The following is a 247,498-nucleotide window of genomic DNA, read 5'->3' on the forward strand; positions in this document are numbered from 1 at the left end:
GTGACAGGTGCCCTTTAATAAATAACATTTCCCACATGTCTACTTTACATCAGCACAATTTTGGAAACAAAATTCTTTTTTGTTGGGGAGTTATAAGGGTTAAAAGTTGACCAGCAATTTCTCATTTTTACAACACCATCTTTTTTTTAAGGACCACATCACCTTTGAAGTCATTTTGAGGGGTCTATATGATAGAAAATAACCAAGTGTGACACCATTCTAAAAACTGCACCCCTCAAGCTGCTCAAAACCATATTCAAGAAGTTTATTAACCCTTTACGTGCTTCACAGGAACTGAAACAATGTGGAAGAAAAAAATGAACATTTAACTTTTTTTTGCAAACATTTTACTTCAGAACCATTTTTTTTAATTTTCACAAGTGTAAAAACAGAAATTTAACCACAAAAGTTGTTGTGCAATTTCTCCTGAGTATGTCGATACGCCATATGTGGGGGTAAACCACTGTTTGGGCGCACCGCAGAGCTTGGAAGAGAAGGATTGCCGTTTTACTTTTTCAATGTAGAATTGGCTGGAATTGAGATCGGACGCCATGTCACGTTTGGAGAGCCCCTGATGTGCCTAAACAGTGGAAACCCCCCACAAGTGACACCATTTTGGAAACTAGACCCCTTAAGGAACTTATCTAGATGTGTGGTGAGCACTTTAAACCCCCAGGTGCTTCACAAAAGTTTATAACGTAGAGCCGTGAAAATTAAAAAAATCGCATTTTTTCTACAAAAATGATCTTTTTGCCTCCAAATTTTTATTTTACCAAGGGTAACAGGAGGAAATGGACCCCAGAAATTGTTGTACAATTTGTCCTGAGTACGCCGACACCCCATATGTGGGGGTAAACCACTGTTTGGGCGCATGGCTTTGCTCGGAAGCAAAGGAGCGCCATTTGCTTTTTCAATGCAAAATTGACTGGAATTGAGATCGGACGCCATGTCGCGTTTGGAGAGCCCCTGATGTGCCTAAACAGTAGAAACCCCCCACAAGTGACCCCATATTGAAAACTAGACCCCCCTTGGAACTTATATAGATGTGTGGTGAGAACTTTGAATGCCCTAGTGCTTCACAGAAGTTTATAATGCAGAGTCGTGAAAATAAAAAAAAAAAATTTTCCACAAAAAAGATTTTTTAGCCCCCAAGTTTTTATTTTCACAAGGGTAACAAGAGAAATTGGACCCCAAAAGTTGTTGTCCAATTTGTCCTGAGTATGCTGGTACCCCATATGTGGGGGTAAACCACTGTTTGGGCGCACGGCAGAGCTCGGAAGGGAAGGAGCGCCATTTTGGAATGCAGGCTTTGATAGAATGGTCTGCGGGCGTTATGTTGTGTTTGCAGAGCCACTGATGTACCTAAACAGTAGAAACCCCCCACAAGTGACCTCATTTTGGAAACTAGACCCCCAAGGAAGTTATCTAGATATGTGGTGAGAACTTTGAATGCCCAAGTGCTTCACAAAAGTTTATAATGCAGAGTAGTGAAAATAGAAAATATATTTTTTTTCCACAAAAAAGATTTTTTAGCCCCCAAGTTTTTATTTTCACAAGGGTAACAAGAGAAATTGGACGCCAATATTTGTTCTCCAATTTGTCCTGAGTATGCTGGTACCCCATATGTGGGGGTAACCCACTATTTGGGCACACGGCAGAGCTCGGAAGAGAAGGAGCGCCATTTTGGAATGCAGACTTTGATAGAATTGTCTGTGGGTGTTATGTTGCGTTTGCAGAGCCCCTGATGTACCTAAACAGTAGAAACCCCCCACAAGTGACCAAATTTTGGAAACTAGACCCCCTAAGGAACTTATCTAGATATGTGGTGAGAACTTTGAATGCTCAAGTGCTTCACAGAAGTTTATAATGCAGAGTAGTGAAAATAAAAAATATTTTTTTTTTCCACAAAAAAGATTTTTAGCCCCCAAGTTTTTATTTTCACAAGGGTAACAGGAGAAATTGGACCCCATAAGTTGTTGTCCAATTTATCCTGAGTACGCTGATGCCCCATATGTGGGGGTAAACCACTGTTTGGGCGCACGGCAGAGCTCAGAAGGGAGGGAGCACCATTTGACTTTTTTAGCGCAAAATTGGCTGTCGTGTTTGGAGACCCCCTGATGTACCTAAACAGTGGAAACCTCCCAATTCTAACTCAAACCCTAACCCCAACACACCCCTAACCCTAATCTCAACCCGATCCATAATCCTAATCACAACCCTAACGATAATCACAACCCTAACCCCAAAACAGCCCTAATCTCAACCCTAACCATAACCCTAATCAAAACCCTAAATCCAACACACCCCTAATCCTAATCTCAACCCTAACCTCAAACCTAACCCTAATCCCAATACACCCCTAACCCTAATCCCAACCCTAACCTTAACCCTAATCCCAACCCTAACCCTAATCCCAACCCTAACCCTAACCCCAAGCGTAACCCTAATCCCAAACGTAACCCTAATACCAACCCTAATCCAAACCCTAATCCCAACTCTAACCCTAACTTTAGCCCCAACCCTAACTTTAGCCCCAACCCTAACCCTAATTTTAGCCCCAACCCTAGCCCTAACCCTAACTTTAGCCCTAACCCTAAATTTATCCCCAACCCTAACCCTAAATTTAACCCTAGCCCTAACTTTAGCCCCAACCCTAACCCTAAGGCTACTTTCACACTTGCGTCGTGTGGCATACGTCGCAATCCGTTGTTTTGGACAAAAAACGGATCCAGCAAATGTGCCCACAGGATGCCTTTTTTGCCCATAGTCGCGTCCATCGTGCACTGGATCCGTTGTGTTTTGGCGGACCGTCGTCACAAAAAAGTTCAATGTAACCTTTTTTGTGTACGTCGCGTCCGCCATTTCCGCGCATGCGTGGCCATAACTCTGCCCCCTCCTCCCCAGGACATAGACTGGGCAGCGGATGCGTTGAAAAACTGCATCCGCTGCCCACATTGTGCACAATTTTCACGTGTGTCGGTACGTCGGGCCGACGCATTGCGACCACCCCGTACCGACGCAAGTGTGAAAGAAGCCTAAGGCTACTTTCACGCTAGCATCGTACTCGGCCCGTCGCAGTGTGTCGGGCCGACGTACCGACGCTAGCGTTGTAAGCACCGCACAACGGGTGCAGCGGATGTTGTTTTTCAACGCATCCGCTGCCCCATTGTGAGGTGCGAGGAGGCGGGGGCGGCGTTCCGGCCGCGCATACGCGGTCGGAAATGGCGGACACGTCACACAAAAAAACGTTACATGTAGCGGGTTTTTTTGTGCTGACGGTCCGCCAAAGCACGACGCATCCGTCGCAATGTGTCGCTAATGCAAGTCAATGGAGAAAAAACGCATCCTGCAAGCACTTTTGCAGGATGCGTTTTTTCTCCAAAACGGCGCATTGCGACGGAAGCCAAAAAACGCTTGTGTGAAAGTAGCCTAACCCTAAATTTAGCCCCAACCCTAACCCTAAATTTAGCCCCAACCCTAACCCTAGCCCTAATTTTAGCCCCAACTCGTCTCTCCTGCCGGCCGGCAGATGGCAGCAGATGGCGGGCGCACTGCGCATGCGCCCGCCATTTTCTTTCCCGAGGAAGAAGCCGGACAGCAGGAGATGCAGGAGGACCCAGGGACACTGGTAAGTATGATAGGGTCCCCGAATCCCCCTATTTCTCTGTCCTCTGATGTGCGATCACATCAGAGGACAGAGAATTACAGATCGCTTTTTTTTTTTTTTTTTTGCGGTCGCCGGTAAACAGTTAATTACCGGCGATCGCAAAACAGGGGTCGGTAAAAACCGACCCCGATCATGTTCTTTGGGGTCTCGGCTACCCCCGGCAGCCGAGACCCAAAAGATCTTCCGGGGGCCGGGCGGCGGGAGCACTGCGCCCGCCATTTTTGCCCCGGAAAAAGATGGCGGCGCCCATCGGGAGCCACGAGGAGCACCGGGGGAAATAGGTGAGTATTAGGTGAGTATTGTGGGGCCATCGGGGACTCTATTTCTCTGTCCTCCGATGTGCGATCACATCGGAGGACAGAGAAATTAAATGGCAAATTGCGTTTTTTTTTTTTTTGTTGCGACCGCCGGTAAATGGTTAATTACCGGCGATCGCAACTCGGGGGTCGGTAAAAACCCCCCGAATCATGTTCTCTGGGGTCTCGGCTACCCTCGGCAACCGAGACCCCAGAGAAAATCCGACTCTGGGGGGCGATATTCACTTTTTCCACAGCGCCGTTAATTAACGGCGCTGTGGTTTAAGTACTCTTAGCGGCCGCTGTTAAAAGGCGTATCGGCGGTCGTTAAGGGGTTAAAGATGATTGCTGGAGTCCTAGTATGGGCAATCAGCTGATTGTCAAGGGACCCTTCTAGCATATCACAAGTAGAGAACACTTTTAATAAACTCTGCTTATGGTTTGGATTCTCCTCAAAGATCATTAGAAAGGTTTACTGTGAAGCTGGTAAAGCAAATTTATTCTTGTAAAAATATTTATATGACTTACTCTAATAATAATAATTTTTATTTATATAGCGCCAACATATTCCACAGCGCTTTACAAATTATAGAGGGGACTTGTACAGACAATGCTGTAATAGACATAACAGCATAACAGAAATCACAGTTCAAAACAGATACCAGTAGGAATGAGGGCCCTGCTCGCAAGCTTACAAACTATGAGGAAAAGGGGAGACACGAGAGGTGGATGGTAACAATTGCTTTAGTTATTTGGACCAGCCATAGTGTAAGGCTCGGGTGTTCATGTAAAGCTGCATGAACCAGTTAACTGCCTAAGTATGTAGCAGTACAGACACAGAGGGCTATTAACTGCATAAAGTGTATGAGAACATGATGCGAGGAACCTGATTATGTTTTGTTTGTTTTTTTTTAATGGGCCACACAGGGATGGTTAGGTTAATGCATTGAGGCGGTAGGCCAGTCTGAACAAATGAGTTTTTAGGGCACGCTTAAAACTGTGGGGATTGGGGATTAATCGTATTAACCTAGGTAATGCATTCCAAAGAATCGGCGCAGCACGTGTAAAGTCTTGGAGACGGGAGTGGGAGATTCTGATTATTGAGGATGCTAACCTGAGGTCATTAGCGGAGCGGAGGGCACGGGTAGGGTGGTAGACTGAGACCAGAGAGGAGATGTAGGGTGGTGCTGAGCCATGGAGTGCTTTGTGGATGAGGATAGTAGTTTTGTACTGGATTCTGGAGTGGATGGGTAGCCAGTGTAATGACTGGCACAAGGTAGAGGCATCGGTGTAACGGTTGGTGAGGAATATGATTCTGGCTGCAGCATTCAGGACAGATTGGAGCAGGGAGAGTTTGGTAAGAGGGAGGCCGATTAGTAGAGAGTTACAATAGTAGAGACGAGAATGAATAAGTGAGACAGTAAGAGTTTTTGCAGAGTCAAAAGTAAGAAAAGGGCGAATTCTAGAAATGTTTTTAAGATGCAGATAAGAAGAGCGAGCCAGTGATCGGATCGGATACTTGGTGTGCTCCATCTTCTTTTATTGATCACTGGTGGAGCTTGGTAATAATGTTCTTGACAAGAGAGGAAAAGTGCAACTCTGTCTAGCCTAGTGTGATGCGTTCCACTTTGCAATAAAACAATAAAATGTTGATAATAGTCAATGAACATTTATCTAATATACTTTATGATAAAAGTTTCAAAATTTGAGTGCATGTGGCAGCCTTGGTCCAATTCATTTTGGTTTTGATGTTCCTGGATAGATGATTCTCCCCAAGGGCATCCATCTCTCCGATCTTGTCTGTTCCAAGTTTCTATGCAAAGGTCTGCACATGATGTTATCTGTTGACCATTATACACAAGTTCATTACTATTAGACCATATTTTCTTGTACTTCTTCTGAGCTTTGTGTACATTTACTTTAATTTGCAGCTTTCTAGAACATTCTCCCCCAAATTTGAAATGCAATAATGCCGTAATTAAGTAACATTTACACACACTGTACACTCAGAAGTTCTATGCTAGTTTGGACCTACTTTTTTTGTAGCTATATCACCAGTTTGGTAAATTAGATCTTATCAAAACACAGGATACATTTTATCTTCATCCTAACGCTGCTCTATTGGGCAACCTTATAAAAGTCTTTTAACAACATAAAATTAACGACAACTTAAGATACTTGAAAGGTTAACAGGTTTTATTTAAAATCAAAAAGCTCTACATATGTTGAAAAACAATTTGTCCTCTATGGATTTTCAAATGTCTATTCAGGTCATTTTTCTGAGCGAAGCTCTTGCCACATTCCCGACAGATGAACTTCTTCACTCCGGTGTGACCTCTCTGATGTGACAGAAGGTTCGAACTTTGAGCAAAAGCCTTCCCACAGATGGGGCAAACAAAAGGTTTCTCTCCGGTGTGTATTCTCCGATGAGTGATGAGAGCAGAGTTACAAGAGAAATGTTTGCCGCAATCTTGACAGATGAGAGGCTTTTCTCTTGTATGGGTTCTTAGATGTGTCACCAGGTGGGACTTGCAGAGGAAGTTTTCCCCACATTCTGGGCACACAAAGGCTCTTTCTCCTGTGTGAACACTCTGATGTCTAACCAGATGTGACTTGTATGGGAAAAGCTTTCCACAATCGGAGCATGTCAGTTTCCTTCTCCTGTGGACTCTAAAATGCCTAGTCAGTTCGGCGTTGCTAGTGAAAGCCTTTGGACACTCAGTGCAGGTGAACAGCCTCCGGGTCATTTGTAAAGTCTGCTGAGGTACAGTCTGCCGAAGAGGTGGAGGAGCTGGCTTAATGTTAAAATTCCTGTTCAATTCACCATATTTTATTAACATAGCATTCATTTTCTGGGTGTTGGTATTAGTTTTAGGAATTTGTTTAATAGGAGCTGGTCTGTAGGCTAAAGCTCTTGGGTTATAGACATGAAAGAGGTTTGCTCCAGCTCGTGGCCTCGATTCTTCCCTCCTAAATAAAGGAGGATGTTTTGTTTGATTTTGTTGTGTGGATATATAAATTACATCTTCATCACTGGAGTCGGACTCTGTGGCTTGGCCATCAGTAGCCGTGTATTGAGTGTGTATGTAAAGGTCACTTTCTGAGAAATAGTCTTCTCCACTGGAAGACGAGTCCTCCAATTCGTCACTTACTGATTTCCAAGGTCTCTCAATTGTTTTATATAATTTCAACAATTCAGGTCTCAGATTAGACTTACTGAAGTTCTTATTCTGTTCTATGTAGTAAGGGGGATGAAAAGTAGTGGGAAAATCTTCAGGAGACATTTTGGTTTTAAAGTTATCTGTTGGAGAAAGAAAATAGAGTAATAATTAAGCCTTTTAGATTAAATTTAAGAGGTGGGATAGGAGAGGTGAGGGGGACGTCTAACACCTATAACTCCCGAGCAATGTGGTAACTCATAGGCTGTCATGGCAGCCAGTAGCCTACTGAAGGCCACCCTGTGTCTGTCATATTAGCACACTTACGAACCCCAGAATGCTAGTGTGGACCTACATTTTTGTAGTTATATCACCATTTTTGTACATTAGATCTTAACATCAGAACACAGTAATGAGAATTATGGCCGGTAATTGTACAGTAGACTACATATTGAAAATTCAAGTACTTTAACTTCTTTCCTCAGCAGCCAATTTAAATTTTTGCGACTTTTTTTCCCTTCCCTTCTCCCAAGAGCCATAGCTTTTTTTATTTTTCGTCCACAGAGCTCTATGACTGCTTTTTTCTGTGGGACAAGTTGTAGTTGTCAATGACACCATTGAGTGTAATAAAGTTGGGGGAAAAAAAAGCATTTTACCATGGTTTTTACTTAATTTTTACGGCATAATTCAAAACTATAACTGTTCTTGCTGATAAAACTTCTTATACGGCTGTGCAATATATGTCGGTGGAAAAAAATAAGTTATGGCTCTTGGAAGGTGAGATAAAAGCAACAAAAAATGGCAACATCTCCGGGGGTTTAAATTTGGATATCCATGTTTTTTCCTAGAGTCACTGTACTACGTGCCCCGCCTAATTAAAAATAATTTTGCACCTTTTGCACAAAAGATTACACACTGTTTATATTTTTTTTTTGTCTTTTGTTAAACCTTAATTACAAAACCTCTCCCTTTGACATAAGCCTTCTGCCTTCTATTTTTTACCTGGAAAAGAAGATCTGGAAGAGGTCAGACTCCAATTTAAAAGATGGCATTACTAGCGTACTTGCACAAATCAAAACTCAACATCAATACGCAGCCATTTTACCAGGTGATGTGAGGGGCTTGTGGTTCTCAATCATAACATCCTTGTAGAGATCCTTGTGTCCTTCTATGTACTCCCACTCCTCCATGGAGAAATGGACAGTGATGTCCTGACACCTTATAGGAACCTGACACACAATGATAAATTATCATCCAGACACGTTATCCTTTAGCATTACTATATAATATCTCAGTATTTCCAGCAGCGCTCACCTCTCCAGTCAGCACTTGAATAATCTTGTTGGTGAGGTCTAGGATCTTCTCATCATTGCTTTTCTCGGGCTTCCTTGAGTGAGTAGGAGACAGAGTGCTAGGGCTCTGGGTCCTGCTCAATCCCCCTGAGACATGGGAGTTGCTTGGTGTGACAGGCTCACTTAACTTCTTCGCAGGTACATAGTCCTAGAAAGTTACAGGATACAGATCAGGACACAAAATAATAAAAGTAAACTTTGGTGATAGGAATATTATTTAAAGCAAACCTGCACTAAATGTCACAATTCAAGCTGCAAAATACATTATTGTTAAAACTAAATCTCATAGACCTGATGACACAGGTGTACTTTATTTGAAATTCTACACCATAATTGTTGAACACTCCTGCTATTAAAAGAAGTATTTTATCTGTTCGGGAAAGTGAGAAATTGCTCACGAATCTATGTGTATTCGATCTCCACCCACATGGTTTAATTTACAGCTGTTTCTTGTAGAGTGAGATTACAGCAGGGAGAAGGATCACTGAGAAAATATGAAACAGGCTCAGAGAGTGGGGATTGTGTTTTAACTTTTAAAAAGGATTACATAGGCATCCTCACTTGCGTTTTTAAAGTAAGTACACCCGTCTCATTAAGTCTGAAAGATCTATTTAATAATGTATGGCTTATGTTGAGTCCAGTATGAAGCAGTAAGGCTAAGTGCACACGTTGCAGAATTGCCGCAGAAATTTCTGCGGCAATTCCGCAACTCATGCCGTGGGTGTATCGCAAGCGGGTATATCACATGAGCGACTGGCATGCGTATTCCCGCTAAACACTAGCGTTTTGCAAGCGTAATTAGCTTCCAGAATGCTAGCGTTTTCCAAGCGATCTGTAGCATCGCTTGGAAAACTAATTAACAGGTTGGTCACACTTGTCAAAGAGTGTTTGACAAGTGTTACCAACTTTTTACTATTGATGCTGCCTAAAAAAAAGATATAATGTTAAAAATAATTAAAAAATAAAAAATCGTGATATTCTCACCTTCCGGCGTCTCCCGCAGCCTTCTCGATGCTCCTGTTCTCAGTAATGCATTGCGAGAATGATCTGTGATTACGTAGCGGTCTCACGAGACCGCTACGTCATCACAGGTCATTGCCGCAAGGCATTACTGGGAACGGGAGCAGCGGGAACGCTGCGGGGGACACCGGAAGATGAGAATATCACGATTTTTTTATTTTAATTATTTTTTTTTTAACAATTATATGGTTCCCAGGGGCTGGAGGAGAGTCTCCTCTCCTCCACCCTGGGTACCAACCGCACATGATCCGCTTACTTCCCGCATGGTGGGCATAGCCACATGCGGAAAGTAAGTGGATCAATGCATTCCTGTGTGTGCGGAATCCCCGCGATTCCGCACAAAGAATGAACATGCTGCGCTTTTTTCCGGAATACAATTCCGCCGCGGAAAAAAACGCAGCATGTGCACAAAAATTGCGGATTGCATTCTAATAATAGGATGCTTAATGTATGCGTTTTTTTCGCGGTTTTATTGCGAAAAACCGTAAAAAACCGCAAAAAATCCTGAACGTGTGCACACAGCCTAAAACAATCAGTATGTATAATTACATGTATTGCTCCCATTTGTTAAAAATTTAAAAATAGTACATTTTCAATGTAAAGACTTGTATAGGTTTTATTATCCAAATATTTCTTTGTCCAATTGTATTTTATTGACGAAATTTAACAACTCCTAAAACATTTTGATTTTTTTTATACAGACACATTGTGGCCATGTAACAGAATAACATAATACAAACTCTGAACATAATGTGACTATTCTAGCTATAAATGTACATGGGACCTCTAATATATATATAAAAAAAAAAGTACAATGCACCAACTTAACATCAGATTTTAATCTCATCATAGTGAACGGTTTCTGTATAAAATAAAATATTTGGTCGCAGTCATTGCAGTTTTCCCCTGGAATGTTAAGAATGAGAAAGTCTTACAATTTCACTTCTCATTCTTAACCAAATATTTGTTTAAATAAATGTGATGTCACACGTTCTTATTCCTGAACTCCCTCACTTCTCCAGTCAGCAGGTAGATGATCTCCAGTGTGAGGTTTAATATCCTGTCCGTCATTTGACTTCTGTCTTTTTCCATCTTCACAAAGTAGAATATCTGTCAAAATTAAACAACAAAAAACGTAATAATGAATTTGAGCAACACGTGGATCCTGTATGTTCTCTTTGTGCTTGAGTGGGTTTCTTCTGCATAAAATGGTTTCCTAACACACTCCAAAAGCATTAGCAAGTTAAAAGAGTATTCCCATCTCCAAGATCCTATCCCAGTATGTAGTAGGTATAATAATAGCAAATACCTCCAATTAGAAATGTAGTATAGTTGATTTGCAGTGTCGCTTACCCCATGTTCAGGGCATTGAAGTAGCTTAGGTATCCATGGTTACGACCACTAACCGTGGTCAAAACCATGGATTCCTAACCTACTGCAACGCCCTGTACATGGGGTAAGTGACATATCGAATCAGAAGAGCTATACTATATTTGTAATTGGAGGTATTTTCCAATAATATTACTATTATTACACCTACTACATATAGGGATACGATCTTGGAGATGGGAATACCTCCAACCATGAAATTGGCCCAGACTTGTATGCGTAAAAGGGTATTTACACTGCAAGATCACTGTTTATTATCTTGCAATGTAAACAGGCTGCCGATCATCCAATGTACAAGCAAAACACTTGTTTATAGGGTAAAGTGATCTTTTATACAGCATAAAAGAATCACTGTCGATGGTGCATCGTTCGGTGTAAACAGGACTCTTACTGCCGAGAACTATGGCACTGGGTAGTATAGATCGCTCAGTGCACATCTTTTGCATTGGTCTTTATACGATCACTGACAGGCAAAAGTTTACTGAGTGACAGTCCTATAATCCCCTTAATGACCACCAATACATCTTTTACTGACCTGCGATATAAGAGAATAGCATCGTCCAACATGTGACAATCCAGCAGCTGTCAGCTGTACACTACAGCTGACAACTTACTGCATCAGCCACCATCAGTGTTGGCACCGTTCATATCTGTTTAACCCTTTAGATGCTGCTGTCAATAGTGACTACATCATCTAAATGGTTAACAGAGTCTGATGTTTGTCATGGCAATTCATGGCCAAATAGCGGCCTTAGAGTCTACCGGCTATAGTGACCTGTTCAGAAGTCAGCAATATTTAGGTAGTAAAAATTAACTTTTTCATTCCTGTCATGCCACTTTGCATTAATTCCAGAAAATCACTTGAAGGGTTAATAAACTACCTGAAAGCAATTTTGAATACATTGAAGGGTGCGATTTTTAAAATGGAATCTCAATTTGGGGGTTTCTAATATATAGAACCTCCAAAGTGACTTCAAAACTGAACAGGTGCCTACAAAAATATGTTTTGTAAATTTCCTGGAAAAAATGAAAAATTGCTGCTACATTTTTAAACCTTCTCAAATGCTAACAAAATAAAAGAACATTTTAGAAATGGTGCTGATGTAAAGCAGACATGAGGGAAATGTTATTTATTAATGCTTTTGTGTAATACGACTGTCTGGATTAAAGGAATAATCATTCAAGGTTTGAAAATTGCTAATTTTTTTTCAAACTTCTGATATTTTTATAACAAAATATAAAACATATCAACTTAAATGTACCATTATCATAAAGTATAATGTGTCACTGAAAAACAATCTCAAAACCAATGGGAAATGTTGAAGCATTCCAAAGTTATTACTACATAAAGTGACATATCACTTTAGTGACCCTGGTCACTAAGGGGTTAAGCTGCTAGTCGGTCTGTGTAAAGAGGGCTTAAGAATTAGATTAGATTTTAAGTCTCAAAAAGGGCAGGGATTGGTGCCTGAGACAATAAATGCAGAATACTAGCTGCGGATTAGGCATGGTGTGATTAAAATTAGTGATGAGCGAATATACTCGTTACTCGAGATTTCTCGAGCACGCTCGGGGGTCCTCCGAGTATTTTTTAGTGCTCGGAGTTTTAGTTTTTAGCTCCGCAGCTGAATGATTTACATCTGTTAGCCAGCATAAGTACATGTGGGGGTTGCCTGGTTGCTAGGGAATCCCCACATGTAATCAAGCTGGCTAACAGATGTAAATCATTCAGCTGCGGCGCTAAAAACTAAAACTCCGAGCACTAAAAAATACTCGGAGGACCCCCGAGCGTGCTCGAGAAATCTCGAGTAACGAGTATATTCACTCGCTCATCGCTAATTAAAATACAATGAATAAAATATCAGGGGTGTAAGAGTCCAACAAGGACAATGTGGACTGTCCTAAAGCCCTCATAGATATAGACTTAAGACAAATGATGCTTCAGCTCATTGTTTGGCCAACAGCTATCGCAAAAAGCCACCCACTTCCATACACAGGGTCACTCGCTTGGCCGAGTACTCCTGTATTCTCTATGAGAAAACCACTGTCTGACACATTAGCTGGTGGCTTATCTCTGGAAGAACAATGAGATTGGCAGTTCGAAATCGGACATGCGCAAGAGACATCTTTCCCGACCATCAGTAGGCCGGTGTCCTCATATGCATTAGACTGTCACCCGTACCCATCAATATTGAAGGGTCACAGGTCTAATGTGTATGGGGGCCCTTACATTGGCCGAACCCACCAAAATTATCTGTTGTCAACAAGTAATCAAGAAGCCAAATATGTATCACAGTTTTGTCCAACTGCTATATATTTAGCACAAAAAGTGTGGATTGGATTCTGTCATAGAAAAGAAGAAAAACAGTATCGAAGAAAAAAAAAGCTTCCACATATGAGCCACATATCCATCTGAGATATGTTAGGTTCACATTGATTCTGTTCTCTACGTTGAGCACGGCATCAGGGTTTTCAACTAAAAAACAGGATTCCGATAGAAGCCCTGATGGAGCCAGCCGTTTTGTACACCGCCTTACTCCCATTCTGGCCGTCCTTTGTAGTTCGCAAAAACATTGTCTACCGCACTTTTGTGTTCACCTATGAATACGAATACTGCCTGAAAGAAGGTCACACTACTAGTGATGAGCGAGTATACTCGTTGCTGGGGTTTTCCCGAGCTCGCTCGGGTGGTCTCCGAGTATTTGTTAGTGCTCGGAGATTTAGTTTTTGTTGACGCAGCTGCATTATTTACGGCTGCTAGACAGGCTGAGTACATGTGGGGGTTGCCTGTTTGTTAGAGAATCCCCACGTTTTCAGGCTGTCCAGCAGCCATAAATCATGAAGCTGAGGCGACGAAAAAATGAAATCTCCGAGTACTATTAAATACTCAATCACACGAGCATGCTCAGGGAGACCTGAGCAACAGTGCTATTCGCTCATCACTACTGACTACATCCAAAGTAACTCCGTCACTCTCTCTCTGAATCTGGTTGTCAGTATAGAGCACAATATGAGTGTGAACCAGGCATTCTCCTGTATTTCACAGTAAATATTCAGCACTCTTGGAGCCATATCACGATCTCTAGATATATAGTCTGAAAACACATGATTTTGTAGACTGTTCCTTAAATTTGGTCTACATGTCCACACACACACATCCAGATTATTTATGTCATAAATCTTTGCATTTTTTGCACAAAGAGAGCACCACTCATATCTTGGTTAGTGCATGCATGGTGTAAAACTATAGTAATTACCTATATATATGATAGGACAATGGGGTGTAAGGACTGCATTGATTACTCGGTTTGTGTGTTTTATTTATTTTATACTAGTGGGTGGACTATTGTAAAAGGACCAAGTTTGAAAAGTAAGCAAGGCCAAGTTACTCATACCAACTTTTTTATGTTATTACTATTATTTCTCTCTTTAACCCCTTCACCCCCAAGGGTGGTTTGCACGTTAATGACCGGGCCAATTTTTACAATTCTGACCACTGTCCCTTTATGAGGTTATAACTCTGGAACGCTTCAACGGATCTTGGCGATTCTGACATTGTTTTCTCGTGACATATTGTACTTCATGATAGTGGTAACATTTCTTTGATATTACCTGCGTTTATTTGCAAAAAAAATGGAAATTTGGTGAAAATTTTGAAAATTTTGCAATATTCCAACTTTGAATTTTTATGCCCTTAAATCACAGTGATATGTCACACAAAATACTTAATAAGTAACATTTCCCACATGTCTACTTTACATCAGCACAATTTTGGAACCTAAATTTTTTTTTGTTAGGGAGTTATAAGGGTTAAAAGTTGACCAGCAATTTCTCATTTTTACAACACCATTTTTTTTTAGGGACCACATCTCATTTGAAGTCATTTTGAGGGGTCTATATGATAGAAAATACCCAAGTGTGACACCATTCTAAAAACTGCACCCCTCAAGGTGCTCAAAACCACATTCAAGAAGTTTATTAACCCTTCTGGTGCTTCACAGGAATTTTTGGAATGTTTAAATAAAAATGAACATTTAACTTTTTTTCACAAAAAATTTACTTCAGCTCCAATTTGTTTTATTTTACCAAGGGTAACAGGAGAAAATGGACCCCAAAAGTTGTTGTACAATTTGTCCTGAGTACGCCGATACCCCATATGTGGGGGTAAACCACTGTTTGGGCGCATGACAGAGCTCGGAAGCGAAGGAGCGCCATTTGACTTTTCAATGCAAAATTGACTGGAATTGAGATGGGACGCCATGTTGCGTTTGGGGAGCCCCTGATGTGCCTAAACATTGAAACCCCCCACAAGTGACACCATTTTGGAAAGTAGACCCCCTAAGGAACTTATCTAGAGGTGTGGTGAGCACTTTGACCCACCAAGTGCTTCACAGAAGTTTATAATGCAGAACCATAAAAATAAAAAATCATATTTTTTCACAAAAATTATTTTTCGCCCCCAATTTTTTATTTTTTCAAGGGTAAAAGAAGAAATTGGACCCCAAAAGTTGTTGTACAATTTGTCCTGAGTACGCTGATACCCCATATGTGGGGATAAACCACTGTTTGGGCGCATGGGAGACCTCGGAAGGGAAGGAGCGCCGTTTGACTTTTCAATGCAAAATTGACAGGAATTGAGATGGGACGTCATGTTGCGTTTGGAGAGCCCCTGATGTGCGTAAACATTGAAACCCCCCACAAGTGACACCATTTTGGAAAGTAGACCCCCTAAGGAACTTATCTAGAGGTGTGGTGAGCACTTTGACCCACCAAGTGCTTCACAGAAGTTTATAATGCAGAGCCGTAAAAATAAAAAATCATATTTTTTCACAAAAATTATCTTTTCACCCCCAATTTTATATTTTCCCAAGGGTAAGAGAAGAAATTGGACCCCAAAAGTTGTTGTACAATTTGTCCTGAGTACGCTGATACCCCATATGTGGGCATAAACCACTGTTTGGGCACATGAGAGACCTCGGAAGGGAAGGAGCGCCGTTTGACTTTTCAATGCAAAATTGACAGGAATTGAGATGGGACGTCATGTTGCGTTTGGAGAGCCCCTGATGTGCGTAAACATTGAAACCCCCCACAAGTGACACCATTTTGGAAAGTAGACCCCCTAAGGAACTTATCTAGAGGTGTGGTGAGCACTTTGACCCACCAAGTGCTTCACAGAATTTTATAATGCAGAGCCGTAAAAATAAAAAATCATATTTTTTCACAAAAATTATCTTTTCACCCCCAATTTTATATTTTCCCAAGGGTAAGAGAAGAAATTGGACCCCAAAAGTTGTTGTACAATTTGTCCTGAGTACGCTGATACCCCATATGTGGGGGTAAACCACTGTTTGGGCGCATGGGAGAGCTCGGAAGGGAAGTAGCACCGTTTGACTTTTCAATGCAAAATTGACAGGAATTGAGATGGGACGCCATGTTGCGTTTGGAGAGCCACTGATGTGCCTAAACATTGAAACCCCCCACAAGTGACACCATTTTGGAAAGTAGACCCCCTAAGGAACTTATCTAGATGTGTTTTGAGCGCTTTGACCCACCAAGGGCTTCACAGAAGTTAATAATGCAGAGCCGTAAAAATAAAACAAAAATTTTTTCCCACAAAAATTATTTTTTTAGCCCCCAGTTTTGTATTTTCCCGAGGGTAGCAGGAGAAATTGGACCCCAAAAGTTGTTGTCCAATTTGTTCTGAGTGCGCTGATACCCCATATGTGGGGGGAACCACCGTTTGGACGCATGGAAGGGCTCGGAAGTGAAGGAGCGCCATTTGGAATGCAGACTTAGATGGAATGGTCTGCAGGCGTCACATTGCGTTTGCAGAGCCCCTAATGTACCTAAACAGTAGAAACCCCCCACAAGTGACACCATGTTGGAAAGTAGACCCCCTAAGGAACTTATCTAGATGTGTGGTGAGTGCTTTGACCCACCAAGGGCTTCACAGAAGTTTATAATGCAGAGCCGTAAAAATAAAACAAAAATTTTTTCCCACAAAAATTATTTTTCAGCCCCCAGTTTTGTATTTTCCCGAGGGTAACAGGAGAAATTGGACCCCAAAAGTTGTTGTCCAATTTGTCCTGAGTGTGCTGATACCCCATATGTGGGGGGAACCACCGTTTGGACGCATGGAAGGGCTCGGAAGTGAAGGAGCGCCATTTGGAATGCAGACTTAGATGGAATGGTCTGCAGGCGTCACATTGCGTTTGCAGAGCCCCTAATGTACCTAAACAGTAGAAGCCCCGCACAAGTGACCCCATTTTGGAAACTAGACCCCCCAAGGAACTTATCTAGATGTGTTGTAAGAACTTTGAACCCCCAAGTGTTTCACTACAGTTTATAACGCAGAGCCGTGAAAATAAAAAATCCTTTTTTTTCCCACAAAAATTATTTTTTAGCCCCCAGTTTTGTATTTTCCCAGGGGTAACAGGAGAAATTGGACCCCAAAGGTTGTTGTCCTATTTGTCCTGAGTACGCTGATACCCCATATGTTGGGGTAAACCCCTGTTTGGGCACACGGGAGAGCTCGGAAGGGAAGGAGCACTGTTTTACTTTTTCAACGCAGAATTGGCTGGAATTGAGATCGGACGCCATGTCGCGTTTGGAGAGCCCCTGATGTGCCGAAACAGTGGAAACCCCCCAATTATAACTGAAACCCTAATCCAAACACACCCCTAACCCTAATCCCAACAGTAACCCTAACCACACCTCTAACCCTGACACACCCCTAACCCTAATCCCAACCCTATTCCCAACCGTAAATGTAATCTAAACCCTAACCGTAACTTTAGCCCCAACCCTAACCCTAACTTTAGCCCCAACCCTAACTGTAGCCTTAACCCTAGCCCCAACCCTAGCCCTAACCCTAATGGGAAAATGGAAATAAATACATTTTTTTTATTTTTCCCTAACTAAGGGGGTGATGAAGGGGGGTTTGATTTACTTTTATAGCGAGTTTTTTAGCGTATTTTTATGATTGGCAGCCGTCACACACTGAAAGACGCTTTTTATTGCAAAAAATATTTTTTGCGTTACCACATATTGAGAGCTATAAATTTTCCATATTTTGGTCCACAGAGTCATGTGAGGTCTTGTTTTTTGCGGGACGAGTTGACGTTTTTATTGGTAACTTTTTGGGCACGTCACATTTTTTAATCGCCTTTTATTCCGATTTTTGTGAGGCAGAATGACCAAAAACCAGCTATTCATGAATTTCTTTTGGGAGAGGCGTTTATACTGTTCCGCGTTTGGTAAAATTGATAAAGCAGTTTTATTCTTCGGGTCAGTACGATTACAGCGATACCTAATTTATATTATTTTTTTTATGTTTTGGCGCTTTTATACGATAAAAACTATTTTATGGAAAAAATAATTATTTTTGCATCGCTTTATTCTCAGGACTATAACTTTTTTATTTTTTTGCTGATCATGCTGTATGGCAGCTCGTTATTTGCGGGACAAGATGACGCTTTCAGCGGTACCATGGTTATTTATATCTGTCTTTTTGATCGCGTGTTATTCCACTTTTTGTTCAGCGGTATGATAATAAAGCGTTGTTTTTTTGCCTCGTTTTTTTTTTTTTTTTCTTACGGTGTTTACTGAAGGGGTTAACTAGTGGGCCAGTTTTATAGGTCGGGTCGTTACGGACGCGGCGATACTAATTATGTGTACTTTTATTGTTTTTTTTTTTTTAATTTAGATAAAGAAATGTATTTATGGGAATAATATTTTTTTTTTTTTTTCATTATTTTGGAATATTTTTTTTTATTTTTTTTTACACATTTGGAAATTTTTTTTTTAACTTTTTTACTTTGCCCCAGGGGGGGACAATACAGATCGGTGATCTGCCAGTTTGCATAGCACTCTGACAGATCACCGATCTGAGAGAAGTGCAGGCTGCTTCACAGTGCCTGCTCTGAGCAGGCTTCTGTGAAGCCACCTCCTTCCCTGCAGGACCCGGATCCGCGGCCATCTTGGATCCGGGTCTGGAGCAGGCAGGGAGGGAGGTAAGACCCTCGCAGCAACGCGATCACATCGCGTTGCTGCGGGGGGCTCAGGGAAGCCCGCAGGGAGCCCCCTCCCTGCGTGATGCTTCCCTGCACCGCCGGCACATCGCGATCATGTTTGATCGCGGTGTGCCGGGGGTTAATGTGCCGGGAGCGGTCCGTGACCGCTCCTGGCACATAGTGCCGGATGTCAGCTGCGATAAGCAGCTGACACCCGGCCGCGATCGGCCGCGCTCCCCCCGTGAGCGCCGCCGATCGCGCTGGACGTACTATCCCGTCGGCGGTCATACGGGCCCACCCCACCTCGACGGGATAGTACGTCCGATGTCAGAATGGGGTTAAAGGCATTGCCTGCTTTGCACAATTAATTTGTTAGGCTCCAGTTGTCATCACCTTTGACACGTAAACAGCACAAAAAAAAGCAATAAATAAAAAATATACTGGATTCATTAGAAAGGAAGTAAAAATGGATGTTTTAGTTTTTCATCTGTTTTGTATTAGATCCATTTTCTTACTAGAGATGTCTTGACCACCTCTATTGTTCTGGACATGTTCAGTGCTAAAAAACCCCAGATCTGTTAACAAATAACACCATTGTGACACGTTTCCAATATACTTGAATGTTAAAAGAAACAGTTCCAGTTGTTGGTGTTTTTTTTTGGCCAGATAAAAAAACGGAAAAAATTGTGAAGATTGTTTTTTGATCCACCTAAAAATACAGATTGTAGCTGGAAAGGAGGCAAATGGAAGACATTTTAGGACATGTGAAGGTGGCCTTAGAAGAGATCTGAAACAAGACACTGATGACTGGGTGTCCCCTTCTGAAATTAAGATAGGACTGGTAAGAGCCCAGAATCTGAATCCAGCAAGTTTGCTTAAAAAATGGAGATATATAATTCTACCATATTTAAACTGTACATATCAATAAGCTACAGAAGATCAGGAATATGTAAGACACTCACAGCTTTCACACATCTCTAAAACAACACAAAGTAAATCAAACAAATATTTCCATTGCCCCTCCCAAATAAATATTTGTTAAAAAGTTGACATCGAGTAACACTAATGCTGTGACATCTGGTGGCTGGAATGGGTGGCGAGGTGCCCTAGCTAGCGACTCTGACCAAAATTATTAGGGGTGGACTAAAACATTAAAAGCTACAATAAGAAACCCATATTTTGTTAGACCTCCTTTAATTTTAGCAAATTATCTGAAATTTCAGATACAAGTATTTCCAGCTTTAACCAGGACAGTATTGATATTACAAAGCATGCCATTGCCTAATCAGGAGCATCTTCGCCTGAAGACGAAAAAGTGCCTTCCAACTAGGAACACCTTCATTAATGTTGTTACCCAGCTAAAACTTAGGCTAAGTGATAACTTGCTGATCCATGGGTGATCCACCACCAGGAGCCACACCAATTGGCAAATTAGAGAATTCTTATTTCCGATGGATAAACTTTATCCCAGTTTAAAAACAGAGTGGGCAGATCAGATTCCTGACGGCTGCTCATTCATTCTCTATGGAGCTGCCGGAAAAGCTGAGGGCAGCACTCAGCGGTCCCATATGGAATGAATGGAGTTGCGGTAGACCATGCGCATTGCTGCTCCAGTCTAACGGAATAAAAGTGACCTTTTCTGCCGATTGGTGCTGATACCAGTAGTCGGCCCTCCACCATTCAACAAGTATTCACCTTGGATAGTAGATAACTTGGTGTCACTGGACAACCCTATTAGTTATTCCTTTGAGGAACACCTTCTTCGGCAAAACCACCATCACTTTTCGGAAAATGCCGCCTTGCAACTATGTAAGACCTGCTGTGCTAACCAGGCATGTGTTGTTACGAATGCCCTTGTCTAACAAGTCACATCATCTTACACCCAAAAATATGTTCTCTTTATTAGGAACCCACTCGCCTAATTTTCTTCTACCCAGGAAAGTCTTTGGCTAACCAGGAACACCTTCAGCTAAGGATAGCTTTGTTCCAACAAGGGGTGTCCTTGGCTGACCAAACATAACTTCTTACCACCAGGAATGCCTTGTGGTTATTGTCCAGAATGCCTTCCCCTGACCAAGATGATTATCAGAAAATTTTGCTTCTGATTAACGCTTTCATTTACCTCAGAACAGATTCCTACTCCCAAAATCCTTCTTTTATGAGAAATGATTTGTTCTAATGAAGAGAAGCCTCATCCTAACAGAGAATACCTCAGGCAGCTTACCAGGAACGTCATGTTATATGTGACCACCACAAAGAAATTCGCCATCTAGGAAGCATCTTCCGCCCCCTGGAAAGCCCCCATTACAGTCCCCAAACGTCTCTCCTTTGTCTGAAATCCTATCGTGAATCTGCCCTTCTATAGGTTCCCTACACCTGGTGCAGTGACAACGGGGTACGTCAGTCAGTACGTGCTGTGCCACAGTGAGGAGGCATGGAAGCCATAGCCAAGCATGTGCTAACACTGTACACAAGGAGTGCCTCAGCCTCCAGGTGGCAATCCCCAATGGTGGCAGCACAGCCTCCAGGAGAAAACTTCTGCCTGTTCTTGTCTAGTGAGAGAGCGGAGCCAGTGCTAAACATCTCCTGAGCTCAGGTCCCAGTCATCCCCATGTGCCCTACATTTACTATTCATTGTGTACTTCGCGTCCCCTCCACCTACATAATAGGCATGCACAGTATTGGTCTGCATGGCATCCGGTACAGCCCTAGAGGCCGCGTCTCACCTGTCAGGCGCAGGCAACTCCGGGGTTACATGCACAACGAGCTCGGGCTCATTCCACCCTCACTAAATGTAAACTCCCAACAACATGTCGGCTCTTTATTATGTCATCGGCTCTGAACAGTCGGCGCTAGAGGGAGTGATTAATAAGCCAGACATGTCCTCGGCGCGGCAGCCATGTTTCTGTAGCCTGCTGGAGCTCTGGAGAGATGTATTGTAGCCGCTGTGAAAATGGCCGCTGCTCAGAAGTTGTGCCGACATGAAGAGGTGGAGCTTCCTGCGAAACACATCATGGCCGCACTGTGAACCAAGGGGGCTAACTACTATGCTCAGTACAGAGTTATTATGAATACTCATATGTTTTCTGGATATGATGTAATACAGAATAGAATAGAAAAAGGGATAAACTCAGCAGATTTAAACAACACTCCCAAGTCCTAACCTCCCAAATTTTGAAGAAGCGAAAGAAGGACAGAATATGTGGCTCACTACACGCCCCACAGCAAATTTTGGCTAGCTCTTTTAACCATGGCCTCACCAATTTACCATTTCATTATCACCTGGTCAGATTAAAAAAAAGTGATAGATAACCCTATGAAGGCTGTATTCACACCACTGCCTGCTAAACCATTTTGTTGTCCTGTCCATTATAGGAGCAGAATAATGGGAAGCAGTCGGGGACAGATTTGTCATCAAATGCACAGCAAGGCCTGACCGTCCCCCACTGAGCATAACGAAGTCTGTCAACTTTCTGTCCCGGGATCCATCTCCTCTCTGCCCTTAGAGTGTCTCATCAGCATCCCTCTGCCCTCGGGCTGTCTCAGTCTCGTCAGCATTCCTCTCTGCTTTCAGGCTGTCTCCTCAGTGTCCTCTGCCCTGGGGCCTGTCTCCTCAGTGTCCTCTCCACTTTACCCCTAGATTGTCTCCTCAGCATCCCCTCTGCCCTTTGGCTGTCTGCTTTGTCTCCTCAGTGTCCCTCTGCGCTCATGCTGTCTCCTCAGTGTCCCCCCTCTGCCCTCGGGCTGTCTCCTCAGTCTCGTCAGTGTCCCTCTCTGCTCGCAGGATGTCTCCTCAGCATCCCTCTCTACCCTCAGGCTGTCTCAGTCTCATCAGCATTCCTCTCTGCTTTCAGGCTGTATCCTCAGTGCCTCAGTGTCCTTCTCTGCCCTCGGCTGTCTCCTCAGTGTCCTCTCCACTTGGCTTTTAGAGTGTCTCCTCAGCATCCCCTCTGCCCTTTGGCTGTCTGCTTTGTCTCGTCAGCGTCCCTCTGCTCTCATGCTGTCTCCTCAGTGTCCCCCCTCTGCCCTCAGGCTGTCTCCTCAGTCTCGTCAGGGTCACTCTCTGCTTGCAGGCTGTCTCCTCAGCATCCCTCTCTACCCTCGGGCTGCCTCAGTCTTGTCAGCATTCCTCTCTGCTTTCAGGTTGTATCCTCAGTGTCCTTCTCTTCCCTCGGTCTGTCTCCTCAGCGTCCTCTCCACTTTGCTCTTAGAGTGTCTCCTCAGTGTCCCTCGGGCTGTCTCCTTAGTCTCGTCAGCGTCCTTTTGCTCTCAGGCTGTCTTCTCAGTGTCCCTCTCTGCCCTTTGGCTGTCTCCACAGCGTCCTCTCCACTTTGCCCTTAGAGTGTCTTCAGCGTCCCACTCTGCCATTGGGCTGTCTCCTCAGTCTCATCAGCATTCCTCTCTGCTCTCTCTCGGGCTGTCTCATTAGTCTTGTCAGCATCCCTCTTTGCCTTGGGATGTCTCATCAATCTCCTCACTGTTCCTCTCTGCCCTCAGACCAAGGCAGTCGGAAGTTTTTCACAATGTGCCCTGGGCAGAGAGGAGAGGCTTAATAAGGATACCTTCAGATCATTGTGGTTGTGTGGATATATATTAATATGTATGTTTTTGTTATTTAAATGGAACCATGTGATGTCCGATAATAGTATTAATCTGTAAATATAGGGCTAATCTGCAGGTTAATAGCATTATGAAGATGCCTGGCTGCCCTATTGAAAGTGCATCTCTTGGAGGAACATTAAATTTATTGTTTCCAGGTACTGCCAGCTTTCAGTCATAAAGGCGTGCCAGCATAGCCACAGTAATCACACCTCGGCACTTTGACTGATAGCCAGATGTGCATTGATGCACTGCAGGGTTGGCTCTCAGTTAAAGTGCCAAGATGTGATTACTGTAGCTATGCTGGCACACCTTTATGACTGAAATCCAGCGGCTCCCAGTATGGTGGCCGGGCACCTACCTGCATAACGATATTAACTTGCAAATCAACTCTATGTGCAGGTATATAGCATTATCCGACCTAACCGGGTTCCCTTTTAGCATGTAATGAAATGGTGTTGTATTAGTATGTTATATTATTTGGGAGCTGGGGATATTTTATTTTATTATACAGATAGATCAATAGGATAATGGAGCAGCACAAAAAAAATGATAAATATGCAGCAAAAGGTGCTAAATAATCTTTATAACAATCTTTATTTTTATATAGCGCTAACATATTCCACAGCGCTTTACAGTTTTGCACACATTATCATCACTGTCCCCGATGGGGCTCACAATCTAAATTCCCTATCAATATGTCTTTGGAATGTGGGAGGAAACCGGAATGCCCTGAGGTAACCCACGCAAACACAGGGAGAACATACAAACTCCTTGCAGATATTGTCCAAGGTGGGATTAGAACCCAGGATTCCAGCGCTGCAGTGCTATCCGCTGAGCCACCGTGCTGCCCCAAAAAGTGATGAGCGAGCGTGCTCAGATAAGGTGTTATCCAAGCACACTCGTGTCCTAATCGCATATTCTTAGTGTGCTCGAAAAAATGCTCAAATCGCCGCCGCTGCATGTGTGACGCCCCAGGGCCCTGGTTGTCACAGTGGCATTGCTTTCCTCACGGGGAGAGTGATGTCACGCTTGGAAGCGATGGAGGATTCCTTTTTGACAGATAATCAGCACATACAACACCATTCTGACTCCAGGCCAGAAGGGGGAGCTCTACACCCGACTTCAGGGGAGCTGCTCTCTCTGGTCGGGAGGAGGAGTTATTTGCTAGGCAGTTGCTAGGCAGTTGGGAAGATTTAGACAGTTGGTGCCGGACAGCAGACTGAAGCAGTCTGAGGCAGAAGGACGGGTGAGGGGCCATACAGCCTGAAGTGCTGTAGCTCCTAGATGGCGAGATACAGAAGAAAGAACAGCTTTTAGCGAACGTGCCAGAGAGCGAAGCACAGGAGAGTGACAACAGGGGAGAATAGCTGCGACTGGGCTATATCCCTGATTGAGCGCAGACACCGGTAGCCGGAAGACCGAGGCTTTTATGGGACTCTAAGACACATAGCAGAAACCGGCAGGACAGCTGGATTATACATCACCTGTTCGCCCTAACACCCAGGAGACACAGTGACACATAGAGCCCGGGTCGTGATAGAGACCCTGTAAAAAGGCTTGAGTCACCTGTCATACGGGTTTGTGTCCCAGTTCAACAAAGGACAGAGATAACTGAGAGGACCTTGCTACAAAGCCATTGGCAGTAAGGGACTATAACAACACAGCACTAGAAGGAAGGCTTTTAACTCCACCTGAAAAAGCTGGACTCTGAACTCGCTTCCAAGCCGGCCGGACCCTGCCTGTACCTGAGATCTGGTGCCCTGGACTGTGGCTGTCTGCTACCATCAGTAAACCAGGTAAAAAGACTGCACAACTATGTCCTTCGTTCTTTACTGCACCACTCACCATCCTCCATCTATTCATCGAGAGCCCTGGGGACCTACTTCACCTGTGGTAAGTTATACCATCCGGCTGCCATAACATCACCCCAGAGGACCCCTTTAAGTAGCTTCGGTCCCCGCTGACCGAATACCACAGGTGGCATCACGAACTTTCCTAAATTCAAAAACCCCTTTAAATACCTTCCCTTTAACATGGGCGCCCAGGGCCACGGACCGGGTCGCCGCCACCGTGATACATCCCTTTAAGTAACGGACCCGGTACCAAGTACCCCATGGCCCTGACGAGCGACTCACATGTTTCACGGCTTTTCGACAGCCACAAAACATGCAGGGATTTCCTAACAAACTCTAGAATATAACAAAATAGAAAAATAGAAATAAAATAGAAAGAGGCAGCACTCACATACATTATGCAAAATAGTGGACTTTTATTTGGTCCGAGAAGTGCCCTTCCACATAGGTTTGTCGTCAACTTTATCTCTTCTGTTGCAAGGCTGGCTACTTTGAGATCTGATGGTATAGGAAAAAAAAATTTAATTATACATAATTGTCGATCTCCTCCACCAGTTTGGTTCCAGAAGTGCCCTCTGCGTGGGTCAGTTGGTCTTGGTGCCATCTGAAGGTAAAATAAAAATGTAATTATACATAATTGAGGCATAATATTTCTGCTGATTATTGCCATGATATAAATCTCTTACCTTTACGTGTAGCTTGTCCAGATGTTGTTATGCTTCTTGTTCAGCTTTGTCGGAGTGCCTCTGCATAGGTTGGTTGCACACACAACTTTGCTAAAAAAAAACCCTACTATTTATGACACTTTTATGAATAATATAAAAAGGGGGACTTTAACTTAATAGAATTACATTAAGGGGATATGGACGGCTGGCCCTATTAAGGCCTCGCACACTTCCCGTACCTTGCTGCGGAGGTTGGCATCCAAACATTACGATATGGCTCCTCGCTCATCTTCAGCTCTCCCTTACTGACCCTACTATGCCCTACATATTAACACCAACAAATGCGTGATATTCAACAAGGTACATAGATACAGTGGGTATGGAAAGTATTCAGACCCCTTTAAATGTTTCACTCTTTGTTTCATTGCAGCCATTTGGTAAAGAAAGTAAATTTGTTTTCTCATTAATGTACACTCTGCACCCCATCTTGAAATGTAGCAATTTTTGCAAATTTATTAAAAAAGAAAAACTGAAATATCACATGGTCATAAGTATTCAGAATTTTTGCTCAGTATTGAGTAGAAGCACCCTTTTGAGCTACTACAGCCATGAGTCTTCTTGGGAATGATGCAACAAGTTTTTCACTCCTGGATTTGGGGATCCTCTGCCATTCTTCCTTCAGGATCCTCTCCAGTTCCGTCAGGTTGGAGGGTGAACGTTGGTGGACAGCCATTTTCAGGTCTCTCCAGAGATTCTCAATTGGGTTTAGGTCAGGGCTCTGGCTGGGCCAGTCAAGAATGGTCACAGCGTTGTTCTGAATCCACTCCTTTGTTATTTTAGCAGTGTGCGTAGGGTCATTGTCTTGTTGGAAGGTGAACATTTGGCCAATTCTGAGGTCCAGAGCACTCTGGAAGAGGTTTTCATCCAGAATATCTCTGTACTTGGCCGCATTCATGTTTCCTTCAATGACAAACAGTTGTCCTGTCCATGCAGCTGAAAAACACCCCCATAGCATGATGCTGACAACACCATGTTACACTGTTGGGATTATATTGGGCAGGTGATGAGCAGTGCCTGGTTTTCTCCACACATACTGCTTAGAATTTTCACCAAAAAGGTCTGTTAGGAGTCGAGTTTCCTCTGCTGCACAGGGGGCATCTCGATCCGTATCTGCTGCAGTCTCCCATTCTCCATCGGCCACAGTGGAGCCTGCTCAGCGGAGACGTCGGTCCCAGCGTCTCACTGAGTCTGATTCAGTGCAAAGGGTTATTGCTGCCTCTCCAGGCTCTACTATTGTACCCTACACTGATCTACGGTGAACAGGCTTTCCTGGGACTAAGTCCTGCTTTGCACATACTGAGCATGCCCAGGGTAAGATCTCTCACTGGAGATCAGGGGTCACATGTTCAGCTTCTGCAGCCAAGTCCATTGGTCCTTTCAAGAAGGTCCTATAGGTGCTAGGGCTAAGTCCTGCTCTGCACACACTGAGCATGCCCAGGGCAAGATCTCTCAGTGGAGATCTAGGGTCACATGCTCAGGTATGGCAATCTCTCATTGGTCCTCTGCTTTAAGGTCCTGTATGTGCTGCAGCTATTTAAGGCTCACATGGCCGCACGGCCATGCGCTAGTATCTTCATATGTTACATGCTTTGCGCCATTGTGGTTATTTGTGTGAATGTGTTCAGGGACCCGGCTGAAATAAGCCCCTAGAATGCTGGCACCTCCGGCGAGGAGTTTGTGTGTGAGAGTATTCAGGGACCCGGCTGAAATAAGCCCCTAGAATGCTGGCACCTCCGGCGAGGAGTGCTGTATGCATGAATGACCACTGACTGCTCTCGTCTGGGTAGTTAGCCTGTGTCTCTGTGAGAGTTAACAGGGCACAGAGCTTTGCTTTCTCGGCCACTCTGTGAAGCTAACAGAGCTGGTTATTACCGCCATATTGCGCCGCCATCCACTTAGCAGCAGGATATTCCTGCACGGTGGATCCCGGGTTGCGAACGCACCAATCACCTCAATAAATATATTGGGTGCGTTCCGCAAACCCTAACATTATACTAGCGCCAGGATCTGGCTAAGTAATGGCGGACAAACAGCGATTGCAGGGGTACATCCAGCTGCTGGAGGGCCGGTTGGCATCTCTCGAGCGTGCAACCTCGGCGGTGGATGTTACCGCAATTGCTGTTCAGGCTGCTAGCGTGGCTGCAGCAGCTTTACCCACTGCCACCTCTGTCCCGACCTTATCCCATCTTCCATTGCCTGAAAAATTCTCTGGGGACAGTAAGTCCTGTAGGGGATTCGGTACATTAGACACGGCGACGTTTACCTCAAAATTGTCCTTCAAGGGGACAATTACCATAGGCCCATCCACTCTTATGGTAGAGCTTTGCGTGGACTCTGGAGCGGAGGGTAATTTTATGTCATCCGCTTTCGCTCAGCGACACGCAATACCCCTGGTGATGCTCGCCAAGCCAATAACCATTCGAGTGGTAAATGGGTCGACACTACCTTCACATATTACACACCAAACCATCCCTTTCTCTCTCTCTGTATCTCCATCACATCAGGAGATTATTTCTCTTTTGGTCCTTCCTGAGGGAGTTGATGAGGTCCTGTTGGGGATACCCTGGCTTCGTTTTCATTCTCCTCATATAGAGTGGTCCTCAGGGGAAATTTTGGGATGGAGTAAATCCTGTGAGGGTAGATGTCAGAGGGAGTGCGTTCAGGTTGCTACAACTGAGGTACCCGCAGATCTTTCCTCTCTCCCCAAGCACTATTGGCCTTATGCGGACGTATTCTCCAAAAGGGCTGCGGAGACCCTTCCGCCTCACCGCCCCTATGACTGTCCTATCGATCTCTTGCCTGGAGCTGAGCCTCCCCCGGGTCGAGTCTATCCGTTATCTCTCCCGGAGACGGAGGCAATGTCTCAGTATATCCAAGAAAATCTGGCAAGAGGTTTTATTAGGAAGTCAGTGTCACCTGCTGGGGCTGGGTTCTTCTTCGTACAGAAGAAGAGTGGAGAATTGCGTCCATGCATTGACTACAGGGGTCTTAACACCATCACCGTTAAAAACAAGTACCCACTACCCCTGATATCTGAGCTCTTTGATAGGCTACGGGGAGCAAAGGTTTTTACTAAATTAGATCTGCGGGGTGCTTATAACCTGATCCGCATCCGTGAGGGGGACGAGTGGAAGACGGCTTTTAAAACCAGGGATGGGCACTATGAATATCTGGTGATGCCCTTCGGGCTCTGTAATGCCCCAGCCGTTTTCCAAGACTTTGTGAACGACATCTTCCGGTAGATGCTCACCACCTTGGTCGTATTCTATCTGGATGATATTCTCATCTACTCTCCAGATACTGACTCCCATCGGAAAGATGTTCGCAAAGTCTTCGACCTCTTACGGGCAAACTCCCTCTACGCCAAATTGGAGAAGTGTGTGTTTGAGCAGGAGTCCTTGCCATTCCTTGGTTATATCATCTCTGCCCAGGGTTTGGCTATGGATCCTGCCGAACTACAAGCTGTGATGGACTGGCAGGAACCCCATTCACTTAAAGCGGTGCAGCGCTTTATGGGGTTCATCAATTACTATCGCCAGTTCATTCCACACTTTTCAACTTTGGTAGCTCCCTTGGTTGCCCTCACCAAGAAGGGAGCAAATCCCAAGTTGTGGTCGGAGGATGTCTCCAAGGCATTCCTTTCGATTAAGTCACACTTTGCTAGCGCTCCAATTCTACATCGTCCCGATGTAGATAAGCCATTTATTATGGAGGTGGATGCCTCATCCGTTGGTGCTGGAGCAGTTCTTTTCCAAAAGGATGCTCAAGGTCGAAAGCATCCTTGCTTTTTCTTCTCCAAGACCTTCACACCAGCGGAGAGGAATTATTCCATCGGGGACAGGGAGTTGCTAGCAATGAAGTTGGCTTTTTCTGAGTGGAGACACCTCTTGGAGGGAGCTCGCTTTCCCTACCAAGTATTCACCGACCACAAAAACTTGGTGTATATACAGATGGCCCAGCGGCTGAATTCTCGCCAGGCCAGATGGTCCCTGTTCTTCTCCCGGTTCCATTTTACTCTCCATTTTCTCTCTGGAGAGAAGAACATTCGTGCCGATGCTCTCTCTCGCTCCATAGTGTCATCTGAGTAGGAGGATGAGGAGCCTCGGCTTATTGTCCCCTCTGAGAGCCTGAGAACTGTGGCCCCGGTTTCGCTAGAGTCCGTGCCCCCGGGCAAGACTTTCGTACCAGCAAATTTGCGACCGGAGGTTCTCTCTTGGGCTCACTCGTCCAGAGTGGGTGGACATTTTGGAACCAAGAGGACATCTGAGCTTTTGGCGAGGACGTACTGGTGGCCGCATATGGCCCGTGACGTCGGGGACTATATTCGGGCGTGTGTCTCCTGCGCCCAGAATCGGTCTTCACGGCAACGGCCTGCCGGGTTACTTTACCCCATGCCGGTGGCAGACAGGCCTTGGGAGATGGTCGGGATGGACTTTGTGGTGGGTTTGCCCAAGTCTCGCGGCTGTACCATCATTTGGGTCATCACCGATCATTTCTCGAAAATGGTGCATTTGGTGCCACTACCACGGTTACCTTCTGCACGGGCCTTGGCGGCGTTGTTCATTAAGCATATTTTCCGCTTACATGGTATGCCTTATAAAGTTGTCAGCGACCGGGGTCCCCAGTTTGCCTCTCGGTTTTGGAGAGAGCTCTGCCATTTACTCAGCATAGAGCTGAATCTCTCCTCTGCATATCATCCCGAGACGAATGGGTTGGTAGAGAGAACCAATCAGACTCTGGTGACATACATACGACATTTTGTCTCTGCTAGGCAGGATGACTGGGCATCTTTGCTACCTTGGGCGGAATTTGCCTTGAATAATGCCGTAGCCGATTCCACTGTTTAGACTCCTTTTCTCCTTAATTACGGCCAGCATCCGCGTGTCCCTGTGCCCATGCCCGTGTCATCCACCGATTCTAGGGTGGCAGACTGGGCGGTGGAGGCACGTGACATCTGGGACCGCACACAGGATGCCATCCGGGCCTCCAAGGAGAGAATGAGGGTCTCGGCTGATACACACCGACGCCCCGCTCCGACCTTTGCTCCTGTCGACTTAGTGTGGCTCTCCGCCCGTAACATCAGGCTGCGAGTTGAGTCCACTAAGTTTGCGCCTCGCTACATTGGCCCGTTCAAGGTTCTGGAACAGGTGAACCCTGTGGTCTACCGTTTGGCTATTCCTCCACGCCTTGGTATCACCGATACCTTTCACATTTCCCTCTTAAAGCCCGTTCATTTGTCCCGGTTTTCTGAGTCATCTGCCGGGACATCGGGTTCATCCACGGATGAGTTTGAGGTGAATGCTATCGTGGGGTGCAAGGTGGTACGTGGCAAGAAATTTTATCTGGTGGATTGGAAGGGTCACGGTCCTGAGGATAGAACCTGGGAGCCTGTGGAGCACATTCGGGCTCCGCTGCTCATTGCAGCTTTTGAGCGTAGCGAGGCTCAAGGAGGGGGGGGCCCTAGGAGGGGGGGTAATGTTAGGAGTCGAGTTTCCTCTGCTGCACAGGGGGAATCTCGATCCGTATCTGCTGCAGTCTCCCATTCTCCATCGGCCGCAGTGGAGCCTGCTCAGCGGAGACGTCGGTCCCAGCGTCTCACTGAGTCATGAGTCATGTTCAGCTTTTGCAGCCAAGTCCATTGGTCCTTTCAGGAAGGTCCTATAGGTGCTAGGACTAAGTCCTGCTCTGCACACACTGAGCATGCCCAGGGCAAGATCTCTCAGTGGAGATCTAGGGTCACATGCTCAGGTATGGCAATCTCTCATTGGTCCTCTTCTTTAAGGTCCTGTATGTGCTGCAGCTATTTAAGGCTCGCATGGCCGCACGGCCATGCGCTAGTATCTTCATATGTTACATGCTTTGCGCCATTGTGGTCATTTGTGTGAATGTGTTCAGGGACCCGGCTGAAATAAGCCCCTAGAATGCTGGCACCTCCGGTGAGGAGTTTGTGTGTGAGAGTATTCAGGGACCCGGCTGAAATAAGCCCCTAGAATGCTGGCACCTCCGGCGAGGAGTGTTGTGTTATGGTTCTCAATGGCAAGAGAACATAGCCCAGCAAACATAAGAACTAGCTCTTGGAAGGATGGAAACTAAACTGACCATGAACTAAACCTGCCGCACAACTAACAGTAGCCGGGTAGCGTAGCCTGCGTTTTATCCCTAGACGCCCAGCGCAGGCCGGAGGACTAACTAATCCTGGCAGAGGAAAATATAGTCCTGGCTCACCTCTAGAGAAATTTCCCCGAAAGGCAGACAGAGGCCCCCACAAATATTGGCGGTGATTTTAGATGAAATGACAAACGTAGTATGAAAATAGGTTTAGCAAAATTGAGGTCCGCTTACTAGATAGCAGGAAGACAGAAAGGGCACTTTCATGGTCAGCTGAAAACCCTATCAAAACACCATCCTGAAATTACTTTAAGACTCTAGTATTAACTCATAACATCAGAGTGGCAATTTCAGATCACAAGAGCTTTCCAGACACAGAAACGAAACTACAGCTGTGAACTGGAACAAAATGCAAAAACAAACAAGGACTAAAGTCCAACTTAGCTGGGAGATGTCTAGCAGCAGGAACATGCACAGAAAGGCTTCTGATTACAATGTTGACCGGCATGGAAGTGACAGAGGAGCAAGGCTAAATAGCGACTCCCACATCCTGATGGAAACAGGTGAACAGAGAGGATGATGCACACCAGTTCAATTCCACCAGTGGCCACCGGGGGAGCCCAAAATCCAATTTCACAACAGTACCCCCCCCTCAAGGAGGGGGCACCGAACCCTCACCAGAACCACCAGGGCGATCAGGATGAGCCCTATGAAAGGCACGGACCAAATCGGAGGCATGAACATCAGAGGCAGTCACCCAAGAATTATCCTCCTGACCGTATCCCTTCCATTTGACCAGATACTGGAGTTTCCGTCTGGAAACACGGGAGTCCAAGATTTTTTCCACAACGTACTCCAACTCGCCCTCAACCAACACCGGAGCAGGAGGCTCAACGGAAGGCACAACCGGTACCTCATACCTGCGCAATAATGACCGATGAAAAACATTATGAATAGAAAAAGATGCAGGGAGGTCCAAACGGAAGGACACAGGGTTAAGAATCTCCAATATCTTGTACGGGCCGATGAACCGAGGCTTAAACTTGGGAGAAGAAACCCTCATAGGGACAAAACGAGAAGACAACCACACCAAGTCCCCAACACAAAGCCGAGGACCAACCCGACGCCGGCGGTTGGCAAAAAGCTGAGTCTTCTCCTGGGACAACTTCAAATTGTCCACTACCTGCCCCCAAATCTGATGCAACCTCTCCACCACAGCATCCACTCCAGGACAATCCGAAGATTCCACCTGACCAGAAGAAAATCGAGGATGAAACCCCGAATTACAGAAAAAGGGAGACACCAAGGTGGCAGAGCTGGCCCGATTATTGAGGGCAAACTCCGCTAAAGGCAAAAAAGCAACCCAATCATCCTGATCTGCAGACACAAAACACCTCAAATATGTCTCCAAGGTCTGATTCGTCCGCTCGGTCTGGCCATTAGTCTGAGGATGGAAAGCAGACGAGAAAGACAAATCTATGCCCATCCTAGCACAGAATGCTCGCCAAAATCTAGACACGAATTGGGTACCTCTGTCAGAAACGATATTCTCCGGAATACCATGCAAACGGACCACATTTTGAAAAAACAGAGGAACCAACTCGGAAGAAGAAGGCAACTTAGGCAGGGGAACCAAATGGACCATCTTAGAGAAACGATCACACACCACCCAGATGACAGACATCTTCTGAGAAACAGGAAGATCCGAAATAAAATCCATCGAGATGTGCGTCCAGGGCCTCTTCGGGATAGGCAAGGGCAACAACAATCCACTAGCCCGAGAACAACAAGGCTTGGCCCGAGCACAAACGTCACAAGACTGCACGAAGCCTCGCACATCTCGAGACAGGGAAGGCCACCAGAAGGACCTTGCCACCAAATCCCTGGTACCAAAGATTCCAGGATGACCTGCCAACGCAGAAGAATGAACCTCAGAAATGACTTTACTGGTCCAATCATCAGGAACAAACAGTCTACCAGGTGGGCAACGATCAGGTCTATCCGCCTGAAACTCCTGCAAGGCCCGCCGCAGGTCTGGAGAAACGGCAGACAATATCACCACCTGATGTCTAGCCCCCTCAAGCCAATGACGCCACTCCTCAAAAGCCCACTTCATGGCCAAAAGCTCCCGATTCCCAACATCATAATTCCACTCGGCGGGCGAAAATTTACGCGAGAAAAAAGCACAAGGTCTCATCACGGAGCAATCGGAACTTCTCTGCGACAAAACCGCCCCAGCTCCGATTTCAGAAGCGTCGACCTCAACCTGAAAAGGAAGAGCAACATCAGGCTGACGCAACACAGGGGCGGAAGAAAAGCGGCGCTTAAGCTCCCGAAAGGCCTCCACAGCAGCAGGGGACCAATCAGCAACATCAGCACCCTTCTTAGTCAAATCAGTCAATGGTTTAACAACATCAGAAAAACCAGCAATAAATCGACGATAAAAGTTAGCAAAGCCCAAAAATTTCTGAAGACTCTTAAGAGAAGAGGGTTGCGTGCAATCACAAATAGCCTGAACCTTGACAGGATCCATCTCGATGGAAGAGGGGGAAAAAATATATCCCAAAAAGGAAATCTTTTGAACCCCAAAAACGCACTTAGAACCCTTCACACACAAGGAATTAGACCGCAAAACCTGAAAAACCCTCCTGACCTGCTGGACATGAGAGTCCCAGTCATCCGAAAAAATCAAAACATCATCCAGATACACAATCATAAATTTATCCAAATAATCACGGAAAATGTCATGCATAAAGGACTGAAAGACCGAAGGGGCATTTGAAAGACCAAAAGGCATCACCAAATACTCAAAGTGGCCCTCGGGCGTATTAAATGCGGTTTTCCACTCATCCCCCTGCTTAATTCGCACCAAATTATACGCCCCACGGAGATCTATCTTAGAGAACCACTTGGCCCCCTTTATGCGAGCAAACAAATCAGTCAGCAGTGGCAACGGATATTGATATTTAACCGTGATTTTATTCAAAAGCCGATAATCAATGCACGGCCTCAAAGAGCCATCTTTCTTAGCCACAAAGAAAAAACCGGCTCCTAAGGGAGATGACGAAGGACGAATATGTCCCTTTTCCAAGGACTCCTTTATATATTCTCGCATAGCAGCATGTTCAGGCACAGACAGATTAAATAAACGACCCTTAGGGTATTTACTACCCGGAATCAAATCTATGGCACAATCGCACTCCCGGTGCGGAGGTAATGAACCAAGCTTAGGTTCTTCAAAAACGTCACGATATTCAGTCAAGAATTCAGGAATCTCAGAGGGAATAGATGATGAAATGGAAACCACAGGTACGTCCCCATGCGTCCCCTTACATCCCCAGCTTAACACAGACATAGCTTTCCAGTCAAGGACTGGGTTATGAGATTGCAGCCATGGCAATCCAAGCACCAACACATCATGTAGGTTATACAGCACAAGAAAGCGAATAATCTCCTGGTGATCCGGATTAATCCGCATAGTTACTTGTGTCCAGTATTGTGGTTTATTGCTAGCCAATGGGGTGGAGTCAATCCCCTTCAGGGGTATAGGAGTTTCAAGAGGCTCCAAATCATACCCACAGCGTTTGGCAAAGGACCAATCCATAAGACTCAAAGCGGCGCCAGAGTCGACATAGGCATCCGCGGTAATAGATGATAAAGAACAAATCAGAGTCACAGATAGAATAAACTTAGACTGTAAAGTGCCAATTGAAACAGACTTATCAAGCTTCTTAGTACGCTTAGAGCATGCTGATATAACATGAGTTGAATCACCGCAATAGAAGCACAACCCATTTTTTCGTCTAAAATTCTGCCGTTCACTTCTGGACAGAATTCTATCACATTGCATATTCTCTGGCGTCTTCTCAGTAGACACCGCCAAATGGTGCACAGGTTTGCGCTCCCGCAGACGCCTATCGATCTGGATAGCCATTGTCATGGACTCATTCAGACCCGCAGGCACAGGGAACCCCACCATAACATCCTTAATGGCATCAGAGAGACCCTCTCTGAAATTCGCCGCCAGGGCGCACTCATTCCACTGAGTAAGCACAGCCCATTTACGGAATTTCTGGCAGTATATTTCAGCTTCGTCTTGCCCCTGAGATAGGGACATCAAGGCCTTTTCCGCCTGAAGTTCTAACTGAGGTTCCTCATAAAGCAACCCCAAGGCCAGAAAAAACGCATCCACATTGAGCAACGCAGGATCCCCTGGAGCCAATGCAAAAGCCCAATCCTGAGGGTCGCCCCGGAGCAAGGAAATCACAATCCTGACCTGCTGAGCAGGATCTCCAGCAGAGCGAGATTTCAGTGACAAAAACAACTTGCAATTATTTTTGAAATTTTGAAAGCAAGATCTATTCCCCGAGAAAAATTCAGGCAAAGGAATTCTAGGTTCAGATATAGGAACATGAACAACAAAATCTTGTAAATTTTGAACTTTCGTGGTGAGATTATTCAAACCTGCAGCTAAACTCTGAATATCCATTTTAAACAGGTGAACACAGAGCCATTCCAGGATTAGAAGGAGAGAGAGAGAGAAAGGCTGCAATATAGGCAGACTTGCAAGAGATTAAATTACAAGCACACTCAGAACTGAAGGAAAAAAAAAAAAAAAAAATCTTCAGCAGACTTCTCTTTTCTCTCCTTTCTCTGTCAATTAATTTAACCCTTTTAGGGCCGGTCAAACTGTTATGGTTCTCAATGGCAAGAGAACATAGCCCAGCAAACATAAGAACTAGCTCTTGGAAGGATGGAAACTAAACTGACCATGAACTAAACCTGCCGCACAACTAACAGTAGCCGGGTAGCGTAGCCTGCGTTTTATCCCTAGACGCCCAGCGCAGGCCGGAGGACTAACTAATCCTGGCAGAGGAAAATATAGTCCTGGCTCACCTCTAGAGAAATTTCCCCGAAAGGCAGACAGAGGCCCCCACAAATATTGGCGGTGATTTTAGATGAAATGACAAACGTAGTATGAAAATAGGTTTAGCAAAATTGAGGTCCGCTTACTAGATAGCAGGAAGACAGAAAGGGCACTTTCATGGTCAGCTGAAAACCCTATCAAAACACCATCCTGAAATTACTTTAAGACTCTAGTATTAACTCATAACATCAGAGTGGCAATTTCAGATCACAAGAGCTTTCCAGACACAGAAACGAAACTACAGCTGTGAACTGGAACAAAATGCAAAAACAAACAAGGACTAAAGTCCAACTTAGCTGGGAGATGTCTAGCAGCAGGAACATGCACAGAAAGGCTTCTGATTACAATGTTGACCGGCATGGAAGTGACAGAGGAGCAAGGCTAAATAGCGACTCCCACATCCTGATGGAAACAGGTGAACAGAGAGGATGATGCACACCAGTTCAATTCCACCAGTGGCCACCGGGGGAGCCCAAAATCCAATTTCACAACAGTGTTGTATGCATGAATGACCACTGACTGCTCTCGTCTGGGTAGTTAGCCTGTGTCTCTGTGAGAGTTAACAGGGCACAGAGCTTTGCTTTCTCGGCCACTCTGTGAAGCTAACAGAGCTGGTTATTACCGCCATATTGCGCCGCCATCCACTTAGCAGCAGGATATTCCTGCACGGTGGATCCCAGGTTGCGAACGCACCAATCACCTCAATAAATATATTCGGTGCGTTCCGCAAACCCTAACAAGGTCTATCTTCGTCTCATCAGACCAGAGAATCTTATTTCTCATAGTCTGGGAGTCCTTCATGTGTTTTTTTTTAACAAACTCTATGCGGGCTTTCATATGTCTTGGACTGAGGAGAGGCTTCCGTTGGGCCACTCTGCCATAAAGGCCTGACTGGTGGAGGGTTGCAGTGATAGCTGACTTTGTGGAACTTTCTTCCATCTCCCTACTGCATCTCTGGAGCTCAGCCACAGTGATGTTGGGGTTTTTCTTTACCTCTCTCACCAAGGCTCTTCTCCCACGATTGCTCAGTTTGGCTGGACGGCCAGGTCTAGGAAGACTTTGGTGGTCCCGAACTTCTTCCATTTAAGGATTATTGAGGCCACTGTGCTCTTAGGAACCTTGAACACTGCAGAAATTCTGTTGTAACCTTGACCAGATCTGTGCCTTGCCACAATTCTGTCTCTGAGCTTCTTGGCCAGTTTCTTTGACCTCATGATTCTCATTTGGTCTGACAAGAACTGTGAGCTGAGAGGTCTTATATAGACAGGTGTGAGCCTTTCCAAATCAGATCCTATCAGTTTAATTAAACATAGCTGGACTCCAATGAAAGAGTAGAACCATCTCAAGGAGGATCACAAGGAAATGGACAGCATGTGACTTAAATATGAGTGTCTAAGCAAAGGGTCTGAATACTTATGACCATGTGATATTTCAGTTTTTCTTTTTTATTAAATTTGCAAAAATGTCTACATTTCTGTTTTTTTTTTTCAGTCAAGATGGGGTGCAGAGTGTACATTAATGTGAAAAAATGAACTTTTTTGAATTTACCAAATGGTTGCAATGAAACAAATAGTTAAAAATTTAACCCCTTAATCCCATTTGACATACTATTCCGTCAAGGTGACCTAGGACATAATTCCCAGGGACGGGATAGTACGTCATAGCGATCGGCCGCACTCACGAGGGGAGCACGGCTGATCGCGGCCGGGTGTCAGCTGACTATCGCAGCTGACATCCGGCACTATGTGTCAGGAGTAGTCACGGACCGCCCCCCGGCACATTAACCCCCGGCACACTGCGATCAAACATGATCACAGCATTCTGGCGGTACAGGGAAGCATCGCACAGGGATGGGGCTCCCTGCATGCTTCCCTGAGACCCTCGGTACAAGGCGATGTGCTCACCTTGTACCGAGCGTCTCCTCCCTGCAGGCCCCGGATCCAAAATGGCCGTGGGGCTGCATCCGGATCCTGCAGGGAGGTGGTCCTAAATAAAGAAAAAAATAATAGGGTTAGGTGTTGTGAATTCTGCTTTTGGGTTCCCTCCGGTGGTAGTAGGTGGTAATGCAGTTGTCCCTGGGTTGCAGTCCTGGTCAGGTGTGTCTGCTGATTGCAGTTCTGACTGGGGTATTTAGGTGTGCAGGATTCATTAGTCCTTGCCAGTTGTCAATTGTTGTTGGGAGGTGTTGGACCTCTGCCTGGTTCCTCTTGCCTTTCTGCCAAATCAGCAAAGATAAGTGTCTGTTTTTTTTTTCCTGTGGCACGCATGCTGTGTGCTTCACAATTCAGTGCTCTTCTTTGTGTTTTCTTGTCCAGCTTAGACTGTGTCAGTATTTTCTCAGTCTTGTTGGATTCTCTGGAGTGGCAGATATACATTCCATGTCTTTAGTTAGATTGTGGAACTTTTTGTATTATCTGCTGTGGATATTTTTGGAAGGGTTTTAATACTGACCGCCTAGTAATCTGTCCTATCCTTTCCTATTTAGCTAGAGTGGCCTCTTTTGCTAAATCCTGTTTTCTACCTGCGTGTGTCTATTCTTCTCCTACTCACAGTCATTATTCGTGGGGGGCTGCCTATCCTTTGGGGGTCTGCTCTGAGGCAAGATAGCATTCCTATTTCCATCTATAGGGGTATTTAGTCCTCCGGCTGTGTCGAGGTGTCTAGGGTTTGTTAGGCACACCCCACGGCTACTTCTAGTTGCGGTGTTAGTTCAGGATTTGCGGTCAGTACAGGTTCCACCGACTCCAGAGAAAGTTTTCATGCGGCTCCAAGGTCACCAGATCATAACAGTACAACTGGCCCATAATGAGTTAAATGCATCTCAGAAGAAGGGAAGAAAGGTGTTGAGCCATTTTTTTTTCTGCAGTCTGTTTTGTCTTTTCTTCCCTCTTTATTTATGGGTGGCTGAGGAGTCTTGTGCCAGCATGGATGTTCAGGAATTAGCTTCTCGTGTAGACCAGCTTGCTGCTAGGGTACAGGGTATTTCTGATTATATTGTTCAGACTCCTGCTTTAGAGCCGAAGATTCCTACTCCTGATTTGTTTTTTGGTGATAGGTCCAAATTTTTGGGTTTAAAAAACAATTGTAAACTGTTTTTTGCTCTGAGACTGCGATCCTCCGGTGATTCCATTCAGCAGGTTAAAATTGTCATCTCCCTGCTGCGTGGCGATCCACAGGATTGGGCATTTTCCCTGGAATCTGGGAATCCGGCCTTGCTTAATGTAGATTCCTTTTTTCAGGCTTTAGGATTATTATATGATGAACCGAATTCTGTGGATCAAGCGGAGAAAACCTTGTTGGCCCTGTCTCAGGGTCAAGAGGCGTCAGAATTGTATTGTAAGAAATTCAGAAAATGGTCTGTGTTGACTAAATGGAATGATGATGCTTTGGCGGCAATTTTCAGAAAGGGTCTTTCTGAATCCGTTAAAGATGTTATGGTGGGGTTTCCCACGCCTTCCGGTCTGAGTGATTCTATGTCTCTGGCCATTCAGATTGATTGGTGTTTGCGGGAGCGTCAAACTGTGCGCGCTGTGGCGTCGTCCTTAGAGCAAAGTCCTGAGCCAATGCAGTGTGATAGGATTTTGTCTAGAACGGAACGACAAGGATTCAGACGTCAGAATAGGTTGTGTTATTATTGTGGCGACGCTTCTCATGTCATTTCAGTCTGCCCTAAGCAGACAAAAAGGATCGCTAGTTCATTTACTATCAGTACTCTACAACCTAAATTTCTGTTATTGGTGTCCTTGATCTGCTCATTGTCATCATTTTCTGTCATGGCGTTTGTGGATTCAGGCGCCGCCTTGAACTTAATGGATTTTGAGTTTGCCAGGCGTTGTGGTTTTCCCTTGCAGCCTTTGCAGAACCCTATTCCTTTAAGGGGGATTGATGCTACACCTTTGGCTAAAAATAAGCCCCAGTTTTGGACACAGGTGACCATGCACATGGCGCCAGCCCATCAGGAAGATTGTCGATTTCTGGTGTTGCATAATTTGCATGATGTTATCGTGCTGGGTTTTCCGTGGTTGCAGGTACATAATCCTGTGTTGGATTGGAAATCTATGTCTGTGACTAGTTGGGGTTGTCAGGGGGTTCATAATGATGTTCCTTTGATGTCAATCTCCTCTTCTTCCTCTTCTGAAATTCCAGAGTTTTTGTCTGATTTTCAGAATGTATTCGATGAGCCCAAGTCCAGTTCCCTTCCAGCGCACAGGGACTGTGATTGTGCTATTGACTTGATTCCAGGCAGTAAGTTTCCTAAGGGCCGACTTTTCAACCTGTCTGTGCCTGAACATACCGCCATGCGGAGTTATGTTAAGGAGTCTTTCGAGAAAGGGCATATTCGGCCATCTTCTTCACCGTTAGGAGCAGGTTTTTATTTTGTTGCTAAGAAGGATGGCTCCTTGAGACCTTGTATTGATTATCGCCTCTTGAATAAGATCACGGTCAAGTTTCAATACCCTTTACCTTTGCTTTCCGATTTGTTTGCTAGGATTAAGGGGGCTAGTTGGTTTACGAAGATTGACCTTCAGGGGGCATATAATTTGGTTTGTATTAAGCAGGGTGATGATAGGAAAACTGCGTTTAATACGCCCGAAGGCCATTTTGAATACCTTGTGATGCCATTCGGGCTCACTAACGCTCCATCTGTTTTTCAATCCTTCATGCATGATATCTTCCGGACTTATATTGATAAATTCTTGATTGTATATTTGGAGGATATTTTGATTTTTTCCGATGATTGGAAGTCTCATGTGGAACAGGTCAGGATGGTATTTCAGATCCTTCGTGACAATGCTTTGTTTGTGAAGGGGTCTAAGTGTCTCTTTGGGGTGCAGAAGGTTTCTTTTTTGGTCTTTATTTTTTCTCCCTCATCTATGGAGATGGATCCGGTTAAGGTTCAGGCCATTCATGATTGGATTCAACCCACATCCGTGAAGAGCCTTCAGAAATTTTTGGGTTTTGCAAATTTTTATCGCCGTTTCATTGCTAACTTCTCCAGCGTGGTTAAACCCTTGACTGATTTGACGAAAAAAGGCGCTGATGTGGAGAATTGGTCCTCTGCGGCTGTCTCTGCCTTTCAGGAGCTTAAATGCCGATTTACTTCTGCTCCGGTGTTGCGCCAACCAGATGTTTCTCTTCCGTTTCAGGCTGAGATTGATGCTTCTGAGATTGGGGCAGGGGCCGTTTTGTCTCAGAGGGATTCTGTTGGTTCTTTGATGAAACCGTGTGCCTTCTTCTCCCGCAACTTTTCGCCTGCTGAACGCAATTATGATGTCGGCAATCGGGAGTTGTTGGCTATGAAGTGGGCGTTTGAGGAGTGGCGACATTGGCTTGAGGGAGCTAAGCACCGTATTGTGGTCCTGACCGATCATAAGAATTTGATTTACCTCGAGTCTGCCAAACGGCTGAGTCCTAGACAGGCTCGATGGTCCTTGTTTTTTTTCCCGTTTTGATTTCGTGGTTTCGTATCTTCCGGGTTCTAAGAATATTAAGGCTGATGCCCTTTCTAGGAGTTTTTTGCCTGATTCTCCTGAGGTCCTTGAACCGGTCGTCATTCTGAAAGAAGGGGTGGTCCTTTCTGCCATTTCCCCTGATTTACGGCGGGTTCTTCAGGAATTTCAGGCTGATAGACCTGACCGCTGTCCTGTGGGGAAATTGTTTGTTCCTGACAGATGGACTAGTAGAGTGATTTCTGAGGTTCACTGTTCTGTGTTGGCTGGTCATCCTGGTATTTTTGGTACCAGAGATTTGGTTGGTAGGTCCTTTTGGTGGCCTTCGTTGTCACGTGATGTGCGTTCTTTTGTGCAGTCCTGTGGGACTTGTGCGCGGGCCAAGCCTTGTTGTTCCCGTGCTAGTGGGTTACTTTTGCCATTGCCGGTCCCTGAGAGGCCCTGGACGCATATTTCTATGGATTTTATTTCTGATCTTCCGGTTTCCCAGAGGATGTCGGTTATCTGGGTTGTTTGTGACCGGTTTTCTAAGATGGTTCATTTGGTGACTTTGCCTAAATTGCCTTCCTCTTCAGAGTTGGTTCCGTTGTTTTTTCAGCATGTGGTTCGTTTGCATGGTATTCCGAAGAATATTGTGTCCGACAGAGGTTCCCAGTTTGTTTCTACGTTTTGGCGGGCCTTTTGTGCTAGGCTGTGCATTGATTTGTCTTTTTCTTCTGCATTTCATCCTCAGACAAATGGCCAGACCGAGCGAACTAATCAGACTTTGGAGACTTATTTGAGATGCTTTGTGTCTGCCGATCAGGATGATTGGGTAGCCTTTTTGCCATTGGCCGAGTTTGCCCTTAATAATCAGGCTAGTTCGGCTACTTTGGTTTCGCCTTTTTTTTGTAATTTTGGTTTTCATCCTCGTTTTTCTTCTTGGCAGGTTGAGCCTTCTGACTGTCCTGGTGTGGATTCTGTGGATGACAGGTTGCAGCAGATTTGGGCTCATGTGGACAATTTGGTGTTGTCTCAGGAGGAGGCTCAACGTTTTGCTAACCGTCGTCGGTGTGTTGGTTCCCGGCTTCGGGTTGGGGATTTGGTTTGGTTGTCTTCCTGTCATGTTCCTATGAAGGTCTCTTCCCCTAAGTTTAAGCCTCGGTTTATTGGTCCTTATAGGATTTCTGAGATTATTAATCCGGTGTCTTTTCGATTGGCGCTTCCGGCCTCTTTTGCTATCCATAATGTCTTCCATAGATCTTTATTGCGGAAATATGTGGTTCCCCTTTGTTCCCTCTGTTGATCCTCCAGCCCCTGTTTTGGTTGATGGGGAGTTGGAGAATATGGTTGAGAAGATTTTGGATTCTCGTTTTTCGAGGCGGAGGCTTCAGTACCTTGTCAAATGGAAGGGTTATGGCCAGGAGGATAATTCTTGGGTTTTTGCTTCTGATGTCCATGCTGCTGATCTGGTCCGTGCCTTTCATCTGGCTCGTCCTGATCGGCCTGGGGGCGCTGGTGAGGGTTCGGTGACCCCTCCTCAAGGGGAGGGTACTGTTGTGAATTCTGCTTTTGGGTTCCCTCCGGTGGTAGTAGGTGGTAATGCAGTTGTCCCTGGGTTGCAGTCCTGGTCAGGTGTGTCTGCTGATTGCAGTTCTGACTGGAGTATTTAGGTGTGCAGGATTCATTAGTCCTTGCCAGTTGTCAATTGTTGTTGGGAGGTGTTGGACCTCTGCCTGGTTCCTCCTGCCTTTCTGCGAAATCAGCAAAGATAAGTGTCTGGTTTTTTTTCCTGTGGCACGCATGCTGTGTGCTTCACAATTCAGTGCTCTTCTTTGTGTTTTCTTGTCCAACTTAGACTGTGTCAGTATTTTCTCAGTCTTGTTGGATTCTCTGGAGTGGCAGATATACATTCCATGTCTTTAGTTAGATTGTGGAACTTTTTGTATTATCTGCTGTGGATATTTTTGGAAGGGTTTTAATACTGACCGCCTAGTAATCTGTCCTATCCTTTCCTATTTAGCTAGAGTGGCCTCTTTTGCTAAATCCTGTTTTCTACCTGCGTGTGTCTATTCTTCTCCTACTCACAGTCATTATTCGTGGGGGGCTGCCTATCCTTTGGGGGTCTGCTCTGAGGCAAGATAGCATTCCTATTTCCATCTATAGGGGTATTTAGTCCTCCGGCTGTGTCGAGGTGTCTAGGGTTTGTTAGGCACACCCCACGGCTACTTCTAGTTGCGGTGTTAGTTCAGGATTTGCGGTCAGTACAGATTCCACCGACTCCAGAGAAAGTTTTCATGCGGCTCCAAGGTCACCAGATCATAACAGTTAGGGTTAGGTTTAGGGCTAGGGTTAGGGCTAGGGTTAGGGTTTGGATTACATTTACGGTTGGGATTAGGGTTAGGGGTGTGTCAGGGTTAGGGGTGTGGTTAGGGTTATGGTTGGGATTAGTGTTCTGTCCATTCTACTAAGGACAGTGTGGTTCAATTATGCATTCAAATTTACTAACATTAGTGTTTTGGTTTTGCTGTGTTATAGCACCATCTAGTGATGGTTAAATTTATAACCTGTGTTTTAGTTATAATTAGAGTGTTGCATTATGGGATTGTACCAAGGTATGCTGGGAAAGAGAGACTCCATTACTTTCTGTGTACTTCCTGGGACACACGCGTTCATGTGCTGTGCTGAACTACCTCACTTAGTTTCCATCCTGGTTAAGTTTATCCGGTAAGATTGTTACCTCTGTTCTTGCAATATAGTGTTCTACAGAATGTGATTTATTGTATAGCAGCTAGTACTTAGGAAATCTATTATCAGTGACTTGCTGTATGTAGTTCTATATAGAAGTTGCATCATCCTGTATATTTTTCTTGCTAGTTGTAAAGTATCAGCTGTGCTGTTATTTGGCTCAATACTTATCCAAATCATTTGTATTCTTATAGTTTTACCGCATTTTCAATACCTGTTACCAATAAACAAGTTAGACTACAGAGAACAGTCTGCTTATTTGGAAGACTGAAGTGGTTTATGCTGTATGTTGGATCACACACCGTATCAACGTGTATGAAGACAGAACAGTAAAACGAAAGCTAGACGCCAGCGATAGCAGTAAAACGGAGGCTAGACGCCAGTGATAGCAAATACCACTTACGGAGCTGCTTGTACCATACCGCACTGCCTGCAGATACCGCAGCAGCCGCCATACAGTCACAAGTACCGACAGCCCACCAAGCGCGACACGTCTCAGTCCATGCTGAAGTTCATTTCTACCCGCTCTGAGACGTCCTACAGTCTGCAAACACATGAAATGTCTGCAAGTCGAGCATCGTCACTAGGGACGAGGTCCCAAACAAGCCGCTCTAGCAAGTCGTCATTGAAAAAGTCTATCGCTCTCGCCCGTGCAGAAGCTGAGGCGGCGAAAGTAAGATCCTCCTTCGCTGCACAAGAGATGCAGTTAAAGTTAAGACAAGCAGAGCAAGAAGCAGAAAGAGCCCACCTGCAAGCAGATAGAGAAACAGAAAGAGCTCGCCTGCAAGCAGATAGAGAAGTAGAAAAAGCCCGCCTGCAAGCCGATAGAGACGCAGATACAGCACGCCTGCGAGCGACGTTGGAAAGGCTTTCCGCTGAAAAAGAAGCAGCAGCCGCAATAGCCAAAGCTGAGTTCTTAGAAGCCGTGGAGTTTCCTGAATCTGAGCGAGGCAGCGACATACGTGGACCAGACCTTGATCGACAGGACCCATCACAATGTGTCTCAGAATATGTCCACCAACATCCTAAAATCGACGATAACTGATCCGTTACACCAACCAGCCTATACAGATTACCATAGATCCTTTCCCCAAATGCCGTACTGTAAGCAGGAAGGTATACTGCGCAACGACGTCGACCACCACTACCGTCTTACAGAACAGAAGGTACGGCCTCCTCCCAGACTGACAGGGACACCCTTCGCTTCGGAACGGTTTTATACAGACTTTCCTAAGCCAGAAGCTCCTACCAGGTATGAGGACGCACCACACACACCGCATAATAACAGAATACCAGCTCATGTCGGCACTGACTCAGCCACTATGAACTTTGCAAGGTTCTTTACCCGCCGGGAGCTGGTGACCAAGGGACTTATAAAGTTCACTGATCGAGCTGAGAGCTATAGAGCATGGTGAGCCTCCTTCCAGAACACCATCAGAGACTTGGATCTTTCCAGTAGTGAAGAGTTAGATCTACTGGTTAAGTGGCTTGGGAACGAGTCAGCTGAACACGCCAAAAGAATCAGGAACATTAACATAAAGTACCTACACACAGGACTTCGTATGGTGTGGGAGAGACTCGAAGAATGTTATGGGTCAATAGAAGCTATAGAAAACGCTTTGTATAAAAGAATTGATGATTTCCCCAAGATAGCAAATAAGGGTTATCAAAAGCTCAGGGAACTGAGCGACTTGTTAATGGAGGTACATGCTGCTCAGGCAGAAGGTGACCTACCGGGGTTGGCATTCCTGGACACTGCCAGAGGTGTCAACCCAATTGTCCAAAAGCTCCCTTACAACTTACAAGAAAAGTGGGTCAGTCATGGGTCCCGTTACAAACAGGCTCATAAGGTACCATTTCCTACTTTCAGGGTGTTTGTAGACTTTGTTGCTCAGCAGGCTAAAGTTAGAAATTACCCCAGTTTCGATTTCACTATGTCATGTACCACTGCCTCTGGTGTAAAACCCAGTAAAACACCAGTGGCAGTCCACAAAACTAATGTTACCTCCACAGGGTTTCCTTACAGGGCAAGTAAGTCCTCTCCAGAAGAGGACATACCTCAGGATCTCAGCAAACACTGCCTCCTACACAAGAAACCTCATCCTCTACTAAAATGTAGAGCCTTCAGGGAGAAGTCTCTAGAAGACCGTAAGAGTTTCCTAAAGGAAAACAAGATATGCTTCAGATGCTGCGCGACGACCTCACACTTCGCCAAGAACTGTGAAACCAGTGTGAAATGCGCAGAATGTAGTAGTGTGGAGTACAACATGGCCTTACACCCTGGACCACCCTCAAAGGTATCGTCGCGAGTAGAAGAGTCTGCCGAAAAACAGATGGACACTGACATAGACACCCCAGTGGTCACTTCTCAGTGTACAGAGATCTGCAAGGAACTTGTAGCAGGAAGATCCTGCTCGAAGATCTGTCTTGTCAGAGTATTCCCAGCGAGCCAACGGGATAAGGCAATCAAGGTATATGCAATGGATGATCAGAGCAACAGGTCTCTAGCTAAGTCCTTTCTCTTCGACACCTTCAACATTGCTGGTCCCGACTCTCCGTACTCCTTGAAGATGTGTGCAGGTACTGTCGAGATGGCGGGGAGAAAAGCGACCGGATTCAAAGTAGAGTCTATGGACGGTCAAACCTGTTTATCCTTGCCATCAATACTGGAGTGCAACCAGATTCCTGACAACAGGTCTGAGATACCTACACCAGAGGTAGCAGCTCATCATACCCACTTGAAACGTATAACTCACCTGGTACCGGAACTGGACCAAGGAGCTCCAATCATCTTACTTTTTGGAAGAGACATACTACGAATACACAAGGCTAGAGGACAGATTAATGGCCCACAAAACGCCCCATATGCTCTGAGACTTGACCTAGGATGGGTCATCTTGGGAGACGTCTGTTTGCGTGGAGCACACAGGCCGACATCAGTCAACAACATGCTTACCAATACTCTTGAAAATGGACGTCCGTATCTCTTCCAGCCATGCGAGAGCAGTTTCCTGATTATAGAATTGCCACACAACGCCCCTCCACCTTGTCTGTTAGCTGATCCTTCCTGTGAAGTCTATGCATGCAACAGTGAGCAAGATCATATAGGGTGCACAGTTTTCCACAGGACAAAAGAAGACAACCAGGTAGCAACATCCATAGAGGACAGACTGTTCTTGGACATCATGGAGTGACAGATAGTAAGAGATGAATCAATGAGTTGGGTCGCACCTTTACCATTCAAACCACAGAGGCAACGCTTACCCAACAACAGAGAACTTGTCTACAGTCGATTTGTCTCCCTTACACACAAACTGCAGAAGACACCAGAAACAAGAGAAGACTTCTTTACCTTCATGGAGAGAATATTCCAGAGTGGCCACGTGGAAATTGCACCTGTACTTCAAGATTCCGAGGAATGCTGGTACTTACCTATTTTCGGCGTGTATCATCCAAAGAAACCAGGTCAGATAAGAGTGGTATTTGACTCAAGTGCCAGATACGAAGGTGTTTCTTTAAACGATGTCTTCCTGTCTTGTCAAGACCTCAACAACAGACTTCTGGGAGTACTTCTTAGTTTCCGCAAAGATGCAGTAGCATTTATGGCCGACATACAACAGATGTTCCACTGCTTCCTTGTTAAGGAAGAACACAGAAACTACTTGAGGTTCTTCTGGTACCACGATAATGACCCCTACAAGGACATTGTGGAATATCGTATGAAGGTACATATCTTTGGGAACAGCCCCTCCCTTGCTGTCGCTATCTATGGCCTTAGACATTCAGCCACAGAGGGTGAAGCAAAGTATGGATCGGATGTAAGATCGTTTGTAGAAAAGCAATTCTATGTAGATGACTGCCTGAAATCCACACCCACAGATGAGTCGGCAGTCAGTCTCCTAAAAAGGGCACAAGAAATGCTCGCTTCGTCCAATTTGAGGTTGCACAAAATTGCTTCCAACAGCCAAAACCTAATAGCAACCTTTCCCTCTCAAGATTACTCAACCGATTTAAAAGACTTGGATTTAAGCATGGACTCCCTTCCTATGCAGCGGAGCCTTGGGTTACTCTGGGATTTGAAAAAGGATGCATTCACCTTCCAGATCAGCGAAGAAGAGAAACCCTTCACGTGTAGAGGCGTCCTGTCTGTAGTAAACAGCTTGTACAATCCCCTGGGATTTGTAACTGCTGTAACTTCACCCAAGAGACGTCCGATTGGGATGATCCGCTTCCCATCGAGAAAAGAGACTCGTGGGCAAGAAGGAAGAACTCTTTAGAAGCCCTGTCAAGTCTCTATGTGGCACGACCATATGCTTCCATGCCATCAACAGAAGTCAAGATGCAAAGGCTTTGTATCTTCTGCGATGCCTCAACCAAAGCAATTGCAGCAGTAGCGTATTTGAAAACTACTGACACCAACGAGCAATGCAATATAAAGCTTGTTATGAGCCGGACAAAACTGGCCCCACTCCGTGAACATGCAGTACCAAGACTGGAACTCTGTGCATCTGTGCTAGTGGTAGAGTTAGCTAAGCTTATCTCGACAGAAATCGACCTGGAAGTCAAAGAAGTCGAGTTCTACACTGACAGCAAGGTAGTGCTGGGGTACATTTGCAATGAAACTCGTAGCTTTTATGTCTATGTCAGCAATCGGGTGCTAAGGATCAGGAGATCCACTGACCTTAAGCAGTGGCACTATGTGTCCACGCACCACAATCCGGCAGACCACGCAACCAGATCCGTTGAGGCGAGACACCTTAAGGACACAACCTGGTTTACTGGCCCTACATTCTTATACCGTTCGACGCCATACATTGACGAGTCAAACACCTTTGAATTGGTGGATCCAGAGGCAGATGAGGAAATCCGCCCTCAGGTATCCGTTCTATGTACGGTGGCTAAAGACAATCACCTCAAATCCCACCATTTCAACAAGTTTTCAACTTGGAACTCGCTTGTTCGTGCCCTTGTTTGTTTGATTCACGTGGCTCGATCCTATAAGTCAACATCACCCGCCATTCAGAAACCTTGCAAGGGTTGGCATCACTGCAAGCTTGCCTTTACCGTTCCAAACATGGAAACATGGAAAATGCCAAGAACGTTATAATTCGCACCATACAACGTGAATGTAATGCCAAAGAATTAGATAACCTCAATAAAGGCCAACCTGTTCCCAGAGACAGTGTTTTGAAGAAGCTTGATCCAATCATCGATCAAGTTGGGCTGTTAAGAATTGGAGGTCGTTTTCAAGAAGCTGAAGTGGAATTTGGGGAGAAAAACCCTGTAATAATTCCAGGACATCATCATGTCATGACCCTGCCTGTCATGAATCCCAATGGCTAGGGATAGCAAGGGACAAGCAAAGTAATACAAAATATCGGACGAGCTCTAGGGTGATGGAACCTGGGCTGACCGCTGCCCTACGCCTGACAAACGCAACTAGAGATAGCCAGGGAGCGTGCCTACGTTGGTTCTAGACGCCACGCACCAGCCTAAGAGCTAACTAGTACTGCAGAGAAAATAAAGACCTCACTTGCCTCCAGAGGAATGAACCCCAAAAGGTATAGTTGCCCCCCACATGTATTGACGGTGAAATGAAAGGAAGGCACACACATAGAGATGATATATATAGGTTCAGCAAATTGAGGCCCGCTGTAAACTAGAAAGCAGAACGATACAAAAGGGGTCTGAGCGGTCAGCAAAAAACCCTAATCAAAAAAACCATCCTGAGATTACAAGAACCCATGTGCCAACTCATGGCACATGGGGAGAACCTCAGTCCACTAGAGCTACCAGCTAGCATAGAGACATAATAAGCAAGCTGGACAAAAAAAAACAACAACTGAAAATCAGCACTTAGCTTATCCTGAAAGATCTGGGAGCAGGTAGGCAGGAACCAAACAGAGCACATCTGAATACATTGATAGCCGGCAAGGGAATGACAGAAAGGCCAGGTAAAATAGGAACCACCCAGCCTCTGATGGACAGGTGGAAACCAAAGGCCGCAACCCACCAAAGTCACCCAGTACCAGCAGTAACCACCAGAGGGAGCCCACAAACAGAATCCACAACAGTACCCCCCCCTTGAGGAGGGGTCACCAAACCCTCACGAGAACCCCCAGGGCGATCAGGGTGAGCTCTATGGAAGGCGCGGACCAAATCAGTCGCATGAACATCGGAGGCGACCACCCAGGAATTATCCTCCTGACCATAACCCTTCCACTTAACCAAATACTGGAGTTTGCGTCTGGAAACACGAGAATCCAAGATCTTCTCAACAACATACTCCAATTCTCCCTCCACCAGCACCGGAGCAGGAGGCTCAACCGAAGGAACAACGGGCACCTCATACCTCCGCAACAACGACCGATGGAACACATTATGAATAGCAAACGATGCTGGGAGATCCAAACGAAAAGATACAGGGTTAAGAATCTCCGAGATCCTATAAGGACCGATGAACCGAGGCTTGAACTTAGGAGAAGAGACCTTCATAGGGACAAAACGAGAAGACAACCACACCAAATCCCCAACAAGAAGTCGGGGACCCACGCGGCGACGGCGATTAGCAAACTGCTGAGTCTTCTCCTGAGATAACTTCAAATTGTCCACCACCTGATTCCAAATGTGATGTAGCCTGTCCACCACCACGTCCACTCCAGGACAATCCGAAGACTCCACCTGACCAGAGGAAAAACGAGGATGAAACCCCGAATTACAAAAAAAAGGAGAGACCAACGTGGCAGAACTAGCCCGATTATTAAGAGCAAATTCGGCCAGTGGCAAAAAAGCAACCCAGTCATCTTGATCAGCAGAAACAAAACACCTCAAATAAGTTTCCAAGGTCTGATTAGTTCGCTCCGTCTGGCCATTCGTCTGAGGATGGAATGCAGATGAGAAAGACAAATCAATGCCCATCTTGGCACAAAACGTCCGCCAAAATCTAGACACAAACTGGGATCCCCTGTCAGAAACGATATTCTCCGGAATCCCATGCAAACGAACCACGTTCTGAAAAAATAAAGGGACCAACTCAGAGGAGGAAGGCAACTTAGGCAAGGGCACCAAATGAACCATCTTAGAAAAGCGGTCACACACAACCCAGATAACGGACATTTTCTGTGAAACCGGGAGATCAGAAATAAAATCCATGGAAATGTGCGTCCAAGGCCTCTTCGGGATGGGCAAGGATAACAACAACCCACTGGCCTGAGAACAGCAAGGCTTAGCTCGAGCACACACTTCACAAGACTGCACAAAGGTACGCACATCCCTAGACAAGGAAGGCCACCAAAAAGACCTGGCCACCAAGTCTCTAGTACCAAATATTCCAGGATTACCAGCCAACACAGAAGAATGGACCTCGGAGATGACTCTACTGGTCCAATCATCCGGAACAAACAGTCTTTCTGGCGGACAACGATCCGGTTTATCCACCTGAAACTCCTGCAATGCACGTCGCAAGTCTGGGGATACGGCGGACAATATTACCCCATCCCTAAGGATACCAGTAGGCCCAGAGTCTCCAGGAGAGTCAGGCACAAAACTCCTGGAAAGAGCATCTGCCTTCACATTCTTAGAACCTGGCAGGTATGAAACCACGAAATTGAAACGAGAAAAAAACAACGACCAACGAGCCTGTCTAGGATTCAAACGCCTGGCAGACTCAAGGTAAATGAGATTCTTGTGATCAGTCAAGACCACCACACGATGTTTAGCACCCTCAAGCCAATTACGCCACTCCTCAAATGCCCACTTCATGGCCAAAAGCTCCCGATTACCCACATCATAATTGCGCTCGGCGGGCGAGAATTTTCTAGAGAAGAATGCACATGGCTTCATCACCGAGCCATTAGAACTTCTCTGTGACAAAACCGCCCCCGCTCCAATCTCGGAAGCATCAACCTCAACCTGAAAAGGAAGTGAAACATCTGGTTGACACAACACAGGAGCAGAAGAAAACCGGCGCTTAAGTTCCCAAAAGGCCTCCACGGCCGCAGGAGACCAATCAGCAACATCAGCACCCTTTTTAGTCAAATCAGTCAAAGGTTTAACAATACTGGAAAAATTAGCAATGAACCGACGATAAAAATTAGCAAACCCCAAGAACTTCTGAAGGCTCTTAACAGATGTAGGTTGTGTCCAGTCACAAATCGCCTGAACCTTGACGGGATCCATCTCAATAGTAGAAGGAGAAAAAATGTACCCCAAAAAAGAAATCTTCTGGACTCCGAAGAGACACTTTGAGCCCTTCACAAACAGAGAATTGGCCCGCAGAACCTGAAACACCTTCCTGACCTGTAAAACATGAGACTCCCAGTCATCAGAAAACACCAAAATATCATCCAAATACACAATCATAAACTTATCCAGATATTCACGGAAAATATTGTGCATAAAGGAGTGAAAGACTGACGGAGCATTGGAGAGTCCAAAAGGCATTACCAAATACTCAAAATGGCCCTCAGGCGTATTAAATGCGGTTTTCCACTCGTCACCCTGTTTTATCCGCACCAGATTATACGCACCGCGAAGATCTATCTTAGTGAACCACCTAGCCCCCTTAATGCGAGCAAACAAATCAGTCAATAATGGCAGTGGATACTGATATTTGACTGTAATCTTATTCAGAAGGCGATAATCTATACAAGGCCTCAGGGAACCATCTTTTTTGGCCACGAAAAAAAAACCTGCTCCCAGAGGGGACGAAGATGGACGAATATGTCCCTTTTCCAAGGACTCCTTAATATAATTCCGCATAGCAGTATGCTCTGGCAGTGACAGATTAAATAAACGACCCTTAGGGAACTTACTGCCAGGAATCAATTCTATAGCACAGTCACACTCTCTATGAGGAGGGAGCGAATTGAGCTTAGGCTCCTCAAAAACATCCCTATAGTCAGACAAAAACGCAGGGATCTCAGAAGGAGTAGATGAAGCGATTGAAATCGGAGGTGCATCATCATGAACCCCCTGACATCCCCAGCTTAACACAGACATTGTTTTCCAGTCCAGGACAGGATTATGAGTTTGTAACCATGGCAGACCAAGCACTAGTACATCATGTAAATTATACAGTACAAGGAAGCGAATCACCTCCTGATGAACGGGAGTCATGCGCATGGTCACTTGTGTCCAATACTGCGGCTTATTCATAGCCAATGGTGTAGAGTCAATTCCCTTCAGAGGGATAGGAACTTCCAGAGGCTCCAGACTAAAACCGCAGCGTTTAGCAAATGACCAATCCATAAGACTCAGGGCAGCGCCTGAATCCACATAGGCATCGACGGAAATGGAAGACAGTGAAAAAATCAGAGTCACAGACAAAATGAACTTAGGCTGCAGAGTACCAATGGCAAAAGATTTATCAACCCTTTTTGTGCGTTTAGAGCATGCTGATATAACATGAGCTGAATCACCACAATAAAAACACAATCCATTTTTCCGCCTATAATTTTGCCGTTCACTTCTGGACTGAATTCTATCACATTGCATAGTCTCAGGTGCCTGTTCAGAAGACACCACCAAGTGGTGCACGGGTTTGCGCTCCCGTAAACGCCGATCAATCTGAATGGCCATAGCCATCGACTCATTCAGACCTGTAGGCGTAGGGAACCCCACCATAATATCCTTAATGGCCTCGGAAAGACCATTTCTGAAGTTTGCAGCCAGGGCGCACTCATTCCACTGAGTAAGCACCGACCATTTCCGAAATTTTTGACAATATATTTCCGCTTCATCATGCCCCTGAGAGAGGGCTAATAAAGCCTTTTCAGCCTGAATCTCCAGGTTGGGTTCCTCATAGAGCAATCCCAATGCCAGAAAAAACGCATCCACATTGAGCAATGCAGGATCCCCTGGTGCCAATGCAAATGCCCAATTCTGAGGGTCGCCCCGCAGGAAAGATATTACAATCTTAACCTGTTGAGCAGGGTCTCCAGAGGAGCGAGATTTTAAAGAAAGAAACAATTTACAATTGTTCCTGAAATTCAGGAAGGTAGATCTATCTCCAGAAAAGAACTCTGGAATAGGAATTCTAGGTTCAGACATGGAAGTGTGAACAACAAAATCCTGTATGTTTTGAACTTTTGCCGCGAGATTACTCAGGCTGGAAGCCAAACTCTGGACATCCATGTTAAACAGCTAATATCAGAGCCATTCAAGGGTTAAGAGGAGGTAAGAAGCAGCTAGACAGCAATTAAGGGCTAGGCAGCAAAACTCTGAAGGAAAAAAAAAAAATTTCCCTTAAACACTTCTTTTTCTCCTGCTTAAGCCCAAACAATTAACACTTTGTGGGCCGGCTATACTGTCATGAATCCCAATGGCTAGGGATAGCAAGGGACAAGCAAAGTAATACAAAATATCGGACGAGCTCTAGGGTGATGGAACCTGGGCTGACCGCTGCCCTACGCCTGACAAACGCAACTAGAGATAGCCAGGGAGCGTGCCTACGTTGGTTCTAGACGCCACGCACCAGCCTAAGAGCTAACTAGTACTGCAGAGAAAATAAAGACCTCACTTGCCTCCAGAGGAATGAACCCCAAAAGGTATAGTTGCCCCCCACATGTATTGACGGTGAAATGAAAGGAAGGCACACACATAGAGATGATATATATAGGTTCAGCAAATTGAGGCCCGCTGTAAACTAGAAAGCAGAACGATACAAAAGGGGTCTGAGCGGTCAGCAAAAAACCCTAATCAAAAAAACCATCCTGAGATTACAAGAACCCATGTGCCAACCCATGGCACATGGGGAGAACCTCAGTCCACTAGAGCTACCAGCTAGCATAGAGACATAATAAGCAAGCTGGACAAAAAAAAACAACAACTGAAAATCAGCACTTAGCTTATCCTGAAAGATCTGGGAGCAGGTAGGCAGGAACCAAACAGAGCACATCTGAATACATTGATAGCCGGCAAGGGAATGACAGAAAGGCCAGGTAAAATAGGAACCACCCAGCCTCTGATGGACAGGTGGAAACCAAAGGCCGCAACCCACCAAAGTCACCCAGTACCAGCAGTAACCACCAGAGGGAGCCCACAAACAGAATCCACAACACCTGCCTGTGCAACACCACCACGTTTTGGTGAAACATCAGGGTCGACTGTTCACCGAAGGAAATCTGCGAACTGCTTTGACTATGGATAGTTGGAGCAAAGAGATGCGTGAGAAAACTCATTTACAATTTCGTGATTTGTCGCAAACTCCGTGGCGGGACTCAAAAGCCGAAAGATGGCCAATCTCCCATCAGACAGACTTAGTACAGAACCTCCCTTTACCAACGTCAGAGTGGGCCATGGTCTGTGGTTGCACGGAACACTAGAAGAGTCCAAGCCAAGGCCAAACGCTGGGCAGTTATGTTCACCTGTATGTCCATCAGAGCAGTCCACATCGAAGTAATTGAGTCCATGGACACTTCAGGGTTTATAAATGCACTCCGACGTTTCATCACCACCAGAGGCCCCGTGAAGCACATACGCTCCGATAGAGGCACCAACTTTGTAGGAGCAGTGAAAAAACTTCGAATTCCTTCCAACTTAGATACCACCAGTGTGGAAAGATACCTGTCACGCTCATGCCCTGACTGGTGGGCGTGAGCTCCGGGGGGGTTGTGGCCCCACTGTCCCACAAACCAGACTACCCTGGAAGGGGCGTGACTATGACAGCTGCCTGGGTTTTCACTAGAGCCTCTGATGGTGAGGTCAGGCTTGTGCAGCAGGCAGCTGCCAGGTGCTACTCCAGGGTGGTGTCTGGCTGTGGCTGCTGATCCCACTTGGGAGACAGGAACACCAGGATTGGTGTGAGCATCAGGCAGGACTGGAAGAAGAGCACGGCTGAAACTCAGACGAATAGGCTGGAACAGCTGAGACACAGGGCTGGCAGAGACACGGCAGAGAACACAGGGCTGGCAGACATGGCACAGAACACATTGCTGACAGGCACGGCACAGATCAGAGGGCTGGCAGGCACGGCACAGAACACAGGGCTGGCAGGCACGGCACAGAACACAGGGCTGGTTGGTGTGGTGTATGAAGGAACAGGTAGGGACCTGTTCACACAGGAGATGCAGGTACGGATATGTAGTATGGAGGAACAGGTAGGGACCTGTTCACACAGGAGATGCAGGTACGGATATGAAGTATGGAGGAACAGGTAGGGACCTGTTCACACAGGAGATGCAGGTACGGAAACAAGCCAGAAGGAAAGGAGAAAGAAGGAACAGGTTGGGACCTGTTCAGACTGGAAGAGAACCGTAAAGCTGCGGATAGGAGCGGTAGAGCAGCAAGAGATAGCGCAGCAATAAAAGCTAAGCAGAGCAGAACCACAAGGAATATGGAAAGGAGTTGCAGCAAGAGATAGCGCAGCAATAAAAGCTAAGCAGAGCGGAGCCACAAGGAATGTGGAGAGGAGCTGCAGCAAGAGATTACTGCAGCTGCAGAAGCTAAGCAGAGCGGAGCCACAAGGAATGTGGAGAGGAGCTGCAGCAAGAGATTACTGCAGCTGCAGAAGCTAAGCAGAGCGGAGCCACAAGGAATGTAGAGAGGAGCTGCAGCAAGAGGTTTCTGCAGCAGCAAAGCAGAGCAGAACCGCAAGGAATGCGGAGAGGAGCTGCAGCAAGAGATTACTGCACCAGCAGAAGATAAACAGAGTAGAAAGGAGCAGAACCACAGGAGTGCGGAGAGGAGCTGCAGCAAGAGATTACTGCAGCAGCAGAAGATAAGCAGAGTAGAAAGGAGCAGAACTGCAGGAGTGCGGAGCAGAGGTAAAGCCACAAAGGTACAGAGCAGGAAGAGCCGGAAGAGTGCGGAGTGTAAGCAGACTGAGAACACGAGGAAAGACACAGCAGGGAAGGAAGCCACAGACAAGGAGACCGAGATAAGACTAAGTTCAGACAAGGAAATGGAACAAGACAAGAAACAAGAACAAAGACACAGGGACCAGGATATACTGCCTCCTGGAGGGCGGACAACAAGATCAAGGCAATAACACAGAGAAAAGCCTCCAGAGAGGGAGTAACTCAGACCAAGGCCTGGCAAACTCAGAAGCTAAACACAAACTGAGCTAACACATTGCACAGGCCCAGTCCACTGGGTGGAGCTGCACTAAATACTGGAGGCCTCCTGGCAATTGGTCAGGAACAGATTAGACAGATGCACCTGATTTCTATAAGAACCAGAGAGTTTAGGCGTCGGCCCCCTATGCACACAGCCAGGAAGCATTCAGAGAGCAGAGACACAGAATATGGAGCTGGCATGAAACAGAAACCACATCATGGCCTGGAGCAGTGGGTAAGATAGTGTGAGAGATGAGAGGCCATGCCGTGATGCCAGCAGAGTTGTTACAATACCTGAGTGAGCAGGGATGCACCTGGACTTTCAATCTACCACACTCTTCTCACATGGGAGGTGCTTGGGAGAGGATGATAGGAATAGCATGCAGAATCCTTGACTCCATTTTCTTGCAAGCAGGTAGTGCAAGACTCACACATGAAAGTTTGACCACATTCTTGGCAGAAGTTTTGGCCATCATTAATTCTAGACCATTGACTTCACTTTCTAGTTACTCTGGAGATCCGACCATTCTCACTCCTGCCATGTTGCTTACTCAGAAAGCCAGCGTCCTCAGCGCTCCACCTGGAGATTTTAGCAACAAGGACCTTTACAGACGACAAAGGAGACAAGTACAAAGTCTCTCCAATACCTTCTGGGACAGATGGAGGAAGCAGTACCTCTCCACCTTACAACCAAGGAAGAAGTGGCAGACCGACAAACCAAACATCAAAACCGGTGATGTTGTTCTCATGAAAGACAGCCAGTCTCACCGCAATGAGTGGCCACTAGGCCTCATCACTAAAATATTCCTAAGCAAAGATGGGAGGGTGCGTAAGGTCGAGGTCAAAGTAGGCAAGTCCGGGGAGAGTAGACTATTCCTCAGACCAGTTGCAGAACTTGTCTTACTGTTGTTGCCAAAAGAGCCTGTAGGTGGCATCGGTTGATGTGCTGTGCTGAACTACCTCACTTAGTTTCCATCCTGGTTAAGTTTATCCGGTAAGATTGTTACCTCTGTTCTTGCAATATAGTGTTCTACAGAATGTGATTTATTGTATAGCAGCTAGTACTTAGGAAATCTATTATCAGTGACTTGCTGTATGTAGTTCTATATAGAAGTTGCATCATCCTGTATATTTTTCTTGCTAGTTGTAAAGTATCAGCTGTGCTGTTATTTGGCTCAATACTTATCCAAATCATTTGTATTCTTATAGTTTTACCGCATTTTCAATACCTGTTACCAATAAACAAGTTAGACTACAGAGAACAGTCTGCTTATTTGGAAGACTGAAGTGGTTTATGCTGTATGTTGGATCACACACCGTATCAACGTGTATGAAGACAGAACAGTAAAATGAAAAAGTAAAACAGTGCTCCTTCCCTTCTGAGCTCTCCCGTGCACCCAAACAGGGGTTTACCCCAACATATTGGGTATCAACGTACTCAGGACAAATTGGACAACAACTTCTGGGGTCTAATTTCCCTTGTTACCCTTGGGAAAATAAAAATTGGGGGGGCTAAAAAAACATTTTTGTAGGAAAGAAATGATTTTTTATTTTCACGGCTCTGCGTTATAAACTAGTGAAATACTTGGGGGTTCAAAGTTCTCACAACACATCTAGATAAGTTCCTTGGGGGGTCTATGTTCCAATATGGGGTCACTTGTGGAGAGTTTCTACTGTATAGGTATATCAGGGGCTCTGCAAATGCAACGTGATGCCTGCAGACCAATCCATCTAAGTCTGCATTCCAAATGGCGCTCCTTCCCTTCCGAGCTCTGCCATGCGCCCAAATGGTGGTTTGTTGTGAATTTGCTTTTTGCTCCCTCTAGTGGTTACTAGTTTTTTGACTCTGGTTTTTCTGTCATTCCTTTTATCCGCACCTGGGTCGTTAGTTAGGGGTGTTGCTATATAAGCTCCCTGGACCTTCAGTTCAATGCCTGGCAACGTAGTTATCAGAGCTAGTCTGCTGTGCTCTTGTCTACTGATCCTGGTTCCAGTTATATCAGCTAAGTCTGCCTTTTGCTTTTTGCTATTTGTTTTGGTTTTGTATTTTTGTCCAGCTTGTTCCAAATCTATATCCTGACCTTTGCTGGAAGCTCTAGGGAGCTGGTGTTCTCCCCCCGGACCGTTAGACGGTTCGGGGGTTCTTGAATTTCCAGTGTGGATTTTGATAGGGTTTTTGTTGACCATATAAGTTACCTTTCTTTATTCTGCTATCAGTAAGCGGGCCTCTCTGTGCTAAACCTGGTTCATTTCTGTGTTTGTCATTTCCTCTTACCTCACCGTCATTATTTGTGGGGGGCTTCTATCCAGCTTTGGGGTCCCCTTCTCTGGAGGCAAGAAAGGTCTTTGTTTTCCTCTACTAGGGGTAGCTAGATTCTCCGGCTGGCGCGTGTCATCTAGAATCAACGTAGGAATGATCCCCGGCTACTTCTAGTGTTGGCGTTAGGAGTAGATATATGGTCAAACCAGTTACCACTGCCCTATGAGCTGGATTTTTGTATTCTGCAGACTTCCACGTTCCTCTGAGACCCTCGCCATTGGGGTCATAACAGTTTGCCAGGCCAGTATTAAATGTTTAATGCATTGCAGAAGAGGGATTATAAGAAAGAAGATTCTGAGTTTTTTTTTTCTTCTTCCCCTTTACCTCAGAGTGGCTATGCTTGCTGCAGACATGAATGTCCAGACCTTGATTACAAGTGTGGACCAGCTGGCTACTCGTGTGCAGGGCATACAAGACTATGTTATCAGAAATCCTAGGTCAGAACCTAAAATACCGATTCCTGAACTGTTTTCCGGAGACAGGTTTAAGTTTAGGAATTTCGTGAATAATTGTAAATTGTTTTTGTCCCTGAGACCCTGTTCATCTGGAGATTCTGCTCAGCAAGTAAAAATTGTTATTTCGTTCTTACGGGGCGACCCTCAGGATTGGGCTTTTTCGCTGGCGCCAGGAGATCCGGCATTGGCTGATCTTGATGCGTTTTTTCTGGCGCTCGGTTTACTTTATGAGGAACCCAATCTTGAGATTCAGGCAGAAAAGGCCTTGCTGGCTATGTCTCAGGGGCAGGACGAGGCTGAAGTGTATTGCCAAAAATTTCGGAAATGGTCCGTGCTGACACATTGGAACGAGTGTGCACTGGCCGCTAATTTTAGAAATGGCCTTTCTGAAGCCATTAAGAATGTTATGGTGGGTTTTCCCATTCCCACAGGTCTGAATGATACTATGGCACTGGCTATTCAAATTGACCGGCGGTTGCGGGAGCGCAAAACCGCAAATTCCCTCATGGTGTTGTCTGAACAGACACCTGATTTAATGCAATGTGATAGAATCCTGACTAGAAATGAGCGGAAAATTCATAGACGCCGGAATGGCTTGTGCTACTACTGTGGTGATTCTACACATGTTATCTCAGCATGCTCTAAACGTATAGCTAAGGTTGTTAGTCCTGTCACCGTTGGTAATTTGCAACCTAAATTTATTCTGTCTGTAACTTTGATTTGCTCACTGTCATCTTATCCTGTCATGGCGTTTGTAGATTCAGGTGCTGCCCTGAGTCTCATGGATCTCTCATTTGCTAAGCGCTGCGGTTTTACTCTTGAACCATTAGAAAATCCTATCCCTCTTAGGGGTATTGATGCTACGCCATTGGCAGAAAATAAGCCGCAGTATTGGACACAGGTTACCATGTGCATGATTCCTGAACACCGCGAGGTGATACGTTTCCTGGTTTTACATAAAATGCATGATTTGGTTGTTTTAGGGCTGCCATGGTTACAGACCCATAATCCAGTCCTGGACTGGAAGGCTATGTCAGTCTCAAGTTGGGGCTGTCGTGGTATTCATGGGGATTCCCTGCCTGTGTCTATTGCTTCTTCTACGCCTTCGGAAGTTCCGGAGTATTTGTCTGATTATCAGGATGTCTTCAGTGAGTCTGAGTCCAGTGCACTGCCTCCTCATAGGGACTGTGACTGTGCTATAGATTTGATCCCAGGCAGTAAATTTCCTAAGGGAAGACTGTTTAATCTGTCGGTACCTGAACATACCGCTATGCGTTCATACAGTTAGGTCCATATATATTTGGACAGAGACAACATTTTTCTCATTTTGGTTATAGACATTACCACAATTTAATTTTAAACAAAACAATTCAGATGCAGTTGAAGTTCAGACTTTCAGCTTTCATTTGAGGGTATCCATATTAAAATTGGATGAAGAGTTTAGGAGTTTCAGCTCCTTAACCTGTGCCACCCTGTTTTTTAAAGGGACCAAAAGTAATTGGACAATTGACTCCAAGGCTATTTCATGGACAGGTGTGGGCAATCCCTTCATTATGTCATTCTCAACTAAGCAGATAAAAGGCCTGGAGTTGATTTGAGGTGTGGTGCTTGCATTTGGAAGGTTTTCCTATGAAGTAAACATGCGGTCAAAAGTGCTCTCCATGAAGGTGAAACAAGCCATTCTTAAGCTGTGAAAACAGAGAAAAAACCCATCCGAGAAATTGCTACAATATTAGGAGTGGCAAAATGTACAGTTTGGTACATCCTGAGAAGGAAAGAAAGCACTGGTGATCTCATCAATGCAAAAAGACCTGGGCGCCCACGGAAGACAACAGTGGTGGGTGATCGCAGAATAATCTCCATGGTGAAGAGAAACCCCTTCACAACAGCCAACCAAGTGACCAACACTCTCCCGGAGGTCGGCGTATCAATATCCAAATCTATCATAAAGAGAAGACTGCATGAAAGTAAATACAGAGGGTTCACTGCACGGTGCAAGCCACTCATAAGTGTCAAGAATAAAAAGGCTAGACTGGACTTTGCTAAAAAACATCTAAAAAAGCCAGCACAGTTCAGGAAGAACATTCTTTGGACAGATGAAACCAAGATCAACCTCTACCAGAATGATGGAAAGAGAAAAGTATGGCGAAGGCTTGGTACAGCTCATGATCCAAAGCATACCACATCATCTGTAAAACACGGCGGAGGCAGTGTGATGGCTTGGGCATGCATGGCTGCCAGTGGCACTGGGTCACTAGTGTTTATTGATGATGTGACACAGGACAGAAGCAGCAGAATGAATTCTGAGGTATTCCGAGACATACTGTGTGCTCAGATCCAGCCAAATGCAGCAAAACTGATTGGTCGTCGTTTCATACTACAGATGGACAATGACCCAAAACATGAAGCCAAAGCAACCCAGGAGTTTATTAAAGCAAAGAAGTGGAATATTATTGAATGGCCAAGTCAGTCACCTGATCTCAACCCAATTGAGCATGCATTTCACTTGTTAAAGACTAAACTTCAGAGAGAAAGGCCCACAAACAAACAGCAACTGAAAACCACCGCAGTGAAGGCCTGGCAGAGCATCAAAAAGGAGGAAACACAGCGTCTGGTGATGTCCATGAGTTCAAGACTTCAGGCAGTCATTGCCAACAAAGGGTTTTCAACCAAGTACTAGAAATGAACATTTTATTTAAAATTATTGAATCTGTCCAATTACTTTTGGTCCCTTTAAAAACAGGGTGGCACATGTTAAGGAGCTGAAACTCCTAAACCCTTCATCCAATTTTAATGTGGATACCCTCAAATGAAAGCTGAAAGTCTGAACTTCAACTGCATCTGAATTGTTTTGTTTAAAATTCATTGTGGTAATGTCTATAACCAAAATGAGAAAAATGTTGTCTCTGTCCAAATATATATGGACCTAACTGTATATCAAGGAGTCTCTGGAGAAAGGACATATTCGTCCGTCTTCTTCCCCTCTTGGTGCGGGGTTCTTTTTTGTGGCAAAAAAGGACGGATCTTTGAGACCTTGTATTGATTATCGGCTTTTAAATAAGATCACTGTCAAATTTCAGTATCCTTTACCGCTGTTGTCTGACTTGTTTGCCCGGATTAAGGGTGCCAAGTGGTTCACCAAGATAGACCTTCGTGGTGCGTACAACCTTGTGCGCATTAAGCAAGGTGATGAATGGAAAACCGCATTCAATACGCCCGAAGGTCATTTTGAGTACTTGGTGATGCCTTTTGGGCTCTCCAATGCGCCTTCAGTTTTTCAGTCCTTTATGCATGACATTTTCCGGAAGTATCTGGATAAATTTTTGATTGTTTATCTGGATGATATTTTGGTTTTTTCTGATAATTGGGATTCGCATGTGGAGCAGGTCAGGTTGGTCTTTAAAATTTTGCGTGAAAATTCTTTGTTTGTCAAGGGCTCAAAGTGTCTCTTTGGTGTACAGAAGGTTCCCTTTTTGGGGTTCATTTTTTCCCCTTCTGCTGTGGAGATGGACCCAGTCAAGGTCCGAGCTATTCTTGATTGGACTCAGCCCTCGTCAGTTAAGAGTCTTCAGAAGTTCTTGGGCTTCGCTAACTTCTACCGTCGTTTTATCGCTAATTTTTCTAGCATTGTGAAACCTTTGACGGATATGACCAAGAAGGGCTCCGATGTAGCTAACTGGGCTCCTGCTGCCGTGGAGGCTTTCCAGGAGTTGAAACGCCGGTTTACTTCGGCGCCTGTTTTGTGCCAGCCTGACGTCTCACTTCCCTTTCAGGTTGAGGTGGATGCTTCGGAGATTGGGGCAGGGGCCGTTTTGTCGCAGAGAGGCCCTGGTTGCTCTGTTATGAAACCTTGTGCCTTTTTCTCTAGGAAGTTTTCGCCTGCCGAGCGAAATTATGATGTGGGCAATCGGGAGTTGTTGGCCATGAAATGGGCATTTGAGGAGTGGCGTCATTGGCTCGAGGGTGCTAAGCATCGTGTGGTGGTCTTGACTGATCACAAAAATCTGATGTATCTCGAGTCTGCTAAACGCCTTAATCCGAGACAGGCCCGCTGGTCATTGTTTTTCTCCCGCTTTGATTTTGTTGTCTCGTATTTACCAGGTTCAAAGAATGTGAAGGCCGATGCTCTTTCTAGGAGCTTTGTGCCTGATGCTCCTGGAGTCGCTGATCCTGTTGGTATTCTTAAAGATGGAGTTATCTTGTCAGCTATTTCTCCGGATCTGCGACGTGTGTTGCAGAGATTTCAGGCTGATAGGCCTGAGTCTTGTCCACCTGACAGACTGTTTGTCCCGGATAAGTGGACCAGCAGAGTCATTTCCGAGGTTCATTCCTCGGTGTTGGCAGGTCACCCGGGAATTTTTGGCACCAGAGATCTGGTGGCCAGGTCCTTTTGGTGGCCTTCCTTGTCAAGGGATGTGCGGTCATTTGTGCAGTCCTGTGGGACTTGTGCTCGAGCTAAGCCTTGCTGTTCTCGTGCCAGCGGTTTGCTCTTGCCTTTGCCTGTCCCGAAGAGACCTTGGACACATATCTCCATGGATTTCATTTCTGATCTTCCGCTATCTCAGGGCATGTCCGTTATCTGGGTGATATGTGATCGTTTCTCCAAGATGGTCCATTTGGTTCCTTTGCCTAAGCTGCCTTCATCTTCCGATCTGGTTCCTGTGTTTTTCCAGAACGTGGTTCGTTTGCACGGCATCCCTGAGAATATTGTGTCAGACAGAGGATCCCAGTTCGTTTCCAGGTTCTGGCGATCCTTTTGTAGTAGGATGGGCATTGATTTGTCGTTTTCGTCTGCTTTCCATCCTCAGACTAATGGACAGACGGAGCGAACCAATCAGACTTTGGAGGCTTATTTGAGGTGTTTTGTCTCTGCTGATCAGGACGATTGGGTGACATTCTTGCCGTTGGCTGAGTTTGCCCTTAATAATCGGGCTAGTTCCGCCACCTTGGTTTCGCCTTTTTTCTGCAACTCTGGTTTCCATCCTCGCTTTTCTTCGGGTCATGTGGAGCCTTCTGACTGTCCTGGGGTGGATTCTGTGGTGGATAGGTTGCAGCAGATCTGGAATCATGTGGTGGACAACTTGAAGTTGTCACAGGAGAAGGCTCAGCGCTTTGCCAACCGCCGCCGCGGTGTGGGTCCCCGACTACGCGTTGGGGATTTGGTGTGGCTTTCTTCCCGCTTTGTTCCTATGAAGGTCTCCTCTCCCAAATTTAAACCTCGTTTTATTGGGCCTTACAAGATATTGGAAATCCTTAATCCTGTATCTTTTCGTCTGGATCTTCCTGTGTCGTTTGCTATTCACAATGTATTTCATAGGTCCTTGTTGCGGCGGTACATTGTGCCTGTAGTTCCTTCTGCTGAGCCTCCTGCTCCGGTGTTGGTGGAGGGCGAGTTGGAGTACGTGGTGGAGAAGATCTTGGATTCTCGCCTCTCCAGGCGGAGGCTTCAGTACCTGGTCAAGTGGAAGGGCTATGGTCAGGAGGATAATTCCTGGGTGGTCGCCTCTGATGTTCATGCGGCCGATTTGGTTCGTGCCTTTCATGCCGCTCATCCTGATCGCCCTGGTGGTCGTGGTGAGGGTTCGGTGACCCCTCACTAAGGGGGGGGTACTGTTGTGAATTTGCTTTTTGCTCCCTCTAGTGGTTACTAGTTTTTTGACTCTGGTTTTTCTGTCATTCCTTTTATCCGCACCTGGGTCGTTAGTTAGGGGTGTTGCTATATAAGCTCCCTGGACCTTCAGTTCAATGCCTGGCAACGTAGTTATCAGAGCTAGTCTGCTGTGCTCTTGTCTACTGATCCTGGTTCCAGTTATATCAGCTAAGTCTGCCTTTTGCTTTTTGCTATTTGTTTTGGTTTTGTATTTTTGTCCAGCTTGTTCCAAATCTATATCCTGACCTTTGCTGGAAGCTCTAGGGAGCTGGTGTTCTCCCCCCGGACCGTTAGACGGTTCGGGGGTTCTTGAATTTCCAGTGTGGATTTTGATAGGGTTTTTGTTGACCATATAAGTTACCTTTCTTTATTCTGCTATCAGTAAGCGGGCCTCTCTGTGCTAAACCTGGTTCATTTCTGTGTTTGTCATTTCCTCTTACCTCACCGTCATTATTTGTGGGGGGCTTCTATCCAGCTTTGGGGTCCCCTTCTCTGGAGGCAAGAAAGGTCTTTGTTTTCCTCTACTAGGGGTAGCTAGATTCTCCGGCTGGCGCGTGTCATCTAGAATCAACGTAGGAATGATCCCCGGCTACTTCTAGTGTTGGCGTTAGGAGTAGATATATGGTCAAACCAGTTACCACTGCCCTATGAGCTGGATTTTTGTATTCTGCAGACTTCCACGTTCCTCTGAGACCCTCGCCATTGGGGTCATAACAGTGGTTCCCCCCCATATGGAGTATCAGCGTACTCAGGACAAATTGGACAACAACTTTTGGGGTCCAATTTCTCCTGTTACCCTTGGGAAAATACAAAACTGGGGACTAAAATATAATTTTTGTAGAAAAAAAAATAATTTTTATTTTCACGGCTCTGCGTCATAACCTGTAGTGAAACACTTGGGGGTTCAAAGCTCTCACAACACATCTAGATAAGATCCTAAGGGGGTCTACTTTCCAAAATGGTGTCACTTGTGTGGGGTTTCAATGTTTAGGCACATCAGGGGCTCTCCAAATGCAACATGGTGTCCCATCTCAATTCCAGCCAATTTTGCATTGAAAAGTCAAACGGCGCTCCTTCCCTTCTGAGCTCTGCCATGCACCCAAACAGTGGTTTACCCCCACATATGGGGTATCAGCGTACTCAGGACAAATTGCACAACAACATTTGGGGTACAATTTCTTCTGGTAACCTTGGGAAAATAAAAAATTGGGGGCGAAAAGTTCATTTTTGTGAAAAAATATTATTTTGTATTTTTACGGCTCCACATTATAAACTTTTGTGAAGCACTTGGTGGGTCAAAGTGCTCACCACACATCTAGATACGTTCCTTAGGGGGTCTACTTTCCAAAATGGTGTCACTTGTGGGGGGTTTCCACTGTTTAGGCACATCAGGGGCTCTCCAAACGCGACATGGTGTCTGATCTCAATTCCAGCAAATTTTGCATTGAAAAGTCAAATGGCGCTCCTTCCCTTCCGAGCTCTGCCATGCGCCCAAACAGTGGTTTAACCCCACATATGTGGTATCGGGGTACTCAGGACAAATTGTACAACAACTTTTGGGGTCCATTTTCTCCTGTTACCCTTGGTAAAATAAAACAATTTGGAGCTGAAGTAAATTTTTTGTGAAAAAAATTAAATGTTCATTTGTTTTAAACATTCCAAAAATTCTTGTGAAGCACCAAAAGGGTTAATAAAATTCTTGAATGTGGTTTTGAGCATCTTGAGGGGTGCAGTTTTAGAATGGTGTCACACTTGGTTATTTTCTATCATATAGACCCCTCAAAATGACTTCAAATATGATGTGGTCCCTAAAAAAAAATGGTGTTGTAAAAATGAGAAATTGCTGGTCAACTTTTAACCCTTATAACTCCCTAACAAAAAAAGTTTTGTTTCCAAAATTGTGCTGATATAAAGTAGACATGTGGGAAATGTTACTTATTAAGTATTTTGTGTGACATATCTTTGTGATTTAAGGTCATAAAAATTCAAAGTTGGAAAATTGCAAAATTTTCACCAAATTTCCGCTTTTTCACAAATAAACGCAGGTAATATCAAATAATTTTTACCACTATCATGAAGTACAATATGTCTTGAGAAAATAATGTCAGAATCACCAGGATCCATTGAAGCGTTCCAGAGTTATAACCTCATAAAGGGACAGTGGTCAGAATTGTAAAAATTGGCCCGGTCATTAACGTGCAAACCACCCTCGGGGCTTAAGGGGTTAAAGGAGTCTGAATACTTTCTGTAGCCTCACACAGAAAAAGGCCGTTATTATAAAGTGTGAGTATCAGTGAAACGCTTCTGATCACTGGTACATACTGTATATACACATTGATACCAACTAGATCAAGTAAAGGATCTATACATATCCCTTAAAGTTCAGGTTCCTAAAGGTGCAATAACCCTGCTCTTGCCTGATAGTGAATTCAGAAGGATAATTCTTTCAAGTTAAAGACACTTCCTGGAAAATCATAGATAGAGAATGTTTATACAGTATGTAGACATAGATCAGGTTCATCATACAGCTCATTAGCCAGTATAGACTAGCTGCAAATGTCTGGTTTGTAATTAAATATCTTCATAGGTGTATACAGGCCCATTTCCAACAACCATCACTCCAGTGTTCTTATGGTACTTTGCATTTGCTAACTGTGTAGGAAAGCTAATGAATGGTTAGAATACCCTTGTAAACCCTTTTGCAAGTGTGTTAGCACAGCTGAAAACAGTTTGGCTGATTAGATAACCTATAAACCTGACCTTTCTTTGAGCTACTTGAGAATCTGGAGCATTACATTTGTTGGTCCCATTAAACTCTCAAAAATGGCCAGAGAAAAGGAACTTTCATGTGAAACTCGACAGTCTATTCTTGTTCTTAGAAATGAAGGCTATTCCATGCGAGAAATTGACAAGAAACTGAACGGTGTGTACTACTCCCTTCAGAGGAAAGCACAAACAGGCTCTAACCAGAATGGAAAGAGAAGTGGGAGGCCCCGCTGCACAACTGAGCAACAAGACAAGTACATTAGAGTGTGTAGTTTGAGAAATCGACACCTCACAGGTCCTCAACTGGCAGCTTCATTAAATAGTACACGCAAAACGCCAGTGTCAACGTCTACAGTGAAGAAGCGACTCCGGGATGCTGACTGTTATGGTTTCCAATGGCAAGGAAACATCAGAAGCACAGAATAAACGGACAAGCTCTCGGGTGATGGAAACTAGATGCTAAACCTACACACCACACTAGAAGTAGCCAGGGGGCATTCCTGCGTTGTCTCTAGATGCCGCGCGCCAGCCGGAGAACTAACTACCCCTGGTAGAAGAAAACACAGTCCTGGCTTGCCTCCAGAGAATGTCCCCACAGGAGATAGCAGCCCCCCACATATAATAACGGTGAGAGCAGATGAAAAGACACACGTAGTATGAAAGCAGATTTAGCACAGAGAGGCCCGCTAACTAAATAGCAGAAAGAAACAACAGAGGACTTCGCGGTCAGCTGCAAAACCCTTCAAAACACCATCTGTTGTGGATTCTGTTTGCGGGCTCCCTCTGGTGGTTACTGCTGGTACTGGGTGACTTTGGTGGGTTGCGGCCTTTGGTTTCCATCTGTCCATCAGAGGCTGGGTGTTTCCTATTTTACCTGGCCTTTCTGTCATTTCCCTTGCCGGCTATCAATGTGTTCAGATGTGCTCTGTTTGGTTCCTGCCTACCTACTCCCAGATCTTTCAGGATAAGCTAAGTGCTGATTTTCAGTTGTTTGGTTTTTTTGTCCAGCTTGCTTAGAATGTCTCTTTGTTAGCTGGTTGCTCTAGTGGACTGAGGTTCTCCCCATGTGCCATGAGTTGGCACATGGGTTCTTGTAATCTCAGGATGGTTTTTTTGATTAGGGTTTTTTGCTGACCGCTCAGTCCCCTTTTGTGTCATTCTGCTTTCTAGTTTTCAGCGGGCCTCTATTTGCTAAAGCTATATACATCATCTCTATGTCTGTGCCTTCCTCTCATTTCACCGTCAATACATGTGGGGGGCAACTATATCTTTGGGGTTAATTCCTCTGGAGGCAAGTGAGGTCTTTGTTTCCTCTGCAGTACTAGTTAGCTCTTAGGCTGGTGCGTGGCGTCTAGAACCAACGTAGGCACGCTCCCTGGCTATCTCTAGTTGCGTTTGTCAGGCGTAGGGCAGCGGTCAGCCCAGGTTCCATCACCCTAGAGCTCGTCCGATATTTATTATACTTTGCTAATCCTGTGCTATCCCTAGCCATTGGGGATTCATGACAACCATCCTGAAATTACCTTAACTCATGTGACAACTCATGCCACTGGAGTGGTAATTTCAGCCCAACAAGAGCTTCCAGCTGCAGAGATTCACATAAGTGCAAACTGGACAAAACATACAAAAATAGACTTAAGGACTAAAGTGTCCAACTTAGCTGAGCAGAAAACTGGGAGCAGGAACATGCAACAGAATCACTCTGGATACATTGATGGCCAGCATTAGAATGACTGAGGAGCAAGGTTAAATAGGATACTCCCACATCCTGATAGGAACAGGTGAACTGAGAAGGCAAAGCTTGCAGGACACCAGTACCACAAGAGACCACCGGGGGAGCCCACGAACCGAATCACAACAGTACCCCCCCTTAAGGAGGGGGCACCGAACCCTCACAAGAACCACCAGGGCGATCTGGATGAGCCCTATGAAAGGCACGGACCAAATCAGAAGCATGAACATCAGAAGCTGTAACCCAAGAATTATCCTCTTGACCGTAGCCCTTCCATTTCACCAGATATTGAAGTCTCCGTCTGGAAACACGGGAGTCCAAGATTTTCTCCACCACATACTCCAATTCACCCTCAACCAGCACAGGAGCAGGAGGCTCAACAGAAGGCACAAGTGGTACCTCATACCTCCACAACAATGACCGATGGAAGACATTATGGATAGCAAAGGATGCTGGGAGGTCCAAACGAAAAGACACAGGGTTAAGAATTTCCAAAATCTTATAAGGACCGATGAACCGAGGCTTAAACTTAGGAGAAGAGACCCTCATAGGGACAAAACGGGAGGACAACCACACCAAGTCCCCAACACGAAGACGAGGACCAACACGACGATGGCGATTAGCAAAACGTTGAGTCCTCTCCTGGGACAACTCCAAATTGTCCACCACCTGCCCCCAAATATGATGCAACCTATCCACCATGGTATCCACTCCAGGACAATCCAAAGACTCCACCTGACCAGATGAAAAACGAGGATGGAACCCTGAATTGCAAAAGAAAGGGGAGACCAAAGTGGCAGAACTGGCCCGATTATTAAGGGCAAACTCAGCCAACGGCAAAAAGGAGACCCAGTCATCCTGATCAGCAGACACGAAACACCTCAAATAAGTCTCCAAGGTCTGATTAGTACGTTCCGTCTGGCCATTTGTCTGGGGATGAAATGCAGACGAAAAAGACAAATCAATGCCCATCCTGGCACAAAACGCCCGCCAAAATCTGGACACAAACTGGGATCCCCTGTCGGAAACGATATTCTCCGGAATACCATGCAGCCGAACCACATTCTGAAAAAACAGGGGCACCAACTCAGATGAGGAAGGCAGCTTGGGCAAGGGCACCAAATGAACCATCTTAGAAAAGCGGTCACACACCACCCAAATGACGGACATCTTCTGAGAAACAGGGAGATCAGAAATAAAATCCATAGAGATGTGTGTCCAAGGCCTCTTAGGAACAGGCAAGGGCAACAACAACCCACTAGCCCGAGAACAACAAGGCTTGGCCCGAGCACAAACATCGCAAGACTGCACAAAAGTACGCACGTCCCGAGACAGGGAAGGCCACCAGAAGGACCTAGCCACCAAATCTCTGGTACCAAAAATTCCCGGATGACCTGCCAACGCAGAAGAATGAACCTCCGAGATGACTCTATTGGTCCACTCATCCGGCACAAACAATCTACCAGGCGGACAACGATCAGGCCGATCCGCCTGAAACTCTTGTAAAGCACGTCGCAGGTCTGGGAAGACAGCAGACAATATCACCCCATCCTTAAGTATACCCGTAGGTTTAGAATCACCAGGGGAATCAGGTTCAAAACTCCTAGAAAGGGCATCCGCCTTCACATTCTTAGTACCTGGCAGATACGAAACCACAAAATTAAACCGGGAGAAAAACAACGACCAGCGCGCCTGTCTAGGATTCAGACGTCTGGCCGACTCAAGATAAATCAAATTTTTGTGATCAGTCAAGACCACCACCTGATGTTTAGCACCCTCAAGCCAATGACGCCACTCCTCGAATGCCCACTTCATCGCCAAAAGCTCCCGATTACCGACGTCATAATTTCGCTCGGCGGGCGAAAATTTTCGAGAAAAGAACGCACAAGGTCTCATCACTGAACAATCTGAACTTTTCTGCGACAAAACCGCCCCCGCTCCGATCTCGGAAGCATCAACTTCCACCTGAAAAGGAAGAGAAACATCAGGCTGGCACAACACCGGAGCAGAAGAAAAACGGCGCTTAAGCTCCCGAAAGGCCTCCACAGCAGCAGGAGACCAATCTGCAACATCAGCACCCTTTTTAGTCAAATCAGTCAAAGGCCTGACAACGCTAGAAAAACCAGTTATGAATCGACGATAAAAGTTAGCAAAGCCCAAAAATTTCTGAAGGCCCTTAAGAGAAGTCGGTTGCGTCCAGTCACAAATAGCCCGAACCTTCACAGGATCCATCTCAATAGAAGAGGGGGAAAAAATGTACCCCAAAAAAGAAATCTTCTGAACCCCAAAAACACACTTTGAACCTTTAACAAACAGAGAATTGGTCCGCAAAACCTGAAAAACCCTCCTAACTTGTTGAACATGAGATTCCCAGTCATCCGAAAAAATCAAGATATCGTCCAAATACACAATCATAAATTTATCCAGATATTCACGGAAAATATTGTGCATAAAAGACTGAAAGACCGAAGGGGCATTTGACAGACCAAAAGGCATCACCAAATACTCAAAATGGCCCTCGGGCGTATTAAATGCGGTTTTCCACTCATCCCCCTGCTTAATTCGCACCAAATTATACGCACTGCGAAGATCAATCTTAGAGAACCACTTCGCCCCCTCAATGCGAGCAAATAAATCTGTCAGCAATGGCAAAGGATACTGATACTTGACTGTGATCTTATTCAAGAGTCTATAATCAATACAAGGTCTCAAAGAACCATCGCTTTTAGCCACAAAAAAGAACCCCGCTCCAAGAGGAGACGAAGAAGGACGGATATGTCCCCTTTCCAAGGACTCCCTAATATACTCTCGCATGGCAGCATGTTCAGGTACAGACAGATTGAATAGACGACCCTTAGGAAATTTACTGCCAGGGATCAAATCTATGGCGCAATCGCAATCTCTGTGAGGAGGAAGAGAATTAAGAGTAGATTCCTCAAAAACCTCACGATAATCAGACAAAAACTCAGGAATTTCAGAGGGAATAGATGAAGCAATGGAGACCAAAGATGTGTCCCCATGATTTCCCTGACATCCCCAGCTTAGTACAGACATTGTTTTCCAGTCAAGGACTGGGTTATGAGTTTGCAACCATGGCAATCCCAGCACCAACACATCATGTAGATTATACAGTACAAGGAAGCGAATCACCTCTTGATGGTCTGGAGTCATACGCATAGTCACTTGTGTCCAGTATTGTGGTTTATTACTAGCCAATGGTGTAGAATCAATACCCTTTAAAGGTATAGGAACTTCCAGAGGCTCTAGATCAAACCCACAGCGCCTGGCAAAGGACCAATCCATAAGACTCAAAGCGGCGCCAGAATCCACATACGCATCCGCAACAATAGAAGATAACGAACAAATTAGAGTTACAGACAAAATAAACTTGGACTGCAAAGTGCCAATAGCAGAGGATTTATCAACTTTCTTTGTTCGTTTAGAGCATGCTGATATAACATGAGTAGAATTTCCACAATAGAAGCACAAATGATTTTTGCGCCTATAAATCTGTCGTTCGCTTCTGGACAGAAAGCTATCACATTGCATACTCTGTGGTGCCTCTTCAGAAGACACCGCCAACTGGTGCACAGGTTTGCGTTCCCGTAAACGCCGATCAATCTGAATTGCCATTGTCATGGACTCATTCAGACCAGTAGGCGCAGGAAACCCCACCATGACGTCTTTTACAGCATCAGAGAGACCTTCTCTGAAAATTGCCGCCAGAGCGCACTCATTCCACTGAGTAAGCACAGACCATTTTCGAAATTTTTGGCAATATATTTCGGCTTCATCTTGCCCCTGAGAGAGGGCTATTAGGGCTTTCTCAGCCTGAATCTCCAAATTTGGTTCCTCATAAAGCAACCCCAAAGCCAGAAAAAACGCATCCACATTGAGCAACGCAGGATCCCCTGGTGCCAATGAAAATGCCCAATTTTGGGGGTCACCCCGCAGTAAAGAAATAACAATTTTTACTTGATGGGCAGGATCTCCAGCAGAATGAGATCTCAGCGAAAGAAACAATTTACAATTGTATTTAAAATTTAGAAAACAAGATCGATCTCCAGAAAAAAACTCCGGTATAGGAATTTTAGGTTCAGACCGAGGAGCATGTAACAAAAAATCTTGTATATTCTGAACTTTAGAGGCAAGATTATACAAATTGGTAGCCAGACTCTGGGGATCCATATTTCAACAGATAAAGTCTGAGCCATTCAGGGGTTAAGAGGAGAGGAAAACAGGAGACTGCAATTAGAGCTGGAGTGCAACTTCAGAGGAAAAAAAAAAAAAGGTTTCACAGTTCCTTTTCTCTTCTGCTTCAGCCTATAGATTAAACATTTGGGCTGGCCATACTGTTATGGTTTCCAATGGCAAGGAAACATCAGAAGCACAGAATAAACGGACAAGCTCTCGGGTGATGGAAACTAGAGCTGACCGCGATGCTAAACCTACACACCACACTAGAAGTAGCCAGGGGGCATTCCTGCGTTGTCTCTAGATGCCGCGCGCCAGCCGGAGAACTAACTACCCCTGGTAGAAGAAAACACAGTCCTGGCTTGCCTCCAGAGAATGTCCCCACAGGAGATAGCAGCCCCCCACATATAATAACGGTGAGAGCAGATGAAAAGACACACGTAGTATGAAAGCAGATTTAGCACAGAGAGGCCCGCTAACTAAATAGCAGAAAGAAACAACAGAGGACTTCGCGGTCAGCTGCAAAACCCTTCAAAACACCATCCTGAAATTACCTTAACTCATGTGACAACTCATGCCGCTGGAGTGGTAATTTCAGCCCAACAAGAGCTTCCAGCTGCAGAGATTCACATAAGTGCAAACTGGACAAAACATACAAAAATAGACTTAAGGACTAAAGTGTCCAACTTAGCTGAGCAGAAAACTGGGAGCAGGAACATGCAACAGAATCACTCTGGATACATTGATGGCCAGCATTAGAATGACTGAGGAGCAAGGTTAAATAGGATACTCCCACATCCTGATAGGAACAGGTGAACTGAGAAGGCAAAGCTTGCAGGACACCAGTACCACAAGAGACCACCGGGGGAGCCCACGAACCGAATCACAACAGCTGACCTTCAGGGCAGAGTGGCAAAAAAAAAGCCATATCTGAGACTGGCTAAGAAAAGGAAAAGATTAATATGGGCAAAAGAACACAGACATTGGAAAGAAGAAGATTGGAAAAAAGTGTTATGGACAGACAAATCCAAGTTTGAGGTGTTTGGATCACACAGAAGAACAGTTGTGATACGCAGAACATCTGAAAAGATGCTGGAAGAGTGCCTGACACCATCTGTCAAGCATGGTTGGGGTAATGTGATGGTCTGGGATTGCTTTGGTGCTGGTAAAGTGGGAGATTTGTACAAGGGAAAAGGGATATTGAATAAGGAAGGCTATATATATATATATATATATATATATATATATATATATATATATATACAGTACAGACCAAAAGTTTGGACACACCTTCTCATTTAAAGATTTTTCTGTATTTTCATGACTATAAAAATTGTAAATTCACACTGAAGGCTCCAAAACTATTAATTAACACATGTGGAATTATATACTTAACAAAAAAGTATGAAACAACTTAAAATATGTCTTATATTCTAGGTTCTTCAAAGTAGTCACCTTTTTGCTTTGATGACTGCTTTGCACACACTTGGCATTCTCTTGATGAGCTTTAAGAGGTAGTCACCGGAAATGGTTTTCACTTCACAGGTGTGCCCTGTCAGGTTTAATAAGTGGGATTTCTTGCCTTATAAATGGGGTTGGGACCATCAGTTGTGTTGAGCAGAAGTCTGGTGGATACACAGTTGATAGTCCTACTGAATAGACTGTTAGAATTTGTATTATGGCAAGAAAAAAGCAGCTACTGTAAGTAAAGAAAAATGAGTGGCCATCATTACTTTAAGAAATGAAGGTCAGTCAGTCGAAAAATTGGGAAAACTTTGAAAGTGTCCCCAAGTGCAGTTGCAAAAACCATCAAGCGCTACAAAGAAGCTGGCTCACATGAGGACCGCCCCAGGAAAGGAAGACCAAGAGTCACCTCTGCTTCTGAGGATAAGTTTATCCGAGTCACCAGCCTCAGAAATCGCAGGTTAACAGCAGCTCAGATTAGAGACCAGGTCAATGCCACACAGAGTTCTAGCAGCAGACACATCTCTACAACAACTGTTAAGAGGAGACTTTGTGCAGCAGGCTGGGCCCTCAAGTTAAAATAGTTGCTAGGAAACCACTGCTAAGGACAGGCAACAAGCAGAAGCGACTTGTTTGGGCTAAAGAACACAAGGAACGGACATTAGACCAGTGTAAATCTGAGCTTTGGTCTGATGAGTCCAAATTTTAGATCTTTGGTTCCAACCACAGTGTCTTTGTGCGACGCAGAAAAGGTGAACGGATGGACTCTACATGCCTTGTTCCCACAGTGAAGCATGGAGGAGGAGGTGTGATGGTGTGGGGGTGCTTTGCTGGTGACACTTTTGGGGATTTAGTCAAATAAATAAGGCAGCACACTGTGGTGCCAAAACCTGCAAACATGAAACATGAAAATTGAATTGCATTACTGCACTAGAAATATGAAAAGTTGAGAAAGTTTAGCGCATAAATTGGCCAATTTATGTGTACCTTGTAGCCACGTTAAGGCATTTCTCGTATACAAGGACCTAGCAATGCCTTTCCTTTCTGAGAATAAAGTCTTCATCTGAATGGGGGAGCAACTAAGAACTATCAAGGGGCCATAATAGGGAAAAAAAAAAAAAAAAAGTGCCCACAAAGGTCAGGGTATGTGGCACAATGGTAGAAAGAGCACAAGGTATGAGTATAAGTATAGATCACCCGATCAGGTCATCCAGTCTGCGGTCTGGGCTGTCAGCTGTCAGAAGTCAGGAGTAAAGGAGGATGATCCCGGGATCCAGAAGGTGTGGGAAGTCCCCTTGTGCTCTTTCTACCATTGTGCCACATACCCTGACCTTTGTGGGCACTTTTCTATAGCCTGGGTGATATTCTTGTTCCACCTGATCACCCTGCTTTATATTTATATATTTTTCCTTTGATTTAATTTACCTTTTGCTGGTATTACCTCCCTTTTTTTTTTCCCCCTATTATGGCCCCTTGATAGTCACAGGCTCGTCTTCCATAGCAAGGCTACTCATTCATAGTGGGGGTATCTGGGGATGCCCAGACCCTCTGTGCTCCTTTATTTGTTTGTACTATTACATCTGTACTATTGAATTATTGAGTCACATTACATTTTTATAGGGCTTAGGGGGTTTTATTCCCCACTTTACAGGTCTTCCTTATATGCTGTCTAATTATTGATTTTTATATATAGGTATTTTTTGGTTGCCATTATTGTTGTGGTGTATAGCATATATATTACTATTTGTATTTTGGGCTGTCTTTCATGAGTATTCACCATGGGACTAGTGGTGTGGTTGTTATATTTTAATATGCTTTTATTCTAGTGTATGTGTCTCTGTTTTCAATAAACTTTTTGTATTTGTTGCTACTCAGCTTGTATTTTTCTGGGTGTGCGCTCCATTTGCGTGTCTGCTTTTCTTGGTTGCTCCATTATGTCCTTTTGGCTATGCATGGTGCTGCACCCCTTTATAGATCTACTATTAGCATAACATTGCACTTGCCCAGCTGTGGTGCTCCCTATTTTTCTATAAATCCCCTTCATCTGAATGGGAACCTAAAAGGGAGTCTTCTCTTTGACTAAAAATCTCCCTCTCTGTGGAGGGGTAGTGGACCTACTGTAATTAAAAACACCTGTGGCTAAATGGAGGAGTGCTCAGTCAGAAGGCTAATGAATATAAACTTCAAAAGACTGACCGTCACATCCAAACATAGACTAAGTGTGAACAGGTGCTGAACCTAGAGTCACCAACTCGTATACAGTCAAATAAATAAGGTAGCACACTGTGGCACCAAAACCTGCAAACATGAAAATTGAATTGCATTACTGCACTAGAAATATGAAAAATTGAGAAAGTTTAACTCATAAATTGGCCAATTTATGTGTACTTTGTAGCCACGTTAAGGCATTTCTCGTATACAAGGTCCTAGCAATGCCTTTCCTCTCTGATAATAAAGTCTTCATCTGAAGGGGAACCTAAAAGGGAGTCCTCTCTTTGGCTAAAAATCTCTCTCTCTGTGGAGGGGTAGTGGACCTACTGTGATTAAAAACACCTGTGGCTAAAAGGAGGAGTGCTCAGTCAGAAGGCTAATGAATACAAACTTAAAAAAAGGAAAAGATTAATATGGGCAAAAGAACACAGACATTGGACAGAAGAAGATTGGAAAAAAGTGTTATGACAGACGAATCCAAGTTTGAGGTGTTTGGATCACACAGAAGAACAGTTGTGATACGCAGAACAACTGAAAAGATGCTGGAAGAGTGCCTGACGCCATCTGTCAAGCATGGTGGAGGTAATGTGATGGTCTGGGGTTGCTTTGGTGCTGGTAAAGTGGGAGATTTGTACAAGGGAAAAGGGATATTGAATAAGGAAGGCTATCACTCCATTTTGAAACACCATGCCATACCCTGTGGACAATGCTTGATTGGAGCCAATTTCATCCTACAACAGGACAGTGACCCAAAGCACACCTCCAAATTATGCAAGAACTATTTAGGGAAGAAGCAGGCAGCTGGTATTCTACCTATAATGGAGTGGCCAGCGCAGTCACCAGACCTCAACCCCATTGAGCTGTTGTGGGAGCAGCTTGACCTTATGGTACACAAAAAGTGCCCATCAGGCCAAACCAACTTGTGGGAGGGGCTTCTGGAAGCACAGGGTGAAATTTCTCCAGATTACCTCAGCAAATTAACTGCTGGAATCCCAAAGGTTTGCAATGCTGTAATTGCTGCAAAGGGAGCATTCTTTGACGAAAGCAAAGTTTGAAGGAGAAAATTATTATTTCAAATAAAAATCTATTTTTCGAACCTTGTCAATGTCTGGACTAGATTTTCAATTAATTTGGCAAATCATTTCATTAATAGAAGTATGAGTTTTCATGGAAAACACAAAATTGTCTGGGTGACCCTAAACGTTTGAATGGTAGTATATATATATATATATATATATATATATATATATATATATATATACTATATAATTGTCTAAGCGTCTCTTCCGTCTGTCTGTCTGTCTGTCCTTCTGTCATGGATATTCATTGGTCGCGGCCTCTGTCTGTCATGGAATCCAAGTCGCTGCTTGGTTGTGGCAAAACGCCCACGACCATTGCTACGACCAATCAGCGACGGCCACAGTCCGGCGGCAATATGGCCGCTCTTTCCTCCCCGCAGTCAGTGCCCGCTCCATACTCCCCTCCAGTCATCCAGTCAGCCCTCACACAGGGTTAATGCCAGCGTTACCGGAGCGCGGTGTAGCGCACTCCGGTTACGCAGCTATTAACCCTGTGTGACCACGTTTTTACTATTGATGCTGCGTATGATGCATCAATAGTAAAATGATCTAATGTTACAAATAATAATAATAATAATAAAAAACAGTTATTCTCACCCTCCGACGTCGCGTCCCGTCCGCCGGCAGGTTCCGGTGCTAAGGATGCTATGGCAGAAGGACCTGCCTTGACATCACGGTCATGTGACCGCGACGTCATCACAGGGCCTGTGCGCCTGCGCGAGAAGGACCTGCCATGACGTCACGGTCATGTGACCGCGACTTCATCACATGTCTGTCAGGACTATGAACATTTTTTACCTTTTGTGCATTACTGCCCTCTTCCAAGATGGCTTCTTTGGTCTCATGTGCACTGTGTCTTCCTGCTATAAAACTCCACCCCAGCCTTTAGTCTGTGCTAGAGTATTCTGCCTTGCATCCAGCTCCTGACCTCTGATTACTCCCTGGCTATACACCTGTTCCTGTGAACCTGTGTGGTGATCCTGCTACTCTGCTCTGAGTTCCTGCTGCATGCACAAGTTTCCAGTAATCCTCTTTCATCTGCTGCTCTCGTGTTTACTTCATCTGCATTTGCTGGACATGTAAGCTGCTGCTGCTTTGCATTTACCTGAGACTATTAACCAGGCCTCCCTGGTTGAGTTAAGATATGATTTGAACTGCCTATAAGCATATCTATCTGTGTCTGGACTAAGACAAGGATTTATTCGTGTCAAGTATCCTCAAGAATAACTGTGCTTCATAGACTTTCTGCTTGATTGCATTTTGCTCTGAAGTTTCCTATAGATTGCTAAGCTGCGTTTATTATTTGCACCAAGTGTTGTGGACTTGAGTTTCTCTCTGCACCTGTTTGAATCACCGTGTGATAATATAGACTTTACCACTTATAAAACTGTGTCCTGTAGTTGTCTTGTTCCACGCAAAGAGTCTCCTGAGTTATCCCCTATAATTATTACACGGACAGAGTGACGTTCCCAGTGTTATATTATAGATAGATTGTTATATCGCCATTAATTCCATGGCGCTTTATATGTGAAAAAAGGTGCATATATAGACAAGTACAATAAACATAAGCAATACAAGGCACACACAAGTACAAAAGGAGAGAGGACCCTGCTCGCGAGGCCTCACGGTCTACAGGGGATGGGTGAGGATACACTAGGAGAGGGTAGAGCTTGTCGTGTGGCGGTTCAGTAGACTGAGGCTCACTGCAGATTGCCGGCTTGTCAGAAGAGGTGGGTCTTCAGGTTCCTTTTGAAGGTTTCCGTGGTAGGCGAGAGTCTGATGTATTGGGGTAGAGAGTTCCAGGGGAAGAAGGGGAGAAGTCTTGTATGCGGTTGTGGGAAGAAGAGATAAGAGGGGAGTAGAGAAGGAGATCTTGAGAGGATCGAAGGTTGCTTGCAGGTAAGTACCAGGAGACCATGTCACATATGTATAGACGACAGGTTGTGGATGGCTTTGTATGTCATAGTTAGAATTTTTATCTGGTGCCTCTGGACAATAGTGTTATGACCCCAATGGCGAGGGTCTCAGAGGAACGTGGAAGTCTGCAGAATACAAAAATCCAGCTCATAGGGCAGTGGTAACTGGGTTGACCATATATCTACTCCTAACGCCAACACTAGAAGTAGCCGGGGATCATTCCTACGTTGATTCTAGATGACACGCGCCAGCCGGAGAATCTAGCTACCCCTAGTAGAGGAAAACAAAGACCTTTCTTGCCTCCAGAGAAGGGGACCCCAAAGCTGGATAGAAGCCCCCCACAAATAATGACGGTGAGGTAAGAGGAAATGACAAACACAGAAATGAACCAGGTTTAGCACAGAGAGGCCCGCTTACTGATAGCAGAATAAAGAAAGGTAACTTATATGGTCAACAAAAACCCTATCAAAATCCACACTGGAAATTCAAGAACCCCCGAACCGTCTAACGGTCCGGGGGGAGAACACCAGCCCCCTAGAGCTTCCAGCAAAGGTCAGGATACAGATTTGGAACAAGCTGGACAAAAATACCAAACCAAAACAAATAGCAAAAGGCAGACTTAGCTGATATAACTGGAACCAGGATCAGTAGACAAGAGCACAGCAGACTAGCTCTGATAACTACGTTGCCAGGCATAGAACTGAAGGTCCAGGGAGCTTATATAGCAACACCCCTAACTAACGACCCAGGTGCGGATAAAAGGAATGACAGAAAAACCAGAGTCAAAAAACTAGTAACCACTAGAGGGAGCAAAAAGCAAATTCACAACAGTACCCCCCCCTTAGTGAGGGGTCACCGAACCCTCACCACGACCACCAGGGCGATCAGGATGAGCGGCATGAAAGGCACGAACTAAATCGGCCGCATGAACATCAGAGGCGACCACCCAGGAATTATCCTCCTGACCATAGCCCTTCCACTTGACCAGGTACTGAAGCCTCCGCCTGGAGAGGCGAGAATCCAAGATCTTCTCCACCACGTACTCCAACTCGCCCTCAACCAACACCGGAGCAGGAGGCTCAGCAGAAGGAACTACAGGCACAATGTACCGCCGCAACAAGGACCTATGAAATACATTGTGAATAGCAAACGACACAGGAAGATCCAGACGGAAAGATACAGGATTAAGGATTTCCAATATCTTGTAAGGCCCAATAAAACGAGGTTTAAATTTGGGAGAGGAGACCTTCATAGGAACAAAGTGGGAAGAAAGCCATACCAAATCCCCAACGCGTAGTCGGGGACCCACACCGCGGCGGCGGTTGGCAAAGCGCTGAGCCTTCTCCTGTGACAACTTCAAGTTGTCCACCACATGATTCCAGATCTGCTGCAACCTATCCACCACAGAATCCACCCCAGGACAGTCAGAAGGCTCCACATGACCCGAAGAAAAGCGAGGATGGAAACCAGAGTTGCAGAAAAAAGGCGAAACCAAGGTGGCGGAACTAGCCCGATTATTAAGGGCAAACTCAGCCAACGGCAAGAATGTCACCCAATCGTCCTGATCAGCAGAGACAAAACACCTCAAATAAGCCTCCAAAGTCTGATTGGTTCGCTCCGTCTGTCCATTAGTCTGAGGATGGAAAGCAGACGAAAACGACAAATCAATGCCCATCCTACCACAAAAGGATCGCCAGAACCTGGAAACGAACTGGGATCCTCTGTCTGACACAATATTCTCAGGGATGCCGTGCAAACGAACCACGTTCTGGAAAAACACAGGAACCAGATCGGAAGAGGAAGGCAGCTTAGGCAAAGGAACCAAATGGACCATCTTGGAGAAGCGATCACATATCACCCAGATAACGGACATGCCCTGAGATAGCGGAAGATCAGAAATGAAATCCATGGAGATATGTGTCCAAGGTCTCTTCGGGACAGGCAAGGGCAAGAGCAAACCGCTGGCACGAGAACAGCAAGGCTTAGCTCGAGCACAAGTCCCACAGGACTGCACAAATGACCGCACATCCCTTGACAAGGAAGGCCACCAAAAGGACCTGGCCACCAGATCTCTGGTGCCAAAAATTCCCGGGTGACCTGCCAACACCGAGGAATGAACCTCGGAAATGACTCTGCTGGTCCACTTATCCGGGACAAACAGTCTGTCAGGTGGACAAGACTCAGGCCTATCAGCCTGAAATCTCTGCAACACACGTCGCAGATCCGGAGAAATAGCTGACAAGATAACTCCATCTTTAAGAATACCAACAGGATCAGCGACTCCAGGAGCATCAGGCACAAAGCTCCTAGAAAGAGCATCGGCCTTCACATTCTTTGAACCTGGTAAATACGAGACAACAAAATCAAAGCGGGAGAAAAACAATGACCAGCGGGCCTGTCTCGGATTAAGGCGTTTAGCAGACTCGAGATACATCAGATTTTTGTGATCAGTCAAGACCACCACACGATGCTTAGCACCCTCGAGCCAATGACGCCACTCCTCAAATGCCCATTTCATGGCCAACAACTCCCGATTGCCCACATCATAATTTCGCTCGGCAGGCGAAAACTTCCTAGAGAAAAAGGCACAAGGTTTCATAACAGAGCAACCAGGGCCTCTCTGCGACAAAACGGCCCCTGCCCCAATCTCCGAAGCATCCACCTCAACCTGAAAGGGAAGTGAGACGTCAGGCTGGCACAAAACAGGCGCCGAAGTAAACCGGCGTTTCAACTCCTGGAAAGCCTCCACGGCAGCAGGAGCCCAGTTAGCTACATCGGAGCCCTTCTTGGTCATATCCGTCAAAGGTTTCACAATGCTAGAAAAATTAGCGATAAAACGACGGTAGAAGTTAGCGAAGCCCAAGAACTTCTGAAGACTCTTAACTGACGAGGGCTGAGTCCAATCAAGAATAGCTCGGACCTTGACTGGGTCCATCTCCACAGCAGAAGGGGAAAAAATGAACCCCAGAAAGGGAACCTTCTGTACACCAAAGAGACACTTTGAGCCCTTGACAAACAAAGAATTTTCACGCAAAATTTTAAAGACCAACCTGACCTGCTCCACATGCGAATCCCAATTATCAGAAAAAAACAAAATATCATCCAGATAAACAATCAAAAATTTATCCAGATACTTCCGGAAAATGTCATGCATAAAGGACTGAAAAACTGAAGGCGCATTGGAGAGCCCAAAAGGCATCACCAAGTACTCAAAATGACCTTCGGGCGTATTGAATGCGGTTTTCCATTCATCACCTTGCTTAATGCGCACAAGGTTGTACGCACCACGAAGGTCTATCTTGGTGAACCACTTGGCACCCTTAATCCGGGCAAACAAGTCAGACAACAGCGGTAAAGGATACTGAAATTTGACAGTGATCTTATTTAAAAGCCGATAATCAATACAAGGTCTCAAAGATCCGTCCTTTTTTGCCACAAAAAAAGAATCCCGCACCAAGAGGGGAAGAAGACGGACGAATATGTCCTTTCTCCAGAGACTCCTTGATATATGAACGCATAGCGGTATGTTCAGGTACCGACAGATTAAACAGTCTTCCCTTAGGAAATTTACTGCCTGGGATCAAATCTATAGCACAGTCACAGTCCCTATGAGGAGGCAGTGCACTGGACTCAGACTCACTGAAGACATCCTGATAATCAGACAAATACTCCGGAACTTCCGAAGGCGTAGAAGAAGCAATAGACACAGGCAGGGAATCCCCATGAATACCACGACAGCCCCAACTTGAGACTGACATAGCCTTCCAGTCCAGGACTGGATTATGGGTCTGTAACCATGGCATCCCTAAAACAACCAAATCATGCATTTTATGTAAAACCAGGAAACGTATCACCTCGCGGTGTTCAGGAGTCATGCACATGGTAACCTGTGTCCAATACTGCGGTTTATTTGCTGCCAATGGTGTAGCATCAATACCCCTAAGAGGAATAGGATTTTCTAATGGTTCAAGAGTAAAACCACAGCGCTTAGCAAATGAGAGATCCATGAGACTCAGGGCAGCACCTGAATCTACAAACGCCATGACAGGATAAGATGACAGTGAGCAAATCAAAGTTACAGACAGAATAAATTTAGGTTGCAAATTACCAACGGTGACAGGACTAACAACCTTAGCTATACGTTTAGAGCATGCTGAGATAACATGTGTAGAATCACCACAGTAGTAGCACAAGCCATTCCGGCGTCTATGAATTTTCCGCTCATTTCTAGTCAGGATTCTATCACATTGCATTAAATCAGGTGTCTGTTCAGACAACACCATGAGGGAATTTGCGGTTTTTCTATCACATTGCACCGAATTAGGTGTCTGTTCAGACAACACCATGAGGGAATTTGCGGTTTTGCGCTCCCGCAACCGCCGGTCAATTTGAATAGCCAGTGCCATAGTATCATTCAGACCTGTGGGAATGGGAAAACCCACCATAACATTCTTAATGGCTTCAGAAAGGCCATTTCTAAAATTAGCGGCCAGTGCACACTCGTTCCAATGTGTCAGCACAGACCATTTCCGAAATTTTTGGCAATACACTTCAGCCTCGTCCTGCCCCTGAGACATAGCCAGCAAGGCCTTTTCTGCCTGAATCTCAAGATTGGGTTCCTCATAAAGTAAACCGAGCGCCAGAAAAAACGCATCAAGATCAGCCAATGCCGGATCTCCTGGCGCCAGCGAAAAAGCCCAATCCTGAGGGTCGCCCCGTAAGAACGAAATCACAATTTTTACTTGCTGAGCAGAATCTCCAGATGAACAGGGTCTCAGGGACAAAAACAATTTACAATTATTCACGAAATTCCTAAACTTAAACCTGTCTCCGGAAAACAGTTCAGGAATCGGTATTTTAGGTTCTGACCTAGGATTTCTGATAACATAGTCTTGTATGCCCTGCACACGAGTAGCCAGCTGGTCCACACTTGTAATCAAGGTCTGGACATTCATGTCTGCAGCAAGCATAGCCACTCTGAGGTAAAGGGGAAGAAGAAAAAAAAAAAAAACTCAGAATCTTCTTTCTTATAATCCCTCTTCTGCAATGCATTAAACATTTAATATGGGCCTGGCAAACTGTTATGACCCCAATGGCGAGGGTCTCAGAGGAACGTGGAAGTCTGCAGAATACAAAAATCCAGCTCATAGGGCAGTGGTAACTGGGTTGACCATATATCTACTCCTAACGCCAACACTAGAAGTAGCCGGGGATCATTCCTATGTTGATTCTAGATGACACGCGCCAGCCGGAGAATCTAGCTACCCCTAGTAGAGGAAAACAAAGACCTTTCTTGCCTCCAGAGAAGGGGACCCCAAAGCTGGATAGAAGCCCCCCACAAATAATGACGGTGAGGTAAGAGGAAATGACAAACACAGAAATGAACCAGGTTTAGCACAGAGAGGCCCGCTTACTGATAGCAGAATAAAGAAAGGTAACTTATATGGTCAACAAAAACCCTATCAAAATCCACACTGGAAATTCAAGAACCCCCGAACCGTCTAACGGTCCGGGGGGAGAACACCAGCCCCCTAGAGCTTCCAGCAAAGGTCAGGATACAGATTTGGAACAAGCTGGACAAAAATACCAAACCAAAACAAATAGCAAAAGGCAGACTTAGCTGATATAACTGGAACCAGGATCAGTAGACAAGAGCACAGCAGACTAGCTCTGATAACTACGTTGCCAGGCATAGAACTGAAGGTCCAGGGAGCTTATATAGCAACACCCCTAACTAACGACCCAGGTGCGGATAAAAGGAATGACAGAAAAACCAGAGTCAAAAAACTAGTAACCACTAGAGGGAGCAAAAAGCAAATTCACAACACAATAGGAAGCCAGTGAAGGGCTTGGCAGAGAGGAGAGGCTGGAGAATAATGGGGAGACAGGTGGATTACTCGGGCAGCAGAGTTTAGGATAGATTGGAGTGGTGCAAGAGTGCTAGAAGGGAGGCCAGGGAGTAGGAGGTTGCAGTAGTTAAGGCAGGAAATGTTGAGGGCATGCACAATCATTTTTGCAGTTTCTTGGTCAAGGAATGTACGGATCTAGGAAATGTTTTTGAGTTGGAGTCAGCAGGAGGAGGCAAGGGCTTGAAGTAGTTTTATAGCTCTATGCTGGGCAAACAATTCTCCATAGACTCCTCATCCCTCCTCCCATCTAGTACCAGCTAAAACTGGTCTAAGACACTCTCAAAGGCATGGATTTCTATTGTTCTTGTAAATCGATATATTGCGGCACCGAGTTGGGCTATAAATATACCAGTTTCATATTTTATTGTTCAAAATATTTTTATTCAGTAAGAAAGAGAAATATACAAACATTATATGGTAACCATTGATAACAATGTCAATGTCCTACACCCCTCTCCCCATCGGTAATTCCATTACCTCTGTGGTGATACCACAGCAGTATACACATCAGTTTGTAAACAATTTGAGAGGGTTAAAGCAGGTCACCCTTATATAAAAGAACAAACACAAATAACAAGATACCGTAAGAAAAAAAAAAAAGTAGAATAGAAAGAAAGATAGAGAGAAGAAAGAGAGAAAGAGCGGATATCGGTGCATGTATAACGATAGAACTCCACCATCTCACAACTCAGTAAGTCCCCATTATGAGTGGCGAGGCAGTACACCCTGTGTCACCCATGTCTGAAAATGTTGTGCTTCTTTAAATTGTATCCATGGGTACCACTTCGCATACCAATTGACACCCGACCTGTCATCAAAAGCCCCCATCTCCTCCATCCTGCACAGCACATCCAATGCCTCCACCCAATCTATCCTCCTCGGCGCTACGGGTGACCTCCACAATCTGGGTATGATTTGGCGCATTGCATTCATGAAGTACGGCAACATACTCTTCTTGTTTTTGGACACAGAGCCCGGGAAAATTGACAGTAAAGCTATCTCCGGCGTTGCCTCTATTTGTTTGTTTGTAATGTGATTATATAAGGCAAATATGTCGTTCCAGAGGGGTCTGACACCACTGCAACTCCACCATATATGTAACATGGATCCCACCACCCCATTACACCTCCAACAGGTGTCCGATATTACTGGATCAATTTTGTGTAACCTAACAGGGGTTCTATACCACTGTGTTATAATTTTATAATTCAGCTCCTGGATTCTACAAGACACCGACAGCCGATGCGCGCACGTGAAGGCCCTCACCCACAACTCGGGCCCAATCTCCTTGTGTAATTCTCTTTGCCATTGTACTGTACATCTGAGAGGCCTGTCTCCCACCCCCCGGACACTATCAAACCGTATATCAAGGAAATAGAATGTGTCGGGCCCTGAGACGCAAGACACAGCTGCTCAAAAGGAGTGGACATGTGGTACGAGCCCCCCAACCCCAGAGAGCCAATATAACTCCGGAGTTGCAGATACTGCAGCCAGTGCCCCGGCATTTGCCTCCCTTCACCCAGTATTTCGCTCAATGACAAAATATCTGTCTGGCTGGTCACATCTCTAATACAAGGAATAGCCCCCCGAGCACCAGAGAAAACTATGGATGTTGAATGTTGTAATTCAGGGGGGAGTCCAGGGTTACTAACCAAGGGGGTTAATGGTCCAGGAATAGTCGCTAGGTGGAAACGCTTTGCAAAACGCCTCCATGATCTCACAATAGTGTATAGTGTCGGAGATATATCCAATTTCCCTAGGTCGATACAGTATGGTAGCCAAAAGGCTCCCAAACACATGTCAGGGGATGATTCATATTCAATGTCCACCCAGAGTTTGGTTGTCCTATTACCAGTTTCATATTTTAGATGTCCATCGGTAGACCTATCATCCACTGAAAGCGCGAGCAGCTAGGCGCAGTGAGTGCAAAGTGCAGATTTCTCCTCAAGCAGTTCATGTAATGGTTCCGTATTTACACTTAAAAGAACGCCCCTGACATGGGGAACATCATGAGCATTGTTTCGCACTTATGTGAGGTTTACACAGCGAGAGATGCGTAAAGGATGGTTTTCATATTGCAAGTATTAGGAGGTTTCAGCTTCTAAGTGATGTCACTACAGGGGGAGTGCCTGGGATTTGGGCGAGAATAACTTGGTAAGACCGCATTCCAGAAGCGTCTTTTGCCAGGGGATTCAGCTGCAGACAGGCTGTGCAATTTGACCTGAGAATAAGTGGGGATGGTCCCCTCCCCCAGCCAGCACACAGCATACCATGGAATGATAGGAAAGAATCGTAAGTCAATTTTCACTGTTAATCCCTGTTTATTTGTAATTGTAAAATACACATAATTCGTCTCCTTTATAATACCTTTTTTAATATTTTTGTAAATACTGCCTACTTTTTCTGAGTAAAATATATAATTCTACTAATTTGACTCTTCTGCTCTACACAATGTTCCAAATTATTATGCAAATGACATTTTTCTCAGATTTTCCTAAATGGTCGGTCCAAATGACAATCAGTCTAATAAAAGTCATCACCCGATAGAGCATACATCGAATTTTATTGAAGAAACCTCCCAATGATAACAGTATAATCTCCAAAATGAATAAAAACTTAAAATGCACTGTTCCAAATTATTAGGCACAGTAGAATTTCTAAACATTTGATATGTTTTAAAGAACTGAAAATGCTCATTTGTAGAATTTGCAGCATTAGGAGGTCACATTCACTGAACAAAAAAGCTACCGTATATACTCGAGTATAAGCTGACCCGAGTATAAGCCGACCCCCCTAATTTTGCCACAAAAAACTGGGAAAACTTATTGACTCGAGTATAAGCCTAGGGTGGAAAATGCAGCAGCTACCGGTAAATGTCAAAAATAAAAATAGATACCAATAAAAGTAAAATTAATTGAGACATCAGTAGGTTAAGTGTTTTTTTTGACTATCCATATTGAATCTGGAGCCCCATATAATGCTCCATACAGTTCATGATGGCCCCATAAGATGCTCCATACAAAATACGCCCCATATAATGCTGCTTAGTGAACATGTATCCCCTTAAAAATATATATTTATTTCAAGATATTTAAAATACACCACCCAGTGTTTTTTTGGCAGCAAAAAAACTGCCTAATTTTAAGACCAAGGTCTAGCGCATACCCTACACTAATCCTTACTGACCCCTGCCTACCTATGGAGGTTGGCACCCTAGCAACGATTTTTTGGCGCCCCCACTCAGCGTAGGCTAACCCTCTCTGCCTTATCTCACCCTACAATGCAGGTGAGAAAACAATAGCATAAGAACAGAGATGAAAAAAGACAAAAAAATGGTAAAAAAAAAATAAAAAAACTAAATATAATAAACTTAGCAAAAAAATGGGGTGAAAGGTAGTTAATAGGAACAAGATATCGTTTCCTTACAAGAAATACAGCAAATTAATTGATATTACGTGCTATATTCTAATGGGTATGCTGCCAGTTTTGCCACATAAATATTGTATTCAGGCAAAGACAACTTCTTTTGGACTAGCACCCATACCACAAAATAGATGTGTCAAAAAGGAGGCCATCAACCATATGTTTTATATCCAATGTCCTTAGTGGCATATGTATCCACACATTCATTAGGTTGATAACTGACCACATTAATGATCAATGTAAGGCACCTGCACAATAGTAGATAACCCTAGGCATGTCCATAGCCACTATCATACTGCTTGTTATTCCTTACAGTGCAAATATGTTAGCGCATGTTAATTTGTAACAATATGTCGTGCCTAGTAACATCAAGTACCCACATGAAAATACATTTGACTCAATTTATACGGTATGTCAAATAGTATCCACAGTTTTACATGATATTTTGTCACAATACATTATGCCTCATCCACACTATTGCATGTTACTTATCGCAATGTGCTGCGCCTCAACGCGTTTCCCCAGTTTGGTTCATCAGGAGGCCTATCAAAGAAGATTCATGATACCGGATGCCGTAGATGAATAGCATGGCCAGCGATCTCGCACGGTGGAATTTAACACCACCGGTAATATTATGGCTCCAATCAGCGCTCAGACTAATTAGTCATGGCACAGAAAACCTGAGTAATATGATGTTTTACCTGCCACAAACCCCCGCTACTCCGGCGTGCATATCCCTCTAATGCGCAGATACGGAAGTACTGAGACCACGAGTTCAAAACAGAAGTTACTATGCAGCAATGCGCATGTGCAGGGTCCGCGCACTTGCCCTAGTGCGCATGACCAAATACATTGGTGCCGCCGGCATTACATGATACAAATACCAGGCTTATGCGCATGAACGGATACCTCATGATACCGCAGGCAAACACACAGCTGCGCAGAACCGGATGTGGTATCTAATGTGCACTCAGACAAGCGGTACGCTGAGAAAAAAATTACCAACACTTCAGTTCCGGGTTGCCAACTTGCACCAGAGCATACATTATAGATAAAAACCAAACAAAGTTTATAAGCACTATAAGTGCTATGCCTTTGCTGATGCTTAGTGACGGAGCCAAATTTTTGATATCTGACCAGTGTCACTTTATGTGGTAATAACTCTGGAACGCTTCAACAAATCCCAGTGATTTTGAGATTGTTTTTTCGTGACATATTATACTTTATGATAATGGTAAATTTAGGTCAATATGTTTTGTGTTTATTTATAAAAAATATCAAAAATTTTAGAAAAATGTCAAAAATTAGCAATTTTCAAAATTTGAATGATTATCCCTTTAATCCAGATGATCATACCACAGCAAACCATTAATAAATAACATTTCCCTCATGTCTGCTTTGCATCAGCACCATTTGTAAAATGTTATTTTATTTTGTTAGCATTTTAGGAGGTTTAAAAATGTAGCAGCAATTTTTCATTTTTTAAAGGAAATTTACAAAATTTATTTTTTTATGGACTTATCCATGTTTGAAGTGCCTTTAGGGGTCTCATATATTGGGAAACCCCCAAGCGTGATACCATTTTAAAGACAGCACCCCCTGACATATCGAAAACTGCTGTCAGGTAGTTTATTAACCCTTCAGGTGCTTTACAGGAATTAATGCAAAGAGACATGACAGAAATCAAAAAGTGTATTTTTACCACCTAAATGCCTCTAACTTCTGAACAGATTACTACAGCCGTCAGACTCTAAGGCCGCTATTTGGTCATGAATTGCCAGGGCAAACATCAGGACCACACAATCATGACCTGAGGGCACCAATTGGGATAAAGAGGAAGCCCCCACACTCTGTTAACCATTTATAATGATGTAGTCACTATTGACAGCAGCATCTAAGGGGTTAAACAGATTTGGACGGTGCAAACACTGATCGTGGCTGATGCAGAAAGTTGTCAGCTGTAGTGTACAGCCGACAGCTGCTGGATTGTCACCTGTATGAGGAGGCTATTCTCTTATATCTCAGGTCAGTTAAAAGACGTATTGGCTGTCATTAAGGGGTTAAATACTGAGTACAGATAACATGTTAATAGAGCACTGTCAATCTTAATACTTTTGCACCCAGGTAATCAGGCATAGATTCCTGCTCGGTTGTTTCAAGGAGTTTAAACAGGCAAATAGATAGAGCTAATAAAGGATATTATGTCCCATCCAGAACAATAAATTTCTTAGTACATTTACCATACAATGTGGCGCATATACAAACATGCATTAACATAGCCACTCAACAAGCCCATACTCTCCCCATTCTGAGGGGCAACTTCAACCCTAACCCTCATCACAATATATCGAGAAATGGAACTATTTTATGAAGCAGGTATATGAGAGATACTCATTCAGGCCCTTGGGGGACAAGGACTGTAACCTGTACATCCATTCCGTTTCTCAGAATGGGGAGAGTATGGGCTTGTTGAGTGGCTATGTTAATGCATGTTTGTATATACGCCACATTGTATGGTAAATGTACTAAGAAATTTATTGTTCTGGATGGGACATAATATCCTTTATTAGCAGGGGCGTAACAACAGTCCTGCGGGCCCCGGTGCGAACTTTTGAATGGGCCCCCCCCCAAAAAAAAAAAATGATATACAGACACACGCATACAATGTTAAACTAAGAAGTAAATATCTATTGCAAAAAAAACATTTCCGAAAGATAAGAAAAAAGTGTTGTAAACAACAGCTTACCCTCAAAAGATGAACTTTCATGTTGCATCCCCTAAAAAGAAAAGATTGTAAGGAAAATTAGCTGACAGTCTAATACATTACCTGGAAATTAAGTTTACATGTTAAGAATTTTTACCTACAGAAATTGGTTTTTCAGTCAGTGCTGGTCATGCTTCTTAACCAAAGCGGAACAACATAAAAACGGTTTCAAAGAATCAACTCGAACAAATGCTTAAAACGGCAAACTGTGTTCAAACAGGAACGTAATAAAACGCAATATGAATATTCTTGTCACTGTAGAAAAGGAAATGGGAACATTTATTAATTTAAATGCTTTTTGCAATTGTTGATTGCCTGCCTTCTTTGTATGATGCTTTTGTGGTACCATTCTCAAATGGTAAAGGTATTTTTTTTTTTATTAACAAGCTTAAATGCTTTATTAAATAGATTGATGCTTGCTGAAATGCCAGCCCTCCTGCATCACACTGTATGGGACAAAGCATTCAATGTGTCTGTGGGGTGATGGCTGTTCCTGCCTCTGTTTTTAACTACACTTTGCATATTCTTTGAATTTTCAATGAACAGCTATTTAGTAGTTTTCTGCAGGTTTGCAGAAAGAGTAAGAGGACATGGTGGATATAAACTGTTATAAAAGTTAAACAATCTGAAAATGAAATTTGAAAAATAAATCCAGGTGTTAAACCCTAAATATAGACACAAAGAAAGTTCAAACAGAGCAATTGTATATACCACGCAATAACTGCAGCCATTACATTTAAAAGAATTGCAGATACACAAAACCAATGTATGTGGTGGGGGGGGGGGGGAATGCATCCCATGGCTCCCCAATACAGTTTCACAGGGCGGTTTGAGCACTTGTAGGGGGGATTGCAGGGCACCCCCCCCCCAGCTAAACGATAATGGCACCGGCTCCTGCCGCCCGGACATACCTGGGCCGTGGGCCCGGCGATCGGCATCGCCAGGCAGCCCGGGACCTGGGAAGAGCATGGCGCACCCACATGTCGCACCCCCCACATGTCCTGTTGCTGCACGTACCTTCACCGCTCGAAGTCCCCCAGGCAGCGCGCGCGCGCCTGGCAGCCCCGCGAAAAGGAGGAGGAGGAGCCGAGGAACGTGACGCCGCACGGCCTGCCCCCACAGTGACCGGCCGCTCAGCCTGCAATTCATCCTGGCGGCGGCCCGGTAAGCTGCGCCCACGGCGGACTACCGAGGTCGCAGAGGTCGCGGCGGCACCGGGCCCTCTTTTGGGCCCGGGCCCTGGTGCAGCCGCGACCTCTGCGACCCCGGTAGTTCCGCCCCTGTTTATTAGCTCTATCTATTTGCCTGTTTAAACTCCTTGAAACAACCGAGCAGGAATCTATGCCTGATTACCTGGGTACAAAAGTATTAAGATTGACAGTGCTCTATTAACATGTTATCTGTACTCAGTATTTAATGACATCAGCAAAGGCATAGCACTTATAGTGCTTATAAACTTTGTTTGGTTTTTATCTATAATGTATGCTCTGGTGCAAGTTGGCAACCCGGAACTGAAGTGTTGGTAATTTTTTTCTCAGCGTACCGCTTGTCTGAGTGCACATTAGATACCACATCCGGTTCTGCGCAGCTGTGTGTTTGCCTGCGGTATCATGAGGTATCCGTTCATGCGCATAGGCCTGGTATTTGTATCATGTAATGCCGGCGGCACCAATGTATTTGGTCATGCGCACTAGGGCAAGTGCGCGGACCCTGCACATGCGCATTGCTGCATAGTAACTTCTGTTTTGAACTCGTGGTCTCAGTACTTCCGTATCTGCGCATTAGAGGGATATGCACGCCGGAGTAGCGGGGGTTTGTGGCAGGTAAAACATCATATTACTCAGGTTTTCTGTGCCATGACTAATTAGTCTGAGCGCTGATTGGAGCCATAATATTACCGGTGGTGTTAAATTCCACCGTGCGAGATCGCTGGCCATGCTATTCATCTACGGCATCCGGTATCATGAATCTTCTTTGATAGGCCTCCTGATGAACCAAACTGGGGAAACGCGTTGAGGCGCAGCACATTGCGATAAGTAACATGCAATAGTGTGGATGAGGCATAATGTATTGTGACAAAATATCATGTAAAACTGTGGATACTATTTGACATACCGTATAAATTGAGTCAAATGTATTTTCATGTGGGTACCTGATGTTACTAGGCACGACATATTGTTACAAATTAACATGCGCTAACATATTTGCACTGTAAGGAATAACAAGCAGTATGATAGTGGCTATGGACATGCCTAGGGTTATCTACTATTGTGCAGGTGCCTTACATTGATCATTAATGTGGTCAGTTATCAACCTAATGAATGTGTGGATACATATGCCACTAAGGACATTGGATATAAAACATATGGTTGATGGCCTCCTTTTTGACACATCTATTTTGTGGTATGGGTGCTAGTCCAAAAGAAGTTGTCTTTGCCTGAATACAATATTTATGTGGCAAAACTGGCAGCATACCCATTAGAATATAGCACGTAATATCAATTAATTTGCTGTATTTCTTGTAAGGAAACGATATCTTGTTCCTATTAACTACCTTTCACCCCATTTTTTTGCTAAAGGTACCGTCACACTAAGCGACGCTGCAGCGATAGCGACAGCAATGCCGATCGCTGCAGCGTCGCTGTGTGGTCGCTGGAGAGCTGTCACACAGACCGCTCTCCAGCGACCAGCGATGCCGAGGTCCCCGGGTAACCAGGGTAAACATCGGGTTGCTAAGCGCAGGGCCGCGCTTAGTAACCCGATGTTTACCCTGGTTACCAGCGTAAAAGTTAAAAAAACAAACAGTACATGCTCACCTGCGCGTCCCCCAGCCTCTGCATCCTGACGCTGACTGAGCTCCGGCCCTAACAGCAGAGCGGTGACGTCACCGCTGTTGCTTTCACTTTCAGTTTAGGGCCGGCGCTTTAGTGTCAGGAAGCAGAGGCTGGGGGACGCGCAGGTGAGTATGTACTGTTTGTTTTTTTAACTTTTACGCTGGTAACCAGGGTAAACATCGGGTTACTAAGCGCGGCCCTGCGCTTAGTAACCCGATGTTTACCCTGGTTACCAGTGTAAAATATCGCTGGTATCGTCGCTTTTGCTGTCAAACACGGCGATACACGGCGACCTAGCGACCAAATAATGTGCAGACCTTCTAGCAGCGACCAGCAATTTCACAGCGGGATCCAGATCGCTGCTGCGTGTCAAATACAGCGATATCGCCATCCAGGTCGCTGCAATGTCACGGATTGCTGGCGATATCGCCTAGTGTGACGGTACCTTAAGTTTATTATATTTAGTTTTTTTATTTTTTTTTTACCATTTTTTTGTCTTTTTTCATCTCTGTTCTTATGCTATTGTTTTCTCACCTGCATTGTAGGGTGAGATAAGGCAGAGAGGGTTAGCCTACGCTGAGTGGGGGCGCCAAAAAATCGTTGCTAGGGTGCCAACCTCCATAGGTAGGCAGGGGTCAGTAAGGATTAGTGTAGGGTATGCGCTAGACCTTGGTCTTAAAATTAGGCAGTTTTTTTGCTGCCAAAAAAACACTGGGTGGTGTATTTTAAATATCTTGAAATAAATATATTTTTTTAAGGGGATACATGTTCACTAATTTTTTGATTAATAATTCCCTATGTAAAGATTTTTTTGAAACACGACCCATATAATGCTGCACAAAGGTTAATAATGGCCCCATAAGATGCTCTATAGAAACATTTGCCCCATACAATGCTGCATAAAGGTTGATGGCCCCATAAGATGATCCACACATTATGCCCCATACATTGTGGCCCCATAGATGCTCCAAACATTGTGGCCCCATAGATGCTCCACACATTGTGGCCCCATAGATGCTCCAAACATTGTGGCCCCATAGATGCTCCACACATTGTGGCCCCATAGATGCTCCAAACATTGTGGCCCCATAGAAGCTGCAAACATTGTGGCCCCATAGATGCTCCAAACATTGTGGCCCCATAGAAGCTCCAAACATTGTGGCCCCATAGAAGCTCCAAACATTGTGGCCCCATATGCTCTTGCTGCGATTAAAATAAAAATAAAAAATCACATACTCACCTCTCTTCGCTCCGGCCCCGGCACTTGCGATAGTCACCTTCCTCGTTCCAGGCGCTGCTCTGTCTTCCATCCTCCGCACTGACTGTTCAGGCAGAGGGCGGCGCGCACACTAATCGCATCATCGCGCCCTCTGACCTGAACGGTGCAGAGGATGGAAGAGAGAGCGGCGCGCAGCGATGGAACGAGGAAGGTGGCTATCGCGCACTGCTCACCTCCCCCGATATACTCACCTGCTCCCGGACGGTCCCTGGCAGCGTCTCACTGTCAGATGGTCTCTGGGAGCCGGCGGCATCTTCCTGTGTTCAGCGGTCACGTGATGTGTTCACGTGACCGCTGAACACAGGAAGATACCGCCGGCTCCCAGAGACCATCGGACATACAGGGACCGAGCTAGGAACAGGTGAGTATGTCACCGCGCCGCTCCCCCTCCCCCGCCAACCCCCCCGCTGCCAATGACTCGAGTATAAGCCGAGAGGGTCACTTTCAGCCCAAAAAAGTGGGCTGAAAATCTCGGCTTATACTCGAGTATATACGGTATTTAACTCCAAAACCTCCTAACAGGCCAAGTTACATGTTACCATAGGAACCCTTCTTTGATATCACCTTCACAATTCTTGCATCCATTGAACTTGTGAGTTTTTGAAGAGTTTCTGCTTGTATTTCTTTGCATGAAGTCAGAATAGCCTCCCAGACCTGCTGTTGTGATGTGAACTGCCTCCCACCCTCATAGATCTTTAGCTTGATGATAATCCAAAGGTTCTCGATAGGGTTGAGATCAGGGGAAGATGGTGGCCACACCATGAGTTTATCTCCCTTTATGCCCATAGCAGCCAATGACTCAGAGGGATTCTTTGCAGCATGAGATGGGGCATTGTCATGCATGAAGATGCTTCTGCTCCTGAAGGCATGTTTCTGCTTTTTATACCATGGAAGAAAGTTGTCAGTCAGAAACTCTATACACTTTGCAGAGGTCATTTTCACACCTTCAGGAACCTTAAAGGGCCCTACCAGCTGTTCCGGACCAAAACATGACTCCTCAACCTCCTTGCTGACGTCGCAGCCTTGTTGGGACATGGTGGCCATCCACCAACCATCCACTACTCCTTCCATCTGGACCATCCAGGGTTGCTCGACACTCATCAGTAAACAAGACTGCTTGAAAAATATTCTTCATGTATGTCTGGGCCCACTGCAACCATTTCTGCTTGTGATCACTGTTTAGGGGTGGCCGAATAGTAGGTTTATGCACCAAAGCAAGCCTTTGAAGGATCCTACACCTTGAGGTTTGAGGGACTCCAGAGGCACCAGCAACTTCAAATAACTTTTTGCTGCTTTGTAATGATATTTTGGCAGCTGCTCTCTTAATTCAATGAATTTGTCTGGCAGAAACCTTCCTCAATATGCCTTTATCTGCATGAACTCTGTTTCAGTCATAAATCTCTTCAAAGTATGATGACCACTCCTAAGTTTTCGTGAAATATCTAATGTTTTCATACCTTGTCCAAGGCATTGCACTATTTAACACTTTTCAGCAGCAGAGAGATCCTTTTTATTTCCCATATTGCTTGAAACCTGTGGCCTGCTTAATAATGTGGAACATCATTTTTAAGTAGTTTTCCTTTAATTAGAATCAACTGGAAAACTAAATATCACATGTGTTTAAGATTGATTTCAGTGATCCATTGAGCCCTGAGACACAATACCATCCATGAGTTTATTTGAAAAACAAAACGATTAAATCTTTATGACACTTAAATCCAATTTGCATAATAATTTGGAACACAGTGTATAGACGAACTGTGTCCTCTGAAGTGAATTGCGCTACTGATTTGGGTTGGCTTCGGACCCGTTTAATCGGAGCTGGTGGCAGCATACCTTGTCCTGTGCAATTGGGAATCTTTGTAGCGACGGCGGCATTGATACTTATTGTTCCTGCCTGAGTGGGAGTAGTTATATCTCCCTTGCTGCATCGTGCCCAATAGCCAGTACATAGCAGGCAGCCTTTCTGGCGACTAATTACCCTAGGTGCAGTACCTAATCTGACCTGAGGGTAAGGGGAGCGCCAGAGATTTGCAAGTTCCAAACTGGAACTGGGAAGTGGGATATAGATAAATCCCCTTCAGAAGGAATTAGGTGCAACCAAACAACCCCGGTTCATGACAAATTGGTGTGAGTAGTGGGGACGATCAAGATATCCTCCCCGGGATCCACAACATATTGGTGGGATCTCTGACATAGTGTTGGCAGTCACGGTGTGAATCGTGACTTATTGGTGTCAGAGCGGTGGGATAATAGAGCATTAGTGATCTGGTTTGAGCAATCATTCCTCTCACTAAAACTTGCAAAGTTCTTGCGAGGACTCTGCGCAGATAAGGTTGGAGAGCAAGCTCAGTGTTTACTAGTCCTGAGACAATTGTGTGTACTTGCGATTACCCCCTCCCTTTCTCTTCATTTTTCTATCCTATCTTTTATTTGGCGATGTTGGCCGCAAAAGGAGAAGCCTGGTACGCCCAGCAGAAGAAGGACACTCTTGTTGGAGTATGCATGTACCATGGCCTGGACTCCAATGGCAAATCCAAGGCTCAAATGGTCACTGAACTGGTGCAATTTGAAGCAGACCAAGCCTGGCCTCAGAGCCCAGAGGCCACAGAAGCCAGCACAAGCGAAAATGGTGCTGCAGCCGAGGTCCAACCACTGAATGCTGGCCCCATATGCAACTGGGGCGGGTTGGACCCCTACCTGCAAGCGGCTTTGGACAAATTCCCCGCTGATGACCGTGAGGGACGTCGCAGGCTGATCCAGCAATACCAAGCCGAGTGGGAGGCCCGAGCGGAGCGGGAGGCTGAGAGAGCCGAGCGGCAAGCGGACCGGCAGCACCAGTTGGAGTTAGCCTGACTCCAGGTGCAGAGGTTGTCCCAGGCCAGCTGCGAATCCAGCAGCGCTCAGATCCCAAAACCACATCCCGAGCACTTTCCTGTGATGGAAGAGGACGGGGACTTGGAAACTTTTCTGCGGGCCTTTGAGAAAGCCTGCAGACAGTACCAGCTACCTACGGAAGAATGGGCCGATACTTGACCCCAGGGCTAAAAGGCAAAGCTCTGGAGGCGATTGCTTCGCTTCCGTCAGAACAAGATGGTGACTACGAGGCCATCAAGCAGGCCGTGATAACCAAGTACCAGCTTACACCTCAGGTTTACCGCAGAAAGTTCCAGAACCTCCAACGTGGCCCACAAGACAGCTACGGCGATGTGGTGCATGGACTCAGGACCCATTTTAACCAGTGGATCAAAGGACTGTCAGTGACCACCTTTGAGCAGCTGGGAGACCTGATGATCAACGACCAGTTCCTACATGTTTGCCCAGCTCAGGTGCGACAGTTCGTGATGGACAGAGAACCCAAAGACGTGAAGAAAGCAGCTCATATTGGCGATGCCTATGAGGCCAACCGTAGATCAGAAGTGCAGAAACCAGTCCCCGCCAGCTGGAGAGGGGGTAAGCCTGCAACCAACGCCAGTGCCCCTGCCAGCCAACTCAACAGAGGACCTGTCCCTGTTGCCAACAGCATCAAACCTAGCACCGACCGCCAGTGTTATGTTTACAAACGGACTGGTCATATCAGTCCCTAATGTCCAGAGAAGCAGAAGAACCCCTCAGCCAAGACCCCAGGACCTAATGCAGCAGTTATTTTGGTGGGTGGGGCAGTTGGGAGGGTGTGTGAAAACATGCAGCATGTCACCGTGGGGCCCATATCGCTACAGGCCTCAAGGACACCGGGGCTGAACGGACCCTCATCCAACCCGAACTGGCGGCCCCTGAAGAGATCATTCCAGGGAAAATCCTAACTGTCACCGGGATTGGGGGCATCAGCTGTCCCTTGCTAATGGCCCGGGTTTATATAGATAGCTGTGCCGGGAGTGGGGTGAAGGAAGTGGGGCTGTCTGGTAACTTGCCCACTGATGTTTTGTTGGGGACTGATTTGGGGAGGATGGTTGCATACTACATCCCTGACACCCCTCCCCAATCTGCTAATAAGGGTAACGTTAGCCCTGATGATGATGGGAAATTGCATGTGTTACCTGACCATGCTTTATCTAGTAATGATGCATCTAATAACCATTTTTTCCTTAGGAATGATGCGGAAAATGATGTAAATGTGCCAACTGAACCTGATAATGACTTTTCTGCAAAGGTTGATGTGTCCACAGGTGCAGGAGTGCTCAGTCACGTCACTCCACAGGGTGGGATGGCTGAGGAACCCTTAACAGGAGCAAGAGTCGGTGCTCAAGAAAATGTGGAGGTGCATGGGAACCATCAGGAAGGTGATGCCATGCCTTTGACCAGTGCCACGGAGGAAGGTAACAGGCCTATAAGTAGCACTGCTCCTGAGGTAATGGGGGTGGATGGGGAGGTAGCACCCATAGCAGCGCCAGGCTGATGGGTCTCTGGAAATCCCCAGGGAGACAGCCTACGTAGCTGCTGTCACCCGCAGTCAGAGTGCCTGGAACGCATATAACAGTCTGCCTTCCGGACCCTCCTCAGTCATCGTTGTGACTGAACCAGAGATGGACCCAGAGCAGATCCCAGAGGGTTCCTGTGGAGAAGGGACCCTGACGTCGCTTCTGGCATCCCCTAACCAGGAGTTTCAGGCTGCTCTGCACACAGATGCGAGCCTGGAGAATTTGAGGTACCTCGCCAAGACGCCCACCTCCGTGACTGATAAGGAGAGGGTGTTCTGGGAACGAGGGAGGTTGTACCGGGAGGCAGTACCCGGAAAATCGCAAAAGGAGGGGTTGAGGGAAAGACAGCGGGTCGTCCTGTACCAATTCAGGGGTGAGTTGTTGCGGATTGCCCATGAGATCCCGCTCGCTGGACACTTTGGGATCAGCAAAACTAAGGCCCGGCTGTCTCAACACTTCTATTGGCCTAAGATGGGGACAGATGTGTCAAACTACTGCCGCTCCTGTATCACCTGTCAGAGTGGGGAAGGCGGGGCCTGCTCTTAAGGCTCCCCTGATCCCTTTGACAGTGAGAGAGGAGCCTTTCCAGAGGATCGCGGTGGACATTGTGGGCCCGCTGGGCGTCCCCAGCAGCTCTGGAAAGAAATGCATCCTTACTGTGGTAGACTACGCTACCCGGTACCCAGAGGCAGCAGCTCTGTTGTCAACTATCTTTCCACGGGTAGGATTTCCCAGGGAGATGCTTACCGATCAAGGGACCCAATTCATATCTCGCCTAATGGAGTCTCTCTGTAAGAAAATGCAGGTGAAGCAGCTGGTATCGAGTGCGTATCACCCACAAACCAATGGCTTGTGTGAGCACTTCAATGGTATCCTCAAACAGATGCTATGCATGCTGGTTGAGACCCAAGGGCGTGACTGTGAGCATACTGCAGAGTCGAGGACACCTGCTATTTGATTACCGGGAGGTTCCACAGGCCTCGACGGGGTTCTCCCCTTTTGAGCTCCTGTACGGCAGGCGAGTCCGGGGACCCCTTGGATTGGTAAGGGAATCCTGGGAAGAGGAGCCGAACCCTTCTGAAGTGTCCATAGTGGAGTATGTCATGCGCTTCCGTGACAAGATGCAGACCTTGACGCAGTTGGTGCAATGCAACATGATGCAGGCTCAGGCTGATCAGAAGCACTGGTACGACCAGAACGCCCGGCAGCAGACCTACCACGTGGGTCAAAATGTGTGGGTGCTGGTCCCCTTATCAAAGGATAAGCTTCAGGCAGCCTGGGAGGGCCCATATGTCATCCACCAACAGCTCAACCCAGTCACCCACGTGGTCACACTTAACCACGCTCGGGGTAGGCGAAAGGCCTTTCACGTCAACATGATGAAGGCTCATCACGAACCTTGCGTCCTACCGGTCTGCAGCCTGCCCGAAGACAGGGAGGAAGACCCCCTCCTGGACATGCTGGCCCAAGCCAAGGTCGGTGGGTCCATTGAGGATGTGGAGGTAAGCGCCTCGCTAACCGAACCCCAGCGGTTGCAGTTGTGGAACAAGCTGGAACCCTTCCGGGCCGTGTTCTCCAACCGACTTAGAAGGACTGAGTTAGCGGTCCACGAGGTGGACACCGGGAATCATGCCCCACTACGGCGAACACCGTATCGAATCTCCGACGAGGTGCAGCAGGTTATGCACCAGAAGATTAATGAGATGTTACAGCTGGGGATGATTCAGCGGTCAAAGTGCGCGTGGGCCTCACCTGTAGTCCTCATGCCAAAGAAGGATCGGACCACCCGGTTCTGCGTGGACTACAGGGAGCTCAACGCCATCACAGCCTCTGACACGCACACAATGCAGCGCATCGAGGAGCTGCTTGAGAAGTTAACTGGCACAAAATATCTGACCATAATGGATCTGAGTCGAGGATACTGGCAGATTCCCCTGAGCCCCGAGGCGCAGGAGAAGTCCGCCTTTATCACACCCTTCGGACTGTACAAGTCCACTGTCATGCCCTTCGGCATGAAGAATGCCCCTGCCACTTTCCAGCAGATGGTCAACCACCTGCTTCAGGGACTGGAGAAGTACACAGTGGCATACTTGGATGACATTGCCATCTTCAGTTCCTCCTGGGATGAACACCTGCAGCATCTTGAGGTGCTCAGGCGACTTCATTGAGTCGGTCTGACCATCAAGCCGGGAAAGTGCCAGATGGGCATGAGAGGTCCACTACCTAGGGCACCGGGTAGGTGGGTAGTCCATAAAGCCGGAACCTGGGAAAGTGGACACGATCATGTCCTGACCTACCCTCAGGACCAAGAAACAGGTGATGTCCTTCTTGGACACTGCAGGGTACTATAGGTGCTCTTACAGAACTATAGAAGCCTGGCAAATCCCTTGACGCACTTCACCAGGAAGAAGCTACCTTACATCGTCAACTGGACCGACGGCTGTGAGGGGGCCTTCCAGGCATTGACAACAGCACTGTGCAACGCCCCTGTGTTGAAAGCAGTCGACCATTCTTGGTGCAGACCGACGCCAGCGAGTTTGGCCTCGGTGCTGTGCTCAGCCAGGTTGACTCGGAGGACCAAGAGCACCCCGTGTTGTACCTGAGCCGGAAAATTCTGCCGAGGGAAGTGGCCTACTCCACCATCGACAAGGACTGCCTGGCCATAGTCTGGGCCCTGCAATGCTTGCAGCCCTACTTGTACGGTCGCACCTTTACTGTGTTGACTGACCACAACCCTCTGCGCTGGCTACAAGCCATGTGTGGGACCAACGGAAGGTTGCTGCTCTGGAGTCTTGCCCTCCAGCTGTACGATTTTGCAATCAAACACAAAACAAGCAGGGAGCATGGCAATGCGGATGGGTTATCCCGCCAGGGTGAAGCGGCTGAGGTGCACATGGAGGAATACCGAGAGGTTCTGCCTCCGTAGCGCATTCCAAAAGGGGGAGGTGTCAGGGAATAGGAAAGTTCAGATTACTTCACTTATACATACAGAGCTCTCAGTTGCAGTTTCCTGTACCTGCTAGCAGAAGGCTGGATTACTAAACCTGCAGGCAATTTCCTCCCCCCTGTTATATAGTGTAATGTGATTCCAGGATGCCAGCAACACTCACTATAATCGATGAAGAAGTTTTATAGCTCTATGCTGGGCAAACAATTCTCCCTAGACTCCTCATCCCTCCTCCCATCTAGTACCAGCTAAAACTGGTCTAAGTTACTCTCAAAGGCATGGATTTTTATTGTTCTGGTAAATCAATATATCGTGGCACCGAGTTGGGCTAGAAATACACCAGTTTCATATTTTAGATGTCCATCGGTAGACCTATCATCCACTGACAGCGTGAGCAGCTAGGCACAGAGAGTGCAAAGTGCAGATTTCTCCTCAAGCAGTTCATGTAATGGTTCCGTATTTACACTTAAATGAACACCCCTGAGGTGGGGAACATCATGAGCATTGTTTCGTATTTATGTGAGGTTCACACAACGAGAGGTGCGTAAAGGATGGTTTTCATATTGCAAGTAAGAGGAGGTTTCAGCTTCTAAGTGATGTCACTACAGGGGGAGTGCCTGGGATTTGGGCGAGAATAACTTGGTAATTCCAGGAGGGTCTTTTGCCAGGGGATTCAGCTGCAGACAGGCTGTGCAATTGGACCTGAGAATAAGTGGGGAAGGTTCCCTCCCCCAGGTAGCACACAGCGTACCATGGAATGATAGGAAAGAATCGTAAGTCAATTTTCACTGTTAATCCCTGTTTATTTGTAATTGTAAAATACACATGATTCGTCTCCTTTATAATACCTTTTTAATATTTTTGCAAATACTGCCTACTTTTTCAGAGTAAAATATATAATTCTACTAGTTTGACTCTTCTGCTCTATAAACGAACTGTGTCCTCTGAAGTGAATTGCGCTACTGATTTGGGTTGGCTTCAAACCCGTTTAATCGGAGCTGGTGGCAGCATACCTTGTCCTGTGCAATTGGGAATCTTTGTAGCGACGACGGCGTTGTTAATTATTGTTCCTGCCTGAGTGGGAGTAGTTAATCGCCCTCTATGCAGTGAGTGCAATAGCCAGTCCATAGCGGGCAGCTTTTCTGGCGACTAATTACCCTAGGTGCAGTACCTAATCTGACCTGAGGTTAAAGGGGGCTCCAGAGAGCTGCAAGTTCCAAACCGGAACTGGGAAGTGGGATATAGATAAATCCCCTTCAGAAGGAACCAGGGCAACCAAACAACCCCGGTTCATGACAAATTAGTGTGAGTAGTGGGGACGATCAAGATATCCTCCCTGGGATCCCTGCCATATTGGTGGGATCCCTGACATAGTGTTGGCAGTCACAGTGTGAATCATGACAACAGCCCAGGCCTGAACAGCTCAATGTGAGAACTAGGCTATGTATTAGCCACTACACTATTTTGAGTGGGATGGGTGACACTGCAGTGTTGTGACATTATACTGCATATGAAGGGATGCACTGTAGGGGCATCTTACTGTGTCGGTGAATCCACAGGAGGCTACAGGTCATCTTTAACCCCTTACTGCCATCGGACGGGATAGTACGTCGGATGGCAGTATCCCTCGCTTTGAGATGGTCTCCGTCGGTGAGCCCACCTCAAAGCCGGGACATGTCAGCTGTTTTGAGCCGCCCGCGGCTATTAACCAGTTAAATGCCGCTGTCAATCTCTGACAGCAGCATTTAACAAGCGCTTCCGGCCAGAAATGCACGCACCGCTGACCCCCGTCACGTGATCGGGGGTAATCGGTGCTTCGGCATGACAACCAGAGATCTCCTTGAGACCTCTTTGGTTATTGAGGCTGGATTGCTGTGAGCACCACTCTGTGGTCGGCACTCATAGCAAGGCTGTAATTCTGCTACATAGAGGCGATCTGAGCATCGCCTTCATGTAGGAGAGCCGATCAAGTTGTGGCAGTTTCTAGCCTCCCATGGAGGCTATTGAAACATGCCAAAAGTAAAAAAAAAGGTTTTTAAAAATATGAAAAAAATAATAAAAAATTAAAAGTTCAAATCACCCCCCTTTCTCGGGCTCGTTCATGAACTTTATTGACTCTAACTTGGTGACCAACTGTAAGTTAGGGACAGTTAGGCTGGAGACTCCTATTCATATTGTTGCAATTGACAAAATACCGCAGGTTAAGAATGTCAATAAATTTGTCTCAGAGGAGTTTCTCCTCAAGGTGGGTTCCTTGCATCAGGAACGTATTTAATGATTTGTTCTGGACAATCTTCTTGCGGGACAGGTGTTGGGGTTCCCTTGGTTATAGCTACACAATCCTGTGATAGATTGGGAATCTGGGGATATTTTTAAATGGGGTCCTAATTGTATTAAGGGTTGTCTTACTACTGTACTTCTGTCATCCGTTAATCTGGAAGGTATTCCGGAGAACCTGAAGGATTTTGTAGATGTTGTTTCTGAAAAGGAAGCCGAGTTCTTACCACACTGCCCTTTTGACTGTGCTATCAATCTGGTTACGTGTGCTAAATTGCCCAAGGCCCGTCTGTACAACTTCTCTGGCCCGGAGTGAACCGCTATGAAGGAGTATATTTCTGAAAGCCTATGAAATGGCCACATCCGTTCCTCTGTCTCCCCTGTGGTGGCTGGATTCTTTTTTGTTAAAAAAAGATGGTTGTTTCCGCCCATGCCTCGATTTTCAGGAATTAAATAAGATCACTGTGAGAAATACCTATCGCCTCCCGTTCGTCCCTGATTTGTACAACCAATTATCGGGGGGGGGGGGACGACCTCAGGGGAGCATATAATCTAATCCGTATTTGGGATAGGGATGAGTGGAAAACGGCATTTCTCACTTCTGAAGGGTTATTTGAGAATTTGGTTATGCCCTTTGCTCTCACTAACGTACCAGCTGTTTTTCAGAATTTTATTAACCATGTATTTTCTGATTTCATTAGGCGCTTTAAAGTGGTGTATTTAGATATCCTTGTGTTTTCTTCTGACTAACAAGTTCACATGGATCATCTACATGCGGTTCTCCAGAGGTTACAGAACTTGTTTTTTGCAAAACCTGAAAAATGGTAATTTTTTTGTCCAAGAGTTGTCCTTTCAGGGGTACATCCTGCCTGACAAGGGGTTTTGTATGGACCTTGGGAAGGTACGGGCCGTTGTGGATTGAGTCCAGCCCAGAGACTTGAAGGGTCTTCAACATTTTTTGGGGTTTGCCAACTATTACAGTAAATTCATTAAGGGGTTTTCACAGGTGGTCAAGCCCCTCACTGATCTTATTCGTAAGGGGGCTGATTTCAAAATCTGGTCAGCTTCAGCAGTGGCGCTGTTTGCTTTATTAGGCCGGCGTCACACACAACGTATAAAAAAAAAGAAAATGCGAGGATGCGATTTTCTCGCATGTAAGCATCCGTGTGACATCCATATGCCGAGATTTTCTCGCCGGCTTGCAAAATGGACATATAATAGATCCATGGCCTCAAATATTCTTGAAAATATATATAGTGTCTATATATATATATATACACTCACCGGCCACTTTATTAGGTACACCATGCTAGTAACGGGTTGGACCCCCTTTTGCCTTCAGAACTGCCTCAATTCTTCGTGGCATAGATTCAACAAGGTGCTGGAAGCATTCCTCAGAGATTTTGGTCCATATTGACATGATGGCATCACACAGTTGCCGCAGATTTGTCGGCTGCACATCCCAAAGATGCTCCATACAAGGCAGGATGGATCCATGCTTTCATGTTGTTTACGCCAAATTCTGACCCTACCATCCGAATGTCGCAGCAGAAATCGAGACTCATCAGACCAAGCAACGTTTTTCCAATCTTCTACTGTCCAATTTCGATGAGCTTGTACAAATTGTAGCCTCAGTTTCCTGTTCTTAGCTGAAAGGAGTGGTACCCGGTGTGGTCTTCTGCTGCTGTAGCCCATCTGCCTCAAAGTTCGACGCACTGTGCGTTCAGAGATGCTCTTAGGCCTACCTTGGTTGTAACGGGTGGCGATTTGAGTCACTGTTGCCTTTCTATCAGCTCGAACCAGTCTGCCCATTCTCCTCTGACCTCTGGCATCAACAAGGCATTTCCGCCCACAGAACTGCCGCTCACTGGATTTTTTTTCTTTTTCGGACCATTCTCTGTAAACCCTAGAGATGGTTGTGCGTGAAAATCCCAGTAGATCAGCAGTTTCTGAAATACTCAGACCAGCCCTTCTGGCACCAACAACCATGCCACGTTCAAAGGCACTCAAATCACCTTTCTTCCCCATACTGATGCTCGGTTTGAACTGCAGGAGATTGTCTTGACCATGTCTACATGCCTAAATGCACTGAGTTGCCGCCATGTGATTGGCTGATTAGAAATTAAGTGTTAACAAGAAGTTGGACAGGTATACCTAATAAAGTGGCCAGTGAGTGTATATGTATATATATATATATATATATATATATATATATATATATATATATATATATATATATATGTCACACACAAGAACTTACAGTATACTGTGCTATATTAAAAGAAATATCTTTATTAAACAAAACTACAATAACATGTAGCCAAAATACTACTTCATACTGTTCTCAAACACCAGCAGGTATAATGATATAGGTTACTACTTGATAAATATAGGAAAATACATCAACGCCTGTTTGATCTACCATTCATGTAAAAAAGTGCTCAGTGCTATTCACAGTTGCAACCCCAGGTGGCGTCCTAATATAATAGACACCTACATCACTGTGGGATCAAATAGAAGCATATTAGATCAGACACTTACATGACAAGGTGGTCTGATCGGCGTGGTTTTCCAGAGCGCCCCAACGCGCGTTTCGTCCCTTCGTCAGGAGGCAAACGCTACAGGAAGGGTGTGTATATCTTAAATAGGGACTAATATCCAATAAGGGAGCCTGTTTCATTTTCACATAGCTGCGCTTAACCTAATCTGAACGTCACATCCGATGTATCGTGCGCGTGCGCAGGCGGCAACGTCCATCTCCCAGGTGCCATGGTTTGCGGCCGTGGAACGCAAGCTAAGTCTGGGCAGTCAGAGACGGCTCCTGCTCCTAATGCCCGCTCACCATCGCACCGACGGACGTGACGACTAGGGTTGAGCGAAACGGATCGGTCATTTTCAAAAAGTCACCGACCTTTGGCAAAGTCGGGTTTCGTGAAACCCGACCCGACCCCAGCGTGGGGGTTTGTATGACGCTTTCCCCGCCATTTTTTCAGCCAATGAAGGAGTGTGTGCAGCGTGATGACATGGGTTCCGGCTTGCTTTGTGCGGCGTCACAAGGGGCAAAACCGCCATCTTAACGTTTGGGATATAGCGATTCCCACAGTGAAACACAAATGAGGAGGAGGAGGAGGAGAAAAAAAAAAATCCCCATTGACTTGCATTGGGTTTCGTGTTTCGGTCGGGCCCCCGACTTTTCACAATAATCGGCCGATTTCACACGATCCGACTTTCGAGACAGTCGGGTTTCACGAAACCCGACTCGATCCTAAAAAAGCAAAAGTCGCTCAACCCTAGTGACGACTATGCACACATCGCACTGGAGTGACTAAGAAAGAAGACTCAACTAAAGCTACTTAAAATGCACAGTGCGTAAGTGATACATTATAAAAGTGAAAAATAAGAAAAAAATAAAAATATAAAGTGTAAATATGTTAATACTCAATTACTATCCAACAAAGTAATAATATATAATTGTCTCTAAAATTCGCTCCCTTCATACATATATATAATACATCAAATCCACCAATTCAGTGACAGTTATAACCTTATACACAGTATGATTACAACACATGCACAATACCATTTGTGAATAAGATGATCAATAAAATTACATGGTGTTTATATACAATATATAATTATGTACTATTATCAAATCCAAAGCCTAGATAAAAAACACCAATAGGATATGAGCCTTCTGCTTGTCGATTCTTTCCCAAATTAAGGAATGTCCAGATCCAGTGTTGGCGCAGCATGATTATATCCCATGTTCATCATGGATGAAATGTATAGCCTGCTACCCATATTGGTATGAAATAACCTATGACATGATCACAAAAATAAAACATTAAAAATAAGATAAGAACAATGACAACACTATATAGTTTCAATTGACACCTAACTGTATAGAATAAAATAAAACACCCACCCTATATCGATTAAAATACCAACCCATTGCTGAAGTATCGACCGAAATGATTACAAGTAAGAGCTAAATCCAAAGTTCTCATTCAACCCCAATGGCGTCACTGTTTGTAAGCGATAAATCCAGCGACTTTCAATTTGTGCCAGTTTTTTGAAGAGATCTCCACCCCGCTGTCCCAATGATACCTGGTCTATTGCTCTTACTTTCAACAGGCTTGAGTCCGAATTATGAAAATCCCTGAAATGCCTCGGTAATGTTTTCAGAGGTTCCTCTATGGTATCATCTTTAGATAGATAGAGACATATATATATATTTATATTTCATACAGAGCTGGGTAGCAGAATAGCCGATAATTCAGTTGTCGGGTTCTGTAAAATCATTACTGAACCCGACAGGATGAGACATTGTTTAGATACAGTAAACCATTGCATATCTGTTAGATTTTGTGTAGTATGTTAGTAGTGTGGGTGTGTAAAATTTGGGAGCTGTTAAATTAAAAGATTAATTCACGGAAAAAACTGGCATGAGCTACCGCACAATTTTCTCCATCAGAGAGGGAAAGCCAGTGACTGAGGACAGATATTAATAGCCTAGAGAGGGACCATGGTTTTTGCCCCCCCCCAGGCTGTAACCCAGGGAGGAATGAATGAAAAGCCACCTGCGCAGCCTCCCCGCCTGACCGGAAATGAACTCTGTAGCATGGGAAAGGTTCTGAACATTTTCCTATGCTGACAGTTCACCGCAGGTCAGGTGGGGAGTCTGCGCATGCTCAGTGACATCAGCGGTAGTCAGCCCCGCCTACTGGTGAATAGATTTTTTTTAATGCACACCACTCGTCCGTATTACGGTCCAGTGTGACTCCGGCCTTAAAGAAAATGATTTATGTCTGCCTGTTTTGGTCCAGCCCGATCCATCTGAACCGTTCATCATTGAGGTGGATGCATCGGAGGTGGGGGTGGTGTTGTCCCAAGGACCCGCCCCTTTGACTAACCTGAGACCCTGTGCCTTCTCAAAAAAATTCTCTCCTGCTGAAATTACGATGTTGGGAATTGGGAGCTTTTAGCCATTAAGTTGGCCTTCGAAGAATGGAGGCACTTTTTGGAGGAGCCAGTTCATCGGATCACGGTGATTACGGACCACAAGAATCTGTCTTATATTGAGTCTGCCAAACATTTGACTCCCAGACAGGCAAGGTGGTCGTTTTAATTTTCCCATCACCTTTCGATCAGGTTCCAAGAATGTCAAGGTAGATGCCTTATCTCGCAGCTTGGATCCGATATCACCTCCTGAACCTCTTTCCTCCATTCTTCAGCACGGGGTGGTTGTGGCAGTGATATCCTCAGAATTGGATCAGGAGATTTGTGAGGCTCATTCTCTTGCTCCTCCGTCATTGCCTGACAAGCTCTTTGTCCCTATTCAGTACAGGTTGAGGGTGCTCCAAGAGTTCCATGATTCTGCTCTTAGTGGGCATCCTGGAATCTCAGCCACTCATAGAGCTATTGCCAGGCTGTTTTGGTGATCCTCTGTGGCCTCTAATATCGCCGTGTTTGTGTCTTCCTGTGAAACGTGTGCCCGTGCTAAAGCTTCCCATAACCGGCCGGCCGGGGAATTGGTGCCATTGCCAATTCGGATAGAGCTTGGACTCATCTGTCCATGGACTTTATCACTGATCTCCTTCCAATGGCAAAACTGTGGTCTGTGTGGTGGACGGATTCAGTAAACAGGCGCATTTTGTGCCTTTGTCAGGATTGCCTAATGCTGAAACATTTTCTAGGTTGCTTGTTGAATACATGGTGCGATTGCATGGTTTGCCTTTGAGTGTGGTTTCAGATAATGGGGTACAATTTGTGTCCAAATTCTGGAGGACTTTTTGTAAAAGGTTGGGTATTAGTTTGGCCTTCTCCATGGCCTATCATTCCAAAACCAACAGTCAGACGGAGAAGACCAATCAGTCTCTTGAACAAATTTTGCAGTGTCTTGCCACGTCCCGGCAGGATGATTTGTGTTCTTCATTGCCAGTGGTTGAGTTTGCCTTTAAGAATTGTATTAATCAGTCCATGGGCACCTCTCCGTTCTTTTGTAATTACGGCTTTCACCCTCATTTTGATGAGTTTTTCAGGATGGACTTGGGGTGTCAAGGGGCTGATTCAGCCATTCAGTGGTTGAGGGAGGTGTGGAGGGAGGTCCAGGGGAACAATGGGGAGGCTCAGGGCAAACAAACATTTTGCTGATAAGCGACGATCTACGGGACCTATTTTCCTGGTGGGAGATCAAGTATGGTCGTCTACCAAGAACATTCGGCTGAAAGTTCCTTCTGCTAAGCTAGGTCACGGGTTTATAGGTCCTTATGAAATTATAGAGGTTGTCAAGACATTGTCTTTCTCTTACGCATACCTCTGTCACTTCGGATCCCCAATGTGCTCCATAAGTCTCTCCTGAAGTCATTTGTACCTTCCTCTTCTGGGTCTCCATCCCCTCTAGTCTCTGTGGGTGGTCAGACTAAGTACAAGGTGGAGCAGATTGTGGATTTGCGCATGGTTCGCAGTTCACTGCGTTTGATCCATTGAAGGGGTTACGGTCCTGAGGATCGATCCTGGGTCCCGGGACGATTGGTTCATGCTGATCGATTGGTTCGGGTGTTCATGCATGGTTTTCCTGCGAAACCTGGGGTTCAGGTAGCCCCTCCTCTCCCCTGGCTGCAGACTGCTTTGAAAAACAAATTATCCAATATTCTCCGAGGCCAGTGCTGAGTCTCTGTCACTGGTCCCAGTGTCTATTATTGGCAGCGGCGCTGAAATCATGTCGCTGCCGCCAGTAACGGAGGTTAGCAGCTATGCTTGAGTGTAAGGCACGAATCGCTGAGCTTACCAATTGGCTACACTTTCAACGTCCATGCAACAGCCAATAAGACACCAAAGCAGCGTCCGAGACTCAGGTCTGGACCTGGGGAGGGTTTTTGTTTAAATCAAACTGCAACCAGGTAAGAGTTTTCCAAAACCGGAAAACCCCTTTAATTATATTAGTCCCGTCATAAGAAACATGCCCTACACCGACATGTGGATGAAAACAATGACAATTCTAAATAGACCGGACATGGTAACCTGCTAAGCATACACATTGGGAATTGTACAATATAAAATCTCCTGCAACTTTACTTTTCTTAATTATTTAGGGATGGAATATGATATACTTTATTTTTAAGACTACCAGTCTGAGGCTGCCCTTTTTATTTAACGAAAATATGGCAGCAGGACTTCACTCTCCCCCCAAACTATTTATATGTACATGTAGCTCTTTAAAAGAGAAGTTCAGAAATTCCTTAATCAGAGTTTGAATTGATATGCAGAAGTTCTATCACTCTAGCTCTATACCTCGTCCTGCACTGCCGACTACTGCCTGACTGACAGCGCCTTTGCCCGAAATCACAGAGCATAGAACCCATCAGTCTAGCAGGAGGCGGCGGTGGCACTGAACAGGAAATGCTGGAGTGACAGGGGCTTCAGCTATACCATAGCTCTTTAGCCTCATTTGCATATCAATCCAAATGCTGATTTCTCAGTAACAGAGGAACAGACTGGCTATGTAAAGGTATTGCTGGCCTTGTCTATGAAACAGTTGCATGAGCATATAAATAGTTTGGGGGCTAAAATCCTGCTGACAGATTCCCTCTAAAGAGAACATGTCACACTCCACTTTCACTGTTTCAGCACATTAGGGGCTCTCCAAACGCGAAATAGTGTCTGCTATCGATTCCAGGCATTTTTGCATTCAAAAAGTCAAACGGTGCTGCTTCCCTTCCGAGCCCTGCCATGTACCCAAATAGTAGTTTTACCCCATATATGGGCTATCGGCATACTCAGGAGAAATTGCACAACAAATTTTGGGCTGTGAAAAAGTAAAATGTTAATTTTTTCCTTCCACAAAGTGAAGAACACAATTCCTGTGAAGAATCTGAAACGTTAATAAACTTCTTGAATGTGGTTTTGAGGACTTTGAGGGGTGCAGGCTTTAGAGTGGGGTCACTTTGGGGTATTTTCTGTCATATAGGACACTCAAAGTCACTTCAAATGTGATGTGGTCCCTAAAAAAAAAAAGTTTTGTAAATTTTGTTGGAAAATTGAGAAATCGCTGGTCAACTTTTCACCTTTATAACTTCCTAACAAAAAAAAAATGATTGTGCTGATGTAAAGTAGACATGTGGGAAATGTTATTTATTCATTATTTTGTGTGGTATAATTATCTGATTTAAGGGTATAAAAATTTAAAGTTTGAAAATTGCGAAATTTTCAAATTTTCTGTAAAATTTTAGATATTTTCATAAATAAACAAATTATATTGAACAAAATATACCACTGTCATGAGGTACAATATGTGACAAAAAAACAATCTCAGAATCAGTGGGATCCGTTAAAGTGTTCCAGAGTTATTACCCCATAAAGTGGCAATGGTCAGATTTAAAAAATTTGGCTTGGTCATTAACCCCTTACCGACATCGGGCGTAATAGTACGCCAATGTCGGACTCCCTCACTTTGATGTGGGCTCTGGCGGTGAGCCCACATCTTTCCAGAGACATGTCAGCTGTTTTGAACAGCTAACTTTTGCCTGCAATAGCCGCAGGTGGAATTGCGATCCACCCACGCCTATTAGCCAGATAAATGGCGCTGTCAAACTGGTAGCGGCATTTAAATCGTGCTTCTGGCAATCGCGCCAAAAATACGCACACCGGTGATACTGTCACGTGATTGCGAGTCACCGATGTGTTGGCAAGACAACCTGAGGTCTCCTGGAGACCTCTATGGTTGTCAGTGCCAGCTTACTGTGAGCGCCACCCAGTAGTTGGCACTCATTTCAATTGAGTAAATCTGCTATATAGAGGCGATCTGAACATCGCCTATATGTAGCTGAGTCGATCGGGCTATGGCATCTTCTAGTTTCCTACATAGACTATTGAAGCATGCCAAAAGTTAAAATAAAAAAAAGGTTTTTGAAAATATATATAAAAAAAAAATATATAAAAAGTTAAAATCACCCTCTTTTCGCCCAATTCAAAATAAAACAATAAAAATAAAATCAAACATACACATATTTGGTATCGCCACGTTCAGAATTTCCCGATCTATTAATAAAAAAAAAGGATTAATCTGATAGCTAAACAACGGAGCGAGAAAAAAAGTCAAAACACCAGAATTACGTTTTTTTTGATCACCGTGACATTGCATTAAAATGCAATAACGGACGATCAAAAGATCGTATCTGCATCAAAATGGTATTATTAAAAACATCAGCTCAGCACGCAAAAAATAAGCCCTAGCCCAACCCACGAAAAATAGAGACGCTACAAGCATCGGAATATTGCACAATTTTTTTTAAAAACATTGTTTTTAACAAAGTTTTGATTTTTTTTTCCACTAATTATCGTAGATAAAAAAAGAACCTAGACAAGTTTGGTGTCTATGAACTCGTAATGACCTAGAGAATCATAATGGCAGGTCAGTTTTAGCATTTAGTGAACCTAGTAAAAAAGACAAACAAAAAAAAAAACAGGGATTGCACTTTTTTTTGCAATTTCACCGCACTTGGAATTTTTTTCCCATTTTCTAGTACACGACATGGTAAAACCAATGGTGTCATTCAAAAGTACAACTCGTCCCGCAAAAATCAAGCCCTTACATGGCCATATTGACAGAAAAATAAAAAAGTTATGGCTCTGGGAAAAAGGGGAGCGAAAAATGAAAACGCAAAACCAAAAAAAGCTATGGGGGTTAACATCAAAATTAGCTTGGTCACTAAGGGGTTAAAGTGAATCTGTCACCCCAAAAATCGTATATGAGCTAAGGCCACCGGTATCAGGGGCTTATCTCCAGAATTCTGTAATGCTGTAGATAAGCCCCCGATGTAACCTGAAAGAAAAAAATGGTTATATTATACTCACCCAGGGGCGGTCCGGTCCAATGGGCGTCGCGGTCCGGGTCCAGCGCCTCCCATCTTCATACGATGACTTCTTATTCTTGTCTTCCTGCCGCGGCTCCTGCGTAGACGTACTTTATCTGCCCTGTTGAGGGCAGAGCAAAGTACTGCAGTGCGCATGAGCCGGGGAAGGTCAGAGAGGCCCGGCACCTGCGCACTGCAGTACTTTGCTCTGCCCTCAACAGTGCAGACAAAGTAAGCCTGCGCCAGAGCCGCGGCAGGAAGACAAAAAGAGGACGTCATCACATGAAGATAGGAAGCGCCGATCCGGACCGCGACGCCCATCGGACCCGAAACGAAATGGGGCCGCCCCTGGGTGAGTATAATATAACATGTTTTTCTTATCTTCCAGGAAACGCACGTCGGGGCTCAGCTCTGCCACCCCAGGTCATGTATTGCCTCCATTCCCAGCCTCCTTTGTCTCTGTCACTTGCTATATAACTCTTTATACTACTATGCATCCAGTACTATAAGTATTACTTTTTCCTATACTTGCTGCTACCAGCTACTTGGCACTTTAGCTAATTATTCTTTGCACGTTAGCTAAATTATTCTTTGCACTTTGTATAGCAAAAAGTCCCTTTGTGAGGTCTTTCATTTTTTTGCTCTTCACTTTTACTTGTTATGATTATGCACTAAATAATTTTTGCTGCTACGAGCCACTGGGTTTCTCGGCAATTTTGCTATATTGATTTATCTATAAATTTCTGCACTTTGCAGCAAGTCTTCAATTAGTTACATAATTTAGTGTTGAGTTCAATATGAGCAAGTTGTTTGCTATTATGCTGTGAGCTGAAGGTGGGCTGGCATTAATTTATACTTCCTATGGGCTTATGATCTTGTGAACAGTAAGTATTATCTTACATATATTTTCCCAAGGAATAATATCTTAATATCGTATTAATAAATTGTAATCTCCATACTATCTAGTTTCAATTTAATTATATCCGATATTCTGTCTGGAGTGCAGGCCTGGTGTGTGCAGCTACTTTGTATTGTATCCCCTTTATTCATATTTTTATCCTTTTTAAATGTATTGTAACTATGTATGTTTAATAAAATATTACTTTTTTCTATATTTTGGCACATGCTTCCGTTGTTTTTGAAGGGATTTAAAGGGAACCTATCACCCCGTTTTTTAAAGATTAGATAAAAATAGTGTGAAATAGGGGCAGAGCTGGGCTTTACATTAGTGCCTCTTTGGTGCCTTTACACCCCCGTTAGGCTGCCGAAATACCTTAGTGAAGTGTCCGTTTTGTCCTGTCACTCAAGCTGGTCAGGTCGGATGGGCGTGGTCACAGCGCTGTTTGTCCCCCAGGATCCTGCTCATCATTACGTTGGTGGCGTAGTGGTGTGCACATGTCCAGCAGATGAATCCACTGCCCAGGAGATGAATAACGGCGCGGTCTTCGCTATTCAGCCGTTTACCGGTGGGCGCGGCCATCTTTCCTGTGGCCGCGCCTGCGCAGATGGAGCGCTCTGCTGCCCGGGGCTTCAGGAAAATGTCCGCCGCGATCTCCATCTGCGCACGCGCGCAATCCCGCGGCCATTTTCCTGAAGCCCCGGGCAGCAGAGCGCTCCATCTGTGCAGGCGCGGCCACAGGAAAGATGGCCGCGCCCACCGGTAAACGGCTGAATAGCGAAGACCGCGCCGTTATTCATCTCCTGGGCAGTGGATTCATCTGCTGGACATGCGCACACCACTACGCCACCAACGTAATGATGAGCAGGATCCTCTGGGACAGACAGCGCTGTGACCACGCCCATCCGACCTGACCAGCTTGAGTGACAGGACAAAACGGACACTTCACTAAGGTATTTCGGCAGCCTAACGGGGGTGTAAAGGCACCAAAGAGGCACTAATGTAAAGCCCAGCTCTGCCCCTATTTCACACTATTTTTATCTAATCTTTAAAAAACGGGGTGATAGGTTCCCTTTAATGATTGGAAGTGCCATTTGGTAGGCTGACTTTTTGGTACAATACTATAGTAAGCTGTATCTGAATGGCAACGGCACTAATCATGTTACTTTTCGTGGTCTGAAGAAACAAAAATTGAAATATTTGGCCATAATAGCTGTCACGGTAATGTAAAATACCATAGCAGAGGGATTTTTGCACATGTGACCATGGTCCTGAAAGCACACGGCAGCTTTGACCCCCCTCCCTCTCTCTCCCCCCTGAATACAACAAACAAGCCATATGGACAAGACACTGGGTAACTTGAAGCTACTGTGTGAGCAGGGTGTGGCTTTAAACTGCAGGTGACCAATCCTGCAAAGCCACCTGTTGTCCCTCCCTTCTCACTCAGGAATTTCTTTTGTCTCAGACCTTGGAGAACTTAAATATCTCTGAGACCAGTGCATATCATTAACCAGCCCTTTAGTGATGTCACAAGCTCAGAGGTATAGGTTCCTGCACTGAGCCCAGCTTTCATTCTTGCCTGGGAGCTTAATCCACGAAGAGTCTTTGTCATGCACTGTGATGTCTGGATCCTCAACCAGCAAGGTTAGCCCGCAATGACTTAAGCAAAATGTGAGTGTAATCTTCTATTTTAATCCTTATTTTATTTTGTAATCTGTAATGTATATACAAATCGTCTCCTTTCTAATGTCTTTTTACACTTTATAAACACTGCCTAATTTTTAATGGAGTAAAATATTTAATTGCTAGCTTGTCTCTACTGCTCTATTACGAACTGGTGGCAGCATACTTTGTTCTGTGCGTTTGGGAAACTGCATAGCGACGGCGTCGTTAATTATTGTTCCCGCCTGAGTGGGAGTAGTTAATCGCCCTCACTGCAGTGAGCCCAATAGCCAGTACATAGTGGGCAGCCTTTCTGGAGACTAATTACCCTAGGTGCAGTACCTAGTCTGACCTGAGGGTAAGGGAAGTGCCAGAGAGCTGCAAGTTCCAAACTGGAACTGGGATATAGATAAATCACCTTCAGAAGGAACCAGGGGAAACCAAACAACCCTGGTTCGTGACAAATTGGTGTGAGTAGTGGGGACGATAAAGATATCCTCCCCGGGATCCCTGACATACTGCTGGGATCCGTGACATAGTGTTGGCAGTCACGGTGTTTATCGTGACATATTGGTGGCAGCGGTGCAACGCCCCTGTGTTGAAAGCAGTCGACAGTTCTTGGTGCAGACCCATGCCATCGAATTTGGCCTCGGTGCTGTGCTCAGCCAGGTCAACTTGGGGAACCAAGAGCACCCTGCGTTGTACCTGAGCCGTAAACGTCTGCCGAGGGAAGTGGCCTATTCCACCATCGAGTGCCTGGCCATAGTCTGGGTCCTGCAGCGCTTGCAGCCCTACTTGTACGGTCGCACCTTCACTGTGATGACTGACCACAGGGTCATTCCATGTCAAGTGGACCAGTGGTCCCCGCTCGACCTTCTCCGATTTTGCTGAAAATGGATCATTGTTTTTTTTTTTTGGAGTCTCTTAGTTTAAGAAATGAAAAATGCCACTGAGCATGGTGTTATTTATTAATACGCAATGAATGGTAACTGCACTATTCAAACCCTTGTGTTGGTCCATGGTGGTTATACCACAACCAATTCCCTAAGAATTGGTATTATAATCCTATTAAGAATTGTAATAATGCTGTCTTTCGAGAATTGGCAGCCCCATCGCCTAGAAGCCATGGCCGATAGCCGTGCAAGGCGAGCCTTGGGCGGTCTCTTTATCGCAGGTTCCGAAGCCTGAGGGTGGGTGTCTTTGCCTAGGATCCCAGGCCTAATATTGGGTATCTTTTGTTGGTTCCCAAGCCATAATGTTCAGTCTAAGTGGTCTGGAATTGTTGCTGAATTTGCAACATAATCGGTTCAGAGAAGCTGTATTGTCGGCCCATTGCTGTTGCAGCTGGTGCTGGAATTATTGCAATGATTGACTGCTCGGGAATCCAGCATGTATCATTTCTCACAGGCCAGTGAAAGAAGCTAGCTGGTCCATGAGGATGCATAAAATTTATTAATGCATCATGCTCGTCGACTGAAATTTCAGAAATATTTCCAATCCACCAGTTCCTATCGTAAATGCAGGCAATGTATTGCCCTGGCTGGAGGTTTGCAATTGGTACAAAAGGCATTTCTGATCTGACAGATCTATCTACATGGGCAATGAAAGATGGTGGGTCATTTGACACCCTTGAAATGCGAATCTTTTTGTCATCAATTGGCACAAACTGGTGATTTTCTCTTGTTCCAGCAATTGTATGTCCATCTTTGAACCTTTCCTCTTGAACTACCCGTATTTCGTAAATTTTTTCTTTTGGAACAAAAAAAAACTTGATTCCATGCAGTTGCTCGTTGCAAAAGTTGAATAAATCCACCGGGGTCAGTATTTGGTTTTCAGTTGGGCGTTGAAGACTGGCACAAGCTGCCAACCTCTTTGCTGTCCCTCCAATCCCATCACAGGGTGACTTTCCATGACTGGTACCAAAAAAATTCCATTCAGCGCTGATATTGAAATCAGCATTGTGGTGGCACAAGTTGAGAAAATTTTTGAAATTTTTGTACTGGGCTGCAGATCCATCGCTGAAGTAGTGGATATGAGGAATCCCATAGATGAGTGTCTTGAGATACTCCACAATTACTGTTAAGAAAGTGTGGACTGCAACTGTGTCATGTCGTGAGCAATCACTGATTATGCACAAGCTGATGTTCTGCGCAGCTTCACCATTTAACTCCTTGAAGTAAATTACAAATGGGTGTACTGTAGCTTGACTATTTTCCCAGTGGAAACCTTGAATGGCATCTTGAACAATAAATGAGTAATTTTCAGCAAAGTCCATAAGGATCACAAGCTTTCCAGGTATCAGATTTTCCTTCAACGATTTCAGATAGCAACTTTGATGCTTGGCGATGTAGTGATGGCTACAAAGTTTAGAAATTTTCAAAACCAATTCTTCAATGAAATCTTCTATAGTCAGTTGTTTGGTATCAAGCGTGTCTCGATCAGTGTGAATCCATTGTTTGAACTCAAGAATATCTTCAGGGTCACTGTTGACAAACACATTGACTAGAAATTCTTATAAAACTTCAGGACCCGGGCATTTATCACAACGGCCAAGCATACAGTCCTTGGATTCATTTCCACAGACCATTTTGCATATGAGCTTTTTGTAGTGATCATTGATTGGGCATGCTGCAAGCATTAGTTTGACATTTTGGTGAATGGTACACACACAAACGGAATGTGTTTTCCAGCAGATCGAACGGTTACGCACCACTTTGGCCGAAGCTCAAAAAACTTGGAAAATCCAATTTCAGGGCCATTCCGATCCCGATAGGCAACAAACATTTCCCTCATATTGCTCAGTAATAGTCGCTTTTGCATCTGCTTTTTTTCTCCTGCTATTCGCACTGATACATAGTCTTTTTTACCAGGGCACATTCGACTGAATTCATCATCCTCAAAAAATGCCTGCACCTTTTTCTTCACTTCCTCAGAAACTTTCTTGCCACACTTGATTCTAGGTAAGGCTAAGATCCCATGTTCACATTTAAGCTTTCGAGCTTGTTTGACCATTCGTTCAGAGACACCGAATTCGTCTGATGTAGCCTTAATGGACCAACTTTTAGGTGCCAATGTCAAGATTTGGACCTTTTCTGCCCGACTGGACACCTGCAGCTTTTGCTTCAAATCTGCCAAAAGGTGATTGTAATCCAGACACATTTTGCACTGTGCTGTTTTTGTTTGCTCCATGTCTTTCGGCTCAAGCCCTCCAATTGAAGCAATCTTGCTAGAAAATGCATTTTGTACCTGGCTTATCTTTCTTCTTGCATATCCAAGTGAATCCCGCTGGCTTACCCGTGGATATTTCAGAGGAGAGATGCCAATGGATGTTAAGCTTGAATTTAGACTTTCAGGAGAACATTCCATTCCATCTGGATCTGATTCAGAGGAAACTGGATCAGCTGATTTTTTCCTGTTAGCAAATTCTTTTCGACATGATGCACACATCTTCTGGCCAGGCTTCACATCATTCTTTGTAAATTCGTTCAACTGGTCAGCTGCTAACAAATTGATAGCTCGCAAATTCTTTTTGGTGTTATGACCCTTCTTCCCAAAAGGATTGCAACACGATTTTTGCAAATGCTCATATTTGGTCAAGAATGAAGCTTCATGGTGTAAACAGATTTGTGAATGTTCGTCAAAATTTAGTCCCACTCGTCGACGCAGCAATTTCTGTTCATCCAATCCAAAGCTTGTAAACAATTTCAACTCATTCTTGCTATGGGTGAATGTCTTAAGGTGGCACTTTGAATTGTTAACAAGGCCGATAGAGCACTGGGCCGATTCTTCATCAATTTCATTCTCCATCGCTAAAAAATAAATAATATATGCATTAAAATGTAACAATAGTCAATACCTTTTCATAAATAAAAAGGTTGATAGGTTTTTGACTATAATAGACATTGCTAGCAACAATACAACTCTGTAACATGTGATAAGAATCTGAAAATCACACACAAAATCAATGCATTACGCGCATAAATAACACCATGTTCAGGGGCATTTTTCATTTCTTAAACTGAGAGACTCCAAAAAAACAAAACAATGATCCTTGTAGAGAAAAATGTACTCTTTCTAATGATATCAGAATTAATATATTTTAGGGGTACCCTTTTTGAGAAATTTGACCTAAAATAGGTAAAATTCGTTTTTTTTTTTAAGTTTTTCATCATATGTGGGTGTGAATATTTCCAAATACATATGCTTTGACCGTGATATTGCAGCAATGCAAAGTCATGTAGATGTTTGGTGTACAGGGCACAGCACCATTTACTATTGGTTTTTGGTCTTGAGTTATATATGGGCAAAGTTTGGCATAAATTTTATGCAACGCGTTTTTTAAGCTACTTTGACACAAAATTGCGGCCGAAATATTGTTTTGTCATAGCCGGTAATAATTTTATCATGTTTAGCAGCAAAAGTTGAGCTAGTATGCCAAATTTCAGCATCATAGCCAGTATAGAACTCTAATGGCTATGTGCCAAAGTTTGCAAAATCCTCTTAGCTGAAGCCGCAGGCTTGGTGGAACCTCCAGTGAAAGGTCAACAGTGCCCAATGTATTTGAGATCTGGCCCTAAAAATTTACAGAACCTCTTTTCAAACATACATGTACATCCTTATAAATTTTCAGCAAAATCGGAGAAGGTCGAGTGGGGACGATTTTTAAAACTGGTCTACTTGATGTGGAATGACCCCACAACCCGCTGCGCTGGCTAAACGCCATGTGTGGAACCAACGGAAGGTTGCTACGCTGGAGCCTTGCCCTACAGCTGTTTGACTTCACCATCGAACACAAAATGGGCAGGGAGCATGGCAATGCGGATGGTTATCCCGCCGGGGTGAACCTTCTGAGGTGCGCATGGGGGAGTACTGAGAGGTTCTGCCTCCGTAGCGCAGTCCAAAAGGGGGAGGTGTCACGATAATGTAAAATACCATAGCAGAGGGATTTTTGCACATGTGACCATGGTCCTGAAAGCACACGGCAGCTTTGACCCTCCCCTTCTCTCCGCCCTGAATACAACAAACAAGCCGCATGGCTGAGACACTGGGTAACTTGAAGCTACTGTGTGAGCAGGGTGTGGCTTTAAACTGCAGGCGACCAATCCTGCAAAGCCGCCTGTTGTCCCTCCCTTCTCACTCAGGAATTTCTTTTGTATCAGACCTTGGAGAACGTAAATATCTCTGAGACTAGTGCATATCATTAACCAGCCCTTTAGTGATGTCACAAGCTCAGAGGTATAAGTTCCTGCTCTGAGCCCGGCTTTCATTCTTGCCTGGGAGCTTAATCCATGAAGAGTCTTTGTCATGCACTGTGATGTCTGGATCCTCAACCATCATGGTTAGCCCGCAATGACTTAAGCAAAATGTGAGTGTAATCTTCTATTTGAATCCTTATTTTATTTTGTAATCTGTAATGTATACGAATCGTCTCCTTTCTAATATCTTTTTATACTTTATAAACACTGACTAATTTTTAATGGAGTAAAATATTTAATTGGTAGCTTGTCTCTTCTGCTCTATTACGAACTGTGCGTCCTCTGAAGTGAATTGCGCTACTGATTTGGGTTGGCTTCGGACCCATTTAATCAGAGCTGGTGGCAGCATACTTTGTTCTGTGCGTTTGGGAAACTGCATAGCGACGGCGGCGTTGTTAATTATTGTTCCCGCATGAGTGGGAGTAGTTAATCGCCCTCACTGCAGTGAGCCCAATAGCCAGTACATAGCGGGCAGCTTTTCTGGCGACTAATTACCCTAGGTGCAGTACCTAGTCTCACCTGAGGGTAAGGGGGCGCCAGAGAGCTGCAAGTTCCAAACTGGAACTGGGATATAGATAAAGCCCCTTCAGAAGGAACCTGGGGCAACCAAACAACCCTGGTTCATGACAAATTGGTGTGAGTAGTGGGGACAATAAAGATATCCTCCCCGGGATCCCTGACATACTGCTGGAATCCGTAAGATAGTGTTGGCAGTCACGGTGTGAATCGTGACAATAGCCATTGATAAGAATTGAGAAAAACTGGGAAGGTTTAAAAGCTAAACCTGAAATCTGGAGGTGGCAGCATCATGTTGTGGGGGGTGCTCTGCTGCATGAGTGGCTCATAGACGTCACTACATATTATGAGAAAAAATTTGTTGAGATATTGAAGCAATATTGCTCAACATCAGCCAAGATGTTACAACTTGTGCACAAATGGGTCTTGTAAATGGACAATGACCACGAGCATACTTCCAGGGTCTTGGCAAAACCGTTTAAAGGGAATCTGTCAGCTGACTCATACAGCCTGAGATAAGGAGCACCATGAATCAGTCCGAGTGTGTTTTAGGGTACCGTCTCACAAAACGATTTACCAACGATCACGACCAGCGATACGACCTGGCCGTGATCGTTGGTAAGTCGTTGTGTGATCGCTGGGGAGCTGTCACACAGACAGCTCTCCAGCGACCAACGATGCCGAGGTCCCCGGGTAACCAGGGTAAACATCGGGTTACTAAGCGCAGGGCCGCGCTTAGTAACCCGATGTTTACCCTGGTTACCGTCGTAAATGTAAAAAAAAAAAAAACAGTATATACTTACATTCCGGTGTCCGTCAGGTCCCTTGCCGTCTGCTTCCCGCACGGACTGACTGCCGGCCGTAAAGTGAAAGCAGATCACAGCGGTGACGTCACCGCTGTGCTCTGCTTTCACTTTACGGCCGGGAGTCAGTCAGTACGGGAAGCAGACGGCAAGGGACCTGACGGACACCGGAATGTGAATATGTACTTTTTGTTTTTTTTTTTACATTTACGATGGTAACCAGGGTAAACATCGGGTTACTAAGCGCGGCCCTGCGCTTAGTAACCCGATGTTTACCCTGGTTACAAGCGAACGCATCGTTGAATCGGTGTCACACACACCGATCCAACGATGACAGCGGGAGATCCAGCGACGAAAGAAAGTTCCAAACGATCTGCTACGACGTACGATTCTCAGCAGGGTCCCTGATCGCTGCTGCGTGTCAGACACAGCGATATCGTATGGATATCGCTGGAACGACACGGATCGTACTGTCGTAGCGACAAAAGTGCCACTGTGAGACGGTACCCTTACTCTGAAACGCCATAACATTTCAGATAAAAAATCCATTTAAAAGATTACCAGGGACTAGTCTAAAAGTCTGGTCTTTAGCAGATTCTCCCTGCTCCTCACCCATTGAGAGACAGATATTCAACTACATGTGTGTATAGAAGAACGGGGTGGAGACAAGCTCCCGGGGACCCGCCTCTTAGACTAGGCACCTGAGTGACATGCTCCTAGGCCTGTTTTTACATGTATGCTTAAAACATGTATAAATGTATGTATAAATGTATGTAATACATAAAGTGGCTGAAATAAAACAGCAGGTGTCTGATTCCTGCTGCCCGTATGTCAGACAGCAGGAATCAGGTGGCAGGTTCACTTTAAAGTCAACAAAGTGGTCATCACAAACCCCTGACCTCAATCCCATAGAAAAAGTAAATCCAGAACTGAAAAAGCATGTTCGAGCAAAGAGGCCTAGAAACCTGACTTCATTACATAAGTTATCTCAAGAGGAATGAACCAATATTCTGGTAACTTAAGGTGAGAAGCCTCTGTAAACCTACAGTACTTGAAACATTTGACCCAAGTTGGACAAACCCAAGGAATGTAATCTTCCAAGACACTGGGAATGTGATGAAAAACATAAAAGCTGAAATAAATCATTGTCTCCAGCATTCTTCCGACATTACGTGATCCTGCCTTCACTTGTGTGATATATATATATATATATATATACATATATACATACATATATATATATATATATACATATACATATATATACATATATATATATATACATATATATATATATACATACATATACATACATATACATACATATACATACATATATATATATATATATATATATATATATATATATATATATATATATATACACACACACACATACACTTAAGGTCTGTGCACATGTTGCAATTTTTTTTTGCAGATTTGTAGGATTTCCTGATACCAGCAAAGAGATCCCTAAAGTCTCATGCACACGTTATTTTTTCCTTGCACATTTGCAGCAGATTTAAATCTGCCGCATGTCAGTTCTTGCAGCAATTTTGCTGAAATTTTCACCCTTACTAATGAATGGGAAAAAATCTGCAACAAAAACGCATGTAAAAGCCACGACAAAAAAGTGCATATTTTACGCTGCTTATTTCCTGAAAACACATCAGCTGACTATACAGGTATACACATAGGGCAGCTTACAGAGTCCGAGTTTCTCATGTCGATATACTTCGATCAATTTAGCTAGAAAACGGCCTTTCGGCACTATGAACCCTTTGATGAATGACTAGACTGGAACGCAACATGAAGACATCTCCACAGTCAGGGCATGAGTAGCGTTTTAAACCTTTGTGGGTTTTCTTATGAGTAACCAGATGAGACTGCCGGATGAAGTTTTGCCCAGACAACGGGCACGACAAAGGTTCATTTTCAGCATGAAACTTTTGATGCATGATCAGACTCTTCCTCTGTGCATAAATCTTCCCGCACTCATTACACTTATACGGCTTCTCAGCCATGTGAAGTCTCTGGTGTCGAATATAATTTTCCTTCTGTATAAACTCTTCTCCACATTGTGAACAAGTAAATGGGTTCTCCCCAGAGTGAATTCTACGGTGGAGGATCAAACTGGACTTGTTCTTAAAGAAGCCGCCACAGTCGGCACAATAAAACGGTTTGTCTGAAGTCATCATTTTTCGGTTGAAGGGAAGGATTTTCAGATCGGCTGTGGATGTAGCAGTGTCTTTACCACCTGTAAAATAAAAAGGCCTTTACTGTGAAAAATAGAAATCCTGATGGACGCCAAATATGGGAAAAATTATCTGGACAATAGTAATAAGAAATCTAGTTCTAGACTAATATATCAGAATACTAAAGTGTGATATGATGGGACTCCATGTCAGCACGGGAGGGATGGCAAACACTCAAGATAGTGGACAACCTGTTTAAGGAAAATTCCTCCATGGCAGTGGTATTGTTTTTCTATTAAACAACTCTGATAGGTGTTAGGTCAGGGCTTTTGTTTTGTGGGGTGAACAACCCCTATACTTGAGACTTTTTAGGTAAGAGGATTCTGTCTCCTTGGACCTCCATTAATAAGACAGGGCAGAAAGCCACTAAAGACTATCTCCCATTCTGCTGGACTCCATGAGGCTGCCTTTAGCAATAAAGTAGACAATCAGAGATTGTCCATACTAGATGATGAAGCAGAAAAACGAAGCAAAATTTACCACACACCTGAACTGATGTTTGATGCAACCTCCTCTTCATTAATTTTGATGCAGGATTTAATTTCTTCTGAATTAATAATTTTTACACCACTAACATCATTGTCCTAGGAGACACAGAATAAGCATGATCATGATGGAAGATCTTATCCTCTTTTGATAGGAAATTACAATGGAACTGCAACATTTTATTGTACAACGTCATTACGGTATGTCATTATTTAAAAAACCAAAACAACAAAGTCATCATCAAAATCACACTGCCGCGAGCCAGGCATTCATTCTACCTATAGTAAATATGGAATATAAATGGTCTGTATTATTCGGACCACAAGACGCATCCCAAATTTTCAGAAGGAAAATGGGGAAAAATGATTAATGCGTCAAATGGGGGTCCGCCTTACAGTCCTACATTCAACTTTCCCGGGGAAAATCGGCAGCGGAGTCACAGGGGGTGTTTGGTGGTCCGGCGATGATATGACCCAGACTGGTGCACAGGTTTGGCGGTGCAGGGGGCTATGTAGATTTGTGAAAGCCCGGAGCCCCTGCACATCCATTGCTGTGATGCGGTGGTCTCTGGGAAATTCCATCCCAGTCTGGTGCTGCAAGGCGATGATCTCGCTCCCATCCCAGCCTGGTGCTGCAGGTTCGGCGGTGCTCAGTGGTGAGGGTGCTAAGGCGACATTTTGAGAAAGCCCGAAGCCCCTGCACTTCTATTGCCTCAATTCTGTGGCCTCTGGGACAATGGCCGCTGGAGGTGGTGATTGCGCAGATTGAGATCTCTGAAACGAGATCTCGGGAACCGAGATCTCAATCTGCCAATGCCGCCTCTGTCGGCCATTTTCCCCGGAGGCCACAGCATCGAGGCAATAGAAGTTCAGAGGCTCTGGGCTTTCACAAAATGTCGCCGGAGCCCCCCGCACCATCGAGCACCACCAAAACTGCCGCACCAGGCTGGGATGGGAGCGAGATCATCGCCCTGCAGCATCGGACCACTGGAAGAATTGACCGACTCCTGCTGCCACCACGCTAACTGTAAGTACATTCTGACTATAAGACGCACCCCCGTTCCCCCCCCCCAAAGTTTGGAGGGGAAAAGTGCATCTTACAGTCCGAAAAATATGGTAATTTAATGTATTCATTTATGAGATATTATATTATATACAGTTCCTTGAAAAAGTATTCATACCCCTTGATCTTTTCCACATTTTTTCATGTTAAACCCACAAACTTGAATTTTTTTTATTGTGATGTTATGTGATATACCAACACAAAGTAGCAAGTATTTGTGAAGTGTTGAAGAAATTATACATGATTTTCTAAAGCCCCCGAGTCAATACTTTGTAGGACCAGCTTTTGCTACAATTACTGCTGCAACTCTTTTGATGTAGGTCTCTAACAGCTTTGCCATTCAAACACATGAATATGCTTTGATCTAAACCACTGCATTGTAGCTCTGACAGTATGTTTAGGATTGTTGTCCTGCTGGTACTTGAGATTGGGAAGTAGGTTCAATAAACAGGATACCCTGCAGGATTGCCCTGTGTGTCGCTTAGTCCGTCTTCCCATCAACTCTGAGCATTTTCAATTTCACTTCTGAAGAAAAGCGTCCCCACAACATGTCACCACTATGATTGATGGTGGGGATGGTGTTTTTAAGATGATGTGCAGTGTTCATTTTCAGCTACACATAGCATTTTGAATTTAGCCCCAAAAGTTATACTTTGGTCTCATCTGACCAGAGCATGTTCTTCCACATGCCATATAGGGGACACAGCTAGCATGTGAAAGACCTATATCCAATTTTTCATGAGATTTGACCTAATCATCTAGACATATAGCAGTAGAGGAGACCTCAAGTAGTGTTTGAGCAGTTACATTGACCCCTAAACTTCTTTTTTAAACCTCCATTCATGCACTGCAAATTGAAATGCAAAACTGACTGTTTTTCTAAAGTCATTTAGGGCATATTCACACAATGCATTCTTTGCTGCGTTTTAACCGCAGAAAAAATGCAGCGTTTTACAGCACCAGCAAAGTGAATGAGATTTCTGAAATCTCAAGTACATGCTTATTTTTTCCTTGCAAATCTGAAAAATCTATTTTTTTCCTTTCAACAGTTTAGTAATGTTTTTCACGCATTCAAGAGAACGGGGTAAAATGCAAGTAAAAACCTGAGTGTTTTATGCAGCATTTTTTCTGCCAAGTCCCTAGTCCTACTTATTCGATCATCATTAAAAGTTAATAATGACATATTTTTTTACAGTTTTTTTTTTGTTTAAACTTGGGTGCTTCCTATAATCCGAAAAATATATAATCTTTCCTGGGTACACAGTTAAATTTAGAAATTTCAACATTCCTTATATCGTCTGCCCAATTTTGAGACTTCAGGACTCTGCAACTCATCAACTGATTCCAAGAGCTATAAACTTTTATTTTTCCGTGGACAGGTGCGTAATCATGCGCTGTCTCTTTGGGACCAATTGCTTTGGTTATTGACACCATTTTGAGCTAATAAAGGAGTACATAATTTATTGGCTCATTTTATCCATTTCATTGGCTAGGAATGGGAAACCACAACCATTCCTCCAATCTATGTCAGCATCTGTGAAGAATATGGGGGATATAATTTCATGCCAATCAACTATCATATCCATTCTGAAACTACAGCTTTCCTTCAACATGTGAAGCGGAGACAGGACACCTGGCTTACCAGGTGGTCCAACTTCAAAAGCTCCAAGTGGAAAAACTCACACAAAACTCTAGCTGGGACCAAAGTCTTTCTGGCAGGATGAACCCCTGATGGGAGCCCAAGCTGCTTAAATGCTTCAAAGAACCCCCAGACAGACGGAAGCCGTAATTTCATAAGGAGTTATCGAGTTATTGTACGTTCTAGCCATATGCCGGTTACATTTTTGAGATCTCAGGAACAGGAAGAACATCCGCTGGGGTCTCGACCCATTTTAGTACCCCGGGATGGGGATACATAGAATGGCTAGGAGAAGCCAGGTAGCAAAGCCGTGTTTGCTCTCAAAAGGTAACAGGGGCCCAGCTGGATCCGATGGCGCGAAAAGCGGCTCCCTATGACTTTCCGATGAGAAGTTATCATCAATCATAGGTTTTTGAGTTTCAACTACCAGACCCAATGGGAGGGAAACTAAGACCATCCCGGGGGCGGGAAAGGAAGTGATCGACCAAGGGGTTAATAGGCCCGTGTTCACTTCTAAGGGAGGTTATTCTGTAAACATCGTGTTAAAAATGCTGGCACCTCCTATGTAGCTGCGCAGCACCAAGCCCTAACATCAAACTGGTAAATGACTTTTGTATCATCCGCTTATACTTAATGTACTACCAACTGTATTTGAATATTTGACCATCATATATAAATATCCATTGTTGTGCCAAGCCGGTATTCGTGTGGACCACCCTCTATCATTCCCCATGCCTCCCTGTGCCCGTGTAGACAGGTGGTGTCTGTGTAAACCTATGCCAGGCTGACATTACATATCCCAACGGGGTGCGGAACGTCACAATGGTGAAAGTGGAGAGACCGTAACGTGTGACCCCTGACGTATTAGTGACATCAGGGGAGGCTGTGAGGTGGGGTTCTTCATAGCATCTCTGAAGCTAGAGATGGATTACACGTGACAGTCTGTAGATCGTTAGGAAGGAGACACCTTGGAGTAACTTTTCGGGGTGAAAATTTCACTTTGGGTAAATAAAGTGTTAAGCACATTTGTTAACCATTGCATTGGCCATTGGATATGTCAAAGTTTATTGAAAAGTCAGTAACTACTTTGCACAGTAACCATTGTGTAAGACTGGAGTAGCATTTCTGGCACGGTGCAAGGAGGCGCATGCCACTTGGAAGAGGCGCCAATTCTTTAAGTTGTGTATGCCTCTTAATGAATATGGATTGACACCTACTTCAGCAAGATTTAAAGGAAGCATACACACTATGGGGCCGATTATTTATACTAATAGCAACTTGAAACTACTAAAGTTCAACCTAACATAGCCAACTCAAAACTCAATTGAACCACTTAGTACCTCGTCTTCCTCCATTTCAGAGTCATCACTTTCCTCATCTTCAATATAGATAAGAGGTGGCTTCTGTAATTTGTTCGTTGAATCATCTATACAACAGAAAAAAACAAACATTTCAATTTATAAATCATCTTTTATATTTAAGAATTTAATACAATTTACAAAATTGTTTTGATTATGTTTATACTTTTGTGCATTCTTCAAAGGGAAACTGTCAGCATGTTTTTGTTATGTAATCTGACAGTAGCATGGTGTAGGGACAGAGACCCTGATTCCAGTAGCTGTAATAAAATCACAGTTGTCTCTGCTACAGATCTAGCAGAGCTTGGAATGTTGAGCTGTGTATAACCCCACCTACACCATTGATTGGCTGCTTTCTGTGTATAACCCTGCCGTCGATGCTGATTAACAACTTCCAGTGTAAATTGTAAATTGACAGAAAGTTGCTAATCTGTGGTGGTGTGGTTGGACTAGGAGGCACAAAACACCTAGTCCTCTAGTGATAATCTCCTTCTAATAAAACACTGATTTTATTGAAACAGCAACACACAGCCTAATAAGTGACAAATCAGGTTCTCAGCCTTCTACACTATAATGCTCTTGGATTACATAGCAAACACCTGCTGACAGATTACCTGTAGTGGTGATGAGCGAGTATACTCATTGCTCGGGTAGTCTCGGAGTATTTGTTAGTGCTCGGAGATTTAGTTTTTGTCCACGCAGGTGCATGATTTATGGCTGCTAGACAGGCTGAATATATGTGAGGATTCCCTAGCAACCTGGAAACCCCCACATGTATTCAGGCTGTCCAACAGCCATAAATCATGCAGCTGAGATAACAAAAACTAAATCTCCGAGCACTAACAAATACTCGGAGATCACCCGAGCGTACTCGGGAAAACCCAAGCAATGAGTATACTCGCTCATCACTAATTACCTGTGTTCTAAGATAACATACTACATTAGATCATGCAAACAGTGTTCTTCAAATATGTAAATTTTTGTTTGTTTTATTAATGTTAATGATATATTTTTTTTTTTTTACATACCATATACAATGCAGTTTAAAAAAAAAAGTTATCTTTTTCAGCTGGTTGTTAGGATTGCTGCTCTTATCATTTATTTTTTTCTATTACTGTTTTATGTTTTAGTAAAGTGTACCTATCATTTCACATAAAACCACAGTAAGGCCATGTTCACACGTTGCGGTTTTTACCACGGAACCGCAGCGATTTTGCCACTGCGGGTCCGCTGCAGTTTCCATTGCGTTTACAATAAAATGTAAACCTATGGAAACCGCAAACCGCTGTGCACATGCTGCGGGAAAAACCGCGCAGAAACGCAGCGGTTTACATTCCGTAGCATGTCATTTCTTTGTGCGGAACTGCAGCGGTTCTGCACCCATAGACCTCCATTGTGAGGGTCAAACCCGCAGTAAAACCCGCAGAAGAAAAAATATCTGCGAGTTTTCTGTGGTTTTGGTGTAGAAACCGCTGCAGCAGGAAGTGCGGGGAAGCGGGAGGAAGTGCGTGGGCGGAGTGTGACCGTCAGCATGGAGGCATGTATGTGAATGTGTGTGTGTGTACGTGTGTGAAGTCTGTGTGTGTGCGTCTGTCTGTGTGTGTGTGTGTGTCCCCACGCGACGATAGTGCCACCCAATTGTGCTAAGTCGCCGTATGGGATTACTACTCCCATCTGATATTAGGATGGGAGAGTTGTCCCTGTGTCCGGCGACTTAGCACAATTGTCAGTAAAACACATACACATACAATACACGTAACATACATGACAGACATTACATACAACATAGAGTATATACTCACCATACAAAACACTGGTACGCGAAGCCCTCGGTCCCCTAGGGAAAAAGTCCAAAAGAAATAAACCAAATCCATACTCCCTGTCTGCAGAATCCAATAACGAGCGAAGCTCCTAGCAGTGTATCGCGTACTTTACCGGAGTTCAGTGGCTCCGGCGTCTCTATTTACGGCATTAGAGTTGAGTTTGAACTTTCCCACGCAGCACTGCCGTAAAGCGAGAGTACCGGGGTCAATGAACATGTATAGCACCATGGAATTAATGGTGCTATATAAATAAATAATAATGAACGCCGGTAAACTCTCGCGCATGCGCAGTTACACACCGACAGGAGCCGGAGCTCCTGTCAGTGTGTTGCTGCAGCCGTGGAGAGCAGACACATCTCCGGATGTGTCTGCTCTCCATGGCAGATCGTCGTGGGACACTCGTTGGATTTCTGCGGACAGGGCCAGGGAGTATGAATTTGGTTTGTTTTTTTATTTCTTTTTTCAGGTCGAGGGTCTTCAGATGGATTGAGCGTATAATAAAGGGTTTGTCAAAAAGTGGGTGTCTTTATTTCATTAAAATATTTTTTTCTAGTGTCTGTGGTTTTTTTTTAACCCTTTAATAGGATTAATAATGGATAGGCGTCTTATTGACGCCTCTCCATTATTAACCGGGCTTAATGCCACCTTACAATAGCAAGGTGGCATTAACCCCTCATTACCCCATATCCCACCGCTACACGGGAGTGGGAAGAGAGGGGCTAAGTGCCGGAATTGGCACATCTTTTAGATGCGCCTTTTCTGGGGCGGCTGCGGGCTTCTATTTGTAGCCGGGGGGGCAAATATCCATGGCCCTTTTCCTAGGCTATGAATATAAAGCCCACAGCTGTCTGCATAGCCTTTCTGGCCTAAAAATATAGGGGGACCCCAACACTTTTTTTTTTGAGGCTCTCCCTATATTTGAGAGCCAGAAAGGCTACGCAGACAGCTGTGGGCTTAATATTCATGGCCTGGGAACAGCCAGGGGTATTTTAACCCCTTCCCAGGCCACAAATATTGGCCCACAGCTGTCTGCCTAGCCTTTCTGGCCTAAAAATATAGGGGGACTCTACACAATTTTTTTTTGGGGTCCCCCTATATATTTTTTTAACCTTTTAATAGGATTAATAATGGATAGGGGTCTTATTGACGCCTCTCCATTATTAACCGGGCTTAATGCCACCTTACAATAGCAAGGTGGCATTAACCCCTCATTACCCCATATCCCACCGCTACACGGGAGTGGGAAAAGAGGGGTTAAGTGCCGGAATTGGCGCATCTCATTTTGATGTTTTCACAAAATGGAGGATGAAAGAAGAAGGAGTTGGACAAGGAAATGACATAATGTGTTTTTTTTTTTCCCCACTGCAGTTCAAGCTTTATTTGTGTCAAAAACACAGACAATCTGCAGGGAAAAACGCATTAAAAACCGCACTAAAAACCGCATCAAAAACCGCACCAAAAACCGCACCTGCATTTTCTGCCAAGATCTTGAGGATCCATGTTATTTTGACGGATCCACTTTTTGGGGCTACTATTTTCTTTTTACCCCTTTCTGTCATGGTGTCCTCTTGGAGTGTGGATGATCTGTGCCACCTCCTCTCTCATTAAATTTCTTTTGTCATGACATTTTGTGAATCAGGGTTATACTCCAGCGTGGGTGAGCAGTGTGAACGCCTGGACTGTGAGTGTCTTTTCCCAGCATCTAGTTCCATCTCTTTGGCTGGTGGTGTTGTTGGCACGCCTCTCCAACCATCGTTTTTTTGTCCATATTTATTCACTGTAATATTGTGTGTTTGATATTCTATTAATAAAATTTGCTCATTGATACCTCTTTTTGTCTGGTTGCAAACTCTGTGTACATATTTTTGTATATATGTGTTATTCCATCTTGCAACTCAGTGTGCTCTTATAGGTTTATATTCTTGTAAGCGTGGCGCAATGAAGATCCACGTTAACTAGATGCCTGGATTCTCTTTCTAAATCATGCCCCCTTGCTTCATTTGGGTAATATCACAGGAAATCGGTCGAGAGATTAGATTGTGAGATGATATTGGTGGTCTGTTCAACAATGTATGAGAAGGTAGAAGAAGACATTACCCAGAGTACAAATGTATGGTATTGGAGTAATTAGGAAAACATGGCACTTCTGGAATTCTGGTTGGGCACAAGTAGGATAACCAAATCCGTCAGCTGCGACCTAGAAATACTTGGCACTCTGTGGTTACAGCCACTGTTCACTATGTACTGAGTGGTAACTGAAGCCACGCCTCCATGACTGAAAGCTGGAGGCTGCTGGGAGGAATACAATTTATTCAGGAATAAAGTAGCTTCATAACCTTTCCAATGTTCTCCTGAAGAAGAACTAAGAATACTTCAAAAAAGCCTCGAGATTAAACTGCATTGTACCCTCCATTGAATTTGACTCCTTTATTGATACTATGCCGGCAGCGCAGGTTACCCGCTAACCCCAAAACTTTCAACAACACTTTGGATCAACTGAGCTGTGCAGCAGCTAGAAGCCTTGCCTCAAACGCTCAAAGTGATGAGTCTTACGCAACCACATCAGGTGATCAGTACCGCCTTGTACCCAACACCCCATCACCCTTTTATCTTTTCCGCAGCCATTTCCCCAGATTTTTGGTTAAGCAGATTAATTTCTCCTGCCCAAAAAGAACAACATAACCACAAGTGCCAGGGGGTAGGTACACCGCTTGCAAATGTGGCAACAGCTTACAGTATAGTTGTGGGGTGTGTGGTTGTCAAACTGGACTAGTAAAACATGGCTGCAAAATGTACTTTTTAAAAATTTTATTATTTTAAATACTATTTCCCCTCATTCTTTTGATAAAAAAAAAATTTCTAAGAATGATTGAAGGTATTTGTTATGCAATTTCTCCCAAGCTTGGCAATACTTGGCATGGATGGAGCGCCACTGACTTTTGGAGCACAAATTTGGCTGAAATGGATTGTGGATGCCATGTCCCATTTACAGAGCCCCTGATGTGCCAAAACATAAGATCACCCTGCAAGGAATTCATCTAAGGATGTAAGGAGCATTTTGAACCCACAGGTGCTTCATAGAATTTTGTACCATTGGGACATGAAAATGAAAAATTATGTTTATTGCACTAAAATGTTATTTGCAGATTTCTCATTAAGGTCAATTTGTTATTGTACATCATTAAGGTGTAATAATAGAAAATGGATCCAAACATTTTTTATGTAATTACTCCAAATTTTCTCTCAATTTGCAAGGCAGTTTGCTATACAATACCCTATATACGGTGGAAAACTACTGCACACAGCAGAGCTCAGAAGGAAAGCAAGACCATTTGACTTTTGTGGTTCAAAATTTCTGCAGGAACTGTGGGTGTAATTTGCAGGACTCCTACACTGCCAGAATAGAAAAAAAAACAAGAGACCCCATTTTGGAAGTTACACCTCTTTTGGAAGTCATCTACAGGTGTAGTGACCATATTTAGCCACAGGTGTTCTCCATAACTAAGCATCCAGTTGGTGTTGCAAAGAGAAAATTGCAAACATTGTTCTGCCCAGCAAGAAACTTTGTGCCCAGCTTGTGCTTCTGGAGACATGCACCCCCTATTATATTAAGCAAGTTCTTCCTGATACAGCAAAATACCAAACCTGAGGACATCAACAGTGGTTTGGGCACACTGACTCAGAATGTTTTTTTTTTTTTTGGGGGGGGGGGTTGGGGGGCTTAGCAGGGGCATCTTGCTTTGGGAGCAAGGATTTTGTTGGACTTTTTCAGGGGACACGTGGGGGGGGGGGGAACAATGTCACATTTTTATAACTTTACTCGCCAGGGTTTTTGTCTAAATCCTTGAAAAACATGATTCAGACAGCAGCTTAGGCTACGTTCACATTTGCGTTGCGTCGGGCGCAGCCGTGGCGACGCATGCGTCATGTGCCCCTATATTTAACATGGGGGGCGCATGGTCATGCGTTGTGTTGCGTTTTGAGACGCATGCGTTTTTTTGGCGCAAGCGTCAGGGCGCAGAGGACGCAGCAAGTTGCATTTTTTGTGCGTCAAAAAACATTCCAAAAAGGGACGCATGCGTCACAAAACAATGCGTTTTGCATGCGTTGTGCGTTGCGTCGCCGACGCAACGCCCAACAACGCAAATGTGAACGTAGCCTTACAGAAACATTAATTATGAGGCAGATGGAATCACTTTACACTCCATGTGACCTCTGTCCCAGCTGTATCCCCACTTTTAAGGCATGATCAAAAACCAATAAAAAGACAGAGAATGCTGGAAAAGAGTCGAGGCAGAGTTCAAAGTGACTACATCTGTCTCAATTACAGTGAATAGTTCCTTTGGATTCGGCAACATTTTTTGTGCATTTAGTTTGAAACCTCGGTGTAAGCGCTCAGCGTCGAGCACAGGATAAATGTGAGCCGAGCCTTATATTCATTTTTGAGAGGCAGAATGAACAAAGAAACAGCAGTTTAAGAATTGCTCTTCCATTGTTCACAGTTTGCTAAAAGTGATAAAACAAATGTGTTCTTCAGTTTAATAGAATTACAGGAATACCAGATTTATATAATTTTTTTAGTGCTTGGTACTTTTACACAACAAAAAATTCACTGCTGGCAGTGCTGTATGACGGCTTCAATTCTGAAACTATTATTTATTATTTTTACGCAATTCACCGTGAGGTATAGGTGATAAGACAGATTTATTCTTCTGGTCACTGCGATTACAGTGGTACCAGATTTATATCTTTTGTTCATACTTTGATACTTTTGCACATTAAAAATGACTTTTTACTAATCTAGTTTTGCCTCGCCATATTCTGAGAACTATTAGGGTATGTGCACATGCTGCGGATTTCGCTGCGGAAGCGCAGAGTTTCCGCAGCTGCGGGTCCGCAGTGCACATGCTGCGGAAACGCAGCGGTTTATTTTCCGCAGCATGTCAATTGTTTGTGCGGATTCCGCTGCGGGTTTCCACCTGCTCCAATAGAAATCTGCAGGTGAAAACCCGCAGAGGAAACTGCACTAAAAACCGCGATAAATCTGCAGTAAAAACTGCAGCGGTTTTTCACTGCGGATTCATCAAATCCGCTTCGGAAAATTCCGCAGAGGAATCCGCAGCGTGTGCACATACCCTTACAGTTTTATTTTTTTGCTGACAAAGCTGTTATGAGAGTTTCTTTTTTGTGGGACAAGATGCCGTTTTCAGTGATGCCATTTTGATCGCTTTTCATTCTATTTTTTTTTTTTTATCTCGATATAATAAAAAAACCTGCGGTTTTTTTCATATTTATTTAATCCATATTGGGAACACCATAAAAAAAGATAATGTGACAGTTTTATAGACTGGGTAATTCTGGTTGTATTGCTTGTGCATAAAAAATGCATTTTGAATGCCAAATAATTTTTTCAGGATTTTTCATGTTTATTTTTTAACAACTTTTATAGGATTTGTATTTAGTTTTTGACTTGGACACCTGACACTTTGATTGCTGGTTTAATACACTGCAACACCTATGCATTGCAGTGTGTTATACTTGTCAGTTTCATAATGACATAAAGCATGTTAGACCCTACTCATGGCCACCGAAACTGGCAGACCCAGAGGGCATTGCTTATCCTTGGGTTGTCAAAGCACCCCACAATCACTTAATGGAGGGACGAGGAGGGGGCAATCGGGTGAGAGAGGGAGCCTTATCTCTCTCACAACCATCTAGATCTACGGTCACTATTGACCACGTGCATCTGGAGGGTTAAACAGCCAGGAATGGTGCTGGCACCGACCCTTGCTGTTGCTGCAAGAGAACGGGTTGACAGTTAAGTCATGCCTGCATGATCACCAACACTAACCTGTACTCCTTCCCAACTATGAAGTCAAATGTCATGAAGGGGTTAAATAAGTATGGATTTATACATTCAATACTAGCTCTCTTGAATGCCTCACCTGATCTAGCACCTATAGGAATTTCATCCTCATCTTCTTTAAACTGCTGTTCGCCTTCACCACCATCAATTACTACAATATTCAGACTGGCATTCTAGATTATACAGAAAAAATGCAATCAGTACAATAAGGAGTGGTACTATGTATATTTAAACAAATAATAAATGTAGAAATAAAGGAAATTAATAACTACTTTGTTCTTAATTAGTCTAAAAATTTTTTATTTTTACTCCGGACAAAAAACTCCTTCACGGCAATGGTGTATGTGAGCGGCTGTTTGCTAGAATGGAAGCCTATGGGAGCCGGAAAGTGCCGGCTCCGGAAAATGACAGATTCTGGCGCCGGATTACAATTTTTTAAACTGAGCATGCTCCAATTTTTTTTTTATCCAATAATCTAGATATGCTAGCCGGATCCGTCGAAAAAATGGATCCGTCGCATCAGTTTTTCACAATCTGCACCGGATCCGGTTTTTCCAACATTCGCCGGATTGTGCCTGATGCAAAAAACCTGATGTGTGAAAGTAGCCTTAGGAACAAGTTTTGGACTTTAATATTTTTATATAACTTTTTTTTCTTTCTTTATTTTTAAAGCAATCCTGTCATACCCAGAACTGAAATGTAACTATTTAGATCTTCACATAGGGGATTTAGTCCCTATAAAAAAATTATACTGGTAATGTAGATAGTAGCATTTTGTAAAAGTTAGAAACATATGTAAATGAGAGGACTTCAGTGCAATGTTCCACCCTCTTAATTACACTACTCCTCCCCTAAAATCATGGACATTGGCAGCACAAGCTTTTGAACGCCGCCTGATCTAACTCCCCAGCTCTAAATAAATAGGCACTGGAGCGGCCGATCACCTGCATACACAGTGTCACTGTGTGCAAGGGCAGAGTTCTCATCCCACTCCCCTGTGTATAGTGGCCGCTCACTGCACACAGGATCATAAAGCAGTGGAGGCTGATGATGACATGAGAGGGATGAGAATGTGCACCATGTTAGTGTGTACAGAGCACGCTAATCTTCCTCTTTTATATAGCAGCTGTAGACTCCTGTGTGATCCTGTGTGCAGCGAGCGGACCAAACTCTTGACCACGCCAAGGGTATACCTAAGCACCTTCATTTACACATGTAGTAAAACTGTTTTACTACACACATTTAGGCTGGTTTCACACTTGCGTTTTGATCTGCAGCGTTTTAGCGCTAAAAAACGCATGTTTTTTTTTTTCTATACTTAACATTAAAAACGCATGCGTTTTTTTAGCATGCGTTTTGACGCGTTTTCGGCAACGCATGCGTTTTTGACACGTGCGTTTAGTTGCAGAAATGCAACCTGTAGTAATTTCTAGCGTTTATTCGCGGCAAAAAAATGCATTGCCGTCTATGTAAACGCATGCGTTTTTAAGCACATGCGTTTGCTTGCGTTAAAAACGCATGCGTTTTTATAGAAAAACACAAGAAAACACAAGAAAAAACAAGAAAACCCCAACCCTAACCCTAAACACAAGAAAAAACAAGAAAACCCTAACCCTAACCACAAGAAAAAACAAGAAAACCCTAACCCTAACCCTAACCACAAGAAAAAACAAGAAAACCCTAACCCTAACCCTAGGGTTACTAGGGATCCTAACCCTAACCCTAAGGTTAGGATCCCTAGTAACCCTAGGGATCCTAACCCTAACCCTGGGGATCCTAACCCTAACCCTTAGGGTTAGGATCCTAACCCTTAGGGTTAGGGTTAGGATCCCTAGGGTTAGGGTTTGGGTTAGGATCCCTAGGGTTACTAGGGATCCTAACCCTAACTATTTCTGTTTATAGTGGGTTTTCTAGTTGATTTTGATGATTGGCAGCTGTCACACACTTCTCAGCATGCGTTTAAAAAACGCAAACGCAGGAAAAAACGCATGTAAATGCGGCAAAACGCCGCGTTTTTTTTTGCATGCAAAACGCATGCGTCTAAAAAACGCGGCGTTTTTGCCGCGTTTACATGCGTTTTTTCACCACATGCGTTTTTTTTTAAAACGCTGCAGATCAAAACGCAAGTGTGAAACCAGCCTTACAAACATCTACAGTGCAAGTATGAGTTTTCTAGAGGCTAAACAGTTTCATATCAGTTTTGGGACATGACAGACTCCCATTAAAATTAGTTCACATTCTATGCTTCCAGAAAGTCATAAAACACTGTTGAAAGCACTTGAAAATTAAAATACTTTTTTGCTTAAAATACTTGTTTTTCTGTCTTCTGAGACCAAACAGCTTTTGCTCCCTCCCCGCACTCAGATGATGAACAGGAGAGGGAAGCTCTATCAGCTTGTTCAGCACTGTGTACGCCCTGATCAGTAAGCAGACGTGGTAATAAACCATTTCTGCCTTCCCTCTGGGGAGTTCAGCTGTGTCTGACAGCTGGCTCCCCACTCCTGCAGTGGCTTAATCTCCATGCAGCTGTTGACTCTAGAACGTCCTTGTAGACTCATATGCAGACCAGCCTGCTTTTTAAAGATGTTGGGAGATCTGAAAGCAGTTACGAGATCCCATCTCAGGAGAGCAGCCATTTTTTAACCATCGCACTCATTTATACATGTCAGTCAAAACCTGTTTTATCTTGCTTTACACAAACAATAAAATCATCATGTACCATTGTCTCAAAGGAATCCATTCTGCGTCCATCTGGGAAATCAGCAATGTTGTCTGCTGCATCCACTGGTCTTTGATGCATATGACTGACTTTTGATTTACCTGAAAAGGAAAATGGAAAGAGATGTTTTACAAGTATTACAGAGACTACAACATGATGGACCAGGTGTCTAGAAATGTCTGATACATCCACTCCAGCCTACACCACTCATCGGGGTGCCTTTATTGAGGGTGGTGGACCTTTTACTACAACAAATGTAACTACTGTAGGCTGATTTTGAAGGAATCGCTTTGATTACCTGAACTTAAGCTTGTAGCAATTTTCCCCTCTTCATCACACTGAATTCCAATGACATTTTCTTGTGGGCAGTCTTGACAGGACTGATCTATATAAAATATGGAAACAGCCACGTAAAGGGGTTGTCCACCTTAAAAGAAACATTATCTTGAACCGTTTGTCTGTCACTTTCATGCTGTTTCAGGTACTAATGGAACGTGTCAGTTCTCATTAGTCTATTAACAGGAGTCCAGTCCCTGGCTCCCTCTGTCCCCCAGTCAGTTCAATATAAAAAATTGCAGGGTGACAACTGGAAGCCTAACAATGGCCTCTGGGTCTGCCACAAGCCAAAGTCTGTTAGGCCCTGCTGGAGGTAGGATCTTATAGGCTACCAGTCAGTATAAGGCCTTTTTCACACATCTGTATTTTGCAGTCTTGAGTACAGACGGCAATGCACGAACTGGCATGAGGCTGTCGAGTATGGGCTAGGAGACCCAAAGCTCACGGATGTTTTTTAAAGCATTTACCGAGTGGCATAGTTAATATGTTAACTTTATTCAGCTGGTCAGTAAGATTAATGTAGTAATAACCTGCTATCTTTTTCTTACTTTTAGGCTATGTTCCCACCTGAGCTTTTCATGCGTTTTTCATGCTCCCTATTTTTGCTGTGTCAGAAATGCAGTGTCTTACAGTTTCAGCAAAGTGGATGGGATTTATAGAAATCTCATGCCCACCGTGCTTCTTTTTTACTCAGCGTAAACTCACCTGGGTGAATGATTAAAATCCGCAACATGTCAATTTCTCTTGAGGATACGCTGAGTTTTATGTGCGGATTTTCCCATAGACTAGCATTAGGTGCAGAAAATCTGTAGAAAAAACCCTACACGTGTTTTTTATGCATTTCTCCACTGCAGAAACCCATCATAAGTGCATGTATTCTGCACCTAATATATCAATAAAGGTTTTGAAGTTAAATACTAAATAACAAGAGGAATCAAAACAAAGCAGCTTTATTTAAGGTAGAACACAACAAAAAGGACGCAGTGTCAAAAACAAGCTGAAAACACATGCAAAAAAGCAATAAATAACCCACAAGTAACCTAATTTAAATAATAGGTGCAGAAATTCACCAAAACCTCACTGTGTGAATGTAGCCTTACACATTGAAAACACTTTTTAGGAAAACTTATTTGTTTTTATATTGAGAGCCATAACGGTTTTATTTTTTTCTTTGCTGACTCGATTGTATGACAGTTTGTCTATTTGATGATTTTTTTTTGGGTGGTGGAATGTAAAAAAACAGCAATTTTAGCATTTTTTAAATTTTATTTTAACACTATTTACTGTGAAAGATAAATATTGCTTGAGCTGTATACTTCAGGTTGTTATTGAAGCAGTGATATCAAATAGATGAATTTTGTATTTATTATAATTTAAAAATAAGAATGTTTTGATGTAAAATAGGAGCCTTTTGTGGATTTAGGTTTATATCTTAGGCTACTTTCACACTAGCGTCGTGCACTGCACGTCGCTATGCGACATTGCGGCGTACCGACGCTAGCTGTGAAAGCGCCGCACAAGGGGGGCAGCGGATGCAGTTTTCCAACGCATCTGCTGCCCCATTGTGAGGTGCGGGGAGGCGGGGGCAGAGTTCCGGCCACGCATGCGCGGTCGGAAATGCTGCAGACGACGCACCAAAAAACGTTACAAGCAACGTTTTTTGGTGGCGACGGTCCGACGCAACCGTCGCACGACGGTTGCGACGTGTGGCAATGCGTCGCTAATAAAAGTCTATGGAGAAAAACGCATCCTGCAAGCACTTTTGCAGGATACGTTTTTTCTGCAAAACGACGCATAGCGACGTGAAAGAGGCCTTACACTTTAAAATACAATTTTTTTCTATTTATTCGTCCCACAAAGTAGTGCCACTCATTAGCCCCACTCTATACACATGGAGGCCATGTTTAGCAATGCATCAGAGATGCAATGACAGGTAGCTCCCCTCATCTAACCAACTAGATGTTGTGGCTTGCTATTGACTGTGGCATCTAGGGGGCTAAATGGGCAGATTCCAGTAGTTACATTAGGAACATGCCTGTCAATCACTGCTGTGCGTCCGATGTGACTGCATGCGCCTAGCTTCTGAGCTTGTGTGATCACCAAGACGGACACGTCCTACTTGGTGCTAAGAGAAAATTCTGAGAAGAAATACCGTATATACTCGAGTATAAGCCGATCAGAGTATAAGCCAACCCCCCTAATTTTGCCACAAAAAACTGGGAAAACTTAATGACTCGAGTATAAGCCTAGGGTGAAAAATGCAGCAGCTACCGGTAAATTTCAAAAGTAAAAATAGATACCAATAAAAGTAAAATTAATTGAGACATCAGTAGTTTAAGTGTTTTTGAATATCCATATTGAATCAGGAGCCCCATATAATCCTGCATAAAGTTTGATGGGCCCCATTAGATGCTCCATATTAAAATATGCCCCATATAATCCTGCATAAAGGGTAATAAGGGCCCCATAAGATGCTCCATAGAGATATTTGCCCTATATAGTGCTGCACAAGCGTTATGGCCCCATACAGATGCTCCGCACAGCCACTTGCCCCATATAGTGTTGCACAAGTGTTATGGCCCCATACAGATGCTCTGCACAGCCACTTGCCCCATATAGTGTTGCACAAGTGTTATGGCCCCATACAGATGCTCTGCACAGCCACTTGCCCCATATAGCCCGGTTCACTATGTATTGATTTAGGCCTTCGCCGGAATTTTTTGGAGAGTCTGAAAACTATACATTTTTGGAAAGGTTATAGTATAAGCAATACGAAAAACAATGTTTCCATTTGCCCCGAGTCCCACGTGACCGCCATATTGGATTTTACAAAATGGCTGACGTAAAACCAATTTTCGTTAATATCTCAGCTTATAAATAACATAAAAATAAAATTTGACAGCTAAACATACATTTTAGGGCTAAGAAATGCAATATTACTAGTTGCAGATGTGTTTTAGATATTTACTACAGCAGTTTTTTATAATTAATTAGTATTGACATAATAATACATAATGACAGGAATCACATGTTTTTTTTTCTTTTATTACAGGAGTTGAACATGACAGACAAACCACAAGCTACTGAAGTCACTTGTGAAGGTGAGGCACCTATCAACTGGAAGCTATGTATGCTCTGTCAGTCTTCCAATGGCAATGAGAAGTTGGTGCAAAATCCTCGGATACAGTCTTACCAGCGTGTTTTGGACATAGTAGCAGAGAGGGCAAGTTTACAAGATGGCAACTATGTTGATATCCATCGACGGATTAGCAACAGGAAAGACACAATCGCTACACATCAGGCAGTCTACCATCGAAGTTGTTACACAAATGCAATTAACAACGACCAAATACAACGAGCCCGGGACCGTTATGCACATGCATTAGCTACTGGTAGCCACATTACCAAGAAACGAGGATTAAAAAGAGGACGTGCTGAAATGGACGAATCAGGTTCATTAACATCTGACTCTTCATCACCATTCACGAGGTCACATACACTCACCGGCCACTTTATTAGGTACACCATGCTAGTAACGGGTTGGACCCCTTTTGCCTTCAGAACTGCCTCAATTCTTCGTGGCATAGATTCAACAAGGTGCTGGAAGCATTCCTCAGAGATTTTGGTCCATATTGACATGATGGCATCACACAGTTGCCGCAGATTTGTCGGCTGCACATCCCAAAGATGCTCCATACAAGGCAGGATGGATCCATGCTTTCATGTTGTTTACGCCAAATTCTGACCCTACCATCCGAATGTCGCAGCAGAAATCGAGACTCATCAGACCAAGCAACGTTTTTCCAATCTTCTACTGTCCAATTTCGATGAGCTTGTACAAATTGTAGCCTCAGTTTCCTGTTCTTAGCTGAAAGGAGTGGTACCCGGTGTGGTCTTCTGCTGCTGTAGCCCATCTGCCTCAAAGTTCGACGCACTGTGCGTTCAGAGATGCTCTTAGGCCTACCTTGGTTGTAACGGGTGGCGATTTGAGTCACTGTTGCCTTTCTATCAGCTCGAACCAGTCTGCCCATTCTCCTCTGACCTCTGGCATCAACAAGGCATTTCCGCCCACAGAACTGCCGCTCACTGGATTTTTTTTCTTTTTCGGACCATTCTCTGTAAACCCTAGAGATGGTTGTGCGTGAAAATCCCAGTAGATCAGCAGTTTCTGAAATACTCAGACCAGCCCTTCTGGCACCAACAACCATGCCACGTTCAAAGGCACTCAAATCACCTTTCTTCCCCATACTGATGCTCAGTTTGAACTGCAGGAGATTGTCTTGACCATGTCTACATGCCTAAATGCACTGAGTTGCCGCCATGTGATTGGCTGATTAGAAATTAAGTGTTAACAAGAAGTTGGACAGGTGTACCTAATAAAGTGGCCAGTGAGTGTACATGGCCACTGGATAAGGAAAAATGTTTCTTTTGTCAGAACGATGAGAATGAGAAGCTTTATAATGTGAGGACAGTCAACGCAGGGAAATCGTTGAAACAAGCTATTGAAACATCAGATAATTTAACACTGAAAACAAGACTGAACACATGCATTGCACCAGGGGATGCACATTCTATTGACGTCCGGTACCACAAAAGCTGTTGGACAAAGCATGTTTTTCAAAGCGGGTAACATTTCAGTCACGAAAAGTGCTATCCCATTTGTATCCATTGGGGCGGACCATGCATGCGAGCATCTGAACAAGCTGATGAAAATCCATGCTGGCATAGTCGGCATCTCGAACAATGCCAATGCTCGTCAGAGATTCTTCATGGCCACACCTGAACTCTCCCGAGTTGTCAAAGAATATACCAGACAGTTTGATTTAGAACGTGACAAAACCAGAGAGCATCACGATCTTGGGCCAAGTGCAGTCAAGAAGTGTCATCATGTTATTGACAAGATTAAGGAAGCAATTTTGAAACATGGCAACCCATTTGCTGTTGTAGGTGACAAGTTGCACAATGTAATCACCCATGCCTACATCCCTGATGAGTACGTAAAAATGATCCTGAATGCAGATGAGACAGGTCAAAAGCTGTATGAAGACTATGTGTTGGCGCGAATCAATGGGGATGTTAGCCTATGGGCACCAGTAAAGAAGGAGAACAACAGGATGTTCATGTCGGCAAACAAGAAAACCACAGTAAAACTCCGAGACAAGACTGTTGATCTTAAGGAGACCAAGGACTTGTATGGAAGAATGATGGTTTTGGCAAGGTCCAACAGAGACATAAACCAGAAAGTGGCCATTGGGAACTACGAATTCACTCTGACCCCAAGAGCCTTTTTTGCTCCAGATGGTACAATGTTACCATGCCATGACAAATCAAAACTGATCAGTCTCCTTAACAAGTTGTTTATAGTAGAAACTCCACAGAAAGATCTGCAGCCAGAAGATAGGATGGACACAAGATCAGATGCTCCAAGTCGCAAGATAGCCCTGGTAGATGGAATGGTTCTTCTGCAAAAGATGGCCAAGAAACCGGCAACACTAGTGACAGTCAAAGATCTCAGTTACTGCTTCAATAACAGGCTTATGTCTCTCACAGAAAATTACGATGAAATAATCCTTGTGTTTGATACGTATAGGGAAAATTCTCTCAAGGATGCTACCAGGGATAAAAGAAGAAAAGGAAAGGCACCAATTCAGTACCAGGTCAGAGATGAAACAAACATTAATCATATTCCAATGAACAGGTTCCTTTCACATGACAAGACAAAGGCTGACCTGACCAACTATCTTGCTGCAAAGACTCTAGAGTTCAACAGTTCATCACAAAAACTGGTCATCACTTGTTCTTCAGGGTGTACCAGGAGCAACAAAAACTTAGTTTTCGACGACAACAATCACGAAGAAGCAGACACACTGTTGATCTACCAAGCTGTCTTGGCAACACAACGAAACCCACCGGATGCAAGGATGGTTTTCTTCTCCCCTGATACCGATGTACTGGTGTTGGTCATAGCTAACTATGACCTCATGCTGAAGAATACATCGATTTCAATGGTCTCTGGGATGATCGAGATAGAGCCAATAAGGCGAGTCATAGGGGCAGACAGAGCAAAGGCTTTGACAGCCTTCCATGCATTCACTGGTGCTGACACAACTGGAAGGTTCTCTCGAATTGGCAAAGCAATCTGGCTGCAAGCTTACATGAACGCAACACCAGATGTAATCAGTTCTCTGCAGATGCTTTCGACTGAAAAAGAAGTGAGCGAAACTATGTTGTCAACTCTTGCTACCTTTGTATGTTTTGCTTACTCTCCAAAAGGCATTTTTATTAAGAATATTCCCGAACTGCGATGGCATCTATTTTGCAAGCATATGGCAGAAAGTGACAGGTTACCTCCTACACTCGGAGCTCTAAAACAACATGTCCTCAGAGTCCATATCCAAGCCAGAGTGTGGGGACAAGCTAACATTGCTTTGCAGGATTCTCAGCTGGATCCCGAGAAGAATGGCTATCACAAAGGGTTGGATGGACAGTTGAAACCAACCATGACAGATGTTCTTCCAGCTCCAAAAGCAATAATCGAGATGATTAGTTGTCAATGCAAACATGACTGTTCTTCTTCAAGGTGTTCGTGCCGAAAAAATAACTTATCCTGTACCGATCTTTGTCAGTGTGACAGCGAGTGTATGAATGACGAGGACACTCAGACCAAATATGAAACTGATGATGACAGTGATGGTGGCGATATGTAAAGACACTCTGGTTGTTCAAAAGTTAAAAACATTAACTCTCTGCTTTTCGAGTTCGAAAATTTGTTCAAATATAAACCGATACAATTTGTAGTCGTATATAGAGTATTTATTTGGATACCACTGCATTTCTTAGTACTCAAAATGTATGTTTAGCTGTCAAAATTTAAGTTTTACGTTACTTACAAGCTGAGATATTAACGAAAATCGATGTAAATCAGCCATTTTGTAAAATCCAAGATGGCGGCCACTTAGGACTCGGGGCAAATGGAAACATTGTTTTTCTTATTGCTTATACCATAGCCTTTCCAAAAATGTACATATTTGAAACTCTCCAGAAAATTCCGGCGAAATTACATAGTGAACCGGACTAATATAGTGCTGCACAAGTGTTATGGCCCCATACAGATGCTCTGCACAGCCACTTGCCCCATATAGTGCTGCACAAGTGTTATGGCCCCATACAGATGCTCTGCACAGCTACTTGCCCCTTATAGTGCTGCACAAGTGTTATGGCCCCATACAGATGCTCCGCACAGCCACTTGCCCCATTTGCTTTTGCTGCCATAAAAAAAAAAAATAATCAAATACTCACCTCTCTGTCGCTCAGGACCCCGGCACTTTTACCTGCTCCTCGTGCGGCTCCGTCTTCGGCACTGACGTTCAGCAGAGGGCGCGCACTGACTACGTCACCGCGCCCTCTGACCTGAGCGTCACTGCCAGAGGACGATGAAGACAGAGCCACACTGGAACGAGGAGGGGTAAATATCGCGCTGCGCTCCCCCTCCCCGTGTACTTACCTGCTCCTGGCGCTGTGTCCCTGCTTCTTCCCTGGCGCTGCATCTTCTTCCTGTATTGAGCGGTCACCGTTACCGCTCATACATTAATGAATATGTGGCTCCATCTCTATGGGAGGTGGAGCCGCATATTCATTTCTGTAATGAGCGGGACCATGTGACCGCTCAGTACAGGAAGAAGCTGCAGCGCTGGAAGCAGGGACGTCCAGGGACCGCGCCGGGAGCAGGTAAGTATAATTACACAGCCCCCGCCCCCCCTCACCTGCCGACCCCCGGGTATGACTCGAGTATAAGCCGAGAGGGGGACTTTCAGCCCCAAAAAATGGGCTGAAAATCTCGGCTTATACTCGAGTATATACGGTATATTAAGTGTGTGTAATCCCAAGAGAAGCAGCAATGCTGATATTAGCACAGATACTAACACTGTATGGACAGAAGTAGGAACCCACGTTCCTCAAAATGCTGCTTTAGAAACTCTGATGATGAACTCCATCCATTTTCTCCAAGAAAATACAAATAGCAAAAAAACAGGGTAAGCAGATTCGGGTATGTTTCCACGTGGCATATTTGTTGCGGATTGGAAGCTGCGTACAGCCGCAGCGTCCTGATGTTACAGCATAGTGGAGGGGATTTTATGCGTACAAAGATACAGGTGGCAGACCTGTGTAACCGGACATGTGGCACGTCTTTATACACTGCAGCATGTATATTTATCTTGTGGAGATGCTCAGTCTCCGAAAGATAAATAGCACCGTCCTATGCATAGGATGCGATGATTCTGCATGTGTTTAATGAACACATGCGGAATCGCCGTGCATACAAAAGCCGGCAGCGATTTGGCGGGTGTCTGCTGCGCCCAAAACGCTGCCATTCCGGACCGTAGAAACATAGCCTAAGACTCTGTTCACATGTCCATGTGAGAATTCTGCTTGTCTGTTCCAAAAATGGTATGACAGAGAAAAAAAATGTGTGCATGCTGCATTTTTTCTTCTGTTGTAAAAATTGACACGGAATAGAAAATAGATTGCCACCGCAATGGAGGTCCTCTGCCTTCATCTATGTCAGTTAGCAAACAAGTGCGTTTTGCCAAAGAATTTTATATTTTTGTTCCGTTTTCTGAGAACATAGCCTAAATGTCTCTGATAATTGCAGGCCCCGGTCGAGCATGCTACTGTCTAGCTATCCCATTGCACCTTACCAGTACTTATATTCATGGGGAGGTCTTCCTCCTTGCACGTCAGTGTAGCCCATACACGAGCATCTTCTTCAGTATTGGTCGCGAGTTCGTCTTTCACTTCCTTTAAGTGTTCGCCCTAAGTGACACAAAATATTATAGGATGGATGGGAGGGTGGCTATTGGAGGAGAAAATTTAAAAAATGGAGGCAAGAAGGGTGAATGAAAAGATGATAAGTAAAACAGTTGACAGTAATCTTAAAGCAATAAACCAAGGACAGAGATAGACAAAACCTATTTGCATATTCAGACAAAGGGAGCGGGAGCAACAAGCGTAGTCACATGGGATCCAATACCAACCCTCATCATGGAAGCCCAAACTGAAAACTGATGCCAAACTTGCCACGAGCATTTTATTCTTAGGATTTTACAGATATAAACGACTTGAAAATTCAAGCACATTAGTTTCTTTGAAAGGCTTTATTTTCTATTTTTTAAAGACAATAAAAATAATAACTAGATGGGTATTTCCTGGAGGAACTACAGATAGTGCTTTGGAATGGTGCCCGGGCTGCCCCTGCAAGACTTTCACACTTGGGTGCCCCTCAGGCGCTGGTTTGGTAGTTGTAGCCCCTCAGGGTTGAGGCCACTCTGGGTCCGATTTGGTGGCCCGGGTCACTCTGGGTCCGATTTGGCGGGCCGGGTCACTCTGGGTCCGATTTGGCGGGCGGCGCCACTCTGGGTCCGATTTGGCGGGCGGCGCCACTCTGGGTCCGATTTGGCGGGCGGCGCCACTCTGGGTCCGATTTGGCGGGCGGCGCCACCCCGGGTCCGATTTGGCGGGCGGCGCCACCCCGGGTCCGATTTGGCGGGCGGCGTCACCCCGGGTCCGATTTGGCGGGCGGCGCCACCCCGGGTCCGATTTGGCGGGCGGCGCCACCCCGGGTCCGATTTGGCGGGCGGCGCCACCCCGGGTCCGATTTGGCGGGCGGCGCCACCCCGGGTCCGATTTGGCGGGCGGCGCCACCCCGGGTCCGATTTGGCGGGCGGCGCCACCCCGGGTCCGATTTGGCGGGCGGCGCCACTCTGGGTCCGATTTGGTGGGCCGGGTCACTCTGGGTCCGATTTGGTGGGCCGGGTCACTCTGGGTCCGATTTGGTGGGCCGGGTCACTCTGGGTCCGATTTGGTGGGCCGGGTCACTCTGGGTCCGATTTGGTGGGCCGGGTCACTCTGACTGACAGCAGGATAAGGGAATGGCTGATAACAGAGAATAGACTGACAGCAGGACAAGGGAATGGCTGATAACAGAGAGAATAGACTGACAGCAGGACAGGGGAATTGCTGATAACAGAGAGAAATAGACTGACAGCAGGACGGGGAATGGCTGATAGCAGAAAGAATAGACTGACAGCAGTACGGGGAATGGCTGATAACAGAGAGAAATAGACTGACAGCAGGACGGGGAATGGCTGATAACAGAGAGAATAGACTGACAGCAGGACAGGGGAATGGCTGATAACAGAGAAAATAGACTGACAGCAGGACGGGGAATGGCTGATAACAGAGAGAATAGACTGACAGCAGTACGGGGAATGGCTGATAACAGAGAGAAATAGACTGACAGCAGGACGGGGAATGGCTGATAACAGAGAGAATAGACTGACAACAGGACAGGGGAATGGCTGATAACAGAGAGAATAGACTGACAGCAGGACGGGGAATGGCTGATAACAGAGAGAATAGACTGACAGCAGGACAGGGGAATGGCTGATAACAGAGAGAATAGACTGACAGCAGGATGGGGAATGGCTGATAACAGAGAGAATAGACTGACAGCAGGACAGGGGAATGGCTGATAACAGAGAGAAATAGACTGACAGCAGTACGTGGAATGGCTGATAACAGAGAGAAATAGATGGGTATTTCCTGAAGGAACTACAGATAGTGCTTTGGAATGGTGCCCGGGTTGCCCCAGCAAGACTTTCACACTTGGGTGCCCCTCAGGCGCTGGTTTGGTAGTTGTAGCCACTCTGGGTCCGATTTGGTGGGTGGGGCCCCTCAGGGGCCGATTTGGTGGGCGCTGTATACTGCGCGGCTCTGCGCTGTATACTGTGGGGCTCTGCGCTGTATACTGCGGGGCTCTGCGCTGTATGCTGCGGGGCTCTGCGCTGTATGCTGCGGGGCTATGCGCTGTATGCTGCGTGGCTCTGCGCTGTATAATGCGCGGCTCTGCGCTGTATACTGCGGGGCTCTGCGCTGTATACTGCGGGGCTCTGCGCTGTATACTGCGGGGCTCTGCGCTGTATACTGCGGGGCTCTGCGCTGTATACTGCGGGGCTCTGCGCTGTATACTGCGGGGCTCTGCGCTGTATGCTGCGGGGCTCTGCGCTGTATGCTGCGGGGCTCTGCGCTGTATGCTGCGGGGCTCTGCGCTGTATGCTGCTCGGCTCTGCGCTGTATAATGCGCGGCTCTGCGCTGTATACTTTGCGGCTCTGTGCTGTATGCTGCGCGGCTCTGCGCTGTATACTGTGGGGCTCTGCGCTGTATGCTGCGGGGCTCCGCGCTGTATGCTGCGGGGCTCCGCGCTGTATGCTGCACGGCTCCGCGCTGTATGCTGCGTGGCTCTGCGCTGTATAATGCGCAGCTCTGCGCTGTATACTGCGCGGCTCTGCGCTGTATACTGCGGGGCTCTGCGCTGTATACTGCGCGGCTCTGCGCTGTATGCTGCGTGGCTCCGCGCTGTATGCTGCGTGGCTCTGCGCTGTATACTGCGCGGCTCTGCGCTGTATACTGCGGGGCTCTGCGCTGTATACTGCGCGGCTCTGCGCTGTATGCTGCGCGGCTCCGCGCTGTATGCTGCGTGGCTCTGCGCTGTATAATGCGCGGCTCTGCGCTGTATGCTGTGCGGCTCCGTGCTGTATACTGCGCGGCTCTGCGCTGTATACTGCGCGGCTCTGCGCTGTATACTGCGGGGCTCTGCGCTGTATACTGCGCGGCTCAGCGCTGTATGCTGCGCGGCTCCGCGCTGTATGCTGCGTGGCTCTGCGCTGTATAATGCGCGGCTCCGCGCTGTATGCTGCGCGGCTCCGTGCTGTATACTGCGCGGCTCTGCGCTGTGTACTGCGCGGCTCTGCGCTGTATACTGAGGGGCTCTGCGCTGTATACTGCGGGGCTCTGCGCTGTGTACTGTAATAATAATAAGACTACAGATAGTGCTTTGAAATTGTGCTGTGCTGTCACTTTAAGAGCTGATATTATCTGGCAAAACTGTGCTGGCGTGGTCATATACAGTTCGCAGGCGTTGGCATAGTAACTGGGCCTGACTGCGCATATCAATGAGCTAATCAGCCAGGTGGCAAGTGGCAGGTACATTTCAAATTGCCTCAGAAACCCGGCCATTATAACCTATGGGAAAATTTCCCTATTGAAATGCATTACAATGAGGGGAAAAAACATTTTCAAACGCAAATTGCGCCAAAACTACAAATCCGATCGACACGAAAAATACTTAGCACACCTCTTGGGGACGCTGGCTTTGAAATGACACCTCACTGGAGTCTGTGAGTGAAGCGGTTCGGGCCGCATTACGTGCGGACTGAATAATAATAAGAAGAACTAGATGGGTATTTCCTGAAGGAACTACAGATAGTGCTTTGGAATGGTGCCCGGGCTGCCCCTGCAAGACTTTCACACTTGGGTGCCCCTCAGGTGCTGGTTTGGTAGTTGTAGCCCCTCAGGGTTGAGGCCACTCTGGGTCCGATTTGGTGGCCCGGGTCACTCGGGGTCCGATTTGGGGGGCCGGGTCACTCGGGGTCCGATTTGGGGGGCCGCGCCACTCGGGGTCCGATTTGGGGGGCCGCGCCACTCGGGGTCCGATTTGGCGGGCCGCGCCACTCGGGGTCCGATTTGGCGGGCCGCGCCACTCGGGGTCCGATCTGGCGGGCCGCGCCACTCGGGGTCCGATTTGGGGGGCCGGGTCACTCCGGGTCCGATTTGGCGGGCCGCGCCACTCCGGGTCCGATTTGGCGGGCCGCGCCACTCCGGGTCCGATTTGGTGGGCGGCGCCACTCTGGGTCCGATTTGGCGGGCGGCGCTACTCTGGGTCCGATTTGGCGGGCGGCGCCACCCTGGGTCCGAGTTGGCGGGCGGCGCCACCCTGGGTCCGAGTTGGCGGGCGGCGCCACCCTGGGTCCGAGTTGGCGGGCGGCGCCACCCTGGGTCCGATTTGGCGGGCGGCGCCACTCTGGATCCGATTTGGCGGGCGGCGCCACTCTGGGTTCGATTTGGCGGGCGGCGCCACTCTGGGTCCGATTTGGCGGGCTGGGTCCGATTTGGTGAGCGGGGCAATAATTATAATAAGACTATAGATAGTGCTTTGAAATTGTGCTGTGCTATCACTTTAAGAGCTGATATTATCTGCCAAAACTGTCCTGCTAGGGTCATGTACAGTTCGCAGGCGTTGGCATAGTAACTGGGCCTGACTGAGCATATCAATGAGCTAATCAGCCAGGTGGCAGGTACATTTCAAATTGCCTCAGAAACCCGGCCATTATAACCTATGTGAAAATTTCCCTATTGAAAAGCATTACAATGAGGGGAAAAAACATTTTCAAACGCAAATTGCGCCAAAACTACAAATCCGATCGACACGAAAAATACTTAGCACACCTCTTGGGGACGCTGGCTTCGAAATGACACCTCACTGGAGTCTGTGAGTGAAGCGGTTCGGGCCGCATTACGTGCGGACTGAATAATAATAAGAACTAGATGGGTATTTCCTGAAGGAACTACAGATAGTGCTTTGGAATGGTGCCCGGGCTGCCCCTGCAAGACTTTCACACTTGGGTGCCCCTCAGACGCTGGTTTGGTAGTTGAGGATTTGGTGGGCGGGGCCACCACCGGGGCACTCTGGGTCCGATTTGGTGGCCCGGCTCACTCTGGGTCCGATGTGGTGGCCCGGGTCCCTCTGGGTCCGATTTGGTGGGCCGGGTCCCTCTGGGTCCGATTTGGTGGGCCGGGTCACTCTGGGTCCGATTTGGTGGGCCGGGTCACTCTGGGTCCGATTTGGTGGGCCGGGTCACTCTGGGTCCGATTTGGTGGGCCGGGTCACTCTGGGTCCGATTTGGTGGGCCGGGTCACTCTGGGTCCGATTTGGTGGGCCGGGTCACTCTGGGTCCGATTTGGTGGGCCGGGTCACTCTGGGTCCGATTTGGTGGGCCGGGTCACTCTGGGTCCGATTTGGTGGGCCGGGTCACTCTGGGTCCGATTTGGTGGGCCGGGTCACTCTGGGTCCGATTTGGTGGGCCGGGTCACTCTGGGTCCGATTTGGTGGGCCGGGTCACTCTGGGTCCGATTTGGTGGGCCGGGTCACTCTGGGTCCGATTTGGTGGGCCGGGTCACTCTGGGTCCGATTTGGTGGGCCGGGTCACTCTGGGTCCGATTTGGTGGGCCGGGTCACTCTGGGTCCGATTTGGTGGCCCGGGTCACTCTGGGTCCGATTTGGTGGGCCGGGTCACTCTGGGTCCGATTTGGTGGCCCGGGTCACTCTGGGTCCGATTTGGTGGCCCGGGTCACTCTGGGTCCGATTTGGTGGCCCGGGTCACTCTGGGTCCGATTTGGTGGCCCGGGTCACTCTGGGTCCGATTTGGTGGCCCGGGTCACTCTGGGTCCGATTTGGTGGCCCGGGTCACTCTGGGTCCGATTTGGTGGCCCGGGTCACTCTGGGTCCGATTTGGTGGCCCGGGTCACTCTGGGTCCGATTTGGTGGCCCGGGTCACTCTGGGTCCGATTTGGTGGCCCGGGTCACTCTGGGTCCGATTTGGTGGCCCGGGTCACTCTGGGTCCGATTTGGTGGCCCGGGTCACTCTGGGTCCGATTTGGTGGCCCGGGTCACTCTGGGTCCGATTTGGTGGCCCGGGTCACTCTGGGTCCGATTTGGTGGCCCGGGTCACTCTGGGTCCGATTTGGTGGCCCGGGTCACTCTGGGTCCGATTTGGTGGCCCGGGTCACTCTGGGTCCGATTTGGTGGCCCGGGTCACTCTGGGTCCGATTTGGTGGCCCGGGTCACTCTGGGTCCGATTTGGTGGCCCGGGTCACTCTGGGTCCGATTTGGTGGCCCGGGTCACTCTGGGTCCGATTTGGTGGCCCGGGTCACTCTGGGTCCGATTTGGTGGCCCGGGTCACTCTGGGTCCGATTTGGTGGCCCGGGTCACTCTGGGTCCGATTTGGTGGCCCGGGTCACTCTGGGTCCGATTTGGTGGCCCGGGTCACTCTGGGTCCGATTTGGTGGCCCGGGTCACTCTGGGTCCGATTTGGTGGCCCGGGTCACTCTGGGTCCGATTTGGTGGCCCGGGTCACTCTGGGTCCGATTTGGTGGCCCGGGTCACTCTGGGTCCGATTTGGTGGCCCGGGTCACTCTGGGTCCGATTTGGTGGCCCGGGTCACTCTGGGTCCGATTTGGTGGCCCGGGTCACTCTGGGTCCGATTTGGTGGCCCGGGTCACTCTGGGTCCGATTTGGTGGCCCGGGTCACTCTGGGTCCGATTTGGTGGCCCGGGTCACTCTGGGTCCGATTTGGTGGCCCGGGTCACTCTGGGTCCGATTTGGTGGCCCGGGTCACTCTGGGTCCGATTTGGTGGCCCGGGTCACTCTGGGTCCGATTTGGTGGCCCGGGTCACTCTGGGTCCGATTTGGTGGCCCGGGTCACTCTGGGTCCGATTTGGTGGCCCGGGTCACTCTGGGTCCGATTTGGTGGCCCGGGTCACTCTGGGTCCGATTTGGTGGCCCGGGTCACTCTGGGTCCGATTTGGTGGCCCGGGTCACTCTGGGTCCGATTTGGTGGCCCGGGTCACTCTGGGTCCGATTTGGTGGCCCGGGTCACTCTGGGTCCGATTTGGTGGCCCGGGTCACTCTGGGTCCGATTTGGTGGCCCGGGTCACTCTGGGTCCGATTTGGTGGCCCGGGTCACTCTGGGTCCGATTTGGTGGCCCGGGTCACTCTGGGTCCGATTTGGTGGCCCGGGTCACTCTGGGTCCGATTTGGTGGCCCGGGTCACTCTGGGTCCGATTTGGTGGCCCGGGTCACTCTGGGTCCGATTTGGTGGCCCGGGTCACTCTGGGTCCGATTTGGTGGCCCGGGTCACTCTGGGTCCGATTTGGTGGCCCGGGTCACTCTGGGTCCGATTTGGTGGCCCGGGTCACTCTGGGTCCGATTTGGTGGCCCGGGTCACTCTGGGTCCGATTTGGTGGCCCGGGTCACTCTGGGTCCGATTTGGTGGCCCGGGTCACTCTGGGTCCGATTTGGTGGCCCGGGTCACTCTGGGTCCGATTTGGTGGCCCGGGTCACTCTGGGTCCGATTTGGTGGCCCGGGTCACTCTGGGTCCGATTTGGTGGCCCGGGTCACTCTGGGTCCGATTTGGTGGCCCGGGTCACTCTGGGTCCGATTTGGTGGCCCGGGTCACTCTGGGTCCGATTTGGTGGCCCGGGTCACTCTGGGTCCGATTTGGTGGCCCGGGTCACTCTGGGTCCGATTTGGTGGCCCGGGTCACTCTGGGTCCGATTTGGTGGCCCGGGTCACTCTGGGTCCGATTTGGTGGCCCGGGTCACTCTGGGTCCGATTTGGTGGCCCGGGTCACTCTGGGTCCGATTTGGTGGCCCGGGTCACTCTGGGTCCGATTTGGTGGCCCGGGTCACTCTGGGTCCGATTTGGTGGCCCGGGTCACTCTGGGTCCGATTTGGTGGCCCGGGTCACTCTGGGTCCGATTTGGTGGCCCGGGTCACTCTGGGTCCGATTTGGTGGCCCGGGTCACTCTGGGTCCGATTTGGTGGGCGGGGTCACTCTGGGTCCGATTCGGTGGGCGGGGCCACTCTGCGCTGTATACTGCGCGGCTCTGCGCTGTATACTGCGCGGCTCTGCGCTGTATACTGCGCGGCTCTGCGCTGTATACTGCGCGGCTCTGCGCTGTATACTGCGGGGCTCTGCGCTGTATACTGCGGGGCTCTGCGCTGTATACTGCGGGGCTCTGCGCTGTATACTGCGCGGCTCTGCGCTGTATACTGCGCGGCTCTGCGCTGTATACTGCCCCGCTCTGCGCTGTATACTGCGGGGCTCTGCGCTGTATACTGCGCGGCTCTGCGCTGGAGACTGCGCGGCTCTGCGCTGGAGACTGCGCGGCTCTGCGCTGGAGACTGCACGGCTCTGCGCTGTATACTGCGCGGCTCTGCGCTGGAGACTGCGCGGCTCTGCACTGTATACTGCGCGGCTCTGCGCTGTATACTGCGCCTCTCTGCGCTGGAGACTGCGCGGCTCTGCGCTGGAGACTGCGCAGCTCTGCGCTGGAGACTGCGCGGCTCTGCGCTGTATACTGCGCGGCTCTGGGCTGTATACTGCGCGGCTCTGCGCTGGAGACTGCGCGGCTCTGCGCTGGAGACTGCGCGGCTCTGCGCTGTATACTGCGCGGCTCTGCCCTGTATACTGCGCGGCTCTGCGCTGTAGACTGCGCGGCTCTGCGCTGTAGACTGCGCGGCTCTGCGCTGTAGACTGCGCGGCTCTGCGCTGTAGACTGCGCGGCTCTGCGCTGTAGACTGCGCGGCTCTGCGCTGTAGACTGCGCGGCTCTGCGCTGTAGACTGCGCGGTTCTGCGCTGTATATTGCGCGGCTCTGCGCTGGAGACTGCGCGGCTCTGCGCTGTAGACTGCGCGGCTCTGCGCTGTAGACTGCGCGGCTCTGCGCTGTAGACTGCCCGGCTCTGCGCTGTAGACTGCGCGGCTCTGCGCTGTAGACTGCGCGGCTCTGCGCTGTAGACTGCGCGGCTCTGCGCTGTATACTGCGCGGCTTTGCGCTGGAGACTGCGCGGCTCTGCGCTGGAGACTGCGCGGCTCTGCGCTGTATACTGCGCGGCTCTGCGCTGTATACTGCGCGGCTCTGCGCTGTATACTGCGCGGCTCTGCGCTGGAGACTGCGCGGCTCTGCGCTGTAGACTGCGCGGCTTTGCGCTGGAGACTGCGCGGCTCTGCGCTGGAGACTGCGCGGCTCTGCGCTGTATACTGCGCGGCTCTGCGCTGTATACTGCGCGGCTCTGCGCTGGAGACTGCGCGGCTCTGCGCTGGAGACTGCGCGGCTCTGCGCTGGAGACTGCGCGGCTCTGCGCTGTATACTGCGCGGCTGTGCACTATACTTCGTGGACATACATATTCTAGAATACTCGATGCGTTAGAATCGGGCCACCATCTGGTAATAATAATAATAAGACTACAGATAGTGCTTTGGAATTGTGCTGTACTGTCACTTTAAGAGCTGATATTATCTGACAAAACTTGTGACCTGGTGGGCTGGTAGAGTTCATAGGCATTGGCATAGTAACTGTGTCTGACTGCGCATATCAATGAGCTAATCAGCCAGCTGGCAGTTGGCAGTTATTTTTAGAAATTGCCTCAGAAACCAGCCCCATTATAAAGGTATGGGGAAATTTCCCTATTGAAACGCATTGAGACCCTTTTTTCAAACGCAAATTGCGCCAAAACTACAAATCCGATCGACACGAAAAATACTTAGCACACCTCTCAGGAACGCTGGCTTCGAAATGACACCTCACTGGAGTCCGTGAGTTTAGCGGTTCGGGCCTCATTACGTGCGGACTGAATAATAAGAACTAGATGGGTATTTCCTGAAGGAACTACAGATAGTGCTTTGGAATGGTGCCCGGGCTGCCCCTGCAAGACTTTCACACTTGGGTGCCCCTCAGACGCTGGTTTGGTAGTTGTAGCCACTCTGGGTCCGATTTGGCGGGCGGCGCCACTCTGGGTCCGATTTGGCAGGCGGCGCCACTCCGGGTCCGATTTGGTGAGCGGCGCCACTCCGGGTCCGATTTGGCGGGCGGCGCCACTCCAGGTCCGATTTGGCGGGCGGCGCCACTCCGGGTCCGATTTGGCGGGCGGCGCCACTCCGGGTCCGATTTGGCGGGCGGCGCCACTCTGGGTCCGATTTGGCGGGCGGCGCCACTCTGGGTCCGATTTGGCGGGCGGCGCCACTCTGGGTCCGATTTGGTGAGCGGGGCAATAATTATAATAAGACTACAGATAGTGCTTTGAAATTGTGCTGTGCTATCACTTTAAGAGCTGATATTATCTGGCAAAACTGTGCTGGTGTGGTCATATACAGTTCGCAGGCGTTGGCATAGTAACTGGGCCTGACTGCGCATATCAATGAGCTAATCAGCCAGGTGGCAGGTGGCAGGTACATTTCAAATTGCCTCAGAAACCCGGCCATTATAACCTATGGGAAAATTTCCCTATTGAAATGCATTACAATGAGGGGAAAAAACATTTTCAAACGCAAATTGCGCCAAAACTACAAATCCGATCGACACGAAAAATACTTAGCACACCTCTTGGGGACGCTGGCTTCAAAATGACACCTCACTGGAGTCTGTGAGTGAAGCGGTTCGGGCCGCATTACGTGCGGACTGAATAATAATAAGAAGAACTAGATGGGTATTTCCTGAAGGAACTACAGATAGTGCTTTGGAATGGTGCCCGGGCTGCCCCTGCAAGACTTTCACACTTGGGTGCCCCTCAGGTGCTGGTTTGGTAGTTGTAGCCCCTCAGGGTTGAGGCCACTCTGGGTCCGATTTGGTGGCCCGGGTCACTCGGGGTCCGATTTGGGGGGCCGCGCCACTCGGGGTCCGATTTGGGGGGCCGCGCCACTCGGGGTCCGATTTGGCGGGCCGCGCCACTCGGGGTCCGATTTGGCGGGCCGCGCCACTCGGGGTCCGATTTGGCGGGCCGCGCCACTCGGGGTCCGATTTGGCGGGCCGCGCCACTCCGGGTCCGATCTGGCGGGCCGCGCCACTCGGGGTCCGATTTGGGGGGCCGGGTCACTCCGGGTCCGATTTGGCGGGCCGCGCCACTCCGGGTCCGATTTGGCGGGCCGCGCCACTCCGGGTCCGATTTGGTGGGCGGCGCCACTCTGGGTCCGATTTGGCGGGCGGCGCCACTCTGGGTCCGATTTGGCGGGCGGCGCCACCCTGGGTCCGAGTTGGCGGGCGGCGCCACCCTGGGTCCGAGTTGGCGGGCGGCGCCACCCTGGGTCCGATTTGGCGGGCGGCGCCACCCTGGGTCCGATTTGGCGGGCGGCGCCACTCTGGATCCGATTTGGCGGGCGGCGCCACTCTGGATCCGATTTGGCGGGCGGCGCCACTCTGGGTCCGATTTGGCGGGCTGGGTCCGATTTGGTGAGCGGGGCAATAATTATAATAAGACTATAGATAGTGCTTTGAAATTGTGCTGTGCTATCACTTTAAGAGCTGATATTATCTGCCAAAACTGTCCTGCTAGGGTCATGTACAGTTCGCAGGCGTTGGCATAGTAACTGGGCCTGACTGAGCATATCAATGAGCTAATCAGCCAGGTGGCAGGTACATTTCAAATTGCCTCAGAAACCCGGCCATTATAACCTATGTGAAAATTTCCCTATTGAAAAGCATTACAATGAGGGGAAAAAACATTTTCAAACGCAAATTGCGCCAAAACTACAAATCCGATCGACACGAAAAATACTTAGCACACCTCTTGGGGACGCTGGCTTCGAAATGACACCTCACTGGAGTCTGTGAGTGAAGCGGTTCGGGCCGCATTACGTGCGGACTGAATAATAATAAGAACTAGATGGGTATTTCCTGAAGGAACTACAGATAGTGCTTTGGAATGGTGCCCGGGCTGCCCCTGCAAGACTTTCACACTTGGGTGCCCCTCAGACGCTGGTTTGGTAGTTGAGGATTTGGTGGGCGGGGCCACCACCGGGGCACTCTGGGTCCGATTTGGTGGCCCGGCTCACTCTGGGTCCGATTTGGTGGCCCGGCTCACTCTGGGTCCGATTTGGTGGCCCGGCTCACTCTGGGTCCGATTTGGTGGCCCGGGTCACTCTGGGTCCGATTTGGTGGCCCGGGTCACTCTGGGTCCGATTTGGTGGCCCGGGTCACTCTGGGTCCGATTTGGTGGCCCGGCTCACTCTGGGTCCGATTTGGTGGCCCGGCTCACTCTGGGTCCGATTTGGTGGCCCGGGTCACTCTGGGTCCGATTTGGTGGCCCGGCTCACTCTGGGTCCGATTTGGTGGCCCGGGTCACTCTGGGTCCGATTTGGTGGCCCGGGTCACTCTGGGTCCGATTTGGTGGCCCGGGTCACTCTGGGTCCGATTTGGTGGCCCGGGTCACTCTGGGTCCGATTTGGTGGCCCGGGTCACTCTGGGTCCGATTTGGTGGCCCGGGTCACTCTGGGTCCGATTTGGTGGCCCGGGTCACTCTGGGTCCGATTTGGTGGCCCGGGTCACTCTGGGTCCGATTTGGTGGCCCGGGTCACTCTGGGTCCGATTTGGTGGCCCGGGTCACTCTGGGTCCGATTTGGTGGGCCAGGCCACTCTGGGTCCGATTTGGTGGCCCGGGTCACTCTGGGTCCGATTTGGTGGCCCGGGTCACTCTGGGTCCCATTTGGTGGCCCGGGTCACTCTGGGTCCCATTTGGTGGCCCGGGTCACTCTGGGTCCCATTTGGTGGCCCGGGTCACTCTGGGTCCCATTTGGTGGCCCGGGTCACTCTGGGTCCCATTTGGTGGCCCGGGTCACTCTGGGTCCCATTTGGTGGGCCGGGTCACTCTGGGTCCCATTTGGTGGGCCGGGTCACTCTGGGTCCCATTTGGTGGGCCGGGTCACTCTGGGTCCCATTTGGTGGGCCGGGTCACTCCGGGTCCGATTTGGTGGGCCAGGCCACTCCGGGTCCGATTTGGTGGCCCGGGTCACTCCGGGTCCGATTTGGTGGCCCGGGTCACTCCGGGTTTGATTTGGTGGCCCGGGTCACTCCGGGTTTGATTTGGTGGCCCGGGTCACTCCGGGTCCGATTTGGTGGGCCGGGTCACTCCGGGTCCGATTTGGTGGGCCGGGTCACTCCGGGTCCGATTTGGTGGGCCGGGTCACTCCGGGTCCGATTTGGTGGGCCGGGTCACTCCGGGTCCGATTTGGTGGGCCGGGTCACTCCGGGTCCGATTTGGTGGGCCGGGTCACTCCGGGTCCGATTTGGTGGGCCGGGTCACTCCGGGTCCGATTTGGTGGGCCGGGTCACTCCGGGTCCGATTTGGTGGGCCGGGTCACTCCGGGTCCGATTTGGTGGGCCGGGTCACTCCGGGTCCGATTTGGTGGGCCGGGTCACTCTGGGTCCGATTTGGTGGGCCGGGTCACTCTGGGTCCGATTTGGTGGGCCGGGTCACTCTGGGTCCGATTTGGTGGGCCGGGTCACTCTGGGTCCGATTTGGTGGGCCGGGTCACTCTGGGTCCGATTTGGTGGGCCGGGTCACTCTGGGTCCCATTTGGTGGGCCGGGTCACTCTGGGTCCCATTTGGTGGGCCGGGTCACTCTGGGTCCCATTTGGTGGCCCGGGTCACTCTGGGTCCCATTTGGTGGCCCGGGTCACTCTGGGTCCCATTTGGTGGCCCGGGTCACTCTGGGTCCCATTTGGTGGCCCGGGTCACTCTGGGTCCCATTTGGTGGCCCGGGTCACTCTGGGTCCGATTTGGTGGGCCGGGTCACTCTGGGTCCCATTTGGTGGGCCGGGTCACTCTGGGTCCCATTTGGTGGGCCGGGTCACTCCGGGTCCGATTTGGTGGGCCAGGCCACTCCGGGTCCGATTTGGTGGCCCGGGTCACTCCGGGTCCGATTTGGTGGCCCGGGTCACTCCGGGTTTGATTTGGTGGCCCGGGTCACTCCGGGTTTGATTTGGTGGCCCGGGTCACTCCGGGTCCGATTTGGTGGGCCGGGTCACTCCGGGTCCGATTTGGTGGGCCGGGTCACTCCGGGTCCGATTTGGTGGGCCGGGTCACTCCGGGTCCGATTTGGTGGGCCGGGTCACTCTGGGTCCGATTTGGTGGGCCGGGTCACTCTGGGTCCGATTTGGTGGGCCGGGTCACTCTGGGTCCGATTTGGTGGGCCGGGTCACTCTGGGTCCGATTTGGTGGGCCGGGTCACTCTGGGTCCGATTTGGTGGGCCGGGTCACTCTGGGTCCGATTTGGTGGGCCGGGTCACTCTGGGTCCGATTTGGTGGGCCGGGTCACTCTGGGTCCGATTTGGTGGGCCGGGTCACTCTGGGTCCGATTTGGTGGGCCGGGTCACTCTGGGTCCGATTTGGTGGGCCGGGTCACTCTGGGTCCGATTTGGTGGGCCGGGTCACTCTGGGTCCGATTTGGTGGGCCGGGTCACTCTGGGTCCGATTTGGTGGGCCGGGTCACTCTGGGTCCGATTTGGTGGGCCGGGTCACTCTGGGTCCGATTTGGTGGGCCGGGTCACTCTGGGTCCGATTTGGTGGGCCGGGTCACTCTGACTGACAGCAGGATAAGGGAATGGCTGATAACAGAGAATAGACTGACAGCAGGACAAAGGAATGGCTGATAACAGAGAGAATAGACTGACAGCAGGACAGGGGAATTGCTGATAACAGAGAGAATAGACTGACAGCAGGACAGGGGAATGGCTGATAACAGAGAGAATAGACTGACAGCAGGACAGGGGAATGGCTGATAACAGAGAGAATAGACTGACAGCAGGACGGGGAATGGCTGATAACAGAGAGAATAGACTGACAGCAGGACAGGGGAATGGCTGATAACAGAGAGAAATAGACTGACAGCAGTACGGGGAATGGCTGATAACAGAGAGAAATAGATGGGTATTTCCTGAAGGAACTACAGATAGTGCTTTGGAATGGTGCCCGGGTTGCCCCAGCAAGACTTTCACACTTGGGTGCCCCTCAGGCGCTGGTTTGGTAGTTGTAGCCACTCTGGGTCCGATTTGGTGGGTGGGGCCCCTCAGGGGCCGATTTGGTGGGCGCTGTATACTGCGGGGCTCTGCGCTGTATACTGCGGGGCTCTGCGCTGTATACTGCGGGGCTCTGCGCTGTATACTGCGGGGCTCTGCGCTGTATGCTGCGGGGCTCTGCGCTGTGTACTGCGCGGCTCTGCGCTGTGAACTGCACGGCTCTGCGCTTTATACTGCGCGGCTCTGCGCTGTGTACTGCACGGCTCTGCGCTGTGTACTGCGCGGCTCTGCGCTGTGTACTGCACGGCTCTGCGCTTTATACTGCGCGGCTCTGCGCTGTGTACTGCACGGCTCTGCGCTGTGTACTGCGCGGCTCTGCGCTGTGTACTGCGCGGCTCTGCGCTGTGTACTGCGCGGCTCTGCGCTTTCTACTGCGCGACTCTGCGCTTTGTACTGCGCGGCTCTGCGCTGTGTACTGCGCGGCTCTGCGCTGTGTACTGCGCGGCTCTGCGCTGTGTACTGCGCGGCTCTGCGCTGTGTACTGCGCGGCTCTGCGCTGTGTACTGCGCGGCTCTGCGCTGTGTACTGCGCGGCTCTGCGCTGTATACTGCGTGGCTCTGCGCTGTGTACTGCGCGGCTCTGCGCTGTGTACTGCGCGACTCTGCGCTGTGTACTGCGCGGCTCTGCGCTGTGTACTGCGCGGCTCTGCGCTGTGTACTGCGCGGCTCTGCGCTGTGTACTGCGCGGCTCTGCGCTTTATACTGCGCGACTCTGCGCTTTGTACTGCGCGGCTCTGCGCTGTGTACTGCGCGGCTCTGCGCTGTGTACTGCGCGGCTCTGCGCTGTGTACTGCGCGGCTCTGCGCTGTGTACTGCGCGGCTCTGCGCTGTGTACTGCGCGGCTCTGCGCTGTGTACTGCGCGGCTCTGCGCTGTGTACTGCGCGGCTCTGCACTGTATACTGCGTGGCTCTGCGCTGTGTACTGCGCGGCTCTGCGCTGTGTACTGCGCGGCTCTGCACTGTGTACTGCGCGGCTCTGCGCTATGTACTGCGCGGCTCTGCGCTGTGTACTGCACGGCTCTGCGCTTTATACTGCGCGGCTCTGCGCTGTGTACTGCGCGGCTCTGCACTGTATACTGCGTGGCTCTGCGCTGTGTACTGCGGGGCTCTGCGCTTTATACTGCGCGACTCTGCGCTTTGTACTGCGCGGCTCTGCGCTGTGTACTGCGCGGCTCTGCGCTTTATACTGCGCGACTCTGCGCTTTGTACTGCGCGGCTCTGCGCTGTGTACTGCGCGGCTCTGCACTGTATACTGCGTGGCTCTGCGCTGTGTACTGCGCGGCTCTGCGCTGTGTACTGCGCGGCTCTGCGCTGTGTACTGCGCGGCTCTGCGCTGTGTACTGCGCGGCTCTGCGCTTTATACTGCGCGACTCTGCGCTTTGTACTGCGCGGCTCTGCACTGTATACTGCGTGGCTCTGCGCTGTGTACTGCGCGGCTCTGCGCTGTGTACTGCGCGGCTCTGCGCTGTGTACTGCGCGGCTCTGCGCTGTGTACTGCGCGGCTCTGCGCTTTATACTGCGCGACTCTGCGCTTTGTACTGCGCGGCTCTGCACTGTATACTGCGTGGCTCTGCGCTGTGTACTGCGCGGCTCTGCGCTGTGTACTGCGTGGCTCTGCGCTTTATACTGCGCGACTCTGCGCTTTGTACTGCGCGGCTCTGCGCTGTGTACTGCGCGGCTCTGCACTGTATACTGCGTGGCTCTGCGCTGTGTACTGCGCGGCTCTGCGCTGTGTACTGCGCGGCTCTGCGCTTTATACTGCGCGACTCTGCGCTTTGTACTGCGCGGCTCTGCGCTGTGTACTGCGCGGCTCTGCACTGTATACTGCGTGGCTCTGCGCTGTGTACTGCGCGGCTCTGCGCTGTGTACTGCGGGGCTCTGCGCTTTATACTGCGCGACTCTGCGCTTTGTACTGCGTGGCTCTGCGCTGTGTACTGCGCGGCTCTGCGCTGTGTACTGCGCGGCTCTGCGCTGTGTGCTGCGCGGCTCTGCGCTTTATACTGCGCGACTCTGCGCTTTGTACTGCGCGGCTCTGCGCTTTATACTGCGTGGCTCTGCGCTGTGTACTGCGTGGCTCTGCGCTGTGTACTGCGCGGCTCTGCGCTGTATACTGCGCGGCTCTGCGCTTTATACTGCGCGACTCTGCGCTTTGTACTGCGCGGCTCTGCGCTGTGTACTGCGCGGCTCTGCGCTGTGTACTGCTCGGCTCTGCGCTGTGTACTGCGCGGCTCTGCGCTGTGTACTGCGCGGCTCTGCGCTGTGTACTGCGCGGCTCTGCGCTGTGTACTGCACGGCTCTGCGCGGTATACTGCGCGGCTCTGCGCTTTATACTGTGCGGCTCTGCGCTCTGTACTGCACGGCTCTGCGCTGTCTACTGCGCGGCTCTGCGCTGTGTACTGCTCGGCTCTGCGCTGTGTACTGCGCGGCTCTCCGCTTTATACTGCGCGGCTCTGCGCTTTATACTGCGCGGCTTTGCGCTGTGTACTGCATGGCTCTGCGCTGTGTACTGCGCGGCTCTGCGCTGTGTACTGCACGGCTCTGCGCTGTGTACTGCACGGCTCTGCGCTTTATACTGCGCGGCTCTGCGCTGTGTACTGCACGGCTCTGCGCTGTGTACTGCGCGGCTCTGCGCTGTGTACTGCGCGGCTCTGCGCTTTATACTGCGCGGCTCTGCGCTGTGTACTGCACGGCTCTGCGCTGTGTACTGCGCGGCTCTGCGCTGTGTACTGCGCGGCTCTGCGCTTTATACTGCGCGGCTCTGCGCTTTATACTGCGCGGCTCTGCGCTGTGTACTGCGCGGCTCTGCGCTGTGTACTGCGCGGCTCTGCGCTGTGTACTGCACGGCTCTGCGCTTTATACTGCGCGGCTCTGCGCTGTGTACTGCACGGCTCTGCGCTGTGTACTGCGCGGCTCTGCGCTGTGTACTGCACGGCTCTGCGCTTTAAACTGCGCGGCTCTGCGCTGTGTACTGCACGGCTCTGCGCTGTGTACTGCGCGGCTCTGCGCTGTGTACTGCGCGGCTCTGCGCTTTATACTGCGCGGCTCTGCGCTGTGTACTGCGCGGCTCTGCGCTGTGTACTGCGCGGCTCTGCGCTGTGTACTGCACGGCTCTGCGCTTTATACTGCGCGGCTCTGCGCTGTGTACTGCACGGCTCTGCGCTGTGTACTGCGCGGCTCTGCGCTGTGTACTGCACGGCTCTGCGCTTTATACTGCGCGGCTCTGCGCTGTGTACTGCACGGCTCTGCGCTGTGTACTGCGCGGCTCTGCGCTGTGTACTGCACGGCTCTGCGCTTTATACTGCACGGCTCTGCACTGTATACTGCGTGGCTGTGCAATATACTACGTGGACATGCATATTCTAGAATACCCGATGAGTTAGAATCGGGCCACAGTCTAATAATCATAAGACTACGGATAGTGGTTTGGAATTGTGCTGTACTGTCACTTTAAGAGCTGATATTATCTGACAAAACTTGTGACCTGGTGAGCTGATGTAGATTTCATAGGAGTTGGCATAGTAACTGTGTCTGACTGCGCATATCAATGAGCTAATCAGCCAGGTGGCAGTTATTTTTAGAAATTGCCTCAGAAACCAGCCCATTATAAACGTATAGGAAAATTTCTCCATTGAAACGCATTGAAAGACTTTTTTCAAACACAAATTGCGCAAAAACTACAAATCCGATCGACACGAAAAATACTTAGCACACCTCTCAGGAACGCTGGCTTCGAAATGACACCTCACTGGAGTCTGTGAGTTTAGCGGTTCGGGCCGCATTACGTGCGGACTGAATAATAAGAATAAGAAGAAGTTTACCACGGTGGAATAACAGTATAGTGCTTTGTTCCAAAGCACTATAACTAGATGGGTATTTCCTGAAGGAACTACAGATAGTGCTTTGGAATGGTGCCCGGGCTGCCCCTGCAAGACTTTCACACTTGGGTGCCCCTCAGGCGGTCCGATTTGGTGGGTTGGGTCAATCTGGGTCTGATTTTGTGGGCGGGGTAAATCTAGGTCCGATTCGGTGGGCGGGGTCACTTTTGGTCCGATTCTGTGGGCGCGGCCACTCTGGGTCCGATTCGGTGGGCGGAGCCACTCTGGGTCCGATTTGGTGGGCGGGGCACCTTAGGGACCAATTTGGTGGGTGGGGTCACTCGGTCCGATTTGGTGGGCTGGGCACCTCAGGGTCTCATTTGGTGGGCTGGGCACCTCAGGGTCCGATTTGGTGGGTGGGGTCACTCTGGGTCCGATTTGGTGGAAGGGGTCACTCTGGGTTTGATTTGGTGGAAGGGGTCACTCTGGGTTCGATTTGGTGGGCGGAGCCACTCTGGGTCCGATTTGGTGGGCGGGGTCACTCTGGGTCCGATTTGGTGGGCGGGGTCACTCTGGGTCCGATTTGGTGAGCCGGGCCCCTCGGGGTCCGATTTGGTGAGCGGGGTAATCTACTATATAATTGTCTAAGGGCACTTCCGTCTTTCTGTCTCACAACACCGCTACGTCATCATCTCATGAGACCGCAATGCACTCTTGGGACCGGAGCGCGCAACAAGCATCGGGTACCGGCCACTCCAGGTGCAACAAGCATCGTGTACCGGCCGCTCTAGGAGGTGCAACAACCATCAGATACCGGCCGCTCCAGGAGGTGAGTATGTAACTTTTTTATTTTAATTCTTTTTTTTTTTTTTAACAGGGATATGCAGTATACTATGTGACTGGACAATATACTACGTGACTGGGCAGTATAACTACGTGGCTCTGCGCTGTATACTGCGTGGCTCTGCGCTGTATACTGCGTGGCTCTGCGCTGTATACTACGCGGCTCTGCGCTGTATACTACGCGGCTCTGCGCTGTATACTGCGCGGCTCTGCGCTTTGTACTGCGCGGCTCTGCGCTATATACTGCGTGGCTCTTCGCTGTATACTGCGCGGCTCTGCGCTGTGTACTGCGCGGCTCTGCGCTGTGTACTGCGCGTGTCCGTGCTGTGTACTGCGTGTGTCTGCGCTGTATACTGCGCGGCTCTGCGCTGTGTACTGCGCGGCTCTGCACTGTGTACTGCACGGCTCTGCGCTGTATACTGCGGGGCTCTGCGCTGTATACTGCGCGGCTCTGCGCTGTATACTGGGCGGCTCTGCGCTGTGTACTGCCCGGCTCTGCGCTGTATACTGCGCGGCTCTGCGCTGTATACTGCGCGGCTCTGCGCTGTGTACTGCGCGGCTCTGCGCTGTGTACTGCGCGGCTCTGCGCTGTGTACTGCGCGGCTCTGCGCTGTGTACTGCGCGGCTCTGCGCTGTGTACTGCGCGGCTCTGCGCTGTGTACTGCGCGGCTCTGCGCTGTGTACTGCGCGGCTCTGCGCTGTGTACTGCGCGGCTCTGCGCTGTGTACTGCGCGGCTCTGCGCTGTGTACTGCGCGGCTCTGCGCTGTGTACTGCGCGGCTCTGCGCTTTCTAATGCGCGACTCTGCGCTTTGTACTGCGCGGCTCTGCGCTGTGTACTGCGCGGCTCTGCGCTGTGTACTGCGCGGCTCTGCGCTGTGTACTGCGCGGCTCTGCGCTGTGTACTGCGCGGCTCTGCGCTGTGTACTGCGCGGCTCTGCGCTGTATACTGCGTGGCTCTGCGCTGTGTACTGCGCGGCTCTGCGCTGTGTACTGCGTGGCTCTGCGCTTTATACTGCGCGACTCTGCGCTGTGTACTGCGCGGCTCTGCGCTGTGTACTGCGCGGCTCTGCGCTGTGTACTGCGCGGCTCTGCGCTGTGTACTGCGCGGCTCTGCGCTTTATACTGCGCGACTCTGCGCTTTGTACTGCGCGGCTCTGCGCTGTGTACTGCGCGGCTCTGCGCTGTGTACTGCGCGGCTCTGCGCTGTGTACTGCGCGGCTCTGCGCTGTGTACTGCGCGGCTCTGCGCTGTGTACTGCGCGGCTCTGCACTGTGTACTGCGTGGCTCTGCGCTGTGTACTGCGCGGCTCTGCGCTGTGTACTGCGCGGCTCTGCGCTGTGTACTGCGCGGCTCTGCGCTGTGTACTGCGCGGCTCTGCGCTGTGGACTGCGCGGCTCTGCGCTTTATACTGCGCGGCTCTGCGCTGTGTACTGCGCGGCTCTGCGCTGTATACTGCGTGGCTCTGCGCTGTGTACTGCGGGGCTCTGCGCTTTATACTGCGCGACTCTGCGCTTTGTACTGCGCGGCTCTGCGCTGTGTACTGCGCGGCTCTGCGCTGTGTACTGCGCGGCTCTGCGCTGTGTACTGCGCGGCTCTGCGCTGTGTACTGCGCGGCTCTGCGCTTTATACTGCGCGACTCTGCGCTTTGTACTGCGCGGCTCTGCACTGTATACTGCGTGGCTCTGCGCTGTGTACTGCGCGGCTCTGCGCTGTGTACTGCGTGGCTCTGCGCTTTATACTGCGCAACTCTGCGCTTTGTACTGCGCGGCTCTGCGCTGTGTACTGCGCGGCTCTGCACTGTATACTGCGTGGCTCTGCGCTGTGTACTGCGCGGCTCTGCGCTGTGTACTGCGCGGCTCTGCGCTGTGTACTGCGCGGCTCTGCGCTTTATACTGCGCGACTCTGCGCTTTGTACTGCGCGGCTCTGCGCTGTGTACTGCGCGGCTCTGCGCTGTGTACTGCGTGGCTCTGCGCTTTATACTGCGTGGCTCTGCGCTGTGTACTGCGTGGCTCTGCGCTGTGTACTGCGCGGCTCTGCGCTGTGTACTGCGCGGCTCTGCGCTTTATACTGCGCGACTCTGCGCTTTGTACTGCGCGGCTCTGCGCTGTGTACTGCGCGGCTCTGCGCTGTGTACTGCGCGGCTCTGCGCTGTGTACTGCGCGGCTCTGCGCTGTGTACTGCGCGGCTCTGCACTGTATACTGCGTGGCTGTGCAATATACTACGTGGACATGCATATTCTAGAATACCCGATGAGTTAGAATCGGGCCACAGTCTAATAATCATAAGACTAAGGATAGTGGTTTGGAATTGTGCTGTACTGTCACTTTAAGAGCTGATATTATCTGACAAAACTTGTGACCTGGTGAGCTGATGTAGACTTCATAGGCGTTGGCATAGTAACTGTGTCTGACTGCGCATATCAATAAGCTAATCAGCCAGGTGGCAGTTATTTTTAGAAATTGCCTCAGAAACCAGCCCATTATAAACGTATGGGACAATTTCCCTATTGAAACGCATTGAAAGACTTTTTTCAAACACAAATTGCGCAAAAACTACAAATCCGATCGGCACGAAAAATACTTAGCACACCTCTCAGGAACGCTGGCTTCGAAATGACACTTCACTGGAGTCTGTGAGTTTAGCGGTTCGGGCCGCATTACGTGCGGACTGAATAATAAGAATAAGAAGAAGCTTACCACGGTGGAATAACAGTATAGTGCTTTGTTCCAAAGCACTATAACTAGATGGGTATTTCCTGAAGGAACTACAGATAGTGCTTTGGAATGGTGCCCGGGCTGCCCCTGCAAGACTTTCACACTTGGGTGCCCCTCAGGCGGTCCGATTTGGTGGGTTGGGTCAATCTGGGTCTGATTTTGTGGGCGGGGTAAATCTAGGTCCGATTCGGTGGGCGGGGTCACTTTTGGTCCGATTCTGTGGGCGCGGCCACTCTGGGTCCGATTCGGTGGGCGGGGCACCTTAGGGATCAATTTGGTGGGTGGGGTCACTCGGTCCGATTTGGTGGGCTGGGCACCTCAGGGTCTGATTTGGTGGGCTGGGCACCTCAGGGTCCGATTTGGTGGGTGGGGTCACTCTGGGTCCGATTTGGTGGGCGGGGTCACTCTGGGCCCGATTTGGTGGAAGGGGTCACTCTGGGTCTGATTTGGTGGAAGGGGTCACTCTGGGTCCGATTTGGTGGGCGGAGCCACTCTGGGTCCGATTTGGTGGGCGGGGTCACTCTGGGTCTGATTTAGGGGGCGGGGTCACTCTGGGTCCGATTTGGTGGGCCGGGCCCCTCGGGGTCCAATTTGGTGGGCCGGGCCTCTCGGGTTCCGAATTGGTGAGCGGGGTAATCTACTATCTAATTATCTAAGGGCACTTCCGTCTTTCTGTCTCACAACACCGCTACGTCATCATCTCGTGAGACCGCAATGCACTCTTGGGACCGGAGCGCGCAACAAGCATCGGGTACCGGCCACTCCAGGTGCAACAAGCATCGTGTACCGGCCGCTCTAGGAGGTGCAACAACCATCAGATACCGGCCGCTCCAGGAGGTGAGTATGTAACTTTTTTATTTTAATTCTTTTTTTTTTTTAACAGGGATATGCAGTATACTATGTGACTGGACAATATACTACGTGACTGGGCAGTATAACTACGTGGCTCTGCGCTGTATACTGCGTGGCTCTTGTGCTGTATACTGCGTGGCTCTGCGCTGTATACTACGCGGCTCTGCGCTGTATACTACGCGGCTCTGCGCTGTATACTGCGTGGCTCTGCGCTGTGTACTGCGCGGCTCTGCGCTGTGTACTGCGCGGCTCTGCACTGTGTACTGCGCGTTCTGCGCTGTGTACTGCGCGGCTCTGCGCAGCTCTGCGCTATGTACTGCGCGGCTCTGCGCTATATACTGCGTGGCTCTTCGCTGTATACTACGCGGCTCTGCGCTGTGTACTGCGCGGCTCTGCGCTGTGTACTGCGCGTGTCCGTGCTGTGTACTGCGCGTGTCTGCGCTGTATACTGCGGGGCTCTGCACTGTATACTGCGGGGCTCTGCGCTGTATACTACGCGGCTCAGCGCTGTATACTGCGCGGCTCTGCGCTGCATACTGCGTGGCTCTACGCTGCGTACTGCGCGGCTCTGCGCTGTATACTGGGTGGCTCTGCGCTGTGTACTGCGCGGCTCTGTGCTGTGTACTGTGCGGCTCTGCACTGTGTACTGCGCGGCTCTGCGCTGTGTACTGCGCGGCTCTGCGCTGTGTACTGCGCGGCTCTGCGCTTTATACTGTGCGGCTCTGCGCTCTGTACTGCGCGGCTCTGCGCTGTGTACTGCGCAGCTCTGCGCTGTATACTGCGCGGCTCTGCGCTGTGTACTGCGCGGCTCTGCGCTGTGTACTGCGCGGCTCTGCGCTGTGTACTGCTCGGCTCTGCGCTGTGTACTGCGCGGCTCTGCGCTGTGTACTGCGCGGCTCTGCGCTGTGTACTGCGCGGCTCTGCGCTGTGTACTGCGCGGCTCTGCGCTGTGTACTGCGCGGCTCTGCGCGGTATACTGCGCGGCTCTGCGCTTTATACTGTGCGGCTCTGCGCTCTGTACTGCACGGCTCTGCGCTGTCTACTGCGCGGCTCTGCGCTGTGTACTGCTCGGCTCTGCGCTGTGTACTGCGCGGCTCTCCGCTTTATACTGCGCGGCTCTGCGCTTTATACTGCGCGGCTTTGCGCTGTGTACTGCATGGCTCTGCGCTGTGTACTGCGCGGCTCTGCGCTGTGTACTGCACGGCTCTGCGCTGTGTACTGCACGGCTCTGCGCTTTATACTGCGCGGCTCTGCGCTGTGTACTACACGGCTCTGCGCTGTGTACTGCGCGGCTCTGCGCTGTGTACTGCACGGCTCTGCGCTTTATACTGCGCGGCTCTGCGCTGTGTACTGCACGGCTCTGCGCTGTGTACTGCGCGGCTCTGCGCTGTGTACTGCGCGGCTCTGCGCTTTATACTGCGCGGCTCTGCGCTTTATACTGCGCGGCTCTGCGCTGTGTACTGCGCGGCTCTGCGCTGTGTACTGCGCGGCTCTGCGCTGTGTACTGCACGGCTCTGCGCTTTATACTGCGCGGCTCTGCGCTGTGTACTGCACGGCTCTGCGCTGTGTACTGCGCGGCTCTGCGCTGTGTACTGCACGGCTCTGCGCTGTGTACTGCACGGCTCTGCGCTGTGTACTGCACGGCTCTGCGCTGTGTACTGCGCGGCTCTGCGCTGTGTACTGCGCGGCTCTGCGCTTTATACTGCGCGGCTCTGCGCTGTGTACTGCGCGGCTCTGCGCTGTGTACTGCGCGGCTCTGCGCTGTGTACTGCACGGCTCTGCGCTTTATACTGCGCGGCTCTGCGCTGTGTACTGCACGGCTCTGCGCTGTGTACTGCGCGGCTCTGCGCTGTGTACTGCACGGCTCTGCGCTTTATACTGCGCGGCTCTGCGCTGTGTACTGCACGGCTCTGCGCTGTGTACTGCGCGGCTCTGCGCTGTGTACTGCGCGGCTCTGCGCTTTATACTGCGCGGCTCTGCGCTGTGTACTGCGCGGCTCTGCGCTGTGTACTGCGCGGCTCTGCGCTGTGTACTGCACGGCTCTGCACTGTATACTGCGTGGCTGTGCAATATACTACGTGGACATGCATATTCTAGAATACCCGATGAGTTAGAATCGGGCCACAGTCTAATAATCATAAGACTACGGATAGTGGTTTGGAATTGTGCTGTACTGTCACTTTAAGAGCTGATATTATCTGACAAAACTTGTGACCTGGTGAGCTGATGTAGATTTCATAGGAGTTGGCATAGTAACTGTGTCTGACTGCGCATATCAATGAGCTAATCAGCCAGGTGGCAGTTATTTTTAGAAATTGCCTCAGAAACCAGCCCATTATAAACGTATAGGAAAATTTCTCCATTGAAACGCATTGAAAGACTTTTTTCAAACACAAATTGCGCAAAAACTACAAATCCGATCGGCACGAAAAATACTTAGCACACCTCTTGGGGACGCTGGCTTCGAAATGACACCTCACTGGAGTCTGTGAGTTTAGCGGTTCGGGCCGCATTACGTGCGGACTGAATAATAAGAATAAGAAGAAGTTTACCACGGTGGAATAACAGTATAGTGCTTTGTTCCAAAGCACTATAATAACTAGATGGGTATTTCCTGAAGGAACTACAGATAGTGCTTTGGAATGGTGCCCGGGCTGCCCCTGCAAGACTTTGACACTTGGGTGCCCCTCAGGCGGTCCGATTTGGTGGGTTGGGTCAATCTGGGTCTGATTTTGTGGGCGGGGTAAATCTAGGTCCGATTCGGTGGGCGGGGTCACTTTTGGTCCGATTCTTTGGGCGCGGCCACTCTGGGTCCGATTCGGTGGGCGGAGCCACTCTGGGTCCGATTTGGTGGGCGGGGCACCTTAGGGACCAATTTGGTGGGTGGGGTCACTCGGTCCGATTTGGTGGGCTGGGCACCTCAGGGTCTGATTTGGCGGGCTGGGCACCTCAGGGTCCGATTTGGTGGGTGGGGTCACTCTGGGTCCGATTTGGTGGGCGGGGTCACTCTGGGCCTGATTTGGTGGAAGGGGTCACTCTGGGTCCGATTTGGTGGAAGGGGTCACTCTGGGTCTGATTTGGTGGAAGGGGTCACTCTGGGTCCGATTTGGTGGGCGGAGCCACTCTGGGTCCGATTTGGTGGGCGGGGTCACTCTGGGACTGATTTAGGGGGCGGGGTCACTCTGGGTCTGATTTGGTGAGCCGGGCCCCTCGGGGTCCGATTTGGTGAGCGGGGTAATCTACTATATAATTGTCTAAGGGCACTTCCGTCTTTCTGTCTCACAACACCGCTACGTCATCATCTCGTGAGACCGCAATGCACTCTTGGGACCGGAGCGCGCAACAAGCATCGGGTACCGGCCACTCCAGGTGCAACAAGCATCGTGTACCGGCCGCTCTAGGAGGTGCAACAACCATCAGATACCGGCCGCTCCAGGAGGTGAGTATGTAACTTTTTTATTTTAATTCTTTTTTATTTTTAACAGGGATATGCAGTATACTATGTGACTGGACAATATACTACGTGACTGGGCAGTATAACTACGTGGCTCTGTGCTGTATACTGCGTGGCTCTGCGCTGTATACTGCGTGGCTCTGCGCTGTATACTACGCGGCTCTGCGCTGTATACTACGCGGCTCTGCGCTGTATACTACGCGGCTCTGCGCTGTATACTGCGTGGCTCTGCGCTGTGTACTGCGCGGCTCTGCGCTGTGTACTGCACGGCTCTGCGCTGTGTACTGCGCGGCTCTGCACTGTGTACTGCGCGTTCTGCGCTGTATACTGCGCGGCTCTGCGCTGTATACTGCGCGGCTCTGCGCTTTGTACTGCGCGGCTCTGCGCTGTATACTGCGGGGCTCTGCACTGTATACTGCGCGGCTCTGCGCTGCATACTGCGTGGCTCTACGCTGTGTACTGCGCGGCTCTGCGCTGTTTACTGCGGGGCTCTGCACAGTATACTACGCGGCTCTGCGCTGTATACTGTGCGGCTCTACGCTGTGTACTGCGCGGCTCTGTGCTGTATACTGCGCGGCTCTGCGCTGTATACTGGGTGGCTCTGCGCTGTGTACTGCGCGGCTCTGTGCTGTGTACTGCGCGGCTCTGCGCTGTGTACTGCGCGGCTCTGCGCTGTGTACTGCGCGGCTCTGCGCTGTGTACTGCGCGGCTCTGCGCTGTGTACTGCGCGGCTCTGCGCTTTATACTGCGCGGCTCTGCGCTCTGTACTGTGCGGCTCTGCGCTGTGTACTGCGCGGCTCTCCGCTGTGTACTGCGCGGCTCTGCGCTGTGTACTGCGCGGCTCTGCGCTGTGTACTGCGCGGCTCTGCGCTGTGTACTGCTCGGCTCTGCGCTGTGTACTGCGCGGCTCTCCGCTGTGTACTGCGCGGCTCTGCGCTGTGTACTGCGCGGCTCTGCGCTGTGTACTGCGCGGCTCTGCGCTGTGTACTGCTCGGCTCTGCGCTGTGTACTGCGTGGCTCTCCGCTTTATACTGCGCGGCTCTGCGCTGTGTACTGCGCGGCTCTGCGCTGTGTACTGCGCGGCTCTGCGCTGTGTACTGCGCGGCTCTGCGCTGTGTACTGCGCGGCTCTGCGCTGTGTACTGCGCGGCTCTGCGCTGTGTACTGCGCGGCTCTGCGCTGTGTATTGCGCAGCTCTGCGCTGTGTACTGCTCGGCTCTGCACTGTGTACTGCGCGGCTCTCCGCTTTATACTGCGCGGCTCTGCGCTGTGTACTGCGCGGCTCTGCGCTGTGTACTGCGTGGCTCTGGGCTGTGTACTGCGCGGTTCTGCGCTGTGTACTGCTCGGCTCTGCGCTGTGTACTACGCGGCTCTGTGCTGTGTACTGCGCGGCTCTGCGCTGTGTACTGCGCGGCTCTGCGCTGTGTACTGCTCGGCTCTGCGCTGTGTACTACGCGGCTCTGTGCTGTGTACTGCGCGGCTCTGCGCTGTGTACTGCTCGGCTCTGCGCTGTGTACTACGCGGCTCTGTGCTGTGTACTGCGCGGCTCTGCGCTGTGTACTGCGCGGCTCTGCGCTGTGTACTGCGCGGCTCTGCGCTGTGTACTGCTCGGCTCTGCGCTGTGTACTACGCGGCTCTGTGCTGTGTACTGCGCGGCTCTGCGCTGTGTACTGCGCGGCTCTGCGCTGTGTACTGCTCGGCTCTGCGCTGTGTACTGCGTGGCTCTGCGCTGTGTACTGCGCGGCTCTGTGCTGTGTACTGCGCGGCTCTGCGCTGTGTACTACGCGGCTCTCCGCTTTATACTGCGCGGCTCTGCGCTGTGTACTGCGCGGCTCTGCGCTGTGTACTGCGCGGCTCTGCGCTGTGTACTGCGCGGCTCTGCGCTGTGTACTGCGCGGCTTTGCGCTGTGTACTGCATGGCTCTGCGCTGTGTACTGCGCGGCTCTGCGCTGTGTACTGCGCGGCTCTGCGCTGTGTACTGCGCGGCTCTGCGCTGTGTACTGCGCGGCTCTGCGCTGTGTACTGCACGGCTCTGCGCTTTATACTGCACGGCTCTGCGCTGTGTACTGCACGGCTCTGCGCTGTGTACTGCGCGGCTCTGCGCTGTGTACTGCACGGCTCTGCGCTTTATACTGCACGGCTCTGCGCTTTATACTGCGCGGCTCTGCGCTTTATACTGCGCGGCTCTGCGCTGTGTACTGCACGGCTCTGCGCTTTATACTGCGCGGCTCTGCGCTGTGTACTGCGCGGCTCTGCGCTGTGTACTGCGTGGCTCTGCGCTGTGTACTGCGTGGCTCTGCGCTTTGTACTGTGTGGCTGTGCAATATACTACGTGGACATACATATTCTAGAATACCCGATGAGTTAGAATCGGGCCACAGTCTAATAATTATAAGACTACAGATAGTGGTTTGGAATTGTGCTGTACTGTCACTTTAAGAGCTGATATTATCTGACAAAACTTGTGACCTGGTGAGCTGATGTAGACTTCATAGGCGTTGGCATAGTAACTGTGTCTGACTGCGCATATCAATGAGCTAATCGGCCAGGTGGCAGTTATTTTTAGAAATTGCCTCAGAAACCAGCCCATTATAAACGTATAGGAAAATTTCTCTATTGAAACGCATTGAAAGACTTTTTTCAAACACAAATTGCGCAAAAACTACAAATCCGATCGGCACGAAAAATACTTAGCACACCTCTTGGGGACGCTGGCTTCGAAATGACACCTCACTGGAGTCTGTGAGTTTAGCGGTTCGGGCCGCATTACGTGCGGACTGAATAATAAGAATAAGAAGAAGTTTACCACGGTGGAATAACAGTATAGTGCTTTGTTCCAAAGCACTATAACTAGATGGGTATTTCCTGAAGGAACTACAGATAGTGCTTTGGAATGGTGCCCGGGCTGCCCCTGCAAGACTTTGACACTTGGGTGCCCCTCAGGCGGTCCGATTTGGTGGGTTGGGTCAATCTGGGTCTGATTTTGTGGGCGGGGTAAATCTAGGTCCGATTCGGTGGGCGGGGTCACTTTTGGTCCGATTCTGTGGGCGCGGCCACTCTGGGTCCGATTCGGTGGGCGGAGCCACTCTGGGTCCGATTTGGTGGGCGGGGCACCTTAGGGACCAATTTGGTGGGTGGGGTCACTCGGTCCGATTTGGTGGGCTGGGCACCTCAGGGTCTGATTTGGTGGGCTGGGCACCTCAGGGTCCGATTTGGTGGGTGGGGTCACTCTGGGTCCGATTTGGTGGGCGGGGTCACTCTGGGCCTGATTTGGTGGAAGGGGTCACTCTGGGTCCGATTTGGTGGAAGGGGTCACTCTGGGTCTGATTTGGTGGAAGGGGTCACTCTGGGTCCGATTTGGTGGGCGGAGCCACTCTGGGTCCGATTTGGTGGGCGGGGTCACTCTGGGACTGATTTAGGGGGCGGGGTCACTCTGGGTCTGATTTGGTGAGCCGGGCCCCTCGGGGTCCGATTTGGTGAGCGGGGTAATCTACTATATAATTGTCTAAGGGCACTTCCGTCTTTCTGTCTCACAACACCGCTACGTCATCATCTCGTGAGACCGCAATGCACTCTTGGGACCGGAGCGCGCAACAAGCATCGGGTACCGGCCACTCCAGGTGCAACAAGCATCGTGTACCGGCCGCTCTAGGAGGTGCAACAACCATCAGATACCGGCCGCTCCAGGAGGTGAGTATGTAACTTTTTTATTTTAATTCTTTTTTATTTTTAACAGGGATATGCAGTATACTATGTGACTGGACAATATACTACGTGACTGGGCAGTATAACTACGTGGCTCTGTGCTGTATACTGCGTGGCTCTGCGCTGTATACTGCGTGGCTCTGCGCTGTATACTACGCGGCTCTGCGCTGTATACTACGCGGCTCTGCGCTGTATACTACGCGGCTCTGCGCTGTATACTGCGTGGCTCTGCGCTGTGTACTGCGCGGCTCTGCGCTGTGTACTGCACGGCTCTGCGCTGTGTACTGCGTGGCTCTGCACTGTGTACTGCGCGTTCTGCGCGGCTCTGCGCTGTATACTGCGCGGCTCTGCGCTTTGTACTGCGCGGCTCTGCGCTGTATACTGCGGGGCTCTGCACTGTATACTGCGCGGCTCTGCGCTGCATACTGCGTGGCTCTACGCTGCGTACTGCGCGGCTCTGCGCTGTTTACTGCGGGGCTCTGCACAGTATACTACGCGGCTCTGCGCTGTATACTGCGCGGCTCTGCTCTGCATACTGCGGGGCTCTGCGCTGTATACTACGCGGCTCAGCGCTGTATACTGCGCGGCTCTGCGCTGCATACTGCGTGGCTCTACGCTGCGTACTGCGCGGCTCTGCGCTGTATACTGGGTGGCTCTGCGCTGTGTACTGCGCGGCTCTGTGCTGTGTACTGTGCGGCTCTGCACTGTGTACTGCGCGGCTCTGCGCTGTGTACTGCGCGGCTCTGCGCTGTGTACTGCGCGGCTCTGCGCTTTATACTGTGCGGCTCTGCGCTCTGTACTGCGCGGCTCTGCGCTGTGTACTGCGCAGCTCTGCGCTGTATACTGCGCGGCTCTGCGCTGTGTACTGCGCGGCTCTGCGCTGTGTACTGCGCGGCTCTGCGCTGTGTACTGCGCGGCTCTGCGCTGTGTACTGCGCGGCTCTGCGCTGTGTACTGCGCGGCTCTGCGCTGTGTACTGCGCGGCTCTGCGCTGTGTACTGCGCGGCTCTGCGCTGTGTACTGCGCGGCTCTGCGCTGTGTACTGCGCGGCTCTGCGCTGTGTACTGCGCGGCTCTGCGCTGTGTACTGCACGGCTCTGCGCGGTATACTGCGCGGCTCTGCGCTTTATACTGTGCGGCTCTGCGCTCTGTACTGCACGGCTCTGCGCTGTCTACTGCGCGGCTCTGCGCTGTGTACTGCGCGGCTCTGCGCTTTATACTGCGCGGCTTTGCGCTGTGTACTGCATGGCTCTGCGCTGTGTACTGCGCGGCTCTGCGCTGTGTACTGCACGGCTCTGCGCTGTGTACTGCACGGCTCTGCGCTTTATACTGCGCGGCTCTGCGCTGTGTACTGCACGGCTCTGCGCTGTGTACTGCGCGGCTCTGCGCTGTGTACTGCACGGCTCTGCGCTTTATACTGCGCGGCTCTGCGCTGTGTACTGCACGGCTCTGCGCTGTGTACTGCGCGGCTCTGCGCTGTGTACTGCGCGGCTCTGCGCTTTATACTGCGCGGCTCTGCGCTTTATACTGCGCGGCTCTGCGCTGTGTACTGCGCGGCTCTGCGCTGTGTACTGCGCGGCTCTGCGCTGTGTACTGCACGGCTCTGCGCTTTATACTGCGCGGCTCTGCGCTGTGTACTGCACGGCTCTGCGCTGTGTACTGCGCGGCTCTGCGCTGTGTACTGCACGGCTCTGCGCTTTAAACTGCGCGGCTCTGCGCTGTGTACTGCACGGCTCTGCGCTGTGTACTGCGCGGCTCTGCGCTGTGTACTGCGCGGCTCTGCGCTTTATACTGCGCGGCTCTGCGCTGTGTACTGCGCGGCTCTGCGCTGTGTACTGCACGGCTCTGCGCTTTATACTGCGCGGCTCTGCGCTGTGTACTGCACGGCTCTGCGCTGTGTACTGCGCGGCTCTGCGCTGTGTACTGCACGGCTCTGCGCTTTATACTGCGCGGCTCTGCGCTGTGTACTGCGCGGCTCTGCGCTGTGTACTGCGCGGCTCTGCGCTGTGTACTGCGCGGCTCTGCGCTTTATACTGCGCGGCTCTGCGCTGTGTACTGCGCGGCTCTGCGCTGTGTACTGCGCGGCTCTGCGCTGTGTACTGCGCGGCTCTGCGCTGTGTACTGCACGGCTCTGCACTGTATACTGCGTGGCTGTGCAATATACTACGTGGACATGCATATTCTAGAATACCCGATGAGTTAGAATCGGGCCACAGTCTAATAATCATAAGACTACGGATAGTGGTTTGGAATTGTGCTGTACTGTCACTTTAAGAGCTGATATTATCTGACAAAACTTGTGACCTGGTGAGCTGATGTAGATTTCATAGGCGTTGGCATAGTAACTGTGTCTGACTGCGCATATCAATGAGCTAATCAGCCAGGTGGCAGTTATTTTTAGAAATTGCCTCAGAAACCAGCCCATTATAAACGTATAGGAAAATTTCTCCATTGAAACGCATTGAAAGACTTTTTTCAAACACAAATTGCGCAAAAACTACAAATACGATCGACACGAAAAATACTTAGCACACCTCTCAGGAACGCTGGCTTCGAAATGACACCTCACTGGAGTCTGTGAGTTTAGCGGTTCGGGCCGCATTACGTGCGGACTGAATAATAAGAATAAGAAGAAGTTTACCACGGTGGAATAACAGTATAGTGCTTTGTTCCAAAGCACTATAAAGAAGAAGTTATCCACGGTGGAATAACAGTATAGTGCTTTGTTCCAAAGCACTATAATAAGAAGAAGTTATCCACGGTGGAATAACAGTATAGTGCTTTGTTCCAAAGCACTATAATAATAAGAACTAGATGGGTATTTCCTGAAGGAACTACAGATAGTGCTTTGGAATGGTGCCCGGGCTGCCCCTGCAAGACTTTCACACTTGGGTGCCCCTCAGGCGGTCCGATTTGGTGGGTTGGGTCAATCTGGGTCTGATTTTGTGGGCGGGGTAAATCTAGGTCCGATTCGGTGGGCGGGGTCACTTTTGGTCCGATTCTGTGGGCGCGGCCACTCTGGGTCCGATTTGGTGGGCGGGGCACCTTAGGGACCAATTTGGTGGGTGGGGTCACTCGGTCCGATTTGGTGGGCTGGGCACCTCAGGGTCTGATTTGGTGGGCTGGGCACCTCAGGGTCCGATTTGGTGGGTGGGGTCACTCTGGGTCCGATTTGGTGGGCGGGGTCACTCTGGGCCCGATTTGGTGGAAGGGGTCACTCTGGGTCCGATTTGGTGGAAGGGGTCACTCTGGGTCTGATTTGGTGGAAGGGGTCACTCTGGGTCCGATTTGGTGGGCGGAGCCACTCTGGGTCCGATTTGGTGGGCGGGGTCACTCTGGGTCTGATTTAGGGGGCGGGGTCACTCTGGGTCCGATTTGGTGGGCCGGGCCCCTCGGGGTCCGATTTGGTGGGCCGGGCCTCTCGGGTTCCGAATTGGTGAGCGGGGTAATCTACTATCTAATTATCTAAGGGCACTTCCGTCTTTCTGTCTCACAACACCGCTACGTCATCATCTCGTGAGACCGCAATGCACTCTTGGGACCGGAGCGCGCAACAAGCATCGGGTACCGGCCACTCCAGGTGCAACAAGCATCGTGTACCGGCCGCTCTAGGAGGTGCAACAACCATCAGATACCGGCCGCTCCAGGAGGTGAGTATGTAACTTTTTTATTTTAATTCTTTTTTTTTTTAACAGGGATATGCAGTATACTATGTGACTGGACAATATACTACGTGACTGGGCAGTATAACTACGTGGCTCTGCGCTGTATACTGCGTGGCTCTGTGCTGTATACTGCGTGGCTCTGCGCTGTATACTACGCGGCTCTGCGCTGTATACTACGCGGCTCTGCGCTGTATACTGCGTGGCTCTGCGCTGTGTACTGCGCGGCTCTGCGCTGTGTACTGCACGGCTCTGCGCTGTGTACTGCGCGGCTCTGCACTGTGTACTGCGCTGTATACTGCGCAGCTCTGCGCAGCTCTGCGCTTTGTACTGCGCGGCTCTGCGCTATATACTGCGTGGCTCTTCGCTGTATACTACGCGGCTCTGCGCTGTGTACTGCGCGGCTCTGCGCTGTGTACTGCGCGTGTCCGTGCTGTGTACTGCGCGTGTCTGCGCTGTATACTGCGGGGCTCTGCGCTTTATACTGCGCGGCTCTGCGCTGTGTACTGCGCGGCTCTGCGCTGTGTACTGCGCGGCTCTGCGCTGTGTACTGCACGGCTCTGCGCTTTATACTGCGCGGCTCTGCGCTGTGTACTGCACGGCTCTGCGCTGTGTACTGCGCGGCTCTGCGCTGTGTACTGCACGGCTCTGCGCTTTATACTGCGCGGCTCTGCGCTGTGTACTGCACGGCTCTGCGCTGTGTACTGCGCGGCTCTGCGCTGTGTACTGCGCGGCTCTGCGCTTTATACTGCGCGGCTCTGCGCTGTGTACTGCGCGGCTCTGCGCTGTGTACTGCACGGCTCTGCACTGTATACTGCGTGGCTGTGCAATATACTACGTGGACATGCATATTCTAGAATACCCGATGAGTTAGAATCGGGCCACAGTCTAATAATCATAAGACTACGGATAGTGGTTTGGAATTGTGCTGTACTGTCACTTTAAGAGCTGATATTATCTGACAAAACTTGTGACCTGGTGAGCTGATGTAGAGTTCATAGGCGTTGGCATAGTAACTGTGTCTGACTGCGCATATCAATGAGCTAATCAGCCAGGTGGCAGTTATTTTTAGAAATTGCCTCAGAAACCAGCCCATTATAAACGTATAGGAAAATTTCTCCATTGAAACGCATTGAAAGACTTTTTTCAAACACAAATTGCGCAAAAACTACAAATCCGATCGACACGAAAAATACTTAGCACACCTCTCAGGAACGCTGGCTTCGAAATGACACCTCACTGGAGTCTGTGAGTTTAGCGGTTCGGGCCGCATTACGTGCGGACTGAATAATAAGAATAAGAAGAAGTTTACCACGGTGGAATAACAGTATAGTGCTTTGTTCCAAAGCACTATAATAAGAAGAAGTTTACCACGATGGAATAACAGTATAGTGCTTTGTTCCAAAGCACTATAATAAGAATAAGAAGAAGTTATCCACGATGGAATAACAGTATAGTGCTTTGTTCCAAAGCACTATAATAAGAAGTTTACCACGGTGGAATAACAGTATAGTGCTTTGTTCCAAAGCACTATAATAAGAATAAGAAGAAGTTATCCACGATGGAATAACAGTATAGTGCTTTGTTCCAAAGCACTATAATTAACAACTAAAGAGTCCTATATATACACTTAGTACATACATCCTCATATACAACACACAATCATACCGGTCTCCATTTCCATGCCCCATCCCCCAAAATGTCATTCATTACCGCCTCATGCAGGCATATGAGAGCACTGAACATACAGAAGGCTGCCATTGCTGACCACCATCCCTATACCTTACCAAACTTATAAGCACATCTCCTATTAGTATAGAGGACTTTATATAATGGAAAATATCTATTGTCTAATTGCAGCCAATGGAGCCTACAGGGGACTTCCATGGATTTCCATGTCATTATAATCATTTTTCTAGCACAGAAATCTAAAAAATAGTCTAAAAAATGTTAAGGGCTGGGGTTTTACTTGGAATGACCCAGACTCAATCTCAAAGCAAGAATTTTAGCTAGAGTTTTAATATATTAAGTAACAACATAGAGTGGTAAGAATCAGGAGACATGAGGTCCTTCCCTGGCTTCAGTAAGACCACTGGCAGCACCTCCCTTTTGAGTCAGGAAGCTCCCATCTCAAAAATCTCAGAGCTCAAACAAACGATGTTTAACCAAATCACAATTAGTCTTGTACCAATCCCTTACCAAACCATTGGTTCCAGGAGTTTTCCCAGAAGGTTGTACTTTAGTAGCATCTTCTATCACTTCACTAATCGGGGCATCTAGTGCTTCTGATTGCTTATGGGACAAGCATCAAAGGGGAAGACCAGGTAGAAAGGAGTTTACAACCTGGGAGACAAGTTTACAAATCTTGATAAAAAATTCCCCAAAAATCTCATTAATCAGATGTGGGTCCGTATGGAATTCCCACTGTGGATTCCCGACACACAGAATGGATACAGGAGGACGCTCAGAATGAACCAAGCAAGCCAATAACTATCCTCAACCCCAAGAATGGCAGCCTCCGTCGCCAGCATTTTCTTTTGTGTTTAGCCAATAACTATCCTCTACCTCAAAAATGGCAGCTTCCTTCACCAGCATTTTCTTTTGCGTTTGCTCCTTGGTCAGAATAAGTAATTCCCTCTGTGCCTGGGCCCATTGTTGCTTACACGTGGCCTGGGGATTAGCAATGTATGCTCAGCCCTTTCGACCTCAGTAGTCAAGAGACATCTCCCTATCTTTAAGAAGGGTCTCTGCCCAGAAACGCCAGAAATAAACATCCCCCTACTTGTTGCCTTATAGGCATTCCATGTGACTAATGGGTTTGGGTGATCCGTATTGTGAGACTAGAAATCAACATTTGCAGAGTGAACGGACTCATAAGACCGACGGGGAATGTAGCCAGGCAGGATGCATACGCCTGATTTTAGTTCCATTTAGGGAACCTATACTCACTTTAACTACTAATGTGGAAAGATCAGAAATTCCCCTAGGCGTATAACCAACATCATGACAGATAGGGTAGATTTTCCATCCACTACTCTTAGCTTTGCAGGGAATAACAGAGTATTTATACTCCTTCTCTTGCAGCTTGGAACACATTTCAGCAAATTGAGTATGTTGTTTTCTGACAGAAACTGAGAAATGGAGACCCTACTGTTGTTGTACAGCACGTCACCATTAAAGCAGACAGCTTTGTTTGCATCGCTGTCACGGTAATGCAATAGTCGGGCCAGTAATGGTCTAGGAGGGCTTGGTTGTGTGGGAGCTCCATGTGCTTGCTTGATGGTAAAGAACGGTGAGAGGACTTCTGCACCCAACACATCTTTCAGTTTCGATGAAGGATACAGCATCAGCCCCATAAGTTTTCTCCGGTAGGCCCACTATCCTAATGTTATTTCTCCTGAGCTGATTTTCAAAATCATCAGCTCTTTTACTAAAAGCATTTATTTATTCCTTTAATTATATTATTGGAGATAGCATAGGCCTCTGAGTATCCTCTACATCTGAGATTCTGTGCTGCGCCTCTGATGTATGCACTCTAATTTTCTGCAAGTCATGTTTCAGAGTCACAAAGTCCTGCCGGAGTTCGTCCACTTTAGTTACCAACATGGCTTGACAGTTATTGATGGCCGACAGAATCTTGGCAAATTTTTGACCAATGTTTCTAAAAGAGCAAGAGGAACTTTGAGGAGAATGCGGTAGGGAAGAAGTTAAGAATTCATCACCACAGGAAGAGAGAGGTCTGGTGTGGAGCCCTGCAATGCAACCGGGATCATGGAGTATTGCTCCAATTGAAGTGGAGGAATTATCCATTGAAACAGTCACTTGTTCAGGGGAAATCCCAGCATTAGAATCAATATCTGACGTACAAAATTTTAACTAAATGGCATTTGACACCTGTCAAACTTCATCATTTAGGGTTATCAGATACTAATATTTGCTGGAGATGCCATAAGCTGGAGGGACACCACACAAATATTTTGGGATTGCCCAATAATAAGAAAATTTTGGAATGATGTCAATCTTATCCTTAAAAGATTAAAATTAATTAAAGTTGACTACAACCTCTGAAGCCATTCTTTCATGCCCATCGAAAAACTTCAGACCACTAAAACATGGGCTTCTCCCTCTTTAGTGCTGCAAAACATTTCATAGCGATGCATTGGAAAGACGAGTCTCCTCCTACTCTAAGCGAATGGATCTCTTAGGCCGGCCTCACACTCAGCGTATGTAAATACGGTCCGTTTTTTACGGCCGTAATACGCAGAAAAGTCCCCAAAATAGTGATCCGTATGTCATCCGTAGGCAGGGTATGTCAGCGTATTTTGCGCATGGCATCCTCCGTATGTAATCCGTATGGCATCCATACTGCGATATTTTCTCGCAGGCTTGCAAAACCGACATCTAATGGATTTATGTGCTCAAATGTTCGTTAAAACATATATACAGTATATATATATATATGTCATTGAGACATATATATATATATATATATATATATATATATATATATATATATATATATATATATATATATATATATATATATATATTCTGTATTTATATTTAATTCAGCGCGATATATGTGAAAAGCCGGTAATTCAATTGCCGGCTTCTCATTTCTCCTTCCCAAACCCGACAGGATATGAGACATGGTTTACATACAGTAAACCATCTCATATCCCCTTTTTGTTGCATATTCCACACTACTAATGTTAGTAGTGTGTATGTGCAAAATTTGGATGCTGTAGCTGCTAAAATAAAGGGTAAAATGGCTGAAAAAATTGGCGTGGGCTCCCGCGCAATTTTCTCCGCCAGAGTGGTAAAGCCAGTGACTGAGGGCAGATATTAATAGCCAGGAGATATGAACTCATATGAACTCGAGCGTGGGAACTTTTCCAAAGCTCCAGTTCATGAGTTCATCCAGCAGAGGGCGCCTCACCGCGACTCAATGTAAGTACAGATCACCCAGCTTTCCTTTCAGCACCCGGGGTTTACAGGCACGAGCGAGTGCTTTAGCACAGCTCCTGCCTGTAAAATGATTTAACCCCTTCAGATGGATTTACTTCGTGGGACGTGACAGATCAACAGAAGGTATGTATATTGTTGGTTTATTATTTTGCAGAGCGAGGGTCTTCAGGTGGATTGAGAGAGCAATAAAATATTAAAACAACCTGTGTGTTTATTTCATTAAAATACTTTTTAATAATGTGTGTGTGTTATTTTTTAACCCTTTCATACAATTGGATTAATAATGGATAGGTGTCATAATTGACGCCTCTCCATTATTAATCTGGCTTAGGCTAAGTTCACATTTGCGTTGTGCGCCGCAGCGTCGGCGCCGCAACGCACAACGCAAACAAAAACGCAGCAAAACGCATGCACAACGCTGCGTTTTGCGCCGCATGCGTCCTTTTTTTCATTGATTTTGGACGCAGCAAAAATGCAACTTGCTGCGTCCTCTGCGCCCGGACGCGGGCGTCGCAGGGACGCATGCGGCGCAAAACGCAAGTGCGACGCATGTCCATGCGCCCCCATGTTAAATATAGGGGCGCATGACGCATGCGGCGACGCTGCGGCGCCCGACGCCGACCGCAAATGTGAACGTAGCCTTAATGTCACCTTACAATAGCAAGGTGACATTAACCCTTCATTACCCCATATCCCACCGCTACACGGGAGTGGGAAGAGAGTGGCCAAGTGCCAGAATAGGCGCATCTTCCAGATGTGCCTTTTCTGGGGTGGCTGGGGGCAGATGTTTGTAGCCAGGGGGGGCCAATAACCATGGACCCTCTCTAGGCTACTAATATCTGCCCTCAGTCACTGGCTTTACCACTCTGGCGGAGAAAATTGCGTGGGAGCCCACGCCAATTTTTTCCGCCATTTAACCCTTTATTTTAGCAGCTACAGCGCCCAAATTTTGCACATACACACTACTAACATTAGTAGTGTGGAATATGCAAAAAAAAAGGGATATGACATGGTTTACTGTATGTAAACCATGTCTCATATCATGTCAGGTTTGTGAAGGAGAAATGAAAAGCCGGCAATTGAATTACCGGCTTTTCTTTCTAACACCGGTGCGTATTTCTCGCAAGTCACACTGCTGGTCCGTGTGGAATCCGTATTTTTCTCGCCCCCATAGACTTTCATTGGCGATTTTTTTGCGCAATATGGTGACAAACGCAGCATGCTGCGATTTTCTACGGCCGTACAAGACCGTATATTACGGATGCGTAATATACGGCAGATAGGAGCTGGGCCATAGAGAATCATTGGGCCGTGTGTAATGCGTATTTTACGGACGTAGTGTATGCGCTCATACGTCCGTAAAACTCGCTAGTGTGAGGCCGGCCTTAGGCTGCTTTCACACATCAGGTTTTTTGTTTCAGGCTAAATCCGGCTCTTTAGAGAAAAACCGGAACCGGAAAAAATAAAAACCGGAACCGGTTTTTCCCCCATTGACTTGTATTAGCGCCGGATAGCGCCGCATGGCCCAGCGTTCCTTCCGTTTTTTTCTGGATCCGGCTAAAATTCCGATTCCGGCTTCTGAAAAAAACGTCTACTGCAACGTTTTTTGTCTCCGGTGAAAAAGCCTGAAGTGCCTCCGGCTGTTTGCTACAATGAAAGCCTATGGGAGCCAGAAGGTGCCGGATCTGGAAAAAAGACGGATCCGGCGGCCTGATCCGGTTTTTTAAACTGAGCATGCTCCAAATTTTTTTTTTAGCCAATACTCTAGATAGGCTAGCCGGATCCGTCAAAAAAACGGATCAGTCGCATCAGTTTTTCACAATCTGCGCTGGATCCAGTTGTTCCAACACTCGCCAGATTTAGCCTGAAACAAAAAACCTGATGTGTGAAAGCAGCCTAAGATAAATCAAATTTTTCACCTTGAGGAAATCTCAAGCTGGGAAATTCATAACCATGATTCCTATCTGAAAACTTGGTTACCCTGGAAGAATCTACAAGTAGATAATGTCTAATAAGTTATCTGTGAATATGCCTTGCCCTTTCATATGGCTCCTAGATACTTAGTTAACGAAACTGCTGTGGCTTCAATGTGTGTACCTATGTTGGTTCTTGTTTTACCTGGTTGGAAGTTCCCATTCCTTTTTCTCATATTTTCCCTCTAACTTCTCCCCAAATACTTCCTAACCTCCTATTCCCCTTTCCCCTTCCATCCCTATCCCATCTCCACTCTGTTAAACAAGTCAATTTAACTTTAAAATGTCATGTGTTTTGACTGTAAGTTTGATATGATTGTATTCTTCTTATAACTTACCAAAAATAAAGAATAAAAAAAAAAAGAAAAAAAAGAATCAATATCTGAAGAAAAAGGCTGGTCATATTGGGAGGACTTCCCCTTAGCTTTTTTTTCTATTTGCCTTAGCAATGTCAGCCATTTCCAAGATTCAACTGATAAAAGCAGAGACCAACTTCAGGAATACATTAATAGCTGTAAAATGATAATCAGGAAACAGTCTTAGTTCACAGTGAGTAGATTAAAGGGGTATTCAAATCGCTAAGATCCTATCCCAATATGTAACAATAATAATATTAGAAGATACCGCCAATTAGAAATGCAGGATAGTTTCTCTGATTTTCTATGTCTCTCTGTGCAATATGGATTAGAAGCACCAGGTGCTACTTTATGCTGGGCTCCACATGAGAAGCATTAATGAAGTCACTTCACCCAGCTTTTCCTGTGGATTCCCGATGCCAATTCACCACAGCACCCTGGACTTCACCCGCACCATTCTCTTCCACTTTCAATTACCCACCAGGTCTCAGGAGCAGCTGCGTTACAGCTGACTGAGCAGAATCCACACAGCTCTGCAGCCAGGGCAGGCTAGGCCGCAGCAGGAAAACACTGCTCTGTGACTAAGCACCACTCCAAAACTGCTGCAGGGGATTCCTGAAGTGAAGCTCCAGGGAGAGATTCAGTCAGGAAGGCGGTTTACCACAGGATGGAGGGTCAGGGAGATGAGGAGCACAGAGAGATGCGTCCTCTCAGGAAGCCATCAGACCACCACTTAAGAAGTTAGGTTTTCCATTTGCCTCAAATTCACTGAGGAGAATGCTGTAGGGTTTACCTTGGCCGCTGCACTCTTCAACGTGTGTGGCCATGTGCACACGCTGCGGATTCCATTGCGGAATTTTCCGCAGCATTTTTGATAAATCCGCAGTGCAAAACCGCTGCGGTTTTTACTGCGGATTTATCGCAGCTTTTATTGCGGTTTCCGCTGCGGTTTTTCACCTGCAGTTTCCTATTGGAGCAGGTAAAAAAACGCTGCGGATTCCGCACAAAGAATTGACATGCTGCGGAAAATAAACCGCTGCGTTTCCGTGCGTTTTTTTCTGCAGCATGTGCACTGCGGATTTCATTTCCCATAGCATTACAAGGTACTGTAAATGCATGGGAAACCGCTGCGGATCCGCAGCAAAATCCGCAGCGTGTGCACATACCCTGTATGTTCTCCCAGTGTTTGTGTGGCCATCTTCCAGGGAGCCCCAGTTTCCTCTCACACTATTCTGCTCTCTTTATACAGAGTCACTGCCGATGTCTTGCTGATTGACAGCTGGTTTACAGTTGCGTTAGGCTGAGTGGGCTGTCAATGAACGTGAAAAAAGACAGGAAAAGAAGGAACTGGAAGAAGGAAAATCACTGCCAGGATTGGTCAGTGACCGCTCTGAGCCTGCAGAGATCATCATATGGCAAAACAGGCAAGCAGCTAGTAACTACATACTGGTAAGTTCTTAGCCCCACAGGAAAAAAGCAAAAGTCCCGGATAATTCCTTTAAGGCTACATCCATGAATGTCACTACACATGTCTGTCTGATGAAGGCACAGGCTGCAGAAAAGCGTTATCCTCATTTACTGTACATAAGTTTTAGACCTTATTAAGTCTATCTCAGCAGAGATATTAGCTCCCTTTTTTTTGTTCTATCTTTTTACTTTGGTTTTTAACAAATTCACTAACTGCTAACTTATTGTCTTCAAGCTAGTTACTGGGGGCAGCCGCAGCTGATATCATGTTACTAACACTTTTAGTAATGCCTGATGGTTGCACAAGGTGAGTACCTACCTAACAACTACCTCCATTCTCCTGACCAACTATTCTACACTGTTATTTTTATCTTTCCACAGGTCCTTTTATCAGCACTAAAACAGCATTTAACTACTTACTGGCTTGGTCACTACTGTGCAAGGGCCAATGCTGCTGAGAGCACAGGAACTCAGTAAGTGGAGGAAAAAAGGATGGTTATTCAGGTCATCTCTGGGGTTACTATATAACGTCACCTCTACAGTCAGCAGCTCAATGATCTTGTTGGTGAGGTCCAGGATCTTCTCATCATTCTCTTTCTCATGTGCAGGAGATAACGGTTCTGTAATGTTGTCGTCATCCGATTTCTTTATTGGTACATAATCCTAAGGAAAAAAAATGTAACATTAATATTGATGAAATGGACTCGGTCAACTTTCAGTATGTGGAGGAACCTTTAAATGATTATCACAGCAAGTCAGTAATTCAAAAAAATAAACGGCATCTGCAAGTCCAAGGATCCCAAATCCTTTAAAGAAGCACTCCGTTGAGCGCATTAGAAAGATTAACCCGGTTATTATAGGGCTGCAGGAAACACACTTGCCCAAGGATTCCATTAGCCTGACACACAGACCCTAATGGGATTTAGCCTTCCTTCGGTGTACTCGAAGTATGCCTGAGGAGTCAGCCTTCTAGTACAGAAGAGTATTCCCTTCAAATGTATAGGCTCATTTACAGATGATGAGGGCAAGTTTGTTGGGGTTCCATTTTGAGTGCATTGTTGGCGTGGTATATGTCCCCTCTCTTTACCCTAAAGGTGCGTGTCCACGGTCCGGATTGTCGGCGCTTTGGAAGGAACGGAAAACCCGCGCCGCCCCCTTCTGTACGCGCGGTGATTCCGGATGTGTTCATTAAAACGCCGCACCCTATACATAGGACCCTGTTATTTACCTTGCGGCGACGGAACGTTACCGCAAGGTAAACAGACATGCTGCGTTCTAAAAAGACGAGCCGCATGTCTGTAAACGCAGGGCCGCCGGATGCGTGTTCACACGCATAGTGGAGACGGGATTTCATAAAATCCCCTCCACTATGCTGTAACAACTGGACACTATGGTTTTACGCAGCGTTCAATCCGCAGCTAATCCGGATATAATCCGTCCCGTGGACACATATCCTTCTATTCCAGCCAAGAAAATACTAGTGAAACAAGCAGACTGGCCAGCCTCTTATTATTATTGGTGACTTTAATAACACTTGTAACCACTTTAAGGTTAAGTCCCTATCCGGGGATGATACTATTTATCCTTTTGGTCGCCTGGTTAATGAGTCTGGCCTGATACATATTTGGAGGAAGAGAGCTCCTAATCAAATTGTTTCCTCTTGTGCCCCTTCACGTATAGCTATGGTGCTGGGTAATTCCCTTATGGCCTTGTCTATATTTAACATTGATTACTCCTCTAGGTCCTTATCGGATCATTCTCCTATTTCAGGTACAAGTGGACCCAATGTGGACTAGGCAGCCTTTGAGCTAGAAATGTAACCAATTTTATGTCAAACTTATTAAAGGGAACCTGTCGGCAGTTTTGGCCGCTATAAGATACGGCCACTGTCTTTCAGGGCTTATCTACAGCATTCTATAATGCTGAAGATAAGCCCCCGGTCCGACCTAAAAGATAAGAAAAATTAGTTTTATTATACTCACCCACGGTAGGCGTTCCGGTCCGGCGCCTCCCTCCTGCTTCTTAATCGCTCCCCGACATCGCACTCATGCGCAGGTGTACTTACTTGCCCTGTTGAGGGCAGAGTAAAGTAATGAAGTGTGCACGCGCTGGGCCTCTCTGATCTTTCCCAGCACCTGCGAACTGCAGTACTTTGGTCTGCCTCAACAGGGCAGAGATGAAGCAACAGGAGGGCGGCATTGCAAGAAGATGGGAGGCGCTGGACCCGGACCTGCGACACCCATCAGACCGGACCGCACCAGACCGCCCACCTCTCAACCCCATCACAACAGAGAACCAGACCCCAATCAGAGGACAATAAAACATTCACACTCCGTATCTATGAACTTTTCCAATATTTATGGACATAAACATTTTAGAACTCTCACATAATGGTGGTTCTGCTTCACGTCACCTGTCTTAACTATGGCATTTTTCTGGGCTGTATTGTGCATAAATGTGTTTTTTCAGATTTTGTTAGTCTATGCCTGATGAAGGGACCTGCGTAGTCTCGAAAGCTTGCAATTTGTTACCATCTTTTCAGTTAGCTATTAAAAGGGTATTAACCACTGAGGACTCTCAATTCTAAATATTTTTCTATCCACTGGCTAACACGGTAACAAGATATACACTCACCGGCCACTTTATTAGGTACACCATGCTAGTAACGGGTTGGACCCCCTTTTGCCTTCAGAACTGCCTCAATTCTTCGTGGCATAGATTCAACAAGGTGCTGGAAGCATTCCTCAGAGATTTTGGTCCATATTGACATGATGGCATCACACAGTTGCCGCAGATTTGTCGGCTGCACATCCCAAAGATGCTCCATACAAAGCAGGATGGATCCATGCTTTCATGTTGTTTACGCCAAATTCTGACCCTACCATCCGAATGTCGCAGCAGAAATCGAGACTCATCAGACCAAGCAACGTTTTTCCAATCTTCTACTGTCCAATTTCGATGAGCTTGTACAAATTGTAGCCTCAGTTTCCTGTTCTTAGCTGAAAGGAGTGGTACCCGGTGTGGTCTTCTGCTGCTGTAGCCCATCTGCCTCAAAGTTCGACGCACTGTGCGTTCAGAGATGCTCTTAGGCCTACCTTGGTTGTAACGGGTGGCGATTTGAGTCACTGTTGCCTTTCTATCAGCTCGAACCAGTCTGCCCATTCTCCTCTGACCTCTGGCATCAACAAGGCATTTCCGCCCACAGAACTGCCGCTCACTGGATTTTTTTTCTTTTTCGGACCATTCTCTGTAAACCCTAGAGATGGTTGTGCGTGAAAATCCCAGTAGATCAGCAGTTTCTGAAATACTCAGACCAGCCCTTCTGGCACCAACAACCATGCCACGTTCAAAGGCACTCAAATCACCTTTCTTCCCCATACTGATGCTCGGTTTGAACTGCAGGAGATTGTCTTGACCATGTCTACATGCCTAAATGCACTGAGTTGCCGCCATGTGATTGGCTGATTAGAAATTAAGTGTTAACAAGAAGTTGGACAGGTGTACCTAATAAAGTGGCCGGTGAGTGTATATCTTTCCTGTATTAAAATGGGTATAGGGATGAATGGATCAAAGAAATTTCAACAAATTCTTGATGCAAATATAACACCATTTGTATAAAAGCTGAAGCTGAAAAGATGGCTTCTGTAAATAGATAATAATCCTAAACACACGTCAAATCTCACAAAAGACAACCTCAAAAGGCGCAAGCTGAAGGTTTTACTATGGCCCTCACAGTCCCCTGATCTGACCATCATTGAAAATCTGTGGCTAGACCTCAAAATAGCAATGCATGCAGGACGACCCAGGAATCTCACAGAACTGGAAGACTTTTCCAACATGGAATAGATGAAAATCCCTCAAACAAGAACTGACAGACTCTTGTCTGACTACAAAAAAAGTTTACAAACTGTAATACTTTGTGATACATGCAAAAGGGGGTAAAACTATGTACTAACCATGCAGGGTGCCCAAACCTTTGCGTTGGCCCACTTTCCTTTTTGTAATTTCTAAAATGTAAAAGATGAAAATGTGTATATATATATATATTTTTTGTCTAAAGGATATGTGTCATGTTTAACTTTAGCACTTTTAGAGATCATTTTGTCTACTATTTGCGTAACTGTTCACAATAACAGCTATTTTGACCAGGGGTGCCCAAACTTTTAGATGCCACTGTATTAGTTAAGGGATATGGATGGAAATAGAAGTACTCAAAATACCAAAACTGCAGATTCTACATAGATTTTACTCTAAACTTTGTTCATCCAAGTTTAATTACTCCTGGGAGGAGCTAGTGGAATATTTAGGTGGGATTGGGCATCCCTCCCACAGGACAAAGATTGTCTATACTTGATGATCACTACTGAGGAAATTCAAAAAGTGGTGGGGAAAATGCCTAACGGCAAAGCCCTCTAGCCAGATGGTCTTCCAACTGAAATGTTTAATCTGTTTGAGGGGGAATTATTGCAGCATTACTCAGCCATGTTAAGAGAGGCATTCTTGTCTGGGGAGCTGCCAAAATCTTCATATGAGGGAATAATTGTAGTCTTGACTAAAGAGGGTAAGGATAAAGAACTACCTGGCTCATATAGACCCATTTCACTGTTGACTTCTGATGTCACGCCTGAGCACGGTCATTACCTCGGTAATGTACCCCGACCAGGTGGGTTTCATGCTCTCAAAATCAACTGCCATTGATTTACGTAGACTGTTCCTTAATTTACAAGCAGCAGGAACAGACACCAGACATAAGGCTGTCCTTTCTCTAGATGCCATCAAGGCCTTTAACACCGTGGAGTGGGGATACATTTGGGCAGTGCAAAAACAGGTGGACTTTGGCCTCAAGTTTAATAAGTGGGTTATGCTTTTGTATAAAGCTCTGTCCGCTAGCGTGATATCTAATGGGGACATATCTGGTAGCTGTGATCTTTATAGGGGAACAAGACAGGGATGTCCGATGTCTCCATTACTTTTTGCCCTTGCAATAGAACCTTTGGCTTGCACCCTGGGCTAGAGGCTATAAATATAGCAATAAGGAAGAAAGGATCGCACTCTACGCAGATGACTTGTTATTCTTTATCAATAACTCTAGTATATCCCATCCCATTGTAATGTAAATAATAGGAAGATGTGGGTCTTTTTCGATATTATCTATAAACTGGTCAAACTCTGTATTACTTCCTCTGGATACGAGAGATAGGATGCAGTTGTATAGCGCTTCAAATATAGCAATAGTGAAGAAATGTAAATACCTGGGTATATATATTACAAAAGAGACTAATGATTGTATCTCTATAAATTTGAACTCCCTGGTGATCAAATCAAGAAATAAAGATAGTGCCTGGGGGAACCTTCCATATCGGCACTGGGCAGACCTAATCTCATCAAAATGTGTCTCATTCCTTGCATCAATAAAACTTGAACAGCTACAGCTATCCAAAGATCAAAGAGGCTTAGTACTCCCTCATACATGGGGATTCTTTTTAGCATCCCAATTCCAATATTTTACAGGGTGGGTCTTAGTTGGAATAAAAAAAGAGAAGCCAGTGGTGCTTATGGTCAGAACTCAATACGTAAAGTGCACATGCACATATTAATTTCTAACTGTAATTCAAAATGAGACATTTAGCAAACAATTGATCAATTCTTTGAACCGCCACGCCAAGGCATTCTCCAATGGGGTAGTCCTACTCTACGTTTTTTATATTCGCTGTGCCATTAAGGCCTCCTAAATGTATTAAAAGCAAGACCACATTAAATGCAAGCTGTACCTGAAGCGTTTCTGAATCACTCCCATGGCGCCAGAAAGGGCAAGCACAGATTAAGGTTAACCAGGACCGGACATAGATATTTCAGGTTTAACCTCCACACTGCCTAACCAGCACCGCAGATTAAGGGTGAGGCAGGCCCAGACACAGTTGCAAAATCAAACAGAGCCTATGGCAGGGCAAGGATGTGTGTACAGCAGCCTAGATCAATCACAATGAACACAGAAAGAATGGTGTGCGTCACTCAGCGTGCACGGCAACAGTGGTGGTCAGCCACAAACCAATGTCAAAATAAAAAAGGGGAGAAGCCAGCACTGCTTATGGTCAGGACGCAATACATAAAGTGCATATGCACACATTAATTTCTAACTGTATTTCAAAATGAGACATTTAGCAAACAATTGATTATTTGTGCCTCAGTTGGGACTCAAGAGGCGGGGAGAGTAGTACTGAAATACTTGAGGGTGGGGTGAAGAGGTGCAAATTTATTGGAATGTTGAAGAGTCTCACAAACTTAAGGACACCTCAGGAGGTTTCCCTACCCTAGTTTGGAAGCATAAAACATGGTGGGGGCCTGCAAGAAGTTAGTGGGAATAGGGTATTATTCGAAACATACTCCAATTTCGAATAACCCTTGCTTCAGGGAACAGCAACATTTGGAAGGGTTTGTGGAATTGGAAACAACATGGATTGCGTTATGCATACTAATTTGTATGCAGATGGACACTTTTGATCTTTTAAAACAGGAATTCAACTTGAGTAATTCTGTACTCTTCAAATACTTACAATGCAGTAAGAGCACAGGAAAAGATTTCGGATCTCTCCATTTAAGACAATGGGATACTAGACTATGTGGTGTGGGGTAAAACTACTAAGAGTATTATCTTTTTGATGTATAACTCTCTGTTACCAAGACTCCTGGGTCACACTATGGCTGAAGTCAAAATAAGGGGGGAGAGACAGAGATGTGGGCCATATAGCCTGTGATAGAGCGGCTCCCTTGGATGCACAAGAAGGTAGACACGGGTACACTGCAGCTTTAAACATTTCCTTTGGTTTATTGTAGGCAGCATAAACCAAGGTGTAGTAAAGAAAATACAGCCCTCTGGGCAAAACAAGAAAACAAAACAAAGTGGTGGCAGAACAAATACAGTCCTTCTGTGAGCGGGGTTCTTCCCGCTCACGGCTGACAGAATACACACTGTTCAGCTTGTCAAGTCCATGCAACACTTTCCTGGAGTGCAACTTCTCTAGGCCCACACACTGAACACTGAAAGCTCTTTCCTTCAGTCATTTAAGCCCAGATCATGTGACACCTCAACCACGTGACTGATCAAATGACTGTGACCTCACCAAGGTCCTGTCAGCACATAGTGGTGCCGGCTCTGTAGCTGGAGATATGGGGAGACAGTCTACCGCATGCTCTATGAATGTCCCCCTAAAAACCAGCCTATAACATACGTTAACTTAACGCTCGCAACACTTAGAGCTGGAGGAAATAAAACTCTGGATTTTATATCACTGAAGCTATTAGCCATAGCGAAACATACCTCCCCTCTATTACAATACCAGTGACTCTGTCACAAGCCATAGAAGAATGGGAGGATATTCTGGAATCTACAAGTCACGTTTCGATCAATACATCCCAGAGGAGGTCAGAACTGTTTTGATAGCTGACAATCATTGTTCCCTTTGTGTGGAAGAGGGAGCTGATTTGATCCACATGTTCTGTTCATATTCTCAATTGGGAGAGTGTGGGGGGGTGCTGTGGGAGAAAGTCAGCAGACTAATTTTGGAGGTCTTTAGCATTCAAGTTCCCCTCAGCTCTATGGTATGTGTACTGGGGTCTTGTGGGGGACATTGGACATTCCTCTCCAGTGCACTTGACTGTAGCCAAAGTATTTTACCAGGCCAGGAAAACTATTGCAAAACACTGGTTGGCTCCCTCAATAGATGAAGTTCATTCCTTAAATAATACAATCCTAATGGAGAAAAGGGTATATACTAAAAAAGGAGCCACGGGTAAATTCGGAAAAAATGGAGAGATTGGATCAGATGATCTGCAGTTGTGTCCATGGAGCTGGCATCAGATGTAATCTCTTAATTATTACTATTGGGTCAAAAAAATATTAACTACATATAGGAGTATTAATATTAGTCTTTCGGTATGTAGATTCAGATTGTATTAAAACTGTTTTATATACAAGGTATACCAAGGAAACAGGGGGATGCTGGGGTATAAAGAGTGTTGGGAATTATCCTCATGGTCTGTGGTTATGCATGGTGGCAATGTCTAGGTTGATATGGCTTATTATGCAACTGTAACTGTTTGCTGTTATTAAGGCTGTAATGTCTGTTGTTTCAATAAAAGTTTTCTTGATTAAAATAAATAAGATCGCCGATGTATTTTTTTATTTCAGCACTGGAGTGGTATCACTAATGTAAGTTCCCTGCCCATAGTAAAATACTTACCAGTTGCCGTCTTCGGCTGTTCTTGACACCTCTCCTGACGGTCTTCTGCAGGCTGTGACCAGCCGGATCGTTCCACTATCCAGATCTGGAAGTCACGTCTAAATGTAAGCCTATGAGAGCCAGAACAAGGCCAGAGCAAAACTCAGATAGAATTACATTGAGAGCTTGTGACTGTTACCTTTGACTTCCAATCACTCAGGAGCTGTGGTGACAAGATGGCGGAGCAGGACCATAGCAGCGTTGGGAGGAGCAGAAGACAGCAGGTGTTTTACTAGGGACAGGGAACTTACATTAGCGATACCACTCCAGCAGTGAAGTAAAAGAAATGCCGGAGTGGTGCTTAAATTGAGGCGTTATCAGATGTAACGGCGCCATATGGCATCCCACAGTACTAACAGGCGTTATTTCATAGGTAAAAGACCTATTATCAGTAACATATGTCAAGTGACCATCTCACCTCTCCAGTCAGTAGATAGATGATCTTCAGTGTGAGACTTAAGATCTCCCCAGTCATGTGACTCCTGTCCATCTCTATAATGGCACACCAATCGTCTACTTAATGTCCACTTATCGCCTTTCCATCAGATGAGCAGCGTCAACAGAATGAAGCCTGAAACATGAAGAGATGTGATGTTACATAGTGGGCTAATGACTGCACTCACATAGAGTACTACTACTCAGACATAGAAACAGACCCTCCTTTATGACTCTGGTTTTGGGCATGCAGTACTAGTCAAAAGTTAGGCCACACCTGTCCACAGAATAGTTTTCCTTGTTCTTATTGGGATGTTGACTTTGTGACCAAGCCAATTTTTACCTTAATGACCAGGCCAATTTTTAAAATTCTGACCACTGTCACTTTATGCGTTTATACAGTGGGTACAGAAAGTACTCAGACCCCTTTAAATTTGTCACTCTTTGTTTCATTGCAGTCATTTGGTAAATTCAAAAAAGTTAATTTTTTTCACATTAATGTACATTCTGCACCCCATTTTGACTGAAAAAAACAGAAATGTAGTCGTTTTTGCAAATTTAATAAAAAATAAAACTGAAATATCATATGATCATAAGTATTCAGATCCTTTGCGCAGACACTCATATTTAAGTCACATTCTGTCCATTTCCTTGTGATCCTCCATGAGATGGTTCTACTCCTTCATTGGAGTCCAGCTGTGTTTAATTAAAGGGAATCTGTCACCCCAAAAATCGAAGATGAGCTGCGGCCACCAGCATCAGGAGCTTATCTACAGCATTCTGTAATACTGTAGATAAGCCCCCGATGTATCCTGAAAGATGAGAAAAAGAGGTTATATTATACTCACCCAGGGGTGGTCCCGCTGCTGTCCGATGGGCATCGCGGTCCGGTCTGGGGCCTCTTATCTTCTTATGATGCCCTCTTCTTGTCTGCACGCTGCAGCTCCGGCGCAGGCGTACTTTGGCTGCCCTGTTGAGGGCAGAGCAAAGTACTGCAGTGCGCAGGCGCTGGGCCTCTCTGACCTTTCCCGGCGCCTGCGCACTGCAGTACTTTGCTCTGCGCTCAAGAGGGCAGATAAAGTACACCTGCGCCGGAGCTGCGGCGTGAAGACAAGAAGAGGACGTCATCGTAAGAAGATAGGAGGCCCCAGACCGCGACGCCCATCGGACCCGGACCGCAGCAGGACCGCCCCTGGGTGAGTATAACATAACCTCTTTTTCTCACCTTTCAGGATACATCGGGGGCTTATCTACAGCATTACAGAATGCTGTAGATAAGCCCCTGATGCCGGTGGCCGCAGCTCATCTTCGATTTTTGGGGTGACAGGTTCCCTTTAAACATATAGGACTTTATTTGGAAAGGCACACACCTGTCTATATAAGACCTCACAGCTCACAGTGCATATCAGACCAAATGAGAATCAGGAGGTCAAAGGAACTGGCCAAGGAGCTCAGAGACAGAATTGTGGCAAGACACAGATCCGAAGAGCACAGTGGCCTTCATAATCCTTAAGTGGAAGATGTTTGGGACCACCGGAAGTTTTCCTAGACCTGGCCGTCCAGCCAAACAGAGCAATCGTGGGAGTAGAGCCTTGGTGAGGGAGGTAAAGAAGAACCCCAAGATCACCGTGTCATGCAGTAGGGAGATGGGAAAAAGTTCCACAAAGTCAATTATCACTGCAGCCCTCCACCAGTCAGGCCTTTTGGCAGAGTGGCCCGACAGAAGCCTCTCCTCAGTGCAAGACATATGAAAGCCTGCATAGAGTTTGCTAAAAAACACATGAAGGACTCCCAGACTATGATAAATAAGATTCTCTGGTCTGGTGAGATGAAGATAGACCTTTTTGATGATAATTCTAACCGCTATGTGTGGAGAAAACCAGGCACTGCTCATCACCTGCCCAAAACAATCCCAACAGTGAAACATGGTGGTGGCAGCATCATGCTCTGGGGGTGTTTTTCAGCTGCAGGGACAGGACTGGTTGTCATTGAAGGAAACATGAATGCAGCTAAGTACAGAGATATCCTGGATGAAAACCTCTTACAGAGTGCTCTGTACCTCAGACTTGACCGAAGGTTCACCTTCCAACAAGACAATAACCCTATGCGCACAGATAAAATAACAAAGGAGTGGCTTCAGAACAACTCTGTGACCATTCTTGACTGGCCCAGCCAGAGCACTGCCCTAAACCCAATTGAGCATCTCTGAGAGACCTGAAAATGGCTGTCCACCAAAGTTCACCATCCAACCTGACGGAACTGGAGAAGATCTGCAAGGAAGAATGGCAGAGGATCCCCAAATCCAGGTGTGAAAAACTTGTTGAATCATTCCCATAACACTCATGGCTGTACTAGCTCAAAAGGGTACTTCTACTCAATACTGAGCAAATGGTCTGAATACTTATGACCATGTGATAGTTCAGTTTTTCTTTTTTAATAAATTTGCAAAAATTACTACATTTCTGGTTTTTTTCAGTCAAGATGGGGTGCAGAGTGTACAGTGGGGAAAAAAAGTATTTAGTCAGCCACCAATTGTGCAAATAAGTTGTCCCACTGAAAAAGATGAGAGAGGCCTGTAATTGACATCATAGGTAGACCACAACTATGAGAGTCAAAATGAGAAAACAAATCCAGAAAATCACCTTGTCTGATTTGGCAAGATTTATTTTGCAAATTATGGTGGAAAATAAGTGTTTGGTCACCTAAAAACATGCAAGATTTCTGTCTCTCACAGACCTGTAACTTCTTCTTTAAGGCTAAGTTCACACTAGCGTTGTGCGCCGCTGCGTCGGCGACGCAACGCACAACGCACGCAAAAACGCGGCAAAACGCACGCAAAAACGCTGCGTTTTGCGACGCATGCGTCGTTTTTTGCCGAAAATCGGACGCAAGAAAAATGCAACTTGTTGCGTTTTCTTGGTCCGACGCTTGCGGCAAAAAAGACGCATGTGTGGCACAACGCAACAAAAAAAAACGCATGCGTCCCCCATGTTAAGTATAGGGGGCGCATGACGCATGCGTCGCCGACGCAAACCCGACGCACATTAGCTTAACGCTAATGTGAACGTAGCCTAAGAGGCTCCTCTGTCCTCCACTCATTACCTGTAGTAATGGCACCTGTTTGAACTTGTTATCATTATAAAAGACACCTATCCACAACCTCAAACAGTCACACTCCAAACTCTACTATGGTGAAGACAAAAGAGCTGTCGAAAGACACCAGAAACAAAATTGTAGCCCTGCACCAGGCTGGGAAGACTGAATCTGCAATAGGCAAGCAGCTTGGTGTGATGAAATCAACTGTGGAAGCAATAATAATAAAATGGAAAACGTACAAGATCACTGATAATCTCCCTCGATCTGGGGCTCCACGCAAGATCTCACACCGTGGGGTCAAAATGATCACAAGAATAGTGAGCAAAAATCCAAGAACTACACAGGTGGGACCTAGTGAATGACCTGCATAGAGCTAAAACCACCGTAACAAAGGCTACATCAGTAACACACTACGCTGCCAGGGACTCAGATCCTGCAGTGCCAGACGTGTCCCCCTGCTTAAGCCAGTACATGTCCGGGCCCATCTGAAGTTTGCTAGAGAGCATTGGATTATCCAGAAGAGTATTGGGAAAATGTCATATGGTAGAACTGTTTGGTAGAAACAAAACTCGTCGTGTTTGGAGGAGGCAAAGGGACCAGGACGACTGATCCGTGTACATGAAAGAATTAATGGGGCCATGTATCGTGAGATTTTGAGTGCAAATCTCCTCCCATCAGCAAGGTCATTGAAGATGAAACGTGGATGGGTCTTTCGGCATGATAATGATCCCAAGTACACCGCCAGGTCAATGAAGGAGTAGCTTCCTAAGACGCATATGAAGGTCATGGAGTGGCCTAGCCAGTCTCCAGATCTATACCCCATAGAAAACCTTGGGAGGGATTTGAAAGTCCGTGTTGCCCAGCGACAGGCCCAAAACATCACTGCTCTAGAGGAGATCTGCATGGAGGAATGGCCACACATACCACCAACAGTGTGTGCCAACCTTGTGAAGACTTACAGAAAACGTTTGACCTCTGTCATTGCCAACAAAGGATATATTACAAAGTATTGAGATTAACTTTTGTTAATGACCAAATACTTATTTTCCACCATATTTTGAAAAATAAATCTTGCCAAATTAGACAAGGTGATTTTTTGGATTTGTTTTCACATTTTGATTCTCATAGTTGTGGTCTACCTATGATGTCAATTACAGGCCTGTTTCATCTTTGTGGGAAAACTTGCGCAATTGGTGGCTGACTAAATACTTTTTTCCCCACTGTACATTAATGAGAAAAAAAATTAACTTTACTGAATTTACCAAATGGCTGCAAAGAAACAAAGAGTGAAAAATGTAAGGGTATGTGCACACGTTGTGGATTTGGCTGCGGATCCACAGCAGTTTTCCATGCAGTATACAGTACCATGTAAACCTATGGAAAACAAAAACCGCTGTGCACATGCTGAGGAAAATTCCGCGCTAAATCGCAGCGGTTTATTTTCCGCAGCATGTCAATTCTTTGTGCGAAAACGAAGCGTTTCTGCACACATTGACTATACATTGAGTAAGGCAAATCTGCACATCAAAAAATGCAAGACAATCTGCAACAAATAAGTAAGTAACCCACAAGAAATCTGCAACCATTTTGCCCTGCGTTTTCTGCCAAGAGATGCGGATTCTGTGCGGAAAAATCCGCAGCCAAATCTGCAACGTGCACATACCCTTAAGTGGTAGGGGCAGCACAGCAGCCTTGCAGCGCTGGAGTCCTGGGTTCAAAAACCCCACCAAGGACAACATCTGCAAAGAGTTTGTATGTTCTCTCCGTGTTTGCGTGGGTTTCCTCCCACATTCCAAAGACATACTGATAGGGAATTTAGATTGTGAGCCCCAACGGGGACAGCGATGATAATGTGTGCAAACTGTAAAGCGCTGCGGAATATGTTAGCGCTATGTAAAAATAAAAATTATTTTATTTTTTATTTTAAGGGGTCTGAATACTTTCCGTACCCACTGTAACTCTGGAACACTTCAATGGATTCCACCGGTTCTGATTTTTTTGTGACATATTGTACTTCATGTAAGGCTGGTTTCACTCTAGTGTTTGGCAGGGCTGCGGATGGCAGCTTTCTTCCTCCTTGAAGCCCCACTCACTGCCGCGCCTCTTCCTTAAGCTCTGCCTACATCTACATGCGTCCTGCGCACCCTATCTTTAACATTGGGTACGCTGGCCATGCGGATGTATGCGAATGCCTCCGCATGCGTCGTCTTGACGCTGCGCTGACATGCGTAAAATGCAACAGGTTGCATTTTGTTGCAGTCGGCGCAGCTTCAAAACGACGCATGGGGAGGCATCCACATGGCCTGCGTACCCAATGTTAAAGATAGGGTATGCAGGATGCATGCAGACATAGGCAGAGCTGAAGCAAGAGGTGTGGTAGTGGGCTGGGCTTCACGGAGGAAGAAGGCTGCCATCTGCAGCCCTGCCAAATGCTAGTATGAAACCAGCCTAAGTGGTAAATTTGACAAAAATGTTGAAAAAATTTAGCAATTTTCAAACTTTTAATTTTTGTGCCCTTAAATCAGAGCGTCATATCGCACAAAATAGTTAATAAATAACATTTCCCACATGTCTATTTTACATCAGCACAATTTAACAATTTTTTTTGTTAGGAAGTTATAAGGGTTAAAATTTTACCAGCAATTTCTCATTTTTCCAACAAAATTTACAAAACCATTTTATTTTAGGGACCACCTCACACTTAAAGCGACTTTGGGGGGTCCATATGTCAGAAAATACCCAAATTGACACCATTCTAAAAACTGCACCCCCTCAAGGTGTGCAAAACCACATTTAACCCCTTCATGACCTTGCCGTTTTTTGCAATTCTGACCAGTGTCCCTTTATGAGGTAATAACTCAGGAACGCTTCAACGGATCCTAGCGATTCTGAGACTGTTTTTTCGTGACATATTGGGCTTCATGTTAGTGGTAAATTTAGGTCGATAATTTCTGAGTTTATTTGTGAAAAAAACGGAAATTTGGCAAAAATTTTGAAAATTTCGCAATTTTCACATTTTGAATTTTTATTCTGTTAAACCAGAGAGTTATGTGACACAAAATAGTTAATAAATAACATTTCCCACATGTCTACTTTACATCAGCACAATTTTGGAAACAAATTTTTTTTTTGCTAGGAAGTTATAAGGGTTAAAATTTGACCAGTGATTTCTCATTTTTACAACAAAATTTACAAAACCATTTTTTTTAGGGACCACCTCACATTTGAAGTCAGTTTGAGGGTTCTATATGGCTGAAAATACCCAAAAGTGACACCATTCTAAAAACTGCACCCCTCAAGGTGCTCAAAACCACATTCAAGAAGTTTATTAACCCTTCAGGTGTTTCACAGCAGCAGAAGCAACATGGAAGTAAAAAATGAACATTTAACTTTTTAGTCACAAAAATGATCTTTTAGCAACAATTTTTTATTTTCCCAAGGGTAAAAGGAGAAACTGGACCACGAACGTTGTTGTCCAATTTGTCCTGAGTACGCTGATACCTCATATGTGGGGGTAAACCACTGTTTGGGCGCACGGCAGGGCTCGGAAGGGAAGGAGCGCCATTTGACTTTTTGAATGAAAAATTGGCTCCAATCTTTAGCGGACACCATGTCGCATTTGGAGAGCCCCCGTGTGCCTAAACATTGGAGCTCCCCCACAAGTGACCCCATTTTGGAAACTAGACCCCCCAAGGAACTTATCTAGAAGCATAGTGAGCACTTTAAACCCCCAGGTGCTTCACAAATTGATCCGTAAAAATGAAAAAGTACTTTTTTTTCACAAAAAAATTATTTTAGCCTCAATTTTTTCATTTTCACATGGGCAACAGGATAAAATGGATCCTAAATTTTGTTGGGCAATTTCTCCTGAGTACACCAATACCTCACATGTGGGGGTAAACCACTGTTTGGGCACATGGTAAGGCTCAGAAGGGAAGGAGCGCCATTTGACTTTTTGAATGAAAAATTATCTCCATCGTTAGCGGACACCATGTTGCGTTTGGAGAGACCCTGTGTGCCTAAACATTGGAGCTCCTCCACAAGTGACCCCATTTTGGAAACTAGACCCCCCAAGGAACTCATCTAGAGGCATAGTGAGCACTTTAAACCCCCAGGTGCTTCACAAATTGATCCGCACAAATGAAAAAGTACTTTTTTTTCCACACAAAATTTATTTTAGCCTCAATTCTTTCATTTTCACATGGGCAACAGGATAAAATGGATCCTAAAATTTGTTGGGCAATTTCTCCTGAGTATGCCGATACCTCATATGTGGGGGTAAACCACTGTTTGGGTGCACGGCAAGGCTCGGAAGGGGAGGCGTGCCATTTGACTTTTTGAATGGAAAATTAGCTCCAATCGTTAGCGGACACCATGTCGCGTTTGGAGAGCCCCTGTGTGCCTAAACATTGGAGCTCCCCTACAAGTGACCCCATTTTGGAAACTAGACCCCCCAAGGAACTTATCTAGATGCATAGTGAGCACTTATAACCCCCAGGTGCTTCACAGAAGTTTATAACGCAGAGCCGTGAAAATAAAAAAATAATTTTTCTTTCCTCAAAAATGATTTTTAGCCCAGAATTTTTTATTTTTCCAAGGGTAATAGGAGAAATTGGACCCCAAATGTTGTTGTCCAGTTTGTCCTGAGTACGATGATACCCCATATGTGGGGGTAAACCACTGTTTGGGCGCACGGCAGGGCTCGGAAGGGAAGGCACGCCATTTGGCTTTTTGAATGGAAAATTAGCTCCAATCATTAGCGGACACCATGTCGCGTTTGGAGAGCCCCTGTGTGCCTAAACATTGGAGCTCCCGCACAAGTGACCCCATTTTGGAAACTAGACCTCCCAAGGAACTAATCTAGATGTGTGGTGAGCACTTTGAACCCCCAAGTGCTTCACAGAAGTTTATAACGCAGAGCCATGAAAATAAAAAATAATTTTTCTTTTCTCAAAAATGATTTTTTAGCCCACAATTTTTTATTTTCCCAAAGGTAACAGGAGAAATTGGACCCCAAAAGTTGTTGTCCAGTTTCTCCTGAGTACGCTGATACCCCATATGTGGGGGTAAACCACTGTTTTGGCACACGTCGGGGTTCGGAAGGGAAGTAGTGACGTTTTGAAATGCAGACTTTGATGGAATGCTCTGCGGGCGTCAGGTTGCGTTTGCAGAGCCCCTGATGTGCCTAAACAGTAGGAACTCCCCACAATTGACTCCATTTTGGAAACTAGACCCCCAAGGGAACTTATCTAGATGTGTAGTGAGCACTTTGAACCCCCAAGTGCTTCACAGAAGTTTATAACGCAGAGCCGTGAAAATAAAAAATGTGTTTCCTTTCCTCAAAAATATTTTTTTAGCCCAGAATTTTTTTATTTTTGCAAGAGTAACAGGAGAAATTGGACCCCAAAAGTTGTTGTCCAGTTTCTCCTGAGTACGCTGATACCCCATATGTGGGGGTAAACCACTGTTTGGGCACATGCCGGGGCTCGGAAGGGAAGTAGTGACGTTTTGGAATGCAGACTTTGATGGAATGGTCTGCGGGCATCATGTTACGTTTGCAGAGCCCCTGATATGCCTAAACAGTAGAAACCCCCCACAAGTGACCCCATTTTGGAAACTAGACCCCCCAAGGAACTTATCTAGATGTGTGGTGAGCACGTTCAACCCCCAAGTGCTTCACAGAAGTTTACAACGCAGAGCCGTGAAAATAAAAAATCATTTTTCTTTCCTCAAAAAAGATGTTTTAGCAAGCAATTTTTTATTTTCACAAGGGTAACAGGAGAATTTGGACCCCAATATTTGTTGCCCAGTTTGTTGTGAGTACGCTGATACCCCATATGTGGGGGTAAACCACTGTTTGGGCACACGTCAGGGCTCGGAAGGGAAGTAGTGACATTTGAAATGCAGACTTTGATGGAATGGTCTGCGGGCGTCACATTGCATTTGCAGAGCCCCTGATGTGCCTAAACAGTAGAAACACCCCACAAGTGACCCCATTTTGGAAACTAGACCCCCGAAGGAACTTATCTAGATGTGTGGTAAGCACTTTCAACCCCCAAGTGCTTCACAGAAGTTTATAACGAAGAGCCGTGAAAATAAAAAATAATTGTTGTTTCCTCAAAAATTATGTTTTAGCAAGTAATTTTTTATTTTTGCAAGGGTAACAGGAGAAATTGGACTCCAACAGTTGTTGCCCAGTTGTCCTGAGTACGCTGGTACCCCAAATGTGGGGGTAAGTCTACGTTCACATTAGCGTTTGGCGCCGCAGCGTCGGGCGCCGCAGCGTCGCCGCATGCGTCATGCGCCCCTATATTTAACATGGGGGCGCATGGACATGCGTTGTGCTGCGTTTTGCGACGCATGGCCGCAAGCATTGGGCGCAGAGAACGCAACAAGTTGCATTTTTTTTGCGTCCAACTTTCGTCAAAAAAGGACGCATGCGTCGCAAAACGCAGCGTTTTAGCGTGCGTTTTGTTGCGGTTTTGTTTGCGTTGTGGCGCCGACGCAGCGGCGCACAACGCAAATGTGAACGTAGCTTTTACCACTGTTTGGGCGCACGTCGGGGCTTGGAAGGGCGGGAGCACCATTTGACTTTTTGAACGCAAGATTGGCTGGAATCAATGGTGGCGCCATGTTGCGTTTGGAGACCCCTGATGTGCCTAAACAGTGGAAACCCCTCAATTCTAACTTCAACACTAACCCCAACACACCCCTAATCCTAATCCCAACTGTAGCCATAACCCTAATCACAACCCTAACCCCAACACACCCCTAACCACAACCCTAACCGCAACACAACCGTAACCCTAATTCCAACCCTAATCCTAACCCTAATCCCAACCGTAACCCTAATCCCAACCCTAACCACAACTGTAACCCCAACACACCCCTAACCCTATCCGTAACCCTAACCACAAGCCTAATCTTAACCCTATTTCAAACCCTAGCCCTAATTCCAACCCTAACTCTAATTCCAACCCTAACCCTAAGGCTATGTGCCCACGTTGCGGATTCGTGTGAGATTTTTCCGCACGATTTTTGAAAAATCTGCAGGTAAAAGGCACTGCGTTTTGCCTGCGGATTTACAGCAGATTTCCAGTGTTTTTTTGTGCGGATTTCACCTGCGGATTATTATTGAGGAACAGGTGTAAAACGCTGCGGAATCCGCACAAAGAATTGACATGCTGCGGAAAATACAATGCAGCGTTTCTGCACGGAATTTTCCGCACCATGGGCACAGCGGATTTGGTTTTCCTTAGGTGTACATGGTACTGTAAACCTGATGGAAAACTGCTTCGAATTCGCAGCGGCCAATCCGCTGCAGATCCGCTGCCGATCCGCGGCCGATCCGCTGCCAATCCGCTGCCGATCCGCTGAGGATCCGCGGCCGATCCGCTGCGGATCCGCGGCCGATCCGCTGCGGATCCGCGGCCAATCCGCTGTGGATCCGCGGCCGATCCGCTCTGTGTGCACATGCCATAACCCTACCCCTAACCCTAACCCTACCCGTAACCCTAACCCTACCCCTAGTTCTAACCCTAACCCTAGTGGAAAAAGAAAAAAAAATATTTTCTTTATTTTATTATTGTCCCTACCTATGGGGGTGATAAAGGGGGGGGTTTATTTATTATTTTGATCGCTGTGGTAGAACCTACCACAGCGATCAAAATGTACTTGTAACGAATCTGCCAGCCGGCAGATTCTTTGGGCGCCACTGAGCATGCGCCTGCCATCTTGGAAGATGGCGGCGCCCAGGGAGAAGACGGACCGACTTCGGGAGGATCGGTAAGTATGAGGGGATGGTGGGGGGGTGGATCGGAGCACAGGGGGGGGGGGATCGGAGGACGGGGGGAGCGGACAGGAGCACGGGGGAGCGAACAGGGGGACGGAGTGGGGTACCGGACAGAACGGAGGACTGGGGAGGAGATCGGGGGCGGTGGGGGGGGCAGAACATGATTTCCAGCCATGGCAGATGCTATTGCAGCATCGGCCATGGCTGGATTGCAATATTTCACCATTTTCATAGGTGAAATATTGCAAATTGCTCTGATTGGCTGTTGCACTTTCAACAGCCAATCAGAGCGATCGTAGCCACGTGGGGGCAAAGCCACCCCCCCTAGGCTGAAGTACAACTCCCCCTCTCCCTGCAGATCGGGTAAAATAGGAATTAACCCTTTCACCCGATCTGCAGGGATGCGATCATTCCATGACGCCACATAGGCGTCATGGGTCGGGAAGGGGTTAAGAAGTTTATTAACCCTTCAGGTGCTTCACGAGATCTAAAGCAATGTGGAAGGAAAAAAAATATGTAACTTTTTTCACAAAAAATTTACTTTAGACCTAAACTTTTTTATTTTCACAAGGGTATCAGGAGAAAATGGACCACAAAATTTGTTGTGCAATTTCTCCAGAGTACGCCGATATCCCGTACGTGGGGGAAAGCCACTGTTTGGGCAAATGGCAGAGCTCGGAAAGGAAGGAGTGCCGTACGACTTTTTGAATGCAAAATTGTCGGGAATCGATGGCAGGCACCATGTCACATTTGGAGACCCTCTGATGTACCTAAACAGTGGAAACCCCACAATTCTAACTCCAACCCTAATCCCAACACAGCCCTAACCCTAATCCCAACCCTAACTATAACCCTAACCACAACCCTAACCCCAACACAACCCTAACCCCAACACAACCCTAATCCCAACACAACCCTAATCCCAACACAACCCTAATCCCAACACAACTCTAACCCCAACACACCCCAACCCCAACGAATGGAAAAATTACAATTTTTTATTTTATTATTGTTAACTAACTGAGGGGGTGATAAAGGGGGATTGATCTACAATTTTTTTTGTATTTTGATCACTGAGTCTATCACAGTGATCAAAATGAACCAATAGGAAATATTTCCTATTGTTACCAGATGCTGGTGTGCGCACTGCGCATGTGCCATCCACGGCGATCACGTGACTGGGGATGATAAAAACTGACCCAAATCATGTTCTCTGGGGTCCCAGGTACCCCTCATATCTGAGACCACTGAGATTTTCCAATGCTAATGGTTGTCATGCACTTATTTCTCAGCGCTGTTAAAAAGCGGTGCTGAGGAATAAGTACGTTTAACTGCCGCCGTTAAAAAGCATATCAACGGTCGTTAAGGGGTTAAAGCATTACAAACAGCTATTGGCAAGCAGGACATGTAAGAGAAAAGTCAGATTAAAAAACATTAAAGAGGATATCCAGACTTTTAAAACTGATGGTGTATCCTTAGTCCATAAAAGGGCATGTGTCAGCAGAAAATTACCTATTGCTTAAATCATGTTTTTGTGATAAATGTATTTTTTTTTTTTAAAGTTGGTAATTTTTTTTTCCATATCACAATTTGTATTAAAAATTAGAAATCTTGTACTTTTCCCGCTGGAGCTATTTTAGACTCTCCCGTGTCCTTTAAGGAAATGCACATGTATATTAGCAGCAATAGTCTGGCTCATTAGTATAGAAGATTCTAATGAGCATGTGCAAAGGTTTGAAGTGAGGGGGAACAGGGTCATGTATGATATCACCGATTGTGAATGGTCGATCCTGTTATGATATATGTTTACAGTTGTTTGTTACCTGTTATTATAATCTTGCCTCTGCTGATAATGAGTCTGCTGAAAACTCCTGTAAATTCATGGAACTCAACCTGATTTAAACAATAGGTAATTTTCTGATGATACATTCCCTTTATCAATATATTTTCTGAGGTCTGCCTTTCCGTACCCCCGCTGATCAGCTATGGATAGGCTGTCATTTGTAAGAGCCTGGATAACCTCTTTAACTAGGACAACAGATTAGGCTGGTGTCACACTACAGCGAGATACAGCCTAACCTCGCAGGTTAAAACCAAGCTCTGGCACCGGCACTCCGGAGCAGAGCGTGCGGCTCCATGTATTGCTATGCGGCCGCACGCTCCGCTCTGGAGTGCCGGTGCCAGAGCTTGATTTTAACCTGTGAGACTCGACCGTATCTCGCTGTGTGTGATCCCGGCCTTAAAATGTATACAATATAAAAGGGTATGGTAAAGTGATAAAAAATGTAAAAAAGTCAATATCTAGAGACGCATTAAAGATCTTGATCAGAATAGCAAGGATCCTGTTGTGTCAAATAAACATCATGTGTGGTTGGATGGGAAAAAAAGGGGGACACTACTTGGCTGGCCACGAGCCACCGGTACTACCAGCGTGGTATCTCAACAGTCACTATAAGGAGATGCAAGTGTTAGGTAAGGCAAGTCCCAGTTATAAGTTACCCATAGTATTCTGGTATCAATAACCACGGTCCCCAAACCAGGTAATATTTTTATTGAATTTTTCTGTAGATAAATCATGTTTTGCATGGTATAGATGTATGTTCACAAACCAGCCATTGGGCTTTAGTCGGCCAGTGCGGGAAGGTTTTATTTTTGAAAGCACCGCTGGGGGCAACCATGTAGCAGACATCTAAATTATTACTGTATTATTGGCACATGTGCTATATGGCAGCTGAAATAAATGGGAGACAACTGACAAGAGAATGTTATGCATTATTAACCCCTTAATGACTTGTGGTGTCCATTATCTTCACAAGTCGCTGTTAATGTAAGATGCGGGCTCAGGAGCGGAGTCTGCTGCAAAGTAGGTGCTGAGATACTGATTTCAGGGATGTGTCACTTACTAGGCTGTGCGCTATTGTTACAATACAATAAGTGTTTTTATCAGCAGGAAATTATCACTGCCAGGACTGGTGCCTGCGTGCATACTGGTCCAACCACAACTCCAGCACTGATTATCAGCTTACTGTCTATGGACATTGCATATACAGAGACTGGCGTGGGTGGAGGTAGCTTTCACAGCGCTGCTACATCTAAAAACCCTAATTGTATCACAGCTGCTGCCCCCAGTTAACCAAGTGATACACTGCTGGAATCAGGTTCTTTGCCCCTACATCATGCTGCTCTCAGGTGAGGTAGAAAAAATCTGCTGACAGATTCCGTTTAATGTCTGTGATAGGAATTCCCTTGTAAGGCTTCTTTTACACTTACCGTGGTTTTGCGTCCTGTTTTTGCAGCCCCAATAGATTTCTATGGGGCCGCAATAATTCCACGGAGCGCCATACGCCGTATTTACGGTGGTGAAAAAATATCAAGGCTGCTCGATATTTTGCACAGCTTAAGGACACAGCCCCCACTGAAAATCAATGGGGCCGCAAAAACAACGGAAGATTGTTTTTGCAGTGCACTGTGACTTCCGGTTTTGCGGACCGCCGTTTTTTTTCCCCCAATACTTTTTCCATAGTGTTGGAAACCCAAAAAACTGCGATCAGCAAGCTTTTTGCGGTCCGTCATTGCGGCAGACCGTGAAAATTGCGGCGATACGGCCCGCAAAAAACATGGTAAGTGTAAAAGAAGTCAGAAAGAGAAACTAGAGAAGCCGTCTACACGAAGGAGCCTTGATCGCCCCTTACGGCTATGTGCACACGTTGTGGATTCGAGTGCGGTTTTTCCGCGCTGTTTTTGAAAAATCTGCAGGTAAAATGCACTGCGTTTTATCTCCAGATTTACTGCGGTTTTTGTGCGAATTCCACCTGTGGTTTTCTATTGAGGAGATGTAAAACGCTGTGAAATCCGCACAAAGAATTGACACGCTGCGTAAAATACAACACAGCGTTTCTGCGAGGTATTTTCCGCACCATGGGCACAGCGGATTTGGTTTTCCATAGGTTTACATGGTACTGTAAACTCATGGAAAACTGCTGCGAATCTGCAGTAGACAATCTGCTGCGGATCCGCAGCACGCACATACACTACTACAGGCGCAGCCCCACCAGGGGGCACAGCAGCCAAATCATCACCTTGCCTTATTGTTGTCTATATTGGGAGCCCAGTACACGACTCCTGACGAAGCTCCATTTCCTAGTGGAAGGACAGGACAGCCCGCCAACAGAATACAGACGGCCATGCCCTGCGCACCCACTACACGCTGCGCACCCACTACACGCTGCGCACCCACTACACGCTGCGCACCCACTACACGCTGCGCACCCACTACACGCTGCGCACCCACTACACGCTGCGCACCCACTACACGCTGCGCACCCACTACACGCTGCGCACCCACTACACGCTGCGCACCCACTACACGCTGCGCACCCACTACACGCTGCGCACCCACTACACGCTGCGCACCCACTACACGCTGCGCACCCACTACACGCTGCGCACCTACTACACGCTGCGCACCCACTACACGCTGCGCACCTACTACACGCTGCGCACCCACTACACGCTGCGCACCCACTACACGCTGCGCACCCACTACACGCTGCGCACCCACTACACGCTGCGCACCCACTACACGCTGCGCACCCACTACACGCTGCGCACCCACTACACGCTGCGCACCCACTACACGCTGCGCACCCACTACACGCTGCGCACCCACTACACGCTGCGCACCTACTACACGCTGCGCACCCACTACACGCTGCGCACCTACTACACGCTGCGCACCCACTACACGCTGCGCACCCACTACACGCTGCGCACCCACTACACGCTGCGCACCCACTACACGCTGCGCACCCACTACACGCTGCGCACCCACTACACGCTGCGCACCCACTACACGCTATCCACAGGCCCTGCAGCTGTATACACAGGAGCCGGGCAGCTAGGCCAGGCGCTGTGCCTACACCGTCCATTTCTAGCTATGGACGTACCGGTGACAGGCAGCACTGCCAAGAACATCCTGCCCCCACAGCAGCCTGCAGAGAAATCACATACGGGGCACAAAAGGTGACGTTCTCCTTTAAGGCCGAGCACAGAAAAGGTTATAAAGCCTGCCTGCCCGCCACAGCCGCACTCCTCTTACCCCTGAGCTGAAGGTACCGACTAGAATGGAGTTGGTTTCTTGAGGTAATGATGTCACCGGAAGGGGCGGGGGCACCTTCATCCAGTGAAGATGATAGCAGGAAGATGCGTTTTGCTGAGGCTGCTGTGGGTGTGGATTGGAAGAGACACGGGAAATTAGGGGCTGCAGTATGGAGCCCTGTGAGGAGAGGACCGAGGAGCTGCACTATGGAGCCCTGTGAGGAGAGGACCGAGGGGCTTCACTATGGAGCCATGTGAGGAGAGGACCGAGGAGCTGCAATATGGAGCCATGTGAGGAGAGGACCGAGGGGCTGCAATATGGAGCCCTGTGAGGAGAGGACCGAGGGGCTGCACTATGGAGCCATGTGAGGAGAGGACCGAGGAGCTGCACTATGGAGCCATGTGAGGAGAGGACCGAGGAGCTGCAATATGGAGCCATGTGAGGAGAGGACCGAGGGGCTGCACTATGGAGCCATGTGAGGAGAGGACCGAGGGGCTGCTCTATGGAGCCATGTGAGGAGAGGACCGAGGGGCTGCACTATGGAGCCATGTGAGGAGAGGACCGAGGGGCGGCACTATGGAGCCATGTGAGGAGAGGACCGAGGGGCTGCAATATGGAGCCCTGTGAGGAGAGGACCGAGGGGCTGCACTATGGAGCCATGTGAGGAGAGGACCGAGGGGCTGCAATATGGAGCCATGTGAGGAGAGGACCGAGGGGCTGCACTATGGAGCCATGTGAGGAGAGGACCGAGGGGCTGCACTATGGAGCCATGTGAGGAGAGGACCGAGGGGCTGCACTATGGAGCCATGTGAGGAGAGGACCGAGGGGCTGCACTATGGAGCCATGTGAGGAGAGGACCGAGGGGCTGCAATATGGAGCCCTGTGAGGAGAGGACCGAGGGGCTGCACTATGGAGCCATGTGAGGAGAGGACCGAGGGGCTGCAATATGGAGCCATGGGAGGAGAGGACCGAGGGGCTTCACTATGGAGCCATGCGAGGAGAGGACCGAGGGGCTGCAATATGGAGCCCTGTGAGGAGAGGACCGAGGAGCTGCACTATGGAGCCATGTGAGGAGAGGACCGAGGGTCTGCACTATGGAGCCATGTGAGGAGAGGACCGAGGGGCTGCACTATGGAGCCCTAAAACAAATTGCAAAGAAAAAAGTTCACGTATAAGAATCTGTAAATTACCAATAAAATTACTAATAAAATACTATCCGTGAATGTGGACCAATATAAAAACACGTGGATAGTCGTGGAAACACCACGGAGAAAACAACAAAGAAAAAAACGACCATAAATCCACTAAAATCAATTTTATTAATTATAATTGTAAGATTTTAAAAGTCATGATAAAGAGAAAATTGCAGGTTTCAAACATGTAAGACGCTGTCAAAAATAAATAATTTACATAGCACTGAAGAGTAAATATACTTTAAAAGACATGTACAGAAAAATGCCCAAAAAAGTGAAAAAATAATAGTGAAAAAATAATAATGTGCAATATCGCAGAAATATTATGAATAAAAAAAGGGGGCTATAAATATTTTATAATACACTAGTGAATATAAGTAAAAAAACGTGCAAATAAGCAAAAAGGAGGGGGCATATAAAATGTACTGACATATATCCAAATCGGTATTATAACAGTCAGTGCCAAGTAGTATGCGCTGGGTATACACAATAATAGTGGTACAAATGTTCGTAAAAAGTAGTTGAACTTACTAGATAAAGTATGTGGCCCAGGGCTCCAAAACAGCGTCTACCCCAACGCGCGTTTCGGCGCTATTGCCTTCGTCAGGAGGTGGAGGGGCTGCACTATGGAGCCATGTGAGGAGAGGACCGAGGGGCTGCACTATGGAGCCATGTGAGGAGAGGACCGAGGGGCTGCACTATGGAGCCATGTGAGGAGAGGACCGAGGGGCTGCACTATGGAGCCATGTGAGGAGAGGACCGAGGGGCTGCACTATGGAGCCATGTGAGGAGAGGATCGAGGGGCTGCACTTTGGAGCCATGTGAGGAGAGGACCGAGGGGCTGCACTAATGGAGCCATGTGAGGAGAGGACCGAGGAGCTGCACTATGGAGCCATGTGAGGAGAGGACCGAGGGCGAGGGGCTGCACTATGGAGCCATGTGAGGAGAGGACCGAGGAGCTGCACTATGGAGCCATGTGAGGAGAGGACCGAGGGGCTGCACTATGGAGCCATGTGAGGAGAGGACCGAGGAGCTGCACCATGGAGCCGTGTGAGGAGAGGACCGAGGGGCTGCACTATGGAGCCATGTGAGGAGAGGACCGAGGGGCTGCACCATGGAGCCGTGTGAGGAGAGGACCTAGGAGCTGCACTATGAAGCCATGTGAGAAGACCGAGGGGCTGCACCATGGAGCCGTGTGAGGAGAGGACCGAGGCGCCGCACTATGGAGCTGTGTGAGGAGAGGACTGAGGGGCTGCACCATGGAGCCGTGTGAGGAGAGGACCGAGGGGCTGCACCATGGAGCCGTGTGAGGAGCGGACTGAGCGGCTGCGCTATGGAGCCGTGTGAGGAGAGGACTGAGGGGTTGCACCATGGAGCCGTGCGAGGGGAGTACCGAGGAGCTGCACTATGGAGCCGTGTGAGGAGAGGACCGAGGGGCTGCACCATGGAGCCGTGTGAGGAGCTGACTGAGGGGCTGCACTATGGAGCCATGTGAGGGGAGGACAGGGGCTGCACCATGGACGAAGCTGAAGTTTGTTTCTTATTCGGCAATTTTTTTATTTTCTGTTCTTTATAGGTTTAACAACAAAAAATAAGCATCACAATATTAAAAGACAATGCAGTGAGGTGCCCTGATGTGACTACACTTAAAAACAGCTACAAAAACAATAAAACTGGCAAAAAATGGGCATCAAAGTGGGCACCAAAGAGCGTTGAACAAAGGGTTAAATGACTGTGCCAATGATGTCACAGTGCAGAGATATAGAACAGGGAGCCCCACATCAAAACCAGGTCTCTCCAGCCTGGACCAAATGGGTTCTGGGCATCAGAGCTGGCATCAAAGTGGGCAGTCGATCTTGGCCATTTGAGTAAGTAACTGGTGTTTTAAAGGGGTTAAATAACTTTGGGCCACTGATCTCACACTTCGAATACACAGATAGTGATGCCTCGTATCAAACCCAGGTTCCTTCAGCCTGGCCCAAATGGGATCTAGGCATCAGAACTGGCATCAAAGTGGGCAAACAGCCGATTGTCACAGGTTTGAATAAGTGATGTTTTTGCAGGGTTAAATGACTTTGGGTCACTGACCACAGTGCATACATATAGAACAGGGAGCCCCACATCAAAACCAGGTCTCTCCAGCCTGGCCCAAATGGGTGCAGGGCATCACTATCTGTGTATTTTAAGTGTCAGATCAGTGGCCCAAAGTCATATAACCCCTTAAAAACATCAGTTACTTAAATCTGTGAAAATGGGCTGTTTGCCCTCTTTGATGCCAATTCTGGTGCCCAGAACCCATTTGGGCCAGGCTGGAGGGACCTGGGTTTGATGTGGGGCTCCCTGTTCTATATGATTGCACTGCCATATCAGTGTCCCAAGTTCATTTAACCCCTTAAAAACATCAGTTACTTATTCAAATCTGTGAAAATGGGCTGTATGCCCACTTTGATAACAATTCTGATGCCAAGAACCCATTTAGGCCTGGCTGAAGAGACCTGGTTTTGATGTGGGGCATCGCTATCTGTGTATTCTTAGTGTGAGATCAGTGGCCCAAAGTCATTTAACCCTTTAAAATCATCAGTTGCTTATTCAAATCTGTGAAAATGTGCTGTTTTCCCACTTTGATGCCAGTTCTAATGCCCAGAACCCATTTGGGCCAGGGTAGAGGGACCTGGGTTTGTTGTAGAGCATCACTCTGTGTATTCGAAGTGTGAGATCAGTGGCCCAAAGTCATTTAACTCCTTAAAAACCGTTACTTATTCAAATATGTGATAATGGGCTGTTTGCCCATTTTGATGCCAGTTCTGATGCCCAGAACCAATTTGGGCCAGGCTGAAGACACCTGGTTTTGATGTGGGGCTCCCTGTTCTATAAGTATTCACTTGAGGTATCAGTGGCCCAAAGGCATTTAACCCCTTAAAAACTACTTATTCAAATATGTGAAAATTGGCTGTTTGCCCACTTTGATGCCAGTTTCTGATGCCCAGAACCAATTTGGGCCAGGCTGGAGAGACCTGGTTTTAATGTGGGGCTCCCTGTTCTATAAGTATTCACTTGAGGTATCAGTGGCCCAAAGGCATTTAACCCCTTAAAAACATCAGCTACTTATTCAAATATGTGAAAATGGGCTGTTTGCCCACTTTGATGCCAGTTTCTGATGCCCAGAACCAATTTGGGCCAGGCTGGAGAGACCTGGTTTTAATGTGGGGCTCCCTGTTCTATATGTCTGCAGTGAGAGATCAGTGGCCCAAAGTCATTTGACCCTTTCTTCAATGCTCTTTGGTGCCCACTTTGATGCCCATTTTTGTGCCAGTTTTATTGTTTTTATAGCTGTTTTTAAGTGTATTCACATCAGGACACCTCATTGCATTGTGTTTTAGTATTGTGATGATTATTTCTTGCTGTTAAACCTATAAAAACAGAAAATAAAAAATTGCCGAATAAGAAACTGAACGAATAAGAAACCAACTTCAGCCTCGTGCACCATGGACACTTGCATAAATGGGAATGAGGACACAGGACTCGGTGTGAGTGCTCTGACTGGAGTCTGAAAAGGGAGCAGATCATTAAAGACATCGCAAGATGAAGATAAGGCAAGCTTAAGAGTATGATCACATTGTGTCTTTTACATCTGTCAGAACATCTATCCAAGTGGAAGATGCTTTAGCAATTCCTTATTTCTGGCAGTTTAGTGTTTTGTAAATCTGAACAATTTATGGTCGTTACCCGAAGTGCTTTGACTTTTTTGGGCAGTATTTTTAGGCACTGTATTTTCATCACTTTTTTTGCATATCTTTTGGTTGGTGTTTTTTGCTCAAAAAAGGCACCCAGGCATCTTTTGGCTAATTTTTAGCCTTTTCATTGATAATATTTTAGTGTAAATTTGATTTAACCCCTTTACCACCTTGGACGTATAGGTACGACCAAGGTTGTCTCCCTCCCTTTGATGCGGGCTTCGGAGCTGAGTCCACATCTTTCACGGCACATGACAGCTGATTTGATCAGCTTTCTTTGTGCCCCTAACAGCCACAGATGAAATCCCTATCCACCTGTGGCTGTTAACATGTTAAATGCCGCTGTCTGTTAGGTGTCGAGTTCCCGCTGCTGCACAGGGGGAATCTCAGACCATGTCTGCTGCGGTCTCCCATTGTATTTCGGCCACAGTGGAGCCTGCTCAGCGGAGACGTCGGTTCCAGCTTCTGGCTCAGCCTGATACTGTGTGAAGGGTTACTGCTGCCTTTCCAAGCTCTCCCTTTGTAGCCAGCGCAGGTGACGGGGACGATAATGCTGCAAGAGGAGGCGGCGCCCGGCGCACACAGGCCCGGAGTGACGGCTGTGCTGCGTCTGATTAAAAAGGAAAGACCCGCCTCCCTGGCGATTTCAGGGTACGAGGGGGCACATTTTATAAACGTTTATTTCAGCGTGTGCAGGCATCTTAACTAAAAGAGCCACCTTGTCAGAATGCAGCATTTGTGCTGCACAAGGTGGCTCTTTTAGTTACAAACGCCTGAGGGGGGTGACAGGTTCCCTTTAATTTTCGGAAACAGGATGCGCGTCACAAGCCCCACCCATCAGAGCTCCTGTCATGTGATTGGCGCCGATGGGTTGACAGGACAGCCGGAGGTTTGCAGAAGACATAATCTCTCCCCGTGCTTGTCATTGCAGATCTCATATGAATTCCGGAAAAAAAGACACAATGTGAACATACCTACATACTTAGCTTCAGTCTTGCTATGTGTTATGTGCACATGTCATGATTCCTTGCAGAAATTTCCTGAACAAAACCGGACATTTACTGCAAGAAATCCGCATGCGTTTTTCTCACATTTTTTTGCGTTTTTTTCTGGAGGTTCCCAGTGCAATAATATAGTGGAAAATCCATAAAAAATCTGCAAATTAACCCCTTTACCCCCGAGGGTTGTTTGCACGTTAATGACCGGGCCAATTTTTACATTTATGACCACTGTCCCTTTATGAGGTTATAACTCGAACGCTTCAACGGATCCTGACATTGTTTTCTTGTGACATATTGTACTTCACGATAGTGGTAAAATTTCCTCAATATTACTTGCATTTATTTATGTAAAAAACGGAAATTTGGCGAAAATTTTGCAATTTTCAAACTTTGAATTTTTATGCCCATAAAACAGAAATATGTCACACAAAATAGTTAATAAATAACATTTCCCACATGTCTACTTTTACATCAGCACAATTTTGGAACCACATTTTTTTTTCGTTAGGAAGTTATAAGGGTTAAAAGTTAACCAGTGATTTCTTATTTTTACAACAAAATTTACAAAACCTTTTTTTTAGGGTCCACTTCACATTTGAAGTCACTTTGAGGGGTCTATATGGCTCAAAATACCCAAAAGCGACACTATTCTAAAAACTGCACCCCTCGAGGTACTCAAAACCACATTTAAGAAGTTTATTAACCCTTCAGGTGTTTCATAGGAGCAGAAGCAACGTGAAAGGAAAAAATGAACATTTATCTTTTTAGTCACAAAAATGATATTACAGCAACAATTTTTTTATTTTCCGAAAGGTAAAAGGAGAAAATGGACCACAAAAGATGTAGTCCAATTTGTCCTGAGTACGCCGATACCCCATATGTGGGGGGAAACCACTGTTTGGGCGCATAGCAGGGCTCAGAAGGGAAGGAGCGCCGTTTGACTTTTTCAAGCTAAAATTAGCTGGAATTGAGATCGGACGCCATGTCGCGTTTGGTGAGCCCGTGATGTGCCTAAACAGTGGAAACCCCCCACAAGTGACCCCATTTTGGAAACTAGACCCCCTAAGGAACTTAACTAGATGTGTGGTGAGCACTTTTATCACCTAAGTGCTTCACAGAAGTTTATAATGCCCGGGCGTGAAAATTAAAAATCATATTTTTTCCACAAACATGATCGTTTAGTCCTCAATTTTTTATTTTCACAAGGGTAACAGAAGAAATTGGACCACAAAAGTTGTAGTCCAATTTGTTCTGAGTACGCCGATACCCCATATGTGGGGGGGAACCACTGTTTGGGCGCATGGCAGGGCTCAGAAGGGAAGGAGCGCCATTTGACTTTTTCAAGCTAAAATTAGCTGGAATTGAGATCGGACGCCATGTTGCGTTTGGCGAGGCCCTGATGTGCCTAAACAGTGGAAACCCCCCACAAGTGACCCCATTTTGGAAACTAGACCCCCTAAGGAACTTATCTAGATGTGTGGTGAGCACTTTAATCCCCTAAGTGCTTCACAGAAGTTTATAACGCCCAGGCGTGAAAATAAAAAATCCTATTTTTTCCCACAAAAATGATCTTTTAGTCCCCAATTTTTAATTTTCCCAAGGGTAACAGGAGAAATTGGACCTCAAAAGTTGAAGTCCAATTTGTCCTGAGTACGCTGATACCCCACATGTGGGAGAAAACTACTGTTTCGGTACACTTTGGAGCTCGGAAGGGAAGTAGTGACGTTCTGAAAACCAGACTTTGATGGAATGGTACACGGGTGTCATGTTCCGTTTGCAGAGCCCATGATGTGCCTAAACAGTAATAAAAAAAAACCCCCACAAGTGACATTTTGTAAACTAGACCCCCAATGAACTTACATAGATGTTCCCCCTTTTTGGAACTAATCTACTGTTTCCTGTAAAGTAAATTAGTAGTGCATGGAGGTGTGGTACAATTTGATGCAATCCTTCATACACAGGCCAGGTTTTTCGGGGCAGGTGTCGCATTGATAAATGGTGTCCTTGCGTATTCCTCTTTTGTAACACACTCTGCACCTTTTTTGCGACTTGCCTCTTTTTCCAGTTTGCGGGACCTCCCCCGGGAAATGCTGACCTGGTACGATACGAGCACCTTCAGTTCCGGAAGTACTGGGGCCAGCTCCTTCCCTCGTGCCAAATATCAGGGCCTTAACCTCTACCTCCTGGAACTGAAGGTATGACGTTTCGGTGTGGCGTGCACATCGTGACAGCAGGAAAGCGTTGAGCATTGCCATTTGTACGATGTACACGGACAGCTTTTTGTACCACACCTTGGCCTTTCTCAAAGCACTGTACGGTTGAAGGAGTTGATCAGAGAGATCAACGCCTCCCTTGTTTTTGTTGTACCCCAGTACACAGTCAGGTTTGCTGACCTGTGTAGAGGTACCCCGTACGGTGCTGAGGGCCAGGCACGGACTGGGGCTGAAATTCAGCCCTGGCATTTTAAATCACACAGGCCCATGTTGTCCCCGTCCCCAAGCACCAGATAGAATATATTACTAATATTTCCCTGGATGGAGGAAAGTACGATTTACTACAAGGCCAGTATACTAATGATCCCCGTGGCTGCTGGGGTAAGTGACGGAGTCAGTGACTTTGTGCTCCTTCACAATTCTTAGCAGTATGGGTGTCTTGAGAACACTGATTTTGTTAATCGTTGCAGACAAGGCAGCCCACAACCAGACAGGCCCTTCTGGCATTTGCCAAATGGCCAGTCTGACCCTGCTGAGGGCACTGCCATCACCGTGTATGGTGGTCAAGAGAAGGACATCCCTTTTGTACTTGACCGCCAGCAGGTGGTCGCTACATTGGGCTCTGCTGTCACCCCTTCTGAGCATTTGCCCAAGTAGCGTTTTCGGGAGGCCTCTCTGATTTTTGAGGACAGTACCGTAGGCTGCGGTACCTCGCGCAGAGAGTGATTTGAAGAGTTGGATGCTGGAATAAAAGTTATCGGTGTAGAGGTGATAACCTTTATCCAGCAGTGGGTGTACCAACTCCCACACAATTTTTCCACTCACTCCCAGGACAGGGGGACACTCGGGGGGGTTCAATCCTGGTGTCCTTCCCTTCGTAGACTCTAAAGCTGTAGGTGTACCCTGAGGTACTCACACAGCTTGTAGAGTTTGATTCCGTACCTGGCCCTCTTGCTGGGCAGGTATTGACGGAATCTGAGCTGCCCCTTAAAATGAACCAAGGACTCATCCACGCAGATGTCCCTTTTGGGCACGTACACTTCACCAAACTTTTTGTTGAAGTGTTCGATGACAGGCCGAACTTTGAACAGACGGTCAAAGTTGGGGTCATCTCGTGCGGGACACTGTGCATTATCGGAATTGAGGATGGCTTCAAAACGCATCCGGACCATGACCATTCGGAACACTGGAGTGTTGTATAAAATATCAACACCCCAATATTGCTGAATTTCTGGCTTCTTCAGGAGCCCTATATGAAGGATCAGGCCCCAAAACTGCATCATTTCAACTGCGTCTACAGCAGGGGTGTCAAACTGCATTCCTCAAGGGCTGCAAACAGGTCATGTTTTCAGGATTTCCTTGTATTGCACAGGTGATCATTTAATCACCTGCACAGAATGATTCCAGCACCTTGTGCAATGAGAAGGAAATCTTGAAAACACGCATGGTTTGAGGCCCTCGAGGAATGCAGTTTGACACCCCTGGTCTACAGGAGATCAGTTAGAATATGAGGAACCGGTGTTTTGCTCCAAAAATTGACGAGCATACAAATTAGTTTGCTCCACCATAAGGTTAACAAAATCCTCAGAGAAAAAGACTTTGAAAAAGTCTATTTCTGTGAGGCTGGTGTCAATCCTGATTCTGCCACAAAATCAGGAATCGGTGGCTCGTAGTTTTTTTTTTTTTGGGGGGGGGGGAGGTCCATACGGGGTGCGAAGAGGGGCGCGCTGGTTCATCTTCAGAAGTGGGCCCTGCCTCATCTTCATGAATGATGGGCACTGCTTCTGTCCTGTGACGTGTGCGTGGCGGTTCCGCAGGGCCGGAGGAGGAAGATGGGGAGTGGGAAGAGGATGAGGAAGAATCAGAAAAATAAAGAAAAGTGGGATCCTCTCCCTCGCTATCAGTGTCGGAGGCAAGGAAAGAATATGCCTCCTCCGCTGAATAGCGCTGTTGGGACGAGCGGGACATTTTTTTTGTGAGTATGGTGCTTGGGTGTACTTTAATGGTAACTATGTGTACGTGTGGGGGGATAGTGTTTGGTGCAAACTATTCTGAAAAGAAAAAGCTAAAGAAAAAGAAAGCAAATGGGGAGAAAAAAATACCTGTGAAAGGAAAAGTCTAAAACAGCAGGCCCTAGCTCTGATAAGTGAACCGCATCACTTATCAAAGTTCGGCAGCTGCTGGGTGTACGAATGGGGATGTGAAAAAAACGGCAGGCACGAGAGCTCTGATAAGTGAACCGTGTCACTTATCAGAGTTCGGCGGCTGCTTGGTGTGCGAACGAGTATGTGAAAAAAAAGAAAAGGGAAGGCACAGATTAGACACGGCGGCTGTGTGAGCGCACGGGGATGGGGAAAAAAGGGAAGGCACGGATTAGACGTGGCGTCTGGGTGAGCGCACAGGGATGGGGAAAAAAGGGAAGGCACAGATTAGACGCGGCGGCTGGGTGACCGCACGGGGAAGGGGAAAAAAAGAAAAGTGAGCACGAGTGTTGATCGGTGAACTGCGTCACCAATCAACGCTCGGCGGCTGCTAAATTTGGGCACGGATACGGCGCAAGGTGGGGGTGCAGGGAGAAAGGGATGGGGGGATGAAGAGAGATCGGGATCGGGGTGTCAACACTTACGGTTGTATTCTCTCTCGGCTGGGTGACCGCACGGGGATGGGGAAAAAAGAAAAGGGAAGGCATGGATTAGACGCGGCGGCTGGGTGAGCGAACAGGGATGGGAAGTAAAAAAAAAAAAAAAAGGGAAGGCACGGATCAGACACAGCGGCTGGGTGAGCGCACAGGGATGGGGAAAAAATAAAAGGGAAGGCACGAATTAGTCGCGGCGGCTGGGTGAGCACACGAAGATGGGGAAAAAAGAAAAGGGAAGGCACGGATTAGACGCGGCGGCTGGGTGAGCGCACGGGGATGGGGAAAAAAGGAAGGCACGGATTAGACGCAGCGGCTAGGTGAGCGCACTGGGATGGAGAAAAAAAGGGAAGGCACGGATTAGACGCGGCGGCTGGGTGAGCGCACAGGGATGGGGAAAAAATAAAAAAGGGAAGGCACGAATTAGACGCAGCGGCTGGGTGAGCGCACGGGGATGGGGGAAAAAAGGGAAGGCACGAATTAGACGCGGCGGCTGGGTAAGCGCACAGGGATGGGGAAAAAAGGGAAGGCACGGATTAGACGTGGCGGCTGGGTGAGCGCACAGGGATGGGGAAAAAATAAAAAAGGGAAGGCACGAATTAGACGCAGCGGCTGGGTGAGCGCACGGGGATGGGGAAAAAAGGGAAGGCACGGATTAGACGCGGCGGCTGGGTAAGCGCACGGGGATGGGGAAAAAAGGGAAGGCACGGATTAGACGTGGCGGCTGGTTGAGCGCACGGGGATGGGGGAAAAAAAAGGGAAGGCACGGATTAGACGCGGCGGCTGGGTGAGCGCACGGGGATGGGGGAAAAAAGAAAAGTGAGCACGAGTGTTGATCGGTGAGCTGCGTCACCAATCAACGCTTGGCGGCTGCTAAATTTGGGCACGGATACGGCGCAAGGTGGGGGTGCAGGGGGAAAGGGATGGGGGGATGAAGAGAGATCGGGCTGGGATCAGGGTGTCAACACTTACAGTTGTAGTCTCCTTTCTTTCTTTTTTCTTTAGCAAGAATTGTGGTGTCACAGCCTACTGTGGCACCACAAGTCTCAGCACAGGAGGGGATCTCTTGGCGTGACCGCTTTGCAGGAATCCTCACCAAGTGAGGACAGGTCAGGGGCAGGTGAGATAGGTCACAGAGCGGTCACACCGCTGCTGTGATCTGTGATTGGTGGGATCGATGATCACATCGATCCCACCAATCATAGGAGGCCCTGGTGACGCCGGTGTTGCTAGGCACCAGCCTATGATCGGAGCTCACAGCTCCGATCATAGGCAGGTCGCCATCAGGGCACAGCATGGTCACACCGCTGCTGTGCTCTGTGATTGGCGAGATCGATGTGATCGTTGATCGTGCCAATCACAGAGCACAGCAGCGGTGTGACCATGCTGTGCCCTGATGGCGACCTGCCTATGATCGGAGCTGTGAGCTCCGATCATAGGCTGGTGCCTAGCAACACCGGTGTCACCAGGGCCTCCTCTGATTGGTGGGATCGATGTGATCATCGATCCCACCAACCAGTAGCTGCAGGCTCCGGAGTATGATATTACAAGCGGGGCACAGCAGGCAGGCTCCGGAGCAGGAAGTCACAGGCAGGGCACAGCGCGGTAACACCGCCGCTGTGCGCTGCGATTGGCGCGATCAATGTGATCATCGATCGCGCCAATCCAGGGGGGTTTGGCCGATGCCTGGCGTTGCCAGGCACCGGCCTAGGATCGAGTACATCGGTACTCGATCCTAGCCTGGGACCTCACTGTTTCAGCCAATGAGAAAGGCTGCGATTGGCTGTTCAGAATTGAACAGCCAATCACAGCGATCGGGGGGGCGGAGACAGGCCCTAGGATGCCGATACCATCTTCCTCCAGGTAAGATGGTGTCGGAATTTTAATGCGATCACTGCGACTTAAGTCACATTGTCGCATTAAAGGGCATGACGTACTATTCCGTCCTTGGTAAGTAGGGCCTACCCCACATGGACGGAATAGTAGTTCTAATGACAGAAAGGGGTTAATGAACATGCTGCGTTTTTATTTACCGCGATGCGTTTTTTTCGTGGAAAAAAATGCAACATATGCACAAAACTTGCGGAATGCATTATAAATGATGGGATGCATATTTATGCTTTTTTAAGCGTTTTTATAGTGAAAAAAAACGTGAAAAATCCTGAACGTGTGCCCACAGCCTAAAACATCAAAAAGATATGGCTTTACAAAACAAGACAAAGCCGGACAACAAAAGACAAGACAAAGCCAGAAATTGCAAGACAATACAAAGCCAGACACCACAAGACAAGACGAAGCAAGACAAATATGGACACCGCAAGACAAGTCGAAGCCAGACATCATAAGACAAAGCCAGATATCGCAAGACAAGACAAAGCCGGACATCGCAAGGCCAAGAGAAGACAAAGACAGACATCGCAATCTCTGTAAATTATAAACTACATTGAGTCTTAACCTCTTAATGACCAGACATTTTTTTCCTGTTCATTATCCATCTACGTTTTTTCCGCTTGTGTTTAGTTGCTCACATTTTGTCATAAAGTCATTAAGAGGTAAGGACAATATTCCTAGATTATAAGCTCTTTGGAGCAAACTCATGTGCAGCAGCAATAAGCATGTTGCATGGGAAGCACGGTGGCTCAGTGATTAGCACTTTTGCTTTGCAGCGCTGGGGTCCTTGGACAACATTTGCAAGGAGTTTGTATGTTCTCCCCGGGTACTCCGGTTTCCTCCCACACTCCAAAGACATACTCAAGGGGTTGTTCAGTATTGGAAAAACTTTGTTGTCTTATTTGTTTTTTTTAGAAGTTCAGCTCTATTAGGCAGAGTTCATGCATGCATGTTTGGTACAGATTTTACTTAGATAAAACTCAGCATTTTACAGTCACGCAATTTATGTTGCAAATTTTACATAAATCCGCACCAAATTCTCAACATGTGAACTCCCCTTAATGTTACAGACCTGCAGGCAACCGTATCTTTATAATCCTGGAGAATCCTTTTGATTAATTTTATTTATTGTGATGAATTGCAAGTAAGTTATAAATAACAGCATAAATTATCATTATTACGGTATATATAATTAGATATCATTATTACTTCACTGCCTATTGCTAATAAATAATTTTTAAGAATAACTGGTTCATATCTTTCTAGTTATCATTATTGTATATAATGTACGGTATGTAATTATTATTCTTGATTCCCTGCCTATTGATAATAAATAGTTTTTAACAAGAACAGGTTGCGGTGTCGTTCTTTTCTTTATATCACACAGCTATCAGGATGAATATAGACGGTAATGCTCCATATTCCTGACTAGTCCCCTGTCCATCATTCACTCTCCAGATCCACCATTTCCGGCCAATAATATAAGACAGCGGTGACATAAGTTGGTTATGGCGAGGAATCGGCTCTCCTCTAAAAATAAATGTATTTCAGGATTGGTTTAAATTGGCTAAAAAAAAAAGATGGACCAAATAATAATACAATGATTTTTTTTTTCCAAATATGGGCTAGTAATAGAACAATAATTCCTTTTAATTATTCTGAAGATCTAAAAAAAAAAATTCCTTCCCCAACCACCCTCTCACCTGGAAGGGGGCTAGGGTGGGATACTGGGTGACTTATTTATGCATTTTCATTTTTTTGAACAGTCATTCTGTTTTGATAAAGTTTGAAAAAAGCTCATTTAGAAATAATGCCCCTTAAAGAGACTGTTCAGTGTTGAATAACATCTTAACTGCAGTTTACAAAAAAATATAGCTGCCTCTCAGATCGGCAACGCTCCTCACCACAGTCTCATCATTTTACGTGATTGATGATAGGCTGCAGCTTTCTTCTTGCGGAAAAGGCTGCAGCTGATTAGCAGCATTTGACCTCAGGGAGATCGGTAGAGTCTCACCAGACAGGGAGGTGGACATATTTTATTACTTTTTGCAGCTCTTAATAAAGGGTTGTCAAGAAGTAAACAATCCTTTAAGTGCACCCTTAAAAACAAATCATTCTCAGAATTTTTTTTTTATCAAGTTCTCCAATAAAGCAATAATTGCCATGAGTGCCCTCCTGTGGATGCCAATACAGCTGAGAGTGGCACTCACCTGAGCAGACAGCCATGAGCCACTGGTTTGGGACCCCCAATAAAGGCTGTAATTCAGGATCAGTACAAGAAAAGTAATTATTAGGCCGGCGTCACACTCAGCGTAAGAAAATACGGTCAGTTTTTTACGGCCGTAATACGGAGAAATGTTCCCAAAATAGTGATCCGTAGGCAGGGTGTGTCAGCGTATTTTGCGCATGGCATCCTCCGTATGTAATCCGTATGGCATCCGTACTGCGATATTTTCTCGCAGGCTTGCAAAACCGACATCTAATGGATTTATGTGCTCAAATGTTCGGGAAAACATATATCCAGTATATATAGATATATATATATGTCATTGAGACACATATATATATTCTGTATTTATAGAAAGTATTGGCCACGGCACTCAGGGATTCTTGGGAGGTGCTCAAGTAGGGGATCCAACCCGTAGTAGCAAATATAATAATTCTTGGCACTCAGGAGAAATTTGTAGAATGATTCAAAAAGTAGATTTTTATTCTAGTGCATCCAGCTCAACATATAAACGTTTTCGGTCTCGACAACTGAGACCTTCATCAGATATGGTTGTCAAATGCTGTAATGTATATACAAAAGAGATGAGAGAAATATTTTTTAAAATAAAGAAAATACTGTTTGCACAATTATACAAAAACAAAATGATGAATAATATGATCCATATTATACTAAACAAAATGACGGTCTGCATACAAATATCGATAGTAGCATGCAGCGCAGAAGGCAGAAAAAGGTGGATCCGGCCTGAATCAGCGTGCGTTGTGAGTCCTGTTCAACAGAGTGCTGGAGAGTGTACACATGTTAAGGATATACTAGGTAGGAGAGAAAATAAACATGGGTAACATGGAACAGGTAGCATAAGTAGACATCGGGATGTGATCTGGTGATGGATATGATAAGATATAAAGCACACACTGTCCTAGGTAAAGGATACGGGAAGTGGACCAACCTCCACTAGTAGGTGTAGGGCTATGCACAGTGAGCTATCTGTAAACATGAAAGAAATTATACGCATCAGAGTGTACATGGTAGACAAGACAAGAAGGACAAACCATGAGGATGGCACAGTGACGGAACACGAGATAACCTGTGGAATGCATGCCATAATGACTAACGGGGTGACCACCCTAAAACCAGATTGCTGCTGAGTGATAAACGGGCACCCATGGTCCAGGGAAGTTTACCTGGAGGACACTGGTAGTGTGTATGAGTCACACACTGTGTGTGTAGCCGAGGAGCGGGAGAGCAATGCGTCTGTGAATGCAAAGATATGGGACCGTGTGAGGCAGCTTTAAGGGTACCACAGGAGGCTATCATGGGCCTGGAAGTCAGTCATACCTGAAAGCACTGGACGGCAGTATAGGCGCTTGTGGTAATGCGAGATACTCGCAAAGTGAGGAGCGCTGTGGACAGAAGTTATGAGCAGGGGGGTTAAATAGGACTAAAGCCAACGTGGATAAAGGCCAAGCCAGCGGGGAGCTGGAACCGGTTATGGTATTACCTGGATGTTGCCGCTGTCAGGGGTGGAGAGGACGCTGCGCTGCTGTGCAGGAGGGAGCTCCCGGGGCTGCTAGGGGAAGCGCAGCACTTCCGGGTATAAGAGCACACAGGGAAGAGTCACCTGACGTGTGACGTCATCAGGTCATGTGATCGGAGAGGCCGGCTCATGCGCAGAGGAGCTGAGGGGCTAACAGGGAATCAGCACAGGGAACAGACAGCGCTTGTATGGCAAGCTCAAGGGGACACAGTGAATGAATGTAACGCTGCATTGCAGCATATAGAGAAGGCTAAATGATGGGAACAGTAGTGTGAACTAGACTATCAAAAGGCTATCTGGTATGGGTCACCCCGATTATATAGAGACATGATTAACCCTCTATATAAAGGCATACAGTGCATACTATACCGTGTGCAGTGTTACGTGCGAGAGGTGCGTTTAACGGTTCTGTGGAGAGAAACAAAAAAGGAGCACAAGTTAAAGACATCCATACTAGCTACAATGTTACATTATACAAAACAGTGTTAAAATACATATGAAATAAATGATAACATATGTGTACGATATTACAAAAATGCCGAGACGTCGTAGTCTCTATTGAGTCCCTTTGGTTCTAAGGTCTGCAGGGAGTAAATCCAGTAAGCCTCCCTTTTGAGAAGTAAACTAACGCGGCTTTGGCCCCTTCTTGGAGTATCTACCTGTTCCAGGACTTGAAAACGGAGCTGCGAGATATTGTGATTTTGTTTAGAAAAATGGTAGGGGAGGGGTAGATGTGTCTTGTTGCAACGGATTGTAGATTTGTGTTGAGCCACTCTGTCTCTAATTGGCTGTGTGGTTTCACCCACATATGCCAACCCACAGGGGCATTTGATGATATATATCACATGTGTGGATTCGCAGGTAAAGAAACCTTTTATGGGAATGGCCTTGCCCGTCTGGGGGTGAGAAACTGACGGACCCCTCTGGACATTGCTACATTGTTGGCAACTAAGGCACGGGAATGTACCTTGTTTCTGGGTTTGTAAGAACAATTGTTTGGGCACCCTGATGTTAGAGCCAATGTCCGCTTTGACCAGCCTATCCCTATGATCTTAGGGATAGGCTGGTCAAAGCGGACATTGGCTCTAACATCAGGGTGCCCAAACAATTGTTCTTACAAACCCAGAAACAAGGTACATTCCCGTGCCTTAGTTGCCAACAATGTAGCAATGTCCAGAGGGGTCCGTCAGTTTCTCACCCCCAGACGGGCAAGGCCATTCCCATAAAAGGTTTCTTTACCTGCGAATCCACACATGTGATATATATCATCAAATGCCCCTGTGGGTTGGCATATGTGGGTGAAACCACACAGCCAATTAGAGACAGAGTGGCTCAACACAAATCTACAATCCGTTGCAACAAGACACATCTACCCCTCCCCTACCATTTTTCTAAACAAAATCACAATATCTCGCAGCTCCGTTTTCAAGTCCTGGAACAGGTAGATACTCCAAGAAGGGGCCAAAGCCGCGTTAGTTTACTTCTCAAAAGGGAGGCTTACTGGATTTACTCCCTGCAGACCTTAGAACCAAAGGGACTCAATAGAGACTACGACGTCTCGGCATTTTTGTAATATCGTACACATATGTTATCATTTATTTCATATGTATTTTAACACTGTTTTGTATAATGTAACATTGTAGCTAGTATGGATGTCTTTAACTTGTGCTCCTTTTTTGTTTCTCTCCACAGAACCGTTAAACGCACCTCTCGCACGTAACACTGCACACGGTATAGTATGCACTGTATGCCTTTATATAGAGGGTTAATCATGTCTCTATATAATCGGGGTGACCCATACCAGATAGCCTTTTGATAGTCTAGTTCACACTACTGTTCCCATCATTTAGCCTTCTCTATATGCTGCAATGCAGCGTTACATTCATTCACTGTGTCCCCTTGAGCTTGCCATACAAGCGCTGTCTGTTCCCTGTGCTGATTCCCTGTTAGCCCCTCAGCTCCTCTGCGCATAAGCCGGCCTCTCCGATCACATGACCTGATGACGTCACACGTCAGGTGACTCTTCCCTGTGTGCTCTTATACCCGGAAGTGCTGCGCTTCCCCTAGCAGCCCCGGGAGCTCCCTCCTGCACAGCAGCGCAGCGTCCTCTCCACCCCTGACAGCGGCAACATCCAGGTAATACCATAACCGGTTCCAGCTCCCCGCTGGCTTGGCCTTTATCCACGTTGGCTTTAGTCCTATTTAACCCCCCTGCTCATAACTTCTGTCCACAGCGCTCCTCACTTTGCGAGTATCTCGCATTACCACAAGCGCCTATACTGCCGTCCAGTGCTTTCAGGTATGACTGACTTCCAGGCCCACGATAGCCTCCTGTGGTACCCTTAAAGCTGCCTCACACGGTCCCATATCTTTGCATTCACAGACGCATTGCTCTCCCGCTCCTCGGCTACACACACAGTGTGTGACTCATACACACTACCAGTGTCCTCCAGGTAAACTTCCCTGGACCATGGGTGCCCGTTTATCACTCAGCAGCAATCTGGTTTTAGGGTGGTCACCCCGTTAGTCATTATGGCATGCATTCCACAGGTTATCTCGTGTTCCGTCACTGTGCCATCCTCATGGTTTGTCCTTCTTGTCTTGTCTACCATGTACACTCTGATGCGTATAATTTCTTTCATGTTTACAGATAGCTCACTGTGCATAGCCCTACACCTACTAGTGGAGGTTGGTCCACTTCCCGTATCCTTTACCTAGGACAGTGTGTGCTTTATATCTTATCATATCCATCACCAGATCACATCCCGATGTCTACTTATGCTACCTGTTCCATGTTACCCATGTTTATTTTCTCTCCTACCTAGTATATCCTTAACATGTGTACACTCTCCAGCACTCTGTTGAACAGGACTCACAACGCACGCTGATTCAGGCCGGATCCACCTTTTTCTGCCTTCTGCGCTGCATGCTACTATCGATATTTGTATGCAGACCGTCATTTTGTTTAGTATAATATGGATCATATTATTCATCATTTTGTTTTTGTATAATTGTGCAAACAGTATTTTCTTTATTTTAAAAAATATTTCTCTCATCTCTTTTGTATATACATTACAGCATTTGACAACCATATCTGATGAAGGTCTCAGTTGTCGAGACCGAAAACGTTTATATGTTGAGCTGGATGCACTAGAATAAAAATCTACTTTTTGAATCATTCTACAAATTTCTCCTGAGTGCCAAGAATTATTATATTTATTCTGTATTTATATTTAATTCAGTGCGATATCTGTGAACAGCCGGTAATTCAATTGCCGGCTTTTCATTTCTCCTGCAAAAACCCGACAGGATATGAGACATGGTTTGCATACAGTAAACCATCTCATATCCCTTTTTTTTTTGCATATTCCACACTACTAATGTTAGTAGTGTGTATGTGCAAAATGTGGGCGCTGTAGCTGCGCAAATAAAGGGTTAAATTGCAGAAAAAAATGGCGTGGGCTCCCGCGCAATTTTCTCCGCCAGAGTGGTAAAGCCAGTGACTGAGGGCAGATATTAATAGCCAGGAGAAGATCCATGGTTATTGGCCCCCCCGTGGCTAAAAACATCTGCCCCCAGCCACCCCAGAAAAGGCACATCTGGAAGATGCGCCTATTCTGGCACTTGGCCACTCTCTTCCCACTCCCTGTAGCAGTGGGATATGGGGTAATGAAGGGTTAATGTCACCTTGCTATTTGTAAGGTGACATTAAGCCAGATTAATAATGGAGAAGCGTCAATGATGACACCTATCCATTATTAATCCAATTGTCTGAAAGGGTTAAAAAACACACACACATTATTAAAAATTATTTTAATGAAATAAACACACAGGTTGTTTTAGTATTTTATTGCTCTCTCAATCCATCAGAACACCCTTGCTTGGCAAAATAATAAACGCACAAGATACATACCCTCAGATGAACCGTCACGTCCCATGAAGTAATCCATCTGAAGGGGTTAATTATTTGACAGGCAGGAGCTGTGCTAATGCACTCGCTCGTGTCTGTAATCCCCGGGTAATGAAGGAAATCTGAGTGATCTGTACTTACATTGAGTTGCGGTGAGGCGCCCTCTGGTGGATGTTCTCATGAACTGCAGCCTTGGAAAAGTTCCCACGCTCGAGTTCATATGAGTTCATACGCCTGCAAAAAACGTAAAATAATAAACCGTATACTACCTGTCCGCCGTAGTCCAATTAATAACGAGTGTCCCACGACGATCTCCCCTATAGAACAGTGATATCGGGTGATGTCACTGCTCTATAGGACCTTCAGTGACACACTGACAGGAGACAATGGCTCCTGCAGTGCATCACTGAACTATAGTAACCTCTCAGTCTCACTCATGTTGTTGCATGTCGCATGTCGTTGCATGTTGTCGCATGCTGTCGTATGTTGTTGTATGTCGCGTGGTGTATGTCGCGTGGTGTATGTCGCGTGGTGTATGTCGTGTGGTGTATGTTGTGTGTTGTATGTTGTGTAGTGTATGTGCATACAGTCTAGACGAGTACGGCTCTGCTACATCTCGATGCCTGACATCCAGATGTAGCAGAGCCGGTAGATGATCGCCGGAGATAACTCTCCAGCGATCACCTACACTACAGCGTTCTCGCAAACAGCTGATCAGCTGTTTGCGAGAACCAGACTAGTGACCGGAGATAAGTCCCGGTCACATGCACGGCAGAGAACTGCAGTGGAGAAGGGACTTCTGGCGGCGGGACAGGTGAGCCGGCAGACATGCGTAGTAGGCTGCTTGTACGCAGTTTCTACGCATGTGACTAATCATTAGATGCGATTTTATCGCATCTAATGATAGTCTATGGTAAATATACGGCGCTGCGACGGAGCGTCACCGCTTTGTAAACAAACATGCTGCGTTCTGAAAAGACGCGCCACATGTCCGTTTACGCCGTTCTGCCGCCTCCGTGTTTTACCGCATAGTGGAGACGGGATTTCATGAAATCCCCTCCACTATGCTATAACATCTGGACGTTGCGTGTTTGACGCTGCGGCTCTGCGCAGCGTCAAACACGCAGCGTTTCCTGAACGTGGAAACATATCCTTGCTCCCATCATCCAACACCTGCTGATGCTAATAACAGTGACAGCAGAAGCGGATGATTGGGATATTCCACTGCTGCCGCCTGCGATCTAACGAAATAAATTAATGAAAAACCAGACATAGGTTCCCCCCTAGTTTCTTGAACCAACCAGGCAAAACTCACAGCTGGGGCTGCAACCCTCAGCTGTCAGCTTCAGCAAGGTTGGTTATCAAGAATAGAGGAGTCCCCACGCTGTTTGTTTTTAGATATTTAAAGAAATAATTTTAAAAAACGGCATGGGTCCCCCCCATTTTTGACAATCGGTCTTGCTAAAGCTCACAGCTGAGGGCTGGTATTCTCAGGCTGGTAAGGGGCCATTGATATAGGCCCCCCAGCCTAAAAACAGCAGCCCGCAAACAAAATATGCTGCAGGCTTTTGCTGACTTTGAAAAGTACTGGGAAAAATAACCGCCACATCTCCTCATCGGCTATCAGGAGGTTCCCCAAGAATACACAGGTTTCTCTCTTTTCCAACTACTGTTTGGCCAGAAGGTCTGTGGGCCTCTCGTTTTTCTGAAGGAACACTGGGAGTGAGATATCTCAGACACCGAAACGCCCATCATTCCGTATGTTCTATTTTCTGAGGCCGCCTCTTCCCAGCTAGCTACCTTGGCTAAAGAACTCCAGTGAATGGCCCAGTCCAGACAAAAGACCTGGTATGACTGTAAAGCCAGGACCCATGAATTTACGGAAGGACAACAGGTGCTCATGATTATTGCTTACCCTGATAGCAAGCTTCAAGCAACATGGGAAGGCCCTTATCAGGTTGTCGGGAAAATTAATTACACTAACTACATCATGGCCATGGACCCTAACGGTCACCGACATAAGACTGTCCACATCAACATGCTGAAAGAATATCACGACTGATCTCTGCCTGTTCTACCCGTCTGCCACTCCCCTAGTGATACCTCTGAGGACAAGTATCTCCCTGATCTTCTTCAGGTCGCCCAAGCGGGAGTGCCCATGGGTTCACATTTACCAGATATACAAAAGGATGATATTTTCTCCGTACTAACACACAGGGATTCTGCTTTCTCCTAAAAAAGCTGGGGCGGACTACTCTCACCAGCCTCCATGTGGAAACCTCCAGACATTACGCATCCAGCAGGCTGCCTACCAGGTTCCAGAGGCAGTTCAAGGCATGATAAAGAACTACCTAGAAGAGAGGAAACAACTGGGGGTTATTCAGCCATCTCACAGCTCCTGGGCCTCTCCTGCCATCCCAGTCCCCAAGGATGGTACAACACGGTTCTGCATCAGTTACCGGAGATTAGTCGATGCCACCAAGAGTGATGCTTACCCCATGCCCAGGATTGATGATCTATTGGATCAGCTAGCCAGTGCCCAATTTGTAACCCCATGCCCAGGATTGATGATCTATTGGATCAGCTAGCCAGTGCCCAATTTGTAACCACAGTAGACTTGAGCAAGGGGTACTGGCAGATACCCCTAACGGAGGACGCTTCGGAGCGCTCGTCCTTTGTTACTTCATTTGGGCTTTTTGAGTTCTAGGGAATGCCTTTCGGGATGAAAAATGCCTCCAAGCTGTATAACGGCACTCACACTGTTTAATGGCCCCTTCAATAGTCCCTAAGCTGTATAATGGTCCCTGCATTAATCACAAAGCTGTATAATGGCCTCTGCATTACACCCCAAGCTGTATAATGGCCCCTGCATTAGTCCACAAACTGTATTATGGCCCTTGCATTAGTCCACAAGCTGTATAATGGCCCCTGCATTATTTCACAAGCTGTATAATGGCCCCTGCATTAGTCCCTAAGCTGTATAATGGCCCCTGCATTAATCCCCAAGCTGTATTATGGCCCTTGCATTAGTCCTCAAGCTGAATAATGGCCCCTGCATTAGTTCACAAACTGTATAATGGCCCCTGCATTAGTCCACAAGCTGTATAATGGCCCCTACATTAGTCTACAAGCTGTATAATGCCCCCTGCATTAGTCCACATGCTGTATAATAGTCCCTGCATTAACCGGGACAGTTTTATAGGTCGGGTCGTTACGGATGCGGCGATACTAAATATGTGTACTTTTATTGTTTTTTTTTATTAGATAAAGAAATGTATTTATGGGAACAATATATTTTTTTTCTTTATTTAGGAATTATTTTTTTTTTTACACATGTGAACATTTTTATTTTTTTTCTACTTTACAACATTGTCCCGGGGCGGGGGGCATCATGTTATAGGGTCAGATCGCTGATTTGACACTTTGCATAGCACTGTGTCAGATAAGCGATCTGACATGCAGGGCTGCAGGCTTACCAGCACTTGCTCTGAGCAGGCGCTGGTAAGCCACCTCCCTGCAGGACCCGGATGCAACCCCGCGGCCATTTTGGATCCGGGGACTGCAGGGAGAAGAAGGTAGGAGACCCTCGGAGCAACGCGATCACATCGCGTTGCTCCGAGGGTCTCAGGGAAGCCTGCAGGGAGCCCCCCTCCCTGCATGATGCTTCCCTATGCCGCCAGAACACTGCGATCGCAGTGTGCCGGGGGTTATTGTGCCAGGGCCGGCCTTTGACTGCTCCTGGCACATAGTGCCGGATGTCAGCTGCGATAGTCAGCTGACACCCAGCGGCGATCGCGCTTACAGGGGGATCACATATGACGTACTATCCCATCACTGGGAATTAAGTCCCAGGTCACCTCGACGGGATAGTACATCATATGGGATTAAGGGGTTAAAGTGTAACTCATTTCAGGAGAGCTTTCAACAGAATTACTTAATTTCCAAAATCAATAGTACACATAAGAAACTCTGCTATACCTTATCAGAGATTATTATTTCTCTTCCTGAACTGATCTTTCAATCCCAGTTCAAGGGTAAAATCTGTAAAAATGATTTACAGTGCAGAAAGAGTTTGACATGACAGTACCAAGATAGGAGATGACAGTTGGTGCCTTTACATTTCTATTTCTTCTCTGTCTGCGTCAGGGAAACCTCACAGTGGGCCAGTACCCTGTATGTTTCCGCACATTCTCATCTGAACTCTCCTGGAATAACGAAGCTTTGGTGACCACCTTCTGGGAGGGCCTTTCTGGGCGAATCAAAGACGACCTAGCCAGTCGCGACATACCCTCCTCGATGGATGACCTGGTGTCACTGGCTACACGGATTGACATCAGGTACCAGGAGCGCTCCAGATAGATAACCCGTGAGAGAAGACCCTTATGCCTGGCACCTACCTTTCAAAAGCCGGTCTTACAGCAAGCATCGGCATCCTCCACAGAGCCTATGCAAGTGGACTAGGTGACAATGGTCAGCCAGTCCGTCATACCGAGGGTAGATGCTCCCATTTGTCTTGTCCGATCTCCAACTTCCCCTGGTTTGCCTGCAGCATATTGGACGTACGTGGACGTCTTTGACAAGAGGCTAAAACTAATGCCACCTCATAGACCGTATGACTGTCCTATTCACCTGCCTGGCGCATCTCCTCCACGACGATGAATGTATCCTGTCACATGCTGAGACTCGTGCCGTATCCAATTATATAGAGGAGAACCTTGCCAGAGGATTTATCCAGAAATCTTCCTCAGCTGGAGCAGGGTTCTTTTTTTTTGTTTAGGACAGTTAGCTGCAAACCTGCATCGACTATAGGGGCCTTATCCAAATCACGGTTAAGAATAAGTAACCTCTACCTCTCATCTCCGAGCTGTTTGATCACCTTAAGGGTTCCAGAGTCTTCACAAAACTCCAACCTATGAAGTGCATATAACCTGATTCGAATTTGCAGTGCCTGCCTGCACCTGCCAGGGCTCATATCTACGTCAGCCGACCAGCTGAATCTGCCAAAGCTCATCTCTACTTCAGCTGGTCCAGCTGTACCTGCCAGGGCTCTTCTCTACGTCAGCCGGTACAGCCACACCAGCCAGTGCTCATCTGTACATCAGTCGATCCAGTCTGTATCTGTGGATCCTGTGTTCTTACAGCACCTTCCTACATTTAATGTACCTTTCTAGCTACTCATTCCTAGGGGGTTAGCTGCCATCTACCCAAGATCAGTCCTGGTGTAGCACCTGGTCTACCTCCTTCGTCTCTCCTCGGATCTCAGTATAGTATGCCACTGTGTATCCGATGTCAGATTAGGTGAGGCTCCTAGTTACACCCCTCCAGGCTTTTCTTAGGCCCGAGCACAGTGGTTCCACCATTCAGCTTGTTACATGCTGTGACCACTCTGGCTCATTTTTTGTAGGATATGGGAGAATACAACAATGACTTAAGCTACGAAGTCAAGTAGCTTGCATTCTTCCTGGTAAGATTTTTCTTTTATGGGAGATACCAACTGTGACAAAGCAGGATGTGATTCTATATAGCATCTGAATGGTAAAAGAGGCTTTGTTCTGGATCTGGGAGGATTTGGCTTATTTCACAGGTTTGGCCAAATACAATAGCATTCAGTGTAAAATTGATTCACCAAAAAAGAAATACAAACATTAGAATGTTACCTTCACCAGAACTCTGTTGTTATTATTATTATTCATTTTTATAGCACCATTTATTCCATGGCGCTTTACATGTGAAAAAAGGGGCATAGATAGACAAGTACAATAAACATGAGCAATACAAGGCACACACAAGTACAGACTCACAGTCTACAGGGGATGGGTGAGGATACACTAGGAGAGCTGGTCGCGTGGCGGTTCAGTAGACTGAGGATCACTGCAGCTTGTAGGCTTGTCGGAAGAGGTGGGTCTTCAGGTTCCTTTTGAAGGTTTCCGTGGTAGGTAAAAGTCTGATGTGTTGGGGTAGAGCATTCCACAGTTTGGGGGAAGCATGGTAGCAGTCTTGTATGCCGTTGTGGGAAGATATAAGAGGGGAGTAGAGAAGGAGATCTTGATAGGATCGAAGGTTGCGTGAAGTTAAGTACTGGGGGACCATGTCACAGATGTATGGAGGAGACAGATTGTGGAAGCCTTTGTATGTCATAGGGTTTTGAACCCTCTGGACAATAGGAAGCCAGTGAAGGGCTTGGCAGAGAGGAGAGGCTGGGGAATAGCGGGGAGACAGGTGGATTAGTCGGGCAACAGAGTTTAGGATAGATTGGAGTGGAGCAAGAGTGCTAGAGGGGAGGCCAGAGGAGGGGGCGTGGCCTAGCGTGCAATGTGAGAAGACGTGCGGCTGAGATCTCCTGCCACAATCTCCCTAAACATTGGTACCTGAGGCGCCGCCGAACGCTGAATTCACTCTTAAGAGTGTGCAGGGACCCGGGGAGCAGCAGTGAGCGGTGTGCGGTCAGGTGGAGAGGAGTCCCGCATGAGGATGACGCGCAGGAGACAGAAGGAGCCGGCAGCGTCTGGAAGCTCTCAGGCCCAAGATGGCGGCGAGACTGCAGAGGAGGCGGCAAGGGCGAGCGCGGCATATCTAAGGAAGATGGAGGTGATCGCTCGGCTGG

The 247,498-nt window shown here is 47.0% G+C and overlaps 2 protein-coding genes and 1 long non-coding RNA gene across 8 annotated transcripts; 1 reads left to right on the plus strand and 2 right to left on the minus strand.

Moving 5' to 3' along the window:
• Positions 1-6,141: 6,141 nt before the first annotated feature.
• Positions 6,142-21,748, minus strand: LOC143767175 (uncharacterized). The gene is made up of 5 exons (XM_077255266.1): positions 21,621-21,748; positions 10,508-10,603; positions 8,436-8,621; positions 8,227-8,350; positions 6,142-7,264 (listed from the first exon to the last, which is right to left on the minus strand). The coding sequence occupies exons 2-5, from the start codon at positions 10,583-10,585 to the stop codon at positions 6,180-6,182; spliced, it is 1,473 nt and encodes a 490-aa protein (XP_077111381.1). The 5' UTR covers positions 10,586-10,603; positions 21,621-21,748; the 3' UTR covers positions 6,142-6,179.
• Positions 21,749-128,374: 106,626 nt separating this feature from the next.
• LOC143764870 (uncharacterized) lies at positions 128,375-237,682 on the minus strand. Of its 4 annotated transcripts, none has more exons than XM_077250925.1 (10): positions 236,949-237,682; positions 204,549-204,701; positions 196,386-196,514; positions 153,212-153,326; positions 144,475-144,561; positions 144,177-144,277; positions 141,537-141,630; positions 133,751-133,836; positions 129,711-129,807; positions 128,375-129,225 (listed from the first exon to the last, which is right to left on the minus strand). In XM_077250925.1, exons 2-10 carry the CDS (start codon positions 204,618-204,620, stop codon positions 128,714-128,716), a joined length of 1,293 nt encoding a protein of 430 aa, XP_077107040.1. In that variant the 5' UTR covers positions 204,621-204,701; positions 236,949-237,682; the 3' UTR covers positions 128,375-128,713. The 4 variants fall into 4 exon arrangements, with proteins under 4 accessions (XP_077107040.1, XP_077107037.1, XP_077107038.1 ...); XM_077250922.1 differs by lacking the exon at positions 236,949-237,682 and adding an exon at positions 220,552-220,686; XM_077250923.1 differs by lacking the exon at positions 236,949-237,682 and adding an exon at positions 220,400-220,540.
• A 1,286-nt stretch (positions 237,683-238,968) lies between these two features.
• LOC143768946 (uncharacterized) lies at positions 238,969-240,201 on the plus strand. 3 transcript variants are annotated; one of them, XR_013214138.1, is made up of 5 exons: positions 238,969-239,120; positions 239,219-239,283; positions 239,368-239,437; positions 239,635-239,687; positions 239,839-240,201. It is a non-coding gene; the product is annotated as an uncharacterized LOC143768946 (long non-coding RNA). The 3 variants fall into 3 exon arrangements; XR_013214137.1 differs by having other exon boundaries at positions 238,969-239,283; XR_013214136.1 differs by having other exon boundaries at positions 238,969-239,437.
• The last annotated feature ends 7,297 nt before the right edge of the window (positions 240,202-247,498 follow it).

This window comes from Ranitomeya variabilis, chromosome 4, assembly GCF_051348905.1.
Source record: "Ranitomeya variabilis isolate aRanVar5 chromosome 4, aRanVar5.hap1, whole genome shotgun sequence".
NCBI lineage: Eukaryota > Metazoa > Chordata > Amphibia > Anura > Dendrobatidae > Ranitomeya > Ranitomeya variabilis.

Coding starts and splice junctions, on each gene's coding strand:
- LOC143767175 (XM_077255266.1), bottom strand. CDS start 10,585: ATGGAAAAAGACAGAAGTCAAATGACGGACAGGATATTAAACCTCACA. Junction 8,622..10,507: donor TCTACCTGCTGACTGGAGAA/GTGAGGGAGTTC, acceptor GTAACTTTCTAG/GACTATGTACCTGCGAAGAA. Junction 8,351..8,435: donor TTCAAGTGCTGACTGGAGAG/GTGAGCGCTGCT, acceptor ATTGTGTGTCAG/GTTCCTATAAGGTGTCAGGA.
- LOC143764870 (XM_077250925.1), bottom strand. CDS start 204,620: ATGGACAGGAGTCACATGACTGGGGAGATCTTAAGTCTCACACTGAAG. Junction 144,278..144,474: donor TGCTACAAGCTTAAGTTCAG/GTAATCAAAGCG, acceptor TTTCCTTTTCAG/GTAAATCAAAAGTCAGTCAT. Junction 129,808..133,750: donor CTGAAATGGAGGAAGACGAG/GTACTAAGTGGT, acceptor TGTGTCTCCTAG/GACAATGATGTTAGTGGTGT.